Source organism: Lepisosteus oculatus, chromosome 4 (genome assembly GCF_040954835.1).
Source record: "Lepisosteus oculatus isolate fLepOcu1 chromosome 4, fLepOcu1.hap2, whole genome shotgun sequence".
NCBI lineage: Eukaryota > Metazoa > Chordata > Actinopteri > Semionotiformes > Lepisosteidae > Lepisosteus > Lepisosteus oculatus.
Genome location: NC_090699.1, coordinates 20,309,390 through 20,535,599, shown reverse-complemented (window position 1 = coordinate 20,535,599; position 226,210 = coordinate 20,309,390). Strand labels below are relative to the sequence as shown.

Genomic DNA, 226,210 nt, shown 5'->3' with positions numbered 1-226,210 from the left:
TTATGGAAAACATGAGTTGAAATTAACTAAAGCCAAGACATTTGTATCTAAAGTACTAAACCAAAAGTGATTTTCTCCTTTGTTGACATCAATAAATGTTTGAATGTAGTGAGTTTTTTTGTACTATTAAAGAAAAACACGGGAAACAATATTTATGTATTAAACAGCTATCTAGAGTGCTTCCTCCCCTGAGTACCGTCGTGAAAAATACCATATACTTTATCTCCGCGGGAACTGTTTCTCCTACAGCAGCTCGTCGGCACTGATAACACAGTCCCTTCCATTCCTTGCCGCTACGGTACTTTGACCCTAACAACCAATTACTGCTCCTTAATTGTTAATTAATTTAACCAGGCGCTGAATATGCATTTGAACATTACATTATAATTTGGGTTAGTTGGAGGAAAGGGAATGAAAGGGCTAAGGTTGACCCAGTCTTTAGAGAAAAACAGTTAACGCCATTAGGCAATGCAGTGCTCGGGCCCAGTCCTGTAGCTGGAGGACTGATATACAGTATCTGAATGTTTTCCATGTCTTTTTAAAGCGGCAGCACCTGAGGAGCTGGAAGAAGCAATTAATTTGGCCCTATTAAAAAATAAATAAATAAAAAAGCCAGTCACCAGCTGGTTTAACTTGTGAAAAGCAGATTTGGAATGAAGACCAGTTGCAATAGCAAACCTCCAGTTCTAGGACTGAACACCTCTGTACAAGCCAGCATTGGCTGCCTTTAAATGAAGACCTGTAATTTTGCCTTTTATTTTGCCTTGCTTTGTTTCTTCTGACCGGATTAAGAGCATAATTTCACAGATGTCATTTTTCGCCTTCAGATGTGAAAGAACTGTCCTTGTCAGTTCTTTAGATTGGTTGCAGTGATCACTTACAATACCAGTTCCGTTTTTGACACGGAGTGATGTATTAACCCCGCAATAATCATATAAAAATGTCTTGTATAGTTCCTTCCAAACACCACAGTAAGTGATTGCATTACAAAGGTCATAATTTAAATGATTATGGCATAAGGCCATTTGAACAGTCTTGTAGGATATAGTTTGCAGTTATTGGCTCCTATAGAGACTTACACATTTAAAGGGTCATACTTTATAATAAAGGATTATAAATTAAACAAGCTAAATTCTGTATAATGCAAATAACCCTAGGGTTAGGATAAAGGGAGTGTAACAGACTATGGGCAGGATTAGGATTTTAGTAACACGCGATTCATCGACAGCAGAGGCTGGCTGTTGGCACTCTGTTGTCATTACAATATGAATATATTCCATTTCTATATCGATAGGAATTAAAACATCAGATTTAAGTGTTAATTTTTTTTTAATTCCTGATTTACAGAAAGGACGATAGACAAAATCCTAACTCTAATCAAACACTACGATGACTTCTTTACTGAAAAAAGGTCAACTTAAATACTTAAAAATATTTAATGTACTCCGTAAAGACGGACAAAGCTGGAATCATTCTTGCTATGACATCTCTAAGCCATTTTTTCCAAATGTATTCTCAGTTTTCCTCTACAGTTATTCTCTCCTACATCCCCGTGGTGCCAAAATACAATATACAGCCCTGTAATGTAATATTCCTGTACAGTGCACTGTTGATACTGGAAACAGTGCCCACCCCAGCATAATAACAGCCTGCCAATACCTGCTGTTGAGTGCCAGCCAGATGCACACTGTGCTGGGAGATGTGTAATGATTTTCCAGCTCCCTTTACCCTCCAGGAGGGACCTCTTATGCCATGGAGAAGGAATGTGCAATCCCTCCACCCCCATCCTCCTGTCACATGTAATCCAGCAGCCCTGTATTGAACCACTACTCCGCGCTCATAACTGACAAATAAAACTGTAGGGGTTAGTCTGGAAATACTATCCTGCCATTCACAAAGCATGGGTTCATTGAAGCCAGCTTACTCATAATACAGCATCCATAATAATTAGGTGGCCTCAGGACTAATATTCTGGGGAATGTTCAACACCATTATCTTTTACCTGCCAGCATATACAGTATAATGTTCCGACATTGTGTCTCATTATGGAACATTCTGAAATTCTATTAAGGGAAAACAAATAGGAGCTTTGAAACAAAAATTGCAAGGACTGGGAAATCTTGGGATCAATTTTAGCCAGAGCTTTGCATTTGGAGTTCATGTTCGCTATGTTCTGAAGGTGTCTTACGAATCTCTCCCAGAGTAATGTAGAAAAACGAACACATGCTTTCAACTTTTCCAGCTTGCTGTTGCTTTTGTGTGGATTTCAGAATAAGATTCAAACTACTGGGGCTCACCTTTAAAAATCTGAAGAATCTGACTCTTGACTACATCATTAAACTGTTAACTACCTACACCTACAGTATACGCCATTGATGCTTTTTGGACTCTGGTCTTTCTCTTTTCCCCAAAATGAGGCTCTGGGCACTGACACTTCCTGGGATAACGTGCTTTCTGTTGTGTTAAACCAAGCGGTGGAATGATCTCCCATCCCATATCAGATCTCGCAAATCAATCAGTTCTTGTCTTAAAACTCACTTTTACAGTCTAGCTTTGAATTGTTTAATTAACTGTTTGATTTGTGCAAATGTCTCTTTTGTTTGTTTTATTTTTCAGACTTGAGATGATGTACATTGAAAATGCTACTGTATATAAAATAAATGTTATTATTTTTGTAAGAACTGGAGATTCAAACCCTTGATTTCTGTTATTTCTATTTCTATGGAAGGAATATCTGCCTTTTAAAGAGTTGAAATAATGAAGATTTAAGATATATAATTGTAAAATATAACACAAAAAAGATACTACACTTTTTAATTAGCATCTGTATTTGGAAGATTTTCATTATTAACATTTTCAGTAATGCTTTTTGAATGAGGCTAAAAAACACATATTTCCTACATAGAAACTACACAACAAAATAAAATAACAACATGCATAATCCTTTATCCTGAATCCTTTATAATTACATTTGTCTCTGTAAGTGTATCCTAGTCATGGCAAATTGATTGAAACCCAGCTTTTTACCTCAGCCAAAGCATAGCCCAGCATTAGTAATCATTAACCCTGTCAGCAACCTATTTCTTCACAACACCTCATTATGTCTAATTCAATCATATTAATCTTTAATATAGATGCTTATCCTACCTTATGCTCATTATATCATTCAAATTACTGTTATAGAGTTCCAATTAGGGTTAGGTACAGGATATAGATAGAGTTTCAAACAGGGTTAAGGTTCAGTTTAGGGTTGGAGCTATGACATTATTGGTCTAACATAGTCTTAGGGTTAGGTTCTGAGGGAAGAATAGGTGACTTAGCTTGAATTAGGTATTGTGAAAAGATGATAAAGTTATTTTTTAGAGCAGAAGACAAGATCTAGAGTTATTTTTAAAGCACTATCTACAGTACAAACCTATCCCTGACTTCAATGACTTACCATGCTCTTATCCCTCAATCCCAGCCTGACACCAACAGTTTCCAAACCTTGTAATAAGGAGCAATTTACAATCCTTATAATAATCTCAATGGTTACTGCTTCATTGACCTAAAAAATCTAAGCCTGTCCTTCATGTAATACAGCTGTAATACCAGGCAATTATAAAAAACTGTATGAGTTATTCTTAGCCAATACTTAAGCGAAACCTTACCTCTTACCATATTTGTTTTTTTTTTAGGGACGAGCTTTATCAAATAAAAACTTTATTTCACATTACAATAGACTTAAACTTTTGCATTGCCTTGCGTTTGTAAGTTGTCACTTTGCTTTTAATTTTTCCTTTTTATTGGTAAATGACTGAAGATTTGAGAAAATTACTTTATACAACATTTAAACACGAGGCGGAATTCATCTAACGCTGTCATTTTGCTAACAGTTTTCCAGGTAAACTTTGCCACCTGCTGGCTAACTATGTCTAATGCGTCTTTTAAAAAGACTAAAAACGCTTAAATTGATTCCTGCGTGACTTTACTAGTTGTTCGTAATACACCTAGTACACAAACAATACATAGAATTATATTATTGTTTCAGATCTTATATCTGTTTTTATTGGCGTATTAATTTCATTTCAACAGCGGATATGATCAAATCCTTCATTTTGCAGTTTGAATACCGTTTTAAGTCTGGTTTCCGTTACTTTTTTCATTTATTCTTTCTTCGAGATGAAGTACGGCACATTTTTGTACGCCGACAATCGTTTCTTCCTATCTATCTGTCTGACATATATCAGTTTGTCATAATTAAATGTGATTAATCAGAATTTATCGTTCAAAACCACGAGATCCTTGATTGTTATGATGTTAGCAGAAACATCTAAATTATCTTTTGCAGGGCTTCTGAAAAATAATCAACAACTATATGTTGAGGTAAAAAACATTAAAATAAAAGTTTTATTACTGCAGAATACCGCAGACAAAAATGAAAGCAAAATAAGAAATTTACATTTCAATTCTCCTTAATTATGTTACAACTGCAGTACGATATAGTAAACATGACCACATTACATCACATCATGAACATGACCATACACTACTCAACACAAGACACTGAAAAACACAAAACATAAAACAAAATACAGAAGATCAGAAAATAAAATCAGGACACTTCTCGTGACAAACAACTATTAATTGTACTCAGTGGGATATATTGTTTTTCGGATATATGTACAATGCACTTGTTGGAGGAAAACTGTGGAATTCAGACAGAACAGAATGAACTGTATGTGTTTCTTTGTATAAACTATTCCAGAACTACCTCATCTTTTCTTCAAGATTTAAATGTCTGCTTTGAATTACGAGAGGTTTCTGAATTGCATTACTGGTAATAAAGCATTGAATTGCAAAACTATAGATACATATTCATCACAACTGAAGAAAACTAAGAACAAATTAAAATGACAATAGTTTCCCGAAAAGACCACTTTCTGTAAAATGCCAGAAATCACATGACCCAATTCAACAGTATTTTAGTCTTTTGAAGACAAAAAAGCACCTTTTGCTGTGCGGGTCATTGACTTGTTTTTGTTGGAACAGATTTGATTGAGCCAACAAGTTGCTCGGTTTGACATTGTTTCCTGAAAACAATGAAGCGCTTGCTTTTCACAACCATGTGACTAAATAGACTGTCACGAACAATTCACGCATCGCACGTCGGTGAATGGACAGCCGTAGTACAAAAGGAGAAAAATATCACCTCTAAGCTGAATAAGAGGTACCATCTCCATCTATGTACCGTGTAGCACTGCAGTATTCATATTCAAAAACCATCATAATAAAGATGCGGTCATGTCAGATACAAGTAATTAGCCGTGGAGAACAGTTTAAAGTGAAAAACCTGTTGTCTTGTTAGAATCTTCTTTTTGTAAAACTGGAATAAGTAAATGAAACATATTTTAAATGTAATTTTGAATTTCTAAGTGTCCTTATTCAAAACAATCTACATGATAGATAACACAGTGCTGTACACAGTGTCCTCCAAAATTATTGAGACAAGAGTTCAAATAAGTCCATTATAGGTGTATGCTCAGGAAATTTGGATTTCAAATCACAAGATTGATATGAGACAAAAGCAGATGTTATCCCCTTTTAACTATGGGTATTGTTATGCATAAATGTTTTACCATTATACAACAACAACACTTTTTTTGTTCAACACTCCACATTTTAGATGAACATTAGTATTGGGACAAACAGGTATAGAAGTCCTGGTTGTCCTGTTGTTATACATTGCATACGTTTCACACACATAAAAGAGTTTTGAAGATCTACAGTAGGCATGGTTGAGGTCTTTTGAAACTGCTTCTGAAGTCATTCATTTGAATTAGCCAGCGAAAACCAACATGAAGACCAGAAAACTCACTATGACAGAAAAGAAGGCCATTTTGAAAATGATACGAAAGAAAATGACCATCAGAGAAATTAGTAAGACTCTTGGCACTGCAAAATCAATAATCCGGAATGTTCTTAAGAAAAAGGAAACAACTGGAGGAGTCAAGAACAGGCAGAGAACAGGGCGTCCAAGAAAGACAAATGCAGTGGGTGACAGAAAAATAGTTAAAAGTGTAAAGGAAAACCCCCAAATTACTTTTAGTGAAATCAAAAATAATCTCAAGAGCGTGGGGATGCAAATCTCAAGTATCACAATCCGCAGAACATATCACCAAGAAAAAATCAGAGGCTGTACTGTAAGGTGTAAGCCCCCCATCAGCAGCAAGAACAGAAGAACTTGATTGGAATTTGCAAAAACAAATACAGAGATGAGTTACAGGACTTCTAGAACAAGGTGTTATGGACAGATGAAACCAAAATAAACATCTATCTGTCACGAAGCGTTCTTTCAGGACCCTATGCAGACTTTCGGGGGGGGGGGGGTTTGAAGAAAACACGGGGGTTTTCTAACTCATGGTACACGGGTGTTCGGGGGAGGTGTGGCCGAGGCAAACAGTCCAAAGGAGTCCGAGGCAAATCTTTGAAATGTCCAAGACCGGGTGATCCATCCTGACAGAAACAGAGTTAAAAACTGGAGCGGGATCCGGCGGAGGGTCGGGGGGAATAAAAAGGGGGTCACGGGACCAGACGCCCCCTGATCCCGGACCCAGATGGTCAGGACGTCGTTGTGAAGCCTATGCCGTCGAGTCGCTCCTGGACTCGCGGCTAGGCGGGCTTCCGGGCGTCCATCTTCCAAAGCTGAGCCCCGATAGGCAGGAACGTCTGGGTTATAAAGCACGGGGGGCTGGAACCGGAGGCAGGTGCGGGAGATGAGTAGAAAACATGGAAGGGCTGGAGCGTCCTTAAGAGGAGGGGTTTACGATCGTGACACTATCAAAGTGATCGAAAGGCTTAAGTGTGGAGAAAAACAGGAACAGCAAATGAACATAAGCTTACCACTTCTTCAGCAAAGCATGGTGGAGGGAGAATGTACAGTATGGCTGCCTCCGGAACAGGCTCAATGGTCTTTATCGATGACTTACTGTAACTGAAGATGGCAGCAGTAAGATGAGTTCAGAAATAAACTTGATCTCGTCGGAAAATGTAAGAAAAAAAAGCCACCAGACTTATTGGGCTGCAACATACTACACGCTTAACACAGGAGTTCATCAGACATAAAAACTGGAACATTTTAAACTGCCCAAGTCAATCAGCCTAGATCTGAATCCAACTGAGCTTGCTTTTCACGTGTTCAATAGGAGACTGAAGGTAGAAAGCCCAACCAACAAGCGACAATTTAAAGGCTGCAGTTAAAGCCTGGGAAAGCATCTCAAGTGAAGAAACAAAGATTCTGGTGATGGGGCAGAGGCTTGATGCAGTTATTGCAAGCAAGGGACTTGCAACAGAATACTGACCTTTTCACTTCTTTAATTTGCTTAAAGTGTCCCAATGTTTATGGTCACCTACATTTTGGGGGAATGAACACAACATACTGTATGCTTTGGTTGAAAACTGAGTGTGTTTGCAAAATACATTCTAAAAATAAAATGTGCCCTTTCGAACTTTGACTCAGAATATTTTTTATGTGAATTTCAATTTCTTGTGAATACAACAGGGAAATGCCAATTTTAGGTTTTTTGCCCCAATGTTTTTTGAGGGCACCTATTTATTTGACACCTTTTGTCACCTATGCAGAAATTGTCTTTGTTATGCAAAATGAACAACATGATTTACCACAGTTTCTTCTAATGAATTGTTTAAATTAGCTTGCATAGACTTATGTATATACTGTATATCATATACATAGTAACAAATAATAGGTTTATTCCATGCTGAAAAGAAGAAAAAAAATGTTTCGGCTTTGTTTTCTTTCTCTTTTCAATATGGAATAAACCTATAACTTGGCCTCCTTTGCAGCCTACGCATGCTGACGCAGCTACCCACCTGAACTATCATTTACATAGTTTTGTATATTAAAAAAGAGCAACGCTGGGTGTTGAGTTTTGCTGGTGCCAGAGCCTTGATATAATTTGAGCTTGTCATCAATGTTACACCACGGTTGACAAAAAGCCATTTTCGTACAGCATTTCTTAATGTAAGATTGTGTGCTGTAAGGGGTCCAGGCTTCAGCAATTTGCATTACTGATTAATCCAGACACTTGAGCGTGTGTAGGTAAAGGATTGGATTTCGGGGGTTTGTGTAACTTATTTGACACAATGTTTGCATTACTTGTATTACCGGGAGGATCACTGTTTACCTTTCTCTGATCTCAGAGCTGACAGGTTCTGTTTGCTCTGTTGTGGTTTAGCCTGAGAGGGCAGGCAGCACAGAATTAAAGGGCTCATCTTGAGACACGGAGAGATGAGAAAGCTCTGGCACCTAGCCTAAGCATTGTGTGTGTGAGAGAGGGGGCATACTTACCTAGCATTTTAGATGTATCTAAATAACATTTGTCTAGCAAGTGGACAACATTTGAGAAACTCTCACCACAGAGACTGTAACTCCTGTTAGACAATGGTGAAACATCGCCAAGATGTGAACTGCTTTTTACAAAACAGATGTTGTCATCTTCCAAATCGGAAAGTGCCGAAACTATTCATTTAGGATCTACTTTCACCTTTGGGCAATTCATGAAACGAATACAGATCAAATGGGAGTAAATGGGAAGTCCCCACTTTTCTCCAGAAAGTTGTCAGATGCATCTCAAAACGGCAGATGAGGAATGCGTAAACTGATCCCTGATGATCACACTCACGAATCGTTCTCTCGAGCTCTCCATGGGAAAAAGAATAAGGCACATGCTTGGCAGGTTTAGTGTTCACACTAAACACTCAGTCATTCAGTATACACTTCAAACAGATTGCGTAAGGATCTTAAATCGGGCATCTGATAACGGCAATTACGACAACAAGGAAGTAGAGTTGTGCAGTTTAATGAAGACTGGTAGCTTGTTCTTTTCCCCTTGGCATCTAGGTTATTTTGATAGGAAAAATGAGCAGAAAATGCTTTAAAGATGTTTATTTTTTAAAATATAAAGATTAATAACCATGAAAAGAATATATTTTAAAAACACCACGTTTTACAAATATGAACAAATTCAATCTTTTCAGTTTTAAAAAATATACACATAATACATGAGACCATTAAATCCAAACAATCTGACTTGTAAAGGTACAAATAACTTACTGTTTATCTAAATCTAAAAAATAGCTAGAAGTTGCATTCTTTATAAAGAAAAATTAAATTATGTACATGGCAATAGAACAGCTGGATGGATTTATATAATTCTTTCAAAGTCTTACTAACATGAACTACATAAACACCACTCATTTGTCAAAAACAAAAATGTATTCATTTTTTTCTGCTCTTATCAGACTGCATTAAGAGTTATTTGGTCTATGCATTTTATAAAAATTGCATACTTTTGTTGTGTGCAAAAAACTTAATTTATATTAATGCATATGCTCAATTTGATAAATGTGCTTTTTTTAATGTTGACAATTTTATACTATATATCCTTAGGTAAAACAGATATTAAAGTAACAAACTTGTATCCTTAGGTAAATCAAATACAGGCCAGACCACTGCAATAGTGCAAATAAAGCTTTTGTTCACTAAATGGGTCTATTTCATCATTTCATCCTCAAAGATGGTCCCGTCTATTGAAAAACAAACCTTCAAAATATGTGTTATATCATGTATTACACAATAACTATACATGATACAGTATGTATTTACACCATAATTACATACTGTATTGAAAAGATGAAACTTTAGAGATTCTGAAATAAGGTCAAATAACTATACAGGTCTATGAAAAATACGAATTTGCTTCAAGTCAGCTAAAAAAAGAATAAATGCCACCTGTCTCCTTGGATTAAACGAATTACATCACATTTTAAATTAAGTACTGAAAGAACCTCGTTATATCACTTTTTAAAAATTCATACATATTTTTTCAATCTCTCAAAAATCACCTTGCAAAGCTGTCTTTGTGAACACAATCTTGGTCCTGATTTTCCCTGTGGGCAAAGTGCCCACTCCATAGCAAATAAACTAGGTGAGCAATTTACCTTTTGCTCAAACACAAGGAAAATCAGGCCTTAAAACCATTACCTACTACAAACTCAACTACAGCAGAAAGTGCACACTTTCAGCTTAGCTAAAGATGGGAATAAAGAAATGAATACATCTGTATTCAGATGTAAACTAGATGAAAACAGAGTAGCGCATACAAAAAAAATAAATTATAGAGTCCCTTACAATCAAGGGGGATACTGCTTCCCATGACTCAAGAGACATGGGCAGGGGCCCATCTGTCACTTTCCTTTAGGAAAGTGCATTTTGTGATGAGATTGTCATTCACTTATCTGTTAGAAGTGAAATGTCTCTCTGGGGAGTTTTTCCATAGTAATGTTCTACAGAACAAGTAGGACTGCATTTAAATACAATGTTTAAAGTGCAATTATGCTGTAATATAATTTAAACTTATTATTCAAGGCCATACATTTACAGTACACATTAAGTATCCAGCCTACTAGTTTTGCTTTGCTTCTTAAAAATAAGTGTTTTCCTTTATTAATGGGTAGTGCTTAAATAGGATGTGCATGAACATGCCCTCAGTAGAAAAGACTGAAGTAGACCCTGAATATGTGTATATTAATATACTCTGATATCCATTCATTTAAAAATAGAAGAAATTACATTGCACTGTACTGAAACCCCATAGAAAAAGGCAATAACACAGTGAGATGTACAGGATAACACAAGTTTTCAAAAGGAGGTTACTATAAATTGGCCGAGTAGTACTGTAGGTATTAAAAAAATCCTGATCATAGGAATTTTAGATAAATAAATGCAATCTTATATAATATAATTAAAAGAGCTGTTTCTCTTTCTTTGTTTTAGCACCGCTAAAGTATTAAAGCACAAGTAGTGAGGTGTAGTACTACAGCATATGTGACTGTAACCTTCACACTCTATCAGCACGTTTTGTGCTTTTATACCATTTCCGAAGAGCCACTCCGCTAGTGCTGCCGATTACACAAATAGCCCCTCCCAGGCTCCACCACGTCGGCGTTCGGTTGAGAAACAGAAACTGGAGTATGAAGGCCAGCACTACGTCCATCGTCCTCATCAAGGCCACGGGCCCAGCTTTCTCCACCTGCAGCGCTTTGGTGAGAAACGTCTGGCCCGCGATTCCCAGCAGCCCGATCAGCATCAGGATCCACCTGTCCCAGCCGCAGAAGGGAACCGTCCACTCCTTGAGGACGAACAGGGCAATGACGCACTCTATAAGGCCAATGACCGCATAATACCACACGGACAGGTAGTAGTGAACGCTCTTCCCCATCTTCCGGAGCACGACGAAAGTGGACGCCGCCCCCACTGCGCCGGTGAAGGCCGCGATGGTGCCCTTGATGTGGTTCGTGTAGTCGCCCTCTATCCCGGAGACGCGAGACCCGAAGAGGAACGGGGGCCTCGCAATGAGTATGACTCCCGTCAGCGTGAATATGGTAAAGACGAAGTCCCAGATGGTGCACTTCTCCTTGAGGAAAATCCAGGCCAGCACGGCCGTGAAAACTGGGTTGCTGAAGACAATGACTGTGGCATCAGCCAGCGGCATCTGCTGCACCGCGTAGTACAGCAGAATCATTGCATTCGCCCCAAGAAAGCCTCTCAGAAACAGAAAGATGCGCTGATCTCTTGGTCCCAGGAATCCAGTTCTTCAAGAGAAAACATATACCTCACATCAATATAATATGTTGTGACAGTGCACAGTGGATTCAGAGTGCATAATCCATATATTCAAATACAAACCACACTTTCTACACAATCTACAATATTTTTTTCACCGGGGTAAAAGTTTGTCGGAAGACTCAGTGTACAAAGACACCAGTCTCAGTAGCTCCCAAAAAAGGGGAGAGGAAAACAGGGTTTAATTTCTCTTCTTTGGTTAAACCCCTTTACGTAAAATATTAATTCTCTTCTGTCTCAGATTCAAATGAAAGCCCGTGGGTTATTGTTAACCACACCGTTTTAAAAAATATCCCTTGTTTATTCTGTGGATTGATTGTACAACAACTGTGATTTTGGAATGTTCGATACAGGCTGTGATTATTTACAAAAATGTGTGTTTACAACCTTACAATCATATTTACAGTATAGAACTGTTTCTGTAATTCTGCAAACAAAACAGACTAAGACCATGAAAAAAGAAAATAAGCTTTGGTAGCTTCACTTTAGGCTTATCACCATGAATACATTAAAGTCTTGCTAAGACAAAACTGCTCAGTAGACGTAAGATTAATTACACGCATCCTGTTTCAAGGGATATCACCTTGAACCCACTGCATTAAGCACAACATACAGCAAGCAGGCACAGCAAATTAAACTGCAGTGCTATTTTTATATTTTATATACAGTATGCTATCAAACCACAATAAAAGTCAAACATAAACAGTAACTTGTAAAACCTCCAATTTACATAACAAAATAGACAAAAGTTCCAGGTATGTGCAGTGCCATATTCTGTGAGTCAGAACGAGGCAACAAAACTTCCAGTGATGTGAAAAGGCCCTCTTACATTGTAAACAAGCAGGCTTGTGAAAACATCTCTTTTAATCCAATAGAAATATTGTTCTTGACTTCAAGATAGTTTTATAGACAAATACTATTTGCTTGTTAACATGTTGGAACATTTCTGCAGTGAAACGTTTGCTGCACATCCTGCACTTATTCTCTTGTACTGTACATTGCTTTACATTCGTCGCTACAGTGACTAGTGAGCAGGAAGGGCCATATCACAGCGCAGCTTGCATGAACACGGCTATTACCCGTGGCGAGAACAGGTGTCCGTGACAACACTGGCGACCATACCATACTTAAACAAAGTTCTCAAATGTGTGCTTAATTCAAAATGTCTAAAATGTTTGTGTGCCATCAATGAATTTATTTTGTTACCAAGATGTAATAACCAGTCTGAGAAATTGGGACAACACCCACTTCCTGACAGTTGTGAGTAACAGTTTGGGACAAGTGCTATTACAAACTACTGATGACTTACTTGTAATAAATCATGGCAGGAAGTACAAACAGCATCTGGAAGAAACATCGGATAGCACTGATTTCCACTGCATGAATTCCATCGATTTTCTTCACCAGAAGGGCTACTATTGAGAAAAACAGGGATGCCAGCAACGAATAAACCAGGCCGATGCCAGCACAGGCAGGTTTCTTTTCCGGGTCTGCAAGATAAACCGGCTTGTAATTAATTCCCTTTGTCATATTTCTTAGTTTATTTTATTGAATCGTGTTTTTTAGTTACATATAGCTTATAACTTTACATGTTTGACCATCTTATACAACTGGAACACAAAGTAATTCATGAAAAAGACCCATACAAACAACAATAAGTTAAAATAAATTATGGGTCTGACAGCACCCATCCCTACTCTCTACTATCCATTCAAGCTAAAATGCAAGAAAGGTTTCTGGATTTCTTTTCACTCAAGGCTTTAATTGCCTAATTGAATTGATTTTGATTGTTGAACCATTTTTTTGGTCTTGAGAAGCTGGAGATTTAAGGAAACCTGTAACACCTGCTGGACAGCGGAACCCGAGCTCCCCTGTAAAACACCATAATCCTGCATATAGCAGCCCACTTATGTGCACATGATATTATAACATCAACTCAGGAGCTGCATGTTTTGTCAGCTCTGGAGGGTGTACAGGTACTGCATGTGATACTTTGTAATTTACAATTCCTTTGCGACATGCATCACAAACAGGAGCACCAGGAGAAGCTAAAACAACAGATTTCTGCAAATACTATGGTTTAGTGAGTTTCTGTCAAACACATTCTTGTCACAGTTTGGACTTTACTTACAGGTGACTGTTTTTTACAAATCATATATTCTGTGGGAAAGTGGTAAAGTACTGATTTTTTTCCTCTGTGGTTTTATATTTTTTTCAATCAGATTTTATAATTACTCAGCCAGTATGCTCCTAAGTGTAAACAATATGTGGTATGTTTACACTTAAACATATTTTCAATGGGAATAACAATTTTGAAAAACGGGAGCTCCAAAACAAATATTGTATGTCAAGTAAAATATTGAATGTCAAGTAAAAAATTAATTATTACCTTTAAAGAACATGGTTTTGGTAAACTACAGTTCTGGGTAACTATGTTCCCTCTTTATTTAATGAGTTGCCAAGTTTCTTTGTATAAGCAGGAAGGAGCTAGTGAAATCCCTCATTGTGTGTTAACTAAGACACCTGTCTTTGGCTAAGTGTTGCTTATAACATGTCTGTTATTTTGTACACAAAATAACATCCAGGGACGAAGCTAAGGCACTCCTCAACTTCTGTGTTATTAAGCTTGTTCCACCTCTTTTTTTTCCAGCCCCTGTCGATGTAGTCTACCAAACTCGCAACATTACAATGAAGGTGATCACTCGAATTCGGTTTCAACACACAATTATATTTCGCAATATTGCCCATTTCACCACACCTACTGTAACAAACCACAGCAGGGTACAAAAAGCGTTTCTTAAAGAAAATAAACGTATGTAAACCTACATGGGGTCTGAAGATATATTAAGAAAGGGAATGCAATTTGTCCAAATAGATCTTAGAATTAAAGTATAGATTGTTCATGAACTAATATATACAGTAATTAAATTATATTAGTATTATTAGTATTATACTGGAGCTTTGTAAAGTACCGAGGCATTAATCTCTGTAATAGTCAAGAGGCTTACGTGCTTCCCCAGTGAATAAACGGAAAATGCAAAGTCATTCAGATAAATTACCACGTCATATCGCAGCAAGTTCACTGGTGCTTACATATTTGTAATAATTAGTGAGTGTCAAATAACGGTAACTGTTGAAAAATGTACGAGTTAGTTCTACTGCATCTTCTTTAACTTTCATAAATGCCAAACCATAATTTAAACACTCTGGATTATCAAGGATAAGGACACCTGTTAATCGCACACGTTACATAAGAGTACATCGTTTTTCTGAGGAGGAAACTGAAGACCATCGGATTTTTAGATACACAAAGTAACTTTCAATCTGTAAAAAAGTTCAATGACTGCTTCCCATTTTTGACCTGCCTTGATAGCAGACCTGCAAAAACCTGACTTTTTACTGTGAGCGAAATTAAGAATTTAGTGCGAGCTGTTCAATTATACATGGTATGGTGGTTTGATTCCCCTATGTAAACAAGAAAGCCAGTACCTTTCGAAAGCGAGTTTCCCTCAGTGCCCTTGTTATTGGGATAACTTTGCTTTCCGCAACATCTGAACAGAGAAAAATGATTTCTGGTCTCGGGGTCTCCCTTGGTCGTGCTGTCCGTTCTCGCTGCCCTGTCCACCCCAGAAATGTGGCAGTTATTTTGCAGATGAAGCTTCTCAGCGACACATTCACCGTCAACCTCTAAGTGAAAAATCTCCACTAGCTCTTCCTTCAGGGGGTCGACCGATAAGGCATCCTCACTGTCATCCCCAGCGACCGTGCTGCTGAACTGGCTCATCTTCTCCGAGATGCTAGTAAGTTCGCATGCCTTGGGAAAGTATCTTCTTTACCGGCTGCTCCCTCTGGAGTAACGAGTGAAGTTTTAATAAGTAACCTTGGTCAGCTCCTGACACGCTGTTAACTTTTCTCCACTAGGGGGAGGGGGGTAGAACGAGCACCTTTCAGTTTCCACCGCCGGATGGACAACTAAAACATTGCCCAAGGTTGCCTCAGCTCTCGTCCCTGGGCCGGGTGACTACCAGCTGCGCCAAAAGTTGTGCATTCTTCTTCTCTCACTTTGGAAATATTCTCCTCTTGTGTTCATATACTTTATGAAAATGTAAAGTTATACAGCTTTAAATACTGTAATTCTTTTGAGGACGAAATTAAACAATGACAACTTCACAGTATTCTTGGCATGTGTTGGAGAAAGCTCACAAAGGATCAGTGCTACTTGCATTATTGTATAGCATTAATGTTATTGTAAATTCATTTTTATTTTTAGCACAAGGACATTTCGTTGCAGATGTTTTGGGTAACTTAATTATTTTATTGTATATTTATATTGTCATGTAGATGAAGAAGAACCTTTATTTCAAAAACTGTCTTTGATAATTTATGCTTTTATATAGGACTGAACATGTATAAATGGTGTATAAAAGATATTGGGATGAGAATGATTTTTTCCTCTATTAACCAAAACCCTTAACTATTTCCTATTTAAACAGGTATTTAACTAGACTTCTCCTAAAAAATGGTAAAAGAAAATGTATTATCTAAAACTCTGTTCCATTGAGTATAACTGCCTGTATCATAAGGGAATTGTCATTAATTGTGGGATGTCTGGAAACAGTAGCATAAGCCTTTGACCCAGGGCAATAGTTCTTCGGGATTAAGCAGTTTTTTTTTTTATCTTGAGTGCAGTTGGAGTCAGGTGCCCAACTCACAGCTGAGCAGCTTTCAGATGCAAATAATAAAGGCTTTGTTAGTTTGCATTAGATGAAAGAAATGGAATTTTACTATTACATTTTTTTGTGTTCTTTACCGTTGCAAAAAGGTATAAATTCTTTCATAGTGAGAAATTGGCTTATTATGCTTTAGAGCAGGGTGTCAAACCCATTTCCAGGAGAGCCTGGTGTCTTCTGGGTTTTGGTTTTGTTCCGACATGGGCTGTCAATTTAACAACAACAAACGTATTTGTTTTTTTTTCTAAATGAGACAAATAATGAATGTTTCACAAATGTTTTACAGTTGATAACTTACAAATTCCATTTCACTAACAGTTTCGTTACATATAAATATACACAGAATTACAATTACATGAAAGCAGTTAATTAAATAGACCCACTATGTCACAGAGAGCTGAGGGGGAACAAAAAGCAGAAAACAGGTCTGAGTCTGACACCCTGTTACTAAAGGTGTTAGTTCAGACAGTAGAAGCTTGAATGTTTGTGTGCCATATTGTCATTTACTTCTATTGAAATCTCACAAGCAATGTATGTTTTTTTCTTTAACCTTTCACCACTCTTGTGATAACACCATTTCAATTGTCATAAAAACAGGCTTTTATTGTTTTTGTCTTTTATTCTCCTTCATCGTAAAGTACCTTAAGATAACACCACAAAAGGCTCTGTATAAGACACTGTGACATGTACAGTAGCTGCCAACAGACCTTTTACTGCTGACAAAAACAGTACGTAATATGCTTTCAGTGCATACAGTAGGTCAGGTATTCTAAAACTGATACTTTCCTAAAATAGTACGATATACCAGTTCAGCTTTGTTAATCTAAACTAAAAGTGAATTGCACTCCATGCTTTGCGGAATTAGCTGGCTAAAAAAAGATTGGTATTTAGCAGGTTGGGGTTGAATTCCATACGGCACTAGTCTTAAACTGATTCTGGTGAGGCAGTGTGTCTGTAGGTTTTCTGTAGATACACTGTTCCTCTAGGCCTGGAATGTAGTACAGGAAGCAGTGTCTGTCTGATTCGTGATACACATACTATGCCACTATGTATCTTTATGCTGTTATTTCACATAAATAGCTAATACCATCTGTTTTATTTCAGATTTTTATTAGGAGTAGAGTACTATACAGTTTCATACAAACAAGCAACAATAAAAATCCAAGTTGCTTAGATTTTTGTTTTCACACAACAACATCTAGGTTTGCATTGCAACAGGTTAAATTCTTTAATTACAAATGTGACTTTAAAATTGAAACATTAACCTTTATATGAAAGATTTGTCTCACTGGCATGGTCCCTCAGATATTTACAAAAGCTTCATTTATAAATAATTTTGCTTACACTGTAAAGACAGAAAAATGTAAACATTTTATTTGGCAGATTGTTTCTTCTTTTTCCAAACAGGTTAATAAATAGATGAAAAAGTACATTTGATTTATTTTTCCCTCTACCATGACAGATGTGCACAGGTATTTACAGCTCATTGTTGGAAAGAGTGAGTTAACAGTGGGCTTTTCTTTTTTTTAAAGAAAGCGCCAGATGGTGACAACAAAAAAAAAACATAAGATGGACATTTCTAGCAAGGCATTCATCTGGAAGTATCATTAGCGGGTTTTATCATGCACATGTCGTCCAACAACAGGGTCCATCCCCATCCAGTGCAGTTGAGAATCTTGACTGCATCTTAAACACAAGCTAGATCTGCTCCTGTTAATCGCTTAGGTCAATCACAAGGTGTTCGTAAATCTGAGTTTTTCCTTTAAAACTGGAGGCAAGCAAGAACTCACGTTTGTCAATGGAAACCAGGGAGAATGCCCTTGGAGCCTGGATGTTCAGCTCTTGAAAGCTAACGAACTGCCCTTTCTTCATATCCCAGCGATAGACTTGAGTAAAGGAGTAGTCACTTCCGAGGATTGCATACTGCCAGGTGTTGACCGCGAAAGGCTGGAACACCATTGAGCCCCGGGATGGCATTGTCTGTATCTCTGAAAACATCGAGCCATCCCACTTCATCACTTTAGAATCCCCGATGAACCTGGTCAAGCAAATGTACAGATCGTTATTCACTTTGAAGTGCTTCACTGCGTAGACATCTTCCATTTCGGGGATGTCTGTGCGTCTTTCGAACGCTTTCTGGGCTTTGTTCCACTGGTAAATGACAGGCCTCTGAGAGCTGCTCGAGAGAATCAGGTGCGGCTTGCTAGCTATTTCCAGGTACTCCACATCTGTGTCCCTGTACCAGGGGTGAAGGGACTGGTGAGAGTAAAAACCGTTGCCGTTCCATTTGTACACTGTTGTGGACCCTGCTTTAGAGCTGTCAGCAATGACAAAGTAGGATTCGTCTTCGATTCGAAAGGTTTCAACATCGTTGGGCTTCCTGATTTTCAGAATGTCGATGTCCTGGATTTTGATGAACTTGCTGGCAGAATTGTCCCGTTTGTAGATGTGAGAGCCGCCAAAGAGCTGGGCGACTATAATGAACAGCTGACCATCAATAACCAGTGGCTTGCAGACAACAGTGGAAGTGCCTGTAACAGGAAATGAAACATGCAGTTATTCTTTTGAAACACAACTGAGTACTTGCATTTCTACAAGTAACACAATTAAAACGCTAACACTTCTGTAAGACCAAAAGTAAGTAAGCCTTCTCCACCACTCCACTTCAGCAGGGCCCTAGGGTCTGCAGGTTTTCCTTCTAGCTTTTGTCGTGGAATTTTATCGAAGAAGAGCCAGGAGAGGTATTCTCACTAACTCAGTAAGGTCTTTATTCATATTGCAATATGGGAAAAAGCCATCACCTGTCTGTGCAGAGAAGTGTAAGATGATTCAAAAGCAAGCAGGGAGATGTTTTACATCTTTTTTTAAGCTGATGCAACACTTCAAGGACAGTGTCATTGAGTGTCAAACAGTGTCAAAGCAGTCATTTTCCATACTTACAGGTTTTTGCTTTAAGCAAAGAAGAGCAGTTATTCAAATAGTTTCTCATACTCCCTTCTTCAAGCAGCAGAGATAAACATTATTAAAACATCCCGTGCCCTTGACGAGTTGGATGCTATCACACTTTGTTCTACGTATCCAGCTGCTTCTGCGGCACAGCTCTGTCCGTAAACAACATTTTTAGGATAAAACACTTTTTCTCAGTAACTTTCCATTACACTTTGCTCTGGAATTACTTAATTAATTAGTCATTATTTTAATTTTGTCAGGTGCTCTACTTTCCTCCCATAGTACAAAGACATACTGTACATGTTGGTTAACTGGCTTCTGAGAAAACCGCACCCCTGTACGAGAGTGTGTGTGTGTGTGTGTGTGTGTGTGTGTGTGTGTGTGTGTGTGTGTGTGTGTTCCCTGTGATGAAATGGCGTCCCATCCAGGCTGCATCCCGCTTTGTGCCCACTGCTTGCTGGATAGGCTCCGGCCCCCCCGCGACCTTGAATTGGACGAAGCAGCTAGGAAATGGATGGATTGACGAATCAGCTTAATTGGTTCAATTTAACACTCGCAAAGGTTTTCAGCTTTTGATGTTTTAATGACACACATACTGTAGAAGTTTCTGGATCTTGGCCATTGGGTGTCAGAGGTGTGCAATCAATGGATCACCGATTCTTGCCTCCGCTCCTAGAGGAACACTCCTGGTCTCTTGGGTTTTGCTCCAGCCAAGTTCTTTTTCACAGGCTAATTGATCAATCCATTTTTTTAACTGGGGCATGCTTGTAATACTGCTTCCTGCTCTTACAAATGGGATTTGTATTAAGTGTACGCCCTGTACCAATGTCTGCGTTTCAGATTTGCCTTCATTGATGTGTGATGCCCAAATGTATCTGATTGGGTCTCTGCAGAAGCAAACCTGCTGACTCACTGTGGGCGTGTCTGATACAGAGCCATTCCCACCTGTGTCTCTTTATCATCAATTGATCAGCTAGCAAGAGCTCTTTAGTCAGAAATAACATGCTGCAAGCTGAGGAGAAGCTGTGTGCAGCTGTGAGAAGGTCTGCGAACTGGAATATGTAGGAGACAGTATGCTTGAAGGGGGGTATCTTTGACACTCAGGACACATTTTAGAAATAAGTTACTTAAACAAGCAAGCGGCTCAATTAAAACATCAATTAGCACTGGCAACTTAGAGATCAGCAGGAATGAAAACCACCAGATACAGTGTTCCTCCGGGACCAGGGCTGGGAACCACTAGTCTAGGTTTGGGTTACCTTATTTAAACATTCAAAAAAAGACAAGTGTTTGTACCAGTATCTATAAAATTGCAATGTATTAACGATATATGAAGTATATATAAAGTGTTATATAATATAAATACATTTTGTTTGCCACAGAGATGCAAGTATCAGGTCTGCTTTCCAAGCACTCAACTCCCCATTCTTCTCTATCGATAATTTCTGTCTACTCTTCTGCAACCAATTTGCACTTTTGTTTTGTGTTAAGAAAGAGCAAAATAAAATATCACAAAAAGACATTTCAGATAAACCCTACAGCAAACAGCAGAACACTCATATCTGTTCAGATTGAAAACTGAACAGGGCAGCAAACTAGACACACCCACGACACGCAGTCTATCAGCACACAACCTCTCTTGTGCCTGATCAACACTCTACTACTCCCAAAAACATTTTGCATCAGAAACCTCCGGGGAAAAAGAATAAGGGAAACGAAATCCCAAATGTTTTAAGATACTTGTAAACCTTTTTGGACAGAGATTTAAGGACCAAATAGGAGGACATGTCTGGGCAAATATGGATGTATGGTAACCCTAGTCTAATTCTTTAGGGTTTTGGAATTAAGGGTTCCAGTCCTGGTTTATCTTCAGGATTTCAGTCCTGCTGGGCTCTTAATAACCCTAATCAGCTCAGATATGGCCTAACTGACCAATTTAACAGCTTTTGACAGCTTAACATAGAATTGCAGATCCACTGGCCTTCCAGGAAGTGGATTGGAGCACACTAGTATGAATAATTTTGTAAGTACTTTTTTAAAAGGTGATATTTGGAGAAAAACACAATAGCTACCTAGATTAATCTAGTAATAATATAACATCCAAGACACACGACCAACTTGACTTGTTACATTGTTGTTATTAATTATACTTAACTTAATTCTATTTGTGTATTACAGTAAAGTCCAGTCCCAGTTCTGGTGACCAGACTGATCTCTAATTTCTGATGCATAATTGAACCCTTGATATATGTATCATTTGATTAAAATTGTACCATGTTCAAGTTAATTAAGATTTTTTCTAGGTAAATTAAAACCTGACTGTTCCAGAACTGAAGATAATTAGAAAGGTTTAATTAATAAGTCATCAAATAAATCTGTGGTTCAATTAAATCGAGAGCTCAGATGGAACACTAGCTAGCAGACGCTGGTTTCAGGAGGACCTGGTATGGGAATCCCTGGTGTACATTCACAGTAATCTGTCAATGGCACCATCTAGTGATAAATTATTGGCACTGCATATGGTCCTCTTTATTCCTTCCGCCCTCTAGTTTGGTTTGAGTTAATATGACAAAATCACTAATTATAACTTACTGTTGATGTTGTCATAATTCCGGAAGACCATTTCAACATGGTCCCATTCCAGAAAACTGCATTTTCCAATAAAGGGCTGGGCAAATACAACATATTCATCATTCATATAGGAGAATGAATCTACCGAAATAGACTCAAACTTCAGGGTTTGGTAGGCGGCAAATTCTGTAAAATAGAAAACAAAAATTGTAACTATAACAACCATGCTTTTGTATTTTGTATTTTCATGATAAAAAAATGTTTAAAAAGTTAAACTACAGTATGATTTCAAGATGTATGCATTGTTAACAGGTGATATTTGGAACTGTAATTCATTGTTGAAAGTTCAATTAATTCCAGGAATACCACTGATATAATACTTAAGGTAAGTGTCTTTAAACCTTCCAATATATGTTTCAAATCTATTATTCCACATATTATAGTTACTGTATATATACGTTTTCATGTTGGGTTTGACCTAGCCATGTAACTATAAAATCAGTGACTTGACCACTGCTGGCCTTACTTAGCTTTAGTTTTATTTCCAGAAATACAGTCTGAATTCTGCATTAAGTATCAAATGCCTCTGTCCATTCTCGGGGTTCCTTTACGTGACCTTCGGTGCCAGACTAAGTATTAGATTATAAAAATGAAGGGCTGGAGCAAAAAAATGAATAAAAAGGAAGTGTAGTTCATAAAACCATCCAGAAGCAGTAATATATAGAGTTTTTTTATTTTAGAAAATAAAACAATTCTGCCTCTCTGGAGAGATACTAGTGTTTGTGTTTTGTAGCTGTTATAGTGCAGATGCTTGTTATTCTGATCACCTGTCGTTATGCAGTCAAATGACTGTGCCGAGAGCTCATGGAGTTTCTTCCCTTGATAAGCTGGTGGGCTGCTGCAGAAGATCTGGTCCACAGTTGCATTGGTGTTGTACATCCATTCTACAAGCCACTTCAATTTGCAGTCACAGTTAAAGATATTACCTCGGAGATCCCTACACAGTCAAAAGATAAAAGATGAATGGCACAATGGCATAGTTTCACCCTACCGCACACACAATAAGAGGTCTGTTTGACCTACTTGGTGTATGTTTGATATACTACTGATGTCTGATAAGGAGGCTACATTTCTAAATACATCTCTATTGGCTAAGCATGCTAGCAATACAGGGTATACAATAGTATCGTTGTCTGTTTCCTCAAGATTGCAGCCAATGCTTTTCACAGTTACCATAAAACAGGAAAATTTATTGTATTTAGCACACATGCTCCGCTTCAGTTTTGCCAGGAATGTTTTGTACAAAAACCTTAATTGTAAAATTTTTGAAAGAGGATGAACACCGTTAGTGTGAAAAATCTGGAACTTTAAATTCTAGGGCACCTCAGTCTTAAAATTAATTGTTTCACACCATTGTCTAAGCTAGAAACAAAAAGCAGCAAACAATAAATAACATCAGTGGGGAAAAAACAGTAAATGAATACCTACACTTTTGTGAGCGCCTCCATCCCCTTAAAAACATCTTTCGGTAGTGTTTCCAGATTATTATAAGCCAGGCTCCTGCAAACAGTTAAAAACTTTGTTTTAGAATGCATAAAACAATTAGCAGACATTTACTCCAATTAAAACAAACACTTTCTTCTCTGCAAGAAAGCATTTGTAGTTTACAATTAATAATAAAATTCTATATAAATATAAATAATAGTACTACTAAGTATGTAGTGATAAGCACTATTACTGTAAACTTGTTTTCCCTTAATTTGTGTTTACTCAAAGATACCCGTGCAAACATACCCTATTTTTTAATTTTACATATTTCAATATCTGAATTCCAGAACATCACCTGGTGAGCTGTTGCCAGGAATGGCTTCACTGAAATGCAGCAAAGGGACAGTTTAAGGTTACAGAGTTACGGCTTATTTTTAGATTTCCTTCTTTAGTCACAGCATTCTTGGTTATATAAATAAAATGGCATCAAATTACTGTTTCTAATTAGTCCATGTTTGTTGTTTGGTAACCTCAACAGCTGGCAAAAGATGTCGTAACATTATTTGTAAAGTACGCAGCCTTGGAATGTTGATTGAATAAGAACAGCATAGTAAAGAACAGAACATTCAATATTCTGTCAACGCCTAAATGAACAGAGAATTGCTGCAAGAAATGAAAAAAAAAGATGTCCATATGTAATCAGTCTGAAGCAATTCTATGCCACATCTCTTTAATGAGAACCTGTGCATACTGTACATTGCTCAATCTAAGACTTTCTCCATTAATCATCTCCTTTAAGAATCAACGATGAGTTTCTCCCCAGAGCACATTTTCTAATACGTCAGGATGCTCTCTGCTTCATAGTCCATCTGACTCTTTCACAGTTCAGAAGAACAGCTTCATGTTATTTTAACTTTGTGCCATTGCTATTACCAAAAATACAAATGGTAAAAAAATCTTCTACTACGAAGAACCACTACCTTAACATTATTTGAATTATTGATTTTTTTAAATGAATGTGGAAAGTCAGTGTTTAATAAGGGTAAATTCCTTTTTAAGCATTGAATAAAACAATGCAGCATTTTGAAGTGCCTCCTAGACTGAAATTCAATTTCTCAATTCAAATGCCAACATGTCCTTAAATATCACATATAAAAATAGCTCACCTATTTGTGTGTACCAAACTATTATTTGTGAACTGTATGTATCAGGGTAGGGTACTGCCCCTGGAAAACGTACCGTATGTACTTGCATGTACTCCGATACATACCGTGGTATACCGCGAACTATTTTGCATGTTTATATACTGTATGGAGACTCTCTCGTATATAATTGATTTCATGATTTGTAAAGCATATTCAGTTGTACACAATATAAAGTAAAAAAAAAATGTTGTTTTGTTGTTTTATTGGAACCAAAGAACTAGAGATAACACTGAACAGTGTAACAAAGCAATTTAACAACATGCAGATCTTTGTCAATCATTAAATTATGAAATCTTTTATTAAATCTTTTTTCACAGCGTAGTGGAGGTTAATTTTGCTTAGCAAGATAATGTAAAATTTAAAATATGATAGGTGCTTGTAAGTTGTAACATTTTTTCTTTACAATGAATAAAGCTGACATTCACAACCTTATGAAACATGTTTAGCATGTTTGATTGCCCTTGTCTATTTCATCTAAAACTTCAAATAATCCTCAATACTTGCTTAAAACACTGCTGAGACAAGACATTCTACTGTATATTCACTTAACAGCAAGAGACAATCTTACCCGCAAAAAAAGAAAAAAAATCCAAGCATGTCTAATGCCCAATGCCATTCTCCTTTTTTGACAGTGTAAAATGATTAAAAAACAATTTCCAGCGTCAAAATAGTAAGTAATGAATGTGTAGAAATAAAGGAATATTTTCCCTTGAACCTAGGATTAAGACCTGTGAATGACAGAATTTTCAACCTGTATTTAACTAACTGGAAACCATAAATCTGTAACTCAGGTGATGAAATAGTCATCTACAATTACACACCACACGATGAGGCCCCATCCACCCACTTTCTAACCGCTCGCTCCCAGTGAGGGTCGCAGTGGTAACAGGGCAGACCAGACAACCCGTTTCCAGGCTCCAGCTCCCCCTTGGGATTTCCAGGGATTCCCAGGTCATATACAGTAGGAGATATAATCCCTCTGGTGTATCCTGGCTGTGCCTGGTGAACCTCCAACCTCACTACATGCCTGAACTATCTCAGCTGGCACTTCCCAATCCAGAGGAGCAGCCACTTGACTCCAGGATCCACCCACACTGCTGAGCTCCTCAACCTGTCGCAGAGAGTCACCACCGGCACCCCCACAGAGAAACCTCATTTCTGCCGCTTGCACCCACTATATCTCATTTCTGTTGGTCACTACCCGAAACGTATGGTCATAGGTGAGGACAGGGACTGGATTCAACCGGAAAAATACGTAGACTCATCTGAAGGATCATCTCTCGCTTCACCACCCCGGTTTGGTACAGCAGTTTCATTACTGAAACTCTAAAACCCATTTTAAGTACGTGTATGAAATTTGAGTACATTTTATTAAGTGTCACACTACATTACAGTCTTTATGCAGCCATCCAATAAGCACGCAGCTTGCAATTCTTTTACGTTTTACACCATTTACTAGTACATCAACCTACTAATTTTAAAACTCTGCAATCAAAGACAACTCCACACCACCTGAAAATAATGAGCAGACCTGTGTTGCTTGTGGTGCTGTTCTTTATGCTTTTTTTTCCTAGGATGAGAAACCCTGTGGTTTGGAAGTGAATCATATTTACTTTAACTGTTCATATATTCCTTGCACATTGGCAGGCTCAGTCAGCCATTGCAGCCTAAGTGAGTATTGAGTGTTGGTGTTAAAAACCTCAGAGACCGTCATTAGTGGCACACTGTCAAGCGCTGCTCCTGCCTGGAGAAAGAAGGACACCCACAAATACATCTGTTACACTGAGGAAAAATAATTTCATTTCTACTGTTTGTGTTTTCATTTCCATTTATGGTACAAAACACCACTTGGATGAAGATGTTCTTTGTAGTATGAAGCTTCTTCATCACTCTATCAATGACCATGACAGGAGCACCAAGCCAATGAGAGTATTTTCACACCTATCTCCCTAGCTTGGGCCGTATAGAGGCAGACCCCAGAACTGGGCTATGTTGTCTTGAACTCAGTGAGTCACCCATTCCCCCGATTATGGAATGCATCTAAATTTATATCAGTATCTAATTATAACTTGCTCTTCCTTTTCTAAAATATTCATTCTGCTTTTGGGAATATGACACTGAGATTCAAAGGACTTATTAAACAGCCTAAAAACACACCGATTAAGACTCTTGTACTCCCCAAGCCTGTGTGCTAAGCATAATGAACACCTCAAGTGAACTCTTCATCCACACACGTATTCAAAGAAACATTACCAACTCAACTGAACATCTCACCACTCATACATGAGCATCCTAAGAATGATGAACACCCCAAGTAGAAAGGCAAATGCAGAAACTCACAAGTGTATTAGGGATTTCAGTCCTCTGAAAGCATTTGGGGAAATAGACTTGATTTTGTTGTTTTCAATAAACCTGCAAGAAGAAGTTAAACTCTTTTTAGAAGATGTTTCAAACAATAGTGGTAAAAAATTTAAGAATATTTTTTAAATGTAGAAATGAATCCATCTTACAGGTATTCCAGATGGGGAAGACCCAGGAAAGCATCTTCATTTATAGAATCAAAGGAGTTGGCTGTGAACAGGCTGGTAGGAGAAAAGTAACTGTTTGCCACATAAACTCAAAAATAAAAAAAGACTTAAAGGAGAAGTATTATAAATTCTTAAATATAAATTGAGCTTTGTATGAAAAATGTGAGTAAACCAATAAACACTAGAAATTAAGGTCTCTAGTTATCTCAAATAAAAATGGACAACTCAGTCTCAGTGACTCAGTTTTCTTACAACCAGGAGCTTAGTTTTGCATAACTGAACCATCTACACGCTTTTCACATATTATATTATTAATGTTATTTACAGAGACTTTTAATACCCACTGGTCTGTCACCTTCTGCCCATGTTCTACTACATCAAGAGCTACCTTTCTTCACACAAGAAAATATTTTATTTTCAATGTATAATGTAAGTTTAGTAAGCCTGGTTTGTCTGTGAGTATGTGGTGGAGGTGTGCAGACCTCAGTTCCATTGCTAAACAAATGGAAAATCACTCTTACAGTATGTGCATTTCAAAAAATAAAAATACATTTTTAAGCATTGTAATCCATGTCATCCCAAGCTGTAAACTCAACAAGTGAAAGCGACACTTTATTAAACATTAATGGGGAAAAGACTAAAAATTAACTCTAATTTATATTACAAAGAAGTAAATACTAAGTCTGAAAACTGACTTGATTTTTTTAAGCAGCATACAGCCAAATCCCCAATGGGTGTGATGTGGGGAGCTTACCAAGGCTTTTTACTGTGATTCTGGTGGGATGGTGCTAATTTCACAGCCTTTACATGATTTTAAAAAATGAGTTTGGCTGAACAAGTCATGAGCTAACACTGTTAAAATGATGAGCCAAGATAGAAGACCTGCTAAGGGATTCATGTGACTGATTTGGCATGATCTCTAGTTCTCTCACTGTTGATGCAACTCTGAAGAAACCTACTGTAGCTAGTTCCTGAGCATGTACTAATTAAAAATGAATTACACATGACACCTTCATTTGTACACAAAACCTTGACATTGCATAACTCATTAAAGTTACCCTCTTCCACAATTGTGCACAGGGTTATTGCATAGGAGGCATGAAAAACACCCCTTCAGCTTTAGAAATTCAACTGTTAATAAGATTATATTGGGACAAAATACCACAACTTAATACTCAGGGTTGCCTGAATAGATTTTAGTATTTAATATGCTCAATTATGTCTGTACATACTGTCTTTGGGCTGGTTGCAAAGACAAATGCCAATAAAATACACAATTATTTTGCTGTGTTCCAATCACATTTTTGCTGGTTATTTAAATTCTGAAAGATATTTAAAATTTGTGGATGCCCATACCGGAATATGGATTCTGGTGATAAAAGATTGTCATTTGCATTTTTGGGATATGATCGCTTTTTCATACTAAAATTGTCTTCTCCATTGTGAATTTCTATTGGTTTCCCCAATAACAGGCATTGCTTTACACACTTGCTTTTATTTAAAAAAAAACTAAAACATAAACCAATGGCTAAATAATCCTTAAAACAACAGTAATGTCTTCAGATGTGTCCAAATCAACCATGGGGTGTTAATCTGAAAAGCATTTAGCAGTATTGCTATTCAAATTAGATCAAGGAAAGAAATGACTGTTCAGATGTCCCTATTTATAATGCCAAAAGCCTCGTCTTAATAAATATTACAATTTACACATGTCCAGACTTCATAGGTATTTACTAAAGATAAATGGGAAGATAAATATTTGGCTAAAACGTTTTGCTATTGCGTGAGATTATTTCGTGGTTGCTAATGTCGGCCAATATGTGGCATAGATTCAGTACCTCCTCACTCCTCTCAACTGGCTACAGTGCTGTTTGCCGGGTCTGCTAACGAATAGAGGAAACCCAGCGTCTGTCAGTAGGATTTATAGACCGGTCCATCCTTCGTGAAATCAATTACATAACATAATGACCCATAATCTGTTAAAATTTAGAACTATTATTTTGCATTTAACCTAATGCAGCAATGATAACGTGACCTCTTCTCAGCTACTGCAATGCACATCTCTCACACCTACAGAAACCCCCTTTCAAATTTTTGATAAAGCTTAGAGCCAACATTATGTACTGTACCCAAGCACATAAAACGCTGGAAAACATTCCGTAGTATCAGAGATTCCGCATCAGTCAGCACAAACCTTTGTCTATTAAAAAAAAAACATGGCGATCATCACTTTAAAACAGAATGGCAGTATGCAGCCCCAAATAATTGTGAGAAAAGCGCTACATTTCAAGGTAGTAAAGGAAAACGTTAATAAAATCTCACAGAAGCTGCAGTGCTGGTGTGTGGACGAAGCTTCCTTCTGGGATTTCGTTGAATCCTGATTTCACAAATGATCTTTAAAACAAGAAAGCACCATTTACTCTTAGAAAAAAATAATATTGTAGAACACTGTTGAATAACAGTGTTGAATGTGCAACCATTTATAATTAAATCGCACCATGCAGTACGGCGCATTGAATTATAACATTCATTGTCAAATGGCAATTATTCTTCACATTTTAGTAGTTCGCGTTTAAACATTTAAGATTTGCAAAAATTGGATGATGTAAAAAGAGGTTAACTTGTATTGCTTTATAAAGCATGTAGCATTCCTGTCTGTTTCACACAAACATTTCATGCGAACTGAACATTTTATAATGCCACTTACAATGAAACGACATCGGGAGGGAAGCTGCGAGGAACCGATCTTATGTTTTCACACAGGGCATTATCTTTGGTGCATGTACACGAAGAGGGGCATCTGGGTTTAGTTTTCTTACTCTCTACTAGAAGAAGCACAGACGCAAGCCACAGCAGGAACGTGTATCTTCTGAAGGTTTTGTTGGCATATCCCATCCTTTTGATCCACTCTGGTTACAACCAGCGCGTAGAATATCCCTGAACATGAACCAGGTTCTCTGTTGAAGATACGCGTTATTTATTGCTCGGAGGCCAGCGTAGCCTTTTCTGCAGTTTTCGAGTCCGGTTCTGCTTCTGCCGCTGCTGTTGTAACTAAACCGCAACTGATCCCTAAACCCAACACTCAGGCGCTAATCCAAGCGATTCGTTCCGCGAGACGCAAGAGCCAAGACGAGCGACACAATTTCTGCAGACAAAAGTGTATCTGTAATTTATGTGACCAAAACTGGACCGGCACTTCGGAAAACACGAATTGGCACTACAGAGGAATTGTACTTCAGAGAGGCAGGTAACCGTAAAACAGAAACGAAAAAAACATATTTCTGTACACCCTTCAGATTGATTACTTCTTCGGTCTGTTGGCTGATACTATTCAACTTGACACATACAGAATCAACGGCGTCTTAAAATGATCTTCTGCACTGCTATTGGCTTATCGCTGTGAAAAAGAAAAAAACGGAACCCGTTTGTCATCCTTGGAGAATATGGTCCCCCTGTGTCATCGACGGATAATGTTCCTACCCATTAGCTTAGTTTATTAGGCATGGTAGGAAAACATATCATGATTCATGTGAGAAAAAATATCCAAGGCAATAGGTGTTTATTATTGAAAAGAAGCTGCGTCTCATCAAAAGCACACTCTTTTTTTGTCTGTATAAGCTTTCTGGGAAAATACTTATCATTATTTTATTCACAACATTATTCTATATAGCCACATAGCCTATGTGCACACTATATCACAGTTCTGGAGTTAATGTTAGTGAATCATTGAAATACTAATATAAATATTTTAATCGCGTAATATAATTTTATTAATGAGCTTCATTCAAGCAAAAAGCGCCAATTCAACAGTACTGACATAAACAGTCCGTGTAACTTTAAGGTGTATTCAATTCATGCTAGGCAGTCCGTCCAACTGTTATTATTATTAATCATAATCCTCATCTTCATGGGGTACCTAAAGGTGTTCATTATTGCACAATTCATCTCAAGTGCTTTGGCTCAAGAACAAAAATATTATAGATGTTTTCATCTTTTGAGCTTCACTTGAGTAAAAACAACAGAAAAATCAATCAAGACTTTGCTTAAAACTTTGAATGTTTTAATATATTAAAATATATTTCTGTAAACATATCAGTGCATATTATTAAACGTAGTCACATGATCAGAGCATTATTGTTGGAGTACAATTCTAATTCATTTTCAGAAGGGCACTGAATTAGAAGATCATATTTAAGATCATTCACATTTTAGAAATCGTCCTACTCTTACAAAAAGGAGCCTGACATTAAGCCTTGACAACAGCTGGTTCAAGTCAGCCAGAGTGAAAAGACCCTCCCCCCCCCACCCATCAGAAGACAAGTTCCAGAGCTCCAGAAACTTTCACCAGAAACTGAGGATTTAGGCTCTGGAAAAGTCAGGGTATACAGGCCCTTGAAAGTATTTATGAGATAGTTATGTCTTTATTTCTCATCTTTTTTACACAAAATGCATAATCACTTAAATCCTGCTTTCTTTGCCCAGAGACCAGTGGTCCCATTCCAGACTGCTTTGCACAAGCTGACACCAGTATTCATGAACTGTTGTCAGGTTTTTTTTCATGTACTACAACAGATTAAACAGATTTATCTTTTGCATAGTATTAGTTCTAATTAACTATTTTAAAGACAGTCTTACCTCTTTGCCTTTAGTGTTGAATGCATTCTGTTCCTGTAACCTACAACAAATTATGGGAGAAGAGGAGCTATCTCATCTTCTTTCATGTTACTTGTTCCACTTTGTTTTCCATTGTCCCCAAATCCGATGATCATCAGATCTATTATTGAATAAGGTTTATTATCCAATAATAACTCTATAGACTCTATAACTATATAGACGTGTGTGTGAAACCTACAGTAATTCCTACATATATTTCATAATTAGGTAATTGATTTAAAACATTATTTAAATAGATGAGAAATCATGGAAATTTTATCACTTTCATTGCATTTCTAATACACACCTCCATTACACCACTGACTTCATTTGGTTACGATGGGATTATGCAGTGATAAAAAATAAATTACTTTTTATACTTTAAGATGATAAGGTACTCTAATATTTGAAAGAGAATGAAACAGGCACACTTTGCTAGATTTCCTCATTAAGATGAACTGTAAATCCTTATTTTGTGCATCCTTCTCACTTTTTACAATGCCACAAGACTGAAACACTGTGCCCTGCACAAATCCATAACAATGCAGAAAACATCCAGTTATTTCTTCAAAGTGTAATTTTTGTTGGTTGCTAAGCACCCTCACTGTTTGCCAACTTTGAGATACTCAGAATGCAGGCGGCATTAAATGGCAAGCCTTTGTCATGTTCAATGGGGGTTCCAACACAACAAAGTCTGAATAACACTGAAGTTCTGTCCGACGCTAGAAGTCTGGAAGACGTTCATTTTTTTCTCCTTTTTTTTCTCGCTGGGGCCAATTCAGTTACTTAACAGAATAAGTGACTTGTTGTTCGGTTTTGGCAGCAAAGGATCTGTGCAGTGCCCCCTTTTGTCGGGGGCTTGTTTATGGCATGAAGAGACTGTGGGATAATTGGCCTCTTGTCTTGCCAGAATAATACAAATGGCTCAACTCACACACATCTCCTGCAAGCTGAAAACTTGTGGTGTAAAGAATTTTTTGGAGTATTTTATGAGAACATGACATCCTACTGCTGCCCACATCAGTGAAGTGTTTTCTAACTCTACACTTGGAAAATGTTTTGTGCATGTTAAAAAAAGTGTTGCAAAGTTTAAGCCTGTTTTTAGAAGTCTTTTATCCTTCTAAACTTTGTGATTTGGCATTTAACAATAATAGTAGTTTCTTAGTGAATAACGACATTGTTTTGCAAAAAACATAAGACATTCAGCATTATCCTACTCTTTTCACAAAATGTGTTTCCTTCTTTATGCAAAAACTAAATTCTATGGCAATCTTCTACTGAAGACCATTATGCAGTTTTAAACCAACAGTTAACAATTAATGCTTGTGGACCTGTATCCTTCAGCACAAAAATAGTCTTTTAGTTTGAACGATGTGCAAATGAACAAATGATGTCAGTGATGAGGACCACCCAACAACAAATCAGCAACACTCAACTAATAAATAGACTGCAATTGGAATAGGTGCTACACTGCTTCATACTGGGCTCATGTATAGTTTTTCAAGTTTTTGTGATCAGGCATTTGAAAATTTTGATCAATGTGAATTAAAGATTGCTTATTGACAAGTGTGGTTTCTTCTTACTTAGACTACATCTGCAGAAAGTGCAGTTAAAATGGTTCTAAAAGTAGAAGAAACAAGTCGAGACTTTGAGAAAATTGTTGATACTAATGTCATACATACAGATTGTAATTCCAATTATGTCTAAGAATTTTCCATAGCAGTGTGTGCTCATTATCCCAACAGAGAAGTGGACAATAAGCTAATTCTTCAGTTATTTATATACAACATTTTTATATATATACTGTATTTCAACAGAAGTTCAGCAATTCTGATTTACAGTGATTCTGTAATCTGTGGTTGCAGAGGAAGGCATACACTGATACTGATTTAGAACTTCCACAACAGTTTAAGTGTGGTTTTATAGAAGTCTTGTCTTTAAAGGGAGGTTTTAATGAATGTCTGTCTCTGCTTCCTAGAAAGAAAAGGTAAGGATCTGATGCACCAAAATCGAAAACATTTGTTCAGTCTTAAATGTCTTTCCTTTTGTAAATGAGACGTTTAATCAGAAAAGCAAACAATGACTGATTGGTATACTAATTTCTAAAATAACAAACAAAAAGCAACAATTGATTTTACTATTCTTCAGTTTAACTGTTTAAGGCTGATGCTAGACAAGAGCAGATTTAGTTCAAAAGCAGACAACAATATTTTATAATTCCAATTTTTGATTAAGTACTTATGAAAGTTCATAAGTTATCAAAAGAAGCACACCCTTTATACTCCACTTGAAATTGTTACTTGAAAAATAAATGATTATATCAGAACTCCATTAATTCCATGTAATTAACACTAGAGACATGGCACAGTACTGTTGAAAACGCACTATACCCTATATACAGTAGGGAGACCAGAGCCTGGGGAGACTGCAGGAATGTGGGAGGACTGGACTCACAAACACCACCTGCAGAACCGCCAGTGGAGGAGGATGTGTAGTTCCCCTCGTCCTCAGGGGCAGCTATAATGGAACAGACAAGGGGGTATGAGTCTGTTACTGTAACTAAGCATGTTCTAGTTTCTTTCTTCGGATGGAAGTATACTGTACGTAGACCAATGAGCAGACCCACACTGGAATTTAGCCAAGACTACAGGGCTAATACCTCTAGGACCTGCGTTTAACGTTTCATCCCAACATTGGAATAATCATCTTGGTATTTCCAAGACCTCACAGCATTTAAAAGGGCTCCAATAAACTGTAATATTAGAAAAAACAACAGAAAATAATTATTTATGGTTTTTAAAGATTTTGTAACTACGTATTCGGGTTGTATTTTAAAATATCGAACCCAGTGATTTATAAATCCAAATCAAATCAATTAATCCTACATGATGTGTGTGTTTGTAATCTCATATTAATCTTTAATAAACCAACTAAAAACCTCGCTCAAAAAGTTGACATTCCCGATCTTCTAAGATCGTGGAGATGCTGCCTTTACAGCTACAACCAAAGTCTGGGGTTCCGTGTTTTCTCACGTAGGCAATAATGTACAGTATGTATTCGGTTATTCGGAATAAAACCACTTCTATTATCCTTCAACAACATTTCCCTATACCTACGATTTAACACTGTTCGTCCACAAGAACAACGTTCTCGTCACGCCTTCCTACTCTGTGTAGTCTGTCGCATTGTTAACGTCACTCAAGTGCGCCTGGATTAGGAAGAAGACCACTATGGATGATAAAGCGTTGGATCTTGTGAAGGTATAAAGATTTAGGTGCTTATTAATGTGCAGTTTTATTCTTTTGAGTGTTAAAGGCTTGCTCTTTTGGATTCAAAATTTATATTCGATGGGAATCTTTGTTAACAATATGTTACAGTGCTTTAGAACACATTGCTCCAGTTAGTGTAAGTGTAATTGAAAAACATGTTATTCTGATTGTTATTCTTAGAAAACACATTTAAAAATATATCGATCAAGGTTATAAATTACTGTAAAATAGGCTGTTGTTAGTTTGGACCGATTAAGGTTACCACCCGTTGTCATGCCTCAAATTATAACCATACACTTACATTTTAGGGTGTTGAGAAGTTATTTTTATTTTTACCAATAAAAACTGGTAGAAGTCTCTCAATCGATTGGATCTTGTGAACAACTGATAAGTACTGTATCAAGTTACGTCTTTGGGAAGTCAATCAATCAATCAATCAATCAATCAAAGTTGAATTATCAAATGCACAACAATACAGCATGCAGCAGTAGTTCCTGGCAATGAAATGTCTTTTCTACGACCTCATCGGGGGGGTGTAAAAATCACAAAATTAAGGTTACAAAAAATAAGGTTGCATAATAATAGATAATAATGTAATAGAAATTGAATAACATAAACAGACAAAACTCAATATAAATAGAGCTGCTATGTGTCCATGGTGTACGCAATAAATTATGTCCAAATAGTGCAGTATGCACAGAACACTGAAAACTGTGTGGCCATGTAGCCATTACAGGTGATTTGCTAAAGGAGCTGCAGGTTGGCAATTTAGCAGTCTTATTGCCTGGAGGTAGAAGCTGTTCCATAGTCTGTTGGACTTGGACCGAATGCTTCAGTACCGTTTACCAGATGGTAGGAGAGAAAACAGTTTGTGACTGGGATGACTGGGGTCCTTCAGAACGGACTTGGATTTTTAAAAATATCTAGCTGAGTAGATATCCTGGATGTTTGGTAGCTCACAGCTGCTAATGAGCTGCCCTGACTTCACCACCCTCTGCAGTTCTTTGCGATCCCGGGCGGAGCAGTTCCCATACCAGGCAGTGATGTAACCAGTCAGGATGTTCTCAATAGTGCACCTGTAGAAGTTGGCCTGGATACAGTATGTGATGGCATGCCCAACCTCTTTAGCATGTGGAGAAAGAATAGGCGCTACCGTGGTGTTTTGACCACGGTGTTGGTGTGGTGGGTCCAGGTTAAGTCCTCTGTGATGTTGACTCCCAGGAACTTAAAACTTCTGACCCTCTCCACTGCAGTCCCATTGATGTAGATAGGTGTGTGATCTCCTCCCTGGTGTTTCCTATAGTCCACAATCATCTCCTTAGTCTTACTGATGTTCAGAGAGAGGTTGTTCTCCTGGCTGCCAGGGTTTCAACGTCCACCCTGTACGCAGACTCTTCACCATCTGTGATCATGCCGATGACTGTTGTATCGTCCCCCAAGTCTGTGATAATATAGATTGATAAACTTATATATACCTTATATAAACCTTATTAAAAAAACTATTAAACGGTAATACCTGCTTGTTAATTAAGCAACATTTTAAAGTTACGCAAATTTTATGTTGAGTTCGTAAGTACTCAACCTAATTTTTGACTTAACCCTGTCCATCATAGTCCTTAACCTTTCTTAGTATGTTAATTTATAATTCAGTGCTAGTTTAGTTCAGGTTAGGTCAGTTTATGGCCATTTTTAAAAGATATCCAGTCTATTAAAGGAAATATTTAATCAGTGCATATGAAATTCTGCCTGACAGGTTTGCTCTCACCAGTGGATGTCCCTACTTATTTAGAATATTATGTATGGAAATCTTCTTTAAACGTATATTGACAGTTGAATTAGTGTGGATAAGCAGAAGAATGATAGATCAGCTTTGATGATGCTTCAAGATCGGGAAAGCTGAGCACAGCAGATAATGCAGCACACAGCAAGCTGTCTGATGGGATGATATGTACAGAGACAAATCTGTACTGGGACAGTACAAGAGAAGCTAACATTAGCACATTACACTAACTACACTAGCACACTAACATTAACAAAACCCCATCTTTGCATATTGCAGTGTCCCAGTCATGAAAGTAGAATTTAGTTGATACAGAAAAATAAAGCTTTAATCCTCTAATACAGTGATTTTTGGTCCTGATTCTGGACTGCACCCTTGTCTGCTGGTTTCAGTCACCAGTACTAACTAGTGCTTGTAAATGGTCTGCTTGCTTCATCAGACTTTTTTCTTCCCTCAGCCTTTGGTTTCATTATTTCCAGAAACAGCAGCACACAAACGTTTATGCAGTCTCTTCTCAACCCGTAAATTAGGAATTGTCTCCTTATATCTCTCCTCAACTTGCTTGCCATTCTTTCTGGTGCAACAGCTGAGTTGATGATGAGCAGACGTATGTGGAAACAGTACTGTATCAGACAGCTCTCAAATTGAGTAGGTGTTTTCCCCTGTGCTCAAGTCCCATTAGTTATAGTCCATCTAGCACACCTGAATGATAAGGACTTTGGCCCAGTTGGCTTTTTGAGAACTTAAATCAAATTTAAAATGGCTTGAAATAGCAAATTGAAGTAAATTAACCTGTCATTAAGTGGAAGCCAGGAAGCCAACCTTTTTGGTAGCATTTGATGTGTATATCTCCTTTTTTATTATACAAGAAAAATTGGATTGAATTCCATTTGAATGACCCTCACATATCAGCATATTTTTACACCTTTTTTTACACCACTTTATCATTTTATCTTGCTGTATGGGACAGTATAATGGTTAGTGATATTTCTGATTATTTCACATGAGTATGTAAAGTATTTGTGCACACATTTTCTAAATAGGTTGCACTGAGCCGTGAGTGAAAACCAATTGTGTTTGCATCATACCATTTTGAGACACTTGGTCTCTGTATTGTATTGTCTATGTATGGTAAATCAGGTGTATTCTCTTTAATGCTTCAAAAATACTTGCATCAACATATTTCTAAGCTCTTACATATTGAGTACTTCATATTGCATACTTCAATATGATCAGTATAATCTAAATCATGTGAGAATAATTAAGTATAAAACCATCATGGTAAGACATTCGATCACAAAATTTTCCCTGCTACAGTGTGTGAATACATTCACATTACAGAAATTTGCTTTTCCGTTGATGTTGAGAAAGCTTGCCTTGTAAGGTTTAATTGTGTAAATTAAAAAATTAAATTATTGTACAATAATTAGTTTCTGTAATATCATTAGTTGCAATGTGGTTGGTAGTACTAAAGTAATTTGGATTCTTACTCAATATTTATTTTTGTGTGTGAAAGATATATTAAAGCATTTAAAGCTCACACAGACTGCAGGGTGAGGGCCACCAGTTGTGAGTTGCAGAGTGATATGGCTGCTGGCAACCCACTGAAGCAGGTCAGTACCTGGATGGGAGACCTCCTGGGAAAAACTAATGTTGCTGCTGGAAGAGGTGTTAGAGGGGCCAGCAGGGGGAGCTCACCCTGCGGTCTGTGTGGGTCCTAATGCCCCAGTATAGCGACGGGGACACTATACTGTAAACAGGCGCCGTCCTTCTGATGAGATGTAAAACCGAGGTCCTGACTCTCTGTGGTCATTAAAAATCCCAGGGCGTTTCTCGAAAAGAGCAGGGGTGTAACCTGGGCTTCCTGGCCAAATTTTTTCATTGGCCCTCACTAATCATGGCCTCCTAATAATCCCCATCTATGAATTGGCTTCATTACTCTGCTCTCCTCCCCACTGATAGCTGGTGTGTTGTGAGCGTTCTTGCACTATGGCTGCCGTCGCATCATCCAGGTGGATGCTGCACATTAGTGGTAGTGGAGGGGATCCCCATTACCTGTAAAGCACTTAGATTGGAGTATCCAGAAAAGCGCTATATAAGTGTAAGCAATGAATTAATTATATGTTCCTTATCTTTTACTCGGCACAATAATATTGTATGATACACAATATTTCTTCATACAGAAGTGGAAACCAGAATAGGTAAACATTTTTAATGCTTTGTTTTTACCTTTAGCTGAAAGCTTTGATAACTTCTTATGTTCCTTTTCACAGGAAGCACAAGAAAAGCATATCAATATTTTGAAACAACCTTTGTGCTGTTTGTTTAAACAAGCCCTGTAATATATATTGAACCATTGAAAGAAATGCTGAGGTCTCCACAAAGATTTAGAAGTTCTATTTAATCAGCATCTTCCATTTGCAGTCCGTGGGTTGCATTAATCATTTTAAAAGCTTGAGCCAAAACTTAAGCGCAAGGGGAAGACTTATAATCTGCACAGCATGAGGTTAGCCCCAATTGATCAAGAAGGAGAATGTTCCTGTCACACCGGAATCATTCCTGATGCCGTTTTTAAAGGCTGTGCAGTAAAAATAGCTTTTTAATAGTGTCATTGAACACACTCTAGGGAACATCACAGATTAGAGTGTCTGTGATTTGCATGAATTTGTGCCGGATATTGCAAATCTGTCCTAGAATTACATATCTTGTGGAAGAGCGTACTCTGGCATTTCAAATCAAGTTTAAGACAGTTAACGGTCCTTTTTTGACATTAATTTTCAAATATATCAGCAGTTACATGCTTGATAGATTGCATGTACAGATCACAGTGGGTGTGCCATTTCATTATCTCTGAAAGCCTTTACCCTCAAAGAGCTGTTAAAACTTCATTACTCTTCCAGAGCTTCAACCTCAGTCTTAACCATAATCCTGACCTTCAGGCCAGAAGGTCATGAAAGTGATGATCCACCCAAGCAAGTGAGTTTGAAACTCGAGAGGATGGGTTTTAGTTTCCCGTCGTTTGCTGAGGTGTTCATTCAAGAGCAGGGTCACCTAATTAAGCCTGAGCAGATTTTGTTGTTTTCTGTAGATCCCATTGTAGACACATGCAGAATATTTATTCTCTATGAATTGTAAGTGCTGGTCTAAAAATCTTCACAAAGCTCTGGATTTACATGCAAGCTAGAGAGGACATTGGGGTTTCAGACCACTGGGATTTTGGGGGCCCCACCGGTGGATCAAAGTTCCTTTTGCAGTTGAGTGTTCAGCACCATTGTATCAGGTTTACAACACAAACGTCTTTGGTAGAGATATACGACACATGGTTTCTTTTTAGAGACAGAACCATACCTTTTTAATGCAGGATTAGTTTAATGAGTTACAGCGGTGTGATAAGTGAATCATTTGTGGATTAGTGCTAAACTCTATAGCTCATTCTGAAACAATGTGGTGAGCATTAATATCTTCTGTTTCTCCCCCGAACTCGCTCTATTTATAATCAAAGGCCGCAGATGAAAAAGCAGGACAGAGACAGTGTAATTAATAAATCTATTCCAGGTGCATGGAGTTGGAGGTTATGACTCAGACTTCAGTGAAGATGAAAGCCAAGGAGAAAAAATACAGTATGAACAAAAAAGGTATGACTTTGAGTTACGCTTGATCGATCTCTTAGAAGATGACTGCACAATTTTAAAATGAATTTCCTCAGTCTGTTTTATCAATACATTTCAAGGCCGTACGGGTCTGTTTGTCTGCATGGCGTCAAGGAGATTCTGATAGTTTCATAATTTACTGCGTTAGCAAAATAAATGTAGGAAACCTATCTGTGCTTAAGTATCCAGTTACTTTTTTATTTTGTTATATTGTCCGAGTTTCTGGAACCTGCAGCTGTATTGAGACTGATTATGGGCGACTGCCTTTTCCATTTGTTAATTAGCACACGGTACAGTGTCTCACTAAAATAAATTGGTTCCCTAGGGATTAACATTGAGATTACTGTTTAGTTCAATTTACGTTCGTCTGAACGTGATGTTTTTCTAGTTTGCTGTGCTTTGTTGCAGAATGTGTTCAAGGTTTATTCCTCATCTGTAACACGGTTAACTCATCAGCCAGCTGCTTTGTTTAGTGTTGTGGGTCTCTGGTTATGTTTGTGTCATGGGTCCTGTTCATTTACAATGTGAATTGCCTACTTTTGTATCATCCAGTTTGGTATTGAAAGCCCAAGTTTAATCGATTTATGTACAGTTCATGTTTGCTCTGGAGAAACTGTTCTTTCTCTGAGGTTTCAGAAGAATAAAATAACCTTAAGAACAGAAATTCTGCAAACAGCTTGGAAGATACTTATAAAGAAGACAATGGAGAAAATTAGCACTGTCATAGGACTTGTGTGCTCTGCAGTTTGGACTTGCATACCATATCGCCACAGGACAGCGTGTGCTCAAACAGTGCAGATTAAAAGGTCAGCTCAGTTGCTTACTCACACTTGAAACATTGTAAAAATACCACGTAAAGCAGAGGCAGAGTCACGTTTCAGTCTCACCCGATCTCAGCTCTAAAGGTCTCATTTCCCTGACCTAAACTCACGTTACTCCCCTCCAGTGCCAAACCATATACAAATACCAGCAAGGTAAATAGAAAAAAAAATTAAGTTGGACATTTCATCATTTATTAGTGATGCTAAAGTAACTATATAGATTTCATATAGATTTGTATCTATAAATATTTGTCTTGCAAGGAACGTCTTTCTGAATTCCGAGTCAAAAGAAAAGCAGATATTCAATATAATGTATTAAAAGAAGTAGTCTGATGGGTGGAACACACTACTTTAAGTATCTTAAAGGATCACCGGACTGTCTTTCCTATTAGTGTAACTATTTTACTTAATTTTATTTAGACTATTTTACTTAAGGATTCTTTCTCTGTATAATGTGGCCCCGACAGTGGTAGTTTTAGTGTATGTGAAATATTGTCTTCTTTATTTTGCTTATTCTTCCCCTGGACCGCAAGTGAACTTTGCTCCATGAAGGCGGTAGAACAAAATCTGTAGACGAATAAACAACATCGGCAGTTCTGTCGGTACAGGGGTATCTTTATAGGAATGCCCATAATACACCAGATCTGTTCTCATCATATTGAGAGAGCTTACAGTAGTCCTACAGTTTTTTTCATCATCAATAAAATTAAGTCTGATTTTAATCTAAAATTAAAAGGTTCATCATCAAAGAACATTAAATCTGCTTTTCCTCCCTCTACCAAACACATGCAAGGTGATATATGCAAATCTTTCACAGCAAAATACACAGTATTAATACCCATCAGTTGACCTCACCTCTAGCAGTCATGGCAAATGAGACCTGCTACCTGAATTTTGCATTCCCATGCCTCTACTCACAGCTAGCCTCTCTGCTCTTTGTCCTTATGTAATGACCTCAACAGTAAGTCTCTGAAGTCTGGTCTTGTGCCTGGAGGTTTAAAGTCTAAACACACCTGTGTTAATAAATCTTGACCAGGACTGTGAAGTAGTAGACAGCTACTGTCCTATGTCTCTCACAGAAATTCTGGAATGTGCAGTAGCAGCTCAAAAACGGTCTCATCTTACATCTAATGAGCTGTTTGAATATTTGAACTAAGGGTTAAGACAAAGACACACTACTGAAATAAACCCTGTTAAGGTATTTCATGATTTTTTTAATGGTTTCTGGGTGTGGGTTGCCTGATATCCTTCCGGTCAACTATTAAAGATGTCACTCTTTGATAAGAACAGGAACACAGCTCTGCAGTGCAGCAGTAAGGAGAAATACATTGTGTGACTAGCACCTGTAAGCAGTGTTTAACCTTGTAATTTTAGATTCCGTAAAGATGACCCCCTTCTGCAGAAGGCATTTCAGAGAGAAAAGCATGCTAAGCTTGCCCACAGGAATGTTGCGGCACAGGAATGGGATCGGTAAGTCTTACATGCAGTGGTGCTTCCATGTGGGAGTGGAACATCCATGTTCAAAGTACACTGTAAAAATCACACACTGTAAACTGCTGAATGTGGTTGATCGAATTTGAATTTCTAATTTCACAGGGAAGAAGCAAGGAACAGGCGTCACCACCTGATTTCAATGAATGCCGTATCCTTTCACTCTGGACACTGCAGCGAACATAAGAAAGGTTATGAAAGAGGATAGACCATCCGACCCATCAAGCTTGCTTGCTAGTAGATAGAGAGGCTCTCATTCAGACGTTTCTCGAAAGGTATCGGCTTTATCAACATGTCCGAGTCCCCCCCCGAGTCCACTTGTTGCTGCTGTAAAAATGTTTACTAATGTAAGTCATTTTGGTTGTCGGCCCAGATTAGTGATGAAAGCAGTGGTGCAGTCTAATTCAGGGGTCATCATCCCTGGTTCTGAAAAGCTCCAATAACAGCTAGTCTAATACTGTATATCACCTATTTTTTTTAAAGATTGGCCACACTTGTAAGCTATTGATGAATCAAGCAAGTAATTTGTTGTATTAAGAGAACTCTAGTCCTTGAGTGCTGAAGACTGTTTAGATTTTAGTCCAAAATGATCTGTAAATTAGCTAATTTAACAAATCACCTGTTTCATTGATCACAATGGAATTGTTTCTTATCTTTTGACATTGGAGGATTAAAGGTGACCCCCAAGACCTGCTGGACTGGGGCTTTCCAGGACCAGGGTTGGACAGCCCTGGTCTAACTTAAGTGCGCTAACCTCTCACTTTCATTGTTGTGTGTGCCGTTCTGAAAGCCTTAGAGACTCAGCTTTGCAGAAACACATTCGTAAGATGCTGCAGCCCTGGCTGTTTCAAAACATTGTGAGGTTCAGACGAGCAGCACCCTGTATTCTTCAAGGGAATTTCTGAATTTATGACAGCAGTGGAACTGGTTGATACATTTTACTTCATCTTTCCATTCGGCTCACATTTGTGTTTTTTTCCCCTCTTGATCCATCATGAATCATAGGGTGGATTTCACAACAGATGGCATTGTTCTGTCTAGTGTGTGTCGCACTGTTTTCACTTCATTTATTGGATTATCTCATCTGTTAGATTAGCTCTCTCCAAAGAAACAAATGGCTTTGCATTTTATTTTGCTGGGTTATAACGCAAGTATGTGGTTTCACTTACATTTTTTTACAGCTTGTTCATGAAAAACATAAAATATTATGAGACAGATGTGTGTTCCATGACATAATATCCTGTAATTGCATTTCTGAAAACAATAGCTGTTGGAAATAAATTCAAAACAATCACATATAATAATTCCAAGAAAATCCTAGTCGGTTTTTACCTGCTAGGAACAATGAAGAGAGACCTGATTGCACATGATGAGCTAGAAAAAATGCTTTCTCTAGCAAAGTGCCTTTTATGATGTAATGCCTGAAATATATTTATGTATGTGCATCTTTAAGGACCGCAAGATGAAGCATGTCTTAAAAATGAATTAATTGTCAGTAAATGTAACAGAATGAAAGGGTTTGCTGTATTATATCGTGTGTGGGCTAAAAGTCACAGAGCTATCTGTACAAGCTACTGTACCTATTTCTTAACTATTTTGAATATGATCAAATACAGTATGTAGTGACAAAAGAAGTCACCTGTCTTGTGGATGCTGTATGTCATCATAATTTTGTGATAGATGTGAAATATTGTGACAAGTTATAGTGTAGTTTCACTAGAACTGCTTTGCCTGCCTGTTTTATAGTTATTTTGTCTTTAATTAACTGTTATCCAGTATGACAGACATAAGAAGTTTGTGAGTGACTATATATTGTATTATGGTGGCAAGAAGGAGGATTTTAAACGTTCAACGTAAGTATAACTTCTCAAGTATTTGTGCACGTTCCTGTTTTGAGTAAAGCTCATGGGATGAAAGACACTATACTGTATAAATGCAAGCTGGTATTATTGATGGCAGGTTTCCATTGGACACAAGCAAGCAGCTTCTAACAAATAGATTGCTTTGTGAACTGTGTTTAGAATTCTGCCCAGCAGCTTTGTCAAAAAGTTGATTTAACAGAGTCCTTTGTAGTAATGACCTCTGGTTGGACTATCAACTTTGTGGTTATGAACAAATGTCAATTTTTTTCTTTAATCCAGTTGCAGTATAAGACTGGATATAGTTTTGGATTAGGTGCATGTATTATGGTGAAATAATACTAAATCTGTAAAAAGGGACTGATTTATCAAATTTGGTGTTTGTTTGGTAATTCACTGTTATTGTATGTTCATAATCTTTTTTTAGGGCAAATGATAAAACGGATGTAGATGTGCTGAGAGAAAACCATCGTTTCTTATGGAGAGAGGAGGATGAAGAGGATATGACATGGTAAACCAGCTGAGTATGAATCTCAGAATAGAGTGCCTGAAGGGAAGCAATGATTGTTGATTGATTAGTGGAAACGTTCCAACACAATTTCATTGATTTTGTTTTCTGAAGACATATGCATACAGTGCAATATGGTGGAAGATATTCATCCATTTCTTTTTAGGAATCCAAGTGGAAATAGATTGGAAGTTGGTAAATTATATCTAAGACCTTTTCAAGTTTGCACCTTTGTGTGATATTTTTTTTAGCCACCAAAGATAATGGGCGCTTTAAGAAATGCATCCTGTCAAGCAAACCAAGTCTAAAGATGTTTGAGAAATAACTCCAAATTTAGTAGATCGAAATGTATTACTAATAGGATGAATCTATGTGAAAAGTACATTACTGCTACAATCCACGTGGCTTCTTGACAACCATTTTAGTTTCTTCTTTTTTTAATGACAAGAAAAAAACAAAGACACACAAATATACATACAAATAGAGGAAAGAAAGACATCCACTGACAGAAAAAAAGTACTCAAATATTAATATTTAAATATCTTAAGAAAGCTTAAAAATAAAATTTTCTTAATTTCCATGCCACTAACCCTTACTGTTTAAAAATGTTTAACCAGTTAACTCCAAACATTTAACTCCTGCATCCACCAAGATAACTCCTTGACAACCATTTTGTTTTCGCATCTGAAGCTGCCTTTGTCTTGGAAACTACTGCACACCATGACACATGAGGCAGATTCATGAACAGCCAAAGCTGCGTCTGATTTACACCTCACGAGTTGTAGCAGTAGTATTCCTATTTGGCGAAACACGGCCTGCTGCCCAGACTGCTCCTCTTCAGCGACTGCTTGTCCTGTTGCCAGCTGTCATTACTGGCAGTGCCGTTACTCTGGTGAAATGGGCCTGCTTCATTAACCACAATATTGACTGCCATGTTGTTTGCAGATTTGAACTACTGTTGTCTTGGCTGCCATTGATTTGAAATTTGACAGGTTTCATCCTTTATAAACCCAGATCAAGTCACCTCACCTGCAGAAACCATAAACCATACTGCTAACTGCTATTCTTTTAAACTGGTAGGCTGCACACATGGTAAGAATTATTAATCCAACAATGTCGCTAAAATATGGTGAAACAGAACTGCATAAACCAAGATGACACCCATTTTGATTCTCTTCTAATTATATCCTGAACTGCAAAATACTCCTAAGCAAAAGTCTTGGAGCCTGAATTCCAAACTTACTAGGTGGCATTCTAATGACTTCCTGACTGCTATTTTATTCTTAAAACTACTGACTATCTTAGGAAACATAACTCCTCTAGACTGGTATCTTGGCAGGTTTCATCACCCTAACATGCTTTAAACCTATAGCTCACATGTTGCAGGCCTGCAGTAGGTACCATGTTCTTGGTGAAACATGCTCTGTACCAGTAACTGCTCAATCCCCTGAGCTTTATCACTACCGAAGTCTAAGCTTGGTGAGGTATCATTTCAGTTTTACCTTAGTTTACTGGCACTTTACTCATGTTTCTGTTAAAGCTAGAGAGTAGGGAACATCTTGGAAGCTTTCACACCTGCTCACAATTTTCTTGTTTTAATTAACAATTAGTTATAATAGTTCCATGACAGGTTTCCCTACAATAGAGATTTTTCAGTATTTGGGGACTAACATAAAACTCCTTCTGGTTACAACAGTCTCTCAGTCTGTATCCTGGGTCTGTTCAATTTCCATCTCTGAATGATGCTTAAGAAACTATTTAATAGTCTTGTGTTTTTATTCATTACATATTTCAACTACTTTCTTTATCTGGAACTAAATATGAAATGTTATTGCTGACAATATATAAATATGTTTTCTCAAATACCATTAAGCTTGTTTCTGGAACAGAAGTTGCTGGTCAGGCTTTTACAAACAATTTTAATGGCCTGAATAATTGTTTTCTTTTATTGGCAGGGAGAAGGAGCTTGCAAAAAAGTACTATGACAAGCTGTTTAAAGAGTACTGCATTGCTGACCTAAGCAGATACAAAGAAAACAAGGTGTGTGCACTTTCTCTGTGTTGTTTGCTTTTTATGCCCTAGAGTATCGATTTCCCATCCTAGTCCCGGGACCCCCACACCTGCCGGTTCTTGTTTCCGCTGAACTCTCAGTTACATAAACCCTTTTTGGACATTTGACCACTTTCGCTGTTTTGTGCTCTTGAACATATGGGAGGTTCCTTTTAACTGTTACATTTTATAAGGAGCAAAAAAATAGACGCACGCATTTGAATCAAGCAACGTGTTAGTATAATTAAAGGTTTAATTGGATAACTTAAGTCAGGATGTGAGGAACCGTGGGCTGGAAATGGGAAGCTGTGCTCTCTAGTTTTATTTTTTTTCTTCTTATTGAGGAACTTCTTTTTTTTCCCCAACAGGAAGTGAACTGCTCATGTTCGGAGGCCATGCTGTCTAGCAGCTAGGCCGCCAGAATGATACACTGGGATGGATTATTCAATATATTTGTAACAAAAATAAAATGGTCTCCTGACCTATATATGTGTAAATTCATTAGAAAATCTTCATTTTATGAACTGCTGCGCTGATTAAATTGAAACTTTACACGTAGCTGCTTTGATTTTCCCGTCCACAGCAGTCTTCGAGCTCTCTCTGGCCAGTAAACACCAGACTTGGCAGGTGTGATTCTGATGTCCACAGCAGTTTTCAAGGTCTCTGGCCAGTAAACACCAGACTTGGCAGGTGTGATTCTGGTATCCACAGCAGTCTTCAAGGTCTCACTGGCCAGTAAACACCAGACTTGGCAGGTGTGATTCTGGTGTCCACAGCAGTCTTCAAGGTCTCTCTGGCCAGTAAACACCAGACTTGGCAGGTGTGATTCTGGTGTCCACAGCAGTCTTCAGGGTCTCTCTGGCCAGTAAACACCGGACTTGGCAGGTGTGATTCTGGTGTCCATACAGTTGGAGGAATGGGGATTCCCTATTAATCAACATGGATGTCTAAACACCACAGATCTGTCCACAAAATTTGAACTCCAATTGTTTTGGGAATCACTACACCATTTGACTTGAGATAACACCCAAACCTGCAGCTCACAGGTGCAGTGATATTTTATATGCCCACACCAGGCCATCACATGACTATGAAATTGAATGCAGGATTTGTAGCTAATTGGGGATTAAGGATTTCTGCTTGAAAACCCTGGTTCAGATAGGACTGTAGCCCATATAATCACAAACTATTTCAGTGTTTACTGTTCTAATACTCCAAAAAGACTTGTATAAACAAGTGGTGAGCATCTAAGCTGTGTATTGATTTATTGGGTCAAACAGTTTTCTCTGAAACCCATCGTACTTTTAATCAGACATATTTTCTTTTACTTTTTGATATGTATTTGATTTTTTAAACATGTAAAGTTGGATATCATATTGAATTATGACATCAGAAGAATGTGATCTATGATTGTGTAGTCTCAGATTGACCCCTTTGGTTTTACCTGCAGGCAAAGTTGCATCAAGTGGAAAGAATCTGTGTTTTCATACTACATGCCTCAAAAAGCTGTAAAGTGTGTTTTATGTGGTGTAAGCATATACTGTATTTTAAAAATCATTTCAAAAGGTAACACTTTTTTATTTTACTGAGGCAAGACACTGTATTACAGATAAAATCCAGGGAGTGTGTTGTGCAGCTATAATATAGCATTTATCCCAGTCGCCCTGTCGTGTCTTATTTCTTTATTGATTCTTGTTGTGAAATGTATTTGTTCTCCCTGGCAGTTTGGATTCCGATGGCGAGTGGAAACAGAAGTGATTTCGGGAAAAGGTAAAACCCATATTATATTTATGGTGGATATTTAGCAAACTTTATTGCACAGGCTTAAGTGAAATGTTTATCGTTTATTCTTTGCTACCAACATAATTTATTTTCTTCTTGAATCAGTCTAATTAAATTCATTGTGAAATCTCACTCAGATTTATTTTTGTTCTAAGGGAGACTTGTTTGAAATCATTCTGTGCCTTTTGTTAGTCCTGTACAGTAGGTATTACAGATCTGTTGTTTTAACTAGACTGATAACACTCTGTGGCAGTGGTTCTAATGTGCTGTTGTTGTGGATAGCCTGATTTTAATTTCAGTATTTAGCAGTATACAGGTCTAGGACTAGTTTGTGCATTTTTTTGGAGGTCGATCGGTGGTTTTGTGTGGTCTGTGCAACAGCCCTCCATCTCTAAACCACCTAGTCCTGAGCAGGAACTGCGACTGGCTGTAAGTATCACACAGTGGAGATTATAAAGAGGGCAATGGTTAATGCTGTACAGCACCAATTATTATGATGATAAAGTCCTGAGAAGTAAAAATTAAAATGACAACAACTACAAAAACTACAACGCAACCGCTTATTAAAAAGTTCAAGTACAGTAGGTGGCTGCGTCAGCAGTGACACACGAAGAAGGCTCCACAGCCGAAACGTTGTGTTTCTTTTCTTCTCTTTTCAGCAGGGAATGCACCTTTACTTGTTCCTTTGCAGCCCACTTATTAAAAATATTAAGTATAATAACAAAATAAGTGTAAATAAGAAAATGGTGGGTTTAGAGCTAATAAGCTTGGATGTGATTATGCAACTGAAAGATGGGTGCCGAACTTTGAAATGAATCACCCGATCCAGCCACACAGCTGGACGTTAACAAGCATTAATATTTGCTGCATTAGGTGTGGCTGAGAGAGGAGTTAAATGCAGAAGACGTGTGTTTGTGATTATGCCATTAGAGGGGGCTGCAGACCTGCAGACAGACCTGGAATGAAATGATCATCTGCAACTGCTGGAGCCCTCATCTCCAGGTTTAAAATCTAGCAGTTCACAATATACTGTTTGTTAATTAAAGAACCAATACTTTTTTGGGGTAACCATACCAGAGTATATACCCAAATCCCTGAGGAGTGATTGTGTAATTACGTGCTGTTCCATTTGAAGTGGTGGTCAGGATCCCTAGTGCATAGATGATGCAGCAGAAGAGAACTGTTTCTCACAAAACCAAAATATAGGTTTGGAGAAAACATCTAAAGTGATTTTGCTTTGTCAAGATCCAAAGCAACTTAATCGCATCGGGTCAAGATGCAAAGGATGTATTTAATAATAGAACAATAAATCCACAGAAAACAGTAAGCATAGCTTTAATTTTTATTGTTATTACTGTTACTACTTTGGTTCCCCTAATGATAGTATTATTTTGAAAAAGGAAGATTCAACAAGTCCTCAACATTATTTCAGATTTGCATTTAAACATTGGTGGTTTTATTTTACATGTGCGTCATATGGTTACGAAATGGAAAGATCTGTTTCCTTCACATCCTGAAATATAACTGTTTAAGGTTTTCTTTATGTACATGACTGTTAAAACTACTAATACAAAACAGGTATTGGATCTGTCAGAGGTTCTGAGTAGTTTTCATTGTATTACTGCCACAAAAATGATCTGTCACGTTTGCTAAATCTCTGTGTTCAAGTGTTCAGTGCAGTACAATCTATTTTATTCTTGGAGAAGGTTATATCCTGGTACTGCTGAGCTTCTGGATTTCAATTTGAGTTAAACCTCAACTGCCCATTTGTTACCAGATGCTAATAAATGCGGATGGTTGAAGAAGGCAGTTCTTAGAACTTAAGAAACAAGATTAGGTTTAAATTTGAAGCACTGGATAGTGTTTCAGTTTAAAATGTGGGCAATTTGCCTTTTCCTCTTTCTTGACTCTTTTATTAAAAATGTCCAATATATAATAGAAAAGTCGAGTCCATATGGCAGATTTAGTAGACAACTAAAGGTCCCTGGATTGCGCAGTGACACTCCAGTACATGTCTAAAGATATTTTCTTCCCATTTTTTTCTATATTATGTAAGATTGGTGGTTAAGTAATATAAGCCTCAAGGGAAACTAAAGTAGGTCAGTAGATTTTGAGTTCATGCAGTTCATTACTCCCAGGTGTTAGCAATATGGCTTTATAATGTTTATTATTAGTGTCACATTAAGCCGGTTTTCTGCAAGTATGTTGGATTGTTTTTGTTTTACTTTATTATATGGTGCAAATTCAATGTGGCTTTATATTGTGTTGATTTTTCAAACAAAGATGTACCATGTACTTCAATGTACCCTATATCTTTTCCGGTTTTAGAAGCCAGCATTGTGAAATTATCACTGTAGGATACATGTGTACTATGATTTACACCCATACACATCTTACATTGGTCTAACATGATAATAATGAATATTTTGTACCTAGATAAACATGACTCAGCAGTCTTCAATATTATATTTCACATCTTGGCTTCCCAGCCCCCCAGAGATAAGTAACTGAGCCTACAGCTACATTATGGATTTTATCCTGGTGTCAGCTCTGAGACCTTTCAGATTTCATGTTTTTTGGGGCTGCAACATTTAGATAAGCACATTTATAGCTCAGTTTAAGAACTGCTTTTAATGATGTTCTACATTTTGTAAGGCAAGACAAAATACAAGTTTTCAAGGATTAGGCCTATGCTATTGTTTTAGATTATTTTAGCATGTTTAAAAATATCGATCCTTGTTTTTTATAATCATGTTCTTATATATAATTTTACAATCATGTTCTCAGGATTGTATTTGCTCAGTTGCGGTGAATAGGGTGTGCTTTAGATACACACTTCAGCACACTTGTTATTGCTCTCAAGTTGGATAGCACATTTGGTAATGAGAGGTGTACTGTCTCTCCAGTTCCCAGAATACTAATCAATAACAATTAATTAATTTGATCAATGACTCATTGGAACAAACGATTGGTTAATAATTAATTAATTGGATCGATTAATCCCTGTGCTTTAGATCATTTTCAGGTTCTGTGGCTTTGATAAACCTTGTGTGTGGTGTTTAAATGTTTGAGTTGATAAATTCCACACTACTACAGTACTTAGCAATCTCTCTCATTTGATCATGCTACTACCATAGGTCCTCTCAGTTCCATTTGCATAGTTATTTAAGCCAGTATTCTGAAGGACAAGAAAATCTCTAATGGGAATTGCATTAACTTCTTACATCAAAATCACCTTTACTTCCTAAAGGCAATCGGCAACTGAATGCAGTTGAATTGACAACAATTCAGTGTGCAGTTGCAATTTGTTTTGTAGAGCTGAGTTTTTGAGTTTAGGAGAACGTAGACTCCCATTGCATAGAAATTTCCAGTTGTTAAAATTGAGCTGATCAGGTAGACAGAAATGCAGTCTTTTTACCTTTCTTTGTTATTGTTCACACATCTGTTCAGAATTGCCTGAAATAAAGGTAACACATAAGGAAAGATACAGGATAAGAGTCAGTAAAATCTGGAATGCACATGTTTCGTAATGACGTTTTTATTTGGTTGTATTTCTTTTGTTGTATATTTATCAAATCTGAGGAGGACATGTAGCATACATGGTCATTTGTTTGATTCAGTGGTTTTGGCCTTATTATGCATAACAGTATGATAATTTCTAAAACAGTAGTTAATACAATTTGTGAACCAGGTATCAAGAGTGCTCCATTATTGCAATACCTAAATATTATCAGTTCATTTGAGATCATGAAGGTAATTAAAAGAAATACCCTGGATGTTTTTTAAAGTTTCTTGACAATATCCTGACATCCACACTCTTATGGTCTTCCATCCCATTGTACTTGTAGGTACAGGACTTCTGCATTAAACTGTGTTTTGTGGTTAGGTAATAAAGCAATACAAGTCACACACTCATACTGACAGGCTTGAACGACTTCCTTTCAGTCAGTGTCCTGTTGTGACTGCTCTGAAATGCTGTAGGAGAGCAGCTGGACTCAGTCCTGCCTAGTTATGCCCTCTCGTAATACTCTTAAAGCAAGATTTGTGAGCATCACACTTTTGAGCCATGATGCTTGCAAACCATATGCTACACGACATTTTGCTCCTTCATAAGCTGTGACGTGTCTGCTGACGAACTGAGTTGTGACCTTCTTCCTCAGCCCAGACTCAGTCTGCAGTAAATTCACTGTGATCGTCAGCTATCCCTCTGTGCCTTATTATCTGGTCGCTGTTCAGCGTCAGAGGCGAAAGTCATGTCACGTGTGACATGTTGTGATATGTTATGTTCCTTGAGGGAAAACCCCAGCTCTTTGCATCATTTCCAGATTGTAATGGGATGATATGATTATCGATGAGACTTAAGGTTTACACTAATGTGTTTTGGGCACTCGGCTCAAGACCTTTGTAACATATTTGATGGTGTCTGAAGATTAAAAGTTACTTTACAAGTGATTTAATTCTATAGGGAAACCCCACTCTGATATACGTCATTGGTGAAATGAGATAATTGGCTAGGGAGAGCACTAATGCTATTGAATGGCAGGACATGCCCTGAATTCATTCGTAGCCAAAGTAATAATTTTCAGTATACAGTATACTGTACTGTGGATAATGGCTGCAGTTAATTAAAACAAAGTAATCTTTGATTCAGTTTCAGCTTTGATAATTAGATTAGATCATTAGTTCAGGTCAACTATTAGATATTAAGAATGATTTCATTTAAATGAATAACCTTTCAGCCTTGTTATAGGTGATAGACTATAACTTTATTACAGACCTTATTCAACCCTTCCAATCTGTGACCTACCTTCATATTACTGTGTAATATTGCCTTAAGCTAGCCATCCATCCATTATCAGACGTCACTTGTTGCTGGTCGCTGTAACCCGGGGCATGGTCCGGCAAGGTGTGTACACAAGCACAGAGACACACCAATTAGCTTGGCCAGCGTGTCCTTGAATACTGTAAACTGGTCCACCTAGCAAAAGGTGAGAAACACACGGGGAGAAATTGCACAATCCATAACAAATTAACTTAGTTCAAGAATCGAACCCACAACACAAGGGCTATGAAGTAATTGGGTTAAATGCCATGCCACTGCGCTGCCCTGCGTTCATCAGAAAGTGACAGTGTTGGGGGAGAAAATGGATTTAGGTACGTCCTGATCGTGAACTAAAAGTCTGTGTTTAAATAGGAAACGTAACACTGCAGTGCTATTTTCGACTGTGTGGTCAGGTTCAAATTTGTGGTTTAAAGTAAATAGAGCTGGATCTTCAATGTGTCGATTCAGTTAATAATTTATTAAGACAATTTAACTTTCTTTTGGCACTGAAAATAGTATTGGTAATTCAAGCTAGGCTTATCGAAATGCTTTGTTTTTCGAACTGTCATGATTGTTCATAATTATAGCTTGCTCAGAAGTTAGGACAGAAATAAAACTGTTACTTGTGTGGGCAGAATATCGCTTTTATCTTATTCAGTCAGAAAGATACTTAATAATCCTTAAGGCAATGAGTGAGATAAACCACATTAGGTGTGCAAGATTTCATTTTTAGAATCTGTTTTTAGCAAAGCCTCAGAAGATGTGCTACTGGAGAAAATGCTCTAGTGCCCTGTAGTTGTTGATTTCAGTTTGAAGCTTTAATGAGACGGGCAGTTGCAAGGTGTAGGGTTTCAGCCCTATGTCTGTGAGTAAGACAGTTGTGATTCTGTCACACGTGATGTACGTTGCTTTAGATGAAATTGCAAACCAGATTAATTAATTTTTCTTAATTTTGGTGTCATGTACAGGAGATAGTAATTGGTATTACACTTGTGAAACACAGGAGGGAGTGCAATAGCACTTGGAACGTGGTGCCAGACTGTAGTTTGTATGTAAAAACTCTTTCTCTCACACCAGGATTAAAGCACAAAAACGAATGTGGTAGAATTGCATGTAGTGGCTTTAAATAACATAGATCTTTAAAGGTTTTAAGCAGAAATTTTATTTTTATTTCCCCTTTTCTCTCCATTCCTTTCATCCCTTAGCCAAGTATAGGAAGGCAAGTCTAAACTTTTGCACAGAGGCGAACATGTTCATAAGCGTTTCCTCAAAAATCCTGAAAGAACAAAGTAAATCTTCTTTCAGATGTAGTCTGAACCTATTATACAAATATGTGCTTTTGTACAATGTTTTTGTATATTATCTGTCCACACTTGCCATCGTGGTGGTACATATCATGCCATTTAAATATTTTATTTTAGTGGTGTGCTTGTCTTGCATTTTATTTACCAGCTTTATTGTAATTTCATTGTATTTGCTCTTATCTCCAGTATAATCATATTTGTAAACACTGTATATCACTGTGGGTAAAGGCACATGATAATTTTGGAAAAGTTAATTTATCATTCCTTTAGATGTTTAAATTGACCAAATTTCCCAAGAGATGCTGCGTCAAAAACCTTTTTCACAATTTGGTTTAAGTCTATAGTTATTTATTACAACAGAAGACTCACTCTGCCCTTTAAATACTGTGCTTACTGTATGTTTGGCAATAGAATAAGGAAAAAAAAACTTTGGTACTGATAAGGCCTAGGTCATATTGACAAGAGAAGATTCAGGTTGACTCAGATTTGCAGTCGAGTGAGACATGCAGAAGTGTCCACAGCTGAAGGCACCTCCTATACAGTATGTACTGGGTAAAAGTGTCAAGTAGTAGGGCTTTTGCCAGCATTAGGCCTTAGTGCTCTATGGCCTCAGTGGACTAATCGTTTTGTTCACTTACAGTAATTTGATTTGCACCCCGATCACATTTCTTTTGAAATCACCTTTAAAAACACACTGAATCTAGTGCTAGGTGAACTAATTGTAGCTGAGAACTTGAGCTAGAGTGGGCACCAGCAGATCCTTTAGTTACCAAGTTTGACACCAGTGGACAGGCAATTGTTATGGGTAGAATTCACCATTTGTTAATCAGAAACTGTCCAAAAAGAAATGATTCCAAATGCTTGAGCTGAGCTTCTAACATGTCCTAAGATCAATTAGATTGATAGTCTTGCTGAAAACATCTAACAGAAAGTGTTCCCTGCAGCTCTTTCTTTTGTCACTAGATAATTCACATTTGAGATGAGCCTCATTTATCTGACTTTTAAATATCCTCAGATGTAGGCATGAAAATAAGAGAAACCACTGTAAATATTGGCAAAAGGGTAAGTTTTTATAACATTCGAAGTCTTCAAACACAGGAATGTGTTTACCCAGGAAAATTGAGCAACATCTCACCCGAAAGTCTGCACTATGCTAGGTCTGGGCTTGTCTGTCATCTGAAATCAAAGCAGAAAGAAGAAACACGTGATTAACAGAACAATAAATCAACTTAATCTCTTTCTAGAAATGGCTTTCCTACTTGCCAACTCCAAGGACATGTATCTGCAGCTAGATAAAAAAATAAAGATAAAGAGAGCATGACAGATATATTCTATGAAGTATGGAAAACAAGCAATAAATCACTAATGTTAGAAGAATTCTGATACAACAGCCTGAGGAATGGTCTAATGATTATTTAAAACTGAGCAAACAATTTCTTAATATGGAGCAATCCCATGTCAAAAGATTAACAAATTGTGACCTCGCTGCCACAAATATTTTTTTATCTGTAAAAACCTTTCAGAGTAGTTAGTTACAGAAGGTTAGGTCACATGGTGTTTAGTACCTGTTACATCTGACATTTGTTTTGTAGACATCTCTTTTGGTGGATTTCACTCATACTGTGGTACCCCTGTTTCTGCCTCCTGCCACATTAAAAGTACTGGCATTGACACAGTTATGCTGTGGCAACACACTGTATGCGAAGGGGACCCTACCAAGCTGAAAATGGAACAGATGCCTCATGCATCACCCCCAGGACAGAAATCTGACACAGTGCTTTATAATACAGAACATCTGCAGACACAGCAGCCCTACTGCACCAGGACTGCACACCCCTGCTTTAGAAAGTCAAAAAAATCTTCCGATGTGTGAAAAGTGGTTAAAATAATGACCACATTCCGTTTTCATCATTTTGCTAGGCTGTTTGGAATTTATTTGAGTGGAATCGGAAGTAGTAGAGTATGAACCTGAGTTCCGTAACCTGGCGATTGTACTCCTGGTACTCCGTTAATGGACGTGTGTCTCTCAGGGCAGTTCTTCTGTGGAAACAAGCGGTGTGAAAAGAAAGAAGGCCTGAAAAGCTGGGAGGTGAACTTTGCCTACGTTGAGCACGGGGAGAAGAGGAACGCCCTCGTGAAGCTGCGTAAGTCTGCCCTGGACTCACGAGGGCCCGGCCGTGCAGCTCTCTGCTCCGCGGACTCAGGGATAATCCCGTGGCTGCTAATCTGTTCTCAAGTCGCTGCAAGGGGCAAATCCAGTTAGCGCGTGGCCTGAGAATGGAACAATTATTTCAAGTAAAGTCCTCCCCCTTGTTTTTGAAATGACTTTATTTCTGGGGTTGAGTCCTCAGAAATGTTGGTGGGCAGTGACTGCGATTCTTGTTACTCCCTGTTTGACTGGGTCTCAACTTTATAGATACTCATGACTGCTGCATGAAAAAAGGTCTGAATGATTTGCTACACACTTAATTCCCCGCTGTTTTCCCTCAGCAGACCCAACTGATATTTACATAACTGTCAATTTATATGTTGCAAATTTCATAGGTCTTTGTGAATACTAAGCAGAGCCTACACGTTTAAGTCTTAATGCTTGTATTGATACTTAAATATTCCATTTATTTTAGTTTGTAACATCTTGCCATATCTTGCTGTATTTTTTCCAAGTGAGAAAAAAAGGGATGAGCTTAGTTTTTAACCTTTTGCCTTTTTTTCAGGGCTTTGCCCAGAGTGTTCCTACAGGCTTAACTATCATCATAGGTAAGAGTGCTGTTTCTCGGCCAGTACTGTCAGCATGTGTTGGAACTACAGCTAGACTGGGTTCAATATGTACAGTATACATAGTAATTGAAAGGAGATTTGGACAAAAAGGAAAAAATGGAAAAATTACTCTTCTTATTTTCAGGAGGAAAGAAGTTAAGGCAAAGAAAAGACAGCAAACTAAAGACAACGAAGAGGAGCCTCAGTTGAAAAAAGCAAAGTCATCCCTCTCCAGAAAACACAGACACAAGAAGAAGAAGGGTAAAGGGACAAGACTTGGTTTGCATACTGTATATACGAGGTTAAGTAGCTGAAGTTGGAGGTACAGTAGATAACTGTAGAAAGTGCTTGTGTATAACTGCCTGATGTTTGTTCTCTTCAGTTGTGAGAGTCGTTTAAGGACACAGAAGGGGACAAAGGGTTAATTGAGGTCGTAGAGCTAGAATAGTAACCTACGTGCTTTTCAAGACTTGTGTCAGTGTGAACTCTGATAGGGATAAATATAACCTTTGTAAGTGTTCAGCAGCCCTGCAGTGCCAATTACCCAGGTGCTAAGTAAAGAAATTAATTAAGGGACATGGACACTGCTTAAATATACTGTAACTACCTTAGAGCTACATTATTTAAAATAAAACCTAATTTAGTGTTACTAAGAATCTGTGAAGCACCATCAGTATCACTTGCCATTGATATGTTCCCAGTAGGATAAAAAATGTTCAACCTGGTGTTCCTTTCTATAACAGAAAAGCACTCCTCCAGAAGCCCACAGGACTCAAGCAAATCAGGTGAAGGTATGTGGAGATTCCATATCTAGAGACTAAGAAGCTGAGAAACAGGTTATGGTGTGATACCTCACAGCTAGAGACTGACTGCCAAAGAAGCTGTGAGCTCTTGGGTCTGCTTTGCATGTTTCTTAAAGAGTTACTGATCAACAGAATTCTAACATCTAAATCATATTACACACCCTGATGACATCCAGTAACAGACATTTAACTGGAGCACAGAATGTTTCCTTCACAAGTGTTTTCCAATTGTTAAAAATGCTTTCAAATTTGTTTCAAGTTTTGTTTGTAAAACGTTGTTTGCAGAAAGGTAGTGGGATTTATCTGACTGACAGCCATCAGCTCTGTCCAGAATAATCACACAAGCTGCTTGTGCTTCTTCAAGGCTTCCCTGTCAAGACTGAGCTATAAGTTCATCTCCTTATCTAACAAGTCCAGATATGTTATCTTGCATTAGATGACTGTTGCTGTAAAAAAAGCTATGCTGCCAGTTCTGACTGCTTTAGGGTGCATTTTTTTCTCTTTGGGGATGAGTGAGTAGCTCCTGACAGGCCTCAGATCTTTAATGTTTTATTTGATCTTTTTTTGGACACTTAACATTCTTAAATCGAGCAATGATTGACAGTACCAGCTGAACACTTACCAAAGGTATAAACAACTTTCTCCTGTTTCTCAGTTGAGCAACTAATGCTAAGAGTGTGTAGAAGTGTTATGCTACGGAGGTACTTGAAATCCAGTTTCTCCCCTGTAAAAGTTGTTAGATATTTATTGGTAGAGTAATAGAACCCATTGTCCATAAAATTAATGTGAACATAATGTGAATATTTAATATGGTTATGCACGTATGACAAGGTCGTAACTGAGCCTGCTACCAAAGCTGTTATTGACAGAGATGGGGAGTTAAGACGTGTTGGCTACAACAGAAAAAAATAATTTCACACTGAAAAGCAGAAAGAAAAAACAATGTTTTGGCTGTTGAACGTTCTTGCTGTGTGAGCCTAACCACAGGAAAGCCACCTGAAGGAGGGTTAACAGATACCTTGTGTGTCTTCTACTTTCTACTTTCCAGCATGGAATTAACATTTACTTGTTATTGAGGGTAGCCTCCTTGGAACATGGATAAATTACAAACAAGAGGAAGCCACTAGGCCCATCTATCCCGTTTGGTAATTGATCCAGTGATCTCATCCGGTCATTTCTTGAAATAAGCCTAGATTTTAACAACATGGCTCTGTAGCTTGTTTTGCACTCCCAGAATCCCTTTGTGTTGAATTCTTTTGCAGCAGGTGGCCCCTGTCTTTCTGGACAGCAGAATTCTGTCAAGGGATGGGCTCTGTGTAGCTCTGAAGCTGGAGCTGCCCGTGAGAAATTGTGTACAAGTCCCAACTGTGTCAGGGCTACACTGTTTACGCATGGAAGAGTCTGCGCTGTCTAGTTCATAGTGGATGGTGAAAAAATTAAACATCGTATGGAATGATCGCAATTATTCTTCAGTAGATGACAAGTATCCCTTAGAAAAAGAGTTACAGTAGCTGGACCAACAGTACAAATGTATTTCTATTTATGAATTTGCAGCAATATATAAAAGAAATTCACTTTTTTTCATCTTGCTTTTCCAGTTTTGCTTATTGTTGCTCATCTGATGTTCAATGTAGGTTCTGAAGGCAGTGATGGAGAGGAAGGTCCATCTGATGGAGATTACTGGAAGGGTCCTGCTCCAAGTACGGAGGAGAAGTCAAGGTTGGTTAAAAGCTATTCATTGCCTTAAAGGTCTCTTAGTTTCATGAGTAGGGTCTTCCTTCATACTAACCTAGAGAGCTAGAGAAAAGGCTCAGTGAAGACTGGCAATGTGCTGCCCTGGTTAATGGTACAGTGCCAGGAAAGTTTGTGGACTTTAAATGTAATTTTATGGGACTCATTTCTTCTTATGATACCCGATTTAATCAAAACTGGTCTTTGCTCAAATAACCAAAAAGGTCTGTATTTACCAATTTATTCTGAGACACAATGGTCTGTGAAGAAGAAATAATAATAACTGAGACTCAATTTGTGAACCTTTTCCTAAGTTTTACTGATCACAGTTAAGGGGGTGATTAGAATCAGGTGGTTAACTAGGTGGGAAACCAGTAAGGACTGAGTTTGGGTAACCCTGTCCCATATAATGATCATAATATCGATGTCATGTCTTCATGAGTATAGAATTAATGATGCATAAATTAATGTTTAATTTTCTATCATCATAAAGTTCAAATATGTACATTCTATATCTTGCAGAGAGGAAGAATTTGATGAGTATTTCCAGGACATGTTTCTGTGACAGACTGAGGATGGGGTTCTTTTGTTGAGTATAAAGGGTAATTCAAATCAACATTAGAAGAGAAGAAGATGAAATCCATAAGGAAGCAATTAATTCTCTTTCTTTATTGGCCAGTCTGTACAGTTCCTGAAATCTCTGTACTTTGGGATTTTAACAAGAACACCCGTGACAGCTGACCTACTTATTTTTGCTTTTTCGGATGTTCTCCAAGAAGAAACCATTGGTGTCACTTTGGATTGTAATGGAGAGAAAAATTTCATAGCAGACATGTTGTGAACTCTTATGAAATTGATTTTTTCACTTTTACGGTGGATAGACAGCTTCTGCAGTTCTCAATAATTTTAACATCAGAGGGAAGTGAAGCAAATCTGCTCTGTACTTTGTGCTATCCAGATAAAGCATAGTATGCCTTAGAGGTTAAGACGTGGAGTGAGAAGGTAATAGACTATAATATAATAAACCATTTGGCTCTCTAGAAGTAGATGTTACTTATTTCCACAAATCCAGTGTTTTTCAGCTGGAGCACAGTGCTGTGCCTTCAGACATAACGAGTGTGACGTGGAATTTTTTAAAAGTCATGTGTGTATGAGACTTCTAGACTTGGGTATGGAGAGGGGGCAGTATATCTCTATAAAGTTTTATATTTATGTGGGTGTACTGTGGAATGGAAAACATTGAGAAAACTTCTCTAACCCTGTAAAGTATTGTTTAAATCTCTGTAAGGAAGGTGCAGACTCGTACCCCGATCCAGGAACGTGAGAGAACCCACTTGCTGAGCGAGAGACAGCCGAGACCTGGGGGAAACTGCTGACAACTGAGCAGTGTGCTGACAGAGAAGAGCCAGGCAGAGCAGAGCGGGGAGCAGACACAGAGAGCGTGTTGCTGTAGCAGGCTGGCGAAATGGGCAATCACAGTACAGGGTTGTTATCCAAAACAAGCGAGGGTCGCAACAGGGCAGACACAGTAGCGAAGCACCATGGGAAAGTCCGGAAGATCGGTCAAAACAAAGCCTAGGGGTGATCAGGAAGATGAGGTAATAGCAAGCAAGCAGAACTAGGGAAAGAAAGAAACGAAGCTTGAGGGGCTCAGTCTCTAAACTCAATGACAGATCCTCAAGCTCTGTCAGATCCTGCCGCCTACGGGGTCCGCCTGATGTTGTCATATGTCTGCAAAAAAAGGTCAGAGTATTTAAGAGCACCTAGAACGGGCATGATCATGAACTCCTGGCGCTCTGACTGGGGGATTAGATTCTGCAGCAGCCAGCGTAGAGACACAGGTTGATAATGACGTAACCAACCGTCGCGATTCAGCTAGCTCGCCTCGCACACCGTCAGCTGGCAAAATTTAAGTTAATACTGTATTGTACTGAATACTGTGTATGTTCAGGATATTGATCCAAAACTGTTTTATAGTGGCGAGAAGGCATTTTGTATTCCCAATTTAAGGCAAAGAGCCTCAAATCGGCTATAGAAAAGATATATACGAAAATAACTTATGTGTGTGAAATAAGTGGTAGTGTTACAGGCACCATACAAGCAATATTACAGGTTCAAGGAACTGAAGGTAGTTTTTAAAGAACAACGATCTAGTGTGACTAGCAAAACCTTTGCCAAAATCTGAACCTAAACACACAAAGATTTTTCTTTTTTTTTTTGCATTTTACAAAGCACAAGTTCTAAATAATGAGAAAATACTGCTTTGTGAAAGGTCCCATTTTGTAGTCGATAACATCCCTCCCCGCTGCCACCGGTGCATGTGTACCAACATTTACCTATAATTTTCGCCTTACTTGCAAGTAGTAATCCTGATCCTCATACTGATGTGGTGGCAACTACCCTTTGTGTTATAATACCTGCCGTTACCTATCGGCCATATAGCTACAAACTGTTGTGTAAGAATTCTCAAGGTAGAGCTGCACAGCGAGATAGCAGCTGATAGTAACTACAGTCGAAGCAGGTGTGTTGGTATGTTCATTCAAAATGTGCTGTGCTTGTGCTCTATAAACACAACTGAATAAATTTACAACATTGTGTCTTCAAATTGTGTCTTTATTTGTGTTCAGTTTACATCTTGTGACACAAACATGTAACATTTTGTTTAGACATGGAACATTGACCTAACGTCTTTCTGTACTTCATAACGCATCATCATACATACATTGTAACTCTGTACACATATATGTTAGCACCTAAATACACTAAAGGTAGACTGAAAGATGGACTGAGTTAAGCTGACTTGATTAGGGATACTAATTTTTATTATTCTTTAATAGGATCCAAATCCAAGGTGTCTATCTTGTGCTGCCTAAAGTAAATCTGCAGCTCTCAAAACAGAACCCGAGTAATGTCTTCTTAGTTTCCCGAAGCCTCTCTAATTGGATTAAAGTTCTTCCCCAGTGATCTGCAGGTTCAATGACAAGGGGGGTTACATAAGATTGCAAGAGTATTTCAGTCCATCGCAGTAAGTCCTTCTGGACAGCATTACTGAAAACGTGTTAGTGCATTTACTGTTGCTCTTAGTTTTCTTCTTTCTTTTTAGCTGCCCTCTTCCTCAGCCATTGCCTGTAACTCAAAGTGTTGCCTCAAAGAGTGTCACAACGCAGAGGAATGAGTTTATGACTGTTCTTATCCTCGATTTACATATTGATCCTTTAATTGGATTGTAAACCAGGCTTTTTTTTTAACCTAGGATGAAATTTAATGCAATCAGTCGGGGCGATGAATCCAGCATCATCCTCTTGCAGTTTTTATTCCTTCATCTTTCTCATTTCATCCGCAGATAATACATTGCAGCCTGATCTCCTTAGAACACGGCAATCTAAGCAAGGCTGGGCCCGGTCAGTACTGGGATGGAGACTTCTAAGGAAAACCTGGTTGCTGTTGTACATGGTGTTGGTGGACAAGTAGGTGGTGCTCTTCCACTAGGGGACTGTAGGAGGTGCCTTTCTTCAGATGAGCTGCTAAACTGAGGTTCTCACTGAGCAGGGGTGGCTAAACATACGTATCTTTATCAATCTACGGTCTGCTGTCTGCTGGCACACAATGGCTGCCATGTGTCACCCTGCTAGGGCTTGATCCTGTATGTTAAGAGCTCTGAGATCGTTTGGGAAGGAGAGCACTCTACAAACCGCACTGATGCTGGATGATGATGCTTTTATTGAAATCCAAACACTTGTAATAGAAGACTGTTAGAAGTGACCATACGTAACTGAATTTAAAACAAAGTCACCAGTCAGCTGTGCGTTTTAAGGTGCCCTTCACAATGCAGATACTGTATATAAGTAGACTTTGGTAGTCTGCTTTACCTAAGTAGGATATTTAAAGGTTAAATCTTTGGGAACCCTTGAAGCTTGGCTTACATCCAGATTCCATCCAGTTCAATCTTCTTACATTCACACATGCAATGTTGTGCAGACATCCTTTAAGGTTTGTAGATTTATAGCAAGCTCAAATTTTCATTGAACTAATATGATTTTTACAGTATTCATTATTATATTTATCAGTAAGAAATTTTCAGTAGATTTCTATTTGGCTTTCCTGCTGGTTCTGCACCTTTCATGCTAATGCAGTTCAGGTAGCAATAAAAAATGTAAGATCAGCAGTTAAAGCTACCACTGACTACACAGGCACTGACTGCCTGGACTACAGTGATTTGTATCCTTTCGATTTCTTTACATACTGCCTGCGGACTATCATTCTCTATACAATGAATAATATACTTGAGATACAATAACATGAAATTACATATTTGGTCAGTATTGTTTTAAATAAAATACTTAATATATTAAGCATTATAATAGCAGGCTTAAAATAAAATAAAACACCTTTTGATTTATGAACTATACTTGCTACGTTACTTGCAAACTACAATGTTTCAGGTTATGTAAATGAAAACCTCAATAATATTTCATTATAGACTGGTATTTAAAATAGGACTTTTGGTTTATAACAAATATGTACTATCTCAAGTTTATAAGCATCGTTTGTCACTCTCTTAAACCCTCTTTGAAAGCAATGTGGTCATTGTTTCAGAACTAACAAAACAAATGTTTTCAGTGTGCAGACTAGGTCAGTCTGAATTTAAGTAACTGATCATGTATTATAGACGAAACAGCTCTGTCGAGAGACTGCTGTACTTGGGTTTGAGCAGGAAATGTTTACTGTAAAAGAATAATTTGGACAGCTTGCTTGAAAAGTATTCCAAAAAATAAAAGCAGTTTGGTTTATTCTGGTTATAATTTAAATGCCATGTGAAAATAACAAAGCAGTTATTCTATATCTTGCAGATACTGTGATTAGAAATATTATGAAACATTCTTAAACAATGTCATCTCTACATTTAACAATTCAAAATGGTGCAATTCAGATATTTAATTCTCACTCAGATCATTTTGACTGCTCTTTAATTATTTCCTCCAGTGAAAAGCTAGTAACATTTAACATGAGACTGGATTCAGATGGATGTGAATCATTTGCAATCTAATTACCAAAAAAAATGTTGGCTCTAATATTTGCTGTAAAACCTTGCCATGAATAAAGACTATCAAAAGCAACAGGTAACATGAGACACTGCATCTTAAGAAAAAGACATTGGTAGTCTCATTGCTACCTGCACTGTTTGACCTCTGAAACAAGTGGCTTTGTACAATATATAGAGATATCACAGTTAAGAAGACTGAAACGAATGATGGTCAGGCCTGATTAATAGCATACAGTAAAGCCATGTAGCCTTAAAGCCACAAAAAATAATAAACATCTACTGTACCCTTATTTGGACTAACTAAAATAATTCTGCCCTTATCAGATACAAGGAAACACAGGGGATCAGAGGATTTAACATTACGTTTGCTCGCAGATCTCGGGAGCCAGCCAGTTCTTTTCTGGTCCACTATCATTCACACCAGAGTGAAGGTTGCTGTTTGTAGTGCAGGACAGCCCGGCCCCTGCTGTCATATTAAATGTGAATCATAGCAGACCTTTCTTCAAAATAGAAAGACAGCAGTCTGTAACAGTTACATGCTTCCTACACAAATAAGTATAGCGCAGGTAGTTTTCTTTGCTTATTTTTTCACCAAAATGATTAATTCAGCTTCAAGTTATCCACATCCAGTTTTATTATTATTATTTAATCCTGTGCTTTAGATATGTTCATTTTACATACAGACTGTGGATGCTGCCCACTGCTGCCTTGAGTTCATTATTTCTTAGTCAAGCTTGTATCCGAGTATTGATTCCTATTTTTTTAATACATTTAATCAATTTAGGTTCTCGATAGAGTACTGTATAGAGTTGTCCATTTAGTATAAAAATCAAAGTTAAGTGCCTTAAATGGAATTTTTCTAAATGAGCGTTGTTGATCCAAATTGAAGGTGTAAAAAAGAAAGAAAAACATAAAGAAAATTCTGTGTATCCAAATCTACTCACCAGAGCCCGTGTACATAAGGGATTTTTTAAAGTGTGTTGTAAATACTGAACATTAACAGAAACGTTTTAAATACATTAACAGAAAAAGGTGTACGTGTAATGTCATTGTTTGTGTTATACAGACAGCAGCAAACATTTTTAGTTTTAATTTCTTAACCACTGAAAAAGATTTTTTAACCAATTAAGCTATCTGTTGTTATTTCTCCACTAAAATGGAAAGTCTGCCATCAGTGCTGACTCTAAGGTACCAAAGCCTAAGGTTGTCCTTCAGAAAGTTGCACCTTAGTTATACCCTTGTTCACCGTGTACAACTAATTACCAGGGAAAGACTAGCGCTCTGCTGTGAATGAGGTTTCACACCTGGCCCTCCTCTCTGGTCTGGCAGTGCCCCTTGCAGCTTCCTGGGCCTTTGGCCCAGTGGGATCCGGCAGGTGGAACAGAAGAAAAGAGAGAACTTCCGGGAACCAAGTCCCCACACTGCTTCTTCCGGCCATGAAAAGCAATCTCATATCCAGACGGCCTGTCAGTCCGTTCCTAAAATATCGTGCATGTCTTTGACTTGCCCCCTTCGCTCACTTCACCTCCTCCTTCAACTGGAAAAAAAAGAGAAGACAAATCAGCCTGCAGAGACCAGTGGCACGTTGCTTCTCTCCATACTGACCTACTGACCTTGAAGGGCCACTGTGTCAGAAATGAATGTATTCATTCCCTCGAGCTCTCTGTTTTTAGAAAATACACATACAGTACTTATTCTGAATGTGTTCACTCAGTCTTTCAATATTACAGCTTCACTATGGTTTCTTAAAGTGGCTTCTGTATTACGACCCCAACAGTATTGTCTTTAACTACAGTACCGATCTCTTATTATTTGTTTGATATTACTCTGTATTTATACGCTTTTATAGGGATGTTTTATTGAAGCAAGTTGAGTGAAGTATTCCAGGGTGCAGTATCGTCACCCCCTGTGAGATTTGATCCCACACACTTCTAGTCCAGAACCCTACCACTGGTTCTGATGATAGAGCAAGTAAGATAATAGTTTATCTCCTGATCTCAGTTGCTCTGATGTTAACTGACTCTGATATTCTCTAGAAGTTACATTTGTCTCTAGATTTATTCATACATACTGCAATTGAAAGTTGGCTTTAGCAAAAAAAAATCAAATGTACATTTAGTATTTGTTGCTTAAATAAATGAAAGCATGAATAATCTGTAGGATTATCAGTAAGGACATAAGAAACGTTCAGCCCATCTAGTGCATTTGACAGTTATTTGCAATTGATACAGCAGTTTCCTGAAAGAAGCCAAACCCTTATTAGCTTCAAGCCCATCTCTAGGTAGATTGTTCCATACTTTCATTTCATAAAGGGAAATAATCATCAGGCCTACATTAAAATATAGCTATATAATTATCACAACTTGATTTCAATTTTAAAAGCAGAACAATTTAATATCCTGGGACTACCCAATGCCCAGTTTGTCAAACATAGTACTTTAATATATAATTTAAAATATAGCTGAAACTCTACAAGTTTATTTTTATACTTAGAATTTTCAATATTTTGTTATCTATTTTATCTGTAGCTTTTTATTTCCATAGATAATGTAATTTGATTTAATTGTTTTTTATTAATTATCTATCTGTATATAACATCAGTTTGAGCAGAAGGCTAAAATATCATTGTAATGAACCCAGGCTAGAAAAAACATGCTTTTGAAAGCTGGGATTCATCAAGCTAGAATGTTGTTTGCTTCCTTTTTTACTGGAATTCAAACTTTTCAGTTTTAGTGTTCTTAAAAGCTTTATTTTAAAATAAGGAACAAGTAAAGGTTTATTTTGTGCTGAATAGAGAAAAAAAGAAACACACCGTTTCGGCTGTGGAGCTTTCTTCGGGTGTCATTTTATTTTATTTTAGAAATAGTCATGTAAAGGAAACACTATTCTCCACTAAAGCAAATAAGAATTAGTTGCTTTAGACTTTTAAAAGTTTAAAAACGCTTTTTAGATATCAAAACTAAAATGTTTTTTTTATGTTACAACAGGGGTGGTTTTCTTTAAGAAGGACACTGAGTGTTCTTACAAAGAACTGTCATATTTATGGGGACATTTTTATCTGCTTGTTGCAGTGATTTGAATTAGTTAGCATCAGAATAATGTATAAGCACATTTAATTAGACTATTTCTGCAACACGATGTGATAGTTGTTAATGTTGTATTATCTTCTTCCTCTTAACATTATCACATAAATCTATTCTGGCAGATTCGAGCTGTATTTATACTATTTTATTTTATGCTGCAAAATACCAATGTATAACACTGCTTTTCTCCACTAAGATGGGAAGGAGCTAGAGCATTTGCGTCTGAAGGAGACCGAGAGACCTGTAGTACAGTGCTTAATATTTAAAGACTGCTGACTTCTTTTAACGGTACCGGATACGTGTGTTAAGTTTAGTACCAACATTTGTGAGTGCGCAATTTTGTGAACTTTAGCAGAAACTGAAGGTCAACAGAATAGATGAGCATGCTCTGAGAACACCTTGGATTGGCTCCTGTTTTAATCCTGTGTGACTTTTCCCTAGCAGTGAAGTCAAATCGCAAAGGCAAAAGTCACCTTTTTTGCTTGCTTCTTCCAGTTTCTTCTTCTCCTCTTCAATGGCTTTCATCTTCTCTTCATACACGTCTGCCAGGGCCTTCCACTCCACCCTGTTGTTTTGAAGTCCTGTGAACATTGGTGTGATTTCTTTGTGGAACCTTGAGAATTCCTGAGTTGCGAGATCATAAGAAAGTATGTACTCGTTACTACACGCTTATGCATTGCTGAAACAAATGTTCTGTTCAGTGCCCAGAGTTAAGCAACCCCTTTCTTTTCAAGTATTCCTTTGGGCATGTTCATCTGGAACATACCTGCCATTCAGACACTAAATCTTTCATATAAACACGCATATTAACACTTGGGCTCATTTCTTAGCAAATACATTATTTTGTTGCTCCATGTGTGCCTACAGTAAGTGGGACCTTTTTTGTCTATTTAAAAAAAAATTGTGAATGTGGTGAAGCTGCTGTCTGTCTTTCCAGGATGTCATGCAAATGGCGGTTGTGGATATGATTGTAATTCAACAGGGCTTTTTTCGTAACAGAAGGTAGCACAAATGAATGGTACAGTGTATTCTGAAAAGTGAATACTTTCATACAATCATATTAAAAAATTAAAGTAAGATAAGATCACTTTATTGGTCATATACAATTTCTTGTATTAGGAATTTGTCTTTCATGAGACACACAGACAGGGAGAGAAGCTTGGGTCAGAGTGCAGGGTCAGCCATTTATACAGTACCCCTGTAGTAGCTGGGGTCAAGGGCCTTGCTCAGGGGCCCAATGGGGCAGGATTCCTTTGCAAGCCACGGGATACAAACCGGTAACCTTTCAGCCACAGGCACAGGTCCTTAGCCACAGAGCCACATACTGTATACTAATATAGATTTGTCCTCCATATACAGTACTAGTTTTCATCCACATGTTCTTGTATAAACCAGTACACAGCAGGAGCCATATTAAATAATTATTTCTACTAAACTTAATAGATTATGGTCTTTTTGCAATTATCTATTACATTACCTGATATTTTCTATAACTCCAAACAATTACCTCTAAATATTCTATTTTATTAATACAAACCTATTTAGAAAATGTATTAAAATTTTAAAAACTTAGAAAAATGTTTTTTTGGTTAAAATAATATTTTTAAGCTAAATTATCTGGATATACTCATCTCTGTGGTGCTGTAACTTAGTAAAAGCTGAATTCAATACAGTTTGACGAAGTTTGACAGTTTGACGAAGACACTGGAACCAGTCCCAGGAGTCCTGGAGTGAATTCAGACATACCTCAGTACCAAGTCATTGTACTTTGTCACACATGACAACACAAATGTATATATTGAAAGCATGTCAATGGTTTAATCAAACAATTGTTTTCCTCTTGAAAGGCTGTAGACTTGTGTAATGCTGATTCAAGACTCCTGTGATGGAAACCACTGACAAAGGTTGCAAGTGTATGTATAATTTATGCATCTTTGGTATCCTTGTGTAATCTGGAATTGGTTGTGATAAATGGCTCCATCTCAAAAGTGCAATGCAACACTTACCTTGTATACAAAAGTACACACAAAATCGATAAAGCCAACTTGGAGCTTTGGCAGTTCATCAGACTTGTTCCTGTCCATCATAGGCTAAACAGGAATCAAGGGAAATCATATTGAATAACACTTCTGAGGGTTCATGGACATTTCTAGATGTTAGAGGTAGTATAAATTACAACTTTTTATACACATCTTTAAAAACTGGATGAAAAACAAAAATAATAGAAGTGTCCTAGGAATTAAAAAGTCATTTTTACATGCACTGAAATCTTAGCCCCTATAATGATGTAAACAGCATGTTAGAGTCAAAGTCAGGTGCTGGATAAAACAGACGTTTTATAAATTTGTACCTGGATGCAAAGACAGAAAATATAAAATATCTTTCTTACAATGGGTTGCTGTTCCAGGACCGTCCTTTCCAAGTCTCCCTGTTCCCAGAATTCATTTGCGACCATTAGGGCCACCTGAAAAAATACTTGATTCAGATTAATGGGCTGATAATTACACCCCCGCCATTTTATGCATAATGTCGCTTTTGTAACTTTTATAAATTCAAATACAGAATCTGTTACACAATTATCAAAGTATTTCCTTAGTTATATGCAGTCAGCATTTAAATTATGTACACTAGAACTGTCATATTTTCAATCTCTAATGGCAAGGTACAAATCTTTTTATCCGAACTACAATTAATTATGCCTAGTAAAAATCAAAGGTGTTCTAGAAAAGGCTAGGATGACAAGCACCACACAGTTCAGTGTACAGTATTATTATTATTATTATTATTATTATTATTATTATCATTGTTATTTTGCTAAGCTGATTAGACAGACAGAATCCCTGCCGTTGGTACCTTGCTCTGTACTTCCCATGGCTTGGTAATGGCAGATAAGTCACAGCCTGTCATCATCATAGCCCTTTTCCCGAAAACAGCAAAACAATGAAAAACTTTATGAGAGGGATACAGTAACGTCAGTCATCACTCAAAAGGCAGATTAATCCTGTTATATTCAATGTAATATTTTAAGAAGTATTCACACACATTTAAAAGAAGAAAAAGACCAAACATTTACATCACAATTTCCTTCCTGATGGGATTGTTTGACACATAATTGATTTGCTCTTCTTCAGTTGCCATTTGTTCCGTGGCATCGACTATTTTCTGGAACATGGTCCTCTTTCTGGAACACAGTGCGAGAATTAAAATGTGCGTTAAATGCCAGTCTCTTTGCGGTATGTCCCCACATAGAAAGCTCACCTGAAAGGCCACAGTGCTTGCTATCATTTTTCTATGAAATATAATATTAAATACATCTTAAGACATAAAAGGAAATTCCGTTTCTAGTTTCCAGTCTGTGATAAAAAGCAAGTTTTAAATTGAGGGAAGATAAACAAAAGGTTGAACTGCGTTACCAAAGCCCTTTGCTCTTTCCAGAAGTATAGTGGCACTCTAGCCCCAGGCTTGCAGCCAGCATATTGTTTTTTTTTCCATAATTATCCTAAATTTGCTTTTTTTCATTTCAGTACACCTCTAAGAATAAAAAAAAATGAATGTACAGTGCCTTGCGAAAGTATTCGGCCCCCTTGAACTTTTCAACCTTTTGCCACATTTCAGGCTTCAAACATAAAGATATAATTTTTTTATTTTATGTGAAGAATCACCAACAAGTGGGACACAATTGTGAAGTGGAACGAAATCTATTGGATTTTTGAAACTTTTTTAACTAATAAAAAAATGAAAAGTGGGGCGTGCAAAATTATTCGGCCCCTTTACTTTCAGTGCAGCAAACTCACTCCAGAAGTTCAGCGAGGATCTCTGAATGATCCAATGTTGTCCTAAATGACTGATGGTGATAAATAGAATCCACCTGTGTGTAATCAAGTCTCTGTATAAATGCAACTGCTCTGTGATAGTCTCAAGGTTCTGTTGAAAGCGCAGAGAGCATCATGAAGACCAAGGAACACACCAGGCAGGTCCGTAATACTGTTGTGGAGAAGTTTAAAGCCGGATTTGGATACAAAAAGATTTCCCAAGCTTCAAACATCCCAAGGAGCACTGTGCAAGCGATCATCTTGAAATGGAAGGAGTATCAGACCACTGCAAATCTACCAAGACCTGGCCGTCCCTCTAAACTTTCAGCTCAGACAAGGAGAAGACTGATCAGAGATGCAGCCAAGAGGCCCATGATCACTCTGGATGAACTGCAGAGAACTACAGCTGAGGTGGGAGAGTCTGTCCATAGGACAACAATCAGTCTTACACTGCACAAATCTGGCCTTTATGGAAGAGTGGCAAGAAGAAAGCCATTTCTCAAAGATATCCATAAAAAGTCTCGTCTAAAGTTTGCCACAAGCCACCTGGGAGACACCCCAAACATGTGGAAGAAGGTGCTCTGGTCAGATGAAACCAAAATCGAACTTTTTGGCCACAATGCAAAACGATATGTTTGGCGTAAAAGCAACACAGCTCATCACCCTCAACACACCATCCCCACTGTCAAACATGGTGGTGGCAGCATCATGGTTTGGGCCTGCTTTTCTTCAGCAGGGACAGGGAAGATGGTTAAAATTGAGGGGAAGATGGATGCAGCCAAATACAGGACCATTCTGGATGAAAACCTGTTGGAGTCTGCAAAAGACCTGAAACTGGGACGGAGATTTATCTTCCAACAAGACAATGATCCCAAACATACAGCAAAATCTACAAAGGAATGGTTCACAAATAAACGTATCCAGGTGTTTGAATGGCCAAGTCAAAGTCCAGACCTGAATCCAATCGAGAATCTGTGGAAAGAGCTGAAAACTGCTGTTCACAAACGCTCTCTATCCAACCTCACTGAGCTCGAGCTGTTTTGCAAGGAAGAATGGGCAAGAATTTCAGTCTCTCGATGTGCAAAACTGATAGAGACATACCCCAAGCGACTTGCAGCTGTAATCGCAGCAAAAGGTGGCTCTACAAAGTATTAACGCAAGGGGGCCGAATAATTTTGCACGCCCCACTTTTCATTTTTTTATTAGTTAAAAAAGTTTCAAAAATCCAATAGATTTCGTTCCACTTCACAATTGTGTCCCACTTGTTGGTGATTCTTCACATAAAATAAAAAAATTATATCTTTATGTTTGAAGCCTGAAATGTGGCAAAAGGTTGAAAAGTTCAAGGGGGCCGAATACTTTCGCAAGGCACTGTATATACGCTTCATTTCACAATACATTTAAAAAACCAGAGAAAGGCTAATAGGACAATAGAGACAGCATGTGCACATACTTGAAGTACAGAGCCAGATCCGTCGCAATGATGGCCACTTCAAATAAATGTATCACAGTATCGAACTGACGCTTCTGAAGGTTCTGGAAAATGTTGAGGCTCTGAAGGAGACAATAAAATTCCCATTTAAAACTTAAAAAGTTACTTTGTTCAAGGTATTGAGAAGGACTAATCCTATGTCTATGTGGGTTATTTAATAAAAACTGTTAACCTCATCTTCCAGTAGTGTCTTGCTGTACTCAAGGTGGTGCCTTTCCAAGATGGAAGACCCATGCAGCCTTGCCAGTGGTGAAGCAGACCTGTGAGTATTGAATGCTGTTACAGTTTCTGCCATTTGACAAGGTTTCGGAAACAAACCTCACAGGTGGGGGTATCAGCATGAGATTACTTAATTACTTCATTAAAACTCCCAGCTTTCCACCTGATTCTTTATTGTAGACTGTAAGTGCAAAGATCCCATGGTGACTTTGTGTTCTTGATTCTCTATGCACCTGTTTGGAATCTGGTGTAGAAAATACAGCACTTGAAGTGATACAATTGTCAAAAGAAACAGTTTTACATTAAATGAATTGCAAACATTTTTATGATTGGTGTATCTATATGCATATAAACTGTATATGTAAAAGAATTTTGCTTTCCATGAGTGATTGTGAAAACTCCAAGTTTCCAGTCTAGTGAAATTCAACAGGGTTATGAGAAACAATAATTATCAGTGTTACTGTTTCTATACAAATAGTTAAGGGAAGTTAGGAAATGCTGGACTCTTAAAGAGTGGAAAAAGTATTTAAGTGCAATACTGATTACTGTAAGTTATGACTACCAAATAGTTACATATCTCTGAAACTCAAGTTAAACAAAGTATTAAGCCTGTTTGAGATCAACGGAGATTGCCATAATTAAATTTAGTATTAATTTTAATGAATATTAGGTACGTGAAGTTGAACAGAAATCTAGTTTCTGAGAAGAAAATGCTTTCACAGCTCACTGGTACTGCTGTGAAACTTCTAGTTTGAAAGAGTTTTACGTATTAACAGAAAAGCTTGAAAAGCATGAAAAGCATGCTTGTTGGAGGAATTTTGCTTTCAAATGCTGGAATTCACACATCAAAATTCACATATTTATGTGCACGATTACTTTGGTGTCAATATTTCTTGGGTATATTGTAAGATATGTAGGGCAAAAAGAAACAACACTAGATGAATGTACTATATGAAGAAGAGATTAAATAAATTTGTTCAGACGCTTTAATTCAGAATGGTTTTCACAGTCCAGGTGCTTTCTGCACAGTGAATAGATTAAGTTCTTACTTCATTTGGTATAAATTGTTGGTCCCTCGGTGGTCGATATCATGACAAAAGGCAGCTGCTACCATTGCAAAGGCCTCAAGATCTGAATAGTATTTCTTCAGTCTACCCGTCTGAAAAACAAACGTTTCACAGTTACCAGATGGCTTCAACCAAAGTAAGAAGATTTAAGAGAGGCTGGCATCACTCCAAAATGTTGCCAATAGACAAGCATTAATGTACTTTTGCTACTGATCTTTAAATGTCACTGTAACGGGAACATTAAAGATACCTAAGAAGATAAATGCTATAGGCAGACAGACATAGATGCTATTTTTATTATAGTTTATATGCTACATAGAATTTTATATATTTTTAAATGACCTCATCTAAATGTTTTTAAAAAAATATTTCTGCCCTACTGCTTGAGGCAGAAATAAGAAATGAGAAAAACATTTTTGGCTCTGAAATATTTGATGGTCCATTTTTATACACACACACCTTGTCTTTGATACATTTCCTTTGAGCTTGTAAAAGTAATAAAATTCAAGTACTTTACCCTGGCTCATATTCCAAAAGCACTTTCCACAAATTCAGGGCTAGTATATATGTTGTCAAAGACTAGAAATGTGCACGTTAACCACAAAATTTACGAAGCACAGCTTATTCATACTCATAATCTGTCAAATAAATTGTGCTTTTACTTACTGCAGTTTTACTTTTATTTTGATTTTGTTCCTTTCAGAAAAGGTGTTCAGTATAAACTCATTTTCATTAAAACTTTTTTCTGCATGCAAACTTTAACTTTCCATGTCAAGAGCAGTCATGACTCACAGTATCATAGTGCAGTTAATATCTGTAATAAAATCAGTGTATAGAGGCAGGAGCACCATGCAACACACATAGTTGTTTTTAAAACATGTATATTACTATAAATATAAATTGTAATTAATGAGATTAATGATTTTAATAACAATGCTCTTTTAGAAGAATTGAAGCTAATTTTTCATTGCCATGCACTAAGAGACTCTTTATTCCAGGGCATCGATCGATATTTTAAAGGCACATCTTACCAGTAACAGAGTGAACATGGTCTGGCCTACATTGAAGCCATGTCTCCAGTTGTGATAAGTAATGTCCCGATAACCTTTCCTCACAGTGTACATCCAGCGGGTAAGTACCTTCACATAACAAAAGAAATCAATTAGCTTTTTGTAATATAAACGGTAATAGAATCTTCTCTGTTTCCTTACCTAACATGCTATAAAAGAATGAAGTTTTCAGTTTTGGCCACATTATAATGTAAAATTCCAAGGGAATGGCATTTTCTCCTGAATGGAAATGAAAACTACCCTTTAACATTTCAGCAGATGTCCTGCTTTCGTACATATAACTGAATATACTAACTAGTCAAATAATCATAATTACAAATAAAAAAGAGAGCTTTCTCTGAAACAGACGTGCTTTAGCTCAGTCTGTGCCCGCTGGACTATTGCGGTAGAAAACTACAGTTTCTCGTGGCTGTGTACTCACCAGGTGGAACAACAACCTGAAGGAAAAGGGGATGAAAAGATAAAGATGGCTGAGAACATTTGTTACTACTCACTTCGGCAGGTACTTTGAACTTTTCCACTACATTTAGTACAAAGAAACACTGAATTCCGCATCTGATCAGATCGAACTCTGACACAGGGAAGTCGCTGAAGTGGAATTCCAGCAGCTCCACTTCTATGGGATCAGGAAGGTTTGATTTCTGCAAGAGATCATGTTTATTAACACCAACTGTATAGGAAACAAAATGAAGGCGCGATGGTGAGTGGTTCTCACTTGTTGTGTTAAAATCATATCCTGTTTGGTACAATGGTTCTCATAATTCATTCTAAATAACAAAGTGTATTTGTAATCCTGTAATTTAGTGGTATACTCTACTGATTATTATGGCATGAAGCCTAAAATGATTAAAGTTTTTGTTTGCATTGTGTTCTGATTACTATGGAAGCCCGTTTCCGCCAGGGAGTAAAAAAAAACGTGCTATGGTATCTCAGAATTGCGACTTAGCAACTCAGAATTCCGATTTAGTATCTCAGAATTGCGACTCAGCAACTCAGAATTCCGAATTAGTATGTCAGAATTCCGACTTTATATCTCACATTTGCGACTTCGAAATACCCCATATTTCATTGTCTGTCCTTTTGTTATTGTAACGGATTCGGGTTCTAGGGCTTGTGCCCTCGCCGCTCCCATCCTAGTGCGTGCCTCACTGCATTGGCTCGAATCCAGGTCCTGCCATCTGAGCTAAAGAAGACCTTCTTTTTTAAGTAAAAAAGGACATACAATGGAAATACGTAAAAAGTATGTTTCAGCTTTTATAATTCTGAATTCCTCTGGATGTGAAGTGCCTACTTCTGTATCTTATTTCATATTCTGTCTCCGTAAATAAAAACTATTTTTAAAAAGCCCACCGTGCACTATTCCATTCAGGTACAATGGAAGCCTCACTGGCGGAAATGGGATTCTTTTAAAAAATAATGTAATTAATTTAATTTTGATTAGGGCACTGTACAAGACAAGTCTTCAGGCTTATAGATCCTATGACCCTGTACGATTCATGAAAATAGTGTAACGGAACGGCCGACATGCAGGTTGTACGATCTGGTTGCAGTGTGGTGACGGCACCGCCCTCTCCTGCGCATAACAGGGATGCTGGCCGCCGGGGTTAAAGAAAGTGTTCTTTAGCTCAGCTGGCAAGACCTGGGTTCGAGCCAATGTAGTGAGGCACGAACTAGGGTGGGAGCGGCGAGGGCACAAGCCCTAGAACCCGAATCCGTTACAATAACAAAAGTATTGTAACAATGAAATATGGACTATTTCGAAGTCGCAAATGTGAGATACTAAGTCGCAATTCTGAGTTACTAAGTCGCAATTCTGAGATACCATAGCGCGTTATTTTTAACTCCCTGGCGGAAACGGGCTTCCATAGGTTTACAACCATAAATACACATTACTCATATTATTGCAAATAAGTTGTATGATGAATTTACACAAATTTCAGCACTTTGGTTTGGTCAGTGGCTGTTCATCCAGGTTTATGCTAGATTTTTTTTCTTTCTAGTTGGAAGACATACAATATCTCTATAGCCTTACCAAGAGCTTAACAAGTTCCTTTGAGTCGCAGTCTTCTGGCTCTTGATTGAATTTCTCCTGTGTGTTCTACAAAGCAAACACAGAGAGTAAAAGTCTTGGACTTGTGTCCTGCACTGTACAGATCAGCTCGCCTTGTCCAGCACCACTCACCAGGATGGACTGAAGCTCCGATTTTGTACACTTGGTTTGATACATGAGCATTTCTTGTGCAATGTCCTTTCTGTTTTCCAGTTTATTCAGTTTATCATAGGTGTCTGTGTTTAAAACAGACCATCCCAAAAACTGAGTGAGGGCCTTAAAACAAAAGAAAAGACACAACCCAACATAAAACAACAATGCTTTCACATAATTGTCTTTAACATCTTTAAGTATTAATTTCTTTGTACAAAACACCAATTTTATTGCATAATGGGTCATTGTAACATTTGCCTTCCATCTCGACAGTTACTCACTTCAGTTATCTGTTCATCATATTCATCAAAGGGTTTTCCATCTTTTCTGTTGTAGAATGTGGCAACTCCCACGATTTCTTCCTTTTTGTTGACAATTGGAAGCGACAGGACATTTTTAATTTTCCATCCTGTCTCATCAAAAGCCTCTTTCTGTAACAAACCACATTGAAGCCATAAGCCATGAGTTAGATAATATGTGTTAATTATTTGTCCTTGAGAACAATAAAATCAGTGAGGAGTATTAACTGAATTACATTTCAAAAATATACACTATATTTGGATAATAACTACCTTGTTAAGAATAATGGACATCATAAATAATAAGTTATCTTTGGATTATGTAGTAACTGTTGTCAGTTAATACTGAAGATCATAACTCAGAATGTGTACTTATTGTTTTATTTTCAACTAGAGGGAAAACACATTGTCAAAACTCAATATTTAGATAAAAATCAAATTAAATGGAAATTAAAGGCAAAGCAATTAATTTCAGATAACCACCTAATCATAAAAGAAGAACAGATTTCCAAACTGGACAACCTTACACTAAAAATTCTTAATAGATGTGAAAGTATGTCGACTGTGTGTTGTGCTAAAAGACTTACCTGGAATGTGAAGAAATCATCTGCTGCTGCATTCATCATATTACAGATCTGTAGCAGAGAAAAACAAAATTCTTACTACTGTGAGGAATTCTGAAATGATGTGTATCTCCAGGAAAAGGTTACATTTTAACCTTCTCAATTTTTTCTAAAAGCAGAGATATTCAGCATACTTCAGAATGGTATAGTACTGTACTACACTTCAGTGTTCAATAAGGTAAGGAATTCATTTCACATACTAAAGTGTGTTCTCAGACATGTGAAATATCATCCATGAGTTTTCAGTTTGCTTGTCCAAATGAGGGCTGCAGCTCTGAAACATCACTTAACTCTACGTTCAACTTTTAATTCTAATAAATGGTGTTATTTAAGAAGTTCTGCAGGAGGTCAAAGTCTAATCTCACACTTCTGCTCTCCTATGTATAAATACTCACTGACATCCCCTCTACACCCCTCCCCCCTCCACCCCAGCTGCACCCTTGCAGCTGCCTCCCTGGTTCATTCCTTGTAAGTGAGGGGGATTGTGAAGCACCAGCACTGTCATTCACTCAGTCAGGTGGGTTAATGCCCAAGTATTAAGTATACTGTCACTTCATATTCATTGGCTTCTTTCATCAATATTAGAATTACTAATAACTCAATTAGCTGGGTGGGAGGTGGAATCGGAAGTTGAATTCTTCTTTTTACCATAGTTGGGTTTCCAGAGGGTTAACACACAACCATAAATTAATATAGAAATAGCCACAAGCCAAACTTTCCTGTCATGTTATGCAAAGTGTAAACAATCTGTGCCACAAGAGGAATATGTAAACTTACAAATCCATTTTCCGCTACGTAGGTTGGTAGACCACTAAGAAGGGACCAGTGATCTGCAGGAGGTGTCCTTCAGGTAAGGAAATGAGGGAATTCAGGGAAATAGTGATAAAGGAAAAACAGATTGAGTGTATCTAATGCAAGTTAGACTGGAAAGACAGAATTAAAAAAAAACTTGGTATATAAAATCTTGTGATGTTGCTATGGTTTGTTATAGAGGTAACACATTTATCTTAATTATTATCTGATTTTAATGATATAATGACATATTTCTAATAATATTTTTTAGGACCCTGGAAACAGCCCATAATTATCTTCCTTAACAACCAAGAGTGTTGAGGAAATGTAAAATAATTACCATGAACAATTAATATTGAGCAAATCATGTAAAATGAGAAATACTGCACAGTAATTGCTTTTTCTTGGTGTCGATCTGTTATATCATTGCTCTTACAGTATGTGAGATAGTAGGTGGCACTTGGTGCACTGTTGTAATACTTACGGTATGACTTTGATTTCTTCTGTTCCGTGCAAAATGTAATCAATGATCTTATAGAAGTTGACTTCCTGTGCAAAGCAAGAAAATTAATTTAAATTAGTGTATATTCAAAATATATACTTCTACATCTTTAAGGGGAGGTGTGGGTTCACATTCTTAGTACAGTTTCCAATTTAGACATGCTTAGAAAATATACAAAATGAATACCTACTCTTCCATCTGGTGTCTTTGGACCTTTGTAAGGCTCTGCTTCTCCTAGTTTGATTGGCCACTCATCGTAGAATTCCTATACAAACAGATGAAAGTCTCCGAAAACATTCTCTACATTACATGCTTACAGAAAACAGAATTTCGTCATATTCATGCAGACCGAAAAAATGTGTTCTGATACATGTGGAGTACTGTCCAGCCTTTCTATTGGTTTATGAGTTTGTCCTGGTGAGTTCTGCAGCTCTCAAACATCGTTTAACAACACTTTCAATATAATTTTACTGTAATAATGAGCTTATTTGTGTAATTGGAAGTAGAATTCTATCTTCTAACACGTAGGTGTGAAACCACAAATGAAGACGTTTATCTTTCGTCTTATGTGAAAAGTAACACAGTAGGAAACGGAAAAACTTACTCAACAGAAACAGAAACAGAAAAAAAATATCAGAGTGAAGAATGAAGAGGTAATAAATGTTTGTATTGTGAAGTATAATAATTTTCAATATTGGTTCTCACATACCTTTTCTTTGGTCATATCCAAGAGTCCAACAGAGTACCTTTCGCAGTTTAGATAATTTCTCACAGTGTATAAAGCTTTGTGAAACTGGCGTTCTATATCCGTGAGCTCTTCAAATACTTTGCTAGCTGACCACAGCAACACCTGTTAATGTTTATGAAAATATTTTTTTAGCTTAATTGATAAGAATTTCACAGGATATTCTCTAACATTAAAATGCTCTACATTTAGCATAGATGTCATCAATTGATGCTTTGTATTGCTGCTTGCTGTACTAAAATAAATTTAGTATATCTAGTGGTGATTGCTGATTCTGTGTTAGATGTACTGTACAGTACACTTATTGGTTGGTTTTTATGTTCAAAATACATATCGATCATGTTAGTGCCAGAGGAAATGTAAGGAATTAATTTCACTATAAATCCCTCCAGTGATTCTAAAATTAATACATTCTTTCAAAATTGATGACACCAATGGATCTTTATCAAAAGATTTGTGTCTTATGATTTAAGAAAAGTTATAAATGAGAGGAGGTCCTTTGGTAGTTGGTATCTAATTGATTTGATGATCTCATCCATCTGTTTCTTAAAAGAAACCAGGGTACTGGTTTCAAAACATGGCTGCGTATCTCCCACAGCCTTTAAACATCTTTCTCAAAGATGAAAGTGTTAAAAATGTTTCCTCTGAATTTGAAACATTCCACATATTCTGAGGTGCATTGAATGTATTGATGTCAAAAGCAGTTTTTGGAAAATCCTCTAGCTGTTCTTTGAAACTTTACTTCAAATGCAGATGACATAAGCAGTGAGGGAAAAAAAGTTATCCTGTTCCAACTTCAATTACCAACCATCCATTACACTCTCACAGTGTTTAAATGTTTACTTTAACATAGTTATACTGTTTAATCTCAATCAAATACAGGATGATTGTGGAGCCTAATTGAAGATCTGTTCTGAGTTAAAATCTACAGTATACAGTGTAGGAAAGTGATGGGCCCAAGGGTCTCCTGTCATTTACAACCTGTTTTTATGTCACTTTTAAATGATATAGATGAGAAAGAGGCCCGAGAAGTAGACCGAATTACCTGACTCCTTCTGGATTCCACATTGTACATGTAGGAAATCTGGTTTTGTTGTAAAATGACAGTTGCAAAGTTAAGGTACTTGAGAAAGAGCTGAAACAAAGAGTCAAAAATTGAGTCATCAGCACTTCATTGAAAACCAGTCCTTTCTTTACTCTGTGACTGTGTCTTTATCCTTGCATGCAGAGAGAGTGTGATAATATAAGCGTCAATTGCTGCTCTCATCAGAATTCACAAATATAAACGTCATGTAAGGTGATAAACGCTTGTTCAGATTACTACAGAATTGTCTTCCGATGTACATTACACCAGATTTACAGATGCTTCCCTCTGCGGTGTTGTGGGTCTGGAGCTCAGCTCCTACTGTAAGTGGGACAAGAGTACAACGAGCTCCATAACCTGTCTGTGCTACTCGGCCACTGTGGAGGGTGGAGTATGGGTAAGCAACCACAACCTACCCCACAAATGGGCTGGGCATAGTATGTGAGGGCACCCTGGCTGAGGACACTAGAGTGAGTCATCGGACTAGTCAGGTGCTGCGACTGGCAGCTCGTTTAAGGGCATGGCATGTCACATCAGTGTCCTCCCTCAGCTTAGTGTACAATGACTCACGACACTCACCTGGGTCAAACACTCGCCTCGACACTCGCCTTTACTTACCTCTTCATCTGCTTTTGAGAACTCTGGTTCATCAGTTTTGTTTATTGCCATGACGACTGCCAGCACTTCCTTCCCATTCATTACTGGACAAGCCAGCATGTTTTTAGTGGTGTATCCTGTCTGCTTGTCCACAAAATCACTGAAATGGGTGTTCTGGAACACAGGAAGATGAGAATCCATTCAAATATACAAAGCACGTGATTTCAAATTACAGAGCAGCCCACAAATGTCAGTGAATTAAGGACGTTACACCTCCACCTTTGGCTTCTTAAAAAATCTTTTTACCCATTTCAACTAAATTATGTCATTCATTGGATAAATGTTACTGCCATGTTACCTCAGTTAGTATAATAATAATAGAAATTGTACATCTCAGATATGAAACTATTACTGCTTACGTGATAAAGTACCAGACTGCTAGACGGTTTTAAGGACATTCATTTAGGCAAGAGAGCTACAGTGTGTGAAATTCTGAAATGAGGCAACTCATTGGATGGGCAATTTGACTGGATTTTGTTTAAAGTGAGAAACCCGCAAAAAGGTATAAATTTAATGTCGTGATAATATCCATTTGTTGAATTGCTATTGTGAATGAAAACATTGGGTATTCCTTATTGAAGAAAAATGCATGTTTGATATTATGGATATTATGGAAAGCAGACCTGAAAATGAAGAGGGATATTTCAATGGGAAAAGTTTGCAATGCCTAATGTTGTAGAATCCAGGTCATGCTTTTAGAAGTGCACCTTCCATTTTAAATGTTCCCAAAACAAATTGCATGGTTCTGTGCTACTGAAATATTCAGGTTTAGGACTGCTTCTTAGTGATTATGGAGATTTCCTAATATTTATTGACATATAATTTAAATAAACATACAGTGTACTGATCAGGAAATTATTAGCCTTGAAAAACCTATTAACTCATTTATTTCAGGGGTTTCACATACCTCTTTTGCTTCTTCTAGTCTGGCTTTTGTCTGATACAAAGTTTACCGGCAGCCAATTGAGCATTCCATTAAAATGGTACAAACTTCTTGAATGTGCTGCGTTGTATTTTCATTTGAATAGGATAGTAAAATTGAATGAGCTGGTATTCATTCTAAATAAATTCTGATGTAATAAACACTCCACATATACAGGCCACAAGTCCTTCTTATGTCTTTTAAAAAGCCAGTAAATTAAGGGAATATGAAAATTAATTTGTTATGTCCTTTTCACAACATTAAGAAGCAGAACTGTCTATACAGAAGAAATGAGTATATAAAGTCAACATTAGTATCTAGGGGCTTTATTCACCTTTATTATTAATATCCATCGGTGAGATGCAGTCATATATAAAACATATACAAAATCTAAAAATTCTGGGAAACACAATGAAAATGAAAATCTGTCTTAAAAAATATGCAAGTTTTATTGAAAACCACACAAATGTACCCCACTTTATTGCGTGTGTTATTTTCTCCTCATCTTAGAATATTTGCATGGACTTTATGTAGTGTATAACAATTTAATGGCATGTATTTTTTAGTTCTAGACACACTTTGTTGTATGTATTCAAATGACTAGAAGTTTATTTTAGCTTAAATGTCCTTATGCATTTTTCTGTATTTGTTCATAAGGATGCCTAGTCCAAATATCCTTGTATTGATCAGTCTCTTATTTTAATTTCTCAGTTCTTTAATATATAGTTTCCAAATACTAATATCTGAACAAGACTAAACATTTTAATAAAGATGCTGTCTTCATCAGAAGTTCCTCTTTATCATGAACATCGTGTAATCATTCTTTGTTTATAAACAATATCTTTTGTCAATGAAAGTCTAATCTCATATCTTAAAGAGCTGGCAAAAGGTCTAGTCTGTTAGTCTAATGTTGATTTAGTAATTGTTAATTACTGCCGTTAATTAAATAAAGTTAATCTTCAAGTGTTTTGGCAAGGAGGAAATTGACTAATCTGATGTATGGTGGTAACATAAATTTATTATACATAAATACTTCAGTAACACATTAAATGGAAAGTCCTGCCACAGAGACTTTATGTGTATTTATGTAATATTCACACTCAACTGTTAAATAAATCGAATGTATTAAAATTAATCATTTTCATGAATCAGGCACATTTATATACAGTACACAGTAGAATGTACTTGGTATTTGTATTAAAACTTACAAAAAATGAAGCAAAATGTAATGAAGTAAAATAATAATCCTTGCAATAACTGACATGTGAACATCCTACAATATGTGGACAAACCCTCACCCTATTGCTTTTCTTTGTGTATCTATCAGGTTTATTTTAGGTAACTGATCATAATTTGAGCAACAACAATTGTTTTTGGTTTGAGTAAGTTTAACCACGTCAGCGTAAACCTCGTTCGGCTGATGAAATAGGCATCTTGATCCTCCTTGATCTTTTCTCATGTAATCAGCCTTATGAATTTAGAGGGATTATCTAGACATCTCTCCATTTGGCAGTAATAAACAATAAGTCAAGTGCTGTCATACAAAGAGACATGATAAAGAAATATTGTCTTCCTTTTGAGAAATGACAGTTGTAGTTAATTCCTTCATATTTTACTAGAAAAAAATACATTTTAAAGAGTGATTACATCACTTTACAACTTTTTTAATTTGCTCTTCTCTTCAGTTCAGACAAAATAATGAGTTTGCAGACAGAGGAATGACTGCTTTGGTTTTACTTTGTTAGATTCATTTAGTATGATGTGAATTACTCCACTGTACTCCATGAACACATTACTGTGAAATGAAAAATGTCTCACATTACTTCTCCATGAATTCCAGAGATAATGTTGGCACAGGTATCTAATCAGAAGCAAACTTACCTTTTTAACATCTGGTATATTGAATGTCTTCTTTGTGTGAGCCACCCACCCAACAATGCCCACATCCAAGGGGAAAACTATCTCTGAGTCAGGAGAAACAATATTTTCCTCAAAGCTAGATGTTGCAGTAACATTGAAGAGTGTTGTGGATAGCTCAGGAATACCGTTCCTGGACCTGCTCATAAACAAGCTACACTTGTCTGCTTTCACTAGAAGGGCTATTCTTTGCAGAACATTGTGCATGGTCTTTTCCACATTAGATACATCCTGGATTGCTTTCAGCAGTTCAAATATAAAAGTTGCCTCATGTATTTGGGTAATTTCCTTGATTGAAGCCACATCTTTCACATTTACTTTGGTATCCGAAAAAGCTGCCCCAAGTACCTCTGCCCGTAGCTTTTTATCAAAGTACTCCTTGGCAAACTGGGGGTTGTTCTCCAAGTACTTCTCCACCGATTCTTTGTTAAGTTCACCCATTTTGTCTTTGTCTCTTCTCTCCTCTACAGATGCATCACTTGAAAGAATGTCAGAGGAAACGTCACTTTGCAGTTAGGAGGCTGTGATTATTCACAGGCTCCCAATAGTTCCAAGTATCATCGTTCTCCTGCTTTGCAGATCACAAACCTGCTGCTGTCTCCTCAAAGCTGACAGAAGGCAGTGGTTTAGTGGCTAAGGGGATCCAAGGGATCGCTAATTAATGTGACGTCATGGTATTAAACCTCTGAGCTTTCTTAACCTGTAAATCCCAGCTACGATCATTTTAGTTTGGACAATCCAATCAAAGACAATGAGTAATGCACAGTAAAGGTGTTTAAAAAACTATTTGTTTTTAACTAGCCCTAATGTACCTAACGATGGGCCAGTTTTATAGGCCAGCAAAACCTATATGATTCTAAACAGACTTTTTCCGCAACCGATAAAAAAAGAAATGATATCTTTATTAAATGACAGTAGCAAGACATGTGAAAATGTTTGTTTCAACACACATCAAATCCATATATTACTCCTACACTGTTTGTAATATGCAGATGTAAAATCAACAGATTTTCAACTATTTGTCCTCTAGGATTAGCTAGTCAAGTGGAGTTGTTTCCATTATTCTTTTCTGGAAATTAATGTGCTCTGAGAAGCTATAACAAATGAAAATAACTATGTTGGACCCAGACCTTATTTCAATGTTAAGATCTTTAGGGAGGCCTCGTATGTAACAGGTTTGTGAGGAGCAGAGCCTTAGCTGCTGTCTTCTAAACACACTGCTGGAAGCTGAGCTGAGCCAGATTGGACCTTCTCTGGGTTACTGTATTGTATTTTGGCTGTCTAAACAACCCCGTTTCATGTACAAGGACAATCTAGAGTTAAAATTATTCATCTGTTTTTCTCTTCACACGAATAGAATAATGGTGGTGCTGACGAAGCTAAAGTGATTATTGACATTATTATTGATTTAACCAACTTGCAGCAAAGCCAGAAATCTTTCCATGTTCAGTTTACTCCTTATGTGCTCGTTGGTCCCCATTCCATTCACTAGTGTGATCTTTAGATTACCTTAAAGTGTCATCTAAGAGTACACCCGTTCAATTTTGCACAACAATATCTATCCTTAACTATCCATCCATCTATTTCCTAACTGCGTCTTCAGTGCAGGATCGCGGAGGATTACCTGCAAGCAATGGGCAGAAGGCAGGATACAGCTAGTCCACACACAGACACAAGCCACCCCGGGGCCAGTTTTCCCAGAACCCATTTAACCTACCAGTATGTTCTTTGGCTGTGGAAGGAAACCAAAGCACACGGGGGAATCCCACGCGAACATACAAACCACACGCAGATAGCACCCCAGGTCTGGACTTGAACCCAGTTCCCCAGTGCTGAGAGGCAGTAATGCTTACCACTGTGTCACCATGCTGCCTGGGAGGTTAAATGACTATATATTATATTCATGCTTTTATATATTCATGCTTTGTAAAGTCTGTTTATGGCATTTGTTTAATGTCTAATGGGTTAAAGCTATTTTAAGAAATTATAAAGCAATTGATTAATAATTAAGAAATGCATTGAATAAGACAGGGTAAACTGTTGTACATACAGTATACTGAATCCATGACCTAAAAAGTCCTTTTAACAAGATAAAATCCTGGTTATTGGAATCAGATCTGTGAGAAAGAGGTGAGCGACAACAAGATGTATAAATAAACTTTCTTTTATTTCTTTGAATTAACAAGTAGGCTGTGTCTATTCTTACCCGACGGATTAGAACAAGTCAGGATACACTCTGCTTGTTTTGTCTAAAAGGGCTTTTAAATACTGTAAGTCAAAATCAAGTCCAGCTCAAGAGCTCTACAATGCCCAAATAATAGTATTTTAGATTAAAAGCAATAATGCTAAAACATATATGCATGCAGAGGTCTTCCCAACAAGACTGTTTGAAACTGAAGCCAGTAATGGAAATTATATTGTCTCTATGACTCTTTTTAAATAAACATTTACTTGAAAAACAAAAGATTTTCACAGATAAAATCCAGTGGAGCTCATTCTAAATAGCACTGGCAGCCTCATCTTTGGGGGTTTCTAAATAAGCCAGTCCTCTGTGCCCAACACTTCTCAGGGTAATTCATTCTGTAATTCAAAAGACAGCTGCATTCTCCGACTGTCTCTCCTGATTCCCATTCTGGCTGCATAGAGTCTGCTGTTTTAAACCCAACAAGCACAAACACACACAGCTGCAAGTGGTGGAGTATGAAGAGATCTGCCACAGATCAGAAAACACTTTCCTGTTTTCACCTCCTTGTCCTGAGAGCAGCATGTTGTCTACTCTTCAGCGACATCACCAGTGAAGACACCCATGCCTGCTGTTGAGTGAATGTTTACATGGAAGATCATACTGATAATGCTGCTTTTTAAATTATATGGTAACACTTCGGGGTTCAAGTGGGTGCCCTTGCCGCTGCCGCCTCAGGCCGGCCCCCCACCATCAGGGACTTGAACCCAGGCCTCCGGCATCACTCAACAGGGACCCAGCCTCCTGAGCCAAAGGGAAATCTCCCCTCAGCTGCGGTCCCTGCTATTCACAGGGAAGGGTCAATATGCTGGTAAGCCAGCTCTCGCAAACAATGGAGGCCGTATGCGTTACACTCTCCCCCACTTAACTCACCATCCTTGGCGAAGGGCTATCCCACCCCACTTCTAACACCAATGTAACACTTTTGAATGTTTGAATGTCAACAAAATATTTCATTTAACTTTAAATTGAAAATGAAATGATTGTTTATATCTCATACTGCTACTGACTGATTTATTTAATTTGCTGTGAACAGTTACCATAAATGAGGAATCTTTGCATATGACCAACAAACACTCTTCTAATACAGATTATCTCCACAATAATTATCCCCACAGCATAGTTTTATTGTAGACTATTGTTTTATTACACTGATAAAGTTTTGGAGGCTGTGTAACGTAACAACAAACAAGACATAAATAGGAAACAACCAGATAATAAGGATATCAAAGGAAAGCAGGAACTGATATTGTCCTCAAATTTTAATGTATCTATGCGGTTTATTTACAGATTCGAGTAAATACAGTAGCTGCATCAGTATGTGTAGACTTCAAAGGAACAAGTAAAGGTTTATTCCATGCTGAAAAGAGAATAAATAAGACACAATGTTTCAGCTGTGGAGCCTTCTGAAGAAGGCTGAAGAAGGTTACACAGGTGAAATATTGTGTCTCTTTATTTTGTTTTTAGCAAAAAATAAACCTTTACTTGTTCCTTATCAATATGTTCATCTAGAAAATCCCCTAGTGGAACCTAATCTTTAAAAAATTAAAAATGGAGCTTCTGGAATTTAGAAAGCCGAAGTGTTCATGCTGTGGTTGATCTGAAAGTTAAATAAACATATGCAACAGCATAATAGGTCTACTGTATGCTACTTTAAAATGGAAGGAAACATGATATACTAAATGCCTTTCAATTACTTTGCTGATGGCTCACATTAGAAATCTGAGAAAAGCACAAGATGTTATATCATATACTGTATATAGTATCTAAATGCTTAAGGATATTTAAAGATGTCTTAATAGACAGCAATAGTAGCAAGCCAGAACTTGTGATACATTCATTCAATTTGAATTGTCTTGAGTTTTTGTAGTGTCCAGGCAAAACCTGTCAGGGCAATATTTTATGTAAGCAAGCCCTAGAGAATCATAAAATCAGTTTCAGCACCTGGACATTCTTAAAGTCTAATGAAAACCAGATGGCTTTTTAAACTTTTTTTTTAGTCTATTGGTATGCAGTCAGTCTTTCGTAAAAAAAGCTGGAGCTTTTAGCTAAAACCCTCTATTGATCAGTGGGGATCAAAGGGAAAGAGCTGTGCCAGAACACAGGACCCTGTAGTAAGTGCGCACGCATTCTGGAGAGAACCTCTGATTTAGCGAGCTGCCCTGGGACGTGTTTCCAGAGGGAATGACGAAACAAAATCATTAACAAGGATCTCACTATATAAACTGCTCACCCAACTAGCAGGAGACTGCAGTTCATAGCGTATTCTGCAGAGCAAGGTTTCAGGTACTCTTTTACATGGGAAACAGGATTGCCTAAAAAAGATTTAAAGCTTTAATACTACAAAGTATTTTGACTTTATTCTTATTTTTGTTTCCCAATTGCAATGCAAGGGCATTTCAAAAACATGTCTTGTTAGAAAGAAGAGAGGCAATCCTAATATGATCAGTATTTGGGCTGGAGGAAACTGAACTGAATCTCAAAACTTGTTTTAATGCCTTTGCTTTCTTCATTTTGCAGATCTGAATCTTCTTCTTCATCAGAACGGGTGCAGAGATGATCCGAATCTTAGCAGCCCTCTGCTTCCTGGCCACCTGTTGGGCACAGGACTGTGTTGTAGACAATATACAGGTTATGAAGGACTTTGACAGATATCGGGTATGATAAAAAACATCCTTTAAATTTATCCTTTAAATCCTTTAAAAACATCCTTTAAAAATTAATGCTTGTTGTAAGCCTAAATGCTATTCTCTGGAATCCATGTAACATTTTGTTCATGTTCAGTATATTTCTATTGTATTTAACTGAATTCTGATGTTTTTCAGTATGCAGGAACATGGTATGCTGTGGCCAAGAAAGATCCATCTGGGCTTTTTCTGCTGGATAACATTGAAGCTACTTTTAAGATTGAAGATGATGGCAGAATGACTGCTACAGCCAAGGGTCGAGTAATAATTTTAAAGTGAGTAGAGACGATGTTCAGTCTAATTGTTTTTCCTCCGCGCTTGTAATATCTGATGTCAAATGATGGTTCTCCTGACTCTCAGTAACTGGGAGCTGTGTGCCCAGATGTTTGGTACCTTTGAAGACACTGAGGACCCAGCGAAATTCAAGATGAAGTACTGGGGAGCAGCAGCTCATCTCCAGAATGGATGTATGTGACCCAACTTTTATTTCTGTTTATTGCATGATTAAAAAAAGTTCCAAGCGTTTCATCAAAAAACTAGTGGAGAACATTTTGAAATACCCAATGTTCGTAACAAGACAGAACAGGTTCCTTTGAAGTTTTCAGTCTAGATGGTCTTTGATTTATGCCTTGACACTGAAAACTGAGAAGCTAACATGATTCTTTTAGAGGTAAGATAACTGCATTTAAAATCAAAGGCAAAATTACATTTTACATGTAACATGCCACATCAACAGAATCGTGTGCAGCTGGGACTGGGTTATTCTCCAAAGAGGGTGACTGACTGCATGGCTTATCAGGTTTTATCAGCTGGCTGAAGAGCAATCGTTTTAACACGAAACTTGATTTCTGTCTGTTCTCCCCTTGTAGACGACGACCACTGGGTCATTGACACCGACTATGACAACTATGCCATCCATTACTCCTGCCGCCAGACGGACGTAGATGGCACCTGCCTGGACAGCTACTCCTTCATCTTCTCACGCCACCCCACTGGCCTGAGACCGGAGGACCAGAAGATTGTGACCCAGAAGAAACAGGAGCTTTGTTTGCTGGGCAAATACAGGCGTGTGGCTCACACAGGTAAGAGAGAGGGTGCATACATTAGGACAGGGTAATATCTCTTGTCCTATTTGCATTTATTTACTGAAATAGAACAAACAATATGAACGCATGCTGTTTGTCAGCAGTCACCTGTAGCATGTTCACTTCCAATGAACAAACTGAATGAATGCACTGGGATTTTAGCGAGCATTTGTGCACAAATTTTGCCTACACACACTGCAAGAATCTAAAGAAGGAGTGAGGATATTGTGTGCTTTCCATCTCCAATAGTTAATATGGATTTTCAGATTGAAATCAATAACCCACGGTGTCCAGTAAGGACACATTGAGTGCTTATGTCCAAAGTACTCTGTTTCTCACTGACATGTTTTTTTAAAGTCCAGTTGTTAAAGTTTGAAATTGAAGATATTGCCAAAGATATCACTTGTTTTTCTAGGCAGAAAGTGAATTTTTATAGGAGCTTGCTTGTTGTTTATATTAGCACAGGGCTGGTTTCCTTTTTAAAAAAGATGTAACTTTGTATTCTGCTTTTATAGGTTACTGCGATAACAGCTGAATTGATTAACTGAAAAGGACACCATGGATGTAGCATCACATTTTTCTAAATATACACCCTACTAAGTGACCTATGCAATGATTTTTCAATCCATTCTGCTGCAATGTTTGCTTTAGTTGCATCATTCTGTGTTATGGCCTTCTGAAAGTCTTTTTGAATATTTTCAATGTGTGTACTGTATGTTCTTTTACAAGCAAATTCTTGTCTGCTGTATTGGTTTGGTGTAGTTTACAAAAACAAACTACAAAACAAATATTTTTAGTAGAGGTCAAGTTTGTTCATTTAGACCTGAATGTTGAATTCAGATTTGAATGATGAACAGCATGAATAGTTAAAAAAGACTCATTCAATCTTACTGAAGAACACCTGTCTGGAAATGTAAAAAGGGAACAGTGTTTCATGGTGTCACAGCAAAGATATAATTAAGCCTGTCACTTTCTGTAAATTTCATTTCCCTTAGTCTGAGCCAAAATCTGGGTATATTTCATGTTATATGGTGACTAGTTTGCTTTTACTCTGGATTTAAGTGTAACATATAGTTTTTTCTTCATTCATTTTTGCTTTCAATCCTGATTTGATTTTGATTGAAATAATGTTTTATAATCTTGCTCTGCTATCACTTCTTAGAAATGTTTACAGCACATTTTAATTGTATCTGTCTTCTTTCTGTTCATTCTTTAAATAAAAAAATAAACATACTTTTTCGCAACTGTTGGCTCCCATATCTGTGTGTTTAAAAGCTTTTTTAAAAGTTAAGAGACATGCTGTTATTCATTAGTGGAGAGAAACATTTGTCTTTTTTCCAGAAGAAAGAAAGATTACAAATGAAGGAATGTCATTCAGTTCACCATTCAGGAACAACAGAGAACTTTAAGTTTAGAATTTGACAAAATAATCAACACTATCAAAATAATCAATCTGCATACTGGAGAATAATAACTGAAGAGGCTCAGACAAAAGAACCAGCCTGGTCTGATCTCAGAATGGCGCACTAGGTTTCTAATAAGAAGGTGTGAGTAAAGAGACATGCTGTTTCCCATCCTTCAATTTTTTTACAACGTTTCAAGTTTATAAACCTCTTACTTTAAGAGAATTTTTGGGCAACAAATTGTGAATAATGGAATATGGCTAGAATGTCGTGGCTAGTTGTGATATTGAAGAAATTGTAGCTGCGTCAGCATGCGTAGGCTGCAAAAGAACTGGTAATAAGTTTATTCCGTGCTGAAAAGAGAAGAAAGAAAACACAAAGTTTCGGCCGTGGAGCCTTCTTCAGCTGTGCTGAAACGTTGTGTTTTCTTTATTTTCTTTTCAGCATGGAATAAACCTATTGCTTGTTCCATTGAAGAAATTATATTGGTTTTAATCATTTCTGTGAATTTATAACTCCAACCTAAATAGAAAGAAGGGGAAAAACTGAAACAGAAGAGTGTTAAAATTTTGATTAAAAAATTCAGGTGGTGTAACTCTAAAACCACAAGCCGTAATGAGCTTTGGTGTGAAATATTTTAGAAAATCTCTGCAAAGTAAATATCAGTTTACCTGTACAATCTACCTATTGAAATTACCTTGTGCATTAATGGGTACCTTTGAAAATCACGTTAAAAGATCATGTCTACACTGTCTGCATCATGTACTTCTTCAGATGGGACTATATGTTGAAACTCTCAGTCGGTTTTAGCAAAATTGCCCAACGAGTTTCACCTTCAGCCTCTCTTTCACCACAGGCAGAGTGACAGTTCTGAATGAGGAAAGGAGAAACAGATCATATACAGTAGGTACACAACTGCCTATCTCAGTGCAACATGATCTGAGCTGCATCTACCCAGTGGGTTCAGATGGTTTATTTCAGCCATTTGGATTGGTCAGGATTTGAGCCACACAGTGGGGGCTGGCATGAGCTTTCATCATGGGAGCTACCCGGGTGAAGCAGCACAGCCCGTGACACCGGCTGCTCCTGAACTGGCTGACATCGTACAAGATGGGGTTCAGGGCCGAGTTGGCAAAGGTGAACGTGACCATCCAGAAGAACATGGATGAGGGTATAAAGAGGTCACCCCGAAAGTTCCTGATGAGGATCAGAAAGCTGGTGATTAAGATGGGGCTCCACTTCAGACTGATAGACCCCACGAGCAAGAGCAGAGTGCGGAGGAGTTTCACATCCTGTCTGGATACTGGAAATTGCTGTCCATCTGCTCTAGAGCTCCATCTCCCATTTTTCAGCCTTCTCTGGGAAGACTTAGTAATCTGTGAAGAGATGCACAAAAGCATCAGTGGGTATGACCAAAATGGGGCTCATACAAATTCAAGTCCTCTGAGGAATGCTGAGAGATGAAACATTTAGATCAAATCTACTAAGCACATAGATCTGATAAACATAAAAGAATGAAAGTGGGATGGTGCCAGTTCAGTTCAACTTTCCCTTTAATGATCTTTTAGTCAAAAGTCTAATTCAACTAATCAATTTACAAACAATGTGTAACACTACACACAAAATATTAAAATGACAAATTTACTATGTCCTTTAGAATTGATTCCAATAATGAAAAAGCTAATAAAAGGGAACTTTAATGCAGCAAAATGACTGTACCTGCAAAAGTTTGCCATCACAATGATCACAATGATTAAACCAGGGATGAAGAAATCCAGTACAGCAAAGGCAATTTCCCACATAATCTCTCCTACCACACTGGGCCACATCAGGGTACAAATCTGCACTGTCTTCAATCATAAATACATATGTGATAACACCACTTCACAATATAAAACAAGCAAACATCTGGTTAAACTTTATTTGGAGGTATGGTATATGAAAAGGATGCTACCAGGATACAGAAACCATTTTAAGCGTGCAATCCTTCAATGCAAATCACAGGAGGAATATATCCAGCTATGAATGACCTATATCTTGCCTGCTTGTAGTCCAGAGCCCTCTTGGTGATTATGAGGAATATAGACAATTCCACACCAAATCTGGGTTCAAATACTTGAAAGTCTTTTTCAAACAAGGATCCATTATACACTGTGTGTTGTGTTGAGCTGCATCCTAAATGTGCTTCAATCTCGTCTTACCTTGCCATGAGACGTGACAGGCATTACTTGAAAAAACAAAGACAGTTGGCAGTGAAGTAAGGATGGAAAACATCCAAACAGCCCACAGCGCAAGAAAGAAGGTTCAGGTTAAAGGCCGGTTTCACACATCCTCTCAAGGCTTATGGTGGCCAGAGTGGCTACGGTGACACAGCCACTGACGCACATGACGTACAGCAGCAGGCGGCAGGCAGAGCCGCCGAGGGTCCAGGACTCAATCCTGGACCCTCCAACGATGATGTCATGCTGACAAACAAGAGGTCCGCGACAAACAGGTTTAGCACCAAAAAGTTCCTTTTCCAGGGCTGCTTCTGCCTGGAAACCCGCACGATGGCGGTAATATTTCCAACAAGGGATGCTCCCAGCAGCACAAGAAGCACTGCTGTCTCAATGACTTTGACAAAAATACAAAGTCAGAGAGAAGAACAGGAAGATCAACAGACCTACGACATGAAATACTGAAAACCACGTACTGTACATATCCATCCATACAACCCTAATCAGAAATCTGCATATTCCTACTAACAGTTACAGCAACAATGAATCAATTCCTGAAGCACAGGGAGCAAGGTGGAACTTGCAACATACTGTACTGTACACAGTCTTGATAAATACTTGTTTTAAAATCATTTAAAATTTTAAGAACAGCCCTTTTGGTTTTTAGCTTTTATTTTCTACACTGCAGTCCAATCTCATCTGCAAAACACATTGATCTCACAGATGGTTAGCTCCAGTCCTGAATGCGAGGATATCTATATTCAGACTTAGGTGCCTAAACCCCACCTGAGACAAAATTTTACTGTAGAATCCACAAACTTCTCATAAGGTTTTCTACCTGCCATTGTCCATTTCCTTAAATCTAAGAACAAAAATAACTATTCATTCATAACATTCATAATGCTCAGTTGAATTTAAACAAATTTCTCCAGTTCACAAGAACCAGTAATTTTTAAGTTGTGTTCCAATCATGGCTAGCTTCATACCTACAGTACAAACCAAGTTGTTCATAGGGCAGTGAATTTGGCACCTTAAAAAAAAAAGTCACCAGTGTTATGTTTGTTCTCAGCAATGTATGTTTTTAAAGCCATTTAGCATTGTATGGTAACAGGTCAGAAAGTAAATATTGCTAGTTTCTTTAATCATTGTTTAAAAACCAAACTCCACTTTAAACCACTTTATCTCTTAACTGCCACTTGTTTGCTCTGTCTACATATCTGAAATGTGAGGGCACCGTGTCACCATGGGATTCAAATTATCCTTGCAAAATGAGACTCGGATAAATATTTACAGTAATAGACATTCATAAAGTTTGTAGGAAGAAATCGCAACTGGTTCCATTTTTTGCTTTACTGCATAGCTTAACACCATTACATGTAGTATAAAAAACACATACAGCTGTTCATGAAGGCATTTCTCAAAAACATTATGAAACAAATTTACAATTAAAAAAGGGAAGATTCCGAGACAATAGTTTTACATTCTTTTATTACAAACACTTGGTAACAAAAGGCAGAGTATGTATCCATTACTTTTCCCCCATTTTTTAAACTAATTATAAAGACAACAGGGCTCCTTGGGCAAACATGAGATTTACCAAAATAGAGGTGGTTCAAAAATAATTCATAATTTTGAAAATGGCTTCACTTTCCAAAAACCACCCAAGCATTAACATTTTAAGTTATCCTAGATTTTATGGAAGAAAATGTTGTATTTTAATTTTATGTCAGAGCTGATGTAAGGTTTGTCTAAACCATATTAAAAGCTTTTTCTAATGCAGTTACCTGGCAGTTATACTCCAGTAGTCACATTCTTAAGAGCCTTGTCTGAACTGTTATCCTTAACCCCTCTACCCCTAACTAACTACTGTAATCCACCACTTAAAATAGTATAATACAAGGAATTACTTACGCAAGTCTAATTTGAGCTACAAAGTACAGGACTATTTTGTCAGTTAGAAATGCACCTTATTACAAGACTTAGACAAACAGGAGTGCTTTAGAATGACTCTAAGGAGAAGCACAACATATGAAGAATGTAAATGTTCCTTTGGCTGTAAACTGGCTAATCGACCATGATATATAAAACTTCACTACTTAAAGAGCTGAAAATGTAATAACACACAGTATATGATTTCTGCTAATTACTTTACTGACATAAAATAAGTTAAATTTAAGGATCATGAAAAATTCTATGCTGAACCTGAGGCAACTTATCTTAAGGACTTAAAATATTTTCAGAAAGCAGGGCTATAAATCTTTAAATCAAGAGTTTAAAAATACACAAAATGGAAAAAAATAAAGATCTGCAATATTTCTTTATATGTTAATCTGCAGTGCAAATGGAGTACAGTAGTTTTCTGCTTTGAAAGCAATGTATAAAAATACCTTCCTACAAACAATTCAAGTTAAACACTTTTTACACTGAAACAGATTAATTTGAACAGTAATCAATGTGTGCAAGTAACTCCCGGTGCTGGCTAGTAGGATACTGGGCTCTGCACCTTGGGCACTCAAGAAAACTTTCATCCAAAAGAGTGGAGGGTCTCACAGGGGATGAATGACTGAAGATCGGATCCTGTAAGGATGCTCTCTCCTCAAACTCATGCTTGTTGTAAGGACTACGCTCAGAAATATGACACTCGTGCAATTTATTCTGAAACACACAATGACACAAAGCATAAAATTAATAAAACAATGAAAAAATATTAGATATCAATAAAACAGCCTTTATGAAATTAGCTTGAAAACAAAACTTTAAATTATATGCAATTTTACAACTATAACACCTTTAGATCACATTGGAAAAATTCCATTATGTTAACCAATCGAATTATGCATATAATCAAGATCTTTTTCTGTTAGACCGATCTGTAAGGGATTGTAATACTAACCACAGAATCCAGTGGCACAGAGTCAGAACTCCAGTTCCTCGTATTGCTTACCGTTGTCTCCAGTCTTGTTATTTGGTCTCTTGCTTTGCGTAGTTCCTTCAACACTTTATGCAGCTGTTGCTGTAAACTCTGTCGATCAAGTTTTTCATTTTCAAAGTCTTTTGCAGACATCTGGATCTAACAGTAAATCCAAAACAGAATACACATTGGCAAAAAAAATTGTGTTTACAGCAAAGATATTGAAAGCAAACAAAGAACAAGAAGCTGAAGCATATTTTTAATAGCACTGTATTTAAAGGTTTTTGAAGAGCGGAAAATATATAAATTAGGCATGCTGCCATCTAACAGCGTACCAAGAACATAACCTAGAACAGAAAAGAGTAAATAATTTGGGAAAGGTGTAAAGTTCTTAGAATTTCAAATAAACTAAATAAATGCTGGCAGTACAAAACAATGATTGTTTGGTTTGTAGAAATGATAGCCACAATCAAAACATTTCATATTTTAACGTTTATATATAGTTTTAATTTCTTCACTAATTTCCCTAGATATAACATAACATAACATCACTTTATTAGCCCTGTACAATTTCTTGCATTAGGAATTCGTCTTTTTGCATACCCCAGCTTGCTTTCCGTGACACACACAGACACACACAGACACACACAGACACACACAGACACACACAGACACACACAGACACGGAGAGAAGCTTGGGGTCAGAGCGCAGGGTCAGCCATTGTATAGCGCCCCTGGAGCAGTTGGGGTGAAGGGCCTTGCTCAGGGGCCCAACGGAGTAGGACTCTCTGCCGGCTGCAGGATATGAACCGGCAACCTTCCAGTCACAGGTACAGATCCTTAGCCACAGTGCCACTGCTCCACCCCTATACTGTATGTGTGATATAGAATAAAACACTCCAAAGATATTTCTTCAGTATGAATCAATCATACCCCCTCCTAACCTGCTTTTGAAGGGGTGGGACAAATTGAGTCAGAATAAAAAGTATGTGATGGACAGTTTGGATAAGTCATGAGATCAAGAATCTGTACAGAACCTTTTACGTTACCACAACTATATTATCATTCTATAAAAAAACAAGTCATTTTAGACAAGAAATCAATACAGAAAGTGTTTCTCTTGAATTACTGAAATACTCTGATTATTTTCCTCTACTAGTACCTGATGCTCCAACACTGCAATTCTCTTTTGCTCCTCTTGTTGTTTTAATAAGGATTTCTGAAGCAGATTAACCTGCAAAAAACATACATTCATTAAACTGATTAGCAATAACATGCTAAAAATTTAAAGAAGCATGTAAAATCTACACCACCTAAAAGATACCTTAATTTAAAACAAAATCTAATCCAGCTAACCAGTATCATTGTTATACTTATACATTGTCTACATACTACAGTCTTCAATTCCACATATCACTATCACTTAGCACCCTATTGGACATGTAGAACATATTTTCATACGGTATCAGCAATAAGATGTTAAAATCTATCAATCATTAACCATCCATTTAAATAACTGAAATGACAGGGAATTTATAATCTCAAAACCCTTTTTAAAGGTGGGTTCTCTCATATGATCTGTAATCACCTAAATTATGCAATGCAGACAATATGTGCCAGTAGCTTTCTATACATACATTTTGGAGGGGGACATTAAGATAGGTCATATTGTGGAAGCATGAAGTGGAATTTTGCTTGAATACTTGTTAAAAACCCTACAATTCAGTGTCATGGGATCACTAATGGCCACATAATCAGGACCTCAGTTTAATAGTTTAATGTTTCATCTGAAGGATACTACAGCACAATGTCCCCAGTCACCATACTGCACTGGCTTGGAAGGTCTGGTCCAGAGGGAAGACTTTTACCTACTGCTCCACACCAAAATCAGCACTTACAGTAGCAACATGTCTTTCCATGGAGGCCTTGCCTGGAGACCTGGGCAGCTCAGGCTAGAACGTGGTAATACTGCTTTTACCACAATCAAATGGACACAAAACATTTTAATCAGAATAAATCTATCCAGATTGATTAGGATTAGGTTGGTAAATTTAATCTTAAGTAAGGGAAAGGTTTGTACACAACATTACTTTATAAAAGGTAGTATTACCACAGTACTATTGTGCTCTAGTTAAATAGATAAACATATTGTACTGTAAATTTCATACTAATTAATGTTTTGTGAGGCATGTTCTGATTTTGATGTTATACCTCTTAAATTTAGAATAAACTTAAATTTAGAATCTATTGTTTGAATCAACTCAAATGTCTGCAAGTTTCACTTCAACATGATATTATCCAAGAGCTGAGCATATTTCCCTCATAGCCAGGGGCATCTGCCATTGTTCATGCTTCTGGTCTCTCGGCGTCTGTATGAAAGAGTTAGCATCTGTTGGAGGACTGCTGCAGCCCTCATGGGCAACATGGCCAGCGTGCAGGTCCTCAGCAAGCTATAAAGGTTGCAGCAGCACAGCAGGCTGAGCTTGGCACTGTGGCTAAGGATCTGCGCCTGTGGCTGGAAGGTTGCCTGTTCAAATCCCGCGGCCAGCAGAGGAATCCTACTCAGTTGGGCCCCTGAGCAAGGCCCTTAACCCCAGCTGCTCCAGGGGAGCCGTATAAATGGCTGACCCTGCGCTCTGACCCCAAGCTTCTCTCCCTGTCTGTGTGTCTCATGGAGAGCAAACTGGGGTATGCGAAAAGACAAACTCCTAATACAAGAAATTGTATATGGCTAATAAAGTGATCTTATCTCTTATAATGCAAACCCAACAAACCCTAGCTGTATGCAAGCAATTGTCTGCCACCAGTTTGGGAATCCCCATTAGTAAGCAATGGCATTGATCACACCCAAACTGGTCATGCTGGTTCAGAGTACATGCTGAAACAAGAGCCTTAACATAATTAGTTGGGCTATTTGTGAACTCTCATAATGAAGGGACCCTCCTTACTGTTGAAAATATACTCGTAGTCTTTTAACACCTGTACACACTGGACCTGTGAGCCAATGTACTGAATGTGATGCTTTGGGCTCTTTCCTTTCTGTACCTGTGCCGACAGCTCAGACGACCTCTTCCTTTCTTCTTCGAGCCTTTCTTTCACACTCTGCAGTTCAGCTTTCAATCGCTCCACTTTGTCTCCTGAGCGCTGCTTCTCCTCTCCTACACATTGCCTGGCGTTGAGGCGTTCCGACTGGAGCTGCTGATCCAGATGTTTCACTTCTTGACACTTGCCCTCATACTTCTTTTTTGCCACAGACAGTTCGTCCTTTAGTTGGCTTATGGTCTCCTTCTGTGCCTCCAGGTCTCTTTTGGCTGTTAGTAAAAGCTTGTCATAGTACTCTTGCTGGGTGACAGATTTTGTTTCTATTAAAAAGAAAAAGTAAAAAAAATACACATTTATTTTGAATTGCCTTCACAAATGCATGTAAAGCTCTGGCTGAAAAACAGTATAAGCTTGCTATAAACATGTTTGAAGTACTTTGTACTTTGATATATTTTCCAAATACATGTGCATTATTGGAAAACAGTGAATGTGTGAAAAAATGTTTCATAGGTGTCCTAATGCCATTTCTGAACACTATGAAATGTTTTTAGAAAGATCTGAAACTCTGACAATTTTTCAGCTTTAAAGACATACTTAAGGCTTAGTCTTAACTGAAAGAACAGCCAAAAGCTAATGCTGTCCAGATGTTGATAATCTCTGCCCACTTTTTTTACCTTCTGAATTGCCTGCTTTGTGTTGCTCCTGGAGCGCTTGGTTGGCTTTTTTTAATTGCTCTTCAAGCTCAAAGATGTGTGCCAGCATTCCCTTCACATAGGCCTCTCGCTGCTGGTCGTAAACCAGCCACTGCTGGTTCTTCTCAAGAGCCTTTCGGCAAAGGTTGTGAAACAACAATGGCACAGATTATATAGAAATACACAACACTTTAAATATATGTCATGACAGCTCTCTAGGAAAAAGGAACAATTATTGGCAAACATTGACAGTTTTTTTTTCATATCTTAGTAAGATTTCAACTATTTTCCATCATACATAATGGCCAGATAACAGGAAGAAAAACAGCATATGTGCGATTAAAGTTGTCCTTTAGAAACCTCAGAAATATTGCCAGGCTGCTGTCTCTGACTGTTGCTGAAAAGCAGGTCAACACATTTATCTTCTCTAGAATTGATTACTGCAATGCCCTACTCGCTGGGGTACCTAAATCCACTCTGAACCAGGTCTAGAGCAAGTGATCACATTACTCCCGTCATGGAGTCCTTGCACTGGCTTCCCAACCAGGCTTTGTGTTGACCTCAAAATCCTCATGCTCAACTATAATACTCTACATGGCTTGGGACCTCAGTACCTTTCTGACTTATTATCTTCCTACTCCTCACCTCACAGGCTTCATTTGTCCGACTCTGGTTGCCTGTCATCTAGATGCTTTCAGTCACAGGGCCTTCTCTTGCTATGCCCCAAAGCTCTATCCGCCCCCAAGGACCTCAGGGAGTCACCTTCCCTCAACGCCTTCACATTACATTATGAAACCATCTGTTTCTTTGCGTGAGTTTTATCTCCTAACTTTGATGCTGTTTTCATTGTTTTAATTCTTCTTTTACTTTTCTGCCTTTAAACTTTATTATTAGTAGTACAGCACAATACTCACATCCTTTAGGTGTTCTTGTAGCACAGCAATTTCACCAGGGGCAACCTGTCCGTCGGATTTGGATTTCTACAAATTACAAAACAGTGCGTGAAATCACAATGCTAAACAGCACCATTGAAGGGTTTATATCTGACTTCATTCTAACTAAAACTTATTCATACGTATCTGCAGTAACTAGTAACAGGCAAATGTATAACCAGTTAATTGGCATTTTGCAGCTATTATTCTTCTCAAGTAATCAAAACGGAGGTAGCATCATGGAAAGCCTCCTATCAAAGATATAAAGCTGCATTAGACACATGAATGCATTCTGACTGTTCAGATTTTATTTTCACAAAATATTGTGAGGCTGTGCACGAATCATCATATGCTCTGGAGAATTAACATCAACAGAGCATGGAAGAGAGCCTGACCCAGTCCTAAAATATTAGATTTTAGAACAAAGGATTGTTATATTGTTTAAAACATGTATAAAGATTAATGGCCTTTCAAACGATTATTTGCTGATTACTGGAAACCTAGCTTGACATACACTACCCTTAAAATTAAATCACTATTGGTGTGTAACCCAGGGACTTTGTGATTTGGGATGACCCCTGTGTAACCATTTTAAGTGACAAAGTAAATAGCCATTTGTTTATTCAACTGATGATCATTTATAAAAACTCTGCTCTCCTACATCCCTTTTTCCTGACATTCCTGCCTGTGTGTCTCCAGTGACAAGTCCACAATCCTAACCACTGCACCACACTGCTCCTGTTCAAGGATCGACTTCACTTAGATGATCTTTCTCTGAAGATCATCTTTGGCTGAGCTGAGTCAAGTTTCAGTGGGCAGTAGAATAAAATAATCAAGGCCACAAAGACTGTTCTTTTCTGTACTTTAACATTCTAGGAGATCTCAATATTTACTTTATGTTGAAACTTTAAAGGTCTGTCAAATGATTACATGCATCTAGCCTAGTTATGTACTGAAATGCTAGAACTACCTCACTATAAATGACATAAGCATCCATTCAAAGAGTATATCTAAACTGGACAACCACTCATTTAAATTTAAGTGATTTTTCTCACCCCCCAAAAGGTTAAGAAAAAACAGAACAGCAGTTATATTACATGTGCATTCATAAATATATTAAATTGTACTGGCTTAGTGAAAATACTGTGCTATTATCTACTTCAAAAGGAATAAACTTAAGGCTTGAAGAATATTGTTACACCTCTCTGTAATGCTGAGTTCCAGCTTCAGACGTTTAAACCCATAATCCTTAAAGGACAGGAAAGTATGTTTTAGGTATTCTTTGTCATGAAATGATTTCTTGATAGTGATACTTTATTTGGCAAGTCAGAAAAGTGTAATTCCAAATCAAAGTATGCATTTACTAATGGTATTGAAAGTTGTTATTGCATACTATTATGTTTAAGGTCCAAAATCTGTATTTTTAAGGGGCAGAAGTTGATATTTGTCCTTATGCAGATGTTTACATATAATAGAATGCCTGCATTACAAAGATGTACCAAAGCATTCAGAACTCTTCTATATTCAAACACCAACTGCTTTTTGTACTTTCTATTCAGAGAAGCAAGTACATTTTAAGACAAGCCACAACGCCATCTGGTGAAAAACAAATTTCTACGAACATTGTTAGTTGAAGCACTTAAAATGTTGATGGTGCCATCTAGTGGGCACTTAAAACGTATCTGTAATATTGCTGTTTACAAAAAGTTAATATAGCAACGTATTACAGTATACTGTACGTTAAATCAACTAATAATAATAATAATAATTGCTTACACTTATATAGCGCTTTTCTGGACACTCCACTCAAAGCGCTTTACAGGTAATGGGGACTCCCCTCCACCACCACTAATGTGCAGCATCCACCTGGATGATGCGACGGCAGCCATAGTGCGCCAGAACGCTCACCACACATCAGCTATCAGTGGGGATGAGAGCAGAGTAATGAAGCCAATTCATAGAGGGGGATTATTAGGAGGCCATGATGGGGTAAAGGCCAGGGGGGAAATTTGGCCAGGACACCGGGGTTACACCCCTACTCTTTTCGAGAAGCGCCCTGGGATTTTTAATGACCACAGAGAGTCAGGACCTCGGTTTTACGTCTCATCCGAAGGACAGGGCCTGTTTACAGTATAGTGTCCCCGTCACTATACTGGGGCATTAGGACCCACATGGACCGCAGGGTGAGCGCCCCCTGCTGGCCCCACTAACACCTCTTCCAGCAGCAACCTTAGTTTTTCCCAGGAGGTCTCCCATCCAGGTACTGACCAGGCTCACACCTGCTTAGCTTCAGTGGGTTGCCAGTTGTGAGTTGCAGGGTGATATGGCTGCTGACAACTGAACTCGAAATGTTAGGTGGGATTGGATTTTATCATATTTATTTTTTGCCTCTGTTGCATTTAATATCTGGGAACACACAATGATCAGAAGTTGAGTTACACTGAGAATACAGATAATACTTAAAGAAAGCAAATCAGAGGCAGGGTTTTTTTTAATTAAAAAACTTAAAGCTTTTAATGTTAGTCAAAGTGTGCTAGAGATGGCTTATTACAGCCTTGTTAAGAGTATGTTTGCATGTAATATGACAGTGTGGTATCTAGGGGTGAAAGGTAAGTATCAAAGTGTGAGAATGGCAATGTGAGAAATAACTGGGAAACGGCAGACCCAGCCTGGTGATTTATACCATAACCCAGTTCTCACAATGGTGAGGAGTATTGCAGCTCTTCCCACTCCATCTTCAGTTTGTAATGCTCCCATCAGGAAGATGGCTTAGGGTACCAAAGTCAAGCAAAAACTATTTATCAGAAGTTCTTTGTTCCCTCTACAATAAAACTGCTTCATGGTGGAAATGTATGTATTTAGGACAATAAGCTATCTAAATTATTTTTAATAACACTAATCTTATGATACAATGAAACAGAAAAAGATTTCATGGTATTGTATAAAATTACAATATGGTTCTCACAGTCCCTCAAATATCAATATCCAGGACACTTCCATGATATTTTTGGGGTTTTCCATGACACCTATGTAGCCATTACATTCCCACTTGTAACTACACTACACTCACCTCTTCCTAATGGTGTTAAAATGGTGTAGGTTAACTCAATCAGAAACATTATAACCTTTAAGTGGCTTTTGTCCCAACGCACTGTGTAAATACAAGTCTTATTTATACTTTCCATGTATATTAAGGTCATTTTTCATTACTTGAGAAATGTCCAGCTTTTTCTGAATATTCAGAACATGAAAAAAACCTGCAGCATACTATCACAAAACTTTGATCTTACCTGTAAGACAGGGTCTTGCTCATATTTCCTTTCAAGTTCTTGGCACTTTGTTGAAACTACCACCAATCTGTTCTTCAAGTTTTCTGTCTCCTCTGCAAGAGAGAGAAAGAGCTTCTCTCTCCTCTCTGCTTCCTTATTCTTTTCTTCTAGCTGGGCCTGCAGCACAGACACATTGTCATTGCCTCCTGATTTAAGCTGCTGCTTCAGGGTAACAATTTCTTTTTCTTTGGTGAGGAGCTGCTGGGCATTCTTCTCCTTTATCGTCTCAAGTGCAAGAATCTTCTGCAAAAAATAAGTTTGTATTGATTAAAAAAACACTCATATAATTACAAATAGAATCCCTCATGTTCACTACTCCTGATCACTTTCTGAACAAATACCCAAGAACTCCTTCACTATATTCTGGGTTTTTGAAAGAAAAATGAATCAAATGTTCAATACCAAGATTTTGGATACCAACACAAAAACCTAAACGTAATTTGCTTTCTACTGAGGGAAATCTGTTATTTTACTGAGCCCTCATTAACTAATGAAACATTTCATTTTAAATGTCAAGTCTTAAACTGAAGAAAACTTTGATTGTATTCTAACTTATATTTCTTTTTTTGGATACAATCTTTAATATAGTAAGAAAATATTTTCCAACTTCGTTCATAATCTGTAAAACTACAGGTAACCATAACACAGTAACCAGCTGTTCTTCTGCACACCTTCAGGTATGCTGTGCCAAGCACTATTGTGTGTTCAGGAAATGCTTTAAAACAGAGCCTTGAATTCACAACAAGGAATCAATATTTAATGATTTTTCACTAGATGCTTAGTTTAAACTCTTTGGAAAGGAAAGCCATGGACATTGCATGCCATTAACATCATCCCATGAACTCTCAATTCATTTCATTTTTTTTTTTTACAACAGTATTTGCCAACACTGCATGAACACTGAATCTGAGCCTCTACAGAAAAGAACAGTTACAAAGGACAGGAGGCCATCTGGCCCATCAATCCTGTTTGATAATTAGACGTCATCCAGCTGATTCCTGAAAGATACCAAGGTGCCAGCTTCAATAACATGGCTAGATATCTCGTTCCACACTCACACAACCCTTTCGACTACTTTCATGTTTTAAGGGGAAAATATAAAATGGTAGTTTTAATACCGTACCTCTAGAAGTTTGCTTTTTTCTGACTCGGTTATCTTGCCTTTATGTTTAGACATGTCATCCATTGTCTTTTTCAGAAGAGCATTTTCCTTTCGCAGTTTATCGAGCTCCACGTCAGATCTGGAGCTGCCCAGCTTCAGTCCCAGCTTGTTGACAATATTGTCTTTTGCATTTTTGGATGTCATAATTTGAGTGTTATCTAGAAAAGATACCATTTATTAAAATAAAACATGTACCAATTATCCAATGATATAGGTACTAACTGAAAAGCGATTCGGGCGGATATTTCAAGACAAAAATACATTAGATCACATACACAAACGAAGACGGGATACAGGGAAAACTCTAGAAAGAATAAAAATCAAATCCATACCATAGATCTTATAAATCTCTAAGTTAAATGATGGGAAAGGCCTGTATCGCAGGGCGTGGAGAGACAAATATCAGCGCCACAAGTAGTAATTAAACAAACGTTTACCGTTATAAACACTTAAACAGAAGACATGGACGTTCTTTTTTAGCTACATATATATATACACACATTGTTACACATAATATAGTTTAAACTTTAAAGAGATCCAAAACGACATGAATAAAACGCGAAGACGTCAAACTCCTTAGAAAAATAAAAAGTGAGCAGTTAAAATAATAAATTAAACAAGCTGTGCGTGTGAAGGTACTAAAATTGACATATTTACAAAACAGACCTTACCGTTATTCTTTCCAGCTGTAAAAGACTTGTCTCTAACATCTAAAAAAGCGTTGGTGTTAGACAGCTCGCTCTTTTCCGGGATTGAAATCAAGTTTGAAAACAGCGCCGCGACGTCACTTCCGTTTCCTTAAATATGACGGAGACGTCAGAGCGCTACATAATTTTAAAGGAAGGCTAGTAAAAAGTGCATATAACCTTTATTTTTGCTTATTTGTTTCCACGTATTAGATATTTTGGAGAACGTCACTTGACATCAAGAAATAATAAGGTTAAGGGAGTTACAGCAGTTACAGATTCTTTCGCAGCATCTTTGCAATTCTTAACTTTTTGAGTGTGGTCGTCTCTCACAGCCAGATTGACAAATTTCAGATTAAAATGTGCTAACAGTGTTCATCACCTGGGGGTCTTAAACGTACAGTATGTATGTGATTAGTAGCAGAAGATATAATTGTGTACATGAATCCTTTTGATCTACTCCATGTCTGAAAGTAACCTGGTTTATATTATCATAGACAAAATCATATTTCTTCTGCTTACGAAATGCATACATCAACTAAACAAACACTTCAACTAAATGAACGTAGTTTGGCCAGTTGTTTTTGGCAACAGACTGTTAGTTTATTTTTGTGTCTGTGATTCCCATTCGCTTTTACTCATATTCACTGTAGTATAGACTCTCACACAGTAATCAGTGTGGAAACATGACTATACTATATCTTTATATTCAGGTATCATTTATTAAAAATAAATCATCCCAATTTCTGTATGTCCCTCCAAAACTTGTGTAATCATGCACAGAAATATTCACATGGCAGAAATATACAGCATGGTCATATATACAGTGTAATTACTAATTACTATATAATTACTGGCAATCCACTGAAGCTAAGCAGGTGTGAGCCTGGTCAGTACCTGAATGAGAGACCTCCTGGGAAAATCTAAGGTTGCTGCTGTAAAGCACTTTGAGTGAAGTGTCCAGAAAAGTGCTATATAAGTGTAAGCAATTATTATATTATTATTATACATCAATAATATTGATCTGTAGTGATGAGCATATGATTATAAATCTAAACTCCTCTAAAACTCCTCCTTAAACTAAACTCCTCTGTTATTAATAGATCCTTGTATTATCAAAATATACTATAGGGATCCTGCATTATTGATAGATCTTACCAGACCCTCATTTATTAATAGAACTTCCATGGCTTTTGTGGTATTAATAGATCTGGGCTACTTCATTATTTACAGAGCCTACAGAATCCCTGTGGTCTAAAACCACATTATTAATCTCTAGTATCATTAGAGATTGCTTTCAGAACTGGCCTTCATGGTTCCTGCACTATTAATAGAGCGTTATGTATCCTACAATATCAATATGGCCATTGTACTATGTATCAACAAAAGGATGCAGGTTTTCTGTGATAAATCACAACTCCAGGGCTTGTATTTTATACACAGAGCTTCTGGAGGTCTTGTAGTTTAGGATTACTGGAGCATTGTGTGTCATTACTGCATTTTCAAAACCCTGTACTGTATATTCAAGTACTACTAAACAGAGGATACTAAGTATTCAATAATCTCTAATTAGACCACATTATTACTGATTATTATTGAACCCCTGCATACATCTCCAGAATCTCCTGCTTTTTCTTCCTTGCATACAATATGCTGCGTATTTATTGCCTTAGCACAAAATGAGAGAATCCCCTAAAAGCAGCTCAGCCCACCTCCAGGTGTGATTATAGCTACTTGGCACTGATTCTGGAAGGGTCTTGCTAATGTCCATAGTTAAATAAAATAAATTCCTTACACTTAAATAGACTTTTTCTGGACACTCCACTCAAAGCACTTTACAGGTAATGGGAACTCCCCTCCACCACCAATGTGTAGCCCTCCTGGATGATTCGACAGCAGCTAAAGTGCACCAGTACACTCACAACACATCAGCTATAGTTGGGGAGGAGAACAGAGTGATAAGGATTATTAGGAGGCTGTGATTGGTAAAGCCTAGGCGGGAAATTAGGCCAGGACACTGGGTTAACACCTCTACTATTTAAAAAACACCCTGGGATTTTTAATGACAACAGAGAGTCAAGACCTTTGTTTTACATCTTATCACCAGGACAGCACCTTTATTACAGCATAGTGTCCACCTCACTATACTGGGGCATTAGGACCCACACAGACCACAGGGTGAGCACCCCCTACTGGCCTCACTAACATCTCTTCCAGCAGCAGCCTTAGCTTTCCCAGGAGATCTCCCATCCAGGTACTGACCAGGCTAACACCTGTCTAGCTTCAATGGGTTGCAGCTGTGCGTTACAGGGTATATTAAATATGGGATCACTCTACCACTGGCAGTTGACACAGACCTGAATGAGATGTGAGAAGCAGCTCAACAGCTTCTTGCGGGCTGGCTTGCACTTCCTGTTGGAGTTGTTTTTTTACAGTCCAGCCGTTGCCCGTAAAACCTTTGGAGAGACGTCCTGAAATGACACACTTGTCAGCTCTGCTGTTGCCTCCAGCAATACACCAGAGGCACTTGCATCGCCAGTCATGACTCACGTCGGCTTCCTTTCCCATAATGCAGCAGAGCGAGGAAAAGAGCTGGTCAAGCACCAAATTAAAAAATAAAGTGCTTGCATCGGTTTATAATTTCACAAAATGAGACCCCACAGTAAGGTTCTTAAGACCTTTGCAATACTTATGTAAAATGGTTAAACAGCATTTTAATTAGTAATAAATTCTTTTTAAATCATAATTATTTTGACGTAGCGCACAAGTGATTTATCAGTTCTGTGTGCATTGTGAAGATTACTGTAATACATAACATAATATCCTGGAATTAACATTATATTAAATGTTCAGTCTCTAATCAACCGTTTATTCGTTCTGTACGTACTTGTATCCATACTGTACTTTAAACGGTACGATTATTAATTAAATAATGATTTAACCACAAGGTGGCGTTTAACCCCGATTTATTGTCTTCCGAATTTCTTTAAGGAACAAAACCTGAGGCGAGACAAGTCAGGTCGTTTAGAGTTAAATAATACACAGAAAACAACAAGGTGCATCACACTGCATTCTGATACACATCACATGAGCGAAACGCGAAGTCAGAAAGGTAGACGGAGGTTTGAGATTCGAGCTACTGTATAGACAAAACTGCTCTGTACTTCCCTTGGAACTGAAAAAGTACCTCGATCAACATAGTTTATAGTTTATTGAAGTTACTATGTATTTTTTTTTAGGTTTTAATTAAAATGTGCGAATACAACTATGATATACTGCACATAGATTAAATTACCATTCTTAACCAGAGTATATCCCATACAGTATGCTTTATAAGACAGTAGAATGTTGTGGAACATTTGCTGACAGCAGGAACCAATTTGTAGTTATTTCCACCCTTGAACTCTGAATCCCCCCCCCCCCAAATAAAAAGCTTTACCTGCCTGATGTTTTCCCTTTAATACAGGTATTTGCCACTCCCTAAGTTCCACCCTCTTCTCCTTTCCCAAATTGCACAAACCGTGCGTTTCCTCTTTAGCTGCGCTGCTCCCTGTGAGACGTGGAAAAGCTGTCGCAAGTGAGCATGCAGCAACTGGGTCGGCTTTACTTCGGTCTAAAAACGGAATAAAAAAAAACAATTCGTCGCCGCAATGCTGCGTGTAGCTGTGGAATCCGCGAAAGGTCTGCCCAAAAAGAAACTTGGAAATCCAGACCCCATAGTAACCGTTGTCTTCAAAGGTAAGATCTTGCCTTTCTCACCTTTGATGGAGTTAAGTCACGTCAGTTAACAGGAGTTTTTTTTTTATTCACGAAGTTATTTCAAGCATCAGTAATCAAATTTTTAAAAAAGAAATCCTTAAACGCTGCAAATATGACCTTGAAAAGTACTCGTTTCTGTTTTTTTCATCATCAAAAAAAGTTGGGCGTTTTTTGTTCATACTATCAATCAGCACAACATTAATAAAAAAAACATTTTGCAAGTGTGATCTCGGCATATTCACACATTTTTTTGTGTGTGAGGTTGTGTGCGCTTGGTGGAAACGAAAACCTTGTAAAACAAGCAGAAATCGAGGAGCGAAGTGGAATATGTTATGTTTAGTCAGTTGTCTATGCAGGAGATTAAATCGGAGAGACTAATTGGGAAATATCAATTTTAGAGTCTGTCAGTGATTTATTATAGTTTCTTCAGATCTCTTCAGAAGCAAGGGTACCTCAATCCCTGCAAATCTTTCTGAAGGATAGGGGTAGTCATAAAATAGTCTTGCATAGATCAATCCAAAACAATAGAAAATAATGCACCACCATTGTATATTTTTTATTTTGATGTTAGGAAGGACATTAAACATGCATCCTATGCATCTGTCAGGCACTTGGCCCTGAGATATGTCTGACCCTTCCCCTCCTGGCAACCGGACAGTTTACCTCCGCTGCACTACTACATCAATTACAGCGTCAATCATCCGTTGGGTTCCAGAGGCGTTCAGGCAGGTCTAGACCATTTTGCGTCGAAAAGTTTAATATGCGTCACTGTGTTGAATAACAAAGCCATTCAAGATGCTTCTGAACGGCACAAAGAGGTGTTTGCTCACCAAGAATGGTTAAATCTCTGAAGAGTACTATCTACCACATGCGCTAGATAGGCAGAATGGCCTCTCCTGTCGATTGGCACCGTTCTCATGTTCTTGTTCAGTCTTCAGGAACGCCCAGTGCAATGTGACAGACCAGAGGAGAATGAGGTCCAGAAAGACCAAATAAATTGCGGTTTATAATGAGTGTCATTTTATAGCACTTAGAGCTTGACTAATGTTAGGAAAACCATAGAATAGTTTAGATGATAGGACATGATTTCCAACCAGAAAGCCCATTTTAGTGGTTACTGTATTGAATATCGTAGCTACTGTAACATGGGAATTCATACTTGTATTCGGAGATGGCGATTTACTGTATATGTGTAAAAGACCGAGTTACTTGATTTGTGTTTATCATGTTGCATATAGGGAAAAAATGGTTGACTAGATCTTAGGCCAAACAATATGGTGCTCGCATAACCCCAGTTTACCAAAGTGAAATATCTTCCACGAACAAAAAAAACAGCAACTCCTTATGAGTCAGAAGATTAAGCAGTCTTGTTAAATTGTATAATAAACAGGAAAAAAGTTTGCATAACAAATCTTTACAGTGGAACAAAATAAATCTGCATGGAATGAACAACGTTTTCGTGAGACTATATTTGAACCCCTTAAAATGATGTTTAAAATTTCACGTTGAAATTTTTTTTGTACTGTAGGGTTGGAAGCCGTTTCCTGTAGACATATATTAAAGAAATGAAAACACGTTTGTTCAGGATACACTAATTTCTTATGGTCCTTTTTCCTTAACGTATTGTAGAAGAACGCACGTCTGTTAGTATTTTTTTTCCACAAACAAATACACAGTCTGCCGAATTAAGCAGCCAGGCCATTGTTTTTCAGAAATAATTTATACTAATCTTCTGGGGCGTCCGGTGGATTTTTGTATTCTGTGTTTAGAGCTACACGATGAGCACATTTAACACAAACCCAAATCAGCAACAGAAATCTGAACACATTGGGACAACAGAAACACCGGAGTTTCCGCCTAATGGATTTTTTCACGAAACTAAAACTGAGGGATATTGGTCCATCAGATGCAGACTTTTGAACTTTAGAAATCTGTTCATCCCCATGAAATGGAATTCCAGATTTTCACATTGAGGCGATAAAATGGAAAAAAAAAGCATACCCAAATAAGGGGATAGAGCTTGAATCGCTGCCTCCTTTCGCTAACACTAATGGCTGTGCTGCTGCTTGCGATCATATTACCTTTGGGTGTGGATTTTTTTTTTAAGGAAGCAGAATTTCAACACGGAGTTGCCTCATTTTCCATTTTAATAATAACCTCCTTCGTTTTTTAAGCTCCTGCATTGCACAATTGTTATTAATTTCTCTTGCGCTGTTCAAATACATTATGTCATCCAGTATTTATGTCACGCTGGATGCGTGGGTTTTGAGTTCCCCCCTGCAATCCCTGCCCCCCGTACAGTACGTCTACTTTACATTTGCGAAGAGCGTAATGCTCTGTGTCTGTAAGGGACAACACACGTTCCCATGGTAGGCATGCTGTTTGTGTGTAGCATTGTACAGTATGTAGCCACTGTGAAATCAAAACTCACGTAACAAGCTAACGTTCTAATAGAAAAGTTCCGTGTGTGACAACAATGGAACCTGAAAAAAGTAGAACTGACGCCCTTGGGGTAAATCGTGACAAAGTTGATCTCGCATGACCTTTGTTTTTCGTTGAGGGTCACGTTCATCACTCTTCCCCAGGCCGCAGCGGTACAGAAAATTATAACCCTTTTGACATTAGGGAGTCCCTGAAAGGCCTATGGGACAGAAAAGTGTTCAAATAGCTTTGTTTACAATCGCTCTCCTACTATGAGATACTCAGATTAAAACTTTTTTTTTTCAGCCGAGAAGAAGAAAACCAAATCCATAAACAGTGAAACCAATCCTGTTTGGAATGAAGTAAGGCATTTGTTTTTATATCTGTGTTCCTTGTACCCCCTGTTCCAATATTTGCCAAGTCTGAAATTGCAGGGATCTTTACATTGGTACAGTAAATCACTGCTAGTGGGAGAGAAGCCAGGGACCGCTTTGTTCTTTAGAATGTGGAGGTCAGTACTGTTTATCTTGTACCTATGAAAGGAAGTTGCAGCAAGCACCTGAATTTGAATACTTTCTCGAGAGAAAGTTGACTTAGTAATCAAAACTTTCGTCTTGTGAACTTGATTTTACAGTTTTGATATTTTTGTAGTAAATCGCTTTTATACGGTGATCAGTGCAGATCTGCAAAGCCTGTGATGCTGAACGGTTATGGATCAACGATGTACCCATTGGATTTGACACTCTGCCCAGTTTTCCCTTTTTTGGAATCGTCTTTAAATTAATGACTTTGCCACTAGGACAGAAATGCTGTTTTACAACAGAGAAACTAACACTAATTTCCTTTCTAATTCTAGGTCCTTGAGTTTGATTTAAAGGCAACCCCTCTGGATTCCTCTTCATTTATTGAAGTCATTGTCAAGGATTATGAAACCATTGGTCAAAATAAGTATGTACCTTCAAATGTGATTTAATTTGCATATTTTCTGTCAAAAGTTCAATGTAGTGACTAGACCAAACAAAAGGGAGGCACCTTCATTAAATCTGCTGTTCTAACAGTAAGTACTTGACTGATAAAAAAGACCTTAATTATAAGCAATAATCAACAAGAATTGCAAGTATTGTTGCACTTTGCTTTTGTACAGTATGTAACCCTTCAAAAACACATCTGTCAAGCAAATAATCTCGTTAAACAGACAAGTGAGTGTTCTGGGGTTTCAGTTTTATAGCAATAGCAAAGGCCTTGCCCTTTTGTCTTTTGAAAGGCCACTTGAGATTTTTTTGGGTTAAGCCAGTTGTTAAAATTCCTGTCTGTGCCTGTTCTGCTATTGAAGAATAATCAGCTCTTTGCAGATACCTGGAGGTGTTTGCTTTTGTAATGAAGAGTCAGCAGTACAGTGGAGGTCAATCGCCATCACAGAGACAAGGGGGTATTGGTTGATAGCTGTGTTTGAGGAATGTCAAAAGCGATATTCGGGGGATGAGGAAACATGCTTGTGTGGCTCTTCTTTCATTTAGTGCTGTTAAGAGCGTGAACTGTGTGGCATTACCGGATACAAAAGGCTTGAGGTTCTTTCAAACAACCTGCCACAGGAATATCTCCAGGAAAGATGACATTAAAATTCTCATTTCATGAGAAGAAATAATTTTAATAGTAAGTTAGCACAATACACATGTACCATAGCTTTCAGGAGTGCAATTATTTCCATTGCCATATTATTATAGAGTAAAAGATACGGTATACGGTATTAAGGGTGGTGTGTATTGGTAGTGGCTTATCACTGAACTATTAGTTGGACATTGGAGAAACCTAAGGGAATGCCGCCCATGACACTACAGGTGTGTCTTTATTAGAGACTGTATTGTTGTCCTCTGCTATTTCCACACCCTGTGGTGCTGTGTTGTGACCTGTTCGGCAATGTCTGGGAAGCTCTGCAGAAAACTGAGTGAAAGGCCTTCTATAAGATCGGGGAATGGTTGTTAAATTGCTCACTGTTAAAAATGACTTAATGCATGTTGACCTCTTTTTAGAAAATCTGAAAAGCTAGTAATAGTGTAATTGCGGGATGTTTTAGGAAACATCAGTGTTGTATTTCTTCCTTAATTACTTGGAATAAAAATGAAGATCCAAATAAATAGGAGCTGGGGAAGTTTTGTGATGGTTTACAAAAGCGCCTCCTTAAATGGAATGTTTTGTTTTCTGGGGAAAAGTGTTTTTTTTTTTAATTCAAGCCTAATCTTACAGAATATCAATTTGCACTTAATTAATAGACTTTCATTGCTGATGACAGAGTGTGGAGAACAAAAAAGGTTAAGTAAATATTTCCATGAAAGTATTGCAAAAGATAACATATTTTTATAGCTGTGCCTGCACGCTACTCAAATAGAGTAAGTAAATTGTAAATACACAACTAAATTATTTTACAGTCCTACTTCCATACAGTAGGTGTATGTATGAGTAAAAATAGGAAATCCCTTTCCCATCTGCATTCAGTATACTCACATATTTTTACAAAGGACAAAAAGATGTTTTAAAAAGTAGAGATTAGTTTTCAGTTTAGACATATGGTATGTTATACACATTCTTTGGAAAACTTAGGTAATGTTAAACATAAACAGACTTGTTCAAATGTCCTGATATCTTGTATTAATGGTGCTTAGCTGTCTTAAAGGCTGGAAATTGGAAAAGTGGAAATTAAGTGTATGCATTTCTAAAAGAAAAATAGATTCTGTTTCAGATTTTTATTTCCTGCTTACAAACGCAAAATCAAACCTCACTCTATGACAGAGATTACAGTACTTGATTGTGTTTCCAAAAGGACAATTTTGTTTTCTATGCTTACCAGCAATTTTGATTACTGGTGAAATCTCTTAAATTATATGTTGTAGGCATCTCCTATTTAAGACACACACCGCTGCACTTTTGTTCTTGGATATTTTAGTCTCCTCATAAAAAGCATATGGTATCAATCTGGAAACTGTGACTGTGCTCCCTGGGTTTCCTTGTAGTTTTTTCCATTCTGTATGGGTTCATAAAGAAAATATCCAGCGGGTATTTTGTTCAGTGTGGATAATGAGATGTTTTGAAAACATAACTAGAAGTTAAAAAATGACTCTCCAGGTTTTCTACCTTAGTGTAAAATTCTCATGAACAAGAAAATATAACCATAGTTTAGAAATCCCTTTGTTTCTGTCAAAGATGTAGATCTCATCTTTGTTGTTGTTTTTTTACTTTGCTGGAGTGCTGTTTTAGGAAAAGCCATTTTCAGGGAATCTAGGCTCATGGTTACATCGTTTTTAACGTTTTTGATCTCTGTAGACAAAAGAAGCAGATACAGGCTTCCTTTTTCATTTCTCTGTTTTAAGAGGAAACATAAGAGCTAATGAATTTTCCATTTAGGAACAGTAAGGCATCCTGTCTGACTGTAGGAGGAAAATGACCATAATTTCAGACTTTTTTCCAAGATCCCTGGATAGTTTGTAACCTAGCAACAGCTGTAAAAAGTGAAGTTTGGGCACGCCTCTGTAGACTTGTTGCAAAACAATGTCTGAGGGGTTCTTTTTCAATGAGTCACGCCAGCAATGTAGCACTGTTGCCTTCAGCCAACAAATATATGTTCTGCCGAATGCAAGGATAGATTTTCTGAATAATATTAAACTTAAACTTCTCGGTCTTGAAAGTCACAGTTAAAAGAATTGTTCGTCTTGTTTTTTCCAGTGGTGGCTGTGAAGGAAGGAATAAAAGAGAAAATTGGATCCATCCTTCCTGTAGACTAGTAATGGCTTTCAATGTGACTAAAAAAAAAAAGTAACATTAGTTGCATGTTGATTTCACACAAGCAGAGAGCTTTAAGTTAAGAAGTGCAGCATAGCTACCAAATAGCTATGTTTGGTAATAGCAGCTATTTAATGTCACAATTGACCACCCTGTACATGAAGGTACAATGTTAGCTCTTTTTTGGTGGTCTGGAATCTTTTTCCCACACTGTATATACTGTACAGTACCTATTATTTATCTGCATGGGTTCCAATCAGGTGATAAATACATCATCATGCACTCTTCTAGCAAAAGGAAATAGACACACCAGAACTTTTAACTGGACTGCAAGAATGATTTAACAACATGCGTTTTTTTTTCAATTCTTCGTACCTTATTGTTCTAATAAGTGACTTTTCTAAACCCCTTTATGAGAGAGAGACTCCAGAAGGAAGCGAAGGGGAAGTCTTTGCTTAGTTAGCTTTGCACACTTGCACATCTGTCATTTCCCTCCTGTTGCCTGTGGGTTCTGCCCTGTGTAAATAGAACAGTGTGCCGTGGGCAGTATGTAGATGATGCGAGTGTGAGTCACATCTCAGCTGCTTTAAACACAGGCAGTGGGTGGCAGCCTTGGAGTGACCGGTCTGAGAAGGGTAAAGCTTAAGATCTAAGCTTGTTCTTAAGCAGTGGGGTATTGGTTGTGCTGTTGACTGTGACAGTGGTACCAAAAACGAGATGTGGAATTTGTAAACCGTGAGGGGGAGCAGTAATGATGTAATATATCAGTACTCCGAGGAATGTAGTCTTGGTTGTTAAATGAGGAGTGAAGTCTTTTTCTTGATGAATACCAGTAGGGAGACTGCAAAACGCATTTATGTTTGAGAATGTAAGCTTAGTGCTGCTGGGAATTTTTTGACATCTCCCGTTTTAACAACTTATTTCAACAAAGGAAATAACATGCTTCATTAGGAGCCTGGTGACTCATGCATCCACTCAGCAGTCTAACAGTTATTCTAAAGAACCTGAGAGGTTGTCAGATTCTCCCCCCGTTCTCCGAAAGGGAACTAAAATTATTCTATCAAATCCACTTATGGATGATTTGAAATGTCCCTCTATAAATCGCACAACCAGGATGGAGATCTTTATTTGCTAAACTGTAGTGTGAGGAATTAAACCAAGACAAAAAAATGAGAATATAGGAACATAAGAGTTGCTCATACCTGAAATCACACTAAAGCATTTATTTATAGAGGCTTTTATTCCTTAATATTGAATGTTTACTTTTACACCCAACAATAAAATCCTGATAAAGAAAGGCAGCAGTGAATATACCTTAATAATAGGTTCTGGGTAAAGTTCTAACAGAACAGCTGCCTGTGGATCATGTGCCGGCTGCACTGGGTTCCATGTCCTGAAGATGGGAGAATCCCTGCAAGTATGCAGCATGAACTCTCCTAATTACCTAATACAGAGAATAAACAACAAAAATATAGAGAATAAAAAGGTCTATGAAACTACAGGGCCAGCTGTGTAACGTATAGTTGTGTGTCTATACAGTACATCTAATGTATAGCTGAAGTATGTGTCTAACCCCAGCTCTGTGTCTCCATATCTTTGCATATGGGTTGTGTTAACTCTAACCTGCAGTCAATAATATGTGCCCTCATATGCCTGTGAGGCCTTGATTAGAAACTGTAAAATAAAGCCAGGAAATAACATCGGCTTGGCATTTCCTGCTGTGCACGTTACTGCTTAAATAACTAAACGTCCCTCTTCCAAAAATATAGAGGGAACACAAATCCTACAAAAGAAAAGCTGTCATATTTTTTGTCAGATTTGTTTAAGCACTTTTGGCTGTTTTTTTGTTATACACATCCGAATAGTGGAATAGCCAGTGGTGTGTTTTTCATGTCTCAGCTTGCAGCTGCCTTTATGTCCCGTGCAAACTCACACAAGGCAGATTGAAGAAGTGCTTGCGGGCTCCTCCTACCAGCCCTCCTTCCAGTCATTGGTCCTTCAGCATGTCAGCACACCTCCGCGATCGAGTTTCAGCACCAGCTGGAAGAAAGGCCAGTACCACACCCGACAGCACCGCAAGCCCGCAAGGCCCGGGAGGTTCTGGCATTGCCAGGAGAGCCATGACCAACTAATACTCCCCTACTCTGTGACGACCCCAGTCACAGTCAGCTAGCGAAATGACCCAGACTCGAACCCGTGACCGGAGAGCTCAAGCCTTTACAGGTTGAGTCACTCAGGAAGCTCGTGATTTTTTTTAATGCGATTTATCTTACTCGAAAATAAAATTATACACGGTGCATTATGCAGAGACTGTTAGATGAGATTCAGAGGTTCTGTGGTAATGAATCCAGGGCTTTAGGTTACATTAACATTATAAGCTGTTAGGGTGTCTTAGCCAGACAGCAGGAGGGCATCAGACTTTGATGAGTTTCCACCTGTGTCTCTGCCCACTCAGAATGGACTGACTCAAAACGTCTGTGTAGGAGGGGAAATATGGGAAGACTCATGGTTGTTAGGACCAAGAAGTGAATTATTGTACAATAATCATGTGCATTTATGAAGACAACGGGAGAACAATGTGGTTATTGAGCAAGTGTCTGATTCACTCATTACTGAGGCTGGAACTCGGTGATAATCCAAAAGTCACCTCTTTATCATTTATGAGCAGAAACTACTGGCTATGAGTTTGGTATATTAGATGTCAAGAAATTTGAGAATTTCCCTTCTCATTTTAACTTTTTCTTTTACATTTTGGAAAAAGTAGGAACTTATTTTGCAGAGAACTATTTTTGCATCAAAATGGGCAGCTTTACAGTCAGTTCAATATTTCAGTAAATTCTCAACATAAATGGGACTTTGACAAATGAATGTTGTTATTACACTGCAATATACTAACTAAATATGAGCATTTTCTTACAGGTAAAAGGTACACAGAGATTTATTTCTGGTATTTCTGTTTTCATGTTCATGAACAGTTATTTTTTGCATATAAAAAGTGCTCTGAACCCCTTGGAGTGTACAGCTAAAAACAAATTAAGTTTCAAAACAGTATTATTTCTTGTCCTATCTGATTTCTGTTCATGAATATGTCATTTTTTTATAACATTCGAGGGTGTGTAGCTGACTAAAGAGTGGTGAGATAAATGACTCTCTGTGTGAAAATGGAAACATATTTCAGGTTTAAGTCTGCAGATCATAAATAAAGCTGTAGTCCAAGAAATCCAGATGGCTTTGTCTGTGATGACCATGGTCTTTGGACTGTGTGTTTCTACCTTTTGCTCCTGTTAATTTGAGTCTTCTAGCATACCCTCTAGAGAGTGGTTGTTTCAGATTTAATTGAACTTGTGGAAGTCTGTTTATGTGTTATTAATAATCAGTATGTCAACACTGGGGAAAAATAAGCCTGTTTAATTTTGTTTTGTTTTTTTTTACTTTTGGCCTTTCTGTACATTACAAAAGCTGCATCAGAGCTGATTGCAAAGATGTCAAGTGTATCTTCCTTTTCATAGTCTCAGAAAAGTATGAACAGTGCTTTTCTGCCCCTGTAGCAGTGAGGTAACTGTTACAGTGAGGACACACCCCCTATCTAATTACAATTTGCTCCTCTGGGCCAGAAGGCTGCTCTGCTTGTGTGCAGGGTTTGGATCTTGTGTGGATTATGTGTTTGAGCTGCCAGGTGGTGTTCCAGCCTGTAGTTAGAGCCAAACTCTGAGGCCTCACCATTTGCTCTACATTGCATAGTGGATTATTGTGAACTTTGTTTAAAAAATAAATTAACTGCGAAGAGAGAACTGTAAAGAGTAATTTTTTTACCCCTAACTTATTTTGGAAATAACTTTTTATTTTTAAGGGAGACATTAAATACCGTGACATAGTGACGTTCTCCAGCAAAACCCCTGTGTGCTGATGACTTTTCCTTTCTGATCTGAAATGTATTATAATGTTAAGCAATTGTTGTGCTTTTTTATACTGCATATTAAACAACAGCTCTGAATAGCTCTGGCCCTTGATAAAAATGTTCAAACATTTAAAATTTCTTATAGAAAATATAGATTAATTGTTATTATAAGAATTATATATAATTATCTTATTTTTAATATTAGAGATGAATCCCATAGGCATGTAAGGTGTCATTAAAAGAGAGGATATTCAATATTCAAGTTTTGTGTCAGCAGTATATAGGGACAGTGCAACTATTATTCAAAGAGTTTTTTTCAAATAAAGATATTCAGACTTGTCTGATTCAAGTCACCAAATGTATTTATGAATTAAGTTTTGATTGTACTGTAAAAAAACACTGTATTTAAATATTTGTTATAAAGTAATTTTTGGTAATACCACCCAACATACTTGAATTAATTCTGTGTAAATATGAAATGAATAGGACAGACTGTGTATAGAAAACAAAGGTATGGTTTACCTTTTCAGTCATACAGCAGGATGAACATCCCTTAACAAATGGTAACTAAAAGTTGATTTCAGCTGGAAACAATGCAGGTGTAAGTCAAGATTTTGTAATATAAATGCATGACACTATATTGACTATATCAAAAACTAATACTGTATATTACTATAGTCAAATGCATTCGTATTGTAGATATGTTGAAAATATATGCTGTCACTTAAGATGCCACTCCTTCTACGTTTTAGTCTTGTTTTGCATCTTCTGCTTCAGGTTAGAACTGGACTGACCCCAAAATTTGGAATAGAGTGAATGCAAAATTTACCAGGACATCATAGTCAATCCCTGGTGACTCTTGTCCAAACGCTCAAGTCACATATGGACTTCACAACAGGATAACAATACACTGCAAAGTCTAAATTGAACCAAATGGTAAATGATGATATGGAGATCCTTCTTCTTGATTGGCCATCCGTTTCTGGTAGAACATTCATGGACCGAGCTGAAGAAGGCAGATCACAAGTGCAGACTGCATAATGCACAACAAATATCAGAATGGATGGCAGTGAAACTGCTGGGAAAAAGTATTTTGTTAAAAGGACAGTTCAACAGAACTTGTATAATACAGACATTTCCATGGAATTCAGGTCGTCAGTGGGGATGTAATACTTCTTAAGAGTGTGTGCCTAAAACACTCTGGTGATCGTGCGTTAATCTACCCTGAACTCTTAACAGAACAATCCGGAAATCTAACAGAATGACTTCCAGCCACTCCCACTAGGAATAACAGCAGGACAGCATGTGAGGATGATTTTCATGTGCTCTGAGCGTTAAGGGCAGGACATATCCAGGGCTGTGGCTCTGCTGGAAAGTAAAATGAGTCATCGGCTTGTTCCTCTTAAACAAGGCAGTCTAGGTTGCCAGGACACACTCTGTGTATTTGCAAGTGAAGGGAGAAGTAAGGTGTGCAGAGAGATTGACTTTACTAAAACTGCCTTTGCTGTGGTTCGGATTAAAGTGCACGGAACAGAAACATCTGCAGTCTACCTGTAAGGCCAAGACAAGATCCTGGTGACCTTAGTGTCAGCTAGTTTTTTCTGCATTTGAGCTCTTAATTACACATAACGAATCTGCTAATTATAAGTTTTTTTTAAAGTGTTACCTGTGCCAGCAAGCTTGTAAACTATGTGATATTTATCTAAAATATTGGTGATGAACCTGAAAATCTGCAGCTTTTTTAGGAGCAAAAACATCATAAAACAGGAGAAACACGTTAAACAATCACATTATTAGTTTAATTATTTAAATAGCAACCGAACCTTTTGCCTGACTGGAATGGACACTGACAGTATTAGGACCGGGAAGGCACAACCAGTGAAGAGAGGATGTCTGCTGACTTTCTGGGAAACAGGCAATTTGTGTGTTTTAGTGCTCCTTTCCCAATTCTCCAAATGACAGGCAGTCAAAAACTTAGTTACCTTTCCCTCTACTTTTCTACCAGAAGGCAGATTCAATTGTTGATCAGATTATTTTGAACACGTTGCCTGAGGTGTTTTGCTCCAGCTAGTGATTATTATAAGTAGTCCCCCATGTGACACAGATATGTTACAGATTTGATTAGAAAATGAACCTGTGCCAACTTCACTTGTATCCAGCATTCACTGGACTTTGGTGTCCAAAGCAAACGATATTCTAAATCAAAAAGCAGGCAGAAAAAAAAAAATAAACTGGTATTTTCCAATAATGTCTCAATATTAAAGACCAGTATCCTTACTGTTGGTGTTTGAAATTGTAAAAGATGGAATATGGCTGTATCATGTGAGGTGTACTCTTTCCTTCTCAGGTGTATAACAGTGTGTTTGTTATTGCCATTCACTTGCACAGCAGTGTCTGACATGGTTTAAATTTTAGAAAGAGAGGGTGTGCAGAGAGCAGCTTTTAAAATAATTCCTGGGAGGAAAAGCACACTCCAGCTAATGCTTCCACTGCTCTGCACAGATCTGCCTCAGTTTTTGCAGCTTTGTTCTTTACTTGACTGGCCTCAAACTTTGATCAAAGTAGGTGCCAGGAGATGACCCAGTGTCCTTTTCCTCATGGCTTCATGTTACCATCTTTGATAAATGATCCAGTAACGTAATAAATAACATTGCAATGAAATGCGTGATGTACAGTTCAAATAATTCTAAAATCCTCTTTTTATAGGCTTATTGGCTCTGCGAAAGTTTCTCTAAAAGACTTGGCAACTGGTCAGGTCAAGTCCCTCCCATTGAAGAATTTGCCTCTTCTCAATGAAAAGAATCAAGACATTGGTGTAAGTTAATCTTTCCTTCTTTTCTGATGGTAAAGCATGCCATTATTTTAAAGCATGGTACTTGGGAAGATGCAATAAAGTATATAAAAGTAAAGTTTCATATGTTTGTACACAATTGTCCTGCAATTGACTCCCATCTGCCCCCATTAAAGAAAATGGAAATTTGAGACCATTATCTTGTGTAAAAATACTATATATTTGTCTGGGTTTGTAGAGTTAATTACCTCCTATTTGATATAGTATTGCAAATGTCTAAATTTTTAATTTAGACACAAGATAAATAGGAACATGCACAGTATTCAAGAGCTGTGAGAATTCAAAGCTGTAAGTTGAGGACAGTGAGTATAGCCACAGGTGGATTTACTCCATATAAAGTACTGTACCACTCTGTCTCCATATTTAGTGAATACACACAGGAGATATAAACATTTTTATTCCACCAGCACCTCTTCAAAAAACCAAAGTTGTTAAACGTGTGTCTGTTGCCAACAAGATGCAATATTTATATTTAACAGAATAACAAATCACATTTTTTTTAATTTTACCCGTTCTGTCAGGTTCTGCAGTGCGCGGAGGATGTTTTCTGTGTCATCATCATCAATATAAAAATATAATTGTTTAGTATTATATTTCGTGTGTCCATTCTCGTTATGTAAAAAAACAAACAAATGTTTTCATTCTCTCAAAAAGATTAGGCAAATGTGGGATTTACGGTATAGCGCATTTTATTAATACATCGTTGTGAATTAAGGAAAATAATGGAATAATGATAGTTCGATAGATGTTTTTAATTAAAATAATGAATTAATTGAAATAGCCTTCTCTGATTTTAGGCAACGATTAATTTGACAATTGGATACGAACCTCCGGCCACCGCCCCTTCCAATCCCAATGTTCAAACAGACGGCGGAGAGGTAGCAGGTGGAGGAGACACCGGTAAGATGAAACAAGCTGGTCTGCATATTTTGAAATGTAACTTGAGTTTCAGTAGTCTGGGTTTTCTTCCTGAGTGACAATGGAAGATTCGCAGGGCGGTGTACCAGGCAAGGAGAGAAGGGGTAGGTTATGTCGTTCTCTATTTCATGAAAGTGATGTCTACGGATAATTATCATTGGGTAGCAAGCGCAGTAACGTTTCATGTACAACGCCTGTGCCTGTACTGAGGTACTGTACAATTAGGCTGTTTTCTGCTTCGGCAATAATTAGTAAGTAAAATTAGGTGTGCCCATGAGGTGGTTACCGTTTTAGTTTCAATGACAAATGCTTAAATTAGTATACACGAAGTTTACTTCAACTTCTCTTTTAATTTAGCCCACGTTTTTCCGACTGAAATCTATTGACGTCGTGTGTTTTAGTAAATTGCATAAAGTTTAAGGTCTTCTGAATCCATTCTACGACCATTTACTGATGTCAAATAAATGAACAAATTGATCACGAATTTTTAATAATTTTATGTTTTTTAGTTGTTAGCCTGTTGTCTGCAGTGCGAAATATATCACTCAATTTCTCCGATACATGCCCTGAAACATGCATAATTTAAATAGGAATCATGCAGGATTGCATCGCTGAGGAATTTGCAGTCAGTGTCTACAGTGATTAATATTCTAAGAGGTCCTTCTTGCCTGCATTGGTTTTGGGAAACAGAATACACAAACGTCGCTGCTATGGAATAAATAACATGAATAGCGCTGTATAAAAGAGAGGATGCAGGTTGCTTTCCGACAAGGCTTGTTTATTTGCGATAACTACTTATTCACCCCTCCCCCCCCCCCCCCCCCAAGTTCTTTGCTCACCTACAGTTCTGATTAACCGCTTGGTCTTCAATATTGCACTTGCGTCACGTCAACTTGATAAAACGTATTTCCAGTACTTGTGTGTCTAAATGAGATCCTGAACACACTGTAGGTGTTTCAAACCGGTTCTGCAGCTCGTCATTCCCCCTGGCTATACTGTATGTACACTTACTTGTTTGCATAAAGACATAAACATAAATAAATAGACACTCCCTATTTCTTTTGCAAATATAGGATTGTGTATTTATATAGGATGGGATTGTAAATATCACCAGGATTATGGGAACTGTGAATGTTTCAGAATTTTGAAGTTTATTTTTCCTCTGATGATAGCTTAATATTTCTGCTGCTATTTTACTGAGGAATTTATTTTGTTATTTTGATATTTCTTTTTATGGAGCAAAATCACAAACTGGCCTTATGAAAATCATGCATATTGCTGTGCAACAATACCAATTTGCATATGTGTAGAACACAGTCATACCTCTGTAACAGCTTACAAGCTTCCTGCTAGTCATGAATAGTGTTTCTGTGCTTTTCCATTTTTGATGCACAAGCAGACTTCATCACAGAACTTGATGGTCAACTCTTCAGCATTGTTCTAGACAGACTGAATAAGTGGTCCAATTCTGTCCTTTTGTTTGTGCTGTATAGTACTGTATGTACTGTTTATGTGTACAACTACAAACGGCTTCCTTAAATCCAACGGAAAATATTGTACTTAAGGGGAAATCGTGAATAGATATCAGGTATTTTTGTCTGTCTTTGTAGTTTTGCATTATGTAAGGTAAAGTGTTCTTCGGGAAGGAACTAAGTTTAGGAAAATAATGCTTTAGAGTTGATAAAGGGCAATGAATCTGGTTTGACGAGTCATTCCTGCAACCAGTGTTCTTGTTTTTAACAGGCTCTTTTGTGCATACACTTATTTTTCAGTGCTATTAAAAACAAGTTGCTGTTTCTAAGGATCTCAAACGGTTTTCCTGGTCCAATCCAGTAGCTTTTTTTTGATACTATTAAATCATTAAATCCTAAAGATTTGGTGCATATCCATTGTGGTCATTTAGGCAGGGAATTTGTTCATTTAGAGATCATTAGGGACCAAAAGGATAAGTAATTCACATCCCTCAGGGACCATGTTTCTCTTAATTGCCCAAATCAGGGTTGAAGACCTTTGGGCTCCACAGTTAAAGCATGTGGTTAATGTTGCAGCTTTCTTTAATCTTTAAACAGTTGATGATAATTTTATCTGCTCTGTGTCCACAAAATTGCTTATCTTATCTAATTGTACCTTGGTTCTGAAAGTATCATCTCTTGTGTACAATATTTATTTTTTTTCTATGTTGTCTGGTCAAGTTCACTTTCTGTGTTATAACTTACTTTATTGTTATAGAAGTAAAAAAAACAAACAATGAATCATGGCTCAATTTCTGAATGAATCTGTGCACAGATCGGGAGGCACAGATTCTCAGTCTGTGAGGTTTTCAGTACCAGTAAATGATTATACTCTATGAACCTGTGGTTAAGAGGCTTGTCTGCATCCTGATGTCTTCCATGCAATATATACATCTTCAGTATTTCAGCTTATGGAGACATCATACTGCTTGCTTTGAAGAATAAGAAAATAAGACCTGCAAAATGCTCCTCATCTGTGATCTGTATTTTTAAGGCAAAGGAAATGAGTTATACTGTACATTTAGATTTCCTAGATGTTATGGCCGGAGAGATAAGGGAAAATGGTTTATATCTTCTGATGTTTTGAAATCAAGAAAATAACATTTTAAATAAATTTTACTTCACACGTCATTTCTAGCAGGTCGATAATTTTTCTGACTGTGCAGAATAGACATACTGATATTTGTTTCTTCTGAATTGCAGTTTCAGTTTAATCGGACCAGCCGATGCAGTGAGCGTACAGTATGTGGTGGAGCAATGTTTGTGCTGAAATATTGGTAGCGTTCTGCTTATGGTGGAGGGGCTCACACAAATTCACTGCTTGGCAGTGGGTATGGTTGCAGGTTGTTTCTGGGAAGCCATAACAAAACCAGGTGTGTTTTCCTATAGGTGGAGATGGTGAGGAGGAGGGTGGTGAAGAGCATGTTGATGGAGGGCAGGGAGGGCTCTCAGGAGACCCCTTGTCTCCTGGTCAGCCTGGGAATCAGCTCCAAAAAAGGACTGGCAGGAGAAAGAGGAACAGGACCCTGCCCAACAAGCCTCAGGATTTCCAGGTATGGACTCCGGTGCTTATAAATATCATGGGTATGTTTTCAGGTGTCGTCCTGCCAGAGGTGTGCCCTTGTTCTTTCCTCTTAGAGGGAGGACTGATTCCCCTAAATGTGCCTTCCACTGATGATAAGCATTCCCAATTTTATTGTGTACAATCATTTATAAAATGAGTTATACTTTGACTTTTTTTTAAACTATATTTGCATACAAACCTAATGTGGCTTAAGATTTATTTCCGGGGCTGTTAGGCACACAGGATTCATCCAACATTTTGATCTTTTGGAGACTGCTCTGAAGTAAGCCATGTTTGTCAATAGTTCTGACCTTATTAGCATGGAGTGTTGCAAAAACAAAGATGTGTTAGAGCAGCTGGAGGGCTGGAATAGCTATTGGGTTTTAACTTGCAGTGGGTCTGTCTGCTATATTATTATTATTTTAATTAATAATAATAATATTAATAATACTTACACTTATATACAGCTTTTCTGGACACTTCACTCAAAGCCTTAAAGCACTTTACAGGTAAAGGAGACTCCCCTCCACTACCACTAGTGTGCAGCACCCACATGGATGATACAAGAGCAGCCATAGTGCTCCAGTAGACTCATCACACATCAGCTATCAGTGGGGAGGAGAGCAGAGTGATGAAGCCAGTTCATAGATGGGGTTTATGAGGAGGCCATGATTGGTAAAAGCCAATGGGAAATTTGGCCAGGACACTTGCAGAGCTCTTTTCGAGAGACACCCTTGGATTTTTAATAACCATAGAAAGTGAGGACCTTTGTTTTACATCTTAATAACAGGGTTGCGCCTGTTTTACAGTACAGTTTCCCCATCACTATACTGGGTACTTAGGACCCATACAGACTGCAGGGTGAGTGCTCCCTACTGGCACCACTAACACCACTTAATGCAGCAACCTTAGCTCTCCCAGGAGGTCTCCCATTCAGGTACTGGCCAGGATCACACCTGCTTAGCTTCAGTGGGTTGCCAGTTGTAAGTTGCAGGGTGATATGCTGAAGCTGCTGAAATTTGTTTTTCATGAAATCTCCATCTCTATTCAATAGATCCGTGTTCGAATCATCGAGGGTCGTCAGTTGCCTGGAAACAACATCAAGCCTGTTGTCAAGGTTCATGTCTGTGGTCAGACGCACAGAACAAGGATCAAGAGAGGAAATAATCCTTTCTTTGATGAGGTAATTTCATATAATATTTGCCTTCGTAAATTCCACTGACATTAAGTACTGTCATGGAAATATAACTATCAAGGAAGCCACAAGAGAGAGTTCTCACCTGAGTAAGGTCTTTATTTCAATATTGCAATATTGGGAGCCCTGCTGCCACTTCGCAAAGTGCAACCAGAGACTCAATTTGTTACAAGCAGTACAGGGTTTTTATAAGACGTTGCGCTGTAAAAAAGTTCAGCACTTGGTCCCTTCTAAAACTTCCCCTTTCTCTAAGAGAAAACAGATTACATCATAGAGCGAGAGAAGAAAAACTAGATTTGATATTCAAAGCTTATCAGTTACTTTCAGCTAATTCTAATGACCCAGACAGCATATATTGTTTTGGTACGTTGTCTTCTAAACTAACCTAAACAGTGTACTTTGTTGACGAACTGTTTTCTAAAATTCTGCACGCACTGTAGCACAGCAGTTACATCCTTGAAATGTATTATCTAAAAGCACCAATATATTTTTTTCAAAGCTCTCTACATTTTTAAGAATCAATTTACTTATTAGATTTCCACTTCAGTACATAGGCATTACTTACGTTAAATACATTTGTAGGCTAAATGCAATGCATTTAATTTAATTAGGATTAGTATATCTCCTTATGTTTTTGTTAGATTATTATATTTGGGTAAGTTTTTGCATTGATTTTTACACTTACTGTTCACAGGCAGAAGAGATTTCTGTGCTTCACAATAACCATTGTCTTGAAGGAGGTTCACTTTTTTCTTAATAGACCTAATCTTAAAGGTCTGCAGTTGCTGACACAAGCTATAATCCTATAATACTGCTGTGTATTGAGTCACTTTTAAGAGAGGAGGTGCCTTCTGTTAATAAAAAAACCACAGAAAGGAATTTGTAATAATCTGAAAAGGGCAGACTTCCATCTTCGTTTAAGTCTGGTGCAATTTGCTTTTCATAAGTGCTTTTCTCCTTTTAAAGCAGCATAGCTGTGTTCAGATCTCCTGTGTGTGTAGTTGTGTAAATCTGTGCTGGATTTGGGATGGGATTCTACTGGGGCTGTACTGTTCCCTCTACAGGGCGTCTTCTTGTTCCTAACTCTCTTGGACCCTGTCCTCGGCATCAGTTACTTGGCTTTTCTTCCTCCTAGCCTGTCCTCTGGTCTCCATATCTGTCCACTCTACCCATCTGCCTGACACCTTTTTGCAGGTTCTCCTTTCTGCTTCAGTAAGTTCCTGGTATCTCATTTAACACAATTTGACATGTTTTCACAGTAGCTGTGTAACCTGGGAACTTTGCCCTAGTTGTAATATGTTCCTCTTACTTTCCCAAAGAGGCCTTTCTGAAAAGGCTGTAGCAGCTCAAAAATGTATTGTTTTGAACAAATCTCCATAAACTATATTTAGAGAGTTACATTTACATCTCATAACTGACTGTATCTTCCTTTGCAGATTTTTTTTTACAATGTCAACATGTTGCCATCGGAGCTCTTTGACGAAGATATCAGCATTCGGGTATGTTGTGCCTGATTGTTGAAATCTCTTCCTTATGTAGGTATTTGCAAATACTCCGTTGTCAAATTGAGTTTTGGCATTGTTACCAGAACATTGAACAGTGTGTGTGAATACTGTATATATCCTCAAAGGTACAGAGAGAAATAACATAGTGGTCATTTTAATTTGACTTACAGTATCTGTTTCCAAAAGTAGACAAACTTGAACCTATTGGTTATAAAGCCACCTTTCAATATCCCCCATTTTACAGGTTTTAATCTAGTGCTAACAATTATTCACTTAATTGGTTCCCTAAAGACAGGTTTGAAATTGAATTAACATATCAAAAACAGACATGACACAAGAGTTAGTTTTCAATCATTTTACTTACTGTATTGGCTGATGAGTCCTGTTACATGTGCTAGTTACAAACCCTCTTAGAAACCAAGACCATGTAGAGCCCTCATATGATGGGAGGTTGGTCTTGTGGTACAGTAGAGTTCACTGCTCTCTGCAGGGCAGTGCTCTGTGGCTCTGAGGCTGAGAGCAACTGGGATCAAATCATGGAATCCGCAGGGACAGAGCAGAGCTTCAGCCAGTGCACGTACAGATCTTGCGAGGATAATTCAACACAGTCTCTTGTTGTGATAACATGGCTGCTCTCTTCTTTTAGGTGTATAATTCCTATTCCTTGAGAGCAGACAGTCTTATGGGGGAGTTTAAGGTACAGTATATGTTCCTTTATCTACTGCATTTCATATATTCCTTAATGTGTTCCAAAACACAGTTAATATTTAAGTTAAATGTTTTTATGGAGTGCTTGGAACAGCCACAGAACCTTTAGAAAACATTGTTTGCAATGTCTAAGCCTCATCACACTTGCATAAGAAATGCTTAATGAGTATCTCAGTACTTGTAGGTCTGCTTCTGTAACCCTGGACGTACCCTAGTAAATCACACACAAATCAAATAAAAGTAACTCTTTCTGCTCAGTGTCTCTTCTTCATGTTAATAGTCTGGAATTCAGAAAAAAGGTGCATTTCTGAACAGGCGGCTATACTTGAAAGTTGATATACTTTTCTTTACCTCCACAGCTGGATGTTGGATATATCTATGATGAACCTGGTAAGTTGAATTTTGAGTAAAAGTATTTCTGTAGCTCGTGCAACCCAAAGATTGATACTGAAGTATCAAGAATGTTTTTTTTTTTGCCTTTTGTAGATATTTCTGAGAATTCCCGTTTTCAGAAAACTCGCAAAATTATTTAACAGTAATTGATCAGCTTTTCTGGGCTGCTACCTGATTTTTATTCACTTGACACGTGCAAGGCATAAAGCATGAAGAATCCTTTCAGTGACTTCATCCCCACACCAGTACTTAAAAAATTAAATCCAGGCTTATTTTCCTGTGTTTTGCACACTTAAATGTTTTGTGTGAACGGTTCTGATTTGTTTCTGAGACGTGTAAGTAGAGCCTGTGTTTCCTGGTCTTCCCAAGCACATGCAGTCATGAGGAAGTGGCTCCTTCTGAACGACCCCGATGATTCCACCTCGGCAGCCAAGGGGTACCTCAAAGTCAGCATGTTCATCGTCGGGACTGGAGACGAGCCTCCGGTAACACTGCTGTGTCTGGACTTTCTGGGTCCCCGGTCCTGGTCCTGGAGGAATCAGCAGCACTGGGAGCAGCTGTTTAACTGGTCAATTAAGCCCCTAATGAGCTAATTTGGGTCATTAGGAGCAGCGGCTGGGCTAAAAACCTACACACTGGCCCTCCAGGATCAGGATTGGGGACCCCTGTTTTTAGATGCTAGTTATTCGGTTTGTTTTTTTTTCACTACTCTGGAACTCTTAAGACATTTAAAATGGTAACATGTCTGAGGTTCCTGCTCAAGCATCAGTGTCTCTACCCTTGGTCTGATGAGGCGATGAGGCCTGATGACAACTTGCAAAGTGGGTTCTGAAGATCCCGTGACCACTGCACTTTAACAATCTGTCAGTATAAGTAAAGCAGTTTTATACAAAGAACCACAGCAGGTGTTTCATCTGTGTCTTGCATTGTCCTGGACCTTCTCTGAAGACCATCGTATTTTCACCAGGTGGAGAGGAGGGAAAGGAGTGAAGAGGAGGACGACATTGAAAGCAACCTGCTGCTGCCCGCTGGCGTCACACTGCGATGGGTCACTTTCTCCCTGAAGGTGTTCAGGGCCGAGGACATCCCACAGAGTACGCCATCTCGGCACCACAATGTCCAGATGTAGCTTTTAAGAGCTTTAATAGCCTCGAGAATTAAGCTGTAGTTTTTCCTCCATATACAGCTTTTGTACTGTTAACTAAATCAAGTCCTCCAGTTCACTGAAGAAATGTTTCTTTTAGTGGATGATGCATTTGTCCAGTCTGTGAAGGAGATGTTTGGAGGTGACAGTGACAAGAAGAACCTGGTAGACCCTTTCGTAGAAGTCAGTTTCGCAGGCAAAAAGGTAAGTGTGGTAGTAGCCTAAAACAACAGCTGAAAGTGTGAACTGTGTCCTCAATTCTTGCAGCATTTTAATTAAGTACACTCACTTCCTGAAATGCTGCTTACTGTTTGGTGTGCGTGTTTGTCTCCCCAGGGACTGTTGTCAAGGCTGTTTGCTTGTATAACAAACTTCACAGTATTAAAATCAAACTAGATGTGGCTCCCTGGGACTCAAGTTAGAAGTATTAAAACTTGCTACAGTGGGGGACTGGCCTTTTGACAGTTGGGTCTGTGCTGTGTGGGTCAGCTATATATGTATGTAGTGCTCGGGGAGTGTCTCTGCCTTGTCCTGGTGCCCCACAGTCAGTCCTGAGTAGGTAGCTGCAGAGAAGGTGGGCTGTTTTCTGCAAGCATGGCAGTGGAGCTGTATCAGGGCTGTCAGAGTCTTCGACTGGATCTCTGGACCTGCTGCTCCCTATTTAGGCTCTTTCTGCCAAAAAAATACCTTCCAGGCATGTAACTGATCGCGGCCATGTGAAACAAGGAAAGTTGCTAACGAGCGAAACAGGCTTTTCCGCCTTGCTTAAGTGTACCTGCAGGTTTAGAATATGCAGGTCCTTCAAACCATAGAAAAGCTGTTGCAGCAGCACTAGAGCTTTGTGATTTCTGGCACAAGAGCAGAGCCGATATTGTGAAACAGAGGTGGTAGGTCTCTTGTCTGTTCTTTCTGTCTTAACTGGGAGACATAGTTGGTCAGGGTTACATATTGGAGCAGGCATGTACGGAGGCTCTAATAGATAATGGTCTCAAACACCTTTTAACATCTCCAAGACAGTTCTGGCAATTTTGTTGATAAAGGTGTTTAATTTGGTCACAGCAAACACGTCAGCATCTGTTATCTGATTGCAATGATTGTATGAAAAAAAGAAACATTTAGTATTTCTTTCTGATGTAGCTGTGCACTAAGATTGTGGAGAAGAATGCCAACCCAGAATGGAACCAGCTGATCAATGTGCAGGCCAAGGTAAGAGTGTAATGCTATTAAATGTGATCAGAAAACCGCAGCTGGTTCAGATTTCTTTAAAAAAGCCTTGCACGATACCAAAACATTATTAGGTCATTTTTAGAGCATGACAATACATATGCTTTTACTGTTCTGTTATCACCGTAATCATCTAATCAATTTTGTGTTGTATACAAATTTTTCCTTATATTGCAGTTCCCCTCCGTTTGTGAACGTATCAAATTGACTGTTTTTGACTGGTATGTTGTGTTTTTCCTTAAATAGTTTTATTCTTTAGAAACCAAGTTATTTAACTATTAGGCTTAAGAACTAAGAACTGGAAATGAGAAACAAACTTACTTGACAAAAATCTCTTTGGGCTTCTTTCTAATTCAGTGCCAGGTCAATGGCAGTTGGAAACAGGAGACCAGCCCATATAACCGAGACTGAAAATACAGAAAATGTTTTCTGCAAGATGTTCCCCATCTGATTGTGTGAAGGTGGACACAGCCAAAATTTTCTTAAAGAAACGGGCTTTCCTTTCAAGACTTGAAGAAATAGTTAGTTGTGTTTGCAGGCCTTTCTGTGTCTCTGGGATTTCTTTGGCAGTGTAGTACTGACCTCCATCTGTAAGGGATTTTTACAAAGTGTATAAAGGAGGGGGTTACACAAACTATTGATTTAGCATGTTTTCTTTGCTCCTAAGTGTGCAGAACTTTAAGCGCATTATTGGTCTCTCACACAGGGATCGGCTGACTAGAAATGATACAGTAGGAACAACGTATTTACAGCTGTCTAAAATAGCTTCCTCTGGTGGTGAAGTTGAAGGTAAGGTCCCTTTGAAGATGAAAACCGGTGTTTAAGTTTGTAGTCAAGGATTAATGCTAATCAGATTGCATCAGGAATATAGATAATGGTACAGTGGTGGTTTACTTTGAGATAAAACATTACTTTTTAACTAATTTTAATATTTTCTGTTTTACCTGTGATGAAATTAAATACTGCCCACCCCTGTCCTGTTGAATTTCTTTGTGAAATTGTCTGCATGAAAATGACATTTTGTTTTAAGGAGTCTGTAATATATTATCGTGAACAGTCCAAGCAGTTGGACTGGTCCCAGGGATGCAGCATACTTTTTAATTTTAATTTTAGGTTTTCTTTTTAATCCCGATCTAATGATGTGAATATGAAGACAGATGCCCCTTTGCTGCAGATCAAACACCATAAGAACATAACATTCACAAATGGGGAGGCCATTTGGCTCATCTTACCCCTGTGGAAATTAGTAGTTAATTGATAAAAGGATCTCATCCAGCCATTTCTTGAAGGAAGCCAGGCCTGAGTTTCAACAGGGCTGGGTAGCCTGTTCCATACTCTCACAACCGTTTTTGCAGAGCAGTGTCTGTTCCCTGTTTTAAATGCACATCCACTCGTGCCCTCTGGTTTAGTTGACTTGTCATTCTGAAGAAGTCTGCTGAGTAGACTTTGTCAGTGCCTGCTGATGCTTTTGATTGCTTGGAGTCTTTGTGGTCTTCTCTGTTTCTTGACCCTGTCAGGGTAGGACATTCCTTAAATCCCAGAATGGATCTGATTACTAATCACCTATAAAACCGACAGGACTCTGTCTGGAATTATTTCTGATGTATTGGATTCTGAACAAGAAATGTGTTGAATGTCTGGCCATGAGCATGTATATAAAAACCTATAGATAGTACAGTGTTTTGACAAATTACAGATCAGTCCTCTAAATACCAATTACAGCTGTGGTAAGGAAAGGGTTAGCTTTATCACTTTTAACGTATACGGACATCAACAAGGTATAATGATCGTAATATGTCAGTGTTTCAGTATATAACCAAATGTTTGTGTATGTTTAAGATGAAAGTTCAGAGTTGCAAAATCCTAAAAAGGGACAAGAAAAAAATACTTCATTTGCATAGAGGAAAGTTAAACTTTTAAATTATGTGCATTTGTTTAATACCTGGGGTCGATTTGATTTATAAATTGGACCTCAAATGTATTCCATTAGTTTGTTCACTGCATTTGTTTTTTTTTGTTTTTTGGGATAGAGTCGCATTCGAGATATGGGGCTTCTCCAGCATCTGAAGGTTCAATTTGTGGTTGAATTCTTTTATGTATTATCCAGTGCTAAAATCTTTCATTATTCATAGTATCAGAAAGAGTTGCCCTACAATGCTCATTAGTATAACCAACCAGAGTAAATCCAGCATTTTGGCATATGGTAGTTAAATCTGTGAGTGTAATTCTGATTGGAAGATTGGCACCTACTAAAACTGGCTGTAATTTATTCACCTGAGATTGTAATTTCACAGAAAATTAATTGAAACAGTATCCCTGAAAAAAACATATCACAGGGCCTTGCAAAGGAAACATTGGCACCTTAGTTGTGATGTCCAAAGTGGTTTTAAGCACTGGAGAAATATAGAACTCTGATCTGCGTAGATTCCACTTCTCTTCAGCTTTTGCTAGTGAACCAAGTGGTTTCACAGACCCTAATTAGCACTAATCCTGGAATGCTGGCACCTATTGATGTTTTAGGTAAGCGAGTGAGTTTAGGACTAATGCTAATCAACATCTGTGAAACTATCTTGAATTTTTTAACCCTTTGAATTCTGAGGTACAGTCTGTATATTTTAATAAAACAAGGCGAGAAGGGTGCATGTTGTCTTTCATTATTTTCAGGATTAGTTCTCTCAGTGAACTTAACCTTATCATTAGATCATGACAGAACGCATGTATGTAAATATCTTTCCAAACATAAGATTTGTATCCAATAATTCAAGGTACCATATCAATAAAACATTCTGGGTGGGAACAAAAACAGTATTTTAACACCTTTTAGGTTAAGATCCCTTTTCAGATGGTCTACACAATTTAAATTTATTTTAGTTTCCATGCAAAATACCTCAGCACTTAAAGGGTTACCTCATGCCTAAGCAAACATTTAACCTTGGCTGATTTACTTACTCCTAACTTCATTGCATTGACTTCACTTCTTCTGAACTATGTAGAAACTTTAGGCTAGTGAATGTACCTCTTAAAATCGCTCTTAATTGGCAAAACAGTGGTGCACTTGCTGTTCTACAGGTGACCCTTCTTGCTGGCCTAAAGTTTTACATACTGTGTGCCTGTGTGCGTGTGGTTTGTTTTTAACTTACCAGAGTAAGCTTTTTGGATCCACAACTGCCAATGCATTATGATAATGTCAGTGAACGTTTCCTTATAGCAAGAAGTCTTTCACCTGCAGCAGTCTGTGCAGTTGTTTGAAGAAAACGTCTTCTGTGATGGATGTCTGCTTGATCAAATGAGATCTAGCTAATGTGCTCCTTTTCTCATGGGAGTTTTGACACATTGTGTAATTCATGCAGAAAACAATTCTGTACATGCTGATTTTTAAATGTTTTTTACTTTTATTGTAGTATCACCGTGGTTCAATTTAACACACTAACCCTTGACAGGAGCTTTATTTAACATATTTCAAGCATTCAGCAGAATGAACATGTATTTTGTGTGTAGTAGGTTCTAGGCTTTACAGATTGATGGGCAAGGTTCAGGATTTTGAGACATCAATGTCTGTGGAAGAAACAAAAATAATTTAGATGCAATGTACAGTTTTTTTTTATGACATTAATGTGCTTTTAAAACTGTAAATTCAAGTCCCAGGTTTAATTTCTTCAGGGAAAATATTTGACTTTGGTGCAACAACTGTAAATGTAAAATATTTTTATTTGTGCCCCCTTGATCTGTTTATTGCAGATGATCCATTAAAAAAAAATAAATGTAGTATTGGAAGTGGGTCTTGGGAGCTTTAAAACATGAAGCATGAATACTGGAAATTTTTAAAAGCCTTTAGAGTGATTTCATAGTAAATCACAATTTTTACCACCTTTTACAGCACAAACAGTGTTCATTGTCTTAATGATAGTGCTCCTGCTACTTCTAACCAAACCAGCGCACCGGTTTCAAGATGAGCCCTTGGCTCATACCACTTGTTTTTTTCAGTGAACACAGGGGAGTCAGAAGTGGGATTTCTGCCTGCTTTTGGCCCATGCTATATTAACCTGTATGGGAGTCCAAGAGAGTACACTGGTCTTCCTGACCCATATGATGAGTTAAATTTTGGGAAGGTGAGTTTATAAAACATATAAACTTAAAGATTTTATGCTTCAAATTGTTGAAGTAAACATTAACCTTATTTTACACATTGGTACGTGGAGGAAATCGTTCAATTAAATCTTCAAATATAATTGTATACAAATATTTTGTGTAGGCTACATTTAATAAAACTTATATAGCAGTCACCACGTGCTCTTACAAAATCAGAAGTATATGAATGCATAGAAGCTTAATTTGAATTCTCGGGATTGAGTTGTACATTCTCATGGGGTTTTGTGGAGCACAGCCTTGGAGAGGCCATCTAGGTGCAATAGTGTGCTATGCAGTCATCCATATCATTGCAAACTGACAACTGTGAAGTGGTTAGTGATGCGAAATGCCCCCTTTTTAAAAAAAAACATAAATGTGTGCATATTTATAGCAATGCAATATCAAAATATAGAGACAGAAGATGGCTGTATCTGAAATGTACGAATGTAAGGTGGCTGTCAATTTTACAAACACATGTTCTCTGCTTTTCCTTTGGCAGGGTGAGGGGGTTGCCTATCGAGGAAGAATCTTGGTTGAACTCACTACTAAGCTTGATGGAAAAGCTGAAAAAAAAGTTGAAGACATTCCTAGTGATGACATCTTGGTGACTCAGGTATTGACACAGGGCAGAACATTTGTACCCTGTGACCTTTTTAGCGGTGTAATTGTAACGCTCTTTGATCTTTATAAAATGTTTGCAGATCTGTCCAAATATGTTTCAGAAACATAAGAAAGTTTTCTTACGAGAGCAGACTATTGGGTACTTCTGGCTTCTTAAGTAGCTGGAGGTTAATTGACTTGAGGATGTGGTCTAGCTGTTTCTTGAAAGACTCCAGGGTATTAACTTCAAGGACAACTTGTTCCAAACTCCCACAGCCCTTTTCTAAACAAGTGCCTCATGTTCTTAGTTTTCATGTCCACTTCTTCATAGCTTTCACTTTTTATAAAGAAGTGCTTCTGGTTTGTGTTGCACTGTTTATTCTATTTAGTCTGTGAGGCTGACTTGGTCTTTACTTTGAGGATTTTGAATAAATATTTGACATGCTTAATTGTTTCTGAACCAAACACCTGTTTTTGCAGCAGGCTGTTTATCCAGTTTTTTTGGTTTTGCCTGTAGAAGTACCAGCGAAGGAGGAAGTACAGCTTGTGTGCTGTTTTTCACACAGCCAGCATGTTGCAGGAAATCGGAGAGCCTGTGCAGTTTGAAGTGAGCATTGGCAACTATGGCAACAAGTTCGATTTAACGTGCAAGCCACTGGCGTCTACTACTCGGTACAGCTGTGCCGTGTTCGATGGTAAGAACTTGGATACCGCTAGAATGAAGCGTGGGCTAAACATGAGGTGCATTTCAGTTCAGAATGAGTTGGATAAAAGCAAATAATCATGTATAAACACTACCTGATGGATATACATACAAACCTCCAAAGGGGCCTCCTGAGTGGCTCAATGGGTAAAGGTGCTTACTTGAGAACAGGTTGAGGTCTCTGATCACAGGTTCGAGTCTGCATTAGTCAGGGCTGGTGAACGTTTGTAGCCTCTTCACCAGCTGGCACTAGATCTCCCAAACAAGGCATATTAAAAACATAAGCATATTAAAAAATGATGGGGGTTTCAGAGGAATCTGCCTACACTTCCTCATTCTCCCATGTGTACGCAGAACCAAATTGTGGGAGACATACAATTTAGAATCCGCAATTATTTCTGTTGTAAAGCCAATTTCTGTTTTTTTAAATAGGCAGTTTCTACTACTACTTACCATGGTCTGACTCAAAACCAGTTGTTATTCTGAATTCCTACTGGGAGGACATCAGTCACAGGCTGGATTCTGTGAACATTATTCTTTATATTGCTGAGCGGCTGGTGAGAAGATCTTTATTAATAAAACAAAAGTCTATGGATAGAAAATGTATGTATATTTATGTGTACTTGTTGTAGGGATCTGAAAATTTGTTTTGCATGTTAAATTGCTGTGGGACTCGGCACTATTAATATAACGTTGCACATGGTAGATCACATGCAGAACAAAACTGTAAATTATTTCTTAAGAGTGCTTCTTTAAATTCCAATGTTTATTAGCTTGGCCCCTCACAACTGAACTAGTTGTACTAATTCGTCTGTTTCAGCAATCCAACATCACCTCCCTGAAGACAGCCCTTCAGGCTAAAATGTCAGAAACTCGTCAGGCAGAGATATGGCTGAAACTTGTCAATCAGCTCATTGAGGACTTGAGCACGTAAGACTGAGAAACTGAAAATGTTTTGCATTTTTTTAGTCTGATATAAAAAGTGCTGTAATAAGAAAGTTTCACTTCATAATTACAATAACATTGTTGAGATACTTTGAAAGATTCTTCTAGTTTGGAGCTGTTTTTGCTCTATACTGTATTTCCTGTTAGGACAACCATCGATTAATTTGCAGCTGTTCAGCCGTCATTGAGATGAGTTGCAGGTAAATTCACAGAAGTGCCAGTTGTGTGGGGTGCAAGCATTTATGTATTTTACAGAGTTTATTTTTTCTTTGTATCGTAGCTTCAGGTTGCCAGAAATGGAAGGAAAGCCCAATCTCACTAACTTGGACATTCAGATCAAGAAGCTGCGCGATAGCACAATAGGGAGTATCCTCCAGGGAGCCCAGCGCATGAAAGAGGAGGCGACAGACGTCAAGGCCACTTTGGTAGACATCGAGGAATGGCTGGAGAGCTTAAAGCAGGTGGCAGAAGAGGCAAGTAGCTTGTTGTAACCACGGTGTAAAAATCCTTAGTGTCTGTGACCCTGAAAGGGGAACTGCAGTCCTAATTTCTTGGACCGGTTATTAAATCTCGCTAACAAAATATTTTGTGATACCATCATTTCAGTTTTTACAAACATCGAATTAAGCACAAAACCGTAAACTTTGTGAAAGTACTGTATGGTCGTCGTATTGTCGCAAACCAGTGGTCTCACCACAGGGGGGTGCGAGAGTTCATGAGAACCGCGACTTCAACCGGCCCTTCCTGCTCGCTAGTCACTGTCATGATTAATGTGATGCGAATGAGTACAGGTTGTGCAGCAGTTTCACCACAGACATGTGCCAACTCTGCATGAGTTAGGAAGTAAGTAATATTTGTCAGCAAAACCTTCTTGAGGTTGAGAGCAATATTTCTATTATTAAAAGAGATGTATTCACAAGCCTGCTTGTTTACAATGCAACAGCTTTTTCACATCACCAGAAGTTGTGTTGCTTCGTTCTGTATTGCAGACAATCACAGCAATATGGTGCTGTGCATACCTGGAAATCTATTCTATGTTGTGATGAAATTGGAAGGTTTACATGTTACTATGTACATTTTGCTTTCATTGTGGTATGAAATGCACTTATCAATGTTGCTTCTTTCTAACCCGGAAATACAAAAGTAACTTTACAGTTGCCTTTTAACTGTTTCCATTACATCTAAAACTTGTAAAATCTCTCTGGTCACAGCCACAGAATAGCATGCCGGATGTGATCATTTGGATGCTGCGTGGGGAGAAGAGGGTGGCCTACACACGCATTCCTGCTCACGAGATCCTGTACTCCACCCACAGTGAACATGCCAATGGAAAATTCTGTGGGAAAACCCAAACCATCTTCATGCAGGTATTCGGACTATTTGACCTTAAGGATGGCATATAATGTTTTTTGGGTGGCACAGCATAACTCTGCTGCTTATTTAAGTTTTATTTTAACTTTTTCACATTATAGAAAGAAAGCAACAACATATTTCCATATTGTTTCCTGTAAAGTGCAGGCTGGTTGACTGTAACCTGTTGTAACAATCTGCCTTTCAGTACCCAATGGACAGTAACAAAGGCCTGAAGATCCCTGTTCAGTTACGCATCAACATGTGGCTTGGTTTGTCTGCAAACGAAAAGAAATTCAATTCGTTTTCAGAAGGAACGTTTAGTGTGTTTGCAGAACTGGTAGGTGTTTTAAAAGTATTGCATTATGCCAATGCTATTTAAATACATATAAATGTTAAACACTTATCCTTTAAATCTTTGGGCAAGAGGAGGGTTATTATTTTGTTAAGCAAACTTCCCCTGAACTTCAAACCAACGAAAGGATTTGAAACTTACATATCTTTAGTTATTAATTTATCGGTCCACTGTTAGGTTTATCATATATAAATACTAAAAAACCTTGTCCGTGCATGTATCTGTGAGTTTTGTGCTTGTTTAACAAAGGTGCTGTGCCAAGTAATGTTTTCCTGTTGAAGTTTAAATGGATGGATTTAATTGACTTAGTTGTTAATGAATTTCGAGAAGCACATTGCATCAGACTTCCAGGTGAACATTAAAGGATGTGTACCTACTATAATTCTGCTTTTTTTCTTCTCCTCTTTTACCCAACAGTATGAAAACCAGGCTCTTGTCTTCGGGAAGTGGGGCACCACTGGTCTCCTAAACCGTCACAAATTTTCCGATGTCACTGGGAAGATTAAGCTGAAGCGCGAGAGCTTCTTGCCTCCTCAGGGCTGGGAGTGGGAGGGGGACTGGTTTGTGGACCCAGAGAAAACGTGAGCCAAGTTGCCTGAAGTGTCCTTCACTTGCTCAAGCTGAATCCTATATTTTGATTAAAGGCCAGATCTTATCAGGGCTGCTGCCTTGAAAATCATTTTTCAGCTATCGAAAGCTATTTCAGCTTTTCAGTTTTAGTTTGTCATATGCACAAGTGCAATGCAATGCTTATTTGCATGTCTGCTCTTAAACAAGACATTAAGGATATGGCAAAAACAAAAACGCAGGACAACGCCAGGACAACATCAATGTGAGCCAGTGGTAGGGTTAGAGTTCAGTATTGTGACAGCTTGTGGGAAGAAATTGTCTGAGTCTGGATGTTTGTGCCTTTATGCTCCTATAATGCTTACCAGAGGGAAGGGGTGTGAAAAGTGAGGAACCAGGGTGACTGGTATCTTAAATGATACACCCAGCCTTCCTAAGGCAGTGAGGAGTAAAAATGTCTGAAATAGAGGGGAGCTGTACTCCAATGATGGGCTGGGCTGAGCTGGCCACCTTCATGTTGAGGTGGAGGGGCACAGGGGAAATGCCCAACTTTTAAGTTTTGTAAGAGAACAGGGTGCTGTGGTTGAGCATCTCCTCGCCTAAAATAACAGGGAAAGGAATCCTGCTGGCCTTTTAACAGTTGATCATGTGGTTGGCTTATTAACCCTATTTTAGTTCATTGTCATGGATTTTGTTCTTGGCAGCAATTCTGTGTGCAGCAGGGCCCAATTCTCTTTGAAACTGCGGTGAGTGAAGTACTGACGTGTCTCTGACCTGCAGGATGCTGACTGAAGCTGATGCTGGCCACTCCGATTTCATCGATGAGGTGTTCCAGAATGAGACTCGGTTCCCTGGGGGAGAGTGGAAACAAGCAGAGGTTCCCTTCACGGATGTGGTGAGCATCTTCTAGTGCACCCGTTTATTATTCAACTGTGTCCTTTTTAGATAAGAGGTTTGGGTTGTACTGTTGGTTAACCAAACACACTCCAATGCATTAACAAAAGTGCACTCTACATATTTCCAGTTCCTACAGTGGGGTGGGTGAAGGAGCTCTGTTCACAACACACATGCTCCTCACACTCACTGGCAAATGCTGTATCAAGAAATTCTGTGCACTGAGAAAGAACTACTATTCATGTAGATCAGAAATGGCTGTAGTTCTTAATCATGGAAGTTGTTTCTTGATTTAAGCGGAATGTGTTTCCTGTTCTCTTGTCTTTGAATGGTTTGGTAAATTGATTTCAATTACATATTGGTTGGGGAGGGGCAAATGGTGAAAATGGCAGTTTCTTTATACATTTATAAAAAAAAAATGAGCAGTCCATTCATGGAGGAACGAAAAGATACACGGTGCCAAGACTGTTGCAGTCTTACAGAAGTCAATTGGGTATTTTGACAGAATGGGGAGAAAGCCCCAGGACCACAGGAGATTGAGTGCCCCCCAGGCTGGACGTGGGAGGATGAATGGAGCTACGATATTAACCGTGCCGTGGATGAAAAAGGTGAAGAATGATGCCCTGAACTGATTTGCTGTGAAAAACTAATCCTGCTTTAAGTAGATCCATTGAAGACAAACGTCATCTCAATTACTTAAGAGTTTCCTTAACTCTTTAAACCTGCTGTTACATAACACCTATTGGGAATATACATCTTAACATAGGAAAGTTTACAAACGAGAGGCCATTTGGCCCACTGGGCCTGTTTGGTAGTTAACAGCAAATTTATCCATGAATATCATGCAGCCATTTGTTGAAGGAAGCCAGGTTATTGGCTTCAACAGCACAGCTGGGTGGTTTGTTCAAGACTCCCACCATCCTTTGCTGAAAGATGTACCTCCTGCTTTAAATGCACTCGTAGTAAAGTTAATGATAGAAAAGATTTAATTATACATGGTTAACTGTAATTAATGTATGTGGCTGTAGGCTGGGAATATGGAGTAACGATCCCCCCTGATGACAAACCCAAGTCCTGGGTGCCAGCTGAGAAGATGTACCATGTTCACCGCAGGAAAAGAATGATCAGACCTCGCAAGAAAGTCAGCAATGCTCAGGCACCAACAGAGGTAACTTTAAACATCTCAATGAACTGTTAGTTTATCTGTCAAGGTTCAAGTGAAGTGAAGATATATGTCCAAAAACTATAGTACATAATTCCGATCAAGAAAGGCTTTGATAATGTGATAGTTTCTCTTCTTTTTCTTCTGAAACGGAGGGAGAATGCAGTATAATTTTATTTTTGAGCTGCCGCCGAAAAAGAAAGCAAAATCCACACATAACAATGTTTCCTTCTGTGGCTACAGTACCTGGATGTGCTGAAAGTGCAATCGATACAAAGTTAATGTAAGAAGTTAAACGTTTTATATTGTAATAGAATAATGAAGCAAATACAAAATATGCAAAAGAGTGGTTTTCCTCCTCACTTTTGCAACTGGTTTCGATGCATCTCGGCTTTACTGATCAACAGAAGAAATTTCTCGGAGATCCAGAAGGCTGGGAATACTCATCCCTGATTGGGTGGAAGTTCCACAGCAAGGAGCGGACTTCAGACACATTCCGGCGCCGCCGGTGGAGGAGAAGAATGGCTCCCTCCGGTCGCCTGGGCGCCTCTGCCATCTTTAAACTGGAAGGGGCTCTTGTAAGTGCAGCATCAAGTAAAAATGCAAGCAAATGAGCCCAGCTTGTGTACAGTTTTGAAATGATCATCCTAACTTATCCCATGTGTGGAAGTGATAGTAATGTGTTTTAGCTTGTCTAGTCTGCTTTATGCATTTGAGAGTATCTTAATTTGCAGTTTTTAGGTGATGGTATGGCAAAAATGAATGAATTCCTTGCACTCGCATGGTGCTTTGCATAGAACACAAGATCATCCTTTTTCATGTTTCGATTTAGGGAATTGATGAGGAAGAGAAGGGCTCAAAAAAGGAAAGTGCTACATCCCTGTTTGGTGCCAACACACCCACTGTTTCCTGCAACTTTGACAGTAAGTCCTTGTTGTGGGTCATCTAACAGTTTACAAAACTCTCTCTTCCTGGCACAGATTGCTAATCTCTGCAATATTGTGTCCACCTCTCTTCTACTAGAGAGGTAAGAGGATATTAAATAAAGGATAATGGAAATTTCTGCAGAGCGTTATAACTGAACAATCAACACTTCAGCAAATTTCAGCTAATATCCTAGAATTATCTTACATAGTGCTGTTTACACTTTTGATTTTGAATTGGACTTTTTGTTTTCTTTATACAGGATCTTTTGTTTACCACCTGCGAGTCTATATTTATCAGGCTAGAAGTCTTTTGCCCATGGATAAAGACAGTTTCTCAGGTAAGAACTGGTATTAACATGTATAAAAAAAAATGTACTTATACAAACGATATAGAGTGATTTGGATTACATGAAGATAAGATACCTGTACCTCTATTGTCATATTATGTCCTTTTGTTTTTGTATGTTTCTTTAACTGAATAAGAGGTGTGTTCTTTGAACTATACAAGGAATGTTCGAATGACAGTTTAAGCAGTATGGAGATTTTGAATTGATATCCCAGCCTAATTGTGTGTTAGGCCTGTTGAATTGTTTTTTTTGGAGGTATTTAAAATTGACCTTTTTTGTACATTTCATGACTTTTAATTTTCTGTGTTGTACAGATCCATATGCCCATGTATCATTTTTACATCTAAGTAAAAAAACGGAGATAATAAAAGCTACTCTGAACCCAACATGGGACCAGACCCTCATTTTCAATGATGTGGAAATATATGGAGACCCCCAGGCTGTTTCTCAAAACCCTCCCTATGTGGTCATGGAGCTCTATGACTCTGACCAAGTGGTAAGGTGTCTTACTCCGCCCTTTTTTCAGAAAAACATGACGATCAAAAATGATGCTACTTTTGATTTGCCAGGACAGTGAGAATGTAGTCTGAGTTGGAATGTGAACAGGAGGATCTAGTGATAGACTTCCCTCCTGGTGCAGTTCTTCTTAAACTTATTGCACTTCGTCAAATGGCTCGTATATTTCCATTTTAGATTACTTTCCTTGGAGCTCAATGTCCTGCAGCTCTGAAAAGCAGACAAATAGGGTCTGTTTAAGGTCTAAGAAGTATTTGATACAACAGATCTTTTTTTAATTCAGGTAGCTGTTGTGATCTCCTCCTCCCTGTGCTTTAATTAATGGCGTGATGCTGGCCTATGAGCTCCTTGTATGTATAGTTGTCTCTTCTCTGTACCCACCAGGGCAAGGACGAGGCCCTGGGCAGGAGCATGTGTCCCCCCATGGTGAAGCTCAATCCTGGGACGGACGTGGCCCCTAAACTGCTTTGGTATCCCATTATGTACAAGGGCAAGAGAGCTGGAGAAGTGCTTGTGGCAGCCGAACTCATCCTGAAGAACACGGTACAGTACTTGGGTCCAGGAATTGTCAACATTTATTTTTATGCTGCATGGAAATTTGTCCATTTAATGGCGCTTTAAAATTGTTGTAGGCAATAAAAAGGTATATCGGGACACTTAGAGATGGCATGGTTTGGAATATTTAAATGTTAATGGAAACTAGTCTTCAGTCTGCATTTTAACAAACTTCTTATTATTTAGCTCCAAGATCGACAAAGATCCTGTATCGCATTCTCTCTACAACACTTTAGCTCCTCACCTCCCTGATTGCTTAACTTTATTGGTTCTCTTCCATGCCTCAGTTTCGCATATTAAATCCACCTCCTGCCTATTAGATCCCATTCCCACCGCTTTATTTCAATCCTGTTTCACTGCTTTGCACCATTGTCCATTGCTAAATCTGACACTGATGTGACTGTCTCTATTATCTCTAGTTGCATCTCTGACATAAAAAAACATGGATGACTCAAAATGTTCTTTTATCTAAACTGCAGCAAGGCTGAAAGTCATGCTTCTTGGTATTCCTCATCAACTATGTAAAGCTAATGTAGTAACCCTAGCGGTGAATGGTACTATGCTTCAGTTTCAATCAAAATTAAAGAACTTGGGGGTAATATTTGATCCAGCCTTGACGTTTGACTCACATGTGCAACATATTGTCAAAACATCATTCTTTCACCTCGGAAATATTGCCTGACTACATCCTATGTTGTCACTAACTGTTGTGAAAAGCTGGTCGTTACATTAATCTTTTCTCAAATTGGCTACTGTAACCTACTTGCTGGCTAAATCCACATACAGTCCACTACAGTTTGTCCACAATTTGGCAGCCAGAATCCGGACCAGGTCTAGCGCAAGTGATCCCATTACTCCTATTCTTGTCATCTTGTCATCTTTTGTGTCGACTTCAAAATCCTTATGCTCACCTGTAAGGGTCTGCATGGCTTGGTACCACAGTACCTCACTACCTGTCACAGTTATTGTCATCCTGCTCCCCACCTGTCTACACTATGGTTGACACAGGGCCTTCTCTTGCTATGCCCCAGAGCTCTGGAACTATTTTTCTAAGGATATCAGTGAGTCGTATTCCCTGAGCTCTTTCAAATCTAGATGCCCTTTTTAGAAGGGCCTTTACTTACAGTAACTGGTTCTGTGTGCCCCTTGCTTTCCTGCTGTATTCCATACCTCTATCTACGATCTCCTCTCCTCTCAATGTGTATTTTTTGTTGTGCTTTGAGAAGCCATTTTGAGGAGCTGTCTAAAAGTAGTTTGTTATTATTTATTATTAAACAGGGTACTGAGTCGGATCTACCCATCGTTCCACCCAAAAGGGGAGAGAAGCTGTACATGGTACCCCAAGGCATCCGTCCGGTGGTGCAGTTAACAGCCATTGAGGTGAGGCGCTCCAGCTCTGCTCCATCTTTCCCAAGAGCTACTGTATATTCACCTATTCAGTTCATTTCAACTCCCATCTCCTCTGAAACTGTCACCAAGTCCTGCTGCGTTGTTTGTTTTTTGGTGGCCTGATTAGATCCTGGCCTGGGGTTTGCGCAACATGAAGACGTACCAGCTCGCTGCCGTGACCTCGCCGAGCCTCGTCGTGGAGTGTGGTGGGGAGATCGTGCAGTCGCCAGTCATCAAGAACATCAAGAAGAACCCCAACTTCCCTGGATCACTCCTCTTCCTGAAAGTGGTACGCACCATACACCACTAAGCATGCTTGTTAAGGAAAATATTTTTTGGCGATATCTGTCCTGAGGATCTTGTGGCTGGATTTTATATAAACTCCAGACGAGGGAATGCATTATTACCTATAACTTCAGCAGCAGTAACCTTGAGATTTATTTATTACGTCATCCAGACAAAAAGTAATTGTAAAAAGCAATTGTGCTGTAGATGCATTGTATGCAATTATACCCCAGTATATGGAAGGGAATAGGTAAAGGTTCATTTGTGCTGAAAGCTAAGGAAAAGAAACATTTCGCCTGTGGACCTTCTTCAGCTGTGAAGGAGTAAGGGAAAGTAGCAAATAAGTCGTAGGAGAACAAAAGACAGAGTAGGTAAGAAGGGCCAGGGAGTATCTAACCTTAGGGAGAACAAGAGGAGAGGTGTGGAAAGCTAAAATCTCCTTCTGTATCCTCTCTATTCATCAGCTGATGTCCTTTCAGCACGGAATAAACCTTCACCTGTTCCCTTGCAGCCAGCGCATGCTGATGCAGCTACAGTGCCTGCTCAGACAACTTCAGTTAAATGGGAGGTTCAGGTTCTAATTTTTTAGATGCCTTTTAAGTTGTACCATCTCCTACTTTGCAGCTTCTACCGAAAGAAGAAATGTACACACCACCCATAATTCTTAAAGTGATTGACCATCGGCCGTTTGGCCGGAAGCCGGTTGTGGGACAGTGTACCATTAGTACTCTGGAAGAGTTCCGCTGTGACCCCTACACCGCCAAGCCAGAGCTCGCAATGACCTCAAAAGGTATAGAAATGTGACAGACATGCCTGAAAACTTTTTTTTTTACATAGATTCTAGTTTTTTTTACAAAGCCACCTACTCGTCTTTTTTGTACTGTGCTCTTTCTCTATTAAATATTTTCTTATAGCTCTTATACACAACTGTAGAACTTAATAAAACTCAGGTTTTCTGCGGTTCTTGTGGATTTAGTGTCTCTGGTCTGCGCAGAGGTCACTGCTAGTGAGCTGCTTGACCCGAGTGCCCGACTGTGGATATTCTATCCTGGTCTTAATGCACATCTCCATGATGTTTGGCAAACACTTGTTTTCCAGTGGCTCTCATGTCTGCCCCTCGTGATGTAATCATTGACATCGAGGACAAGAGGCCACTGCTGGAAGCCCAGGTAGAGCAACTTTACTTAATTTACTCATTTAACAGTGCATTATTTTTTACGATGTTTCCTACTGAAAAGGCCTGGAGATATTGATGGAACAGCAGTGAAATTAAATTGGTTATTTTGAGGTAAAGTATTACTAAATACTGCCATTCAAGGGTTAACCTTATAAGAAGGTCAATATTTGTGATAGAAAATTGGCTTTTTTCATGAACGGAAGGAATATGAACTCCAGAAGAGCTTTTCTTTTCTAAGTTTCCTTATCCATTGTAATGTTTTCCCCCCATAGGATTTAAGTTACCTCTCACAGTTTACATTCTGCATTGCAGTTTGTGTACAGTATGTCAGCTGCTGTCAACAAAATGGCCACAACAACCGCACGTCTTGTATGTATGGTCAATAAAAGAACCTGGACGGTACCCCAGCTGGGTTTTAGGTGTTTCCTGTTACAAAGCTTTTCTCTTCTGATTTTTTTTTTCTGTAGAGGGATTTTGGATTGAAAGATGCTGTGAAAGTGAGTATGATGTTCAATGTCCAATGCATATTTGCAGCACATTTTGGCTTTCTGGTATATTTTAGAAAATACTTTTATATATCTGGGTTTCAAATGATAATTCTCAGTCTGTTAATGGACACATTCCCATTAAGGTTTATTTACATATGTGGAGAGGTGGTGTTCACTGCAAATGCAAGTGTTTTAAATAACATCCAGCAAAATGCTTACACCCTCAGGACAATTTTAAAATGTCTTTCAGTTGGTTGGAAGTCAATTTTGAGTTTTTGGTAATGGGCGCCTCTAAAACTTGTACAGAATATCTCCAAATGAGCTGTGGGATAGGGAACAGAGATCTTTCCTGTTAGTACATAAAATCTCTGCATTTGAAACCTTGTAGATATATAAGAAATCAACTACCAAAAAAGATACAAATGCTGACTTTTGGACTTCATACACTACTTTTCCAAACTGCATTTTTATGAATCTCTCCAAAATCTCCCACACCAGACCTACCACATATAGGGCGAATTATACAGTGGTAAGATGATGCTGAAGCACAGGGGTAATATCACAGTGATCTGGGATTCAACTGCAATGGTTCTTCATTATTATAAAAGGTTGGAATTCATTTTGCTGTATGAGGGTTTTTTATCCTGCTGGGGAGTGAAAACTGAGCTACACTGGATATTGATATATTAAATGGAAAACTGGGTGCTTTATACATTTTAAAGACCTGCTTTGAAAACCGCATGGAAATAACTGACCAGGTTTAAAGAGTTTTAAATACATAGAATTAAATGTGAGCAGTTGGGCTTCTGGTGTGTAAGAGCAGTATAAAGGCAAACCCTAACAGCAAAATAAAGATTTTGATTAACACTCTTCCTTTACTAACACCACATTAAGGTATTCTATCGAAAGAGTTTGGGACCAGCTCACAAACTTAATTACATACCTCCTGTTTGATACAGTAGCCATAGGGAAATTACTTACAGTCTGTTACCAGGAAAAAGAGTAATTTTAAATAAGCCTTTCACTTAGCATTTCTTTCAAATTGAACTCTTTAATAAAATAATATTTTATTTGTAAAACACCTAACAAGTAAAAGTTCTTAATAAAAAGCAAAGTTTCTAAATATTATAATCTTGTATTACTAATATGGATGTAGTTTGTCATAATCTCAACAGATTCTGCTCACATTGCATTAGAGACTGAAAGTGACTTGAAGAATAGGATTTAGACCAGTCAAATCTTAACCAGTGTACCTCCACAAATTGGTGCTTGTTACTCACTGTGTAGTTAGTTAACTGCAATAAATGTCTTCATTGAATTAGGCGGAATACTGTACTTTAAGAAGGTATGTAATAAATAGAATATAACACTGCATTAAATGGTAATTGGTCATCATTTTTTTGGATACTTGGATACTTTTTGTATTTAGCAGGAAGAGACCCACAGATGTACCTTGCAATGAGACCTTTTTATTTAATGCAGTTTAAGGATGCATTTGGTCACCTTTTGCATCTTTGTATTTGTAAGATAAGTGCAAGAAATCAAACCAAATCGGTGAAGAGTTCTTTGTACTTCATTTAAATTGACAGTCTTGTCTTGTGGTATTGGAACTGATTTGTTTATTTTGTTGTTTTCTCTTTCCCAATTTTGGAATTTCCTGTTGCCTTTGCATCATCAGCATGCAGAAAAGGTAAGAGGTCCTATAGACTTAAACGTACTGTAAAAATAGTGTAAAAATCCTTCAGCATGCATAAATAGAAAAATGTTAAATCTCAGATGGGTGTGGGCGGAAGAAGTACTTTTCAACAACCAGAGGGACTGTGGAAGAGTATTAAAAGAAATCCCTCCCCACCTCAAAACAAGAACACAGATTGAAACCTTCCTGCTCAGTCTTACACCAACCTACTCCTCCGAGGCAGCAGGTTTTCTGACCCAGCAGGACAAAGTGAGATATGCGGTACTAGGACTACAATGCCACAAGTTCAGAAAAACCATTGCATGATTTTTTTTGTGCATCTGTGTATTTTTTCACATCATAATGTTACAGTGGTTTTGTATTTGCTCTTGCATTTTATTCTCTGTGTGGTTTTTAAACATGGTGGTCATTTATTATTAAACTAATTGTGCTTTATCACCTTGTTCCATCCTTTTAGGAGAAAGAAACAGTTGACTGGTGGAGCAAGTTTTATTCTTCTATTGGAGAACATGAGAAGTGTGGTCCTTACCTTCAGAAAGGCTACGACAGCCTAAAGGTTAGTTTTAGTCCCACTGCAGCGCTGGCTGTAATTATTTTTCTTTAGCTTTTCAACATTATTTTACTACAGTGCAGGGTTATCTGTGCAAAAGGAATTTGGTGATTTACATAGATGCCTACTTATAAGCTCAGCCCCATATAATACTCACTAGTGTAATACAGTATATGTGTCACTCAGAACTGTATTTGACATGTGACAGTCTAATAATCAGTTTCCTTTTTTTAGGTCTATGATGATGAACTTGAGGACATTCCAGAATATCGAGGACTGACTGACTTCTGTAGCACCTTTAAGCTGCAGAGGGGAAAAACCGATGAAGATGATGAAGATCCTACAGTGGTGGGAGAATTCAAGGTTTGAGGACTTGCATAAGTGGTTAAGTGCATACTGCAATTCATCAATGTGATATTTTTTTTTGTTGAAATTGGTAGAGGTTGGATAATGCTGAATGTGCTTGTGGAATCAAGCATTTGTGTTCCTATAAAGTGGAAGACAGAAGATGGGGAAAATTCTGCTCCAACTCTTAGTACTTATTGGGGAACCTATTAAGGTGGAGATGCACAAAAAGTCTGGGTAAGATCTTGGGAGGAAAAAAGTACATGGCTTTTATTCCTAAAGAACATCACTGCCATCTAGTGGTAACTGAGTATGAAATAAAAGTTGTGGTGCCTGTAATGATTTTCTTCTAGTAATTCGGTAGGTCTTAGCTGTGTGCTTTCTGCCTCTCCTGTCTCCCAGGGCTCTTTCCGAGTGTACCCCCTGTCGGATGACCCTGGCGTCCCAGCTCCACCTCGTCAATTCCGAGAGCTGCCGGACAGCGGGCCGCAGGAGTGCTTGGTCAGGATTTACATCATCCGTGGCATCGACCTGCAGCCCAAAGACAACAACGGCATGGTCAGTCTTCTGCACTCCAGGATGCTCACAGGGGCTGATTCGGGTCATTTCAGCCGAACCTCTTGTTTGCTGGGCAAAATCTCTTTAACAATTCACCCTCTTCTAGTCCGTTGTCAGTCCTTGCTAAATTATTCCTTGTACTTTTGAAATGGACATGTTGCAATGACTTAGCTCTTGCATATGGACAAAGAAATATGTTCCAAGAACTGTGATAACATTCAGAAGTACTCCTGTCTTAGTTAGCTTTAAGAATACTTAATAACCTGTAATCGCAACTAAATCCAGAATCGGAGTGTTGGAGATGTTGATCTGTCAAATAGCAAAGTAGTTTATTTGCTTCTCTTGGCAATGCATGTCTAAATCTGTTCTACATTTACAGTGTGATCCTTATATAAAGATCAGTTTGGGTAAGAAGACGATTGAAGACCGGGATAACTATAGGCCAAATACAACAAATCCCATATTTGGAAGGTAAATGCAAGAAATCAAACCTCCATTTGTGGAATTTAGTTTCAGAAGTGGCTTGTAATCAATAGATGAGCTTGCTGAGTTTCTGTTTTACATACGTCAGTAGAACTGCTGAGTTGAGTTCTAAGGCTCAAGTCAGCCTGGTGCCAGCCCTGGATGGCTACTGTACTGCGTGCTTTCTAGGTTTCTTAAAAGCAGAAGCACGTGAAGAGCTGGGAAAGTCTGTAAAATGGATCGAATTAGGCTAATTGGTTCAAGTAGATTATTAAAAACTAAGCTGGAATGAATCAGGACTGGAATCGGGCAGCCTGGCTTAACAGAATTGTAGTTTTTTTGCTAATATCTAATTTGTAATGGAACTGCACTACAGAAATTGTATTGGCACAAGCTGCCCTGTGCTATTATAACACCAGCATAAAGGAAAAGTTTTAGGAAAAAATAGCTAAAACTCCAGTTAGACAAGTCGGAGAGAGTGCGTACTCCAGAGCAGTAGAGCTCATGGATGAATACCACGCTTGCAGGGACAGTTATTAATTGATAAATACAGATAACTTCATAAATATATGCAATTGAAAACTCTTGTTTTTCCTGCAGAATGTTTGAAATGACCTGCTTCATTCCTCAAGACAAAGACCTGAAAATCTCCATTTACGACTATGACATGCTGACCCGCGACGAGAAGGTTGGGGAGACGGTAATCGATCTGGAGAATCGGTTCCTGTCACGGTTCAGTGCCCATTGTGGATTGCCGCAGTCGTACTGTGTGTGCGTACTTCTTCACTTTGTAGTACTTTGTACTGAAAGACCCGATTTGAAGGTTTTAATGCTGGCATCCGTATTCCTCTGCAGTTCTGGCATCAACCAGTGGCGGGATCAGCTGAAGCCCTCTCAGATTCTGCAGAATCTCGCCAGGCTGAAGGGCATCCCTCCCCACGTAACCTTGGATAATGGCACCTCCTTGACTTTTGGAGGGCGCGAGTACAACCTGGCAGACTTTGGTAAGCTCTCCCCTTTCGTCTACACGCTTGTGAGAGTTCACTCACCTTCTGCTCCTTAACCTGTTTCTCAGTTTTCTGTTTCAGCATTTGAACCTCTTTAGAGATTCACTGCACTGTTTCTGTGCCCAGTGTGTATGAGTGTGTTTAGACAACTTTTTGATTTTAATTGATTATGCAATTATCAAAAACATTTATTTAGTGACTATTATATGTCCTAATGAACCTCATGTTCAGTTTTTCTTGATCAAATTCAGGTAGGTTGAGCAACAAAAAAGTGACAAATCTTAACTTCTGAGCAAATAAAAACAGACCTTGACAACGTGATGATGTGTTTTCTCAGTCCAAATTTTATATTTTGGCAGTAGACATTTATTCAATCCAAATACACTTCACTGCTCTTCTAGAATGTAGTTTTGAAGTACAGTACCTTATATCACTGATTAAAATCTAGAAAAAATAGATGCAGGAATTTGAGAATGTCCAAAGGAAGCATTTGCCCTCGTTTTGTCATCTCAAAATGTTAATTTTTTAGGTGATTTCTTTGGGTTTTTGCTCTTTGTACAGAGGCCAACAAAATGATCCACCAGCACCTGGGCCCACCTGCTGAGAGGCTGGCTCTGCACGTGCTCAGAACTCAAGGCCTGGTGCCTGAACATGTGGAGACCAGGACCCTGTACAGCAGCTTCCAGCCCACCCTGTCCCAGGTCCGCAGGGCTTGTGCGTCGGGGAACCGGCTCTTTTCTCAGAATTTCAACAGCCTTTTGGGGTTTAAGATTCCATTTAATGTGATTTCCCCCCCCCCCCTTCGTTTAGGGGAAGCTTCAGATGTGGGTTGATGTGTTCCCTAAAAGCTTGGGACTCCCTGGACCCCCTGTTGACGTCACTCCTCGCAAAGCTAAGAAGTACAAACTCCTTTTGAGTTCCCCAATTGTTTTTGGGCCAAATTCGAAGATGACTGCACATAGATAAACCAAATTTCCATTTTTTTTCCCTTCCTCAAAGGTATGTTCTGCGTGTCATCATTTGGAACACCACTGATGTCACTTTGGATGAGACCAGCATCACTGGAGAACACATGAGTGACATCTACGTGAAAGGGTAAGGGAATCCAAGACTAAAGAAAACCAAGTGGTGCACTTCTTTTCACACTTTCACCACTCATCCTTTCTCAAAGAGAAGCATCTGGAAATGCTCTAATCTTAAATCAATATTAATGCCTCATGGAATATTCACTTCAGTTAATTGAGCTGGAAATTCAGGAAACATTTAATTGGAAAAATAAGGGGTTTTACACAACCTGCTGTGGTCAGTGGTGTTTGTGAATTTCCTTATGCTATTATATGAAGGAATAAAATCTACTTAGTCCAGTTCTGTGAAAATTCAATAACCTGATTAAGTGCCCAGGGTGTCCTATGTAATCGATTTTAAACCCTAGGTAAACTTCTTATTCTTCTTCAGGTGGATGCCGGGCATGGAGGAGGGTAAGCAGAAGACTGATGTCCACTACCGATCCCTGGATGGGGATGGTAATTTCAACTGGAGATTTGTGTATGACTTTGAATATCTGCCCGCTGAGCAGCTCTGTCTTGTTTCCAGAAAGGTGAGTTTGTGGAGCACCTGCCCGTACTCTGCTTTTGGTTTGTGCAGAAAGGTGATTGGAAGTAAATTTAAAAACAAAAAGGGGTAATCTACAAATTAAAACCATTATAATTTTCACCTTCTAAAATCTGTACCAATAGATGCGTTGCATTCTTTTTGCAAAATTCATCTAAATCTCAAAACTTATCCCAGGAAATCGGAGTACTCTTATTACTATCTTCTCTTTCTTTTAATCAGGAGCATTTCTGGAGTCTTGACAAGACTGAGTTCAGGACACCACCCAAGTTAATTATCCAGATATGGGACAATGATAAATTCTCACTAGATGACTACTTGGGTGAGCAGTTCTGAATTCTTACCTTTGTCTTGTTATATTTTGATGTGAATAGTGAATTTGTCTGACACCCAAATGTACTCTTACTTGCCGTGCGTTAAACGGACAGATAAGGCATTTTGCTCTTTTGAGAGGAAAATGTTTTTTTTTTCTCCTGTGATAATAGGTACTGTGGAACTGGATTTGCATCGCTTAATATCTCCTGCCAAAACTCCTGAGAAATGCAGCTTGAATATGATCCCAGAAATCGGAGGCTCAACTCCGCCCAAAGCGCTACATGCTTGTTCGCTCTTCGATCAGAAATCTGTGAGGGGCTGGTGGCCTTGCATGATGGAGGAAAATGGGAAAAAAGTGCTTGGTGTAAGTATGAAACCTTATAATAATAATAATAATAATTGCTTACACTTATATAGCGCTTTTCTGGACACTCCACTTAAGGCGCTTTACAGGTAATGGGGACTCACCCTCCACCACCACCAATGTGCAGCATCCACCTGGATGATGCAACGGCAGCCATGGTGCGCCAGAACGCTCACCACACATCAGCTATCAGTGGGGAGGAGAGCAGAGTGATGAAGCCAATTTATAGAGGGGGATTGTTAGGAGGCCATGATTGATAAAGGCCGATGGGGAAATTTGGCCGGGGTGCCAGGGTACGTGTTATGTTATAACACATATGTTATGTGTTATCCAACACACTGGGGTTTGTTTGCTCAGGAAATGAGACTGATATCTTGCTGGTAGAGAAGGCCTGGGACAATGTTGTCAATTCTGAAAGCACTGCAGTACTCTTTTCACTCCAGTGATGGCTGCATAAGCACTAAATCATCTCATTAGAGTGAGTGTTGATTGGGTGAAGAGACCATATAACATATTGGAAGTCAATGCCTTTGTTTGAGAGACCTCAGATGGGATTGCTTACTCACAGTGGAGGCATGGAGAACAGTATGCTAGCTGTTGTGTGCAAGACACCAATCAGTGGGGAGATCCAAGTGTGCTAGCCTGAGCAGGAGCGTCTCGTCCCTGGGAACCTGACTGTACCATGGAATGTTAGTCAATCACTAGCTGCCCCTCCTGCAGGCTCAACCTGATGCGACACTATTTGAGCAGGACAGCACACATCTTTGTTTTGCTTGTCTAACAAGTTTTCTCACCGGATGAAAATGTCACAGTTGTGCTGTTGATAATAATAATAATAATAATAATAATAATAATAATATTATATTACTTTATTAACCCTTTACAATTTCTTGCATTAGGAATTTGTCTTTTTGCAAACCCCAGCTTGCTCTCCATGAGACACACAGACAGGGAGAGAAGCTTGGGGTCAGAGCGCAGGGTCAGCCATTGTACAGCGCCCCTGGAGCAGTTCGGGTTAGGGGCCCAGCGGAGGAGGATTCCTCTGCTGGCTGCGGGATTTGAACCGGCAACCTTCCAGCCACAGGCACAGATCCTTTGCCACAGAGCCACCACTCCACCCGCTTTGATATCCTATTTCACTTGAGTCCCATTGCATAGCATCTAGGACTCAACCTATGACAAGGCCCATTCTTGTCCAGGCTCTAAGAGAGCAATAGGACAAAATCTCATTAGACATCTTCTCTCCCCTGATGCAAAGCATATATCACAAATGTTTTAATTCCATTGACAGCCACACGGTGTGCTAGCCTGTGACTGTCACAGCACCCCCTTGTTGATGACTGATGTTAATCTGCATGGAGGTCTAGTTCCGAGATGAAATGATTTGTAGACTCTGAGCATCCATGTCATCGTGGTGTTGTCTGGTGTGCTTTTGTTCTCAGGGTAAGGTTGAAATGACCCTGGAAATCCTGGCTGAGAAGGAGGCTGAGGAAAGGCCAGCTGGGAAGGGGAGGGAAGAGCCGAACATGAACCCGAAGCTTGATCCTCCGAAGTAAGACGGATTCATGGGTTCATCCTGTTTTATAATCCCACCACTCGCCTGGAAGCGATATCCCATTAAAATGTACTTTCTTTTTTTTTTTGGTAATAGTCGCCCTGAAACATCCTTCTTCTGGTTCACAAATCCGTGCAAGACCATGAAGTTCATAGTGTGGCGCAGATTTAAGTGGATCTTCATTGGAATCATTATTCTTTTAATTGTGCTGCTATTCTTTGGAATACTCCTGTATTCATTGCCGGTAAGTGCCAGCTTGGCTTTCGTGCACAGCGGTGATTAAATGTATTTTGGGGGTTTGATTGCTTGGGGTGACTTCTGTGTGGACTTTATCCTCATATCTACATGGATCATTTTTTCTGGTGCAACAGTTCCTTCAGACGTTTAAGGTGGGCTGGCAAGGTTAATTGGGGACTTTGAATTTCCCTGTACATGTGAAATCCCTGGATGCCTGTGCTCCATGCTTCTTGCCTGATTCCTGACTAGTAACAAGTGGCTTGATGATGACTGAAATCAGTTTTTCCCCATCCAATCAAGATTAGCAATTTAAGCAGCAGCAAACAAAATTAGAAAATTTAAGAATCAGAAATTGTAACGTAGTCACCTGGAAGGTAAATTGTGATCGGAAACCGCAATGTTGATATATATATATTTTTATATCATAACTCTTTATTGGTTTCCATGCACCTGATTGCACCTCCAACTTCGCCATCCTGTTTACTTCTCTACCCAAAGCCTGATTGATTCCATCTCATAGTGGGCTAGTTAAAAATTTGGCTTTAATATTTCCGCCATGTGGGCAGCATGTGCCATACCCATGTGCAAAAGAAGTCGTACATCCTCAATGGGTAAAATGGCAGGATAAAATGAGGGGTGGTCAGTCTCCATCTTTGTTTCCAATCCCTTTTCATTTAAAACTGAATATTTTCCCCCTGTGAGTAGAGAAGGCTTGAATGCAGAAAACATTTGGTTAGATTTGTTTGATGACATTTCCTCTTCCAACACGATTTCCATCACAGGAAAATTGAGTTTCACTGGTAGCAGTGCATCAGTGCTGTCGGTCACATTTTTAGTCCTTATTACACAGATTGAAAAAAACGTTATTCTTAAGATCTCTGCTTAGTGATATCTTAATAGAACATGATTCCACAAAAGCCAAACCTTCACGATATACTGTATATGAATTGTTACTTCAGTATTGGAATTTGTCAGAATTTCACAAAGCTGAAGGGGTGACCAATATGTCTTTACAAGTACAGGTTCTTGGTGGGGAAGATGGAACCAAATTCATAATCTTTATTACATTTACTAAAGAATAATGCCAGACAAAGCATCATATGACTTTCAAAGATACCTTTCTGCTCATCACATGTCCAGGACTGTCCATTTACTGTACTAGCTAGTCTGATCTGGCCCAATGCACCCTGGAGAGGCTGAGTCTGCTACACAGCAGTATCCAGACGTCTGACCTGAGGTCATGTCTGGAAAACCGCTGTTAACCTTTAGTCCTTTGAAGCAGACACTTTTACACTGGGAAGAAAAGTAATTTCTGCTGCTTGTTAAAAACGGTGTGTGTGACGTCATGAAATTTGTTCTCCTTTTAACATTTTCCACTCTACCCCCTTTTTTTTCCAGAACTACATCTCAATGAAAATTGTGAAACCTCTTTCATAAAGGGCAAAAGAGGAATCTGTTCCATTTGAACCATCAAAAGGGTCCACAATGGAAGATGAAATGCTTGGCTGCACTATTGGGCTTCTGTGGACTGCAGACTGTGGCATTTTGTGGCCTGTTTCTGTGTATTTACAGGGTTACCTAATCCTTGTTTTAACTTTTGTAGCTATAATTTTTGAGAAGCAATTCAGTTAAATCACTGTAATTGACCATTGTATAAGGTTTTTCACTTTCTTTTCCTTCACATTATATGACACACAAAATATAATAGTCACTTTTTATGTTGCACTTTAACAGTTTGCAGTTAATTTACCATATGATGTACTGGTTCCACTAATGAAAAGCTGTCTTCTGAATGTCTGGTGTTGTCTTTTAGGACCTTGTAATAGCTACAAAATAGTAAAATGTGGCCACACTTTTTCACTGCCACAGATGCATACTGTATAATAAGACAATGGAAGGGAAGGAATGAACTGTTAAGTCTTTGAGAAGCACAACATTTCTGAAGCTGGTGTCTTTAAGATTCTAATCAGATTTTTAAAAAATAAATTACAAAATAGTGGCTACTTACACCCTTCAAAAATCAAGGTTATAGGTTTCATATGTATCACACTTGTCATACACAGTATATGGATAAATTGTAAGACTTGTCTATGTATGGATTTGTTAAACCATATACTCTTTATACGTTATGATGATTTTAAAAGGGAAGATGTTAAATATGTGCAATTTAATAAAGGAACAATTTATTACATTGCTTTTCTGATCCATTATTTTATATAATTTCTTGTAGTCTGGTTATTGGAATTGCATTTCAATGGAGAATCTTCGCATAAAGGTCCCTAAAGTAAAAGTGTTTTTAAAAAAAAATCAAATGTGAATTACATTTTAACATTCATTGGAGCATAAGGGTGAACCATGCAAGAAGATTCTATTGCTACAATAAGACTGAATTGAAACGTATGGTAACTTTTGATATTGCCAAACACGATACAGTACCAGACAATCAAACGTTCTATTGACTTGGAAAAAAAAGACATTCATAGTTTTGAGATACTGTATAAAGTTTGTCCTGGAGGTAAGAGATTCATCATGAGTGTAAGATGCACACATTTGTGGACCGTATTCCGGGGACACACCTTATTCTTACAAATGCATTAACTACTGTAGGTTGTTGGAATGTGCAGTTTAATCCTAAAACATGTGTGGACTCGAAACACTCCATCATGTAGATGTGCAGGAAATGAACAAGACAAACTTCTAAACAATTGGGAACAGGAGACGACTAATAAAATGCCATAAACTGAAATGATCGAAGATTAGTACCAGTATGAAGAGAAGTTCTACTTAACATGTAGCTCTAGCAGCCTGCTCCATTGCAGGTTTATGTTCTACTGCATCTTTATTATTTAATCCATAATTAAATGGATTAAACTAAAAAGATCAGTGTAGCAATTGAGTAAAGATACAGTACCACATAGAAAATAATTAAATGATTTGCTAGTACTTGTTCCCAGTTTCATTGCATGTGAACCCTTATTTTCTTAAATTAAAAAGATAGGTGATAATTTGTCATGAAGACCTAATTGACTGTGTGAAGTGTGTTTCAATCTTCATGAAAAGGCTAAAGGGCTGAAATGTTGAGGACCAACATTCTTTTGTCTGGTGCAGTTTCTCACTTCTGTCTAAACAGTTGTATAGTAGGATTGCTGGTGCATAATGATTGCCATACATCACCCAGTGGGTACTGGACTTCAAGGGTGGGTGCAGCGTTTCCCCTTTTCCATGTACCTCGCTCACTTTTAATAGCTACTTAGTCCAGTGAGATGTCAGTGTTGGCTAGAGTCTAACCTCTAAGACCACAAGTGCAAGGCCTGGATTTGTTGCAGGGCTCATGCACACATACTGTAGGAGTCGATCTCGAGATGTCGAAGTAACGCTGTCTAGGTTGTCCTCGGACTGTGGCAGGAAACCCTCATGAGATCACGAGAAGACCCTGCGAACTGCACAGCAGGTACAGTAGGTACCAGGTCAGTTTTGAATCCTGCACCCAGGAGCTGTGTGTGAGGCAGCAGCCCTAACGGTCACCAGCATTTCACCCCACCCTGAGATCTTGCAGCCCTGCATGTACAGAAGGGGACCCACTTCGCAAATGAATGTCATAAATGATTTTACAACATGTGAAATCTAGCAAATAACATCAGAATAATGACCGTTTTGGGGAAAGAGTATAAATGTCAGGATACAAAAAGTATATAGAAAAACTTGCACTGAGACTCCGAATGTTCTGTTCATACAGTAATTCTTGTCATTTAAAACTTCCGCAGAACCATCTTGCCCGGGTTGACTGAATCAGCGGAACTGTACTGTCAGAACACTGCCGTCACTTACGTCTCAGTAATCAGCACGACATTAAATTCATTTTCGACAAGGTTGCTAGGAGATCCGTTTTTGAGTCCGCCCCTTTACGAAATCTCGGAGTATGATAGGTCTGCACACCCTTGCCGTTAAGTAAAGTTGTTGTGGAAAGGGGGTTGTAGTATTGAGTACCAAAATACTGAATATTTTAAGAAGTTCGAAATTAGATTGACATATACTGTATGTACGCTGTGTAGGGGATTTCACATCTGTAGCATTGTCTTCCAGGTGCTTTTTGTATATATTTTTTCTTAAAATTGAATTGACAGTATAATGCCTACAATATATATCTGTAGCAAGATGCAAGATTTGAAAATCTAGGTAACTACTGTATGTATTTTGCGTATGGCTACAAAAACAGTACTGGGCTACATACAAAGATGGAGAAAAGCGGGTGTCCGTTGTTGTTCTTTTAAGTCTCATAGGACGTACTGCCAAAAGGACGTCACGCTTCTAACTAAATTCCTATTGTAAGTACAGCTTTTTATAAGGGATTTTTTATGTTTAAATCATAACCGGTTGTCTTAACTGGTAAAACCCGTTTAGGTCAGGCTGTTCTACACATTATTTGAATTCCAGTTTCTGTCGTAAACCCTATAAAGTCGCACAAGGCAGGAGCAACACTAGAGGAGGCGGAGACTGTTCAGTTTAATACGCTTTATTTTACGAATTGTGCGTTTTCTCCATTTCCCTATATAACCTTATTTCTTTCTCTTCTTAAGCATGACCACGTTGTCTGACTGTGAGCCCTCAAGAAAGAGACTGAGGCTGGAAGTTAACATCACCTCCACTTCTACTAAACCGACCACGCTGCTCACAGCCAGACGGATATTGAACAAAGAGATTACCCTAGGCCCTTCCTCGTCTGGCCAGCAAATAAGAGGTCTTTGATTGTTCTTTTTCCTCTGTTCCGTAGCACACGGCCATCAGCCGCCTGTCAAAGAAATCGAAAGTTTGACAAAACCCTTTAATTTGCATGTCTTATTTTAGCTGAAGTGTATCTTAAGATCTAACTCAGTTGTGACGGAGTTAGGTAGATGTTCCAAAACGAAGGGCAAATGTGTCTGATAAGGAATGTATTGAATGTTACTTGGAATAACATTTGAGCACTGAACCATTAGGCATAACAGACAAATGGCAAAACAACAGAGGTTCTTTTGAGTTGAAATAAGTACACTTTTTATTGGACTTGAAAATCCAATTACTTTGACAGCTGTTTGTAAATATTTACAACATGTTAGTAATTGTATATAGAACGCTACCTGTCTCACAAATGTCTTTCAGATATTTCAAGGAACAAATTGAGTAAATTGTGTTCTGTTATTTTTTTAACTTTATTCATCTGTTTTATTTGAATAGATGACCAGATTCCATAAATATCCGTCATTAAATATGAACAGATTATGTTAAGGTAAAAATTACAGTTTGGCGCAATGGTTAGCATTGTTGCCTCATGGCACTGGGGCCCTGTGTTTCCGTGTTGTATTTATAAACATGCTGGTAGGCTTGTTGGCTCCTGGGGAAATCGGCCCTGCTGTGATTGTGTGTGCCCTGCGGTGGACTGGTGTGCCGGCCAGGGTGTATCAGGCTTTGCGCCTGTTACTTGCTGGGATGGGTTCTGGCTCCCCCACTGCCATACAGTGGATAAAATGATGAATAAATGAATGAAGGGATAAATGTTGCATTCAACGAATTTTACATTCAGTATATATCTCCCAGAATAAAGCAGACTGCTAAGAGGAATTTCGTAGCACAGTACTGTATGAAGCACCAAACTTTAAGTTCAGTAACATGTACATGATCATTAGAAGTAAGTCTTGAACTGAGTGGAGTGGAATTCTAGGTGCATGAAATGAAACATCTTTTTCCAGCGTAGCTTTGCAGCAAGCTTTGTAAGAAGAATTAGCTTTGTAGACATTGGACTGTTCTTTAGAAATCAGACAGTATGAAGGTCCCAGTCCAATTTGTTAACAATTCATATGAAAAACAGACTATCCATTATCCTAATGGCTTTAGTTTTGTCATACCATTGCTCATGGTATTTTATTTTATCTTCTGTTAACGGTTTGTTTACATGTGTATATATATAATTAATTGTTGCTTGACAGTAAAATGCAACATATACATGATTTAAAACAGCTGTTATTCTTTTATTAATGCAGATAAGCAGAAAATTGCCCATGCTTACCCTGTTAGAATAAAGGACGTGACAATGGACACAGAAAAGTAAGCAATTTTTAAATGTATGTTTTAATGTGATTTTCTTGAAGGAAAAATAATAAATTCCATGAGTTTAACAACTTCTTCTTATTCATAATGAAAGCTTTGACTGAAATCAGTGTCTTTTTTGGATTTTGCTATACAAGTAATAAAATATAGAGGTAAAAACCTATATAGAGTCAGCTCACTTCACTTCACATTAAATGGTGAAAAAAAGGACTCAGGGCCACAGTTGTAACTTTTAAGGGAATTTGTTCAGGACCAAGAAAACAAAATGCAAAATATTCAAGAATGTGTCGGTATCTGGAACAGGCTTCCAGCCAGGTGGTTGAGGTAAAAATTCTGAGCTCCTTAAGAAGTTTTAGATGATCATGTTTTTATCTGAAGCCACTTGTATTTGCACCCGTTTATACAACTGGGTGTTTTACAGAAGCAATTTTGAGTGACATACCTCGCTCCAGTCTAGAACACCATTGTCCTAAATGAGATTTAAAACCAAAACCTTCCCTTAATGACTCCAGAACCTCAGGGATTGCTCTATGCTGCTACTCAGATACTGAACGATCACGATTGGCTGAGGAAAGCATTTTTAATGTGTGCTAATTTTATTAAGTGGGGAAACACAACAACATAAAGCCCTGTACTGTATCTAATTCAGTTATGTTTGTAATTCCACATTGTTAGTTTCATAAAGTGCATTGTGTAACTTACTCTTTTTGTTAGTGTTATTAACATCTGTGTATATATCCAGGGAAATATATCTTCCCTTCACCAATTCTTCAGCCTCACTAGTGGCTATTTTTAGATATCCTTAAAAAAAATCTAAACCTCAGTGAGATTTTTTTTTACTTGTTGTATAAAGGTCATTCCCTACCTCAGTTAATGTACTCCTTGTCATTAAGATTGTTTTTTGATATTTTTCTGATTACACCTTGAAAAAATAAACCTAAGTAGTTTTGGCATCAATTGCAGCTGTAAGATAAGATCACATTATTGGCCATATATAGTTTCTTGGATTAGGAATTTGTCTTTTTGCATACCTATCCCAACTGCTCTCCATGAGACACACAGACAGGGAGTGAAGCTTGGGGTCACTCTGCAGGGTCAGCCATTTATACAACACCCCTAGAGCAGTTGGGGTTAAGGGCCTTGCTCAGGGGCCCAGCAGAGTAGGATTCCTCTGCCGGCCGCGGGATACGAACCAGCAACCTTCCAGCCACAGGCACAGATCCTTAGCCACAGAGCCACCATACCGCCCCATCTAGGAGCAGATAGTGATTGACAGTATTTTATTTCATTTTTACTGTTTTTTTAGTTGTTTTTGTAATCTTTGTATCATTGTGTCAATCTTTGTGTCATTTGTTTTTTCCCAGACTTGTGAGCTGTAAGGGACTAGAGAAGACTATGATGGCATCCTGTACTGCAAGTGGGAAAGAAAGTGTACAGCTCAGACCTCAGCCCAATGAAAACATGTTAAGCTCAACTAAAAATGAAACTCTGGGAGAGAAAGGCAAGGAGAAGATGGACTCCTTCAAGACCACTACTTATTTGGAAGGTGTTAATTTACAGTCAGTGGGTATCCAGGAAATGTGTACTCCAACGAGTAGTTCTACCACTAGAATGAAAGCTACCTGTCAAGAAAGTTCAGCTAGTTGTGAGCAAAAGTCTCAGAAGCCTGGCACACTTGATGACTGGTTCATCAAGCCAGGATCAAAAGCGACAGCTCAGAGAGCCGAGCTCAGCGCCGCCCCCACTCCCGAAGAACAGCCGCAGAGCGGAGAAGACTGTGGTCGGCAGGATGTGGAGATGGTGAGTCCCGAGAGTCCATCAGGCAAAGCCTTCCAACCTGAAGACGCTGAAGACGAGGGGCGGCCTTGCAGAGCGAGCGAATCCTGGGGCACTGTAGCGGGCGATGCTCGCGCTTCGGCTACGGGCAGACGAGCACCCGGCGCCAAGCCTTTGTCTCATCCCGGTGCCGGGGCTCGCGATGAAGAGCCGCTCCTGCCCAGTGACACCAGAGATGCCGGGAGTTCGGATGGCATCGCTTTGGAGGTTAAGGAGGACAGGAAGAACAGCGCTCCAATGGACACCGGTGATCCCGACAAGCCCGAGTCGCCCGGCCCCTCTTCGGCCGTGCCCAAGGGCTCAGTGAAACGGGATTCCAAAATCACTGACTTTTTCCAAAAAACAAACCCGGAAACGTCACCTCCAAGGTACGTTTTGTGTTTGTTCATGAAATCTCAAGAACTCTCCTCATCTTTTTGAGAGAATAATATATGTCGGCCTACTGTTCTAGAGGTGGCATGCCTGCTTTCGATAGACTAATAACACTTTATTGGATTTTTATATTGATGGTGCGGTGGGTCAGGGCTCAGGTGTTCACGTATGTCAATGTAAGGTAAGATAAGATCACTTTATTAGCCACATACAATTTCTTGCATTAGGAATTAGTCTTTTCGCATACCCCAGCTTGCTCTCCATGAGACACAGACACACAGACAGGGAGAGAAGCCTGGGGTCAGAGCTCAGGGTCTGCCATTGTACACCGCCCCTGGAGCAGTTGGGGTTAAGGGCCTTGTCAGGGGCCCAACGGAGTGGGAATGTGGGAGTGTTATTGTATTCTCTTTAATAGCTCAAGATTCATGGGGGACTGGTTATTCTTTTTGTCCTGCCCGATTTTATTTTTCTATTTAGAGACTGAAAAGTCAACTGAAGTTGAAAATGTGGAATAAAGTAATCACAGCAGTGACAATCACAAGTCATCCTTATCAAACTATTATAAAATTAGCTGTCCTTCCTGCTGTCAGTAATCTTTTAACTGAACTATATGAGTGCATTTAGCGACGGAAGTTCATAGTTCTGTCGTGTTTTCATTACGTGCTTTAAACCTCTACATTCACCTCTGACATTACAGTTCTGATACATCCTGTAGATTTCTTGTGCAACTTGCTAATAATAAGTTTCATTTTGACTCACTTATATTTCGTTGCAAATACACAAAATATTTTTATTTTTATCATGTTTTTGTGTAGAACATGATAGAATGTCCACCTGTATAATTATATTAATTTATTTCCATACGTGTACGTATAGTAGTATTGTAGTATTATTTTTACATATTTAAACCAGCTGAGCTTAATGACTTTATAATTTGGAGAAATAGAAACCAAAAGTAAGTTAGGTGTCACAGGGAGGGGAACAGACTCTATGTGAGTTCCTACTCAGAACATCTACTTGTACTGTGTACTCAGAACGTCTACTTGTACTGCGTCTACTTGTACTACTTGTACTGTGTAGACAGAGAAGATCAGGGAAAGGGAACTCTAGATGGATTCTAAAAATACAACAAATACGATAAGTTTTCTAAAAGAAATTACGTTTCTCATTACAACTGCTGTTGCTATTGTGATTGTTGCTTTTGTGATGAAGGTCTGTACATTGATTTATTTGAAGCACCTCTCTATGCTGAACCCATTGAAGGAGTTTATGTAGAGTTTCTAAACACATTTTACATTTGTCTTTTGTTCTGAACAAGTTACTGTTTCCATGTGTATGGTTTATTATTTTTCACCTGATGCAGAGACATCAGAAAGGTCTTTGACTCGCATTTCTTTCTTTTCTTACCATCTTGGTATTACTTTAGATACAATTCTTTTGTTCTTGCTTGTTATTTATAAATGCTACAAGATCTGCATATTTCTAAGACAGAAAAGATTTTAAAAGTACATCTCAAGAAGTAGTAGTCTATATGAATTTGTGAAAGTTCAAGTAGGGAGCTGTTCCCTGTATTCTTTCTATCTAAAGAGTTGTGAAATAATTTTTTAGTTACTATCTACAGAAATGTTCCATGTTTTGTCTTTTTTGGGTCAGGGCACCTGTTGTTTTTACATTGATGTTTGCCTTGTGTGAAAAGAACAGCACTGGGAGAAATAGTTTACTTCATATGGTTTTGTATAGGTAGTCGTTTTGCACAAAAAATTGAATAGTGAACCCACACGTATATTTTAGCTTTTGTAGTTCCTCAAATACATGCCTTCCTTTCTAGAGGAATGCTTTGAGCTGAGTAGCGAAGGATCTGTGCTCCCAAGAAGATCTGTCAGGGAGCTACCTAGATCTCAAGAAATATGGATACAGAAGTGTTAATTGCTTGCAGACCTGTTAGCTTATAGCTGCCATAGGGGCTTAATTATAATAATGTAATTTATTAACAATAACTTATTATATACCTGTGTGATAGTTTTAAAACTCTTTGTACTGCCTTTTCCTGGGAGAGTAACATGTCATTTAACATTGTATCTATATCTTTACATTCTTTTTCTAATACAGGTCATATTTCAGCAGTAGAATAGTGGGGTACTACAGTAGGTTCATCAAGATATGTGATAGTCAACAAGAACAATACAGTATGCTTTGTAGAAAGAGTGCATATTTGTGTGCATTGTATTCTTGTTCGTTACTTCCAGCTATTACAAAGAGGAATAATAAAATGAAACAGGCTGTTCTATAAATAAAGTTAAACTGCTGGTATTGTGCTGTATAATTAACAGATGAAAAGCAAACTCTTTGGTGCAGCTGTTGCATTACTCACCACACACAGGAAAAACTATTGGGACAAAGAGAAATCCTTTTCAAACACTCCTAAAGGCGAATATCCACTGAAGTGGAGATCACTATTGTAAGTGGATTAAGCTTTACTTTGCAAAGCAATGTAACGACCATGGTTGTGTCTGTTCCTTTTAATATTTAGCTTTCTCAAAAGAAAATGTTCTTGGATTTTTCTTGCTCTCGGGACTTGTGTTAACATCGGTGTACTTGTTTCCCTTTGTCTTTATTCAGTGTGCCATCCCAAGGTGATGTCAAAGATGGGAGGCTCCGCAGGATGCCACACCACAAGGGAACACCCCCTCCCGGCACGACCTGGCTCGGGACGCCCATCGAGGAGCTGCGGAGGATGCCCACATGTGGCGCACAGCTACCACCCCTCAAAGCATCGACAAGCCATACAGTTATGATAAGAGTAAGAGGCCGTGCTCTGATTAGCGCACACTGTTCTCACTGAATTCAGAACTGAGAGAACGCTTCGTTCTCTGCTTCATTAACTGGCATGTTTCTACTTAGAGGTCTCTCATCCCCATATTAACCAGGCCCAGTCTACCTGCCTTCTGAGATCTGGCAAAGTGTGGCAAAGCTGGATGGTGGTGAAACATAACACCCAGAAATGTGCTTTTGTCTAACATTGCTTTTCTGTGGGTTTTGACAGACAGACTTACTCAGAGAAGGAGAGGTTCCTGTCCCTTATCCATCAAAGTATAAGGATGCGTGGGATGACACTTCAGTAAAGATGCCCTATTCAGAAAAGAACCTGTATCCTGTGGAAAATGAGGTAATGCACACTAGGTGGTGCTGTATCTCCTCTTCTAGACACTACATGAGAAGTTTTGTGTAAAAAATAATTTGTAAAAATAAATGTGTACAAATTAATTTGTATTTTTTTTTATTTGTAAGTGTTTTATTAGCATTTGTAATTATAATTTGCAAAAGATCTTGAATCTTTATGTGCAGGATATAGTCAGTCAGCTCTCATTAGGGCAGCTTGTTTTGATGTCTGTTGAGATTTTTTCCTCTTGTTCACAGATTGAGTTGTATTTCCAACAAATAGACATGTTAAAATGGAGTGCAGTTTTTATGCTATGTAGTATCAGTGATATTAGAATCGATAATCCCTAGTGATGTAACTCTGAATTAATTGAATATCTGCAAGAACCAAAATAATAATGTTAAAAAAATAAATGTTAAGTTTATAATAACTAGTTGAGTAAAGTATCTCCTTGCTGAATCTGCAGTCCCATCCGTAGCCAGGGGAGTTACTGCCAGACCAGAGCAAGAACTCAGTTAAGAGAGGCTTTTAATATTTTAAGAACTGAAAAATTAAAATTATTCTAAATTCACTCATTCTGAGCATCAGAAGCCTTTTTTTAAGTGCAGTATTAGCACCTGGTATTAGTGGTTATGAGTAATTGGCAAATGTTTTTGATCCCTTTACAGGATGGAAGCTCTGGGCTGCAGAGTAGATGGAAGCTGATAATTTTAGCCTTGGAGGGCAGATTTAGTAGCTCACTTGATGTAAAGGTAATGAAGCTTGCACATCTTGTAGTTTTAAATGGAATGTATTTTTTTGTATATATTTCTTTTATTTAAATAGTTGTAATCCATTCTTAAATGTTAATTAGCTCTTATTATTATATCTCCACACATACAGTATAAATGTAAGGTAGTATAAAAAAGCTCATGAAGATTCGGTTACTAACTTATAAAAGTTTAAACAGTTAAATAAGAGTGGCATACCAATAATATACTGTATGATTGTCGTGAAAAGTTTTAAGTCCTCTTTATTGCAGTCAGTTGCACTTATATTGCAGTGAAATACACAACTATGTAATAATAATTGATAATTAATGTTTTAATATATTGCTATTTTTAAAATATTGATATTTAATTCTTGGTCTAGAACCTGTTTTAGGTTGAGGTTTATGAATTACATAGTTTTAAACTTTAAAATGTAATTGTAGACTCAAGTAATAATGATATTCTTTCAATTGTAGGATGCCATATCGAGATACAATGTCACACACTCCAAAAGGTGGGACTTCACTGCTCTCAATTTGCTGTGTACAGAGGTAAGGAATGAAAGTCCGTGAACCCCAGTTCCTCATGGACTGAGGATTGAGGTTTTGAAGCTGACAAAAAAAAAAGAAACTAGTATTTCTGTCTTAATGGTCCAGGAGATGTGATATGAAAGAGTGGATTTCAGTGAATAATAATGCATATGATTCAATCAATTAACATGTGCTCCTCCCAGTTATATTTGTCCAAAAAAGGTGACATTGCAATCTTGTGTAGTATTGTGAGACATTTGAAGTTAATCCAGTTGTTTTGAGTATTGTCAGGATATCTTCTTCATCATCCCTCTAATGGAAAGTCACTCAGCAGAAGGCATTTTAAACTCAAGCGTAAATGCTTGTAAACATTGCAACTGATTAAAGTTGTCGAATCTTGTGCTGTGCAGATGGACCATTGGCCTTTAATAAATCTGTCAGTGCAAAATAAATTGAATAAATGTGTCCTGAAAGGACTTCATACTCCGTAATGTGATGTCCTTCAACGTGAAATTTTAGTCTAGATGTGTTATGAATGTTAGTTTTTACATTGCTGTCCTATCAAGATTATTCTGGATGACAGATAAAGTTTACAATACCTACCTTTTCACATTGTATGTAACAACATATACTATAGAGCACTTTTATGCTGTGTAATACCTCTGGAATTAAACATAAAGCTCAAGATCCTAAATTTTAGAAACATTAAACCCACCATTTAGAACTATATTCTCTCACATTGCATCTGCTACACTGCTTACCTTAGGTCTCTTGTCTGCATTTCTGATTTCAATGCTTTATAATTACTGGTTGCATTATTTCTAGAGTGTACAGACTTCAGACTGGTGCTAGTTTCAGTTGAAGAGCCTGTTTAGCTGGATAACCCATATCGATTACTAAATGGTTTTGATGAAATTTTAATCAAATGACTGAACACCTATTTTTGAGAGCCCAATGAGGAAACATTGTCATGAGAAAGGATAATAAGCACTGGATCAAAAACCTATTAACCTTTGGAAACAGAAAACATCTGCATAGTTTAACCTTTCACACTTATCCATTGTGTTTTCACAGGATTTATTCTGAACTGTTTGTTATTATATCACTGTCAGTGCAAAACACAGATGAGTCTTTTTCTCTACTCTGATTAGACAATGGACTTTTGCCAAGATATGTAGTGCCGTTGTGTCTTTGATGCTAATATTAGTCCACCTCCTGCCAGCTACCTAAGATCTAATTCATGGTGTTTTATAGCTCCCCTGTGTTCCACTAAATTAGTCCTGAGACAACTGGCAATAATTTATACTGTAAATGAATCGATACACTTAATGTTGTAATTTTTCACTGGAAATATAACAAAATTCCAAATATATCATTACTGAAGGGCACGTTGTCTAATGCACAGAGCTACGTGAATTAACTCTTCATAAAAATTAAGACATTTTTAAACATTACATTTACTGTGTTCAAAAAACAATAACGTGATGGATAATACAGGTCCAGCTCACTTTAAACTGAGGAAATTATAGGAAATGTTTTTTTCTGTAGTTCATTTAGGACACCTGTGCACATTTATAACAAACAAAATTGTGAATCGGGAGATTCTACTTTTATCATTCACATGAATATGACTAATACAGAAGTTTTTACTAGTGCAATAAACTTCTGAGTCTGTCTTTATGGGAATAGCAAAGGTTTATAGTCATCCAGATGAATAGCTGCCTCTCTTACCAACTTGCACCTGCTCATAGGGAGGTGTCTCAGTGGCGTTCATTGTGGACTGATGACTAATTAAGGTAAAGACGTGCACAAAGCATGAAATCAACAGCTGTCTCTGATGGGCCATGTATGAGATGGGATCAATTTGCCCTAACTAAAGAGATGCAAATATGGCATTTGAAAAGCAGTAATAGTTGATTTTAAGTGACAAGTCAGTTCCCTTGAATGGCCCTCTTTCCCCCATAGGAGCAGGACTCTAAATTGTTTTTATTTGAAGTAATTCTATCAGTGGCTGTGCTCTCTCTTTCTTTATGAAAATGCAGTGTGGGTTTTAATGGCTACATTGTAAATAACACAGAAGACGTTTTTTGGTGACATACTATGAATAATCCTTTGTCCTCTGAATGTCTTACTTTCATATTAAGGCTTTAGCAGCTCAGCTATCAACTGTGCTCTGTGCACAGTGTTAAGGCACTGCAAAGTATTTACATAAAAATTGTTGTTGATGGAAAACTTTTTCCAGTCTTCTAGATGATTGATGGAACATTAGTTTTGATGTTGAGACTGACGAATGACAAGATGAAAGGACAGTCTGTTTACCAGCCTGATAGTTAAAGCACTAATTTTTTTAAATTCACATGACATGTCTTAAGGAGAAAAGACCGAATTTATTAACATAATGCGGATGATCAATAATTCAATTAATTAAAAAAATATTTTATCATCACGACTAGGACAACAAATTTAAGTAGATTTAGATTTATTATTTCTTTTTGAAGGAGATGTGCTTAGAAAATGTTGATTTAGAATTTTCTTTTTAATGTTTCACAGGTAAAATTCACTTTTTTAAGTAAATGCCGGTCCAAGTTACATCACGGGGTTAATAACTGGGTTTGGCAACTCTGCCAGCCATCCCTATTAATCATACCTTAATGAAAGCAAAGTCTTGCTCAGAATTCCTATCCTTTACTTGGAAGAATTTTATTGGGTGAGTCAGATTTTTCTGGATCAATAGCTGTCTGTGTCATTTTACAGCTCAATCTAATTTAATTAAAAAGAGCCATTAAATCTATAAGGTAGCTAATAAAAGCCATTAGCAAAGAGCAGCCAGTTCTAATGAAGCACCGTTGCTCCAGCTACACTTGCTGTCCATTTAAGTGCTTGAGCAATGCATTTTATTCCTCTCAAGACTAGGCAGTAAGTGAAAGAGGAAGAATGTCACAAAACTCAGAGTGATCAAGGTCAGGGGTGGCACAGGCAGTGGCAATACCAAATCCAGCAGTTATGATTTCACATCTGCATTTTCTTCATCTCCTAATGCACACGGAGTTCTGCTGTCATATTACAGTGTCTGTCACTTTATTTAGTTTAGTGTTTGACAGCAAATGCAGACAACTGTACTTCCAGGAATGTATTTTTTTACTGCTCATTATACTTTGAAATATCAAAAGGACATGGTTCTAAACATGTTGACGTCTTGGAGGTAACTTTTTTGTTGTATATTGTCGCCATTAGCCCTGCCAACTAGTGAGTTCTTAGGATCTTAGCTTTTTTTTGATTGGATCCTTTAACTTCAATCCGTGACTGCCTTAAAAAGACTTCTCTTTTATTCAGGATCTGAGTTATCACAAGTACTCTTAATATAACACAGAAAATACAGAGTATAAGAAATTTTAATAGAAGCCATTTTTAGTTTTATTGAAAAAGACTATAAAATATGAAATTTCATTTTAGTAATACTATAAAGTTGAAAAGCCACTGTGTTACCAAGTTTAAAAGTCATGATGAATTGAAAAATGGGTAGGGAAGTGTGACAGGAACAAATGTTAAATTAGTTGTTTTTTGGAAAGATAGACAATACAAAGAGTGGTGGTGAGGTACTATAGATAGATCAAAACTGAATTACAATCTACAAGATTGAAGCAAGAGACTACAGAGAGTTTTGAATTTTGCAGAAGTATTCACCCCCTTCCAATGATGCCCACTATGTGACATATCCACATTTACACAGAGGGTTGTGGGTGTATGGAACAAGCTTCTCTACTTCATCACGTTGTTGAAGCCGATATCCTGGATTCTTTCAAGAAATGCCACAATGATGCCAAAAATATTAGGAAATGTGTATTGGGCTAGATGGGCTGGATGGCCTTTCGTTTGTAAGGGTTCTTGTGCTCTGAGTGGTATATATCACCAGTGTATATATCACATGGGTGATTCTGAACTGCAGGAAGCCAAGCAAAAAAGGCATTTATGGGCTTATGTAGGTTCTTCTACTGTATGTATTCATTAAGACAATGCAAACACAGAATTGGTGGGTATTTCATACTCAAGCTTTACAGCACACTAGTAAGAACTCATGAAGGAAATTGTGACAGACAAAAACACAATAGCCTTAGAGTGAATTCAGAGAACCGCAACTTGAATGATTCCTCAAGGCTTTGTCGTATACAGACAGGTTAAAGGAGCTAATTGCTTCAGTGAAGAGCAAATTAAATTCAGCTTTCATTGAAATAGAAAGAAATCTAAGGGATACAGAGTTAACATTTTGGTGAGCTTTTGCTGAAGGTATCTTATATTTAATGAGTTGTACCCAGTATTAGATCCCACAGCTATTAAATGTAGCTGAGGCTTACTCTTTATGTTCTAAATGAGACTTATTGAAAAATTACTACATGTAACAGCCTCATTTTAACTTTCACAGTTTTTCCTGTATTTGAGCCACAGGGGGCACTGTTAGACAATTGATTCTTTTTTTAAAACTTTTTATTTAGCAATGAAAGGATTTACAAACAGAACATAACCAAAACAGCAGAATAAACATTTGCCTTCATCTTAAATTTTTGTTACATTGTATAAATAAAAATTAGCTATTTAAATTATGCCAGCAGGTATGTAGGGCCGTACAAAAAAAATCGAATTGTTTGATAAGAAACACAACACATAGATATCACTGCATATTTTCTCGTTAACTAAAATCAGGTCCCTGTAGGGAGATAACTTTAATCCATGTTTCCCAGTATTTGCTAAACCTCTCTGCATGCAATCTGAGAGAAAAAGTTATTCATTCCATTTTATAGATCTCATTCACAACATTAACCCATTGCTCATGTGTTGGAGGTTCTTTTATAAGCCATTTTCATGTAATTGCTTTTTTACTAGCTGCTAGAAGAATCCCTAGTATATATCTATCCTTTACTTCAATATCATCAAAGTCGAAATTGCCCAAGTATATAACAGAAAATGCAAATGGTATATTCACATTTACTAAATTATTAAGAGTTATATGTATAGATTTCCAGTAGTGATGTAAAATGATTCATTTATAACAGCTATAAAAGTCATGTTAAACCTTTTTTTTCCCAAAACTGAGCTTCAGTAGAATTCTGTTATTATCTGTTTTAAATCATGTAAATGGTTTATATATTATAACACTTACTTCATTAAAGATATACATACTGTATATAATAAACCCTTTTTTCTCAGCAGAATTTTTCAAATATAAGTATAACAGCAAGTTCAGCAGTGCATATACTTCTTCAGATTGCAAATCAGATCACTATAGTCTTGACATAAAGGGTTGGGTTGACTAGTTCATCCTCCCAGTGCAACCAGGCTTTCTGAAACCATGGCACTCAGCAGTCTGAGCTGCTCCATGGCAGGGTGACGTCCAGTTAGTAACAGCAGGTAACCCTCCACTTGCCACGCAGTAGTAAACCCTGCAGCTTGCCTGGCCTGTGACTTACACTGTGGTTCTTAAGGGCTGTTTCACTCTTCCAGTCCATACAGAGTTTGCCTCAGTCTCTTGGGGGCCTGTGTTGTGAAAAACAGTGACTCAGCGCTTCACCACCGCCTTAGAGTCATGGCGGTGAGCTGAGATGAGTAACAGCTTGGACTTTTTCTCAGCTTTTTACTTTTTAAAGTAGGATGCGATTCCAAATTTCAGTAAATCTTAATCCATCTATAAATTGAATATTGGTGTAAAATAGCACATCTAGCCTTAGTTAGTAGTTATTTAGTCCAATGATCTCATCCAGCTGTTTCTCAAAGAAAGCCAGAGTGCTGGCTTCAACCACATGGCAGGTAGCTTGTTCCACACTAAGGGCTAATTCATGAAAGAGCATAATTGTGCAGAATTGTCACAAAAAATAATTTTAAGTTATAAAAGGTAGTCTGTACTGCTGTTATTTAAAGAACCTTACTTTATCAGACCTACCTGCAGATTAATTAATTAATTTTACTGGTCTTTGAGTTGAAGTTCTTTGTTGATGTCAACCACTGAACACAGTAGACACCTTTTGATAAAGTTTGAATATACAGGACTGCATTAGCTCATTTTAAACTCCGGATGAAACGTTGCACCTTCATTGTATTGTGTGTTCAAATATTATTGGATTTATTTTCTGGACTAAGCAAACCTTATTTTTGCATTTTTGAATGCCACAAAGATATTTGTTTTAAAGTATGCTCACAATTAGCACAGATGCGTGCGTACAGAGTATGATCTTGCTTTTTGAATTCTTACATCTTTAAACTTGGAACTTAAAATTAGTTTATTTAAATTTGTAAGTGCCTTAAAGCACAGACCTAATTACACAATACAGTGTAATTTACTCACTTAAATTGTGCAAAAAGAATCAGGAATTTCAGCAGATGTATTTATTCTAAAAGGGTGTTCTTGCCTAAAGCTGAGAAAAACATCAGTATATTTAGTATTGTGAGCGACTAAAAGTAAACTCTTTTGACTTAATTAAATTTTCCAAGCATTTCAGAAACGCTAAAGTAATTGTCAAGAGGTGAGAAGCCTTGGAGGTGGCATGGTGCCTTGATTGGCAGTTGAAGTGTAATGGTTATTAAAAAAGAAATATGAATTAGGCCTTGTCTTGTAAACTGTCTGCGCGCTTTTCCACAATGGAAGTATCGGCCTGCGGTTTCCAATAAATGTCAAAAACACTCATATTTTACAAAATAAGGTCCTGTGCTGCATAATGCCAGACTGTGATTAAATATAAAAATAAAATCAGAAGCATGTGTATTTTTTCCCAGTATACTTCTTTCCCTTCCGCTGCTTTTAATCAGGAGGCTGAGTAATTGAAGATGGGCTTGACAGCAGCGGACAATTCCAATCAAGTTAGCGCTGTGCAGTTCATAGCAGTAGGAGTAAGTAAAGGAGGTGGGGAGTGCAGTTTATTTTCAAACACGTACCAACACCTCTGCCTCACAAGCAAAACCACCTACTGGGAAGCTGTCAAGGGAGTGGGTTTAGAAATATGAATCGTGCCTTACTTCTCCAGAAATTCATAGTGCCGTAATCACTGGCAAAAAGTCACTGAGGTGACCTGCTGTGGCCTGACCTAGCCGAGACTGTCACAGAATTGCAGAAGGAACACTGAACTCCAATTTTTGGGTAAAATAGGTTAAGTCACTCAACACAATTTCAGCACAATATCTTCTTTTTGATGTTTACTGTGTTTTTTGTTTTTTTGGTTCCATTAATTAACTTTGATCACTGATGTGGTCTTCTATTTTGTTCAGCTGTCATTTCTCTGCATTTGTTTCCAAGTATTATTCCTTTCTTAATGAAGATATTGCCCAGTACAAGGAACATCCTGACAGAACCAGGTCAGATTGAAGTTTGTTCAAATAACCTTTTTAAAATTTAAGTACTAATAAGCATGACTAATTTTTCAAAATTGATGAGGTATCACACATGCTGTATTGTGTAATAAAATTACATGCTGCCAAATGGGAAAGTCAAGTGAGGTGTACACTTAAGCTTTTTGTTAACCGCTCATATAAGCTATTACCCGCTCATATAAACTATTACCCGCTCATATAAACTGATCTTATACTGATGAAAATGTCAGAAAAGGAAAAAATAACAACACTGCCACCAACATTTGACCTGTCTTCTGTCACTGTTGGAATGATGAGCCATGCTAAAAAGTCTTCTGTTACTGTACTGTATAACAGAAAGGTTGTTGACTACTGTATGTGCAGTGCATTTAACAATACGAATCAGTGACAAAAATGAGCTTCACACAATTTACAGTATGTTCTTTTTCTTGTAGGGTTGGATTTATTGAGACATCTGATAGCTGTATCAGTAAAAAAAAATTGAGTTGGCTTATCCTCATTCTCTGGTGCTCTGCTAGACAACATTATCAGTACGTGTAATATGGTGACAAATGAACTATTTAAATGGCCTTAATGTGTATATTGTATATTCTGAACATAGAGTGAGAACATTGTATGCTGTATGTAGCTTTTGATTAGAATTTACAGTATATCATGCACCCAGTCATTACATTCTAATTTTAAATTTTCTTGAGCAGACACTAAAAATATTTAACTGTTTACTGATCGCCATTTGTATCACCTGCATCTAAGTCAAAGCCAGTAAGGACACTGCAATCACGGGGACAAGGGAAAGAGAGGAATATAGATTTGGCTCATTCAAGTATATTAACTATGTATTTTCCACCTTTGTACAAAGGGTGATTAATAGTTTTGTCCTTCACTAAATTTTAGTGTTTTGTGTGCCTTTGCTTGTATGTTTCTTTCATTACACGTGGAATTTTCAAATGTACTGAGAAACCGATCAGACAGCATGTTTGAAAAACAACGTGACATGTTGCCATCTGTATTGTATTAGGAGATGAGTTTCCTTTGTACGAGAAAAATGCTTCTATAAGTCATGTCTGATGCCTTGGCACATCTGTTCATGACCATGGTACTTGATCAGGTGAGCGGCGAATTGAAGGATGTCAGATTAGAATTAGTGTGTGGGGAGAAATGGTTGGACAGAGGAAAGTTCTGATTAAATATTTTTAAAATGCATGCCTAGAAAATAAAATTGGTGACTGACATGGTAAGATTGTTTTCTTCTGATTTAGGGATATGAACTCACATCTGTTTCATTTACACAGTCATATTCCAATAGTCAATCAACCTTGCATGGTTTATTGGGGGTGGAGAAGAATGAAAATGGGAAAAATGCGGAGGTAAATCTGAACTTTGCTCAAATGCAGGCTGCCTCTTTTACTTGATTGCTTTGTCAGTTTGATGTGATGTATAGACCTGTTTCAAGTCATACGCTGAGTGTTAGTTTAGTTGATTTGATGCGCTGTCGAAGTTTGATTTAAAAACGCCAGGCCTTGCTACCTCAGCTATATCCCATCCTGGCTGTCAACTGCTTTCATTCATTATGCCCCAAGGAACCGTTTATGATGTCAAGCAGGTCATTACTTATGACAGTGTTTAGTCAAGCCTCCTTTGCTGCAATATAAATGTTCTTTGCTAAATTGCCAGTCAAGGCTTCTTGTCCAGGAACACACTGTCCTGTAGCTCACACTTGGGCATTTGCATCTGTTCCAGGAATCCATTTAATCAACCAACATGCCCAACAACCTTGATGAAATTGCCCCGTGATTGATCATCCTGACATTTTGAAGCCAATATCGCTATAAATAAGTATGTAGTAAATCTCCGCTATGATAAAATAACAGCACGTATATTTTAAGTCATGGGTGGTTGGTGTGTATTATACGAATTCTGGATTCCGTATTCTCTAGTATGAGGATAATTGTAGTATTCAGTTCGGTGGTTTGCAGGAAGTCTCAGCTTAGTGTTCATGCTTTATAACGCATTTTAATTTTCCTTTTTATTGTTCTGCCTTTAAACCGCTGGAGGATTATATGTGAATATATATATATATGAAAATGAACACAAAAATATTTTCTGTTTGCAGTCTGAAGCTACTGATGGTGCTCCGCTGGTGTTGACTGAGAGCACCAAAATGAAGCTGCTTGGCAGGAACCTGTGTAGCCAACATAAAACAGGATATTTTGTGTGCTATGTACTGTTCTATTGCTGCTCACTAGGTCATTCATTAAATTCAGCAATAAACCTCTGAACAGCAAGAAATCTTGGGCTCCCCTCCGCCTGCTCATCATGTTAACAGTCCCAAGTGTCCGCATTCTATTCCCTTGTGCGTCATAGAAACCATCTGTGGCTGGAAATGTTGTGGGAGTTTTATTTCTGTTCAATAGCATGCACTAGATTAACCTGTTCATAATATCTTTATTTCTAGTTTTTACCTCTCTGGAGTATACCAGTCCTTCAGAAGCCTCTGTGAGCTCATAATGAAACTGAGTGTGAGATGTTCTGGTTCACCACTACCAACCCTAACATCTAGAAGGGTTCAACGACTTGTGGTTCATGAGCTTGTGCTGCAGTGGTAACTGAAGTCTCATGGTGCCTCTGCTGAGCTGTGCTCACTTTAATTCTTAAGCTTTGTTCTGTGGTTGCAGTTAATTCCCTTGGATTTTGAGTATTTCACTTTCCACTTGTCCTTATCCTCATTTGACCTCCCTTTTAAGTGTGTTTTGAAAGAAAAAAAGCAAGGGAATTGTTCCAAAATATATCAGAAGCCAAACATTGAAGCTGGAACGTGAGACCATACATACTGCATACTTTTTATTCTCAGTAACTTAAGGAGGATCTCACCCAGTTTGAATGATCCAAGGAAATGACTCTGCTTTTTTCCACTTTTCTTGATTTAAATTAATCATTTAATTCAATGATTGATTGATCAAATTCTGAAATACATAAGTAGTTATACAGTGTAAAGCTGACGTTTTTCAATTCTCTATGATTTATTGTAGCACAGTCAGGTGTAAGCGTGCTTCTAGAAAGTGTACTGTAGCAGCTTTTAGACCAAAAATAATGGAGGACAAAATTGTTTTAATAAATTTAGTTCTGTTTTAATAGAATGTGTCTCAACAAATTCTTTTAAAAAGAGAAATGCTAATAAAACAACATGCAGCTGATGTCTTGAATGAGCCAAGAGCTATATTGTGTCAATATGTAAGTGATATTGTTCACCTTCTGTCATGCTGCAGACAACTTGGCAAGTATTCATGAGTCATATCCAGTGACAGTCGAATAAGAAAATTATCCAGGCTGACAAGTAGACAGCTGGGTTCAAATGTCTCATTTAACAGTATTCTGTGCTTGCAATTTCCGACTTTATGATGTACTGGTAGTTTTCTGAGCTGTTTTCCATTCTTAGAGAGGGGTTTAATGTGCTAGTCTGAGTATGAAATAAATGTATTGTAATACAGAGTTTAACACAGTGATTAAATTGTAAGGTAATGTTTATAGTCAGCACCCTGCACCCACAACTCTGGGAAGAATGTTTATATTCTGTTTTTTTACTTCTTATTTCTGTTATGAATGTGTACATCTAATGAGATATCTAAAGGTGACATTGCATCTATTCTACAGTATTCCTGACTAACTTCTAATGTAGGAGAGTCGAATCTTAGCTTTTCCTTTCTTTTTCATATCAAGACCAGCTTGAATTTTGTAATTGACCATTCATTATTTAATTGGTCCACCTATCAAATTGAAATGTTAGAGGTTCCTGTTTAACAAAGACTTGTAATATTTTTTAATATTGCTAATGTTTAGATGCTACAAATAGGAATGGTGTGAATAAAGTGATAGACCTCATCATAATAAGCGATTGAGTGGCATAAACCAAACTTAACTGTGAGTGACTTGTCTCTGTTTAACTTCTACGTCTTCTGCCTCGTTTTTTTCTGACCTTTCCAGACCATTGTAAGCAAACAGTGAAGTGATTTCATGCAATGTATTAATGAAATGCGGTGCATTGTTTGTATGACATTAACACAATTCTAATTGTCTTCTGTCCTTATGCAACCCGATAAATAGAACTGCAAAAAGTAAAATTCACATTTTTTCCTGCTCCATGGATGTGATTACAAACTGGACTAAAAATTGCTGTAAAGACAAAGTGTTGGTAAAAATATATTGTAGACTGATAACTGGATGGACTTGTATGTCCATTTGTCAAACATATTTGTATTCAGCCAGCTACCAGTAACACACCTGAGTCCTCATCTGCTGCAATGAATGTCAGCAATGTAAGAAGGGTAGTTAAGATTACACACAGCTGAGCTTTGAGACATTTGTAAGATGATATATTTTGTGTAATGCACTATTTGTGTTACGGTTCCAAACTGATAAAAAATAACTTATAAAATTACATTTTTCTTTCTGTTTTGTTTTCAGAACATGAATTGTGATGAAGCTAAACATCTCTTTTTCAATGTTCTGCCTGGCATGGGGCAATTGGCTTTAAAACTGCCAAAGCTGTGTACCCAGGTAAGTCTGTGAAGTATACTTGAGATCTGAAGCAGGGAGCATCATTCTTCACACACTGGCCAATGTAAAGGGGGATCCTGAGAAATGAATGAGGTCAAGGTGCCAGGCAGGGCTATGTTTCTTATTAAAGGCTGTGGCCGTTCAGTCATTTTAAATTAAGGCCAATGGGTGATGAAGGACAGTGCACATCTGTAATAGGAAAAGACACATTAGAAGAAACAAATACGTTCATGACTGATTGAAGGTAAAAAGCAAGAAAGCTGACAGTTGCTTTACACTTCTATGGATTTTACACGTTCTCCCTAGAGTGGAACACAAAAAGAGTTTTGACCAGCTATTTACACAGTTATTTACATGGATAATGATGCAGTTTTTTGTCGAATTGTTTTATTGCTTGCTTCAAGAATAAATGGTTATATCAAAATATATTTATAGCTATTGCAATTTATGTATAATGTGTGAACACACAGGTTTCAAATCTTATTTCTGACATTTGAGAATTTCGGCTCTTGTGAAATCGAGGGGGAAAGAATACAGTTTTGGTTTATGGCTCATCAGGCCAGAGCTCATCGCGGTTTTTTGTAGTGTAAAACCGCATGGGTGGGATGCCAGTACAGAGCAGGAATTATCCCCCAGCAATACTGGTCCCCACTTATACAGTACAGCTGATGGTATTGGAGCAGCAGTGTTTGCAGTGGAGACTTGAACCCATGACCATCCAATTATGATCCTAAAATCTTGCCAACTATGCTAAGCCTCTTTCCTAAACTAAATAGAACTATACATAAACTCAAAACATATATGCAGAGCATCAGAATAAATATATTGCTCTGTGCATGAACTGTATGTTTTAAAATAATGGAGAACATGGAGTTAGGATATTGCTTCAATGTTTTTGCCATTAGGGTTGATTAATTGATAATGATTACTGTGTACACTTTGTAACCTTGACTGTTGCATAACCACTAATAAATCTCTGCAGTGAGTAAGTTGGTTGAGCACTGATGATGAGGTGACTTGGCCTAATCTGATGGAAGTCATGAAAGACAAATGTGGAAAGGAACAGATATACCCAATTTGTCAGGAGAACAACACTTCTGAACTGTCGTGGCTGGATTAAATCCCTTCAGGTGGAGACACGTCTTATTAGTGATAATGGTTATGATGGAAGTTATGCGTGATTACCCTAATTGTTAGGCTTGAGCCTCATTATATTTTGTAGAATATTCTTGGACAGTGTATGACATCTAGGGCTCAGAGACCAGTGCACTTGCTTGTCCAGAATCTGCAAGAGGAATTGGATAGAATTCCACAAGGCAGCATCTGCAACTTGATGCAGATCACGTGTCACAGATGTGTAGCAAGTATTGCTTTCGTTTATTGGTCAGATGCACTATTAGCCTCTGACTTTCATAGCATCCCTCCTGTTGGTGATGTTAATCTGTATAATGAGTTTGTATAATGGGTCATGTCAATGTAATAGAACTCAATGGTAGTAAGCGTGTTAAAGAAGTGACATGATCCCACTGAAACCTAGAAAACGTGGAATTATCCCTCTGCAAAAGTCATGGCCCTTTGGCATGGTGGAGGTCTCTGCTCTGTGTGCTCTAACTCCTTAATCAAATGCCAGCAGGGACAGAGCAGTGTTGCACCAGTCACATCTGTTCAATAAAAATGTCTGGTCACCTGTTACAAGAAAGATTGTCATTTCCCTGATGATAACTTTGCGAATCTGTTGACGTGATGTTTTGATTTGATGAAGTGAAGTTTCTTTGATGCTCACTATATAAAAGTATGAAAGTATGAATGAAATTTATTTCTGAATTTTTGTTCTCTTTCTAAATTTCTTAACAAGTGATAAAGGTGGATAATACAAGAAATGCTGAATGTTACATTAATTTGTTTGCTACTGTATGAATCTAAGTACTGGAAAATCCAGAATATCTGTGGGGATGTCCTTTAAAATTCTTGTACCTGTTTTTCTGAAAAAACAAAAAAAGCAGTCAGTTATTCTATAAACAAGAATGCAATGACTTCTTTAATGTGAAGTATGTTGGTAGGCTTGCATTCCTGTGTTCATAAAAATGTAGATGATGCCACTCATATTCTACAGAATTAAGTATTTAGTATTGCAGAATGTTTATCTTTTGATCATTTGTTTTGTGAATGGGAATTATTAGATTACCATAGCACCAATGTATTACAGAGAAATACTGCATGCAAAGAAATCTGAGTTCAACTGTCAGATGTGCAAATTGTTATATCTAGTTGATGAAATAAGACAAGGCATGGTACTCTCTAAAGCTCAAGTAATTGTGTTACTCCAATTTCCCATAAAACTATTTTCTTTTACACTAAACAGAATCTTTCTTTTCTCTTCAGAAACAAACTATTGTGGTAATTTTCAGTTACCTTGATAGTCATTTCTGTTAGTATATTGATTGACCTCGTGATAAGAAGTGATTGAATAACTAAAAGCTCTTGTGTGAGTGACTCACCTCTGTTGAAGATCTGCCCCTTCTACCTCCTGTATCTTTCCTGTTTTCTTTTCTGACCTTTACGGATTACTGACAGGAAACATTAAAGGGATTTTGTGCAAAGTGTATTTGAAATGTACTTCATTGTTTGTATGATATTCATGTAATTCTAAATTTCACACAGTCCAGCTAATTGCAAAACAATGAGGGGAAAATGCACATTACCACCTATTTACATGGAAGGGATTAGAAGCCAGACTAACAGAAAATTCACTGTAAAGATATATCAAAAACAATTGTAGACTAATAGTTTATTTTGCAAAACCTACATGACATTTATGATTCAGCGTGCAATGAATATGTTTTCTAAGGACATGAAGTTGGTCAAAGTGGGCTTTGTTACATGTTAGGTGTTAAATCTGTATAATGTTAACAATTTAACAAATAGTTAATACAGTTCAGGTGATATACAGGAACAGATAATACATTTTATTATTATCAGTTTAATTTAAACTGTATCATTAATTATTTTATTTATTTTATCAATAAATGTAAGTAAAATGTAGGTACACTTAACTTTAAATATCCTCCAATACTATGGCCGTTTGCTTTTGGCAAATGGATTTTGATTTCAACAAAATTAGGGTGTGATTTGTTTTATAATTAAAATTTATCTTTATTAATTATTTATCCCCATTGCCTATATGATACAACCCAGAAAATGATAGAGGTAATCATATTGGCATTTTGAGATTTTATAAAAGAAAGCAATAGCACATACATAAAACCCACTAATGAACTGTATTCATTTCTTGTCAAATGTCAGGGTCCTCATTTTATCAGAAGAATAAGGTCATGTGAATATCAGATAAAATCCTTATGAACAAGGCCTTATTCATTGGAATGGCATTTTGTGTCCAGTACTCTGTATTGGATATGTGGTAACAGCAGCCCTGTTCTACAATTGAAGCCACATTGAGGCATTTGACAATGAGAACACTGTAGCCTCTGAGTAGGGCTAGTGTTGGTATAATAAGACAGAAAATTGAGCAGCTGCACTGAGATCAATAGAAATGCCACCTCTCTTCTTTGGGGCTCATTTGAGTCTTATTGCCTGCTTCTGAGGAGCAGAAGCAGAGATTAATGATGTGTTGAATGTGAAACTGTGTTCCTCTCACTTCCGTTTTCTGGGCTTCATCAAATTGTAAAGCAGCCATCTGATTTATGTATAGAAATGACCAGTGCTATCGACCTTCCAGAGTCATTTGTGTGTAATTAATAGCTTTATAGATATGAAGAACCACTCAAAATTAATTTATTAAAGTTATCTAATTTTTATTTTGCAGAATGTCTTTTTCCGTTTCCTACTATTCAGAAAGATTCATGCAATTCTTTAAGATCTTTCCACTGGCAGTTTGTCTACTGTTTGTTAGGAACAGTAACAGTAAACTGAAGACCAGTGTTTTTTATTTAGGCTTTTGTGATAATCAGCGGTATTCATCATAGACTTGTTGAAGGACTACCCCAGTAAGGAGAAATGCTTTTATTTCAAATCTGATAATAAAAAAACAGGCTTCACATCCTCATTAATCAAAAACTGTCAAAATAAACTCCCCACCATATACTTCCAAGTAGTGTAGCTGTATATTTAATATGCATTTTCAAAAGTCCCAGAGTAGCTACCAACCACAAATCTTTGCTGCAGACGTTGTCTCGGAAGTAGTAAATTTTATGTGCATCAGTTTTCTAACAGAATCAGCAGCACTTCCAGTAAATGAAAACTTACATCTTTCTGATAGAGAATCAGTAAAGTAGCACAAAAGTATTTAGAGCTGCTGCCTAATACAGTTTTGCCTGTTTTTCTTTTTTTATTGATTAGTAATCTGCAATCCCTTAAACAAGGTCCTTTACTCCAATCAGCAGAGATAAATGGCCCTTGGCTTTAATGGTGCTGGCTGATTTAAGAATCCAGTAGTGGTCCTAAATTACTCCCTGTAATTTGCTAAATGCAATTTTGCTTCCTTGTTTGGTAAATTGCTAAACCAATTATCTCTGCCTTCCTTTTTTTTTGCCCTTGCAGCCGATACCACTGCTTAAGCAGAAGATGAATCACTCCATCACAATGTCACAAGAACAAATAGCCTGCCTCCTGGCCAATGCCTTCTTCTGCACATTCCCTCGTCGCAACTCCAAGAAATCTGAGTATTCAAATTACCCAGAAATCAATTTCAACAGGTACTGTCTATGCTCACATGGCGAATATGGAGTTCAATGAATACGCACAAGCAAAGGGGCTTGTGTTGTACTGTGTTTTGAACGAAAGCAAACAGATGCTTGATCTGTTTTCGTGCATTGGTCTTAACTGCATGATACAGGGATGAATAAGAATATATGTACTGTATAGAATATATTTTGAAAATGAAATAAGAAAAAATAATTTATATCTGTTGATCAATTAGTTTTGTACACTTTTGCCTTCCTTCCAGCAGGCATTATTTTTTTTTAATTTTGTGATAATTCTGAATTATGTGTTTCATGTTGCTCTCTCCTGAAATGTCTGCAGTAGGATCGTTTTTTTTTTACTTTTTTACTGGTGCTGTTCCTTGAGTACTGTACCTGTGCAGGATTGTAGCTTTATACAGAAGTGGAGGGGGTGTGGGAAGTAGATACATAGCTTTTGTGTGCAAAAATGAAATGTTGACCAATTTTGTTTTATATTAATGTACTACAATAGCATTAGCTTTTTGGACAGTCAAATGTATTTTTCTGCATCTATGTCATAAAATTTGTTCAGACCCTCAAAAGTATTCCTGCAGGCAAATGTTTTAATCTGAGTTCATAACGAAACTTCAGAGAAGGTCAAATCTCAATTACTGTCTCTCAAGAGTATAAATACTGTCTTTTAGACCATTTTTCAGCTTTTTTCATGCTGACACCCTTCCTCCTTTGCCATTGCCACTGCCAATGCAGGAACCCTTTGATTTATTGTAGTGACGTTACAGATTCCTTGTCCATGTGGCCTGGCAGTTGGTCCTAAAACCAGATGGCATACAGCCAGAAATATCAATAAATGATCTTTTTTATTTGCAGTCTCAATATTTGTCTGCATCTGCTGACCAGTTTAAGATTACCACCATCTCTATCAACCAAATTGCTTGACGTTTTATACTTCAGGTTATTTCAGGTTATGAATATCAAACTGCACTTTCTTCTGGTAACATTGATGACATATTAAATTCAAACTTTTTTTTTATTTGTCCAAAATGAATTATGTTAATAATAAGTTTGAAGTTCATTTTCTCTATGTTCTATGTAAAACAATACCTGACTAAATTATTTTAGAGTGCCAATATTATGTGTCAAGTTGTCAAATGAGATTTGAACCAGGTGTTCTCCACAGATGATGTAATAAGGCTGGATTCAAAGACCATATACAGTATTGACAGGTCTTTAATGTATTTCCAGGAGGGAGACCTACTGTCTAGAAATTATCGGGTTTTTTTTTAACTTTCTGCTACCAAGTCACTGATATGTGATTTTCTTGAATATAGTAAAATAATGTATTGTTATGTAGATGCTGAGTTAGCATATCTATTCATTTCTGTGTTGGTTTATTTTGTTCCTACTTATCTGCATTGTAAAACAGTGACAAATCCCTGATAGTGCCTACACATCCTTCCCTGGAATTAGATTTTAGTGTATAAAGTATAAATCCTTTATGGATTAATTCTTATTCTCCGATGCCCCCCTTCCATTCGTTCTCAAAGCAAGACCAAATAGAAAGCACATAAAACCAGAGGCAATATCTGTTTTCTGACATGAAAGCAGACGTCAATACTATAAAAAACACAGACCCATAGTCTTTAGTAATAGTGGGTGATAAGTGTGAAGTAGAGCACAAATCGCCCAGTATTTTGTGGCCCAATTCCCTTTTTTCTTAAGCTCTTCTTTCATGTAAGAAGCATTATATTCAGACTTGTCTATGAAAGTCTTTACTTTTAATATGCATGTGTAATGTTTATTGTTTATGTGAAATCTTAGTGACATGTTTCAAAGAAAAGTGTTAAAGATTTTTCAATTCATCATTGTTTTATATGGTATGTGGCTCAATATTCTTGAAGTCACAGGTCACTGACCTTTGAGTCAATAGCAAAGGCTCTTGTTAACAGCTGATAATTGTCAGATTTAATTTTGCCTTAGAAATTCCTAGACATTGGACTGAAACAAACTGAGTACAGTGGAATTTAATGTAGCCAGCAATACTGTACATAGTCGTTCTACCACGTAAAATATTTCATTTATGAACACGTATCATACTTCTAAGAACACAAACTAAGAATGCAAGAATAGAAACAGGGATTAATTCTGACACTGAAAAGTCAGAAGAAGGAAGACAAAGTGTTTCTGCTGTGTATCATCTATAGGTGTGTAGGTACTGTAAGTGAGGGAGACCTCCAGAATCTGAGGGTAAGAAGCTCATTAAAAACGCCATTGTGAAAATGAGATGGGGAATATTTCCATCTAAAGCGATGGAAATATGGGAGACAGTGGAAGTGTAGAAAGCTTAGTTCTGTAAATGACCTAAGAGATTTAGACATTAGTAGATCTTTGAAAGATGGGTGAAAGTGTGAACCTAGTTTAAGGATAATTGTGGCTTGAGAGTCCTTAAATACTTGTAGAAGCAGTCAGACAAGATGGTCTTTAATGATGGAATAGTCAGTGCTTCAGTTTAATGTCTGGTCCAGCAAATTGCACTTCCTACAGTTTAGTGTGTCCTGTCACCATACTAGAGTATTAGTAGAGAAATTGTTCTTTGGGAGTCTCCTACCCAACCACTGACCTGGTTAAGACATGTCATTAAACCTTCTTTAACCAGATCATGCTGGGGATCCCAGAACAGCAACACAGCTGTTTTTTATGTCTATACAAACCACGAATATTCAATTTTGGGGAACAAAATCATTGGCAATTTAATTTTTGAAGAAACTGATGAAGTTAAAGCTATTAAGCCAAGATTAAATTACATTGGTTAGACATAAAGTTTGAGAAACAGAACCAATTAATTTCTTAATAGAATTTCTACAGAGTGACTTATCAGGTTTAATTTAATACACTAGGATGAGAACCATGTTAATATATAAGTGGTTACCTGCAGCATGAAGAAGTACCCATCACTATGGTCAACCATAACTATAAGTGCTTTTCATCATTTAATTAACAGTTTTCATTAGGACTTTAGTGTAAGTGTAAGGAGTAAAACATTTATATTGGAGTATTAACAGGATGCATCAGTTAGATCTTATTATGTCAGCAGAAAATAACTGGAAACTATAAAGTGTGCTCACATGCAGAGCAGACACGTCATACCAAAATTGCAATACATGCTTATTCTTACTTTATTGGTTTGTCATTCTCTGCATTAGCCCTGGGTAACCACTAATTGTCTGTAGTAGGTTCGTAGTAACCAAATCTGGGGAGCTGTTCACAGGATTGTACAGTATATGCAGTATGTTACCTTGTAATGTCAATTAAATGCTTGGGAAAAACACATCCACACATGATGAATGGTAATGGTTATACAGGATTAGATGATGGTATTTGTGAAGATGTCCTTGAAAAGGTCTGATTTTCCCTTTAGAATTGTTAGAGTGCTATCTCTATAGGACGCCTTTATTTCAAACTTTGGTTTCATAGACTTAATGTAATGAGATGCCCTTTCTGCTTAATTTCTTTTAAACAAAATCTTCGATATGACAAAACATTGTTTGTGGAGGATCTCTTGTCTGCATCAAGTTGTGATTACCAAATGGAAGACGGAATGTGATTATCATCGATTTAGATGAGGAGTTCTGACAATAGGAGGTCAGAGTCCTGCTTTGGCTGCAACTGTGCTTGCAGTCAGCATTTATTTTTGCTTCCTTGCCAAAGTCCAGTTGGCTTTTAGACATGAGAATATATTGCTTACAAGTATTACAATTTTGAGATTTATTCTACTTTTAAAATCAATCAGAAAACAGAAAGAATGCAGCATTAGACACTTGGTACACACTATATGTAGTTTCCTGTACTATAATCTGTACTTAGCAATTGCTAGTGTTTAGTTTCTTCATACCACAGTGCAGTATTGTGCATTTTGCAGAGTGCTGTTGTGATAAAGGGGTTACACTTAAAAAAATAAGGATTTAGTTAACAAATAGAGAATGTCTATGGAAACATTACTCTTAATGTACATAATATTTCCATTTGAGAAATTTAGAAACTGTGGCTCGATGCCCAGTTTAATCCAAAGTTTTAAATGTCATTCTGTTCATATACAATAGTTGGGATCTGATTGTATTTTTTCTTAAAGAAAAATATTAGATTATTTTTAACATTGTTTATATTTGTGATGTCATGCATCAGAACAGCAGTTACACTTTTGATTTTACAAGTTTAAAGACACTTGAATATTTTCTTGGTGAAAAGAAGCTAAATATTTTCTATACAGTTTGGTTTCTGACAGTGCAGATTTTAACTTATGAATGAGAATGTTTTTGTTGTGTTTCTAACACAAGCCTTTTGTTTTGACATATTTGAGTAAAACAATCTTAAATACTCCTGTAATTTTAAATTGTTTCTTGTGTTTGATAACATCAAAAAATAGAAAAAGGTTAAAAAGTAGAATATTTCCCTCTTCTAATACCCCTGATGGAACGTAGTCGTAGTTATATAATTATATTTTTCTCCCAAAGGCCAACAATTTGTTTTCTTACTAAAAAGCTAACACTCATCCCAAAGGCTATCTTATGTCAAAGACAGGTTGCCTTCAGGGATACATGGCATAGCTGAGTAACACGAGATTGGTTCTACAGGAAAAAAAACTACACACAGGAATCGACTTTAATAAATGAGTTTTTTTCCCTGAAGGCCTTTTAATGCATCAGGCTTCATTCTGTGAATTCATTTTTTTATTAAATGTATTTTGAGAACAATGCTCCTTGTTGGTAGGGCAGAAGAAAACTTTGAATGGAGTTCTGTGATTAGCTTGACAACCTAAACAGTTCAGGCTGTATAAATAGCTGCTTCATGTTACTGTATACTGTATACCACCCTCTGTCGCAATCAGGAGACAACATTCACCTCCTGAGGTACAGCTATAAAACGGATCTCCCATTTTGTGAAAGGTCCTCCAGGGAGAGAAACCTGTTTTCTCTGCTCTTTATGTAAGTGCTGTGAAGTGGCACATGATCTCTTCTTTGTGATGATAAGCCTCAGGCTGCTCTTTTGCTGTATTAAAGCACTTTTATATAAAAGTGAAATCAGTACAGCAAGATAAGTAATTCTGATCAAACTTTAAAAGCTGAGCTCATTTGGCCGAAGCTGATGTAGGACACGTACACAGTACCAAAAAAAGTACAGATCTTTTTAAGACGATATTTGCATTTCTTCTTTAAAAACAAAGCATCTAGATATATTTGTATAAATATATTTGTATATTTGTAGAAAATAACATCTCTGTGACCAGTACTGTGCAGTGGGAGGAACAATACATTTTATTTCCCAGTGTAATAGAAGGTTCCTGGGTTCAGAACTTTCCTGTTGTCTACATTTTTTGTAATTTAAAACTGTAAATCCTTTTTAAAAATTGTGTGTTTTACCCAAATAGGTTGAAAACGTTTAAATTAAACTTATATTTTTAAAAATATTTTTTAGGTTGTTTGAGGGCTCTGCACGCAAGAAGATTGAAAAGCTCAAGACTCTACTGTGCTATTTCAGACGAGTCACAACAAAAAGTAGGTTTCAGAGAGATGTACGGTTTTTGAAGAAAAGACAAATACTCTTTTACTGTCTAACTTTCTGTCCTTCTATTTTTATATCTTCTATTAGATTTCTGTATGTCTGCCTTGCAGGTTCTATATAAGCTGACAGAGGAAACCAAGACTTTAAATGCTCATTTAGCACTTATTTCTCTTTTCAGCACCTGCTGGCCTAGTAACATTCACGAGACAAAGTGTGACCAATTTTCCAAAATGGGAAAGGTAAACTATAATTTCATCAAAGTATAAATATATTTTTATGTAGAGACCAATTAATAAAATGCTTAGCACAATCTTTCCACCTTAGTCAAAGCTCTAAAGCTCTTCTGTTATTTGTTAGTGATTATGGTAATGAAAGTTGTTTTACTTTGTATAATGATATAATTATTACTGAGTTTCATCATACCAGTTTTTAGTATTTGTGAGCCTGCTAGATTGACTGTAACAGTATAATTTGGATAACTGCTTTTTCTAAAAAAGAGATCCACATTCATAAAAGAGATTAGGTGCTTATCATTGATGTTCTGAAAGTATGAACATTTCACTGGCAAAATTAAAAGCATATAAATATATACATATATTCAGATTATCACTTTGGAGAATGGAAATCCACAATTTTAATTATCTTACATTTATCAAATTAAATGGACCAAAAATCTTTTGACAGCTTATTTTTATACATCTTGGCCTTGTTTGCTCTTTCCAAAACAAGAATTATTCAGGTAGTGTATATGATGGAAATCTGAACAGGCAGCTATTATGCTCTGTGCATTCCAAGAGATTACTTTCTTTAAGAAACTACTGTGAATTTCGCTGTCATAGGGGAGTACTTAAGGAATGAAATCTGGGGCCTTGAAGGCATACCACCAAAGTTATTCAGAAGGCAAAACATTGAAAGCAGCCAGTAAAAGAAACACTGAGAGCTGACATTACTTTAGGCTGACCAGTGGCAGGCCAAATGTATTTTTGAAGATGCCTTTTTCCATCCAGGTATTTCTGTTTTGAGACTGTGTCTCTGTTAATGAGGCACTCAGGAATAATTTTAAAATGTCTGAGTTGGCTGAAAAAGGTTGACTAATTTAGTTTTATGTTAAACCAACCCACAATAAAGCCTCATCTGAAATACATTACAGCTACATTTTCAGTATAAAGAAAATTCACAAATTATACAAGACATGAAATTATTGTTCATCACTTGATTGTTTACAAGAATCATGTTTTCTGTTTCAGTTCAAAAAATCACCTTACCAGGCTTCACATTGCTTGTAAAGGTACTATTGAGAATCAAGGCATCGGAATGCTTCAGGTAAGCATTCTTTCTGTGGAAGACGCAAATCTATTGTTAAGATTCAATCTTTGCATTAATTGATATAAATATCATAACATATCATAAACAAGTTGGGACTGTTCATACAACAAGCACTGCACTATCAATATCAAGGCTAGCAAAAGTTATTAACATACCACATTTTACCCGGGCATACTGTATATTGTAGCTGGTGTGGAATAACTCAGAAGTCCAAAATCGATGTGCAAATTCACAGTTTTTAGTGAAGCTTAATACATAAAAAATATTCCTTTTACTGTAGGAAATCGTATAAGAGTTCCTACACACATTCACACATTCAAAAAGAAAAAGGTTTTTGTATTGGGGAATACAAAGGTGTTTATTAGTGACCTGGTGTACACATGTCAGGTTTTAGAGATGCAGCCTATCTGAAAAACACTATCCCTTTATTTTGTGAATGGTGCTTAGCTGAAATTTGATTTCCAAAATGGGCTGTCGGATCGCAAGGAGGCTCTATTGGGAATGCAACTCCACGTTCTTCATGCAGAGTATGTGCACACCAGGCTGCATTAGCTGTCAGAGCGAGCAGCCGCTGTCCGCCTCAGACTCCTTTTTTTTTCCCTTTCACCTTTGTTTTCCTCTTGTTACAAAAATCTGACAGATGATGTGTACACATGAGCAGCTCGAGGCACCCTCTGGGCTGGAAATGGAGTTCTGGATTGACGGATGCTCCAGTGCCAGGGGATGAGCTGACAGTTTGTCAGCCCGCTTGAAATGCCGCCTGGTTGCCCCAGAGCTGAGTGACCAGTTCAGCCGGATCAGCTGGCAGCCTGCCACTTGCTGCCGTATTTTTTTTTTCGAGTTTAGGAAGAGTCGGCAGGCCAATGAGCCAAAACTGACAGCCTAGAGAACAGGATATGAAAGGGTTCCACTGTATTATTTAGACTAAGATCCAGATCCTTGCCACTTTATATAGTGTAAATAGCTTAAGGTTTTTTTTTCCTCTTTTGTTGCAGTCATATGGCTCTTGGCTCATTAAGGGCGAAATGTATTACTTGTTTGGACAACAAAATTCTTGATCAAGATAATTTTGTTTTGTCACTCATTCATAAACAGAGTCTGCTTGTGTGTGTACATGCATGCAAAATAGTTAGATTTGGCTGCCGATCAAGACACAAATCCAGAACTAAGCACTCAACTTGGTAGGACATTCATGGAGAAACTGGGAGGGAAAGGATGCTTTAAAATTTGAAGACTTTCCAGTTTTCTGAGAGAAAAAAAATGGCTAACGAAAAATGGCGTCTATGAAATGTGTGTAATGCACTTCCTGCTGGTTGTGGGGTGGGTCGTAGCTGTTCTTATAATCCCTTCAGCCCTTCCCCCAGGCATCGCAGTACAGGCACTGCCTGGGAGAGTACAGGTGGGCTTGAGACGAGGGCAGTGCACTTAACACAGTGATCCTCAGGCACTTCATCTCCTTCCCATCAAATCTGTGAGATTGAAGGAACTACAAATGTAGCTGTCAAAAGTGCAAAACACTAAAACAGTTCTGTGAAGGCCTGCTGGCGATGTTTTTTGTTTGTTTTTTTGTTCAGTGCTCCTTTTTTTCCTGCATAGTAGGAATCACTGTGGTGTGACAGCATTGTGACTGACATTTGCTGGTTGAATTGAACTGCTTTGCTTTGATGTTTGCTTCTCTTCACTGTTGGTTACCTGTTTCAGTGTCTAGAAACATTTCCTTTTAAATAGAAACGGTTAGTATAATTTAATCCTTGTTTTCAATTATTGAAGCTACAAGCACCTTTTCCCCAGGGAGGGAACCTGTTACTGACCTTCCTGCTGTGATTTTGGTAGTTTGCAAAAATTGGGAGTTATTATTAATATAATACTAATAATCATAACCAGCGCTTTTCCAAAGTCGCTCACATTTGGAGTTATTGCTGACATGTAGGATTTTTATAATTCAGAAGTTACAAAATGTAAAATTTGTCAAATATTGGTCTAGAGGGGTTCAGTACATTAAACCTTTAAGGTCAGATTTTGTTGAGATACAAAATAACTGAAATTTAATAAGATTTATATAGTCTCCTCCCTTTTCATATTCATAAATATATACATCTTCCTTCTTTTGAATGTGTATAGTTTTGTTAAAAAGTTATATAATTGTAAAAAACTAGGGGAACAAACAGGAATTTGTGCCTGTGATGTAAGGCTGAATAATGGTTGGTCATATGTAAAATGGTTTTGTTTTGTTCTCTAAAATAAAAAAAAAAAGTTACAAAATGTAGAGTTGCCAAACAAAGTTAAAATTCTCCACAAAGCAGTGAGCATGTGGGTTCTGAGGAGGTTTCATTGCAATAGCATGCTACTGTACAATGCTGAACATAGTCACTTTATTTTTAATGATCACAAAGATGCAGATATACTGATGTGTGCTCTTGTCCCAGTTACTATACTGTACTGAACTAGGGTTCCTGATTTTCTGTCCATCCATGTCCTGTTGGGTCTCAGTACTGTTGATACTGATACTGTTGATCATACTTTCACACTGAATAGATCATGGAGAATTGTTGATATTATTGGAACTGCTTTGGTGTGATTTAAATCTTATCTCACTGATAAAAATAGTTTGTTCAAATCAGACATTGTTATTTATTTAATTATTTTGAACTGTCTGTTTGTCACCATTGGGTCAGATTTTTCATAGGTGTGTCATTAGTTGTCCTTTCTATGTTGATAACACCCAAAATTCTGCTAATCATCCACTGTTTGCCTTGTCACACTGCTTAGATGACGCTAAAAATGGATGCAGAAACCTTTTTCTATCTGAACTCTTAGAAAACTGAAAGACACTCTTAAGAAGCTGTACCATCTTCAGAACCAAGCTGCTCAGATCTTAAATAAGACTAAAATATGTGAACATATATTCACCTGTTTTATCTCCCTTGCACTGGATCCCTGTAGATTTCAGAATACAATTAAAAATACTTGGGTTAACTTTTAAGGGGTTGCACACATTAGTGAAAATTCCTATAGATTTGCACATAATTTTACCATTTGAACACTGGCCTTCTTCCAGTTCCCAAATCAGTTCCTAATACTGGGAGAACATGCTTTCTGTTCTGTTAATCCAAGTGATTTTCCAGCTTGTTTCAGAATCTGTCTTAAAATCACTTTTATACTCTTGCTTTTAATTCTGTTTGATTGAATGTATTATTCTGTACGTCTGTATCTTTTGGATTATTATAAAGTGTCTTGATATGATAATAAAAGGCACTATATAAAATACAATTTATTTTCAATACAATAATTAACATTTAACATCTAATATTTTGCCATGCCCGGAATATAGATGTTTTATTTATCTTTGTACAAGTAACCTACAATACATTGGTAAATGATTGTTTTAGAATGTCTTTAGCAAGTATTTCAGAAATGTTACTGTATAGCATCAAGTAGAATGAAAGCACTTCTATAAAGTTATTCATTTTCACTTAGTATTGTAAATATTCATATCCATCCATCCACTTTCTAACCGGTTCTACCAATTCAGGATGGGCCAGAGCCAATTCTGGTAAGCAAAGGGCGCAAGGCAGCATACAGCCTGTTAATATTCATATTACATTTTTAATTCTTAACAGTTAGATAAAATAGGAAAAACATAACAAATTATATTGGGTTATTGAAAAACAGTATTTGCCTTATTCTGGATCAGGTCCTTACATTAGTTCCTGGTGATTTACCAATTATAATGTGGTGACAGTAGCTTTAAAATCCCTTCATTGGCTATTGCCACCCTTTAGCAAATATGCTAAAGTTTCTGTTTCTTCCAGGAGTACTGTGCCATATGTTACAGCTACTGTACTACTGCTACAACATTACATCAGTGTTGCCATAAAGCTTCAGAGGGCAGAATTCATTTTTTTAAACAAGTGGAATAGTATGAGTTTTGGATTGATGCAAATTGATTTAATGAAAATGTTTCATTATAGACATATATTTAGAAAAAAGCCCCAAATGCAATAATTAGTTCATTATTTTTCCCAGCTGTCAGTATAGTACAGGCAAAAATACAAGTATTTTACTTGACTGGAAACAGATCACGTCAGTACGTATACAATTGGATGGGATTAGATGTAAATTGCAGATATGTGACATTTTTCATGGGTTCTAATCATTTACCTGTTAAAACTTAATAAGGTTGCTTCTTGAAATAATTTGGTAAATGATAACTTTGCTAAGACTTATTCCAGAAGTCTATTGAAATGTTTGTAAAGTTACAGAAGTGTCTGCTAACATTGTGAGCTCTAGAAAAAAAATGGTACTTTGAGCAGCAAAAATCAGTAATTTCAGTGATGTAAAAAATATATTTCCAGAAGTTAATGTTTTATATTACTTGTGTTAGTACTAATACGCTATTACCTGCTTTCTTTCAGGTGGACTTTGCAAACCGGTTTGTTGGAGGGGGTGTGACAGGGTCTGGTCTGGTACAAGAAGAAATTCGATTTATGATTAACCCAGAACTCATTGTCTCTCGGCTTTTCACTGAAGCTCTCGATCACAATGAGTGCCTGATCATTACAGGTCAGCTTTGCCTTCCCTCTCACAGTGTCCTGCTGGACTCTTTTCTCTTTTTCAACACTCCTGATGAAGCACTTGTCTATCTTCGTGTCATCAGAATTAGCCAGCAAATAACATTTGTAGATCTCCTTGTAAGAACCATATTTAGTGTTAGAAAACAAGAACATTAAAAATGTGGCATGAAGGGGATCTCATTTGAAACTTTATTTTGTTTGCTAGTTGTCTTTTCAGGAATCTCTTCATAATAGACTAAAATAGAATAGAATGGAAGAATGCATTTTAAACCTGCTTTTTGCACATTGCATCATAGTTCTTTGTTCTCTGAAGAACTTATTTATTATTCTTTAAAATATATATATAGGATTTACAAAAATGGTGTCAACCAGTTTGTGGTATTTTCACCCCAACACATTTCAATTCCCTGTCAGTTTTTCTTATCAAATAAAATGAAAGCAATGTTGAGCTGTAAAAACTTAATCCATCTGAGGACAAGACAATACAATGACCAGAATGCTGAATTCCATGTTACAGAATAAAAAAGGGTAAACATGTATTCTATGTATGCTGACTACCACAGTAATATTTTTATCTGTTGTTAGCTCATCTCTTTGATAGACAGCATACAGGCCTGCCTGTCTCATTAGTTACACCTGCCTATCAAGTGGCAATTGATTATTTTTTACGTACAAGAGAGAGCAACAGTGAAAAAAAAAGAGTGATAGGGCAGAGTGTTCAGTAAATGCAGTTTATGGAGAAGAAAATTTTTTTTACTCTTTATAAACTCAGTCAAGCGGTATCAGATATTAAGTATCAAAATAGTCCTTAGCACAGTATATAGATATTTTGGTATGGTGACATTCACTTCACCGACAGGACACACTGTTTATTCTCACAGCAGGCTTTTAAATGGCAGACCTGCTATTTTAAACCATCATAAACAAGCCCAGCAAGAATGTAACGAGTCGGTGTTGCAATCATTTTCTATTAGGGGATGTATTCTTCCTGCCTGCTTTCAGATAGCGTCCAGAATATTTACCCTGTTAGCCTGATTGACATCATTTATAAACTGCTCTCTCTGATTACTCTGGCTGGGGTGTAATCAATGGTTAAATAACTTACAGCCATGAATAACAGTAAACAGGCTTTCTAAAAGTGAGACTGTGAAAAAAGCCCCAAGACATTTTGAATTAGAAACACTGATTAGACCTAACTTTCACTGCTGTCGGATGCTGCTGACATCTTTAACCCGTCTGGTGGGGTCTGGATGTACTCTTCATTATGTAGAGCTCCCTTGAGGATGTAGGCAACCTCCTCCTAGGCTGAAGATGCATACTTCATTTTACATAAATCTGATCCAATAGATCATATAAAGCAAGTTTATTTATGGTATAGAAATGTTTTACCACCTAAGAGTTTTGAACTTTTGCGTTGTTTTATTTCTAGGAGTAGTATAACAACTGACTGAGTATGTTGTCCATATACTTAGTATTACTTCCTTGATAATGTATTTAAAGCATGACCCACTACATTTCTACCACCCAGCACTCCTCAGGTAAAACACACCAGGAAGAATGCTTGGTAACCTTATGGGCAGCAGCAGTGACTGGCCATTTGGGGTTACTGTTGCTGTTACATTTCTCCTGAGTTCAACTTGATTGTCTGCCACTCACAACTCAGACACCTTGAGTGGACCTCTTTTTGGATTAGGGAGCTAGCCTCATGATTTACTCATAAATGTTATCCATACATAACCTGCCCGGTGCGTTGTCATTTCATTCCTTTTTCTACCACTTTGCCCTCCAGCCTCTTATTTTTGCAACACAAAATTGCGCCACTTTCCGAATCCAAGATGATAAAAAATGTAATCTAAAAATTAGAAGGAAAAGAGCTTATTTATGTCTTAGATTGAAGGAAGCTATTTGCTTGGCGCAGAATCATTAGACTAGTGGTGTTCATGCAGTCTGCAAAGATTTATTTTCACTTATGAGATTGTTCATTTTGGAGGGTTTCATTCTGTGAAAAATTAATTCAGGTTATAATATTTATATATTTTATATATATATATTATATTTGCCATATTATAGTATACAATCTACTGGAGGAACTACGTAAATTTCTGAATCATACTACTATAGTAGTTAATCAGACAAAGGCAGTTTTGTTGCGGTCTATGATGGCAGTGTGCTTTTGGTTTAAAAAAAAATTAATGATTTGAAAATGGACACATTACACATGGACACATTAGTGCTGTAGTAAGCCTGGTGATCACCATGATGATTGAAGCCCCTAGCCCTTCAGTTAAACCAGTTAAACTTAATTTACCAAAAGAAGCATTGAGCTGAAATCAGAATTGCTTATCTCACTTATTTGGCTGTCAATAAAATACAAAGAAGATTTGTTCATGGCGGTTAATATTTTTTTCTTTTAATCTGGAAAGACTAACTAGCATTGCACGGAGAGACCAGCCAACATTCTGTCAGCAGGCTTTTTAAAAAAACTATTGCATTTTCCTGTAAAAGGAACACATTTTATTTGCTGCTTGAGCTCAAATTGCTCTTTTTAATCACCTTCTATCTGACTACTTGTAATTGAACTAAAATAGAGCTTAGTTTGTTTTGTGTCTTATTTTAAAGTGTATGGTTTCTGAAAATGTGCAAAAAAATTGCGTGACTGATTTAATAAAATAATAGCCACATTTACTGCAAACCAGGTTGTATTAGGTAATTGTGTACCCATCTTGTATACAGCACAGATTTGCCCTTTGAAAGAGCACTCGGAGAAAAATGATGGGACCAGGTGGAGTGAAGAAGGTGAAGGGCTGACTAGCTGCCTACACTGAATCTGCTTTGAAAGCTCTCTTTCATTAACTGTCCTCTCCACCAGCCTCCTACACACATACACTCAAGAGTGGCTAGCTCAAAGTCAGCTCTGAAAGTCATTGCTGAAATGGACTATTGATAGATAAATGATTGACTATTTTGTGGTTTTTAGATGGGATCCACTGTTTTTATATTTTATTTTCTTGAGAAAATCAGTAAATTTCCACAATGGGCTGTTTTAGTGTTTTACTTTTCCCTTTATTAAAGCATGTTTTCTGTAGGAGTTCCAAAATAGTTTAAATAAACAAATTTGTTATTTTACATTGTCTTATTCCACGCACTGTATGCTTCCTAATGTATAATTCTTACTTCATATAAGGAGATGAATGTCTCACATAGTGCTAGTATTCTACGGTATATTCCCATTGTACTTTAAATTATTAATAAGGAGATAGAAGTTACATACAGAAACATGCTGCTGTACCCAGTGTTGTGTGTTTCCATTAATTTTGGAAGCACAGAAGTTGCTTTAAGCCATGCAGTGGTTTCTAATGTTTTACAAGTAACTAAGTAGTTGTGTTCACTGCTGGATGTTCAGAGCCATCTAGTGCACAGCAACAGTTTCCAACATTTATGACTTCAGCTTACAATAGTCTCAAAGCAGTGTAATTAATAGCTGTAGTGCTTCACCCCAATTTGAACCAGCAGCCGTTGTAATATTGCACTACTGTATTTTGTCAGCTACAGAAAATCACGAGTAAATGTGTAATAAACACTGTCAGTCTTGATGCTGTAAGGCTCAGCATGCCGTCTAATCAGTATTCTAACCCCTATGTTGTGGCAGTTCTCTCAGTGGAGTCACCTTCAGCTCTTACTCAGCCATTTCTCCTCCTCTTGTTCCACTTAACTTTATTACAGCCGTGCAGAATTAATAACAGTAGGAAGACCTGGTCCACTAATGGACTAAGCTATTCCATCATCTTTATTAAAACAACGTAATATTCGTTGTCATCTCCATTTTTATCCTGGTCTCCATTGTATCATTGCTGCCTGGTAAATTACATTCCCTTGTGATGCATCTTGACATAAGGCCTAATGGATCATACCGCACTACTGAAATTTGCAGAAGTGCCCGGGCATTTGGAAAGGACTTAATTTAATTTCTCTTGATTGCTCTCTGTCTGGCTGCCATCAGGGCAGTCATAAATATAAATTGGATCATGGGAAGGCAGATGATTTCACTGATGGCGATCCTGACCCAGGAAGTTTGACGTAAATGTCAGAAGTCGTTGGTAGTCAAAAGCACTTATACCATAGACACATTGTTCATTTCTGTTAAATTGTAATGCCTTTTTGGGTTATTTTATGGGATGTACTTATATCATATGATCACTGTAAAATATTTTTCTGGGATAATGTGTTCAGGATTGATATATCTATTGTTATACAATATTTACTCCCAGAGTATAAATATTTGGCTTTGAAAAAACTGTTATTTTAGCTTTATCTACCAAAGAAGTGATAGTAGATATTTAGTGCTTTTTAAGTAGGTGTAAAATCACGTAAACAGTGCGTCTTATTTAAGTGGCCTATGAAACAACCCAATATGATGCTGTGAGTGGAGCTTGCAAAATTAGATTTTAGGGTTTACAGGAGGTCCGTTTAATTCATGTAATGGTACAGTATGGTGTATTGACTTGATAGTGGGACACAGCTAGATATAGAGGAGATGAGTGTGTGTGTTTTTTTTTTCATTTTCTATCTATCTAGCTTTGTTTTTCATTCTTCAGTGTCTTCCTCTAGTAAGGACAGATTTTCTCTGAATCCTTCATAAGGTACCCCAGGGAGCTCTGCCATTTATCCCAATTCTCTTTTCTGCCGTTGTCACCATTTCATAGAGATACCTCAAGCTCACCAATAAATTAGAATTCCAAATGTTTACTCTTCAATGGTTGATACTTTCACCTCTTTATATACTTGAAAGTGCTATCTCTCTGACCTGTCAATAAACAAAAGGTCCATTTGATATCAGTCTGCTTGCAAACATTGCCTTTCACACTTCTTTTTATGCATGGCTAAAGCCATTATTTGATGGACGTGGAGTATACTATAAGCAGTTGAGTGATTTTGAAGTTAGCAAAAAGGATTGTATTGTTGGAATGCTTTGATTAAATTATCAAAGACCTCAAAACAGATATATTTGTTCTTCTGGGAGAAAGTTATGAGTGGCTACCAAACATAAACAAGACTGGCAATAGCTTTGCTGTTCCACACAGAGAATTTGAGAAAATGTGAAACCGTAAATGTCGAAGGATGTAAAACACTAGTTTGGTGTGCTCAAGAAGCTTTCCTTGTCAGATACATTTTCATGCTGATAAACTATAAATGATGGTGTCTGCTAGAAGAGACTTTTTGTGTTGTTCATGTAAAAAGGCTGTCTTCTGTGTTGCTTACTATAGTATCTAATACTATACAGTAATATAATTTGGTCTGCAGCAGCAAGAGATAATCCTGTGTCCTTCCATGTGAACGGTCATTCGTGGTGACCATATGGTAAATTACACATTACTTGTTTACAAGGTATAGTCGCAAGAATTCAACTGTGGAACGGGACTCTATCTTCACAGTAATTTTCTTGCAGTTAATTTGTCACTCCTCAGGGGCAATAGCAAGCTGATGATCCGACTTTTAGCTAAAGGCCAATATTCATTGTTAAAAGCAAGGTGATTATTTTATGTCACTCAGTTTCAAAACAGATTCACACATCAATTTGCCCCTGCATTAGAACCCCTGTGAACTGACCAACAGCACAATCCTGCTATTAATCAAATTATTTATTCATGCACCGCAGAGAGGGCGACATAGCTACTAATGAGGTCTAATGAATGGGAAGTTAATTTGCGCCCTTGTTGTTCGAATGCGCTCCTGTTCTTTGCATGTGCACTTTTCTCAGAGCTGACTGCTGCCTTCTCCCACAAGTCTCCAGGGTAGGTAATAGCTTGACCTTCCTCTGTGGGGATGCAGCCTATCTAAAGACATCACTTCACATTTAATAATTACTCAGAGGCTGTCTTATTAAAATCACAGTTAGCTTATTACTTGAGTGGATTTTAGGTAATTTTGTTTCTCTTTTTCTGCCTTGTTTTATGCATATATATTTTGTTTCTCTTTTTCTGCCTTGTTTTATACATACCTATTTTAAAAAATAACTATTGTTTCATACTTTCAAATTTTGGATTTCGTACCACTTTCATTATTGCCCGAGTGTGTCAACTTATTTTAAATTAATTGTGTCATGTGTACTAAGGCATCATGGGTATTAAATTTCCCATATCAAGGTATCATTTTATATCTAATCCTCTGTGATTAGCAGTGATTTGATAATCTGAAGTAACTGAAACCTCCAAGACCAATAAAGGAAGAAATGCCCCACATAGAACATACATGCCTCAATAATAACACATCTAACAGTCTGTAGAAAAACAAACTTTTAAAAGTGAAATTTGAGAAATAACAGTGGTGGGAAAAAAAGAATGGAGTGGTAGAAGGTTTATTTAAACCTATGTTTAGCATGTTCTTCTTTGTGTCCCTGTTAAGATGCAGTATATTTCAGTCTAGGTTATTTTCCTAATAAAATAACCTAGACTGAAATATAGTGTGGAGCAGTGGCTCTGTGACTCAGAATCTGCGCCTGTGGCTGGAAGGCTGCCGATTCGTATCCTGTGGCCAGCAGAGGAATCCTACTCCGTTGGGCCCATGAGCAAGAGCCTTAACCCCAACTGCTCCAGGGGCACCGTATAAATGGCTGACCCTGCGCTCTGACCCCAAGCTTCTCTCCCTGTCTGTGTGTCTCATGGAGAACAAGTTGGGGTATGGGAAAAGACAAATTCCTTTTACAAGGAACTGTAAATGGCCAATAAAGTGATCTGATCTTAATAGCTATTCATCAATACCATTATTTTTGACTTTTTCTGTTGCAAGGTCTGCAAAATGCATGGGATTCACATCAGACATAGACGAGAAGTATTGCAAACATTTCGTTTGTGAATTGTAAGCAGAATGTTTTTAAGATGAGCCTTGTCCTGCAGGTGCTGAGCAGTACAGTGATTACAGTGGATATGCAGAGACATACAGGTGGGCCGGAAGTCACACAGATGAGATACCAAGGTATGTTTCTGAGTCTCAACATAAGGAAATGATCACAATTAAGCTTCATAATTCCCTCTAATGGGCTAAAGAGGTATAAACCATTACTCTGTTACCGGGTAGTGCTTATTTGTGAGTGTGTTAAACGTTGAACTATATTCATGCAATATCTGCCTCATATGTATGTATGAAAATGTTCAGTATTGCAGTAAATTTAAGTTTTAAAAGTATTCAATTTTGCATTTTCACAATTATGTTTACATAAGATGCCTCAAAGAATAGTTCAGTTCAGGTTTTTATTCCTTTGGTACTGTATATGAACAAGAAAATTTCAATGTTTTCCACAAGGCTGTACATCTAATCTAGTCCAATCCTTTCGATAGAAAATACTGAGAAAACTTAGTTTGACACCGAAGCACTTGAAGAGCCTGCAGTTAGGCTTAGTATTCTTTTTTCTTAAAACTGTCTGGGCCAGTTTGACTCCAGAGTTCAAGAGCGCTCAGGAAGGTACAATGAATAGTAAAATGCGCTGTGACAGTGAGGTTTCTAGATTAAACTAATTTGAAATCTTTAAATTTTTTCAGCACTGAGGCGTAAAATCAGTATTTCACCTCCAGTCATTTGCACTTCTCTTGACATTGCTAGATAGATTCTGCATTCATCTTCACATCTTGTTGTGTGAAAGATGTGGCTGTATTGAAATATTTATGTCCTTCTTCTTAAAGGAGTTTCACTTTGTTTTTACAATATTTAAACCTTGTTTCCCTTGTTGGTTTCTTAACAATATTGATAATTGTGCAACAGTAAAGTTTATGCTGAATTTAATATACACTGTCGTAGTATTTTAAATACTAAGGAAATCTTAACCCTGATTTTATATCATTGATTAAAACAAAATAATGTTGTCTAATCACATTAAATGTATCAGAAATGAAGTCACCATTAGCTAAATCAATGTAAAATGTGTCTAAATTTAATATTTTTATCTGGATATTGTTATTTAGAGATGAGTGGCAAAGGAGATGTACAGAGATCGTAGCTATTGATGCCTGGAAGTACAAACAAACTCTTGAGCAGTTCAGCCCAGAAAAAATTAGAAGAGATCTCAATAAGGTGAGTGAATTCTTCATGCAGGTTAATCTGCAGAACATGTTTTATTTGTTGCACATTGTTTGGACCCTTATAATATTGTCCTGTAATTGGTTGAGCTGTTCTATATGCGTGTTAAAATGTAAAATCTAGTTCATGTACTCTTTTGAGCCAATTCATTAGCCTGGTGAATTGAAAACTTTTAAATATCTTGAGTGGATTTCAGAGTATTCGAGTAAGTACCCAAGTAAGGAGAATGTTCATACAGAGAAAAAGACATTTTAAATTATATTGTGGAATATTATGGTAATCTATGATTGCAGTGAAATTTAATAAAAATGTAAATTTTTCTTATGGCTCAACATTAGACCAAATTCCTTAACAGTATGTCACTACTGATGTCATTACTGTTAAATGCCCCTGGTCTTTTAAAATACACTTGGTTTCATTATAGGTATATATCTTGTTTATGGAATACATTATGGATTCACTGTAATAATCCTACATAAATGGATACATTTCCATGTTTTATTGTTGTTAAATGATCTTTATGTGTTTCTGGTTGATTACTGCTATCTGAAAATATGCTGTCCTTTGGTAAAATTAACACTTCATTGAAAATAGAGTGGCAAATGGCACAGTGGTGAGCATTGCTGCCTCTGGGACACTGGAGCCCTGGGGTTCTTTCTGCTCGGAGTTTATATGTTCTCCCTGGGTTTCCTCTGGGTGCTTTGGTGTCCTCCCACATTCCAAAAACATACTGGCAGGTTAATTGTCTTCTGGGGAAACTGGCCCTGGTGTGAGCGTGTGTCTGTGTGTGCCCTGTGATGCACTGGCGCCCTGTTCAGGGTGTATCCTGCCTTGCGCCCAGTGCTTCCCGGGATAGGCTCTGGGCTGCCATGACTGAACTGGATAATGGATGGAATCAAATAAAAAATGAAATGAAAGGTTGCAGTCATAATCTGAATACCTTATTTCTTCAATGTGTATTAAACACACCATTAACTAATAAGATGTTTTTATCCCTATAGAATAGAACGAAAAAGAACATATATCGTAGACTGTTGGAAGGTGTAACAGGATAAAATTGTGATGTTAGAGGTATCTGATCCTTTTTCCTCCAAATTCCCTGACTTCATATTCATGTAGCAGCGGTGGAGCAGGCATGAGAATGGATTTTCAGTATACATGTCACAGAGGTCATGCATGTTCGTGACAGCTGCCTGAGAAACTAAATCGGCTACCATCCACTAGCAAATAAAGTAGTCAGTCAAAGAAGCTGTGATTTTGCTTGCCAAGTTATGCATTGCAATGATTGGGTTATCGCTGTACTGCTGAGTGCTGAGGCAAGACTTTTTGTATGTTATTAAGCAATACTTAGATTAAGTAAATGGAAAAGATGACTCAGTGTTAGGTCAATGAAGCTACTGTACCTACTGTAGGTTTCAATTTCAATTCAGTTTTTAGAATATGCACACAAGATGCACTTCTTCCTACAGAAGACATTTATTTACTATGTAGATTATGTATGTGGTGGAGTTCAGTCCAGTAAATTTCTAATAATTTGTCATTCAGCACCCACATCCTTTCTGTCAAAATTACTCTTCCCCATCCTTTAAACTGGATCAGAAACCTTTATCTGTCTTTTACTTAATAAGTACTACCAACAGGTACCAACATTTCTCATTAGACATATAGGAATGACATACTAATATTTGCTGTGTATTCACAATAGCTTCTGAGACCACAATTTTCTTTTTTACAACTATCATCCATATGTCTTTTAGCTCCGAGACCAATGAATTTAGTTTCTTCTTGATTGGTGGCATGCAATACATGGTAACAGACATACTTCAGCTTTTATCTCCATTGATATTAATTGAATTTTTCATTAAGTGAAAACAGTGTTTGTGACAGGAGAAAAATGTGCTGTACATTTACATTTGTAGGATTATTAGAAGGTTATGCTTAGATACAATGCTGCCTAGATATTAATTTGGCATTTGACCAAATTCCACCATGGTTTGGATGATACTGTCTCTTTTGTATATCACAGAATGTACATTGTTTTAACTTTCACAGTGGCGAGTCTTTTACTATGTTAAGATTTGGGAGTCACTTATTTGTCATTGATGTGTCTTATTGTTTGTTGACTCGGTATTACGTATTGTACATCATATTATAATATTATTTTGTATTATTAGGACTTAAAATGAGTTATCACATTGTTTCTTTTGGATTACTATGTAAATGCATTATAACTGAATTTTTATTTTATCTGAAATTAATTCAGAATTTTACCTTTTCTTGTTTCTTTGCTTTTCATATGTTCCCAGTCATTAACTGAAGATTAGCTTTGTGAGTTTTTATTTCAGTAGGTACAGTTGTCAGTTTAGCAAGGTTATTTAGCAATAAAATTCCTCCCGATTCTTTGATGTCTTGCTTTGATGTATCATAGATGAAATTCTCTTTAGTTGTAATACTCAAATGATTTTATGCACCACTGAGAAATTTAATTGGCATTTGAGTAAAAAGTATGCTTATACAAATTTTAATTGCCTTTGTGTTGAGCCATTATATTCAGTCTTATAAAATTATCAAAGAAATCCTGCCTAATGTTACCTAAATATGACTAATATGTTTTTCTTGCTTTAAATAAACAAATTGCTAACCAAGCCCATTGAGCTACACAGGCTAATTTGAGAGAATTACTGTAAATGGGTTAGCTGTGTACAGTATTTATTCAGATCCTAAATATGTACACTTGGTTTGTGCCTAATGGGTCTTGCTGTATGAGAAGGAACTGCAGAGTCTGGTCTTCACATAATTTAATTTTTTTCTATGCTTGGTTATAATCCCAAAACGTTTTATTATCCACATGCAACTTCTAGAAGTCAGAAGAAAATTTAACTATATACAGGAGGTGCAGTGTAAGGCTGTGAACTATTATATTACTTGAGCATGCCCTGAATGCCTTAATTGTAAAATAATTATTGTTTTATTGCCTAATTAGAAAGTGCAACCGCCATATGTTGTTGCTGATAGATTTCAAACATTAGTGCATCGTACTTCTCAAAACATCATTGAAATCCTAGTGCAGATTTAAGACTTCAAAATTATTAAGGGCCTTTTTTCTTTGGTGTTGTCCGTTACTAAACTGACATGCCTTTGATAGGACAGGCACTGTGATACTTGTAGTCCTTATGCAAACCTGTCTTAGCCTTGGTGACACACTTTTCTTTAATTTTTTAACAATGTTGAGCTGAGTTGCTAATGAGAACTCAAATAACAAAGTAAAACAACTGTGATGTCTGGGCTCAGAAAGCAGGATTTTTTTAAAGAGATTGACAGGTATGTGAGACGTGTTCAAAAGGCATACTGGAAAGATTCTATAGCTTACTGTCACATCTGCCCTTTAAATATAGCTTATAATATGCCAGAGGAAGGGGGATATCGGCCTTTAATATTCACTGTGCACAAAGAATTCTCTATCTGGAAATTGTGATACGGTTTTGTTTTAATTATTCCCTTCTGTTATAGAACATTGGGAAACTAATTGGTGCTGCTACAGAATATACAAATTATTTTACCCATTCTTTAGGTTACAAAGATTTGCAAATATTGAGATGTGAATTCAGATAGCTTATGTGTTTTTTTTTTTATTTATGACCTGATGACAGTTTAAAAGATGTGAGTTTACATATAGGGTTGCTAGCTATGTGGGCAATGTCTGGTCAATACATTTGATTCAGAATATGTACTAGAACAGCTGTAGGTTGCTGAATTCTTTATCTTTTGTCTTTCATATCCACAGGCTTAATCATTGCAAAGTAGTTACAGTATATTGTAGTGAAATATTACTACAATAAGCAGTGCCTTGAGGCAAATAAGACTGCATATGATGTTTATCAGAGAATGGGATGTTGATACTTACGGGTACAAGACTTTTCAGGGTATTTTTCAAATATATTTGATTAGTCTGAACATTGACAGAAAGATTGCTGTCTTAACCATTTCAATTTTCATTACGTGAGAGAAGTACGAAAGAACCATCAGTCTGTAGAGCTGAAAGCCTGTTTTTTTCCACAAGTTTTGATTTAAAAAGTTGAAGTGAGCTGTCTTTGTTCATGGTTCTGTCATTAATCTCAACTGGATTTTCTGAGCGTGTTCAGACCTCTGTGGATAATAACATTCACATGTAAGGGGTATTCCTTATACCTTGACATGGGTAATGTGTGGCAGTCTGTGAATGGTGTGCATATATTCAGATAAGTATATCTAATTGTTTTTCTGTTGTAATTGATACCATAACAATTGGAAATGTTGTGTGTGAGTGTTTGCATTTTCTGTATAAATTCATATATGTTTTTTTCTATTTGATATTGTTTCAGGCCTATTGTGGCTTTGTGCGCCCTGGGGTTAAGAGCCAGAACCTTTCTGCTGTAGCCACTGGAAACTGGGGCTGTGGAGCCTTTGGCGGGGACACTAGACTAAAAGGTGATGATTTTGTCATAGTAAAACTTGGAAAACTTCAACAAAAATAATATTGTTTCTCGAATCTTGATGGATTCAGTAGTGTATTCATTATAAATAGTTACTATATTTTTCTCATTCCTTTTTTAATTAGAATTTCTAAAGAACGAGCAGTAGCTGTTTATTGAAAAAAAAAACTCTAAACCTTCTAAGGGTTTTTCTTTCAGTTCAATTCAAGTGATGGAAATGATTGTCAAAAATCTGGTTAAATTTCTCTTCTTGAAATACACTGTTCTTAATTACTGCCTTCTTCATATAATGCTGAGTCATTCAGCAACAGATATTTGATCATGGCTAACCAGGACTCCAGTAATTATATTCTAATTGCAAAAGTCTGCAGTGTTTTTTTGCTGTCAGAAATGTAAACTTAGGTCAACTTTCTATAGTTTGCTTTAGAAGTAGAATCTAATAAATAGAAACATGTATTGTTTACATTTATACATTCATGGTCTTATTGGTGTTTGTAAATGATCGATTTTCCGGTTGTATGTAGTGACATACTGGAAGCAAATATACATTAACTCCTGTGGAGTAGTACCTTTGGTGTGAAGCTAAGATGAAAACAAGTGAAGCTCACTGCCATATGTGTGCTATGAAAACAGCTTGTGAACATGAACCCATGGTCTTTTTATGTAGGAGAGAAATCGAAAACACAAACCTCAATAGAGTAGTAAGGACATGGTCTCATTAGTCTTACTTCGAATACACTCATTTACTTAAAACCTATTTGTCTACTCTCCAGCTATTGATCAGCCGACAAACTTTTATGTTTTCCATTAAAAGTGGAATTGATTGCTGGGTCCAGTACATCAATCCAATGTAAGAATATGTCAGTGTCTTGGATCACTTTCGATTGGCTGGGTTTTGGCAATCCAGAGAAACACTTGACACTTCCTGAAAAGAAGGCATTAATGTTTAATACAGAAAATGGATCTGAAGATGTTTAGGCTGATATTTAAAACTTAAGCTTTTTAGATGTTTAATTTCTTATAATTCTCGTGGTTCTTTTTTATTAATTTTAAACCACATTTTGGAGACATAAATATCTAGCATCTTGATTTGTATGATTCTAAGTATGTTGCAGATAAGAATTAATTATACTCAAGATGGTATCAGATCTGGTTGGTTTGCTGGCTGTTTAGCCATCTGACTGTGAAATGCTCTTTTTATTGTATCATGTTGAGATAGCTTCTGAATGAGATGTGTTTTTATTACTATCTTAAAATATGTATGTTGTTCATAGGCTGAAATTACTTTGAGGTAATAGTAAAATAGTAATAGTGATAGTGAGGTAAAGTAGGACTGAATATTTAGTAGGAATGCAGGAGAAAGCTTCTGAAATTATTCTACTTCATGGGCATGTGGTTATTCAGAGAACTTGTTAAGCTTTTTATGTTGTAGTCTTCATTAATCTGCAGTCTGTGCAAACCTCTTTAAATATTTAAAATCTAGAGCCCATGCCTTAATTTTCTACTTTTTGACTAAGATGGAGTTCTTCTGGGAAAACCTACTGTTGTATTATTTACCCTTTAAACACAAATTAGACTGTATATTCTACAACTAAATCTGAGGGAGATTCATATTTATGTGTTTTCTTGCATATCTAATATGCATGTACAGTATATAAAAGGAAGAAAAACACAGATGTAAAATACTTTGTTTACCTTACACTGGAAAAATATAAATCGAGATAATCAATTTCAGTTTTCACAGTAAATAAAAGCAAAGCATCTATTTGCACAGTGATTAGCCTTTATTTATGCTATTCAATGAACATGTTGGGATTAATTTCTCTGAAATTAAAATCCAGGAAATATAATCTAATCCAATGTTTTTTGGTCCGCATTAATTTTAAAGTAGCTGTTTAACTTGGTATTTTTTTCTGTGGAAATTTGGCCCTTTAGACCAAATTCTTAAAATCTTGACATTTGCTGTGGTAATATCTAAATGTTTTTTGTAAGACAAAAGGGTGGAAGGAGAGGAGCAGTATGAGCAGAAGGTCGTTTCTGCACACGGAGAGAAAGCTTGAAGGCAGTTTGTGTGCTCTGTACCTTGAGCAGTTTCCTCACTTTTCTAGTGTCAATGCTGACTGGTTTAACTCAATAAAATAAACAAAAATGGAGCAAGTCTCAAAGTCTTTCCCGAATACCCTCTTATTTTAACATAATACACAAACCAGCTGATGGGATGTGGGTTTGGTCTCAGCTCTGCTGCAGATGATGGCAGCTGCAGAGACGGGGAGAGATGTGGCATACTTCACTTTTGGGGACAAGGAGCTCATGAGGGACGCCTACAACCTGCACGCCTTCCTGACGCAGAGAAACATAAGTGTTGGTAAGAAGACTTTTCAACCAAGTCATGTTTCCATTGAATTTAGCAACACACACACACAAACAAAGCTTCTTGGGAAACTGTGGATCTCAAAAATAAAAATAATCAATAATAATAATAATACATAATAGTCAATTAATAATCAACAATACAATGAATAACCAAAAATTTGACAGGTACTGTTTTAAATTGTTCATTGATCGTTTCTTCACCCCCACCTTACATTTTTGATTGATTTAAACAGTCCCTCATTCCAGTATTATCTTCTTGAGTCTTAAAGAAAAAATAAAGTTTAAATATGCATATTTTTAATCTAATTTTAGGTAACAGTTGCTTTTCAAAATCGATTAATTCTTGAGTCTTTTGATTCTGTACAACTGCTTTAAAGTAGGACAGTTAAGGGAAAAAAGGATCTCGCCCACAGTACTGAAATGTAAACCTTAGACATATTCCTGTACTCAGTGTAAACCATGACTGTTGGACTTCACCTTGTGTAGATTGAAAGAAGATTAATTGTGGCTACGAATACTGTGGCATGTAAAATAAGAGACAGATAATTAATAGGTGCCTGCAGTGAACCTTGTATTTCCAAATTTCTTTTCTCCGTTCTGTCCATATTTCACACAGGCTGTGAGATTCCAAGCTAGAGTTATCTCTGGGGGGCCGTAAACTGCCCCAGACCTGTATAATTTACTGTGAAAAAAAGAATCTATTCATATGCAAAGTTATCCTCTCTTATTAGATTTAATCAGTCCTCTTTCTAGCCCCATGGTATTTAGATTGCTTTATTTCTTATTTTAATTTTCATTTAACTCCTTTCCACACTCTTGCAATTAACAAAACACTGCAATTTGAAACCACTCATAACTTCCACAGTGACACCTTCTTTATGAAGTGAAATTGAAAATACAGTTTTAAAGAATCTTTTTTCAGCTTTATGTGTAATAGACTGATGTATTATTTTTTCCTTAAACAGGGACTATATACGGACTTCTTGAACAGTACTACAACACTGTGTGTAAAAACTGTGAAACCCTACGACCTGACATGAGTCTCTATAATTTCATTTACAAAAGCATAGACTCGTACTCCGAATCCACGGACAGCGAGGAGGACACAGCTGGGCCTGCAGGCTCCACGGAAAGTAATTAATGTCAAGGTTTCTTCTGCAAGACCTCGAGTTCTCTTTCTCAAGAATATGCGATTTGGGTATTAAAAGGGATTATGATCGATTCTCTTAAATTTATTTTTTAAGTTGTTTTGAAAATTTGAGCAATGGCCAGAGATCCAATACTTTCTTTTTTATTTTTTAGGTGTGCAAGTAGAAATACTATTCAGTGCTTTAACAGAAAATATTAAAAGTTTAATGACACGAGTAAGTAGTCTTGCAGTTACTGTAGGTCATCATTTTTTATTGTGTAGACATTCTGTCAGGTAGTCTTTTCTTTATGAATTGCTGTTAATACCCAGATGTTGTAATCCAATCATTTTTTTAAGTCTTGTGAAATAAAGTTGTCATTTTAATGGAGATAAAACAGTGCCTAAATCTGCAGGTATTGTATTTCATTTTTTGACATCGTCACTCCCATCCAGTTTTATTGAATTCACATCATATAATAAAAAATAGTAAAGTTGTGGACAGGTCGGTCCTTTTTGCATAGAACAATCCCAGATAATTCAGGAGCAATGTGTCAGGATTCCAAAGCAGTAGTCTGAAAGTGAAGAATACCTGACCGACTCTGCCATTATAGATTTTAAGATTAAGCCTTTGTGTTTCTAATAACTAATCATACATCTATTTTAACATATTTTGCCTCAGTACCGTTGTGGTTGTTTGAAAACTTTGCTTGGAATAAGATCATTTCTTATAACTTTCAGCTTGTTATGTAGTGACACGCCTTCCCTTAATCAAAGTAAGCCCTGGGTAATTCATTCTTATATTCTACTTCTTTGTTGGGCTTTCAGGTGAAGTACACACCCTAAAGATACTATTTGGTATTGGGTATACTATTGTATTTATTTCTCAAGAGGTCGGAATACTATATAAATTGATTTTTTTTCCTGCATGTTTACTTTTTACTTTTAAAGTTGTATTAATTAAATAATATTTTATTTGAATTTTTGATGAATGATTTTTTTTTCTTTTATGCCTTATATCCAATACGGATGGAGAAATTGAATTTATTAAAATATTTACTGCATTTTTATATTGTACTCTCTATAATGATCACATTAAAAACATGACACACTGCTGTATACAAAGTTGATTTTTTCTCATTTTTCAATATCTCCACAGAGAACCATCTGTACAACTTAAGAACATTTTTAGTATAAACCTGGTACTGCATATAATTCTGTCTAAAAGTAGTGTGTATGGATAATGGGAGAGGAGATAGGAACTCCCCTTACGTACAGAATTTTAAAGTGGTGCAATATTAAAGAACCTCATTCTTCCCGTCATAAAAGTGATAACCAATAGAACAGAGGGACAATGTTGGATTATTTGAAAATGTGCGCCTACTTCCAATAAAAGTAACAGTTTGTGAAATGTTTTGGTATAGTTACTAACAGAACTTACCTGTCATACCCTTTTAAGAACTGTCCAGTACCCGTATATGAATGTGAAGCCTCATCAGGTGAAGTCAGAGCGGAACAAGGTGTCTCACTGTTGTAAGGAAACCTCCCTCTACACAAAAAAATTTACTCAGTTTAATTGGTTTTCTGTAATTATGAAACTAAATCAGAGTGTGCACTGTTAGAATCATTTTTAATGTCTTCCAGTGAAACCCGAGGATATTGCTGTTAGTAAAAATATGCCTGCTCGTTGTGTATAATGCTGCCCTACAGGAATCTCTGATGGGGCCGATAACTATAGGAGTTAAATCAATATTTCAAACATGTCGCAGTGTCAAACAAATCATGCCAACATAGTTGTGGTATGATCAATGAAAGCCATGTTGGTAATGACAAGGGGAAAATTGCTAAGCTGGAACATTGTTTTGCTAAGATGTAATGTCACGAATAAATTATTCATGGACAATTTAAAGCAGCAGAAATTATAAATGGCGTTGGCATCGTTGCATGAATATAAGAATTGTATTGACACGCTGGCCGTTTTTCCAGACATGGCCTAATTGCTTTTGTTTTAATGATTGTGTAATCACACTGCAGTGCATGAGCGGATTGCTCACTTGCAGGTTTGCTTCATACCTTGTCCTTTTGTTTTGGAGGAGGGGATCAAATCGGGCCTTTCAGTCATTGTAGAAAATCCTTTCAAAATGAGCTACCTCATATGCAGTTTGTTTCAGCATAGGGACAGGTGCAGTCTGGACCTAAACGTTAAGATTTTGTTTTGTTTTAACTAGTGGTATGTCAGCTCCACTTAAAACAGTTCCGACTGCTTATGTTAGCAATGTGTCCATAATGACTGACACAGGTTGGTGTTTACTGCTTGTTTTTTGTCTAACGTTTTTTTAGACGAAGAGCTCACCAGATACTTTATAACGCTTGTGTACTTTATACAGCATTTAAATGAGGCTACAGGATATGTGGATTAATGTCCTTTAATCACTCAGCACTTAAACGAAAACAACCCTCTCCTGTAGATGCAGGTCTGACAAAATCTGAGCAATCTTTTTATAGCCCACTGATATCAAAGGGATTTTGGTGGCAGCCTTCACAAGTGTAGTCTCCAGCTCCCTGGATTGTTCTTTGCTCGGCAGCCCCCATACTTGTCATTGACCTTTTTAGAACCATCTGTCACAAAACTTACCTATTCATCATGGCTGATTAAATGCCAAATTCCTAATTCATATTTGATTAAAGACCTTTTTTCATCCAAAGGATGGATTGCTTTGCACTCTTTGATACAGATGTGTTTTGCCTCTTTTAGAGTTCAATTTTAGTGCATTTAGTGTTTTAACAGAATTGTTGTGCGCATGTTCACATTGTAGACAACGTATCAGTTGTAAGCCTTTGTTTCATTGATATTTCAGATTACGTATGTTGTATGATTTCTCATGCCACTCGATTTTTCCTCTCAATGTTGCTGTTTCAACCAGATCGGAGACTTCATTAGACATAATAGATGAATTTATTAAAGAAGGTGAAGGGCACATTTTGTGTTCATACTGACAAAGCCAAACAAAGCAAACCTTTCTGTGCATAATTTTTGTTTAAAAAAAATCTCCATAAAAGTCTGCTTTTATGTGCTTTTTTCGTTGAACAAAAGCAGGTGAAGATTGTAAGAAAAACACAATAGTTGAAGATCGTAATAAAACACAAACATTAAAATAAAGAGGGTCTTTTGGCCTTACATCATCCACAAAGATGTTTGTTTTGGGCAAATGACAATGCTAACCAGAGGAGCTGATTCTACAGGTAGTGGAAGCATGCTCAAGTTTTCTGAGTACAATGCAAGCCGTATTATAATAGAAGGTGTGCAGCTGATGGTTGTGCAGTTGCATTAACCAAAGACCATTTCTGCCTCTGTTTTGGTAATAGTTCGTATTTCAGATATTGGAGTCATATTAAAAAATAACCTGTGTGTGGTTATAATTAAGGCTTTATCTCAAGACATTGTGTCTTGTTACCCATGTGCTGTACTTCAGAAAAAAAACCTTATGACATCTTAACTTCCTTAGCCGGTGTAGGAGCTTGACATCCCTAAGTGGATTATATCTCATAATCTACTTTCCCAGTGGAATACAGCCTCCACTGCTTCTTTCTACAGAGCACTGAATGGCCCTAATTATAGGACTGCTTTCCAAAGGTAATTATGAAACTCATCAGCCGGCAACACATTTGTGATTTCCAAATTACTTACCTTCTGTTGTCTACGTTTCCTTTTTTAAATTGCTGAAGTGGTTGTGTTTTCAGATGTCTTTCTCCAGCCAGAACTCCAGAGTACCTGCAGGCTGATCCGATCTTCCAGTTCTGGAGCAGCCACAGTGTAAGATAGGTGAGTGAGCGTGCAGCCCTGGATCGAGGCCAGAGATGGAAAACCCTCCGAGGTGGGAGGAGATGGCTAATTAAGAGTACAGTATGATGACCACTTCAGCGGAGACACACATTCTCATGAGAAAAGAAACTCAAGGGTTTTCTGTTTGTCTGAATTTCTTCTTCTTTGCTATTCCAGCTGGGTTGTTTGCAATTAGCTTTGGCGTACTTTCCCTGTGTTCACATTACAAGTCTCATATGCGTAGACTACAAATGCATGTCTTTATATCCTGTTTCTACATACAACCAAGTCTAGGTATGGGCAGTACTGGGATGGGAGACCTCTAAGGGAAACCAGGTAGGTGCTGGAAGTGGTGTTGCTGGACTAATGCAATAGTTAGGACTCATCCTCCTGGAACATGGCTTCCAGACCAAAGCATCAGCATGTCATGAAGGTGGTGTCACCTATCAGATTAGACGTTATATTGAGGTCTTGAGTACTTGGTCATTTAAGATCCCACATTGCTTTTCAGACGTGTAGGGGTGTTAACCCTGGTGTCATGGCCTAATTCCATTTTTGCCTTGCACAATCTTTTGGTCAAGCAATTTCTTTTCTCCCCCTCATCTGCTTCGCAGTGGTGTAGCTGGTGCAGCTGGTCATGTGTCACCCACATGGTGCTACACTTCAGTGGTGGTTGAAAGAGCTGTATAAAAAGATTTTAATAATATATAAGAAAATTCACAACAGGTGGCCCCATTATTATTTTTCTGCAGCATTCTCTAAAATAATCAAGCTTCATGCTGGTTTTACCCTGACTAGGACTCATCAGATCGGTACAGCTATACTGCAGCTCAAGCCATTGGTAAGGGTGAAGATGCCCCAAAAAGTGAAAGTCGGCATCAAGCAAAAATGTATTTAAGGTTGTATATCTGTAGAACTCAGTATTAAATATCTTCAGGTGCTAATATTCATCTAGCCAAAAAAGCTGATAAAGGCATTGTTGCTGAAGTGTAAGTTTGAAGTAAAAAATTATCTGAATTCACAAATGGGATTTCTTTTAACCTTTTCCACAGTCAGAGAGATATAATACAAATACCAAATGCAGACTCCAGGTTTATGTCTCGCAACCAAGATGAATCACAACCTTAAATATAGCCTTACAGTATGATATATAATATATATAGTACAGTACATATACAGAACTTTGAAATAATCAGATATTCTACTTCTGTTACCCAAAGCTTATGTTGTCGTGCTATATTGTCTGTTTATAGTATTCGGATCTGTACACTTTGATTTCTACATGTACTAAAGCTGTACATTCTGAAAAAAATAATTGCTGGACCTCTTTCTGTTTATGAAAGCAGAAAGCGGAGAAATGTATTACCAAACACTGAGCTAACTTTATCTTCTAAATGCCTGTATTGTAAAGTAATTATGTCAGAAAAGGTGTAATTTCACAAAGCTGTGTATTAGGCATTGCCGGAGGGACATTTTAAGATGAACAGTATTAATAAGATGCCAAAAAAAATGGGGCTCTTACTCCATCTCTGTCATGCACAAGAGTCAGAACAAAAAAATGGCATTTTCACTCATAATTGCCTGACCCTGCCTGTTCTGGGTCACCAGGAGAATTGCATTGTTTGTGTGTGTGTGTGTTTCAGACAGGGATCCTTGGGTGCAGGAAGCTGCTGTTTAAAGGCGCGGTGAAGGAGTGCAGGCTGTGTCACTGGGATATTGATCGAAAGATGCTGTCCGAGATGTATTGTACCACTGAGATAAATGACAAGTACAAGGCTGACATTTCCCCACAAGGCATAATCGAACACCTCTGGACTGTGTGAAAACCTTTCTCCATATGACAACACAGAGACCTGTAGTCTCACAGCACCTGTGTTTTTTTTGTAATAAAAACTCGCATAAGCAGTAAAGTCAAGTCTCACCTATATTCTGTAAGGCTGTCCAGTGGTACAGTATGTTGTGATACAGGAGCAACTCGCTGCAATTTTAGGAGTATTTGCAAAGTGGTTACATTTATTTCTACCTTACTCATTGAAAAATAATGTTAATGTTGATAGCAATGATTCTAAAAAAAGACTGTTCGAATGTACAGGAAATGGACATTTAGAATTATGGGGATACATGGACATAAGCAAATGTTTAGATACCTGTAACAAGTAAGTGCATTATACAAGTTTAACATAACATTGTTATTGATTTCAATACTATGCTTTTAACTATATAGCATATTTTTTTGCATTTTTAATTGCTTCTGCACAGCATACAGAAGATATAAGTGAGGTGTCCACATAAACACCCAACGTTCTAAAGTACCATCTTCTAGCTCTTTAGCATTTGTAGTTCTGTGTTTTTGATACTTGGATACAAAATCTTTCTCTTCAGCCAGGTGTTTGCCCAGTCTTGAATTTGATCAAAATCTCTTTGAGTTTCATTTGCTGCTTCTACATTGTTTTCTGAACCTTCTAAATTGCTATCATCTATAAACTGTCCTGGTTTACTAACTATATCAGAATCTAGGTCTAGAATCTAAATTAAGAAAAGCAGTGGTCCTAGTACAGGTCCCTTTATTATACACCACCCCTATATAAGTATTCATAAAAAAATAAAATATATGAATAATCATACAAAAAACATGAGGCTCGCTGACACTAATACAGTAGCAGCATATAACAAGAGGAATATTTTATGAATATGCCTAGCTTTACATAAACTATTGGCAATTTGTATGTCCCATTTTCTCCAACATGTGCTCAAATGCTAGCTGTCAACTGAGTTGACAAATCAGAAGACCAATTAGAATAATTTAATTTGCACAATGCCCAATACATCAATGCAAGTTGCATAGAAAAGTAGTTAAATTACTGAAACAGACGATGCTTAAATGTCAGGAAGGGAGAGCCCACCAGCTTGGATATGAGAGCATAATTTACCCAAAGAGAAACAGGATCAGGCTGAAAAATGGGTGCTGAAGAGACCAGAAAAAAAACACCTAATGGGCAGAAAGCATGCTGAGCCTCTGTGAATGAAACACTAATTCAGCTAATAACCATGATAATTAAGGCAACAAGGAATTCCTTCTAGACATTGTTAATTATGAAACAAACAAACCTGAAAAATGCAACCAAAGCAGCAAAGGAAAAGACAATCTAAGTACTAATTTAATGAAACAGCAGCCCTGTTACACACAAGTAGAACTTGGTGCCCCCTTGTCGACATTAGGTGCTCAGCTGTCAGCTCTGCTCAGTATCCAAGCTGGTTGAAGTAGGTGTGGGCTCCAGTTCCAGTGTGATCAGTGATGAGATCTGATGTGTGTGATGCCCAGGCACCAGATATTCACAGAGAAGAGACTGGGACATCAGGAGGGAAGGCAGAAACGTTCTCAGTTGATGCGGTTGCCTTCACTCAGGTCTGTACACAGCATGGTCTCTATCTATAGTCCAGTCACTGGAACAGGAAAACTGCTTTTGAAAAGCCAGTCTCCACCAGCACCTGGCAGAAACATTCACGTACCTTTCCTTTTAGCCTGTGTCATCACGGCCTGTGCAGAGGTAAACTAATGTATTTTATCTCATGCTCCATTTTAGATTTCCTGCCTCTAAAGTTTTGAATGACTTATAAACACATTGTAAACAAATATGTTGGAAATAGTGGGATTCAACTTTGCCCATATTCTTGGGCAATCTGAGGTAGAACAAGATTGAAATGTTCTCTTGAACCTGAACTAAATCAACATGTAAAGTGCTGATATTGCTGTTTAATTACTGTGTGGGGCCTGACAATTCATTAGTCCTCTCTCTGATTGTCAAAAATAAAAAGTATCTAATGTTACTAATTCCGTCGTTTGACCCACTTTTTAGAAGCTGTGGCTTGTCTTGATTGAAGTACAGTAGTATCATACTTTGCACTGAATACCGATGTAACGTGTTCATCTGTAAAACAAACACTGTGTAACTTCTTAGCTTACTCATTTAATCAGAAAGCTGTGGAAATTAAGAGAATAGAATAGCAGCATTTTAAATCAGAATGGCTACGAATAATGGGTAGATTAAAGGAATTTGGAGAAATACACAAAACATTTTTTCATAAATATAAGACTTATAATAACAGTAGTCTTATATTGTCAGGTCCCACACAGTTATCGGATCTGCAGGCAAGGACAGAGGTCAGTTGATAGTTCTTTAAATACAGTGGTCCCCTGTCCTGACCTAGTGTGTCTGCAGGTTCCCAGGTGAAAAAGCATCACCTGCAATTCTGGGAGAAACTGAAAAAGCTTCATTCTGTGGGGGGTAGAAATGGTACAAGTTGTTTCTTTCAACTGTCAATATTATCTCAGAATAATCATTTTTTCTCAAAGTTATAAATGTATCATGTCCATCAATATAACTTGTGATCCTGTAGTAATGTTACCTCTAACACCAGGGCCTAATAAAGAAAATTTTCTGAGGCTGGTACTTTGCTAGTAGAACAAAGAGATGTATTTTGTTAATAAATTACAACCTGTGTTAAAATGCAGTTTAGTACACAGTTATTTTAGGTGCAGGACCTATATATTTGGCAAATCTTTTAATCTCAAACTTATTTTATTTTATACTTTACAAAACAAATACCTGTATTGTGTAATAAAGATGTTTTTTGAAGATGTGATGACCTCACATCATATACAGCTACTTTCCTAACCTGTGGTAAAAATCAGCAAATATTTTTTTTTCTGTTAAAACCAATAAACCTCCTTTTTTGGATATGGATACAGCCATCTTGTAAAATAAGATTTCACATGATGTGAAAACTAGTACCTGATAAAGTTAATCTACTAATCCAATTCCTAGTGTAGGACATGCTGTCAATGACAAAAGTTTTGCATTCCAAAGTCTTGTAATAGTTTGCATTCTTTGCTTAATTAAAATGCTTGTATTTAAGACGAATAAATATTTAGTACATGACATCATGCTCTATTAGCATTATAAGAAGGTACAGCTTGTTCTGTTGAGACTCTTAATACAGACCAATTGCAATGTTTGAGAAGTGTTTGGGAGTGTGCCAACACTGGCCCATGATGCACTAGGTTCCCCCACCATTACTCCATTTTACCACCTGGGTTTTAAGTGGTCTGTCCCAGCTCTTTTTTTTTTTTCAGATCCCCTCAGTTGAGAGCTTTCATGAAATTCATTCTGTCTTGCAGTCGTAATATGATCTGAAGAGCATGTCTTTCAGTTGACTCAAGACACAGAAAAAAGATTTTTGACATGATC

At 37.6% G+C, this 226,210-nt stretch overlaps 9 protein-coding genes and 1 long non-coding RNA gene across 20 annotated transcripts; 5 read left to right on the top strand and 5 right to left on the bottom strand.

Moving 5' to 3' along the window:
- Positions 1-8,929: 8,929 nt before the first annotated feature.
- Positions 8,930-15,590, bottom strand: slc35g1 (solute carrier family 35 member G1). The gene is made up of 3 exons (XM_006630361.3): positions 15,173-15,590; positions 12,993-13,173; positions 8,930-11,652 (listed from the first exon to the last, which is right to left on the bottom strand). Exons 1-3 carry the CDS (start codon positions 15,465-15,467, stop codon positions 10,899-10,901), a joined length of 1,230 nt encoding a protein of 409 aa, XP_006630424.2. The 5' UTR covers positions 15,468-15,590; the 3' UTR covers positions 8,930-10,898.
- A 1,916-nt stretch (positions 15,591-17,506) lies between these two features.
- On the bottom strand, positions 17,507-30,610 carry lgi1b (leucine-rich, glioma inactivated 1b). Its single transcript, XM_006630291.3, has 8 exons — positions 29,862-30,610; positions 29,477-29,548; positions 27,137-27,208; positions 26,967-27,038; positions 23,422-23,493; positions 22,761-22,930; positions 21,955-22,119; positions 17,507-18,944 (listed from the first exon to the last, which is right to left on the bottom strand). Exons 1-8 carry the CDS (start codon positions 30,047-30,049, stop codon positions 18,127-18,129), a joined length of 1,629 nt encoding a protein of 542 aa, XP_006630354.1. The 5' UTR covers positions 30,050-30,610; the 3' UTR covers positions 17,507-18,126.
- Positions 30,611-34,992: 4,382 nt separating this feature from the next.
- fra10ac1 (FRA10A associated CGG repeat 1) lies at positions 34,993-63,038 on the top strand. Its single transcript, XM_015346402.2, has 14 exons — positions 34,993-35,067; positions 40,412-40,491; positions 42,702-42,797; positions 42,924-42,969; positions 44,595-44,671; positions 45,105-45,188; positions 47,141-47,225; positions 48,959-49,004; positions 57,173-57,286; positions 57,857-57,899; positions 58,045-58,160; positions 58,643-58,690; positions 60,337-60,421; positions 60,956-63,038. The coding sequence occupies exons 1-14, from the start codon at positions 35,038-35,040 to the stop codon at positions 60,996-60,998; spliced, it is 993 nt and encodes a 330-aa protein (XP_015201888.2). The 5' UTR covers positions 34,993-35,037; the 3' UTR covers positions 60,999-63,038.
- pde6c (phosphodiesterase 6C, cGMP-specific, cone, alpha prime) lies at positions 63,033-86,435 on the bottom strand. Its single transcript, XM_015346401.2, has 22 exons — positions 85,929-86,435; positions 83,087-83,239; positions 82,430-82,519; positions 81,349-81,489; positions 80,830-80,904; positions 80,622-80,686; positions 80,123-80,189; positions 79,310-79,357; positions 78,705-78,854; positions 78,403-78,546; positions 78,253-78,318; positions 76,715-76,861; positions 76,182-76,289; positions 75,133-75,242; positions 74,037-74,124; positions 73,826-73,926; positions 71,634-71,741; positions 71,414-71,477; positions 70,950-71,024; positions 70,567-70,650; positions 69,034-69,184; positions 63,033-67,014 (listed from the first exon to the last, which is right to left on the bottom strand). The coding sequence occupies exons 1-22, from the start codon at positions 86,403-86,405 to the stop codon at positions 66,956-66,958; spliced, it is 2,571 nt and encodes an 856-aa protein (XP_015201887.2). The 5' UTR covers positions 86,406-86,435; the 3' UTR covers positions 63,033-66,955.
- LOC107077308 (uncharacterized) lies at positions 76,824-86,519 on the top strand. Its single transcript, XR_001478350.2, has 4 exons — positions 76,824-76,920; positions 79,465-79,523; positions 80,145-80,195; positions 86,435-86,519. It is a non-coding gene; the product is annotated as an uncharacterized lncRNA (long non-coding RNA).
- A 3,776-nt stretch (positions 86,520-90,295) lies between these two features.
- rbp4 (retinol binding protein 4, plasma) lies at positions 90,296-93,222 on the top strand. 2 transcript variants are annotated; one of them, XM_015346225.2, is made up of 6 exons: positions 90,296-90,320; positions 90,727-90,864; positions 91,032-91,168; positions 91,254-91,360; positions 91,763-91,975; positions 92,494-93,222. In XM_015346225.2, exons 2-6 carry the CDS (start codon positions 90,763-90,765, stop codon positions 92,511-92,513), a joined length of 579 nt encoding a protein of 192 aa, XP_015201711.1. In that variant the 5' UTR covers positions 90,296-90,320; positions 90,727-90,762; the 3' UTR covers positions 92,514-93,222. The 2 variants fall into 2 exon arrangements, with proteins under 2 accessions (XP_015201711.1, XP_006630351.1); XM_006630288.3 differs by lacking the exon at positions 90,296-90,320 and adding an exon at positions 90,383-90,492.
- Positions 93,223-94,297: 1,075 nt separating this feature from the next.
- LOC138238035 (free fatty acid receptor 4-like) lies at positions 94,298-96,442 on the bottom strand. Its single transcript, XM_069187831.1, is given in 6 exon segments — positions 94,298-94,757; positions 95,115-95,222; positions 95,601-95,608; positions 95,708-95,845; positions 95,848-95,994; positions 96,436-96,442. Coding segments are annotated over 6 exon segments (807 nt in total). The 3' UTR covers positions 94,298-94,358.
- A 625-nt stretch (positions 96,443-97,067) lies between these two features.
- cep55l (centrosomal protein 55 like) lies at positions 97,068-110,832 on the bottom strand. Of its 3 annotated transcripts, none has more exons than XM_015346234.2 (9): positions 110,709-110,832; positions 107,627-107,823; positions 106,465-106,746; positions 103,157-103,222; positions 102,225-102,375; positions 101,554-101,870; positions 99,671-99,742; positions 98,542-98,667; positions 97,068-98,252 (listed from the first exon to the last, which is right to left on the bottom strand). In XM_015346234.2, the coding sequence occupies exons 2-9, from the start codon at positions 107,807-107,809 to the stop codon at positions 98,031-98,033; spliced, it is 1,419 nt and encodes a 472-aa protein (XP_015201720.2). In that variant the 5' UTR covers positions 107,810-107,823; positions 110,709-110,832; the 3' UTR covers positions 97,068-98,030. The 3 variants fall into 3 exon arrangements, with proteins under 3 accessions (XP_015201720.2, XP_015201717.2, XP_015201718.2); XM_015346231.2 differs by lacking the exon at positions 110,709-110,832 and adding an exon at positions 108,337-108,447; XM_015346232.2 differs by lacking the exon at positions 110,709-110,832 and adding an exon at positions 108,332-108,438.
- Positions 110,833-111,858: 1,026 nt separating this feature from the next.
- Positions 111,859-162,494, top strand: myofl (myoferlin like). Of its 6 annotated transcripts, XM_015346397.2 has the most exons (55): positions 111,859-112,089; positions 114,838-114,893; positions 115,388-115,479; positions 124,910-125,018; positions 125,852-125,954; positions 128,873-129,036; positions 130,102-130,230; positions 131,679-131,741; positions 132,394-132,444; positions 132,815-132,845; positions 133,218-133,333; positions 133,816-133,942; positions 134,093-134,196; positions 135,130-135,198; positions 135,394-135,437; positions 135,923-136,005; positions 137,247-137,285; positions 139,201-139,325; positions 139,844-139,957; positions 140,462-140,639; positions 141,080-141,204; positions 141,468-141,577; positions 141,873-142,065; positions 142,804-142,959; positions 143,151-143,282; positions 143,715-143,878; positions 144,645-144,759; positions 145,264-145,366; positions 145,787-145,926; positions 146,328-146,498; positions 146,753-146,843; positions 147,107-147,184; positions 147,508-147,689; positions 148,094-148,252; positions 149,543-149,644; positions 149,781-149,942; positions 150,563-150,728; positions 151,037-151,107; positions 151,583-151,612; positions 153,282-153,293; positions 153,757-153,855; positions 154,084-154,212; positions 154,597-154,752; positions 155,132-155,223; positions 155,815-155,985; positions 156,070-156,218; positions 156,783-156,922; positions 157,032-157,120; positions 157,221-157,316; positions 157,677-157,818; positions 158,055-158,154; positions 158,318-158,511; positions 159,954-160,063; positions 160,163-160,310; positions 161,702-162,494. In XM_015346397.2, the coding sequence occupies exons 1-55, from the start codon at positions 112,002-112,004 to the stop codon at positions 161,738-161,740; spliced, it is 6,201 nt and encodes a 2,066-aa protein (XP_015201883.2). In that variant the 5' UTR covers positions 111,859-112,001; the 3' UTR covers positions 161,741-162,494. The 6 variants fall into 6 exon arrangements, with proteins under 6 accessions (XP_015201883.2, XP_069045021.1, XP_006630350.2 ...); XM_069188920.1 differs by lacking the exon at positions 137,247-137,285; XM_006630287.3 differs by lacking the exon at positions 151,583-151,612.
- A 1,743-nt stretch (positions 162,495-164,237) lies between these two features.
- On the top strand, positions 164,238-218,549 carry parga (poly (ADP-ribose) glycohydrolase a). 3 transcript variants are annotated; one of them, XM_015346418.2, is made up of 19 exons: positions 164,238-164,386; positions 164,881-165,041; positions 166,321-166,384; positions 167,752-168,591; positions 171,215-171,395; positions 171,639-171,761; positions 172,424-172,507; positions 172,981-173,055; positions 184,849-184,941; positions 189,499-189,653; positions 195,111-195,190; positions 195,376-195,436; positions 196,445-196,520; positions 200,939-201,086; positions 207,991-208,069; positions 209,053-209,161; positions 213,529-213,634; positions 215,876-216,004; positions 216,978-218,549. In XM_015346418.2, the coding sequence occupies exons 2-19, from the start codon at positions 164,882-164,884 to the stop codon at positions 217,151-217,153; spliced, it is 2,739 nt and encodes a 912-aa protein (XP_015201904.1). In that variant the 5' UTR covers positions 164,238-164,386; position 164,881; the 3' UTR covers positions 217,154-218,549. The 3 variants fall into 3 exon arrangements, with proteins under 3 accessions (XP_015201904.1, XP_069045020.1, XP_015201903.1); XM_069188919.1 differs by having other exon boundaries at positions 164,238-164,479; XM_015346417.2 differs by having other exon boundaries at positions 164,238-164,628.
- Positions 218,550-226,210: the final 7,661 nt, after the last annotated feature.

Excerpts from the sequence above, each read along its gene's own strand:
- slc35g1 (XM_006630361.3), bottom strand. The coding sequence starts at position 15,467 with ATGAGCCAGTTCAGCAGCACGGTCGCTGGGGATGACAGTGAGGATGCC. Across the intron at positions 13,174-15,172 it reads GGGAAACTCGCTTTCGAAAG|ACCCGGAAAAGAAACCTGCC; the intron begins GTACTGGCTTTC and ends TTTATCTTGCAG. Across the intron at positions 11,653-12,992 it reads CCTGCCATGATTTATTACAA|AACTGGATTCCTGGGACCAA; the intron begins GTAAGTCATCAG and ends TTTCTCTTGAAG.
- lgi1b (XM_006630291.3), bottom strand. The coding sequence starts at position 30,049 with ATGGGATATGCCAACAAAACCTTCAGAAGATACACGTTCCTGCTGTGG. Across the intron at positions 27,209-29,476 it reads ACACCAGCACTGCAGCTTCT|CCTGTTCACAGCCAACTCCT; the intron begins GTGAGATTTTAT and ends TTCTCCTACCAG. Across the intron at positions 18,945-21,954 it reads GAATTATGACAACATCAACA|GCACTTCCACTGTTGTCTGC; the intron begins GTAAGTTATAAT and ends TTCCTGTTACAG.
- fra10ac1 (XM_015346402.2), top strand. The coding sequence starts at position 35,038 with ATGGATGATAAAGCGTTGGATCTTGTGAAG. Across the intron at positions 42,798-42,923 it reads GCGGCACAGGAATGGGATCG|GGAAGAAGCAAGGAACAGGC; the intron begins GTAAGTCTTACA and ends CTAATTTCACAG. Across the intron at positions 44,672-45,104 it reads GAGGATTTTAAACGTTCAAC|GGCAAATGATAAAACGGATG; the intron begins GTAAGTATAACT and ends ATCTTTTTTTAG.
- pde6c (XM_015346401.2), bottom strand. The coding sequence starts at position 86,405 with ATGGGTGAACTTAACAAAGAATCGGTGGAGAAGTACTTGGAGAACAAC. Across the intron at positions 75,243-76,181 it reads CCATGTTCACTCTGTTACTG|ACGGGTAGACTGAAGAAATA; the intron begins GTAAGATGTGCC and ends TTTGTTTTTCAG. Across the intron at positions 71,478-71,633 it reads ATCAGGAAGGAAATTGTGAT|GGCTATGATGATGACAGGCT; the intron begins GTAAATGTTTGG and ends TTTCGGGAAAAG.
- rbp4 (XM_015346225.2), top strand. The coding sequence starts at position 90,763 with ATGATCCGAATCTTAGCAGCCCTCTGCTTCCTGGCCACCTGTTGGGCA. Across the intron at positions 91,169-91,253 it reads GGTCGAGTAATAATTTTAAA|TAACTGGGAGCTGTGTGCCC; the intron begins GTGAGTAGAGAC and ends CCTGACTCTCAG. Across the intron at positions 91,976-92,493 it reads CAGGCGTGTGGCTCACACAG|GTTACTGCGATAACAGCTGA; the intron begins GTAAGAGAGAGG and ends CTGCTTTTATAG.
- cep55l (XM_015346234.2), bottom strand. The coding sequence starts at position 107,809 with ATGACATCCAAAAATGCAAAAGACAATATTGTCAACAAGCTGGGACTG. Across the intron at positions 106,747-107,626 it reads AAAAAAGCAAACTTCTAGAG|AAGATTCTTGCACTTGAGAC; the intron begins GTACGGTATTAA and ends TATTTTTTGCAG. Across the intron at positions 98,253-98,541 it reads TAACAAGACTGGAGACAACG|AATAAATTGCACGAGTGTCA; the intron begins GTAAGCAATACG and ends TGTGTGTTTCAG.
- myofl (XM_015346397.2), top strand. The coding sequence starts at position 112,002 with ATGCTGCGTGTAGCTGTGGAATCCGCGAAAGGTCTGCCCAAAAAGAAA. Across the intron at positions 142,066-142,803 it reads TAAAGCAGGTGGCAGAAGAG|CCACAGAATAGCATGCCGGA; the intron begins GCAAGTAGCTTG and ends CTCTGGTCACAG. Across the intron at positions 147,185-147,507 it reads GGATAAAGACAGTTTCTCAG|ATCCATATGCCCATGTATCA; the intron begins GTAAGAACTGGT and ends TGTGTTGTACAG.
- parga (XM_015346417.2), top strand. The coding sequence starts at position 164,504 with ATGGCTACAAAAACAGTACTGGGCTACATACAAAGATGGAGAAAAGCG. Across the intron at positions 164,629-164,880 it reads CTTCTAACTAAATTCCTATT|CATGACCACGTTGTCTGACT; the intron begins GTAAGTACAGCT and ends TCTCTTCTTAAG. Across the intron at positions 184,942-189,498 it reads TGCCAAAGCTGTGTACCCAG|CCGATACCACTGCTTAAGCA; the intron begins GTAAGTCTGTGA and ends TTGCCCTTGCAG.